Here is a 288,358-nt window from a genome sequence, read left to right as displayed (position 1 = left end):
TCGCTCGAGCCTATTAGACATATGCACTGTCTGTTGCGCAGTGGCGGCTCCTCCGCTAAGGCAAAGGAGCGTCGCCCCACTACTTTGCAACAGTGAAATAAAGGGAACATAAAATAATAACTCCATGTTACTATCATTTTACGTTTTCCTGCTGTTGCAGCTTTGCGGGTGGGGCTGGGCCCACGCAGGGGGAGGAGTAGCTTGTCTACTCCAAGTGCGCATAACTGTTTGTCCGGCAGCCTTGGGTCGGCCAAACAGTCATGCGCACTTAGCATGTACTCCACGCAGTCTGGGTGGAGAACATGCCCAGGTACCCCCTGCATGTCTGAGCGCCAAATTAGGTCATTAATACCAGCGTTGTGATTGGCTATGAAGAGCCTGGGGCTTCCTGTTCTGGCTGGGAGAGAATCTGCAATCAGATATGTGTTATTTTATTTTTTTACACCTTCTCACCCACGCCTTGATCGGTGCCGGCTGCCACTGCTGTTGTGAGGTATACTGTGGCTTACAAAGAATGACGATTCTTTTTGTGAAAGCACTCATAGAGTGCATGTGGTTTAGTGCTCTCTCATACTTATTTCTCCCACTTGCTGCTGCCTGACCCTGTATGGTTCTCCTCATCCCTCTCCCTGTTGTGCTTACCTATGTGCCTCTGTATTGCATTTGCCTCCGCCCTCCCGTGGTGCTGTTCTGTACCAGTGCCCTGCATGTTGTTTCCTTGTTCCCCTGCCCCCACTGTGTTACTTCGATGTCTCCCATCCTCCCCCGTATTGCTTCAACCCACTTCCATTGCCTCACCCTCGTTGCTTCCACTCCCCTCTTCAATATAAAAAAAAGCACTTTTGTGCATTTTGTTGTTACCGATTCAACCCGGATCAGATACTTGGGAAAAAAGTGGCTGCGTCATTTTTGTAGATGCATGCATGTGTGGAACGTGTGCCTACAAAATGACACAGGTGGGCCTTCAATTTGTGTTTTTTTTTTTTACTTTAGCCAGGTTGCACAGCATTGAGGATACTGTGCATGTCTAAAAACCACTGGCAAAACTAGTAGGTCACAACATTGACACCCATTGGTTTGTCAATGCTTGTTGCCCAAATGTTCTCAAAAAGATTACAATCTCCATGTCTGCGGTTAACAGAAATCAAAGTGTAAACACTACGTAGCTTAGCAAGGTACTCGATTGTAATACACCTAAATAACAAAAACAACTTAGTTTCAAGTATTCTAAAGACACGTGGTGCTTGGAATGAAATTAAATAACTAACATTGGTAATTAACAGCTGAACAAGGAAAAGCAATAGTAAAATACACCAGAAGAGTACTATATTGAAAATCTATGAGTGAAGAAAAACACATTTCGTAGTATGTGTGACTGTAGATACACATGGTTAGCATACTCCTGCCATCCAATGGTTGGCTCGGATGTTTGCAAGCTCGTTTTCGTCGAAGCAGCCTCCCAATTCAAAATATATAGTTTGACTCTTCCTCTCCGTGTACCCTGTGGAATGGCACCAACTCCATGTTAGATTGGGTTCAGAAGTGCATCAAGCGGGCTCTAGCTATGTCAAGCCATGAACATGGTTTATTCTGCCTCATTTAGTGACTTTTCGACCTTGTTGCAAATGGATTCAAGCAAGCCCTGGTACTTTCGTCTCCCGGAAGCGTTAACACCTTTGGCAACAACGAAGATCACCAAGCTCCCCACAAGGACCTTCAGTCCTTCATTGGAGAATGCTACTTGGGTTATGGAACAGACACTTTCAAAATCGCCCTTACTACCATTCTGAAATATCAGTGGGCAGACCACCAAAAGGTGTGCAACTTGTGCCTGACCATACAGATGCCTCTTGCCCATCGTGCCTCTCCTTCAGATCCGAAAAGACCATCTGGTTTTGAAGGGAACAGCACTGGGCACACTAGAGGATGTACCAGCAGAGCACCTTTGATATCCTGGATGTCTTCAGGGAAGACGATTCTCTAGGTGCCGAAGAGCTGGAAGAGGGTGGCCCATCTGGCCTGACCACCCAGAGACAGTTGCCCTAAGTGAGACCACAAGAAGCTGGAGGACATCGACCTGATGCAGAGGACCAGGCCCTTGCACCAAGTCTGCACCTCCAGGTCATGAGCATGCCTATGGTTCATATCACGAAGTCCAGGCTCTAAAAGAACTTCCATTCCCAAAGTAAGCTACTGCTCCGGAGGTAGTTAGGCCCTGAGCATGAATGCCAAGAAGAGGTAAGGCAAGATCCCTTGCTGCCTCTGGGCTCCAGTTGGCACCGGCAAAAAGCTTCAAAACTGAGCAAGCCTCTCCCGAAAACAGTCAAGCTTCATAAGCTATTAAGTGTGAGCAGATCCAAGGGTGCTGAGCTTCACTGGTCCTATTCGAAACAAGTATGAAAACCTCTTCCTCCTTCATTAAGAAGTGCCTGCCCCATAACACCAATGTAACAGTGTCTTTCTCTGCGCTTTCTCACCCTCCAAATGGATTGATCTCCTGGGCCTATTCTCGATCGGAGGTCCCTACATCCTAGACTTCCTTTACTTTGTGATAAATAGTCAACACTACTAATTTTAAGTACTTCTTTTCGGGGGTCTCCACATCTCTGAGGCCGTTTGCAAAGTGCCTAGCAACGGTGGCTGCACATTTGCTTAAGGAAAACTTTTACAACTTTCCCTACTTAGGCGAATAGCTGATCAAAAGCGGCACCAAGCTGTAGTGTCTAATGCACACATTCATTGTTGTCCCTGCTTCACAGCATAGAGCTTACCAGAAATACCAAGAAATCCCTCCTACAGCCTGTACAGGTCTAACCGTTCCTAGGGTCAGTACTGGTCCAGCCATGGGAAAAACCCACCCCAACCAGCAGAGACTCACAGCCTTTTAGCAGCTGATACCTCTTATTTTTTTTAGCCAACTCGTCGGCTCGCTGCTCTGTCGTAAACTTTCTAGGGATGATTGACTCCTGTATCACCACTGTTCCACATGTATGCACCCTCTCCAAGAGTTCCTTGTGGTTCACTGGTTCCAAGCAGAGCGTCGTTGCGAAGTTCTAGTATTTGTACAGCCCAAGGTGCATCTCTTGCTACAGTGACAGAACAGCAACAACTTGTAAGGCGGGCTTTTGCAGACACAGTACTGCAAGCAACAATCGCCACAGACTCCTCTCTTCTCAACCACATGGCTGTCCATTGCCGCATCAACTACCTGTAGCTGCTAGCCCTTCACTTACCTCTCAAAGCCTTCTTACAAGTTTTTCAGGAAAAAGCAGTCCTCGTTACATGACTGCCAAGTACTATATACAAAGTCAGGGCAGCACACACTCCCCTCATCTGTCTGTTAGCCTAAGGGATTTGGCATTGGGCACATTCCACCTCATGGCGGAGTTTCTCCCGAAGTGGACAATGACTTTTCATGCCTGCTCAGCAGAATGCTTCCACAAGCTCATGAGTGGAAACTCCTTCTTTAGGTCCTACACCGATACATCGAAGGCTGAGGCACCAAATAGGCCAGTTCGCGACCCCAGAAAAAGCTAAATGTCCTAACTTTGTCTGCTACCCACAGTCCATGAGCAATTCGCTATGGGTGAGTTGGTCATTAATATTTGCATATGCTTTTTCACCTCTCCCACTGCCTCCCTACATAGTGAGAAAACGGAGGTAAACCTCTTTAATGTTCATTCTGATTTCCCCAATCGGGGTCACCTAACCCAGGTACTCCACACTGTTGGAGATGTCCATTAGCCATTATTAGAGATCCCTACTTACCGCTAAATGGCTGAGTGGCAGGAATCCAATGGATACTGCGACTGAGTCATCTTCCTGCACGCAGACTCAAATCTATAGTTTATTTCATCCATTAGCGAAATTTCCCCGTCATACACAGATACATATGGCATTGGCCCATAGATGCTACTGTAGGAGCCTTCAACTTACGAAAGACGTAATTCCTTATGCTCCAGTACTGCCACTTATTAGGACAACCAGAGGTAGAGACTCTGTACCAGATGTGGTGCTGACGCCCTGGACTGAGGCAGGAGGGTAGACACTTGGAGATTTATATGCGGATGGTGCTCTGTTGCCATTTGCAACCCTAGAGGCGGATACTAGTCTGCCGGTGGGTCAGTTCCTCCTTCATGCAGCCATCATGCGGACGCTGACACTACAATAGAGGGACTTGACAATTGAGTCGCCGACGCATCAGATGTTGCAATATTTACATGTGATGGGGGAGGGGACGCACATATTCCACTGGCTGATACAGGCTCTGCTTGCTCATGTGTTAAAATCACTGCAGAGGCTCCGGGCACGTTGGACTGAAGACCGAGGTCGACCCTAGACTGACAGGGACTGGGAACGTATCTTAGCCGGTGCCACACACATACCACGCAATTCACGTTTTAAACTCATACAAATATTCCTATTGCATAGAGCGTATCTTTCGCCGGACAAGATCAATAAGTACTTCAACTTCACCTCCTCCGGCTGTCCGAGATGCCATCTCCTAGATGCTGACCTACTGAATATGCTGTGGTCCTGCCCTTGCTTCTGTCCTACTGGCAAACGATAACCGCAACACTCACAAGAAGCACTAACACAGAGGTACCGAACACTTGGGCTGTTTGTATTCTAGGATTTTACAAACTAACTAAAGCAAGCTTTAGGTTTCGTGACTTAGGCCTTATAACCATGAAACGGTTGATTACAAAGAGGTGGAAACCTAAAGACCCTCCAGAAGTACCCCATTGGTTGAAATCACTGGAGACCTGGGCACAGGTGGAGAGCACTATTCTTCATAGAGAAGAAACTGCTGGGTTGCGTAAGTTTCCCATCACATAAGCCTGGGATGATATTCTGAAAGCCCTTACACAAACTGATACCGCAGCACATACGCCTCGTACACAGCAGGCGGGGGATGATACTTAGCGTGTGGCCCGGGTGGGACTGACAGGCCATACTCAGAAGACGCTTTGGCCATAGCTGTTGGGTTGAGCACTGACCTCGCATTCCATCATGACATCTTGTAGACCTAACTTCAGCCGTAGGATACTTTAAAGTCTGTGCGTCTATACACAGTACAGGACAAGTAACCAGCATCCATCATCCACCATACACATACGGCCCTTGGCATGACTTCACTCAAAAAGCGCATACTACATCAGATACAAGTTCCTTTCAGCACCAGATATCTTTTTTTCTTTTGCTCTTCTTTCATTTTACATGTTGTGGTTAAATTGTTTAAAAATGAAGAGGTCTTGCAATTAGTTGTGATATTCACCTCTTATCACTCATACATTACTGTATACTATAACTCTATAATTACCATACATATGGGCCATGCACTTCTATAATAATTATCATGTTTGCACATGGTCAATTACTGTTGTGAGAAGTCACATGCAATAAACGAGCCCTGCTCCTCAAATCGAGGTAACGGTATGCGTGGGCTGCGGACGCCCATGCTAATCTGCAAATGCACGTCAACCTCTGCGACACAGATGCTCCTTCTGCTATGGTTATAGAATTAGAACACCTAGAATTATATGTACAGTGATATGGCAGCATTGATTTAGTAAAAAGTGCGACATGCACCAATGTTCAGTTTGATTGTATCAGGAAAATAATTTAAAAAACGCAATAAAGATATTTTTTTAAAAATCAAAATAAATGAGAAACCCCTACTTAGGCTGGGCTTTCTCACGCAGAAGCAAGAAATAAGTGCGGCATCCGGATCCCGAACAGCTCAACATTACAATTTGGCACTAGAGGTCATAGAATTCCGTTACGTCAGCCTTTTCCAGGAATGTATGTCCATCTTAAAGGAAGCATGATGGCCAACAACACAGGCTTCTTACGCAGCAAAATAGAAAATGTTCAGTCACCACAGTATTTCTAACAACCTGGACTATCTAAAGCCTACAATACACAATTTGCAAAAAATCAAACTGCACCTACACCCTAAGCTGCTTCCACTTAGTTGAATTTTCAAACTACATGCAGAATAGAGAACAATTGTCCCTCTTAGGATTTCCAGTGATGTAAGGCAGTCTCGTAGGGGCTCAAGATACAATATACTCAATGGCACTACCCTCTACTGTGTGGAATCTTGATGTAGTCCTCACTACAGTCATTGGACCATAATTTAAATCTCCACTCATTAGCTCTCTTAGATGCATTAGTGAACTTCAGGTGCTTACTCAGTAGCCCCTCATCCAGGTCAAGGAGGACAGGGTTTTTCTTAAAACTAACCCCAAGTTCCTCTCTAAATATATTCAAATTGCAATATAGAGTTCAGTTTTTTCACACTGCCAGATTGTGCTGCAGATAGAGCACAGTACACAGTGGATGTCATAAAAGCTCTTTTGTACTACACTGACAGGGCCAAGTTTTGCAGCGTGAATCTTTCTGGATTCACTACGCTGTGCATTATTCTGCAGTCTAGTGGTTGGGTCCAGAATCGTAGTATTTTTAAAAAGAATTCGTAGCCCAGGTGGGCGTCTACGTCCTACCATTTGGTGTCCTCCCGTGACGTCGGCGCGCTTCCCCCGGAAGCTCTCACCTTTGGGCGCCATCTTCAGATTCTTTTTTCCACCGTTGGATCTGGATCGGCACTGAGAGGTTCCAGAGTTTTTGGAAGAAAGAGGAGAAAATAAAGCAGAAAACAACCGAAAGTTGGAGCATACATCTCACAATCAAGAACACAGAGCTGGGATGAAGACGGATGGAATGCCAGAAAACGGTCCTCGGAAGCTTGTTTCCGGTCCGAGGAAGACATGGCTTGGCAGTTCGGGCTGGACTGTTCCCATGAGGCACAGAGTCAGACTGATTTGCATATAGCCAGTGTCTGACCTAGGGTGGTGTGGGGTGCAAAAAAACGATGGATTTAGGCCCAGATCTTTGTAGTGGGGTGAATGTAAGACATTGTTCTGCATTCTGTCCATCAACTGTGTTTTTTGCAGACTCCATTATTGCAGCAACAGCCAGAAAGAGTGCCAACATTCCCACAAACTCAGGGCCACCTCCATACAAGGAAAGAAAGAGGATAGACCTCACAGGAAGGAAAATGGAGAGGAATGCAGCAATTCACTGGCACATTGCTAACTTGAATGCTCTACTCAAGAGGCATACGTACCAGCATTGGGAGAGGTCGGACAACTACTCAAACACCTCCCTGAACAATACCGGCATAGAGCAGCTCACCTGGTGAAGGAAGGCAAGAACATGGCAAACTCCTGCCTCAAATCAGCCCTGGATGCGGCAGACCCATCCAGCAGACTCATGATGGTTGGGATAACAGAGAGGAGGCATGCCTGGGCCTGGCTGAGTATTTCAGGTTTCAAGCCGGAGGTCCAGAATAACCTTCTAAACACACCCTTCAATGGGGAAATGCTGTTCGGAGCGCCAGTACATGAGAAACTGACGCAGCTGAAGAAAGCGAATGAAACTGAGAGGTCCATTGGGAACGTTGCAGTTCAGAGGTATGAGAAGGGGCACCCTGTCACGGAGACCAAGCGGCAGAGGGGGAAACCAGCCGGGAACGTCACAGCAGACATTACAACAAACATACCAGGGCAACAACCAAGGGCAGCAGGGTCAGCAACAGCAAACCTGGCAGTACCAACCTAGGGGCCAGTCCTTTCGTGGGCGATCAAATGGACAAGGGCAAACAATAAGAGGGGGACATCAACCCACCTCAAAGTGTCTCCGCTGCACCGACCTCGCCCATCCGCAAAACTCCTCAACGGGAGGGGCAGAACAAAGGACACGAAAAACATTAAAACACACTCCAAATCAGGGATCAGCGAACATGTAACACCAGTAGGAGGCACACTAAGACACTTCTTCCAGGAGTGGAAGAAAATAACAGACAAATAGATACTACACATCATACAGTTTGGGTACTGTATAGATCTAGAAAAGAAGCCACCAAAGAGGAGGCCAAAAAGGAAGACGCACTCTGCAAAAGAACTTTCGCTCCTCCTGCAGGAAGCACAAGCACTCCTCCACAAGGAGGCGATAGAAACAGTACCGTTCAAAGAAAAAAACAAGGGAGTGTACTCAAACTACTTCCTCGTACCAAAGGTGGATGAAACGTTAAGCCTCGTCGTGGACCTACGGTTCCTAAACCAATACTTAAAGACTCAAAGATTCAAAATGACATCCCTTCAGGAGGTTATTCTTCAGATAAGGGACAGAGACTTTATGTCCCCCATAGACCTCAAAGACGCCTACCTACACATTCCCATGAACAGACAACACAAACATCTGCTAAGATTTGCCATCAACAAAGAGCACTACCAGTTCACAGCCCTAGCCTTCGGACTAAAATCTGCACCAAGGGTCTTCACAAAATGCCTCGCAGCTGTAGCGGCGCACCTACGGAGAGAAGGGATTCATGTATACCCCTACCTCGACGACTGGCTGATATAGGCAAGTTCCTACAAACCGTGCCAACTACATGCACAGGGGGTCACACACACGCTGATAGAACTGGGATTCTCAATACACTGGGGGAAATCCTCAATGGAACTAGAACAGGTGAAGATCTTCCTGGGCGCACAGATCAACACCATTTAGAGCAAGGTGTTTCCCAGCGACAAGAGAACACTTGCCCTGCTGAAGGAGACACATCTATACCAGAAGGGGCACGCTCTGACAGTGAGGACAGCGAGCAAAATCATTGGGATGATGGCGTCCTGCATACACTTAGTCCCCAATATACGACTCCACATGGATCATTCCAGGAATGGCTCCAACAACAATGGTCACAAGCTACAGGGAGTTGGGAAGATCTAGTGGTTGTAACACACGCAGTGCAAGAGGAGTTAGCGTGGTGGAACAGAGAACATAACAAGGGGGAAGCCTTTAACACCACCGACTCCAACAGTGACCATCACCACAGACGCATCCCAGAGGGGATGGGGAGCACACATAAACCAGCACAAGGTGAGGGATCTGTGGTCTCCAACAGATGCGATCAGAAACATCAAGTACCTAGAACTAAAGACAGAGTTCCTTGCCCTAAAAGTTTCCAGAAGCAACTGTACAGGCAGAGAGTGTTGATACAAACCGACAACACCACAAAGATGTTCTACATCAGCAAACAGGGAGGACTATCCAACACAATCAGTATCACTATCCAACCTAGCGCAGGAGATATGGAGATGGTCCATCCCACTAAAAATAGACCTCCTGGCAATACACTTACCAGGAAAGGACAACGTGGAGGCAGACAGGCTCAGCAGACAGACATCAGCATCCCACAAGTGGGAGCTCAATGCGCATGAAACGCAAAATCTATTCAAGAAGTGGGGAACCCCAAAAATAGACCTGTTTGCAACACACCTGAATGCAAAATGCCGATACTTCGCATCAAGACAACCAGGGGAACAATCACAGGGAAATGCCCTATGAATAAGCTGGTTGAAGACATTTGCCTACGCTTTTCCCCCAATACCACTGATTCACAGAGTGCTCAGCAAATGCAGAACAAGAAACATGACACTAATTCTGGTAGCACCACAGTGGGCCAGACAGTCCTGGTTCTCACAAATAGTGGAGATTTCGCAGGGGCCACCACACAAGTTCGAAAAAAGAGGAGACTTGCTCTCCATGCAAAACGGGGAGGTGCTTCACCCAGAGCCAGAGAGCCTCTGTTCAGCAGCCTGGCTCCTGAAGACGTAGAGTTTTCACACCTAAAGCTCCCAGAGAGCACACTGTGGGTGCTGCGGGAGGCAAGGAGGCCTACTACATGGAGGTGCTATGTGGCAAAATGGAAACGATTCACACAATGGTGCATTAGGGAAAAGCTACACAAGAAAATCACCAAGGAATCAACAGTGCTAAAATATTTAACACACTTGCTAAAAACAAAACTAAGCTGTACCTCTCTGAGAGTGCACCTAGCAGCAATAGTAGCCTACCCAAGAGGGGAGACTGGAAAAAGCTTCTTTACACCCCAGGTAGTAAAGAAATTCCTAGAAGTGGCTAAAAGGATCGCCCCCTCAAAGAGGATACCGCCGCAGGCCTGGAACCTTAATACAGTTCTAACAGAACTTATGAAAGCGCCTTTTGAACCCATCCACAAGGCCTCACTACAGATGCTCACAATAAAGACAGCCTTCCTGGTAGCAATCACTTCGCTACGCAGGGTAAGCAAGCTGCAAGCGCTAACAGTACAAGAACCCTACATACAAATACACAATGACAGGGTGGTAATGAGAACACACCCACATTTTATGCCAAAGGTGGTGTCAAGGTTCCACATGAACCAAACAATACAGATACCAAGTTTCTTTCAGAAACCATCCACAAGTGCGAAGGGCACTGAACACTCTGGACGCTAGAAGAGCAGTAATGCGTTACATTAAAAGAACTAAAGATCACAGAAAAACAAAGCAGTTCTTTGTGTCCCACGCGAGCAGTTTCCTGGGAAGACCAGTTACAAAAGGCACCATCGCACGATGGATCGCACAAACTATCCAATTCTGCTACAAACAGACAGGTCAAGAACTACTAGGAGGGGCACAAGCCCACTCTACCAGGAAAAAAGGAGCGACAATAGCCTTCCTGGCAAACACACCCCTCCAATACATCTGCCTTAGCTGCAAAATGGGCTTCAGTGCACATGTTCACTAAGCACTGCTGCGTGGATATACAGATGAACAAGGAAGCACAAGTAGGACAAAAAGTGCTTCAACATATATTCAACAACCAACGCTCATCTTCCACCTAGCCGCCACAAACATGACAAATCGCTACAAAGTCTATGCACAGCATAGTGAATCCAGAAAGATTCACGCTGCAAAACGAATAGTTCTTACCTGTCGGTGTAGTTTTGCAGCTTGAAGACTTTCTGGATTCACTAGCGAACCCACTCACCTCCGCCAGAAAGATGAGACAGGAGGAGAAGAGGAGATAAAGACTCTTAAGAGACAAAAATTATAATTCCTTCAAACTTGGGAAGAATGGAAAAGGATAAACAAACATGACACAAAAACAAGAATAAAAGAATCCGAAGATGGCGCCCAAAGGTGGGAGCTTCCGGGGGAAGCGCGCTGACGTCACAGGAGGACACCAAATGGTGAGACGCAACGCCCACCTGGACTACGAAAAAAAAAAAAAAGAAAAATACTACAATTCCGGACCCAACCACTAGACCGCGGAATAATGCATAGCATAGTGAATCCAGAAAGGTTCAAGCTGCAAAACTACACCGACAGGTAAACTATTCGTTATTCCATAAATCGGCTCTGCTTTTTGGCTGCTTTATAAAACCTCAGGGAGGACATCCATCTCCAAAGCACGTATAGCTAGGTAGGTAGAGAATTTATTTCAATCTGCCATCATAAAGCAAATAGAGTCCTCCCTGCTCCATGTTGGGCACTATCTACTGCAAGAAAGGGGCAGCCATGGCATGTAGCAAGTACTTGTATGGCAGCCACCTGGTCAACACATACCTTTACTAAGCACTAATGTGGGGTCCTCTTTCTTCGCCTATCAACAGGCCATGTGGTCCTGAATTAACTTTTGCCCCCCCCCCTTCTTCGGCATTGTCTGCCATTAAAAGATGTCCAAAAAACTTGAATGCAAATTTGTGAAGTTCTACTTCAAGAACTCCAGTGGACATTCAGAGACACCAAAAAGTACTGGGAAACGCCTCCAAATAGCAAGTGTTCCTAGTATACCGTTGTAGATACACATGCTCTGGATCTTTCTGCCATTTAGTGCTGGACCAGGATATTTGCAGCTTGTCTTTCTTCTAAGAACTTTTGAGTCACTTCTGATCCATCCTTTGGTATACAAGGGTTTGGTGGTCACAAATTTAACAGAACCAACTGCGGTGGAAGAAGCTTCATTACCTGCACATCCAATGCGTGGAATCGGCTCCCCTTTTACATCCATTCCTTCCTAACCTGATAACTTTTTGGAAGGATTTGAAAACATGGCAGTTTAACAGTTAAGCCCAGCATTGTTTTAGTCCTCATTCTGTCCATTTGTTGTTTGGTTACCTTCACTCACTGTTCGGTAAAATCAATTAAAAAAAATAATAAATAAAAAAAGACACGCCACCCATTAACACTCCCTGTGCATTGAACACCCAGCTTCAGGGCCAGATATGCTGTCAAAAGGTCTGTACTGAGCAGCCTCAAGATCTGCACAAACTATACAATATACATCTGAAAGAGACTAATAATTATAGATTCCTTACCTTCAAATTACCCCCAGGTGTCAGACTGGATCCGGAGAAATTTTTACCGTAGCAGTGCCCCTGCATGAAGATAGGGGCGTCGTAGGAGCCAGAATGACCATGCGGTATCTAGCATGCTGACGTTGGTTCTTTCTTTTTCCGCGCCAGCCAGAGCAGATCCGGGGAGAGCAGTTCCTCAAGTCACTTTTTTACTCTGTTTTTGCATCTTTTGTTGACCTCTTTTTAGAGTCGATCGATTCTTGGTGCACGGAGGGATGTCACGTCGGACCAGCTTCCAAGCTTCTGAGTCCTGTCACAAATTGATGTCGGTCACGGACCCGCTCGTCGTGCGCCTTTGGTGCCTGGAGCGCGACCATTACCCGAAGTTGTGCTCCGACTGCCGGGCCAAGAACCTGAAGCCTTTGCAGGAGCGGTCCCAAAAGCTTCTCGAGGCCCCGCAGTCCACACCGTTCGAGGTCCAGGTCGAGACGGAGGTCGAAGGACCACTCGCGGAGCCACCACCACCACTTGTCATCGGAGTCTTCGTTTTCGGATAAGTTTAAGCACAAGAAGTAGGCGAAGAAGCATTGTCGCTCTTCGTGTTCTTGTCAGCTGACTTGGGAAGCAGAAGGCAGTCATCCTGTTGGGTCAACTCTGGCCTTCCCTGCCTTACCGGGAGCCGGAACTACCCCTGCCCACCTTCAAAGCTTTTACGAAGCCTTGCAGTCCATCTTTGGGCAGCCTGACTCTGCTGGCGCATCCTCGGGCTCCGCGGACTATGTTAGGGGCTCTAGGACTTCGATGCCGGCTGCTTCGGCCAAGGTTCCAGGTCTGGATCCAGATCGGCTCCGGCCGACCACATGACACCTCCTTTGGCGCCGAACCTAGTAACGCCACCTCCGCCACCTCTGATGCCGGTTGTGTCCCCAGTAGGTGATGGCCCCATCCTCCCCCCCCCCCCCCCCCCTCATTGAGGACACGGAGCCGGACCAGCGCCGACCATTACTTTTGTACACCCGTTCTCCCGGACGACACAGGGATCTATAACCAGGTCATCAAAAGAGCTGCAGACTCATATGGAGAGCAGTTAGAGGAGGAGAAACAGCGAGAAGGCATGCCTGGGTACGGATTTCGGGCTTCAAGAATGAAGTTAAAAATAAAATACTCAACACAGCCTTCAATGGGGAACTGCTTTTCGGCGCTCCAGTTGATGAGAAACTGAATCAATTCAAAAAGGGCAACGAGACAGCTAGGTCCATGGGAGCACTGCAGTTCATAGGAATGTGAAGAGGAACACCTTCAAGGAGACCAACGGTTAAGGGAACCACCAACCTGTAGCACCACACCAAACCTTGCAACAGGGTTATCAAGAAGTAACCAGGGACAACTGCAGGGACAGCAGCAGCAAAGCTGGCCATACCAGCCCCGAGGATAATCCTTTTGAGAGCGTGCACGATGAAGGGGAAACTGACAGGGGGGGAATCGACAACCCACATCCAAGTGACTCCTCAGTAGAACCAACGCACATACAGTCAACATCTCTAGGGGCGCAGCAAGAGACAAGACAAAGACTAAATCAAGACCAACAACAGTTCCTCCAGCACGGATGTATGACGTTAGCACGCATACTATTACCACGCATACCTTTACAACGCGGTTTTTACAACGAATACCGTTACAACGCATAGCGCTTTGAGGTGCTGGATAGTGGTAAGTATAATTTGATATTCCAACTCCAGTCCCCGTGGACACTAGGGAAGGTGTTGGATATAAAATTAAACTTATTCCCTATCCTAGAGCACCCCCCCAGCGCAATGCGTTGTAATGGTATGCGTGGTAATCCCTGCGTTGTAATGGTAGTGCGTGGTAAAAAATGCGTGCTAAACGTTGTATACCCTCCAGCACACAACACCGGTAGGAGGCAGGATAAAACAGTCCCTCCGGGAGTGGAGGAAGATCACATCAGACAAATGGATATTAAACCTCATACAATACAGTTACTATATAGAGCTAGAAAAACCACCTCCAAACAAAAGGCCACGAGGCAGAGTTCACTCAGCAGAGGAGCGTTCTCATTTGCTGCAGGAAGCAAAAGAATATTTATAGAAATGGGCCATAGAAATAGTACCATGCAAGGAATGGAACAAGGGGGTCTACTCCACCTACTTCCTCATACCAAAGGTAGACGAAACCTTACGACCAATTCTGGATCTAAGTTTCTTAAACATGTTCATAAAAACTCAAAGATTCAAAATGACATCTCTCCAAGAGGTAATACCCCAGTTACAGGAAGGGGATTACATGGCAACTATCTACTTCAAGGACGCTTCCTTACACATGCCCATCAACCGCAAACACCAATATCCACTAAGGTTTAGGATCAACAAGACTCACTACCAGTTCATAGTGCTGGCATTCGGACTCCTATCCGCACCAAAAGGTTTTCACAAAATGCTTGGCACCAGTAGCAGCACACTTAAGAAGGCAAGGGATACATCGGAGTCTCAAGTCATCGCCGGGAACTTCATTGGCTCAGGGTTGAAAATAGAATCCGTTTTAAAGCACTGAACTACATGTTCAGAATTAAAGCAGGCACGGCACCTAAATACCTCCTAGCTCTAGCCCACCCTTACACTCCAAAGCGTAATCTTCGGTCGCAATCAGCGGCCAACTTTTGTGTGCCAAGATTTAAACTGACAAGAGTAGGTGGCAGATCTTTTGCACACCTAGGACCTTCCCTCTGGAACACACTCCCTCCCTTTATCCGAAAGGAGGAAAATTACGCCAGGTTTAGAAGGCATGTCAAGACCTGGCTATTTGATCAATAATTCTCAATAGCCACCTTCCTTCTCCTGTTTTTCTACTAGCTGAGTCTAGGCGCCGGGAAACCCTTTTTGGGTAGCTGTTGCGCCCTACAAATCGAAAAAATAAATAAATAAATAAATAAATAAAATACATGTATACCCGTACCTTGACGACTGGCTGGTAAAAGCAAACTCCTACAAGTGCAAGCTGCACATGGAAGAAGTCATACAAACACTAGCCCAACTAGGGTTTTCAATCCATTGGGGAAAATCATCAATTGAGCCAGAACAAGTGAAGATATTCTAAGGTGCGGAGATCAACACCATACAGAGCAAGGTGATTCCTAGTGCAAAGAGAACTTTTGCAATAACGAAGGAGACACGTCTTTACCACAAGGGGCAAGCTCTAACCGTGAGCAAACTGATGGGAATGATGGCGTCATGCATACATTTGGTCCCAAATATCCGCCTACACATGAGATCATTCCAGAAATGGATCCAACCACAATGGTCACAGGCAACAGGGAGTTGGGAAGATCTAGTGGTTGTCACGCAAACAATACAGCACGAAATAGCGTGGTGGAACAAAAGGAACATAACACAAGGGAAGCCTGTCACACAACCAACTCTAACAGTGACCATCACAACCGATGCCTCCCAGATGGGGTGGGGAGCACACACAAACACCCTCAAGGTACGGGGATTGTTGTCACAACAGGATGTGATAAAGCACATCAACTACCTAGCGCTAAAGACAGTGTTCCTAACCTTAAAAGCCTTTCAGAAACAACTGTAAGGACACAGGGTAATAATCCAAACAGACAATACAACCACCATGTTCTACATCAACAAGCAAGGAGGGACACAGTCTGTGATGCTATCAGTGCTGGCACAGGAAATATGGAGTTGGGCAATTCCAAGACAAATAGACTTGAAAGCAAAACATCTACCAGGGAAAGACACAGTGGAAGCAGACAGACTCAGCAGACAGACGTAGGCTTCTCACGAATGGTAAATCGATCAACAAGAAATCCAAAAGATGTTCCACAAATGGGGAACTCTGCGAATAGACCTATTTGCAACACACCAAAATGCCAAAACTTCGCATCTAGACAACCGTGCACACAGTCCCTAGGGAATGCGCTATGGATAAGCTGGTCGGGGACATTTGCCTAAGCTTTTCTACCTATACCACCGCTACTTAGAGTACTAAACAAATGCAGATTCAGCAACATGATATGAATGATGCAAAATGGAATGGTTCTATAGCCAGAGCCGGAGAGCCTCAGCCTGGCAGCATGGCTCCTGAAGACCTAGAGTTTGCACATCTCAAACTACCAGCAAGCACAATGGCGGTGCTTAGAGAGGCAAGAATTACCAAGGCATCAACAGTACTAAAATACTTAACACATCTACTACAAAATAAACTAAGCTACACATCTCTAAGGTTGCACTTAGCGGAGATAGTGGCTTACATAAGAGGAGAAACAGGTAAGAGTTTCTTCACCTCCCAAGTAGCTAGCCCAAGATGGCTGACGTGACTGACTCTCTACCCAGGAGCTCCAGTGCTTGGATAGCAATTAATTGCATTAATCCCGAATTAGCCTGATAAAGGAAGTAAAATTCAAGGGAGACTAACGAGGTGCAACACTCTCACCGGCCGAAGGGATTGGAAGGCCATGGCGAGCACAGAGAGCAGAGTATAATCGATGGGATGCACAACAGAGGACAGAAGATCGACCATCGGAAGAGAAGTGGGCTGAAAGTGGCTCAGTTTCAGTGAAGTCAAAAAACACAACGTGAGAGGGGTTTAAGGGGAGTATTTAAAGACCAGCCTGCATCCTATCCCCCAATCTAGCTAACAAAAAACACAACAGGGATGCTAGTCTAAAGAGAAAGCTACAAAGAACCAGTACATTCATAAGTAGTTTGTATAAGGAGAGGAGGAAGAGTGTGAAATAATACCCATCAGCCCACCCAATGGCGGAGTCTCGTCATCTTGGTTTTGTTAAGAACTGGTATCTGCTAAGTACCTCCTTGATTGTATGTAGAGGAATACTAGCGACAGATCCACCAGTGATAGAGAGCCAATAAAAAAGTATAGGTGGGTTGAAGATGGAGTATTGTTGCAGTGCTAAAAAGAAATTTTGTGGAGTGGTGAAAGGGTGTGTGTGTTAAGATTGCCTAGTGTGATGCCAAGAAACTACTTTATTAAGGGGGGTCATCATACTGGCAAGAATAAAAACAGAGTGACGATAGTGTGTTAAACAAATATCACTACCAGTTGTGAAAATAGAATGGTCAACATGTTTCAGCCACACAAGGCTTTCGTCAGGACCTGTTGGATTTACACTACTGCAACTGTAAAAAGTGAGAAAAGAAAAATAAATGACCTACCAGATATAAATTATTTATTTATGTGGTGGTCACAACATCATGAACAAAGAACTCTCCTATAACAAAAACAAATGTAATTACATTATTGTAGTAAACAGAAGCCGTGAAATGAGTGTGTGAATAGTCCACATTTCAGGTTCAAAGTTGAATAAACTCACCCATAAATTTATATGGAGATGGCCTGGCACTTGCTCAGGTCAAAAAAGAGGCCCGCTCTAAAGAGATGAGGGAGAAAACATATAATTCATTATATTTTTGAATTAGTAGGCTTCAGAGAGATGACTCTGAGTAGAAAAGGCAAACACAAAGAGGAACCTCTAAAGCCCAGCAGGAAATGACGAAGAATAAGCTCGAAAGAATATAATGAAAAAAGTCCCCATATCATAGTTGTAAAAAGGTGGACTTGTTTGTCAAAAAAATGCTTTACTCCATACTCTGGAGTGATGCTAAGTTGATCTTAAATAGTGATTGGAGCTGGTACCCCAAAACGAATTGTCAAAGGCGCGTCCTCTAAGGAAACGCTTAGGGGCCAATCCCTCACAAGAGACGTATCAAACGACAGAGACCCACCTGTCCGTCGGTACCTCCTGCTGCCTTCTGAGCCGAGGGGAAGGTAGCAGGCATACCGGTGTGTTAGGAGTTAAAGACACACTGCGGACCAGAAAGGAAGCATGCACTTCTGTATTGTGATTGGGAACAAAACGGACCAATCGGCGAAGGGGTTTGCCGCTTCCTCATTGGTCGAAAAAAGAGACCACTTGAGACTCCTCCTTCGATGTGCTAGATGTTGAAAAATGCCCTGCGGACCAGAATGGGAGCATGTGTTTCTTTCTTATGATTGGGAACCAAGTGAACCAATCGTCAAAGGGCTTGACTTTTCGTCATTGGTATTAGACAAGAAAACACCTCCAGGCTCCTGCTCCTGCCCCGTAGTTGTTGTAACCAAAACCCGAGTAACCGGATGGGCAGTAAAAAATTACAAAAAGGCGAGATCAAGGGGGTGGAAAAGAATTATTATTATTCGTCTTTTGTCCTGCATGCATATCAAAAGACTGAGGTGGTATTTATTTAGCGGACTTTCTCCTGTTCCTTGATTGGTTAAGTTCCAAAAACAGGAAAACGGAAGTAAAACAGGTCAGAGCACTGTATCTTATCCGTCTATTTAAGGTTGAAAAAAGGTGAGATTGTCAGCCTAGGTCAGAAAAGCGGCCAAATTGGACCACATTCAGTTGCCACGGCTCTCTGTCACCATACATTGCCAATATCAACCAGGCGCTTTAAGAGTTTGGCCACATTTATTTCAAAGCTCTCTGCCACCATACCTCGCATATATGAACCAAACACTAAAGAAATGGTTGCATAATCACCGTAGTTTAGTAAGAAGATGTATTAATTGCAAGCTCACTCAGCATACTGAAGGCCATGTACGATGGCACGTTGGTAATGTGTGGGAGCAATCGGGATCTGTGTAAAAAAAATTCCAGACCCTCGAATGAAGAACTACAAAAAATATATATATATATAGTATAGTATAATATATATATATATATATATATATATATATTTATATATATATATATATTTATATATTTATTTATAGGTGGTCAGAAAATAGATTGTATAAGGAAATTACAAATTTCAGAAGGCATGTGAGTAATGCTAGATGGTAAAGGCACTTATGCACTATTGGTAAGGGGTCAGAGTTGGATCCAGGGGATATCATCGTTCAACCCTGTGGTGTCACAATTACGTTTAAAAATCCATTTCTGTTCCTTGATAAACAGGTATCGGGAGATGTCACTGACATGGTGAGGAATGAACAGCTGTTCCAGAACTAGCCATTCCATGTCTTCGGCAGAGTGTTTCATTGTCAAGAAATGGTTAGTAAGACGTGTTGCCTGTTTTTGGACAGGGCCGTGGCCGCAGCAGGGGCAAACGGAGAGGCCAACCCCCAGTTCAAGTACGATGGCAAGACGAACAGGATCCCCCAAACACTCGCAGCAACAAACGAGGCCAGTAAGAATCATTCCAGGTAGCAATGAAGACCTGGTAGTCAACCTAAGCACACGTACACCTACCTCCATTGAACATCAAGTCCTTAATAAAGGATTAGGATTTGTACCCACCTACAGTGGTGATGCTTTCCAATTGCGTGGAGAGGTTGAAAAATTCTTTCGTAAGGTTCGGCTCCATTTCTTCTTTTCTGATAAAGATCAAGATCAGATTGAAACTACAACCAATACTGGTCTTATAAAGAAATCCACTTTCATGCCCCTTCTCCAACAGGTACCACCTAAGGTAGGTGCCTTTGAGAAAGCGGAAATCCATGAGATCAGTTCTCTGAATCTGTCAGACAAAAATTTGTTTCAAAACCTGTCAAGAGCCGAAAAAGTGGCAATAGACACCCTCTCAAAGGACAAGGACATCATAATTAAACCCGCTGATAAGGGTGGTGCGATAGTGGGACAGCCATGGGCTGTCCTTATGCTCCGGAGATGGCCGTATTGTTTATGGCTGAATATGAGAACCGATTTGTAGAAAAAAATCCCTACAAAAAATGCATTAAACAATGGCTAAGGTATATCGACGACGTGTGGCTCCTGTGGCAGGGGAGCCACACCGAATTGATAGAATTCCACAAGTGGCTGAATAATAAACACCAGGACATCAAATTCTCTATTGAGCACAGTAGCTCCAAAATGACCTTTTTGGACGTAGAAATCAGCTGTGTTGACGGTCACCTAAAATAATCTCTTTAAAAAAAAAAAAGACAGACAAAAATACCATTCTCCTCCACCGAAGTGCGCACCCAAGGAACCTAAAAACCAATCTACCTCATGGGCAGCTACTTCGAATCCGAAGAAACTGCTCTGAAGTAGAAGACTATGACTTACACGCACACACGTTTTGTGATGAAATGACTACCAGAGGCTACCCCAAGAAATTACTTAAACACGCTTACAAAAGAGCCTGTTACACTCCAAGGGAGTGCTTACTCCAAAGTAAAGAAAAACAAGAACTGGATAAAATGGTTTGCATAACAACGTTTGGTCCCCACACTCACAAAATCAGACAAACAATATTGAAGAACTGGCATCTATTAGAAGAATTAGAATGCCCCTTTCCCCGACCAATTTTCGCATATAAGAAAAATCGCAGCATCGGACAACACATAGTGCGTGCAGATGTCATGATCGAAAAACCTAAACATGACTTACTCTCAATATAGGGCCTTAAGCCGATTGAGGGACATCATAGATGTGGGAACTGTGTATCATGTGACACAACGATTGAGGGCAGTGAATTCCTTCACAAAAACGTAAGATGGAAAAATGAAGGGTTCTCCAATTGTAGGACCCGGAATGTTGTGTACGCAATCATTTACGGTTGCGGAAAATTGTATATCGGAAAAACCAACCAGCAGGTGAATACCCGAATTACACAACACAGGTCACGAATAAAAAACAAAGTGATGACCGCCCCAATGGTCCAACATTTCACAGAAAGGGGCCACACTGAAACTGATTTCAAATAGTCGGTCCTATATACAACAACTCACTCGAAATACCCCAAAGATGTTGGTGATGTCTTACTGAGAAAGGAGGCCTATCTAATATTGCGATTTAATAGCATCCAAACAGGTTTGAACACTAAGTCTGAAATTTCCAGACTATAAAGATCTGATCCATCGCAAATCTGTATAATGCTCCATATGAGAGACCTACTGCCGTTGACCCTTAATTAGCACACACAACACTGAGGGACTACATATCCCAGAATTCCGGAAATCATGTGATGAAGGTAAATACCACATGTTGCTCAATATGGCGCACTGACGATGAGCCGCGGTGTTTGAGTGTAGCAGATCGGAGTGAGACGAGACCGGGTAGCAGCACGGATTGAGACAGTACCGGGTAGGTGAACACATATGCGGTGAAGGGGAAAGAAACAGCATGGAAGAAGTTGGCGGTAGCTAATTTCATCCTTATAATCTTGATAGGTTCGCGAACAAATCCTGAACCCAGGGTACGCAGCATAGAACACGCCGTATTAAAGAGAAGTCGGAGAAAGCACACCAAGCGCAGAAACTAAGGTACATATTTAATGCTGGGCGTAGGGCGTTTTCAACACTCAATAGGAACGCAGTAGTCATACTGATCATTTTCTTTAGGCAGACGGACAGGATCCCTGCTGCATCCAGGATCTTGGGACAGAAGTTGAAAAGTGCATGTACGGTGTGCCGATGAACATCTAGAGAGAAATATCTCCATCTTACAGGTAGAATCTAAGAGTGTCTACAGCGTTATGCCACAGGTAACTCGTTTAAGCTAATAACTAAACTTAGACTATTGGCATCTTTCAGAATCTTTAAACCGAGACAAAGAGAAAGAGTGAACCCCGGAAACCTGCTACAAACTAGAACAAAGGTACACCTTTTGTAACTAAGTAGCACAGTGCAATATAAAAGGGATGTTAAGAAGGTATAGACCAACCTATTTTTCTTTTGCACACAATTTGTAAACAACAAGTGATAAAGCCCTGATGAGAACCCGTAAAATGAAATAGCGAGTTCGAAACGCGTCAGCAAAAAGGAGTCAATCAACTTTTAGCAGAAAGGAGCAAATTGATTTTTGGATTGACTAGAACATTGATTAATTCGTATAGTCAAATATATTTTTTTCATTGAATTTGTTTCTATCTCCTTTTGAACGTGACTTTATCCTTTTACATCTGATGAAACACAATGCAAATATTGAATATTTGCTGCATAATAATGGTGCAATATGTATTTATGTGTATTGAATGAATTGTTGCTTTTATGTTTAATGTTATGAATCAAGTATATGTGTAATGTTTAAATGTGATGTCTTTCTCATACAATTGAATTTCTATGACCAAATGAAAAAGTAAAGAAAAAGTAAAGGGTAGAAATAAACTATACCGAACAAATCTAGAAATAAGACTGATTTGTTGCTCTAATTAAAGAGCTCTAATAAACAAACTGTAGGGCCAGCACCTTGTTTTTCAAAAAGTACTATATGGTCCAGCTGACCCCACGTCCCAGGACCTACCTCCCCACTTTTACAAAGAGATACGAATCGAGGAAGTTTATCTCGGCTATTGCGCGTCTGAAACTGGCTAAATCGCCCGGGCCGGACCGGTTCTCACCTATTTTTTATAAAACATATTGTAAGGAGCTGGCTCCTCTCCTCACTCGCCTTTTTTATTCTTTCCTAGACACCGGGGTGGTCACTCCCTCCATGACTGAAGCGCCCATCACTGTCATCCCCAAACCAGGGAAAGACCCTATGGAATGCGGCTCTTATAGGCCGATCTCCCTTCTCAATATTGACGCTAAATTGTTTGCAGGGGTGTTGGCTGCGAGGCTCAGCCCTTTGATGTATGGAGTGATTGACCCTGACCAGGCGGGGTTTATACCAACTAGACAGGGGGGGTGATAACACCAAGAGGCTGCTCCATCTGCTGGATTCAGTACACCGCTCCAGGTCGCAGGCTTTCTTGCTTTCTATTGACGCGGAGAAAGCTTTCGACCGCGTCGACCGGAGTTACATGTTCGAAGTACTGCGGGCCTTTGGGATTGGCGACAATTTCCGGAAATGGATTCAGTGCCTCTATGCAGCTCCTACAGCAGTGGTGCGGGTAAATGGGTGTCGGTCCAGCACCTTCTCTATTACTAGGGGAACGCGGCAGGGGTGCCCCCTATCCCCGCTGCTCTTTGCGCTCTATATGGTGCCTTTTGCTCAGCGCGTTCGCTCCCATGCCGATATTTCGGGGCTCCGGTTCAGGGTGGATGTCCATAAAGTCAGTCTGTATGCGGACGACTGCATTTTGGCTCTAACTAACCCCCACCCCTCTCTCCTGTGTCTATCTGCAGAACATTTGGCCTTTCAAAACACAGCAGGCTTTAAAGTCAACTTCTCCAAATCACAATATCTCGATCCCGATGCCGATGTGGCAGACCTGTAGAGGGACTTCCCGTTCCAGTGGCTCTTCTCGGATATTACGTACCTGGGTGTACGGCTGGCCCCGACCCTCCCTAAGATGCTCTCCTTAAATTACTCAACTCTGGCCGAACAGATGGTCCCGCCTGGGGTTGGCATGGTTTGGTAGATTCGCTATCAAAATGACGGTGCTGCCCGCATTCTTTATCTTTCCCAGATGCTGCCTCTGAGCCCACCGCCGGGCATGTTGTGGAAACTTCAAGGCCTCCTCAACAAGTTCCTATGGAATCATAAGAGACCACGATTTGCCTTTACTGTGACAACTACTCCGATGGCCGCGGGGGGTTTAGTTTCCCGTTACTTGCTGCTTACTTTCAGGCATCCTGCCTTCGGTACATAGCTGAGTGGAATAGGCCCATGTCCAGTAAACACTGGAACTTTATGGACCAGTGGGTGGCTGGATGTAACATCTGGTGGGAGCTCTGGTTACAGCGCAAACATAGAGCATGAGGTTTGTAATCTTCCCCGGTAACTTCGCCGACGCTCAAGGCTTGGGACCAGTTGGTACTGCACAAGGGATGGACGTCCTTCCCTTCTCCTATGACGCCCTTAGTGGATAATCCTGATTTTCCGACGGGTTGTGCATCCCTATCTTCCAGCGTTGGCGAGAGGAGGGGTGCAAGAGAGTGGTCTCGCTCTTCGATCTGGACGGGCTAATTCCATTTCACACTCTACGTTCGGAGAACTTTCCGCTGCACAGGGAGGGCGCTTTCTATCATGCGGGAGTCGCACATTGGGTGACTCAACCAGCCAATGTTGCGTTCATATCGCAGCCTCTCACGGCCTTTGAACGGTGGCTGGTGTGCAAGAAGGATGACCGGAGCCTTATATCGGAGCTTTACACAATGATCCTATGCTGCCCACGGAAGCAACTTACCAAGGCGCAGGTCCGCTGGGAGGTAGAGTTAGGGCGCCCACTGACGCCCAAAGAATGGGAGCATGTGTATTATAGGGCGCACCACACGACATCTAACACTGCTGGGACTGAATCGGCCTACAAAACTGCAACATATTGGTATTACACGCCCGCGCGCATCCAGGCATGGGACAAAGCGAAGTCAGGCCTCTGCTGGAGGGGTTGCGGGATGGCTGGGACCCTGATCCATTTGCTATGGCGGTGCCGGAAGCTGGAGCGATACTGGGCTGCGGTCCTTGATGAGCTAGATTCTGCTTTTCAGATTACTCTTCCACGACTTCCTGAACACACACTGCTGGGGTTACCTCATTCCACTTCTTTTCCGCTGCGCTCTCTTAGGGGCAGACAGATTGCGTTGACTCTGCTAGCGGTGCGACAGGTCCTGTTGGCTCAATGGGGTTCGCCGGTGATACCTGACTTCCGAGACTGGATTCAAAGATTGTGGCATACTCTTTGGGTATGGATGGGAAGGGTTCGGAGTATGCGAAGCTATGGGGCCCCTTTCTGCGACTCCTGTTCAAAGATTTACGGGAAGTGCCATGCCCGAAGTACCTACAAATCTTACAACTTATCCCACTGGAACCCGTGGGTGCCACGCCGGGCCCTTGAATGACAATGCTGGCGGCCAGACTGGTTGGTAGGATCACAAGGTTATTTAGGACAAAGAAGAGCTGATGCGGAGCGGGGTGGGTTTGGGAGGCGGGAGGGAGGGGGGCTTCGGTTAGGTGGGGGTTTGGGAGGGGGGGGTGGGAGTGTTTCCCTTTTGCTTATTATTTTGGATGTTTTCCCTACAAAATGGTGGCTTTGTTACAGGTGGGGCATGGAGCCTTCATTAACGCGGGGTCGATCTCCGGGGTGTAGACCCATATGCTGTGTCTTTGCTTTGTGTATCCGCCCTGCCGGCAGGTTGATGTAGGCAGCTGGGCTTTGTTATCTGATGTCTTGCCGCTTAATAAAAATGATTGATTCTAAAAAAGGGCATATCGGTCAATGACCTTATATTCTTCACAAGAAAACTGGCAAAATGGCGCTTGGCCATAACCGAACTATTGAACACACAGGATATAAATAAACATACCATAAGGCGTTAACCTTCTGATTGCTCCCTCGCAGAGACTAGGAGCTGCTCTGAATATAACCATCTATAAAAATGGTACAGTACTCATTCAAACAAAGGACAGGCATCTAAACAAATTTGATGAATACTTCTCCACGCTTAAAGAAAAAGTCGATGATTCCACTTGTACGAGGAACCAACAAAGACCTGGCGCAAGTTCAATTACACACCACAATAATGCAACTCCGAGAGAAGAATATGAGAAGACAATGATCCCACAGAGGTCAAACCCTTCCTCAACAAAAGCATCGGAGCCGAACAGGCACTCCTCAGAACTAATGGGCCTAGCACAGAAGGTCACGATGAAACCTTCATCAACATCCCTCAACGAAAGGCAAAGTCCAGCGCAACATACAAACATGTCAATAGCCATGCCGGGTACCAATCGCCACATTCATCAAGAAATAGTGGGAAGAAAATCAAGAAAGTCTGCTACGCCACAAAATAGAGGAGATCATTCTACAACATCCACCCAACCACCATTCACCGCTCTGCGTACACTCAACTTGCCAGACAACAGGAGCCCAACTCCTATTCTATTATAACGCCTGTATACCTCCCCCCAAGGTCAGATCCCAGTTACTCAGAAGCCAGAATCCAGCAACCTTATACAAACCATTTTCAAAGTAATATGCGATCTGAAAAACATTGAGCCCCTCACAGAAAACGCACTCTCCAAATTAAAAAATATGCAAGAGGCAGTACTCTCACAACATAAAAACAACACCAATGTCGCTATCAAAAAGACAGATTCAACCCCAAAAACTCCCTAGCTACCTATTGGAAGAGGAAACGCAAGTACTACTGCAATCCTACGAGACGTCAACGGCCACAACTAACCCTTGCAACGAGAACAAGGTACATGTAATCAACTCAGTCCCAATCAACTCCTTCAGAGAAGTCCGGCCTAGTGACAGAAAATTAAATGCGAACAACCTGAAACAAATGACACTAATCAACCCAAAGCAAGACCCCATCCAGGACTCAGAAAAAGATCAAGGGGCTTCTAATCAACTGCCGCTCATCAGTGAAACACGCATCAGACATCGCTGACCCTATCCTGAGTCAGGAGATCGACATCGCGATCCTAACGGAAACTTGGCTCACAGAATCTTCCTCGCCATGCATGGATCTACTGGTGCCCCCTAACTATTTCATTGTGAGGCAAGACAAGCTAAAGAAAACAGGTGGTGGTATTGCAGTTATTCATCGTTCTGAGCTCTTGGTTACTCCATTGCCCGCTGATCCTCTTGACTCATGCGAATATTCGCGCTCTCCATAGGTAACCACGAGAAACAGATATGCAAGGTTCATGCATTCTATCACCTACCAGGCAAGAATGAACCTTTTATTGACCACTTAATGGAGATCACAGCAAACACCTCCCCACACTCCCAATGACATATTCCTAGGAGAGTTTAATTTACACTGGAACAATCCTAATGAAAGCCAAGTAAACTATCAAAGACTTCCTAGCAGATCAAGACCTAGTGCAAGCCTGCATGCTTCCAACGCATGTGGAAAGTTCCACACTAGACTGGATCATATCCAAAGATAAAGCGGTAAACTTAACCTCAATCATGCCTTGGGTCTGGTCAGTTCATCACATAATACCCTTCAAAATTCTCAGAGTACTAAAGAAAAGAACCACTCAACCCAAAACAATGGGTGAGGACCACAAGGAACGTGGACAATGGGAAATTGGCGTTGTTATGCAGGAAAGATCTTCCCCCTCACATAAATATGACAAACGTCAAAGAACTCACGAAGCACTACAATGTGAAGATGTCACAGATAATGGACACTATTGCACCATTAAAACTTAAACGAACATTGGACAAAGATAAAACCCCCTGGTTAGTGACACGCTAAGTGAAGAAAGACATAAACTGAGACTAGCAGAAAGAAAATGGAGGCAGCTACCGTCATCCCCACAGCTAAAACTGCTAAGAAGAACCAGAAGTGTCTACAATAATAATATTCTGTAGTAAAAAAACGAATTCTTCAGAACGGAATTGGAAAATGCGAAAAAACAGACCTCCGAAACTATTTGAATTGTTTAAACAACAATCAAACAAATCTTACAAATCGGCACTAGAAGCAACAGAATCTCATACCAGCTGTGAGGAATTCGCAAACTTCTTAACATCCAAGGCCACATCCCTGGAATGCAAGCTTAAGACAGCAGCTTCTACATGGGAGGCCTCTCAACCAAACAGTCCGCCAATTTCCAAAGATTCTTCACCCAAAAACGAAGCTCATTGGTCCACTTTCGAGCTAATGACCAAAACGACATCCTGAAAACATTAGCGACCATTAAGCCTAACAATCACTTGAATGACCCACTCCCTGCTAAATTTATGCTGCACATAGACCAGGAGATCATCCCCAGCTGGACATCGATAGTCAATGCTTCCCTGTCTCAAGGATCCTTTCCAGACTGTCAAAAAATGGGACAAGTCATTCCTATCATAAAAAAACAGACAGAGAATCCCGCTGAACCTAGTAACTTTCGGCCAGTATCCAACATTCCCCTATTAGCTAAAATGATTGAAAAATGTGTTCAGCAACAACTAAATCAGCACTTATCTGAATTCCAACTACTAGACGATTGCCAATCAGGATTTAGACCAAACCACAGTACGGAAATGGCAATTCTGCACATAGTAGACAATGCATTACTTGCTCTAGACCAAAACAATGCATGTCTGTTAATCTTTTTTTTTTTATCCTCATATTGCGATTTTATGTATTCTCGAAATGTCAAGGTTCGGCCTCTGCATTAACTGTACCAGCACTGCCCCTAAATACGAGTGTGTATGGGGAGTTTCCCAAACAGAGGATTTTGCAGAGGAGTCCCCTTTGGAACCATCACATAAATAACTTTTCTGTTTTTTCGTTTGTGGGTGAGAGATAGCCACCTTGACTACTCGATGAGTATTATACCCATCAACAGAAGTTACCATCGCTTAATCATAGGATCATCTTTCCGTCTCGGCCACTGAGTTGGAGTTAAAATGATTTTCCCATAGTGCCCAAAAGTTGTTTCTATTGGTATGCTTTTCCCTCCTATCTAGTTTGTTTATTTTCAAGACTGAGTTCATCCATTCCCCGAGCGTAGGGGGTACTGGCCCAACCCACTTAATACATATCTCCCTTCTTGCAAGGAGGATTAAGACAAAAACCAAGTTTTCTTGCACTTTTGTTAGCTTACCCGCTCCTATATTGCTGTCGATCCCAAAGAGTACAAGGTTGGTACTTACAATTAGTTGCTGTTGTAGGATCGAGCTTAAGGTCTTACCCACTTCAGGCCAAAAGGTATGGGCACTCTTTAAAGATGTGAATGTCATCTGCCCTCTCCTCTCCGCATTTCGGGCATTTCCTGATTTGGGCACCTTTAAATTTGGACAGTTTTTTTGGGGTCCAATAAGCCCTATGGATCGTGAAGAGGTGATATCTTAAAGCTGCTGATTTTAATGTAGCCCAGCATTTTTCAATTGACTTCAGCCACACTCCCTCTAGGTCTGAGGTTTGTAAGTCTTTTCCCCAGATTAGCTCTGCAGTCTGAGGTTCTTCATCTCCTGATGTTATTAGGGCCCAGTACCATCTGGCTATCTCTTTCTTTATGGGTAGAACTTTCTGCATTTCTTTCTCCAGCTCTTCGGTATCCTTTTCATGATCTGTAAGGGTTTTTTGCCCAACTAGAAAGCTGATAGTATTTAAATTTGGAGATGGTAGAGTTAGTGATGGTATGAAGATCATCCCTTGAGATCAGAGTTGACCCGCTTATGATTTGACCCCATTACTTAATGTCGGCTGTTTTCAGAGGGTTTACCATGCTGTCTTTTAGGCAGTCTGGGGTGCCCGGGGAGTCTCATATAGGGGCCAGAGGGCTGTAGTATGGAATATTTAAGGTCCCTCTGATCTGAATCCATAGCCTGGCCGCATCCTTCAGGACCTTCAGTTTTATTTTCTTGAAGAATTTTGGATGGCCGAATTTATATAGGAAGTGGTCAGCTCTCTTGGTCATTGATTGAAGATATTCGGGATAATATTGGTAAACCCTCAACAGAGGTCTCATATTCTTAAAATGAAAAGCTCTATAGTATTCCCACAGGTCAAGACTGGCTAACTCTCCGTGCTCTTTTCTTCTCCTGATTTTCTTGCATGATATTCTGGTTCCCTTGGATGCCCAGATAAAGCTCGCAATTTCTCCCTGTAGTTTTTTCAGTGAGTTCCTTTTGAATTCAAAGGGAATTGTATTAAACAGGTGGGTATACTTGGGTAAGATAGACATTCTTATGATGTTTGATCTACCTAGGAAGCTTAAGGGGAGGCTAGTCCAGACCTTTAAAAGTTTTCTTACTTCGCCTGCCACTCTGTTTAGATTTATCTGCGGGATTTTCTCCAGGTCGTGGACTAATGTGATTCCTAAATAATTTATCTCCTTCTTGATACTGGGATTGGTGAGATTTGTATTCCAAGTCATATTCTCGGTTTTGGAGTGATTAACCAGATAACCTGAGACTTTCCCAAAATTCTCTAGGGTAATTTTAATTTGGGGTATCGAGGACGGGTAGTCATTTGTGAAAAGCATTAAGTCATCAGCAAACAGAGTAACTTTTTTAGACCACCCCTGGTGTTTGAATGGTAGTATTTTTTCGTTTTCCCTTAGGAAGTTTGCCAATGGCTCAATGTACAAGTTGAAAAATAATGGCGAGAGGGGGCAACCTTGCTAGTGCCTCTTTCTATACGTATGTTATTCGTAAGATCCCCATTCACCAGAATCTTGGATCTTGGGGTCTTATAAATCTCTTTCACCATGTGTAAGAAAGATTCCCCCAGGTTATTTCTTCTCATTACCCTATTTAGAAAAACCCAGTTAACCCGGTCAAACGCCTTTGCGGCATCAAAGGTGAGTATTGTGAGAGGTTTTTTTTCAGAAGTAGCAGCGTATATTGCCCCAAATAGCTCGTGGGTCAGGTCCTTAAGTTGTCTTCCTCTGATGAAGCCTTTCTGGTCAATATGAACCAGCTGGGTCATCACTCTCCCCAACCTTTTTGTTAAGAATTTTGTGCAGATCTTATAGTCACAGTTGAGTAACGATATTGGCCGGTATGATTCACATCTTGTGGGCATCTTTCCAGGTTTTAGAATTATGGTTATGATGGCGTCGTTCCAAGAGTCAGGGATCTTTTCATGTTGTTTATAGACCAGATTGAGTAAGTCTGTGATTTGTGGTGACAGAGTTTCCCTAAGCGCCATGTATAGCTCATTTGGAAGAGCGTCCGGACCCACAGCTTTCCCTTTTTTCAATCCTTTTATTGCTTCTTCTACTTCTTCTCTGGAAAATTCTTCATTTAAGTCTTTTTTCTCATCTATTGGTGTCTTGTAATTCAGGGTTTCCCCCGACCACTACAGCGCACAGCATGGGGTAATGGGTCAGCCCATTTTAGCCATTAGCTAACTTGTCTGTGAGTGATAGCACTCTGCCATTTCAGAAGGAGCATATTTGCTTCCAAAGAAGTTTCTTTTGTGTTAGGGACAACTGTGGCAATATCTGCTCTTTAAGACAAAACAATATATTTAGCTGTTAGCCACTTTTTGATTTGATTGTTGTCGGCACAGCAGCTTCCCCGACAATACAGTTTTACAAAGAGCATGACAAAGTAAAGTATTGACAAAGCCAAACATCCTCCTGGAATACATTTATTGGGTTACATATATCGAATTATTCTCCATTACAAAGTCCTGCAGGTGAAATGCATCAGATGTATTTTCTTTTGGGGATCTTTACTAATACCAAATTTCTCATTTATTGGGTTACATATATCGAATTATTCTCCATAGCAAAGTCCTGCAGGTGAATTGCATCAGATGTATTTTTTTGGGGGGATCTTTACTAATATCAAATTTCTTTTTTGGGAGGGTATGAGGTACTATCCCGCGCGCTCTCTCTCCTCTGAGTCTGCTGGAGGTCTATCTATGACTGTCTGTCACCCCCCCCTCGCGCGCTCTCTTCTCTGCAGCCCGTCTCTGCCCCGCTCCCCATGCCACAGTCTCTCCCTTTATCTTTTATTTATTGCCGAGGCGCCGCCAGCCAGAACCAAAACAAACCGCAGAAATATTTCCTGTTTCTGTCTCTCCTCCTCTTTCTCTCTCTTTCGCCGCTCTTTCTCCTCTAATATATCTGCCTCTCTCGTGCCCTCTTTTCCACTGTCTATCGCTCTCTCTCTCTATGCCTTTGCTTCTCTATCTTTTCCACTGAGCCTGTCTCTACCTCTCTCTTTTCAGCTGTCGCTATCTGCCTCTCTCTGTGCCTCAGTCTGCGCCCCTCTCTTTTCCAATGTCATTCTTCGCTTATCTCTATCTTTGCCCCTGAATGTCTCTGTCTTTTCAATTGTGTCTGTCTCTGTATCTAGCTTTCCACAGTCCGCCTCTGCCTTGCTCTGTGTATCAGCCTCCCTGTCTCTGTGATTTCCAATGTGTCTGTCTCTGCCCCTCTATCGTTTCCCCTGTATTTCCCTCCCTCTCTGATCCGCTCTCTGCTTCTGCTGCTTCTTTCTTTGTCAATGTGTCTGTTTCTGCCCCTCTTTCTCTCTTCCCCTGCCTGTCCCTGCTTCTCTCTTCCACTGTCTGTCTCAGCCTCTCTCTCTGACTGCCCGTCTCTCTTTCTGTCCCGCTGTCTCGCTCTTTTCTACTTTGCCTCTCTCACTTTTCCACGTTCTATCTCTGCCCGCTCTCTCTTTTTGATTTGCTCTCTCTGCCTGTTTCATTGTTTTCTTGCCCTGACTGTCTCACGCTTTCTGACTTTGAATGCCTGCCTCCATTTCTCTTCCGTTGACACTCTGTCTGCCTGCCTTTTCTACTTTGCCTCTCTCCTTTCTCTCTTATCCTTCTATCTGATTCTACTGCCCGTCTCTGCCTCTCTCTCACTATCCACTGCCTGCCTTTGCCTCTCTCTGTGACTGCCTCTCTCACCCTCACTTGTTTTTGGTGCCTTCTTCTCCCCTGATTGCACTCGTTTTTCGTGCCTTCTGCTCCCCTGATTGTACTAATTTTTTGTGCCTTCTTCGCCTCTGATTGTACTCGTTTTTTTCGTGCCTTCTGCTCCCCTGATTTTTCTTGCCTTCTGCTCCCCTGATTCTACTTGTTGTTTCTTGCCTTCGGCTCCCCCACTCCATCCATCCATCCCCCCCACTCCATCCCCCCACTCCATCCACCCATCCATCCCACTTCATCCATCCATCCATCCCACTCCATCCATCGATCCCCCACTCCATCCATCCATCCATCCATCCATCCCCCAACTCCATCCATCCCCCACTCCATCAATCCATCCATCCCACTCCATCCATCCCACTCCATCCCACTCCATCCATCCATCCCACTCCATCCATCCATCCATCCCACTCCATCCATCCATCCCACTCCATCCATCCATCCCACTCCATCCATCCATCCCCCCCACTCCATCCATCCATCCCCCCACTCCATCCATCCCCCCACTCCATCCATCCCCCCACTCCATCCATCCTCCCCCCACTCCATCCATCCATCCCCCCACTCCATCCATCCATCCCCCCACTCCATCCATCCATCCCCCCACTCCATCCATCCATCCCACTCCATCCATCCATCCCCCACTCCTATCCATCCATCCCTCTCCATCCATCCGTCCCACCCCATCCATCCATCCCCCACTCCATCCATCCATCATCCACCCCACTCCATCCATCCATTCCACTCCATCCATCTCCATCCATCCCACGCCATCCATCCATTCCCCCACTCCATCCATCCCCCAACTCCATCTATCCATCCATCCCACTCCATCCATCCACCCCCCCACTCCATCCATCCACCCCCCCACTCCATCCATCCATCCCCCACTCCATTCCATCCATCCATCCATCCCCCACTCCATTCCATCCATCCATTTCCCCCACTCCATCCATCCATCCCCCCACTCCATCCATCCATCCCCCCCACTCCATCCATCCATCCCCCCACTCCATCCATCCATCCCCGCACTCCATCCATCCATCCATCCCCGCACTCCATCCATCCATCCCCGCACTCCATCCATCCATCCATCCATTCCCACGACTCCATCCATCCCTCCCCGCCCCACACTCCATCCCTCCCCCGCCCCACACTCCATCCCTCCCCCGCCCCACACTCCATCCCTCCCCCGCCCCACACTCCATCCCTCCCCCTCCCCACTGTCCATCCCTCCCCCGCCCCACACTCCATCCCTCCCCCGCCCCACACTCCAGCCCTCCCCCGCCCCACACTCCGTCCCTCCCCCGCCCCACACTCCATCCCTCCCCCGCCCCACACTCCATCCCTCCCCCGGCCCACACTCCATCCCTTCCCCGGCCCACACTCCATCCCTTCCCCGGCCCACACTCCATCCCTTCCCCGGCCCACACTCCATCCCTTCCCCGGCCCACACTCCATCGCTTTCCCGGCCCCCACTCTATCCCTCGCCCGCACTGCATCCCTCGCCCACACTGCATCCCTCGCCCACACTGCATCCCTCGCCCACACTCCATCCCTCGCCCACACTCCATCCCTCGCCCACACTCCATCCCTCGCCCTCTTGCCCTGCCTCTATCTCTCACCCTGCCTCTATCTCGCCCTTCCTCTATCTATCTTTCGCCCTCCCTCTATCTATCTTTCGCCCTCCCTCTATCTATCAATCGCCCTCACTATCCATCGCATCACCACAGCATCACTCAGGGGCACCACAACATCACTGTGCGCTACCACAGCATCACTGAATGCCACAGCATCACTCGTCGTCGCCGCCACAACATCATTCAGAGCCACCACAGCATCAATATGTGCAACCATTCAACAACAACTGATTCAAATATGTTCTCTCAATGTTTCAAACTTTATTACAAATGTCACAAAAAATGTTAATATTTCACTTCTGTTCTTGTATTTTATTCACAATAAAATAAACTAAACATAGTCTTCCAAAAAGTTATTTGCAAAAGTTTAAGCTATTGCCATTATAAATTACAATAACCTTTATTTAAGTATTAAATATTGAAAAAAATACAACCCATTGTTATTTTTAATATTAATACATCTAAGTCATGTAATTACAACACATATTGCATTACAAATGCTATAGGTGTCACGTTTGCAAAAGTGAACACTATTGGCATTGTAAATGACTAAGTTATTAATTTCGCTATTTTCAAAACAAAAACATAAATAAAAAATTTGTCATCTACAATACTAATATCTCTAACTTTACTAATGCGAGCACTATTGCATTGCAAATGCTTGTTTTTGTTTTATGTTTTGTAGTTCTCAAGACTACTTGAGTGACATGCCGTAATATAACAGCTGGTGGTAAAAGGAGAATAGCCAGAACAGGAAAGAGAGAGAGAGAAGACAAACCAGACAGTCTCTTCTTAAATCCCATCCCCTTTCCCCCCTTTGGAGCACTACTGACTTCTAGTATACTTAGGAGTAAGGGGAGTTCCTGAGATGGGCATTGGAGAAAAGTTTTGTTCTTCTCCCATGCAAGTTATAGGTAAGAGGCCTGACAATAAGCAAAAGAACGATAGCTTGGGATGTTACCCCAAGTGATTGCAGGTGGTTTGACAAATTGCAAGCATTACTCGCATCACCTTTTGTGTTTTTCATGTACCGCCCTAAGTGGCATGGATGTGCTCAGACGTGGGTCCCATGTTCACTGTGTCACTGGAACCAAGCTGTACCCAGCTGATGAGCCCATATCTAGGGTGAAACCGGTCCTGGGGTGCTTGTGCTCCGGTTCAGGAAGAACCTAGCTTGGCAGTCCGAGTTGGACTGTTCTCATGAGGAGCATGGTCAAGACTGATTTGCATATAGTTGTGTCCAAACTGAGGTGGCATGGTGAAAAAAAGGCGATGGATAGGGATTCTACCCAGAGTAATTGCCAGTGGTTAGACAAATGGCAAGCTTTAATCCCATCACTTTTTGTGTGTTTCATGTACTGCCCTAAGTGGCATGGGTATGCCCAGACGTGGATCTCATGCTCACTGTCCCTGGAACCATGTTGTACCCAGCTGATGAGTCCATGACTAGGACGAAACCAGTCATGGGTTGCTTGTGTTCCGTATTAAGATGGACCTGGTTTGGTAGTTTGGGCTGGTCTGTTTCCATTACGAACAGGGTCAAGACTGATTTGCATATGGCTTGGTCCAAACTGAGGTGGCATGGTGAGCAAATGAACAATGGGTTGGGATGCTACTCCGAGTGATTGCCACTGGCTAGTAAAATTGCAAGCATTCCTCCCATCACCTTTTGTTTGTAAAATGTCATTTATACACCATTCATCAGACAGCCTCTATTAGGGCCAACTATAGATGATTCCCTTGAACAAATGAAAAAAGCAAATGACACAGCTAAGGCTAAGGGAATACTGAAACTAGAAGCAGTTTAAGGCAAGGATCTCCTAAATACAGAAGGGGTCATGGTCACAAGTTGTTCATGCAACAAGGGTAATACTGATCCATTCACACCAAACCATCTTTTTACTTAACGTCACAATTACATCACTGAACTCTGCATGGCTGTTGTTTTCAGCAAGAGAACAATGAAAGAGAAAACACACATGAGGATCTGTCATTAGCAATAAATGACTTGCTAAGTGGGTTACCCACAACACTGTGCACTAATGGGAGGAATAAGTGAAAACCCACTCCAATGGTAGCCCATTATAGACAAGTGAGTACTGAAAATCATAAAGCATGTTATTGTATCAAGCACACACCTCTATCAAAACAAGAGGTCAAAGATTTACTTCTCAAAGAAACAACAGAACAAGTTCCATTCAATGAGCTAGACAAAAGACTGTACTCAGCTTACTTTTCAACAATAAAGCAAACCCTCAATCAGCAATCCATTCTGGAATTGCAATTCGTAAACAGGTGAATAATGACAGAAACATTTCAAATGACAATGTTGCAAAATGTCACTCTATAGCTTGAAGGGAAAGAACAATAATGGGCCTCAAGGGATGGCACCTTCATCCACATCTTGATGCATCACGCGTGAAAGAAGAGTCAATTACAAATTCAACGTTTAATCATTTGGGATAAAGTTGCCATAAAAAAAGTTCCCAAAATGTGTAGCAGTGGTGACTGCACATTTGAGGGAACAGTGCGTTTGTACCTACAAATACCTGGACGATTCGCTGGTAAAAGGAACTCATTTCCTGATATGACTGACAAGCATACAAAATGAGAGATCTCCAGCACCAATTGGGACTTTGAGTTTTCATATGACAATTTTATGAAGTTATACATGATTCAGCCCGTGTGGCAGTTCTGCCAAGAGCCTTCTGAAGGCTTTATTTATGAAGTTAATTTAAATGAGATCCTTTCCGGCAGACCACAACCAGTCTTTGACGAAAGACCATGCAGCCATGCTAACTGACAGAGCAGTAACAAATCAGCAAACCATAAGCATCCTATTTAAATCGACTTGGAACATTACACCTTGAGAAAACCCTATTGCTTAAATGTCACCAAATAGGAGGTAAGGTTTGAAGGACAATCCAAATACAGAAATAATTAGCAATGTGAAATCGCAAGCAATTCAAAGAACATTTCATCAGAGTATACAGATATTTTCCATAGTGGATAAAAAAAAGAACCATCGTATAAATGAAATAATGAAGTAACTAACATGTCGAGAAGGCCTGCATTCTCTGACTCACAAAACAAAACAATAGCCGGGCAGTTTGAATTTACGTAGTAGTACACAGCCTAGTATAATAAATTGCTAGGTTGGACAACCATTTGTATTGATTGACTTTTTAGTTTTATAAAATATTTTTAAGATTTTTTGGCATCAAAAAATACAACACAACATTTATGAAGATACACAAATACATAATCAGTGAACCGAAAAGAAAATATCAAACACAGTACTTAAACAAGAAGATTGTCACAAATAATTAACATGGACAACTGTGATAGGCCTCAGGTCAATCAATCATTGAGGCTCCAATCCTGAATATAAACTGAACAAGTGGACTGTTAGATTACAATAAGCCTCCTTGTTAACACCTACACAAGATACACAGTGGGTTTAACATCAGGTGCTATGGCCAGGAATAACATGAGAACAGATCAACAATTCGCAAGTGTATTAAGTTGATTCCTAGCGTGCCCTAGTAATTTGGTATCTTGGAGGTAAGAACGTCGACGCGTTTCGAACCCAACAACATTAGATGGGTTCTCCTCAGGACATGGACTGGGGGGTCGTTGTCACTTAATTGTGAGAAGTTCTGATCACTCCCTTAACAGTGTGCAGAGATTGCCGCTGAAAAAGGGATGGTGCCGGCCCGGATCAGTTGTTCATTGTGCAGATTTATATAATCTTTTTGAACGAGGCAGATTTGTCCTAACTGCACACGTGTGGAGGCGGCAGCCGCCGCACGGGCTTGTGAGTTCTCAGCAGAGTTTACAGGACGCTGCGGTCCGGCACACAACGAATCCTTTTTCAGCGGCAATCTCTGCACACTGTTAAGGGAGTGATCAGAACTTCTCACAATTAAGTGACAACGACCCCCCAAAGATTCAACCCCCTTTTTAAGGTCACAGTCTTTTAAGGTAAAAGGTTACTAGTTTACGGTGTCAAGCTGGATTGTTCACCCTGGAAACCAGATTGATTAGTGGTTGTATAACATGGGATAAAATGGTAGTAAATAATCTCTCTAAATGTACTTGCTTGCTGCGACTACTCCACTCCTACCCAGTTAACAAACCCATCAATAAATCATAGGCTCACTTCATACTGGCAAGAACCACCATTATTCTACACCACGATTGGGTCTGGTGGCTCGGTGAACTGAGTAATTGAATGCAGGGAGCAATTTTTGATCTACACAGGGCACAGGTTTAGAAACTGGCAGCCCAACTGAGCCTTTCACCCTTATTGGATTTATAAAATATAGGTTATGAGCCAAAAAAAACGAATTCTGATCACCTCCACATCCTGTATTAAAACTCAGACATCTTTGCCACATTCTCAGCATCAGCACAGGTAGCAAATAGTGCAAAACTCACATTTGCATAGTGGTATGCTGCACCCAAATTTGAGCAGACAAATACCTGTCGCTGTATCTTTGTTTAAGTGTAGTGGCACAAGTCGTCAAATCCATGCCATTAAGTTGAATAGGTTGATTTAGCAACAGCACTCGTTTAATCTGAAAGTATTGCCATTCATTTCATTGGGCAGTCTCTGCCATGATAAAATCAAAAAGGTCTCAGAAACTAAGCAAGTTACTAAAGAAGAACCACTTGTGCCCTGCTGGGGTAGACCATTCCGCCTCCTCCTTCTCCCTTGCTGTGAAGATCGAGTAACCACCTCAATCAGGTAAAAACTCTACCCATACCGTATTTACGTGTTGCCAAATGGCAGTCCCAACACAGCGACTTGAAAATCACACCCGTACTAGCGTGGCATATATGACTATCCCTGGATGCCCAAAGCTATAACAATGGCCGGATCCAATTTATTTGTGTCAACATATATTGAATTTTTTTAAATTCTTGAAGTGCTCATCTCAAGCTAGATAAACATGTGGTGGACTGTCATAAGTGCGGAGACTAAACACTGGCTCAAACTAAGAAAATGAGTGCAGGCCATACTGAGTGTTCAACCAGTCACTTGTCCACTTAGGTTGCAAGGTCAGAGGTTTGGTAGCATTTTGGTTAAGGATCAACAGGCATCAACAGGACAGTGGCTCTCATGCCACTTATTTTTACATCATGGGACAATCCAACAATTGGTGAACTAGGGTTGGTCAACATGGTCACTGTATGATGTGTGCTCAATAAACTAAAGCAACAGAATTTAGGTAACAATGGAATTTGAAGGGGTATTTCAGATGTGTCCATCTTATGCGTAAGGCTTTGCCTGGGTGCAGGCAACAAATGTTCACTGAATTGTGTAAATTACTTTATGTGCAGCATTAGCAATGCTGGGTACCTGGGTTCAGCATTTTGTGGGCAAAAGGTGCAGATTTACTAGTCAGTTGAACATCTTTCGAAGTAACCACATGATACAAAGTAGAAGCCATGTGGAAGTGTTTATATGCTAGGAAACTGTTGGACAACGGGGCAGCACCCTTCTTTGAGGATGGCTAACAGTGCCTGTGATTGAGGACTGGCTATCTATGGGTTAGGGTGAATTGCAGAGAAAGTAACGTGTGAAGAGTTCGGCCCAGAAACAGTAGGCTATGGTAATTTAAGTGTATTTGGTACAGGTAGAGACTTAAGTAATACAGTCAGAGGTTCCTTAAGGTTGAAAGAATCTGAGGTGGTTGCTATCTATTTAAATCATGAGAGTCCTGAGCACTCGTAAAGTCCCACAAGTATGAATGATTCAGGAACTCTTTATTCAACTTTCATCCAGTAGTTCTTCATTTAACAGTGCAAAGACAGGCAGTTCTGTATGATATCACAAGAATAGGCAACACGTGTTTCGTCGTATGGCAAATTAGCCTCTGGCTTCCTCAGGTGGGGTAATATACTGGAGGAAAGTTGAATAAAGAATCCCAGAATCATTCATACTTCTGGAACTTGTGGAACTTTTTTGAGTGCTCAGGACATTCATGATTTAATATGTGCATTTACCCATTCTGGGGTTAAGTGCTAAGGCTGTTTGGGAGCCAGCCTTGTTCTAAAGGGTGGACAGTCAAAATATTGATTTTTAAATATCGAAGCACATTTATATTGAGTTTTAAATATCGTAGGGACAGAATATCGAAATCAAGAATATCGAAGTTAAGGTAAGAAACATCGATGTTTGTAATATCGATAGTTAAATTATTGATGTTAATAATATCGATATTTATATGAGTGTTATGTATTTTAGTATGTATTTTATATGTATGTGTTCTATATTTTTTGTTAAGTATTGTAAAGTTTTTTTTTAAATATATGTATACATTTTTTAGAAATTAGTAATTTAAAAAAAAGTTAATCTTGCATTTTAAGCACCGTAGGTGGTTGTGGGTTTATAGGGGAATAGGGTGGGAAGTAATTTAATAATAGTAAATTAAATAATAATTATTAGGAATTATTCATTTTAATTACATTTTGTGTTTTATTTCTGTAGCGGGTTGTGGGTTAGTTAGGGGAATAGGGTGGGAAGTAATCAAGTAATTATAATGTTTTAATTATTGTAATTAATAATTAATTTTTGTTAATGATTTAATTGGTAATAGTTATTATTAATTGATAATTCTTTTATTTGTATTAATTTATTATTGAAGTGGGTTGTGGGTTTCTAGGGGAATAGGGTGTGAAGTAAATTATTTGTAAGTAAGTAATTCATTAAGAAAAATTGAGTATTGCTAATACTTTATTTGTTTATTAATTGGTTATTAATTTGCATTAAATATTAAATATTGGTATTGATAATTATTTGTTTTGTTAATTAGTAATTGGCTATACATTTTTATTAAGAATCATGTATTGGTACTGATAAAAAAATGTTGGTTAATTAATCATTAATTGGTTATGAATTTTTATTACTTATTTATTGTTATTGATTATAATTTTATTTTCATTTAATTATTAATTGCAAATTGATTTTTATTAATTCGTTAATTAAACATGTATTTAATTGTGTGAAATGTTATGTGGAGTGTGTTGTGTGTTTATTGGGGAATAGGGTGGGAAGTATTTAATATTATTAAAGTAATTATTATTTTTGATATATTTGTAGTTTTTTTCTTCTAAATTTATTAATAAATCATTATTTAATTACAATATTTATTTTATTTATAAGTATGTTATTTTTAACATCTAATTTGTCCAACGCTTTCCCTACTGTTGCACTCACTGGAGTGGGAATAGTAATTTTTACCCCTACGCTATCCAGCGCTTTCCCTACTGTTGCACTCTCTGGAGTGGGAATAGTAATTATTATCCGCACGCTATCCAGCGGTTTCCCTACTGTTGCACTCACTGGAGTAGGAATAGTAATTTTTACCCCTACGCTATCCAGCGCTTTCCCTACTGTTGCACTCTCTGGAGTGGGAATAGTAATTATTATCTGTACGCTATCCAGCGCTTTCCCTACTGTTGCACTCACTGGAGTGGGAATAGTAATTTTTACCCCTACGCCATCCAGCTCTTTCCCTACTGTTGCACTCTCTGGAGTGGGAATAGTAATTTTTACCCTTACGCTCTCCAGCTCTTTCCCTACTGCTGCACTCTCTGGAGTGGGAATAGTAATTTTTACCCCTACGCTATCCAGCGCTTTCCCTACTGTTGCACTCTCTGGAGTGGGAATAGTAATTTTTACCCCTACGCTATCCAGCGCTTTCCCTACTGTTGCACTCTCTGCAGTGGGAATAGTAATTGTTACCCCTACGCTGTCCAACGCTTTCCCTAATGTTGCACTATGTGAAGTAAGTTTATATAGTGATTTCATATGTATATGTTTAATTTATTTTAACATTATATGTATTAGTTATTATTTTTAAATGTTTTGATGTTTTTAGCTTTTTTTTTAAATTATATGTATTATTTACTTAATTTTATATTATTATTAAAACATAAAAAATGATATTTTTTACATCGATATTTTTGTACTTACCTTTATGTAGATTGAACTTCGATATTTTTGACTTCGATATTTCTGTGTCGATATTTTTGTAGGTCGATTTTCTGTCCGTCGATATTCTGTCGGATATTCGTTCTAGAGCACCACGAAACTATTGATAATTGATACTGGTCGCGTACATCCTGTGAGCACCTACTTTAGCCTGGCTACCTTCTCCTTTATTTTTGCTATCTATTTAAAGTGGCAGGGTTATCGGTAACCAGTTCTTAGGGGCCCACATTAACTTCTGCCAGGGAATATTCTTTATCGGGTTCAATTACAGTGAGGGGATGTGTGAAGCAGCATGTCTCCTCAAACCTATGATGCACGTTTCTTCGCACACTCATAATGGTATGGGCTGTAAGATGCACCATGGTCTTCTGTGGAAAAGGAACACTTTAAGGGTCCCACTATTCATGTCTGTCACAATAAGGATCATTGCATCACTCTCTCTTCTGACATGGCTTGGTTGTTCTGGCGCTTAGTTTATAATACATCAGTATGTGGTGATCTGATGTAGTTCTAGGTTTACATTTAAGAGGTTAAACAGTATAAGCCAAGGGGGTAAGTTATAAGCTCATGTTTCAGGAGAGGGAAATTATATCTATCTAGACCGCCTTAACTTGCATAATTCATGCAAAGGGGAAGCATTCTCTACCCCCTCATTCATATCTGCTTGGGCTTAGTTTGATCCTAAATCTCGAAGGAGGGTTGGCATCTCATCCTCTGGTGGAATCAGGTAATGCTCTTTTGCTGAAAGGGTATTTTGATTCCAAGAACAATCGCTGTCTCCAAAGCTTTGGATGTAGAAACTACACCAGTGTTCAAATGTAACCTTTTATAAATGGAATACTCAAACCGCAAAATTAAAGAAGAGTTGCCATTCCATCCTCTGGTGGGGATCAGATGTTGCCCATGTGACTGGATTTTAGTTACAGGCCTCGAGAAGTCAACCCAAAAGTTTGCTATGGTGAGCCAGATTGTAGCAGGGTGTGCTATTTTTAGGGCATTCTAGCCCTTTCTTGCCAGCTGACAAAGAACAGCTCTGTTCAGTCAGAGTGAAGGAGCAATAAAGATGCCTTTGAATCAAGTATTTTTTTATCTTGTTGAATTTACTCTGCATTCAAAGACTGAGGTCAAATGTCATCTTATGCCTTTTTACAATTTGCTGCTTATTTTATCTTGGAGGTGTATATTTTCATTTCTATTTCTGACTGCAAAGTTTGAGGATTTTGTAAGGTGAGCTGTCTGGCAATTCTGCTGTAGAAAGAGTGTGCAATAAAAGGATGTAGGATGTGCGTCATTTTTCTACCAAAACTTCTAAATAGCTTGAAAATGAACTGTACAAATATTTCAAACAATATTTAAGTTGTTAGGAAAGCACAATTTTATAATTCTGCAAGATGGAAATAAAGAGTGTAATAAGATGAACACAATCAGAAGACTATTTGGTGATGTGTAAATGATACATTTTACCCAGATTATTATTTCTATGCTACATAGTTTTATAGGTAGAACTGCATGTTAGTGGGAACGTTTGTGGCCATTTCAATGGAAAATGTGCAGTCTGTAAACAATGAACTACCACATAACGCTTTTGTAATATATTAGTAATTATATTAGGTAGATGTGTTACTGTACATGGAACAAACGTTAGTCTAATAAATCAAACAAACGCTTTAATACAGCACAAATGCTACACTCATATATTTGAACGTTCTCTTAAATGCGATAATGAAGAAAAAGGTGACTGTAAAATAAAATATTTGCTTAGAACTACACAATTTAAGACCAGTTTACTGGTCAATTACATTAAAGCTGGGGGACCAGGTTTGAGTCTTGGCGGGAGGCTCAAGCATCCTGTGATTCTGGGCAAATCACTTCATCTTTCTGTGTCAGAAAAAACCTAATTTGTCTGTGTGTAATGCAACTGGTGCTCATGAAAAGTGCTCTCATACTTTTAGGTTGAGTTTGCGCTATATAAAACTGCCCGAAAAAATAAAAAATATGTAGAAGCCTGACACGTAAAAAGACTTTTTTTACCCATGTATTTAAGTTAGAGTCTAAATACAGTTGCTTCTTATTAATGAAAGTTGGAAATGTATACTGCAAATGCTTTTACTTTATTATGGCGAGTAGATCGCTTTCATATGATATTGCTTTCATCTTCTTTTTGATGAGCAATTTACGGGTCATCTTGGGAATTGCTACTAAGGTTTTAATTGTTAGGTCTCTTGGCGATTACCGCGCGAAAGCGCGGTCTCGCCAGAGACCTATAGTCACCAGCTCAGCTTCTTAGGAGACAAGAGATGGCCACGCGCATCTTCAAGAATGGGATAGGAGCGGGCTGCGTGCGCGTGTGCACATCTCCTGTCTCCTGGGAATCTCCAACACACACAGCCACACCTCCCCCTGCTTTCGCACACGCATGCGTGCACACACACTAGCCCACACACAGAGACACACACGAGCGCACATACACGCACGCACACATACAGACACCCCCCGCTGCCGCACACATACACACATGCGTGCACACACACGAGCGCACCGAGACCCCCCCGCCGGCCTCCCTCCTCCCTACAGGACCCGACCAACGCATTTACCCATCTCAGACGATTGAGCGGTGTTTTGTCGGAAGTCCTTGGTGCTCGCTTGTGACGTCATCCCGTCAACCTCCTCACCCCGCCCCCACGCTTTCTAATTTGTTAAATGTGCACCAATCGTCAAGTGCAACGTCACAGATCACCCGGAAGCTGGCAGTGCGTGCAGACAGGTAAATAAATACACTGGAGATGCAGACTGGGGCATGGTTTTCTATACGTCTCATTCGACGGGCACTGTCCACTGGGGTGTACTACCTCTAAGGCTCTTGCTGCGCCTCGACGTATCCTGACCGACAGTTGCTCATTGTTCTTACTTTTGTATACAAAGCTGTCCGTATGGTCTTCTCTGCTCTTAAATGACCATTTTAAGTCCTCACCCTGTACAGCGGCCGCAGCTGGGGCCCCCCTAGACTCAGGCGTTTCATAGCCGCCAACCAGACACCCTCCATGGCTGCTCGTCAGTAATCTGTACCTAAAAGGCCCCTGCACAGCGGCCAGTTTAGGAGCCAGTTCATTCATTTATTTACTTATTAAGCGCAACTGTTACTAGTAAAGGTATCCTGGCGCTAATAGTTCTGCTCCCGCATGGAAGTCCTGTTCGAATACAGCGGTGAGTATACATTATGCCATCCTACTCCGACCGTGTGCCCACTGCTCAACACCGATATAAGAAATAGCATCTCATGTAACTCGGTGCTCATGTCGTTTTGTATAAAGCAGTGATAGAAGAGCATTTAAAAAACATATCATCACAGTCTGTAACGTGCCTTGTATAGTATATTACCCACACACACCCCAGCCCTCAGAACCCAGCAGGAGGCAGAACTTTAGTGCTGCCGCATGGACGTCCGTGGCCCTCTATAACGAACACTGGCATTCCCCATCATTCAATATAGTGTATATAGAGATAACTCTAACCACTAGTATATGTAGCAGACCTTTGTACTCACTGCCATTCCTATGTGATTCTTAGAGTGTATCCTTTTTTTATCTCTTCCTTGAGTGACTTTACAACTTGTACATTTGCAATATTTTCTGTTTGTATCTTATATGTAACTCATGTAATCCTAAGTCCTTATGTATTGCAACTGGTTCTTTTGTAAAGCGCTCTGACACCTTCGGGTAATGTTCGCGCTATATAAAATCGCATTAAATAAAATAAAATAAAATAAACACTGGGGCTCCTTCCGCTTTTACCCCATTCGCGATTGACCGGGGCCGTGGCTCCTTCCCGCCTCGGCCACCATGACAGAAATGGTCAGTTACGCAAATACACCGCCGCCCCCTCTGGTGGGGCCTCCGTCAATGAATTTGCAGAGGGATCAAAGATAAACACCAGCAAAAACCAGCAGGACGAGGAGTAAGCGGGGTAAACGGAGAGGGGCGCGTGCCGCTGCTTGTTTTTTTTGGGCTATATTGTAATTTGATTTATATAGCGCAAACAGTACTATCCCTTGTTATTTATTTAAGTGTCGTGGCAAGCCTCAGTTGGATTACTGACAGCCGTGCCTTTTGTTTGTTAGTTGTAGACAGAGGCATTACGAGGGCGCCTGCTCCGTGCACTTCCCCTTCCTCTCCCACTTGTTTTATTTTGGTTCTCCACGGTTTGACGTCGCACATCATGTAAAATATTGAAGTTGAATGCCGGTTTTGAGTTTATATTTTCTTTGAAACAATTAGGTGTAATCAGAAGCATTCCGAGGGCGCCTCTTCCGTTCTGTGCAATCCCCCTCCACGCTTGTATTTTTTGCTGCCTGCTGAAGGACACAGCTGTGCGGCGCTAAATGGTGTAATGGGACAGTCATGTTTGTGAAGACGCTGAAAGGCTCCAGATGAGGAAGGCCACGTGCCGATTGACTGCGATATTTTTAGATTGAGTAGGCAAAAGAAGCAGAAAATGACACAACTACTGTTTGGATGAGCTATAAAAGGCAAGCGATGCGCCCCAGAGCTGTGTGCATTTTATACTAAGCATTTGATACCGAATAGAATTACATTCTGATATGATGCTTTGAATATCAATAATTTCATGCAGACGTAGAGTTTGTTACTAGCACATCTGAAAACAAGGACGTGTAAAAGAAAGCCCGTAGGACTGGGGCCTTTTTTTTCTTTGTTCACGTGTAGTCATATATGCTGAATAAAGGGACACTTGATGTCTCTACGTCACTGGGATGGCATGTGTACAGTACTGAGGTATCAGGTGTAACGCTAGTGCATTCTGGTAATTGTAGTCTTGATTTTGTTTCTAAACCCTTTTGATAAACAAACCTCATGCAGTGATTTGCAAAAGGAAAGCTAAGGAAAATCATCTGATAGAAGCCATGGAAGGCGATACTTACTGACTAATGGACAGGGATGCAATTACCCTATATAGTTAGTATGTGCAAGAATTTTGCCGACGTATTTGTGTACGTTCGACTCTGAGCACAGTCAACCAAGCCCTTCATCTTGCCATGGTCAATGTATCAAGTACTCCAAAACTCAGTAATAACTCCATGTTTTTTATGGTCCAGGAAGAAATGTATTATGGTGTAAACCCGGTAAATTAGCAGGTTCATCAAAAACATAGGTTGAGCTTCTCCCCGGCTGGGCAGAGGGAAAAGCCAGAGTTGTAGAACCGCTCAGCTGTTTGTGACTGCTCCTGCCCCCCTTCCCGTGTGGAATTATTGGCCTATCCTGCTAGTTATATAGGATTCTGTGTCTGGCGTCCACCCCTTGGGGCTGAGCGTATCCTTCCATTTATGTGACACAACCTTCACCGCTCAGTGACAGATGTGCTCTCCCTCTGCGCCTCTGTTGTTTCGTAATATGATTTTATTAAGTGGTGATGTATTTAGAGCGCACTCCATAACATTAAGCACTGGGCCATGAGCAGTGTTTGAAATGGAAAAATCGAAGTGCGGGTACCCTGTATCAGAGTGCCTGCTTGTTTCTGAGAAGTGCCGGTACTCTCCAATGAAAAATATGACTGTTTCTTCATAAGTGAGGGACGCTCCCTCTCAAATTAGAAAAGTGCCGGTACTCAGTACCGGAGAGTACTGGCCTACCATGGGATATAATAAAAATATTTCATGCAGTCAGCTACATCTCTTTCCTACGCATCAGAGAGAAGGGTTTTAATCTGAATTTCACATGCAGGGGCATATCTTCAAAGTACAAGACCGAGTTCTCACTTTTTATCCTATAGCACCTTGATGCTGAATCAGGGTAGACTCAAGCTTGCAGCTGCCAAAGCACAACTACAACTCCCAGAAGTCAAAGTGCTGCTGGTTAGAAAACCAGGACTGGTGTGCAGAGTTTCTGCTGACTTGTGGCCAATCGACAGCTATTTAGTTAATGCTGCTGCAGGAGTGTAAAGCAGGTCTCTGCCAATCAGAGGAAGCCCCAGATCCCCTAGGCCCCCCCACCCCCTTGAGTCCAAGACCAATGATTATATGTAGCATATGGGAGACTCAGAGGCCCCTAGTGCCTATTTTAAAAGCAGTGAACCTAAACACTGCTCACATGTATAGTCTTCAGTCCTTCTGTGCCACACAAGCTCTCCTTGGCAAGCTAATATCCTCCCTAATAGCGGGGTTTATGGATTTAAATACACAATACGCAAATATGCACCAAATGTTAGTAGGGATTAGATTAACAGCATAGGCATGGCTCATGCATGTTATGCGGCATTGCTGCCGTTTGTTACCCGTCCTTGCATAGCAGTTTTTCATGCACGTTTGTTGTGCCCCCACCTTATCACCATTATCAAACCTACTGCCACCCACCTTCGGTGTCCGCTACTGCTACCTGCCTATCCGTAAAAAAAAAAATTACTGCTTCGGGGTTGCCAGGGCTCCTATTAAAATGTGCCCCACAATGTTAGCAGAGATCCTAACAACAGAATGGGCATGGTTCAGACTTCATTTTAAGGCGTGTGCATCAGTGGTGCAGCAGGTGCAGTGACACCAAGACACAGAGTCTAGAGGGGCCCGCAAACAGGGGTCATCAATGCAAGCAGAGGATAATGGTTCCTATTTTAAAAGCAGTGACCCTAAACACTGATCAAATGTATAGCCTTGAGACCTTCTATACTGCACAGGCTCTCCTTGGCACGTCCACCTACACAAAACCCAAAAATATTAATGCTCGTGTTTTAATGTATATGGGCGCGGCGCTTTGTATTTAGCACAGTGCTTGCTTGGTTTTATTTTACGGAATTTGACGGAGTCTCCTGGGTCCGTACTCTACGTAAAATATGGGCAAACATGAACTATTCTTTTTTCTTGACTACAACAATTACTGCAGATATAGGTGTCAGATCACGATCACTGCAGATATTGGTGTGAGATCACTATCACTGCAAATATAGGTGTGAGATCTCCATTACTGAAGATATAGGTGTGAGATCACAATTACTGCAGATATTACTTTAGATATATGTGTGAAATCACTATCACTATAGAAAGCAAAAAATCACTATCACTGCAGATATAGGTGTGAGATAACTATCACTGCAGATGTAGTGAAGTACTGGGTTTTTCGGAACCCAGCGGTGCCAGGGAGAACACCCAAAGACTTTGAGTTCTTCCTGTTCTGGACTACAGAAACACAGAGTCTTCTTGGTGAAGTCAAAGATCGTATTTATTGGCTGCAACCAGTAACAGATATCCTAGAAGTACAACACGGTGTATGTTCTCAGGAGACTGCTCAAAATTACAAAGCCAGCCTTCTCTTTTTATACAAAATAATATGCTTCAGGCAAACATTCCTTATTTTACAGTTGACCATTCACATATTTTCACTACAAAGAAAAAGCAGAGTCATGATGACAAGCCCACATTTCAGTTTGTCCAGTCCATAATCAATTACCCGGCAAGGCCCAGTACTTTCATCAGATATCGACGGACCCCCAATAAAAACGGGCACCTCCTCCTCGTAAAGCAGGTCATAAAGAAGAAACAGGGACAGGTGTGTATGAGATTAGGCATGGTTTGTGTATGATGAACGGTTTATGACATGTTGTGCTTCGATACTCTTCTCATTCGGCCACTGGGAGCAGGAACTGGCCGAACAGGTTTGGCTTCAGGAAGTGGAGTCAGCTTGCCCAGGTCACAGAGGAGCCAGCGAAGGTGTACGTGTCCTTCAGATCGATTTTGGCCTTAGTCATTTGGCTATGTGAGGGCAATCACAAAATGACTGCCGTTCACAAAATGGAACCCGAGGGTTCAGGACGAAAACTCCGATTTCAGGGTGATTTCGTCACCTGAACATGACAAAAATGCTTGTGCATAGTATTCAAACCATTACCGGTCTGCTGATCCCAAAATCGCCATGATTCGACGATGTTTATAACACGAGTCCTGAATTTTCAGTACTACAGACCCTCCTTTTGCCCTTACATAGGCAATAACCTATACTCACGCTAATCTGAGTCCAGGTAGTCATTGAGATGTTGCTGTAGCATCATTCTATTACTTAGCTTGTTTCTTGATACAGGTTTCCTTACACACGATGTAACACAAAGGCCACATATTGCAGGAGCACACTGTACACACAGACAGAACAGGAAAAGAATGGCTAAGATCATCCCAATGACCATCAAAATTTTCCATCCCCAGGCGGATATCAGTTCCCAGAACCACCCCATTAATGACCAATCTCCTTCATCCACGTGAATAGATTCAGAGATCTTATGTAGTTTGGAAATGGCCTGGTAAACTGTCGGAGCGTTATCTGGGATGAAAATGCAGCAACTTGATTGGATTACTTTACATCCCCCACCTCGGTCTGCAAGTATGACGTCTAACGCGACCCAGTTCTGAAGAGTATGAGGCGATGCAACTGGAGCTCAGCAGTCAAATTACTAAGGGCACCGGCAGTTTCAATTACAGTGGATTCAACCACCCTTGTCAATTGCCTTATGTTCCTGCTGTTCACCATAGGCCCCCAAAACGGCAGAAACCCCTTTACGAAATCTCCAAATTCTTGTCCTGCAGTGTTTTCTTTACTGATGACACCTCTAACTATCCTTGTCTTATGGTAATCTGCCGCGGCCGTGTAGGTGGAAGGCAACAGGAACTAAACAAAACATGTGCCTGAGAAGTCGGGGGGCAACCATGTATAGGCCCTATCATGGCAGATGAAATAGGTACCCTTAGCTGCTAGGAACGAAGGGGAAGTCCGAGATGCAAAAACATATGTTTCAGTGCAGACACTTCTCCCTAACTGAGCTCTGGGATTTTTGTCATTACCTTGCAGACATAGGTGACCCTGATGGAGTACAATCCAAATCGGGGAGGATCTCTTTGCTCGCCTGTTCTCACTCAGAGTAATTTCATATCTTGTTACATTCCATCTATCGTAAGCTTGTAACTCATCTCTGGGAATCGTTCTATACGAGTCAATTGTTCTGCTCATATTTGTAATTCCTACTACCAATGCCTTGTTGCTCGAGTTACTTTTCGTGGAATGTGGGGGATATGGTTCGATGGCATATATGAACATCGTCTGAAACGCCCAAAAAGAACCATTGTAGCTAAATGGTAAGACCAAGTATGGGATACCCTTATCTGTCGTATGCGGCATAAGACCACACACCCAACAGTTAGTTGTGTTCACTACTAATTGGTGTTGGTGTAAAAGCTGAATGAAAGAGTTGTTGATAAACTCTAATCTTCTAGTGGACTCATGCTCAGGCAGAGGGTGAAAAGAGTGCGAGGAAACAGTAGGAGGTATGGGCTGTGTAGTGGGTGCAAATGTCATTTGAAAAGTGAATAAAACATATCCTATTAAAAACCTCAGTACTCTAAGCAACATGAAAATACATAATATCAAAAATCTTTTCTTCGTCATCAATATACACATTTTGGCTTTAAAGTTCATTTGTTTGGCAGGTCTCTCCATCACGAAAAACACCATCCTCTCTAATTTGCTGCCTGCGGTGGTAGGGTGTTCTATGCTTAGGATTGCTTCTGTCAGTCCAGGGCAACTTCCTTAGACCGACCAGAACTGTCGACCTAACGTCTTCAGCTGCACTCCAAAGACTTGGGCAACCGCGACCCTAGCAGCAGAACCGGATGGCGGTTCGAAAAACAAAAATAAGCAAGTTTCTCAGATGGGAGAGCTGCGCTTTAAAAATAAAAAGAGAATTTTTATTTGTCCATAGATCTCGGTCTCAAATTATAACGGCTCTTCCCAAGTACTGTCTGGTTCTGAAACAAGAGTTCAGGCTCTGTAGTGTTCAATCGCATTGACGGTGGCACTGCTTCTTGCAAGATATCGTCGCTTTCTTGTTCAGAAATTGCTCCTTTTACACGTGCATCGCTAAAAGGCAGAAAACGAGGCAGTCTCAGTTTCAGAGTCAGCGATCCCCTCCTGGACCCTACGGTCGTACGGAAGAGGCAGTGGGACCCTCTTGCAGTGTATGCCGTGGATCCAGTGCTTTTTCCCTTCTACTCGAACAGCTGATCTTGTTGACAGAAGGACGAGGTGGGGACCGGTCCAACGGGGCTGGTCATTCTTTGTTCGATGAAAATTCTTCACCAGTACACAGGATCCAGGGTCGATCGGATGCCCTGGAGTTTCAGAGACCTGAGGCAGAGTGTTGTGGACATGTTGGTGTAAAACACGCAATTTAGCCGTCAATTCATACAAATAATCAAGCAGTACAGGGTGTTCGATCTCGCTAAATCTGGTTGGCCTTGGCACTCCCCATATGTTGGCGGTATGGCCGAACACGATCTCGTAAGGACTAAGTCCCACCCGCGAATGAACAGTCATTCTCGTTGATAGGAGTGCTAAGGGCAGAGCGTCAGGCCATTTGAGACCAGTGCTCACTTGAATCTTGGCCAGTTTCAGCTTTAGTGTGCCATTATAGCACTCTACTAGTCCAGCTGATTGGGGGTGATTTGCAGCGTGGAATTTCTGCTGAATGCCTAGCCTCTCTTCATCACTCAACCCACAAATTCACTCCCATTATCACCCCAGGCCATTCTTGGCATTCCAAATCTAGGGAAGAATTCCTTTACAAGGGCTTTAGCTGTGGATAAGGCGGTATTGTCCTTTAAGGGATATGCTTCCACCCATCTCGAAAAGGCACAAACAACAACGAGTAAGTATTTTAAATTGTTGCACCTTTCCATGTGGATGAAATCTAGCTGAAAAACCTCGAACGGATACGTTGGAGGCGCAAAATGACCAGCTGGAGTTGGGGTTCCCCTACCAGGATTGTATTTCAGACACACCATACAATTCTTCACCAAGTTCTCTGCACATTTTGGAATTTCCGCATTCTGCCAAACCGGAGCCAACAACTTGCAAATCCCTTTCACGCTAATATGTGCCATTCCATGAGCCATTGTCACCACTGCAAGTACATACGCATCGGGTAACAACCATCGTTGATGTTCGGACAGATCAGTCCAACAACCATTCGAGTCCAATCTACCATTACTTTCTCTCCATTCATTCAACTCTTTCTCTGTAGCTTCAGCTTGGATGGATTTCACACTCTCAATTGTATCTTCATACATACCAACGTCACCAACCCATCTTGCAGGGCCTGCAACATACATTCGACTCATCACATTCCTTGCAGTTTCTTTCGTGACTTCATCCGCAAACGCATTTCCGCGACCAACATCATCAGTAACTTTTTTGTGTGCACTTCATTTCACAATCGCAACTTGTAACGGCAAGGTCAGTGACTCAAGAAGCTCATTCACCAACTGACCATACTGAATCTTGGCACCATGCGAAGTCAGGAACCCACGTTCTTTCCACAATCGTCCAAAACTGTGAGCCACACCAAATGCGTACTGGCTGTCCGTGTACACAGTCACTCGTTTTCCTTTCGCTAACACACGCTATTGTCAATGCAATCAACTCTGCTGCTTGAGCTGAATTATGTGGGATACGTGCAGCTTCAACAATCGTATGCAAAGTCGTCACAGCATATGCCGCAGTCGTATCACCATTCGGTAACTTAAAACACGAACCATTAACCCACAAAGTACCATCACATTCAGGAAGAGGAGTGTCCCTAAGATCTATTCTCCCTTTCGTCTCTTCTTCAGTTCTCAGAAAACAGTCATGCTGTTCTTCACTATCATCATCTGTCTCAACTGAAATCGGCAACAACGTGGCTGGATTCAACGTATTGCACCTCTTTATGTGCACATGACTCGCTAACAGTGTCAGCTCATAACCTGACAATCGAGCACTAGTTAAGTGCTGTGTCTTGGTTCTGTTTAACAAAATGTTTACTGCATGCAGAACCATCACAATCAGCATATTATTCATCACCAAACCAGCAGACTGTCGAATAGAAACAGCTGCTGCTGCAGTGGCCCTCAGGCAACTCGGTAACCCCTTAGCTACCGGAAAAATACGCGCATGGACGCTGCTTGTCTCCAAAAGACTGTGTCAGCACTGACAATGCACAACCTTCTTTCTCATGGACATACAGTGTAAAGGGCTTACTGTAGTCGGGGGTACCCAACACAGGAGCCGAACACAATGCATCACGCAATTCGGAAAAACTTTTCTGACACTCTTCAGACCACGGAATGGGATTCAGTGTATCTTTACAAGTTAATGCCACCAAAGGTTTGGCCAATAAGGAAAAATTCGGTATCCATTGTCTGCAATATGATGTAATGCCCAAGAAAGCACGTACTTCTCTCTGTGTCCTTGGCACACTCAGTTTTGCAATTGCCTGAATTCTTTTTGGGGTCAGTTTCCTTCCCTCCTTCGATAAGAGGTGACCTAAGTATGTTACTTCTTGTCGACAATATTGTAATTTTGAAAGAGACACTTTGTGATGCAGAGCAGACAAATGACGCAACAACGATAACGTGGCTTCTCTACAAATCTCCTCAGAATCTGCAGCAACTAGCAAATCGTCGACGTACTGAATAAGGGTAGCGCCATCAGGTAAAACAATCGTATCAAGCTGTGTTTTTAAAGCCTGACTATATATCGATGGACTTTCACAGTAGCCTTGAGGAGCGCGTTTGAAGCGGAAGCTTCGGCCTCCTAAACTGAATCCAAAAATATCCCTGCTCTCCTCGGCAATCGGGATGCTGAAGAAAGCATTCTTCAAGTCAATCACCGAGAACCAAGTGGCTGAAGCTGGAATCATAGTCAGTAAGGCAGTGATATCAGGGACAACGGGAAACTGTGGCACAACTATTTTATTGACCTCTCTAAGATCAATCACAAACCTGTAAACAGGTGGTTGAGAAGGGTCAGTATGTTTCAAAACAGGCAGAACAGGACTATTACAAACGTTACCTCTAGTTTCTTCAATTACATCTTTTTCGATCAGATCATAAATGATCGCTAACAACGCCTTTTCACCTTCGCTAGAGATTTTATATTGGGGAATGCGTGGCATTTTAACATTGGCTTTCAATGTCACAACATATGGAGGTATTTCCAAGAGACCCACATCATTAGGACCAGTAGCCCAAAGAATATCCGGAAGAGAAGACAATTCAGTCGGAAGTTTAGCCTTTGACAAATACATTGGAGAAACCACTTTCTTACCCAGTGTAAGTTGTACTCCCGAAGGAGAACAATACAACGTCGCATACAATCTTTTCAACAGATCCAATCCCAACAAGTTCTCACCACAACCTGTTGTAAGAATAAGGGGTGCTTCAAATTCACAGGGTCCAACAGAAAGAGACATAGGACTACAAATCGGGTTCCTAACCAGGGCGCCAGAAAAACCTACTGAAACATTCATTTCGCCAGACAAAGGTGCGCCAGGGAGTTTTGAGTGCATAATAGAACTCTTTGTAGCACCAGTATCCAACAGAAAAGGCTCTGACACACCTAATGTAATCACCTCAACATAAGGTCCACTCTGATCTACTGGAACTGAAACAACTCCCTCTCTTTGTCCATGGCTGTCCTAACAATCATTACCATTTATTTCCTCACCTTCATTATAGTAATCATCTGTATAGTACTGAGCGGTCCTACCAGATGCGTTATTCTGCTGGTCAAAACTATTCATTGAGTTCTGTGGGGGCAAAGAACGTGTGTTTTGCGGGAACGCACTGCATCCCCTACCTCTAGGTGTTTGTTGAACACCGCGACCTCGTACACCAGAAGCACCATTCGTACGCTGTAACAAAACCGGACAACTATTCTGTAATGACCCTCTTCTTTGCAATAGGCACACTGATTAGGACCATACGGTAAACGTTGTTGAGAAGACTCGTTTCTTTGCGAGTTTCTCGAATACTGCTGAGGTTGCTGATAGTCAGGCTGGCTATTACTACGGGTGGATAAGCTTGCTGTAGAAGAACTTTAGTTTTCAATTCCTTAGTCTTTTTATCCGCTTTCTCTAACTCATCTTTGCGCCTATTTTCGTAATACAGGGCAGTAGCCAAAATCTGTGCTGACGTGGAAACGGCCCAAGCACTTTCAGAATCCTTCAACTTATTGCACAATTCAGGAAGCAGATTATGTACAAATTTGTCAACAAACAATCTCTGACCACCCTCGGTAGCCATATCCTGACCACTATGATCTACAAAGGTCTCTTCAAATCGCGTGAAGAAATCAGACACCGTCTCATCTTTCTTCTGTATACATGCGGACAACTTGTCCCAATCGACATGCAATTCGGGCATTAAAGTCTTCATATATGTAATAATCTTATCAGGCAGTTCAGTAATAAGATCTTCAGGCTTAGCACCTCCTACTTGCCTATTGTCGGCATCTCTAAGATTCACCCATGTATCACCCAATTCAACCGCATGATCCGTATGACGAATCTTACTCCAAATAGGTTGTGGAACAACATTGCCAAACAACATGTCGATGTCCGCCAAATTCATAATACACGAACCTACAGTTTGTGTCAACTCTTTATAGTACCCTGCTGGATTTTTGCGTGGATCAAGTAAAGACTGCCTAATAGCTAAAACTTCAGCGCGTTTCCATGGAACATGCACCCAGACACGTTGAAAATGAGCCGGTACAAGTGGCGGAACATTTTTTGCACCAGCAGGCACTTCCTCTTTGCATACCGGAGGAACCTCTCTCATCGGATATTGTTGTGCCTTTCTCCCAACTGAAGAATAAGGCCCGAACAATTGTTGAGAAGGAGATTCACTCCTAAATGATAACAACAACGCGACTGCTTTCCCTACATCAGATGGACTTACAATAGTTCCTTTCGCAAATTCGGAACGTATGTTGTACAACTTATCAGGAGCTTCCCCTACTTCCTTGTCCCATTGTTCAACAAGGAAAGCACACATCATATCTAAAACATACCGTTGCTTCGGTGCTTCCCATTGAAGGAAAACATGCATAACACCCTCAAGATCATACTGGGTATCGTACGTAACCCATTTACGCGCCATGTGGTCCAGAACCGTACGCTCATCCATATTTGGCAACTGACTACGTGACTGTCTACGCTCAGTAGCAGGGGACATACCCCCTTGTCCCAACAAAGGAGAAAAGAAACCAGAAACAGCAGCAGTCATTCGCTGTCTAGTAGAAGGAGAAGATGAAAGAATAAGGGAAGAGGGAACAACAGTAGAAGAATCCAGAGTCGGAGCATGAGGAACAGACATAGAAGTAGCAGACAAAGGCAAAGTTGGCGGCCCCTGAGGAGGCTGCGCCAAAGGAACAGTAGCCAACGGAAGAGGAGCTGGCTGTGGAGGAATCACAGGTGGCACAACAATCGGAGGTTGCACGGCCACAACTGGTGGCGGTGGTGCCGTAGCATTCTGTGCATAAGGGGGTGGCGAACTCAAGAGATGTGACATTAAAGGATCTTTCTCAAGATCTTTCTTTGTTTCTTATTTTTTATGCGGCAAAACAGGGTAGTACTTATCTACTGCTAACTTCCTAATCCTAAGCATTTGTTCGCTCTCTTGCTCTTCCTCATTATTCCTAAACGCAACAGCAGCTTGTACCATTGACATACCTCGTTCCCGTTTATTTTGCTTCGCTAATTTAATTTCTCTCTGTTTGGCTTCTTTGGGCCATATGCGAAAAGAGTCAAACATTGCCGGCCGGGCTTTCTTCTTAAAAAGTTTAACCTCTAGATTATCTAAAATCTCTGTGTCGAAGCTACCATATTGGAGCCATTTTAAAACACCATCTTTCCTGGTGTATCGGATCCATATTTCATTATAGGCGATAGGGCCTACGCCATGTTTGACATATAATTCATAGGTTGGAGTTCCAATCGGAGGAACCGGACACGAGTCCTCCAATCGGGAATCCCTATTACGACCAAGACAAAACAAGTTTCCAAGTCTGCTAAGACCAGGCATCTTTGCTCTCTAGTCTAGCTTCAAACTTCAAAGGATTATCGAATACGATATTCTCGTGAATACACGAGTCCCTCGGCTTTGGAGCTTGAAAGTTCCAAATCAAAGCGATCCCAAGGGGATACCAAAACTAAGAACAAAACTAAGGACTGGGAGACGCTACACTTATACTTAACTTAGGTATCGATGACGTCACCAGAAGACTCGTCTAACGTTTCGCTCTACCAATCATCGAGGGTCCAAAACAGGGCGATAGTCAGGGCAGCAGTCCTTCGTAGCCGTCGGAAAGCGGGGAACCTCGCAGCAAAGACTTTCGGACCACGTCGACATGCAGGGGTCGATGAAGTGGCTGCCTTCCTCCAGAATTTTCACACAAAGCTCCTCACGAACCTCTGGCTTGGACCGGTACCGCTGATACCGCCCCACGTTGGGTGCCAATTGAAGTACTGGGTTTTTCGGAACCCAGCGGTGCCAGGGAGAACACCCAAAGACTTCAAGTTCTTCCTGTTCTGGACTACAGAAACACAGAGTCTTCTTGGTGAAGTCAAAGATCGTATTTATTGGCTGCAACCAGTAACAGATATCCTAGAAGTACAACACGGTGTATGTTCTCAGGAGACTGCTCAAAATTACAAAGCCAGCCTTCTCTTTTTATACAAAATAATATGCTTCAGGCAAACATTCCTTATTTTACAGTTGACCATTCACATATTTTCACTACAAAGAAAAAGCAGCGTCATGATGACAAGCCCACATTTCAGTTTGTCCAGTCCATAATCAATTACCCTGCAAGGCCCAGTACTTTCATCAGATATCGACGGACCCCCAATAAAAACGGGCACCTCCTCCTCGTAAAGCAGGTCATAATGAAGAAACAGGGACAGGTGTGTGTGAGATTAGGCATGGTTTGTGTGTGATGAACGGTTTATGACATGTTGTGCTTCGATACTAATCTCATTCGGCCACTGGGAGCAGGAACTGGCCGAACAGGTTTGGCTTCAGGCAGTGAAGTCAGCTTGCCAAGGTCACAGAGGAGCCAGCGAAGGTGTACGTGTCCTTCAGATCGATTTTGGCCTTAGTCATTTGGCTATGTGAGGGCAATCACAAAATGGCTGCCGTTCACAAAATGGAACCCGAGGGTTCAGGACAAAAACTCTGATTTCAGGGTGATTTCGTCACCCGAACATGACGAAAATGCTTGTGCATAGTATTCAAACCATTACCGGTCTGCTGATCCCAAAATCGCCATGATTCGACGATGTTTATAACACGAGTCCGGAATTTTCAGTACTACAGAAGGTGTGAAACCCTGGGAGTACGCTGGGCTGTGTGATATTGAGAACTTCGCCTACCTCTCGCGGAACCCGCTTCGCGGGTCCTGCATCGCTGGGATTGCCTGCTGATATCCTCGGACTTTTGCCTGATAATTGGGAGGTGGACTGCTGGACAAGCGGGGCTGCGAGCAGAGTGTGAGCGCGGGTCTGGGACTACCTTTCCCAGAAGCGCCCGCCGCCCGGATTAACAGCACCTGGGCTGCTCTCCCTGCCTGCCCCTCCCCATAAGCTTTAAAAACCTTAGCCTTGGGTTTATCCCTGGGACGCTCTGCTGAAACCCTGGGAGTACGCTGGGCTGTGTGATATTGAGAACTTCGCCTACCTCTCGCGGAACCCGCTTCGCGGGTCCCGCATCGCTGGGATTGCCTGCTGATATCCTCGGACTTTTGCCTGATAATTGGGAGGTGGACTGCTGGACAAGCGGGGCTGCGAGCAGAGTGCGAGCGCGGGTCTGGGACTACCTTTCCCAGAAGCGCCCGCCGCCCGGATTAACAGCAACTGGGGTGCTCTCCCTGCCTGCCCCTCCCCATCAGCTTTAAAAACCTTAGCCTTTGGTTTATCCCTGGAATGCTCTGCTGAAACCCTGGGAGTACGCTGGGCTGTGTGATATTGAGAACTTCGCCTACCTCTCGCGGAACCCGCTTCGCGGGTCCCGCATCGCTGGGATTGCCTGCTGAGATCATCAGACTTTTGCCTGATAATTGGGAGGTGGACTGCTGGACAAGCGGGGCTGCGAGCAGAGTGCGAGCGCGGGTCTGGGAATACCTTTCCCAGAAGCGCCCGCCGCTCGGATTAACAGCACCTGGGCTGCTCTCCCTGCTTGCCCCTCCCCTTTACCCATAGACCTATAAATTGGCTTGACCAGTCCCGCAGCGCGGGAGCGACCGGGAGAAGCCCGGGACCAGGGCGGGTCGTCTGTGGACGTCAGGGGCTGAAGGAGGCTGGGCTGGGCCCGGTCTCTGATACTTTTCTCCCAGTATTGGGAGAGAGTGACCACTGCGCCTCTCACCAGGCCGGGTCACCCCCTTGCTCCTCCTGCCGCCTCCTGCTCCTGCCTGCCAGCCTTGACGCCTTTTTTCGCCGCAGACGCCCCCCATGGCCCCCCGAGCTGCCCAGCCTCAGCAGAGCCGCCCGCTCGCCAGTTTCCCGACGCAGCTCTCCACAGGCCCCCCCCACCACCGGCCCATTGGCCAAGCCGATCCCGCCGCCCAGCTGACCCGCCCTCTCGTCCCCCTTCTTATGACGCCCCCAGAGCGACCGCGCAGCGGACGCGCGCAGCGGGAGCGCCGATTGGGCGCCGAAGGTGCCCCAAAGGTAAGCCCGTCTGCGACCATCCGCGCCTGGACCGCGCCCAGCGCAAGGACCCCTGGCCCCCGCAGACCCCAGCCCACCCGCCGAACGTACGATGCCGCCACCCTCAACGCACTCAACGCCAGGCGAATCCTAGGATGCTACCGAGCCACCCCGAGACGCACCCACGGACCCTTCTGCTACAACGCCTGCAAGTTCACCTGCATCCGGACCAGCACTACTCCTGCACCAACCAAGACCAAGACGAGCAACAGCAGCAGCCACCTGAAATGCATCCTGCTCAACACCCGCTCCGTCCACAGACACGCCATCGAGCTCTGGAACCTGCTCGACACAACCTCACCAGACGTCGCCTTCCTCACGGAAACCTGGATGAACGCCTCTTCAGCGCCCGACATCGCCATCCCAGACTGCTACAAGATCATCCGAAGGGACCGCATCAACCAGACCGGATGAGGCATCGCCATCATCCACAGGAACACCATCCGCATCACGACAAACACTGTCGACACCCTCGCACCCGCCGAGCACCTGAAGTTCCAGGTCCACATCAACCCCAAGACCACCCTCAGAGGCACCCTCATCTACAGACCCCCGGGACCACGCACACAATTCAGCGAAGACATCGCCGACTTCATCAGCCCGCACGCCCTCCTCTCCGCTGACTACATCCTCCTCGGGGACCTCAACTTCCACCTGGAGAACAACAACGACCGCAACACCACCACCCTGCTGGACAACTTCGCAAACCTGGGACTCAAGCAGCTGGTCACCACCCCCACCCACTACGCCGGACACACACTCGACCCCGTCTTCTCATCCAGCAAGGACATCACCTTCAGCCACGCCACCGGACTCCACTGGACGGACCACAGCTGCGTCCACTTCAGCTTCAGAAGGACCACGATCCACCACCACCAGCAACAGGTTTCACGCAGAAGCTGGAACAAGATCACAGCCGACCAGCTCGCGACCTCCCTGAGCATGAACCCTCTCACCAGCGCAACGAACCCAAGCCAGGCACCACCAACCTCACGATGTGGATCAGCAACTGCGCAGACGACCACGCCCCTCTGAAGACCCCGCCTAGCAGACCCGGTAGCAAGAAAGCCCCATGGTTCACCGACGAACTCAAGAGCTCCAAGAAGAACTGCCGAGCCCTCGAGAGAACATGGCGCAGAGACCCAACACCGGACAACATGACTGCCCTCAAGCTAGCCACCCAAAAACACCACCAACTCATACACGCCACCAAGAAAACCGCATTCAAGGAACGACTGGACAACAACGCACACAACAGCAAGGAACTCTTCAACATCGTTAAAGAGCTCTCCAACCCCAACGCCAGAAACAACGACATCACCCCTTCGCAAGACCTCTGCAACTCCCTCGCCTCCTACTTCCACAACAAGATCGTGGACATACACAACAGCTTCAGCACTCAATCAACGCACGCCACGAACGAACCACCGCCCCCCACCACCACCCTCCGCCCCTGGACCCCGATCAGCACCGAAGACACCGTCCGCACGATGAACTCCATCCACTCCGGATCTCCTACCGACCCCTGCCCTCACCACGTCTTCAACAAGGCCGACGCTGTCATCGCACCCCACCTGCGGGACATCATCAACACCTCCTTCGACACCGCTACCTTCCCGGAGAGCTGGAAACACGCCGAACTCAGCGCTCTACTAAAGAAGCCATCAGCCGACCCCACCGACCCCAAGAACTACCGCCCCATCTCGCTGCTCCCGTTTCCTGCTAAAGTCATCGAGAAGACCGTCAACAAGCAGCTGGCCGCCTTCCTCGAGACGAACGGATCCCTCGACCTCTCGTAGTCCGGCTTCCAGGCCAACCACAGCACCGAGACCGCCCTGATTGCAGCCACCGATGACATCCGAGCACTGCTTGACAACGGAGAAACAGCAGCCCTCATCCTCCTAGACCTCTCCGCGGCCTTCGACACTGTCTGCCACCGTACACTAGTGCAGCGACTCAGCAACGTCGGAATCCGGGAGAAGGCACTGGAGTGGATCATCTCCTTCCTCGCCGGAAGGACACAGAGAGTCCGCCTCCCCCCGTTCAGATCTGAAGCCACCGAAGTAATCTGCGGCGTTCCTCAAGGCTCCTCGCTCAGTCCAACCCTCTTCAATGTCTACATGAGCCCCCTCGCAGACATCGCACGCCAGCACAACCTCAACATCATCTCCTATGCCGACGACACCCAGCTGATTCTCTCCCTCACCAACGACCCCGCCACCGCCAGAGCCAACCTTCACGAAGGGATGAAAGAGGTATCCGAATGGATGAAGAACAGCCGCCTGAAACTGAACTCGGACAAGACGGAAGTCCTCATCCTGGGATCCTCACCCTCCGCCTGGGACGACTCCTGGTGGCCCCCCGCCCTAGGCAGCGCACCCAAACCAACAGACCACGCACACAACCTGGGCTTCATCCTGGACTCCTCCCTCTCCATGACCAGACAAGTCAACGCTGTCTCCTCGTCGTGCTTCAACATCCTGCGCATGCTATGTAAGATCTTCCGGTGGATCCCCACCGAGACCAGGAAGACGGTCACCCAGGCCCTCGTCACCAGCCGTCCGGACTACGGCAACTCCCTCTACGCCGGAACCACCGCCAAACTCCAGAAGAGACTCCAGCGGATCCAGAACGCCTCAGCACGACTCATCCTGGACATCCCCCGTCGCAGCCACATCTCCGGACACCTGAGAGACCTGCACTGGCTCCCGGTCAACAAGAGAATCACCTTCCGACTCCTCACCCACGCACACAAAGCCCTACACAACCAAGGCCCAGGATACCTCAACAGCCGCCTCAACTTCTACACTCCCAACGCCAGCTTCGATCGACCGGCCACGCCCTCACCGCCGTCCCCCGCATCCGAAGAGCCACCACAGGGGGACGGTCCTTTTCCTACCTCGCCGCCAAGACATGGAACTCCCTCCCGACCCACCTCCGCCTGACCCAGGACCACCTCGCCTTCAGGAAGCAACTCAAGACCTGGCTGTTCGAGCAGTAGCGGACCCCCCTCCCCCAGCGCCTTGAGACCCTCTGGGTGAGTAGTGCGCTATATAAATGCTTTGATTGATTGATTAATTGATTGAGTATTATTTATTTATTCTGGCGATATGTCTCCTTGGTGTAGTACATTGTGAGGTATTTTATCATCTCTGACCAGTTATTGATATGTCTATTCCACTCCCCCCCTGTGTCGGTGTATCGTTCCTCGGGCCTCTCGATAAATATTTCGAGAAGGCAAACAAGGCGATTGATAAAGAGCTGTTATTAGACGAGAAGCGAGCGGAGCGTCGTCGCTCCATAGAACACTTGAAAAATAAACCACTGTCTACCCAACCAGACCCAAACACTTTACAAGATAATGTTAGTATTGGGAGGACGGCTGGAGATGCTGATATATTTAATATTGACCAAATCCCTAGCATTTTTCGGGCTAATACCCCCCCCCCCTCATTCTGTGATTAATAGCGAGGGAAACACTAGTACACATCCCATCGTCTCTACCAGTCTTATTGATCTTAACTCTCCTGTTGTTGAGACTATAATGTCCAACCTGCACTCAACACTTACCAATCGCTCTCCGGATAGTGTTGGTCCTTGTGAAAATATCCGGTCTCACACTAATAGTGAGACTGGTCCTGAGGTTAGGAACTCCAAAAGGGCTGTGTGCTCCCCTCCAAGGAACAAGAGGAAAAAGGTTGGTGCCAAAAGAAAAAGAATCAATAATCAGGCTTCTTCTTTGCCTCCAGCCATTCCTATTACCGGTCTCACGGTTCCTCCGGTGATAGAGATTCTCCCAGGTACTCCTCCTCTAGTAACTCCTTTTCAAGATAGTGTTTCTGTGTTCAACAAGGAGTGCATCGATATATTCGAGAAACTCCTTAAATCATATATGCTCCCTTTGTTGGAGAAGGTTAGGATCCTGGGTGAAAAAATGGATTGCATTTTGGCTACAGCTGCAACCTCCCCCCCTACGAGTAACATTACTCAGCCTATTTCACCATCTAAATCTAGTGCTAACACTGCTGGTCCTAGTAACCTCCACAAGAAAAACAGTAACCCTAATTGCAATAATAAACCTAATGCTTCCCAACCATCATCTAAACCATGTAGTTCTACTACCCTTCCTACAGATAAGCCCATGTTAGTTTCAAACAAGTCAACTCCATTGGGAGAAAAACTATCTGTTAAGCAAGGGGAACCTAAACCCAATAATACCACTCATAGAAACAAATTACATCGTAAGAACATAGTGGACCTCCCCCCAGACTCCGCAAATTTTGTCATTGTTTTGACGGGTGTGCCCCCAATTTCAAATGGAAATTTGGAGAACAATGTTAACTTGAAAAACAAAGTTATCTTCTGGCTGAAAACTAATAGACCCCTTCCTGCCTATCTAAATGGGGACATTATTTCAGTCAGAAGATGCGAATGGGTGGGTCTTCGTCCCAAGGACTTAGAGGGAGACATCGTGATCATTAATTTCAAGATCATAGAGTGGTTTCCCATATTAGTGACTGGTATTTGGGAAACAATGTGGGAGGCATCTCCACACGGAATCTTAGTTATTTTTATCCAGAGAGTTTGATTAATCCACGTGTCCAACTTCAGTCCAAAAATGCACCCCATTTTCTGAAACGGTCAAACTTCACACCTAGACTCCAAGGCCCACCTTTAAATCTGGAGGCTCGGTTTAGACCTCCTGCTCAATCTAGCTATAATAGTTTCATACAAGTTCCAAACTCGGTTAATCCCAGACCTTGTTTTCTTGAACAGCCCTCTACACCATCTCTTCAATTTTCTCGCCAGTTTCATAGTTTAAATCCCTACTCAAACAATTTAGGCAATTACACCCAACCGAATGCGTACTGGAACATTCCACTGAGCAATCTTTACAAACCACTTTCGGGGTTGGAATATAATGATTAACCATCTATCCTACCTGTTGCTTCCGAGGCAAATAAAAATTGTACGGGTACCGTTGTAACCCCAGTTAATGCACTAAGCTATACTGAAGATCTACGGGGCCACTTAGCTCAAGGTGTTAAAGGGTGTTCTGTTTCTCCGAGTGGGACCAGGGATATGACATCTGAACTAGACCCGGCGCCACAAGTTGATGTAATTGCAGAAGATGTTGTATTGGGGACTGTGAACCAGGGAGGGCCCGCTTGTACTATTGATACAAGGAGCGATGATGTTTCAGAATATGAAGCCTCCCCGCTGCTTAATGTAGTTAATTCCCCTCCTAAAGTCAATTCTATTGTTCTGGAAGGCCCAAGCGGTCTCAAGCTTGGAAGTTGGAACATAGCTGGTCTTGAGTCCCGCATGTGTATCCCGGACTGGGTGAACTTTGTTGAGCAAGTTGATGTATGGTCTTTCCAAGAAACCTGGGCTCTTTTACCATTGTTCCTTACTGGTTACTTGAATTTTAGTAAATCTGCTAGTAAAGGCCATAGAGGACGAGCTATGGGTGGCTTGACCGTTTGGGTACGACAGTATGAGGGTGTGATAGCTGAGGAGATTTTTATTGATAGTCCCGACATATTAATGGTTAACATTAAATCCACCAGTGGACTGAATATCCTTTTGATTAATATTTATGTTAGGGGCATTCAGGGTGGAAGGGTTTCTCCAACACTCCTAGTCTTGGACGACTTTTTAAGTGGTGCATCGTTAGAGGGTCATAAGATTGTTATGGGTGATTTTAATACCTGTTTTGAACCACTGAGTGTGGATGATGGCTTAATTACAGAGGCCGAAGACCAGGTCTGGGGGATTCCACAGCTTGAGCTATCTCCGATAAAAAAATGGTCACAAGCGGCTATTTTTATCAAAGGATTGTGTCTGGATCAGGGTTTGCGTGCTCTAAACGGTAGAGTGTGTTCTGACAGGTTGGGTAGTCCACTTTTTGTAATGGTAGATCTAGCACTCGAATAGATTATATTTTAATAGATGTTAAATTGTGGGCTGTCGTAGTGGATATGGAGGTTAAGTCCCGTCCGGAAAGTGATCACAACCCATTGGTGGCGGAACTAAGGGATTCCTGCTTCTCTGGGCAAGAAACAAACATCCCCAACTTAGTTCAGGATGAAATTGTACTTACCAATGACATGAGAAGGGTTTGTTGGCCTAAAATTTCTGTAGACGTTGATGCATGCAAAATGATTAGATCTCTGGTTTCTACCTCCCTGCTTGAAATCTCAAAATGTGACTCTCGGGAGGGCATAAATGCCGCGATTACTGATATTCACTCCAGTCTTTTTACAGAACTAAAAAAACTGTTTATTATAAAGTCTCTTTCAAAAAGGGGGAATAGAGGGAAAATGAAAACTACCAACTGGTTCGATGATGAATGCCGTCGGACCCATGGCGACCTGTTTAAAGCGATAAAGCTTAAGAATCACAATTTAATCAGGTCCTGTAGGAAGGCATTTATCGTCGCGAAACATACAGCCAAGGCCAAATGGGATGAAGAACAGTGGGTTACGCTGACAGAAGCATGCAGTTCTAGGAACCTACAACGGTTTTGGCACCTATTAAAATGGGATTCTCCGCAGGAGGACCGCCCGAGCCCAGCTTCGGTGGGTCAACAACAATGGGTACAATATTTTGAGGAACAATTCAGGTGCCGTAGTAGTGCACAGGAATATATCTTCTGTCCTGTGCCGGCCGATCCACTAGTGTTTACAAGTGGAGAAGTCAAAACTGTCCTGCAATCCATACCAAGGGGCAAGGCACCCGGCCCAGACTGCATTCCAGCTGATCTATTTTTACAAGACCAGGATCTATGGGTTCCCTATCTAGTTCAACTGATTAACGCTTTGGCCACTGGAGTAAGGGTTCCCGAGTTCTGGGCAGGGGCTGAAATCCTGCCAATTTACAAGAAAGGCGATCGGTCGGTTCCCTCCAATTACAGGCTGATCAGCCTTATAGACGTGGTGCAAAAAATCACTGCCCGTCTTGTTCTTGGCAGGATTCAGGATTGGATGGAGGAGTTTAATATTCTAACCCCGCTTCAAGCTGGTTTTAGGTCTCATGTGAGTACCTTAGACCAGGCCTTCCGTTTTATTCTTCTTTATTGGAAGACGGTTCTTCTAGGAAAAGGCAACCTCTATGCGGCCTTCGTGGATCTTAGGTCTGCTTTTGATCTTGTCCCGACGGCTGGGATGTGGAAATGTTTAGTAGAACTGGGTATGCCAGCCCCCCTTGTTCGGTTTCTTGTGAATCTGCATGCTCACACCTATGCCCAAGTACGCTGGAGCAAACCAGGGGAGGTAACGGACAGGTTTCCAGTTGCCAAAGGTGTTAGGCAAGGCTGTGTATTAGCCCCTACCCTTTTCTCTTTATATATTAACAGGGTCATCAAGTATTTTGATAACCATCCCACTGACGCCACTAGCTGGAATGAAAATCCCCTTGCTCATGTTCGCTGATGACACTCTTCTAATCTCACAGACTAGACAGGGTCTCCAACAGGCCCTGTTGAGGTTTGAACTGTTTTGCAGCGAACATGAGCTTGAGGTGAATGTGTTGAAGACTAAATTTATGGTTTTAAGAGGAAACAAACCGATCTCAGCAAGGGTTACCATGGGGGGTACCCCCCTGGAGCAAACGAAGTTGTTTACTTATCTAGGAGTAACATTTAGTGAGAACCTAAACTGGTCCCATCAGGTTGATGTTATGGCCCTTAAGCACATGCAGTTAGGAGGAGCCCTGATTAAAGAGCATAAAGGCTCGTATACTCGGCCAATCTCTCCGCTAGTGAAAATCTATGAATCTAAGGTTCTCCCCTCTGTTCTTTATGGGGCTGAACTTTGGGGCTATAGTAATCTGGATCCCCTGAGAATAGCTCAAAATAAATTTCTTAGGATGGTAACGGGTCTTCCACAATCAACACCAAGGATCCCACTTCTGTATGACCTTGGGTTCCAGCCTGTGGAGGACCAGGCCAGGTTTCGTCCACTAGCATTCTGGCGTCGCCTTTGGACGACGCCGGAACTCCATTTTTATGCAAGAGCCTGTCTGGAGGTTAGAGATCGTCCGGGTTCTTACAATATTAGCTGGTTTAAGGATCTTAGAACCACTTTGTTTTCCATGGGGTATGGCGAAATGTGGCTAGATCCTGCAACCGTAACATTTCCCTCAAAAAAGGCCTTGAAATTATGCTATTGGGATTGGGTGGTTCAAAGCCGACATTCGAGATTGGGTTCTAGTAATCTTACTAGCTTATTTGTGGTCATCAAAGACACTCCCAATCTTGAAAAATACTGGGACACCATAACTAAGCCCTTGGACCGCAAACTATTCCACCAATTCAGATGTGGTTCACTGCCTCTAAGGGAGTTTACTAAAAAGTGGGGCTCCGGTGGGACTGGGCACTGTCCAAAGTGTCCGGGTCGAGGGGAATGCCTAAACCATTTTTTGTTTGTTTGCCCCTTGTATGCTGCCCCTAGAGCCAAATGGTTAAGTCCGGTCTGTAGAAGTTTGGGAACGCGCTCAGCTGTTACTGCCAGTAGAATATTAAAATCAAATGTGTCACCTCTAATTGTAACAGGCGTAGCACAGTACCTAGGTTGGGCCTGGATTCTTAGAACCAGGTTCATTAATGGTTCCTAGGTGTTTATCAAAAACCCTTAGTTTTTTACTTCTGGGCAGTCTGTATTATTTTTGTGATATTGTGGTACGTCTAAGCGATTTTGTAAATCTTATATCTGTTCATAAGAAGCCTGTATATGTAATTTAATATGGTTTTAGAGGGTTTTATTCTGTGTTATATAAATTTTATACCCCATGTATATTATGTAATGTATGTCTTTTATGATGAATTAATCGAATAAAGACTTCTTGAACTGAACTGAAACCACTATTACTGCACATATATGTATGACATCACTAACACTGCTGATATAGGTGTGAGATCTCTATCACTGTAAATATTGGTGTGAGATCACCACCACTGCACATACAGGTGTGAAATCACTATCACTGCAGATATAGGTAAAAGATCACCATTACTTCTGATATAGGTGTGAGTACACTATCACTACACAAATAAATGTAAGCTCATTTCACTGCAGATATAAGCCATCACTGCAGATGTAGATGTGAGATTACTATCACTGCAAATATAGGTGTAAAATCACTATTACTACAGATATAGTGGTGAGATCACCATAACTGCAGATATATGTGTGAGATCACTATCACTGCAGACATAGGTATAAGATAATCATTACATAAGATATAGGTTAAAGATCAACCATCACTGCAGATATAGGTGTGAGATTACCATCACTGCATACATATATAGGTGTGAGATCACCATCACTGCATATATAGGTGTGCAATCACTATCACTGCACATATATAAGTGTGAGATCACCATTACTTCAAATCTAGGTATGAAATTACTAACACTGCAAATATAGATGTGAGATCACTATCACTGCAGATAAAGCTGTGAGATCACTATCACTAAAGATATATAGAATACATAAGTGTTCAATATATAACAGGTTAAGCTATAGGACAGTGTACTGTGCGGAGAGCCCCCTTGGAGCTGGCCTCTACCCCACACCCCCACCGCGGGGAGCCTATGATACGCCACTGCGTTCCCTAGTCTGTGACTCCAACCCCACCAAACCCCCCCCTTCCTTCGCTGGGGCACGTGTCGCAGGAGTTACGGCTCCCTCCAGATACGGGTCCCAGGGGAGGGAGTTGGCCCTACCCCCTTGGGGACTCTCTGGGAATGTGGTGATGGCAGTTCAGGTTTCGGAGACATTAACGGGGTTTGCCTGCACGAAAGCAGGATTCCAGCTATGTCGGCATTAGCAAAGGATTCAGCCTCTTGCCCACAACGGCTTTGGTTTATTTGGGAAAAATGAAGAGTGCAATGTCCCAAAGGCGTTATTAGGAGCCAAGGACGCGTAACCTGGATTCCAGTTCCTGACTCACCCTTTCATCGCCCTACATATCCTGTTTATCTCACTCTGTCAGACTTGTTTTGTATTATGAAGTATGTTTATAGTGTGAACCTATCATCTCGCTCTTACTTCCTCTGGGTCCAAGTCTGATGATGAAAACAAGCACTGACAAAGCCAATAGGCGGGGGTCTCGCATTTCCAAAAGTTTAAGCTTTTAGCGTTGCAAATGACAATGCCTTTTAGTTATGTTTTGGCTTTTAAAACATAAATGAAAAGCTTTGTAATTTACATTGTCTATAGCTCAAACTTGTTAAATGCGAGACCTATTGCATTGTAAATGCTTGTTGGAAGCTGGTGATTTCCTGGTAGAAGTTTTAACTCCACATCCATTGCAATCAGTTGGTCTCTTGGGTGTGAATCGAGGTCGTCTCTAATTAGACCCTTTTAATTGTGCAAGGATGTAGTTTGACAGTCACATAAGTAATTAAATATGTTCTTATAATTTAAAATAGCAAGCTGAGTAAGGCCGAATTCTGATCTAATCATTGTGTGAGGGGTCTAAGTCAGTCACTTAAAATGTTTTCTTAACATTTGAATAAAACCAATATTAAAAATCTCCATGGCTTGGTTGCTAAATACAATTGCCCCATATAGAATGGCTGGATCCATTTTCTTTGTTAGCATCATTAACGTCAGACCCATGGCAGCCCCTCCATATAGATATGCTAAGAGTGCAATGGCTATAGCAATGGATTTAAGTCTGTACCTGGTCCATTCTAAATGTAATAACCATGCAAGTTTAGGGTCCTAGGTCACACCTTAATACAAGTACTCCGTGACCTCTTCAATTAGTTTCTCCAGCTGTGCGGTAAATCTTCATTAAGGGTTACCAATTGATACTATTTTTGTTTTAGTTAATTAGCAAACAATTCTCTGCACTATACTCTCCCACCTGTTTTAACTGTTTTTGGAGGCCAGTATGGGTCGGCAAGAATAAAACGAGATCATTAGCATAAATTAAATAAGACGTTTTCTTTTTATCAAATTTTGGAGGATCACCGCCATCATGTATTGGGGTTAAGGCAGCGATGTAATGTTTAAATAACAAATGTGCCACTATAGAGCCTTGTTTGAGGCATTAGACGTTGGGCTGTGGTTAGCTTCACTTGGATCAAAGTGTCAGTATGGAGGTCAATCAACAATTGTAAGAGAGTGCTGTTGATTCCCATTTGAGACAGTTTGTGCCATAGTCTATGCCTTAAAATCTTATCAAAAGCAGTAGAAAAGTCCACCAAACAAATAAATACATTTGATCTTTTTAATTTTAGTGTACGATGGCTAATAGTAGTTAAAACATATAAATTATCAGTATGGATCAGTAAGGTCTAACTAGCGTTTGATTGACCGGGAGGTGGTAACACCGTCAGCGCAAGCAAATAAAAATGAGCAGGGATGTTTGACAAATAAATTTCCGTCCAGCAAAGCAGAAATGTAATAACTGCAAAGCCCAGATTTTGGACCGTTTTTATACATGGGTTGGATACATGAGATTTTCCAGGTCACTGGAACCTGGACATTTAAGATGGTTTGGTTAAAAAGAAGTACCAGGATAAGACTAGACTCCACGTTTTTGGGTCGAATTTTAGGACTGTGATTGGTATGCTGTTAGGGCCGTCAGCCCAAAGGTCTAGGCTGTTCCTTATAAGTAAATCTACATCTTGCACTGAGAGTGTGAAAGGCTCAAAATATTTATCTCTAAAAAAGGTCAACATGTTTCAGAGATATTCCCATAAAAAGATTTAATGAAAAATTCCCATTTACAACAGGGTATCAGATACTCAGTGTCGCAAATGCCTCCTCTGAAGGCCCGATGCTATTAGTGACCAGAATTTGTGATGATTCCTGTTTTTAATTACCCTGTGTAATGCTAACCAACAGTCCACCTGATGTTTCCACTCCCACTCCATATTAATGGTAATTCCTTTCTTAGCATACACATTGTGGTGATTTTTCATCCATGTAGCACACTGGTAAAATCGGAATTTCCTTTGCTAGCATCTCAGTTACGGTATCTGTTCTGCTTTTAGATAGTAACCGCTCTGCCTTCGAAGAACAAAGTGATAATGATCATATTCCACAACAGTTATTTAGAAAAGCTAATATTGCATATGGTGGAAAACTCATCCACAATGCATTATGGTACTTGTGTTCCGAATTTGCACAGATCAACCAGTGTGGCTCACTGGTTAGAGGAGGCAGACTCTGATGCAGAGGTCAGACCCGGGACCAGGGTTCAATTCCCGACGCGGCAGGGTCTTGAGCTCAAAAATGTCGAAGGACTCGATAATTCTCGCCTCGGTGCCTACTCCAATCATGGAGTCCCACTCTGCAACTCTGGGCAATAGCTTGCTTAATCTCCACTACGGCCCCACCGCGATGGGATGCTTGGTCTTCACCTTGGGGATGCCCAGTAGGGGTTATCTCGCAGGGAAAGCCAGGAAGGGTTCCCAAAGCAAGCGCTAAGAGACCTGTCGGTGATTTGGCGCTATATAAATTGAAATTAACATAACATAACCTGCATAATTCACATTTAAATCTGCAGGTAACAACACAGTCATCGATTATACTTTGATTCAAATGCCAAATTATCACTTATGTTCGGACTTTCAAAATATTAAAAGGCCGAGGAGGGACCTAGAACCTCAAGTATTTTTTTTCTAGCCTTGGATATTAACAACAGGAAACGACTTGAAGACAGTTCTGAGATAGGGCATGGAAGAATAATCTGGAACTATAACTTCTCAGTTTGTTTAATGAAAATTTTGCCCAAAACCTCAGTTTGTGAAGCAATGAGAGAGGTTCTTTTTCCATCTCCGCAAGGTGTAAAGTAGTGTGCGAAATGGGAATTACAGTGGTCTTAACATTTTTCCTTTTCTGTTTTTAATGGTCTGGCATAAAAGAAGGTTTTGAAGATGAAATCTCATTGACAGGCTGATTCTTAATGAGAAAAGAAAAAGATTATGAGCCATAAGAAGTAGAATTCCAGACTGAACATATATAAAGATTAAAACAAGAGTTCAAAAAGAGGATCTACCTAATCAGAGTAATGGCATTTCAGTGACTTTCATTGGTGGAAGACCAAAATATCTATGCGAAAAAAACAAGAAGAAAGGAAACAAAAATGACTCCAACATGAACCAACAGTTACTGCAGAACTATTAAATGGAGTAAATTTGTTATCCATGCTTCAATGAAACCATCAATGAGCATCCCACAAACTGCTGAAAATCCCAAATATAAATGGGCGACTTAGCCAACATGGCGGACATCTGCTGAGGACCTCTTACCTCAAACCCATCACGTATTCACTGATCCTGCAACTGGGGTAATGTGAGGTTGTGTAATTACCATATTTATGTCTCACATTCTCCCCTGGACCTGCTCAACACTATGGTGCTGCCAAGGCTGTTCGTGCTCCACACATGGCTGAGAAAGCACATTGTGGCGGTAGACGTGGAGCAGGCTAGGTGGTCACAGAAGGAGTGGATCCAAGTGTGGACAAAGGAGGTGGTGGACACACCGGCCACATCACCAGAGTTAGAAGGAGCAGTGTTGTGTTGCCGGTGAAACCCTTGACTGCTACATTATTATTATTATTATTATTATTATTATTATTATTATTATTATTATTTATTTTTATAAAGCGCGTAGTCACCCGGAGGTATCCCAGCGCTAAAAACCCTAATTCAACAGGCCTGAGGCCCAGGAGCTGAGAGCAGAAGAGAGCAGGGGTGAGGGTTCAAACAGGGGGGGACATAAAAAGCTAGGGAAAGAGATGCGTCTTTAGCAGCTTCCTGAAGCGCAGATGTTGTGGTTCAAGACGCAGGAGGCGAGGGAGTGAATACATGGACCCAGTAGCCAGAAAAACAAGTCAAAGTGGTAGCAGCAGGCTTCAAAAGATGAAAAAAGATGGTGGCACGAACCCCGTGTTCGCACAGTGATGAGCGCTAGCCTTGCCCTTTGACACGCTGCACCGCAGAGGCGGATTGGAGATTCAGACAATCCCGTATATCTGTTCAATCTATACTATGAACCTGTCAAATTAAACATGACCTAACATCGTACTACATAGTAGAAGTTATATGAACAGGTACCCCATACCACACCATACCACTTGTTGGGGGTCCCATAAAACTATTTCGGAAGGAGACGGCTGCAGTATGACATCACTGATATCAGTGCAGAATAAAGACTTGCGTATTCTTCCTGGGAGGGAAGCCCAAATAACTCTGATGCTATCTCATCATATTGAGTGACTGATTCCGTAGCGGATTAACAACAAAAGCGTTTTTTTCCTAGATGATATACCCCAACCACTTGCCTAAAGTTTGTAACATTGGCGGTCCTGAAGAAGGTGGTCACAATTTGACAAATACCACCGAAAGGTGCGTTCACCTGTCTGTGTAACACCCAGCCCACAACACGGTCACAAAGATTAAAACATCCTTGTCCTTTGTATGACTATTATGTGTTCTTTTGTGGGTAAGATAATCTGTGTGGCATGAGCGAGTATGCATGTCGATGCAAGAGGCTAGTATGCGTATGTGGTGGACTTATAGGGGTTATATATAAAAGATCTTTCACTTGGACGAAAATGTTCATAAAGATTGCTTTTCTTTATTGACGAAATGAACAACACATATGTAAGAAAAATAAAAATGAAAACAATGAAAATAATGTATGTCTTTTACTTTTTTGATACAGATAATAAAATAAATGATTTTTTGGAGAAACAAAAAAATGTTTTGTTAAAACAGCAACTGGTTTGTACGTCCTGTCTCTATTGTAAGTAGCCCATTGGAGCTGGTCTAACCCCGCAAAAAAAAGAAAAATAGGTCATGTGGGAGGTTTTGAGAATCTTGTTGTTTTTTTGTTGTCCCCCTTTCCTCCCAGACCTACAATTGAAAAATTAGAGGGGGTTCCCGTATCAATGAAAGGACACTGAGTGTGGCCTCCAGACTATCTCTGCTACCTAATGATGTCTTTCCACAACCTTCACATTGATACTGGAGTAATACAGGGGTGATTGGTGGAAGGAGATGTTGGTCTGCTCCCTAACTGGCTTCATAATCATCCTGGGAGCATATTGCACACATTGTTCTAATGTACCAGCTACACGTGATTTGTAAAGGAAAATCCAGGCCTAAAAACCTGCTGTGCTGAAGACATCACTGGAAAGCTCAAGGGGCGTGTCAGGGGGGCCATGTTTGCAGAAAGCACAGAGATCTTCAACGAGTTCTGTCAGGCACAGGCGTTCCTGGGATTGACAAGGGCTGAAAAGTCGAGCGCACCTGCAGATGCTGGAGATCCTTACAGCACTGAAGCCTGTGCGGATGGTTTCTAGATAGGCTTTTGTCTCTAAAATGCTAGTGGGGCTGTGCAGAGTCGAACACATAGCATGCAAGGACAATGGAATCACTGATCACTTAAATGGTGGTACTGTTTCCAATCGGTTTTAGGAGATTGGGCATGTGGAATTAGCTATTACTATTCTCAGGTGCACTTCTGGGCGATAAGAGTTCTTACACGCGTCCATCTGCAGAAGGAGTGCATAATGCCAGTGTTTCCTGCAACTATACACTAATGTGGGCAGTACGAGGTGCACAGAGCTATGGACACACACCTGCAGATGCTCAAGCTTCTGGTACCCTTCCAGACAAGCAGATAACGTATGTCTTTCCCGCACCTGCATAAGTGAAAATAGTTTTGTTTCTTACAACCACACACTCTGTTTCCAACCTCGCTTTTTCGAGAGATCAGTGTCCATTCAGTCCTCTCACTTTTTCAAGAGATCAGGGTCCATTCAGTCCTGCCCGCTTCAGGGCACTCACGGTTTGAACAGTTGTGCTCTTCGGGGAAAGTTTGGGGTTTTGAACAAAAGTGCTTTCCTGTGCATGCCAGGGCATGAGAGCTAGCTTTTGTATGGATGCCTCGCTTCTCTAATGACTATGCTTGCCTACGCATCTACAATACCTTCGTAGTTATATTTTTTCTAAGGAAGGTCAGCACCTAAACGTGTCACCTGATGCTAATGGCTGGGGAGGGGGGGTGGCAGGCTTACATGAGGTGTCTAGGGTTTGCCTCACACTATTTCTCCAGGGAGCTAATAATCTTGAATGCATGTTTGCGAGTGGAAGGGGGGCGGGCTAGGGATCTCAGCAGGTGTGTCTTCTGCCAGAGGATGCTTATAACTTGGGTACTTGCCCACTGCGCTCTGGTGCCCAGTGTTCAGCCATATACATCGCAGTGCAGTCTCTCACACGGGTGTGGCTGCATGCAGGTGTCTGCTCACAGATGTGTACTCACTGGAAGCTTCAGCAGGTGGTCAGGCGCTACAGGCCGCACCCACATGACAGGAGTTTTTTAACACTTGTATGTGCCTGTGAACGCAAAAGGGTGTCACAGACCGCCCATCTGTTGAACATGTCTGCTTTCTCTCGCCCTCGCACCCTATGGGGGTGTATGTTGTATATGCGGTCACAGAGCTGGCCGGGCACAGGACAGAGTCCTGTTGCCCATGCCGGCCACTTGCAATGCATGCACCACTTACCAGTCAACGTGCTGCTCCTCAATTACCAACACTTAGTCATTATCCAGGCGGGCGAGCCAACCAATCAACAACGCCGAGTCAAGGGCCGGACTTGGCTCTCAGAGCCCGTACACGAGTCGGTCAAGCGCGCAACAAACATGTACAGGCTGCAGCGGGCCTGGTCTCCCCAGGGGAAGTAGTGGGCTGGAAGAGGCAAAACTGTCCGAGCAGTTCGGCGGTGCAATAACTAGTGGGCTGCAGACATTAGTCCTCCCTGCTGTTCTCTGTCAGAGAAACAGAGCACAAAACATGCGCGGTGTGCCCAGCGTGCCACGCTTCGTGAGACTTACTGCAAATGCCAGCATGAGGAAGAGGAGCATCGCTGCTGCCACCGCTGTCCTGGCCATGGTGAGGAGTCCCGGGTTCGCTGCGCCTCCTTCTGCTGTCTGGATCGGCTCCTCGCGGGCTCTGTGTCTGCTGAGAGTTAGGAAAACAACACAAAAAAGAGCTTGCGAGTTGTGCGAGCGAGCGCCACTGCGAGCCATGGCCTATTGGTGTCTATTTGGCGCACCAAGAGCGTAATAGACACCAATAGGCCGTGGGAGGAGCAATGCGCCCGCCTCTAGCCAATTGCGTGCAGTCTTTTACAATAAGATGCATGCAAAGGCCAATAGGGAATCTGAAAAGGAAACGCACACGCATGAGTGTGTGCAATTCCTAGGTCAGCTTGATTTCCCTGTTTTTCACTTACTAAAGATCTCGTGCTGCGCGAGTACTGCTGCACAGTGCACCGTAAGGAGCGAGACCTAAAAAGGCAGCTGCTAGACTCTTCTCTCCTGTGTGTCCATTGGTGCGGTGAAGCACCTCCTCCTTTTCCCCCAGTGAAACTAGAAATCAGTGGGTTTAATCCATATGGTGGGGGTGGCTTTGACGCCCTTCAGCTTGGTTTACGGCCCTCATTGTGAGATTGGTGCAGCCGTGTTCATTTTACAGAGATGAACACGGATGCACCAGGTCTCTATACCATACTAATATTAACTAAACAGAGGATTCCCTTTTGGGATTCTTGCTAGTCCCTTCAAACAAAGGCTTTGCGTGCTCCTGTACTGAACAGTAATCAACTCTTAGTGTAGGGGCACAAGATGGGAGGCGTGGAAAGACCCTGAGAAATGCCCATTGTTGGGGAAGTGGGGGAGGGATGAGTAGGGGAGGAGAAGAGACAGGCTGGCTGGGATTCAGTCAGTGATTGTATCACGCCTGCACATACTATACTGGTTTAAGCCCTAGAAGGTGTGATTGTTTCCCACGGTGGAGCCAGAGAGGAGGCTCTTGTCTCCAGGGTTGAATAGCGAAGAGTAATGCGGACACAATGTACTATGATGGTGAGTTCACAGATTAAGGAGGCACTACTGAACCCATGGTGAAGGATTAGGGTATGAAGCCCCACTAGCATACCAAAAAGAAGATTACACAACACCGGTAAATGGGCTTTTCTTGCAGGTTCCAATTCAGATGTTGCACTCAGAGATGCCAGAGGCAGCACCTACATCAACTGTTGTTATCCTTTAAGACATCCCAGCTACACAGCCATCAGTGAGAAACAAAATTGGGGATGTGACCTTGAATATTTCCCTACTTCACCAAGGCCTTTGTAACTTAGTGGATTGCGTCACTACAGCAAAAGGATAGATATCAGAAATTGAGGACACACTTCTTGCCCTCACACCTACAATGGCACATCTTGTGGAATCAAGCAAATGTCTAGAAGACAGTGTCAAAGATGCAACAGGGCTTCTGCACTTCAACAACCTGAGGGTGATGAGTATACCTGAGTGAGCAGCCAGTCACACCTATAGCAATCCTTCCACCCCTGGCTCATGTTCTGGGCCCTAAAAGAGGAGTTGTCTTTATGCCATTTGAAAGAACAAGCACATCTGGCTCTGTTGCCAAGACCTCTTCTTAGTGCAACAGTAAGGGCCTTTCTAACTAAACAGCTTAACTAAAGGGACTGTGACATCCTTTGTACAGCCTATAATAAAGGTGACGTCTTCTATGAATCACCAAACGTGGTGCTGTACCAAAACTACAATAACCAGCAGCTGAAGACCTTTGTGGTGGGTAAGCAGAAACTCGGGGGAGTTCAATTAGAATATAAACCGTTATACCCAGCCAAACCTGAAAGTTCTCCTCCATGACAGATCCCATTTCTTTAAACCACCAGAGTCCACATGGAACTGGGTTAATGAACAGAACGGTAAGGGTGGGGGTAGGGGTTGAGGGCTGTGGGCCTAATGTCAGCTAGAGTTCTGAGCTTTTCTCTGACAAGACATACGTTTGGTTGAAAGTGCCAACTCCATTCTTGGAACACCTCAGGCTCCAAGCCTCACATTGACGTGCAGTGATTAGATTTGTAGGTCTATCTCCTACCTTTCTGAATCCTCACTCGTGTGCTTTTAACACATCTAGCAGGTGTCACATGAGAAGGGTAGTTCGAATGGCATATTCCCTATTTGATTCACGTACTGATCTGTTACCTTTATTTCCCTCAAATTGGAAAGCGCTCTGATATCCTTCGGGATCAAGTCTGCGCTATATAAAAAAAACTTTATAAATAAAATAAATAAGAGGGGTTGGCTGTGTGCAGGCATAACACATCAGATAGAGAATTGAAAGGTTTTTGAAGACTAAGCAGGGATGGTGGGTTGTAATTTAGATGCTGATTTAAATTGGGCAATTGATCATTCTTAGTTGAGGGATGTTGAGGTGGGGGTATGGTATATTCTAATTCATTGTTTATCTTTCCACAAATATGTGGCTGCATTGCAACTTGCCTTCCCCTGGGGTTTTATATTATTGCATCTATTGCGTACTAGTTGCAGCGTCCTTTAGTGATAGGGTTACATTGGGATGTGTCACTTAAGGAATACAAAGGGGTTCTAAGGATAGCGATTCTGCTCCAGAAACCATTTCTTCTTGTGTGAACCCAGACAAAGATGGATAACCAGGGATGCTATGTGTCACTGACTGGCAGAATGAAAGGTTTCCCCTGGTAGCTCATCACTGTACACGCCCTACTTCCCCTGATGTGATTTCCTGAGTGGCCTAATCCACTGCTTTCCAGGATTCCTGTGTGATGGTGGTGGGGAGGAGGGGAGGGATGGACAAAAATCTTGACATTCACACGTCGCACACTGCCCTCTCTGATTAGGTGACTTGACTGGTACTGAGCGATGCAAGGAGCACTTGATACTGAGCGACAGGGCCTAGACATCTTACTCAGAGTCTCACAGATCTTTTTCGAGGCTCAACTACTTTTTTCCAGAAGCTCTGATGGGAATTGGACTCCTAGAAGGATTGCAGATCACCTCCAGTGTAAGGCTAAATTTACAGCAGGAATTAGAGAAAAGAGTTAGCAATACCCACCATAGAATCCCGATTACTCAGTATGTGTGCATGAAACCTCACTACTTTGCTAGCTTGGAGATGGATGGAGAGAGACTTAAGAAAATATCCCTCAACACCACTATATGGAAAAGGAAAGCCTTGCAACAGCGCATGTATGAGACCCGGGACAAGTCATGCAAACTTCTGTGCTGCATTGCCAATTAAGAAGGAATATCCAGGATATTACCAAAAATTTAAGACCCACCTAGGAATATAGTTTCCAGTGCTACTGCTTTCGGCTTGCCCACATTCAGACAGAAAAAAAATGTTTCCTTTGATCAGGGTCTTCCAATGCAGACCTTGAGTGCTAAAAACCGCACTTCATAAGAGTTCCCTCTATTGGGAAAAACTCATGGAGGCCGTTGCCAGCAGGCAACCCTACTGAAATCAGGACAACCCCCAAACAATGTGCATCATGACAACTGTTCTCCCTGATCAACATTGGGATGAAATCCCACAAACAAATAGGACTCTATTACATTAGGTTTAATCTACAAGAGCATAATGGCACACCGTAGCGAAACGAAAGCGGGAGGTTTACGCACACAAGGGGCTGTAAGGAATCTCCAAAACACAGTACGACGTCTAGTCAAAACTTGTGCAGAGACCACCACTCGTGTGGTTGAGGTGGAAGAGAGAGTTTCCTCTGCTGAGGATTGTCTAGTAAAGTAGCAAGCTGCCATTGAGACTTTGCAGAAATCTAAGTCTGATAATGACTGGAAACTTATGGACTTGGAAAATCGTGCGCGACGCAACAATCTGCGTGTGCTGGGTATTGAAGAGGCAAAGGAAGGTGCTGATCCACGGAAATTCATTATCCAGCTCTTTAAGGAAGCGTTCCCTGAATTCAATACTTGGAATTGGGAAACTGAAGTGATTAGGGCACACAGGTTCCCATTCGTTGCACGGCAGCATGGGAAAAATCAGAACTCATATCACAGGGCAATACTAATATGTCTAAAGAATTACTTATTACGAGAGGCGCCATATGATTTCGTGCGCCCTGAGAAAAAACGGAAAGGCATGGGGTGTGAGATCTTCGTGCTTCCGGATTTCTGCCCTTCAACGGTGCATGAAAGCTGGCAATTGCGGAAACTAATTGCACCTCTTCAAGAAAAAGGGGCCCAGGTTTTCCTGCTAAATCCATCCAAGTTGAAGGTTATGTTCAGAGGACAAACAAGATATTTTACATCCGGGACGGTTGCACAGGATTATCTAATGGAAATGGACAAAAAATTGAGAAGTCCGAACCTGAAAAGTTAAAAAACACTTGATTAAACTAAGGAGTTTGTTAATGTTACGCCTATCTGGGTTTTGCACGGGGTAGAAAGCATAATTGTGGTTGTGATTTTTGGTTTCAGATTATAGGGGTCTCCTTTCCCATAGCTTCTCCTCCCTCTACTTTTCTTAGTTCCGGGCTTTTTGGTCCTTTTTTATTTTATATAGTTAAATCTCCCAAAACTCAGTTGAATGCTGGTCCTCTAAGATACATTGAAAGGTGCAAGATTAGAGCACTGAGCTTTAGGGATATATCTAATGGAGTCTATGGACTACCGTTTGTTCTTGAAGTGATATGAAAAGAGGGGAGAGGATTCTGTACTATTTTTATTTTTTTTAAGAGCCTGATGTAAGGCTGTTAAGTCAAATACAAGGGGAAAGTGAGACTGAGGGGGCAGGGGAATCAAACACGAGGGCACGGGTAAAGCACTTTAACATCGCTGAGGACATGGTCCTTAAGCCTCATAATGGGTGGTGTGGGTCTGGCGGGGAGGGTGGAGGGTGTGAAAAAGAAAATGATGCATGAGTACAGGACGTATAGGAGTCTATTATGGGCAGTTAGTGATTTCTTTTCTTTAGGCAATTTGTGGACAAGGGTGAGGAATTTACAGATAGTTAAATGGTGGGTAGGGGTATTAGGATAGGTACGCTGAACGTTAGGGGACTGAATTCTGTAGATAAAAGGCAACGTGTGGCTCAGGAGTTACGATCCTTATATTGCAACACAATGTGTCTTGAAGAGACCCATATAGTGTGGTCTAAGCGGCATCTGTTGGAAAAGTTGGGATTTAATTTAATAGCCTGCACTAAATACTCCAGTACTGCTAGAGGAGTAGCAATTCTTGGGAAAAAACACATAGGTAACACGGGCAGAATCTTAACTGATGGATTAGGTAGGTGGGCAATTGCAGAATGTGTTGTAGGTCCTACAATATTTACGATTTGTGTAGTTTATGGGGCAAACCTAGGTGAAGCTTCCACACTTGAGTTCTTAAATGTGGAGTTATCGTTGTGGCCTACACCACTGATCCTCTGCGGGGATTTTAATATAAATTTAGTACCTAATATCCTTAGTAATGAACAGTTAAAATACAGAGGTAGGAAACCACGAGTATTTAAGGCATTACAGGCATTAACGACCGCACATGGGTTGGTGGATGCTTGGGCTTTCTTAAGGGGGGTGGCTCCTGGGTTTACTTTTTTTTTCTTTTCCCCACAAGAAATTGGTTCGTTTGGATTATTTTTTCACTCCTCAATTATTATTAAATCAGGCTGTGATACAGGTTTACCCGAGAATTACATCTGATCATTGGCCGGTAGTCATTTCTATAACTGATATAGTAGCAATCATAAGGCCAAGGGGTTTTTTCCTTTGATCGCAAATTATTATTGGAACAGCAATTCATTGAGCATATGGAACAATGGATTACTTCCTTTTTTGACATTAATAGGGGGAGTAGCAGTGTGGGCTGTGTCTGGGATAGCTTTAAGGCCTAAACACAGTGTACATTCGTGGTGCAAATAAACAACTGGCACTTCACTCCTAAATGTCTACAAAACAATAGTTATCCAAGAAACCTCAGCAGATGGTCACGGATACCCATCAGCCACCTCTCGGAACCGCCCTTCATCATTTGGGATTCCTTTGGAGACCATACACTCAGTCGCCTTATACTCAGACAAAGGAAGATGGTAAAAGGTCCCATAAACTGAGATAGGAAACGGTATGGTCTTACCACTCTATTGCAAGGGTAAGCTGTGGTCGTGGGGTGACCAAATAGTGCAGTGCAGAAAAGGAAAATAACTAACTCAAAATGAAAAGGTGCATTTAAAATTGGATGAGGGAGTATGGAACAACTTTATTCAGGTAATACCCACTCTGGCCAATGCTAAACTCCGGACATACATACGTAAAGTCATCTCACGAATGTACACTGTGTTTAGACCCTTTGGGACTCTTGTGTTGTTTAATATTGTTAGGGAATGTCCCCAAGCCTGGTCTTTAAATATTCCCTAGGGTCCCCCATCTGATTGTTGTGTTGTTATTATAGCTTTAAGGCCGCCTTCCGTGGGGAAGCCCTGAGTTTCGGTTTATATAGTACAAAAAAACAGATAGCTAAATTTCATGAGCTATATCAGGAATCGATAAAGGCAGAGGAAGCACTTATGCATGGCATTCAGGCTGGCATTGATATGGAAAAAAAAATAGTTAATTAAAGTAATATGTTCATTGGTCTATCCGTGTCAAAATGGCTTCATGCTGGGCAGGTGTACAAGGCGCTGTATTAGAAGTGTACAAATGGCTCTCGCCCGTGCACACGATTTCCCTGGTCAAGATGTGTAATACTGCTAGACCTAGAAAAGGCTTTTGAATCCCATATGTAATAAATTGGATTATTAGGGGTGGATTACTACCCAACTCAAGGAATAATTACAACCCTTTTGTAGGTGAAAGTCGCTAAATTAACCGAGCCAACACCCTAGTAGCTTTGACACAGAGCAGACAGCAGTGGTGTTAGGCAAATTGAGGGGGGCCCATTCAAAGTACATGGAGGGGCCCCCCATCTGACTTAATTAGGAGCTCTCAGGTCAGGGTACTTTACTAAGGGGACCCCTGGAGCTTGCCCCCCTCCCACGCACCATGGGGCCTGTGGAGCTCTATGGTATGCTATTAGCAGACAAGCTTAACTTAGGGCAATGTGTAAAGTATTTATGCAGTACCAAAAAAGTTATAAAGTCAAAATGTAAAACAATTAAAAAAAACAAATTGAATTAGGAATATAGAGTGAAATGTAATAAACAAAATTACACCAAAATTACACAAAACCAATAAGGGGAATCTGGCGCACTGAATTTTTAAAGTTTTAAGTACAATTAGCACCAAGAAGCACAAAGTGTCATGGTTAGTCAAGGGTTGCGGTAGACCACTGTGTTGTCTGTACCCTAATGGGCCATAAGGAAGTGACCTAACTATTTACACGTATTTTGTTAATGATGCCAAGTTTGGGGGGGATTTGTTCTGTTACTACATGTTAGACTGTGTTTTTTTATTGTGACGCTACCTGTAAAGGCAGATGGGAGACGGGATCAACGGAAGACGTGGGAGGGTAATAACGAAAAACAGCGGATACTAGCAATGCACATGTACTTTATACAAATATTTATGTTTACAAATGATTATGTTTATTTTGGTGACACTTTTCAACTTTACGCTGCTTGGCCTCCGGGATGTAGGCTAAGTGGCTATGTATTATCCTGTATGATCATCTTGGTTACTCTCACCTATCAGTGCCTATGAGTAGGTTAGCTTGATTATGTCTTCTATGTTTTCCGCAATAAACATATTCTTTAAAAAAAAAGGGTTGCGGTAGACCAAAACCCAAGGGCAATTTGAGTCTGACTGTAATGGAGCACGGGTCGGATACGCCAACCAGGTTTGTTATGGCCAAAGATGATTTTACCTTCTGACTTAATCCTTTAGGTCCCAACCCACCACAGGAGTACATTTCTGAAGCCCTCCAGAACCTCAGGGGAGGCAATTAGAGCCTAACAGGGTATCAGGCACAGGCCAACAGCAGGGTCAGTCCAGTTGCCACTGCTCAGTTGGGCAGGTGGGGGAAAGGCATCTGGGTTGCAAGCCATGTTGAGAAGATTTAGCATTACTAGATGAAAGGCTTCAACCTGTGCAGTGTTGGCTGACGGACCAAGACAGTTTAGTCTTACCTTCTTTAACGCTAGGGGTTTGCCTGATGGCGAGGAGTCTGATATCAGCAAACGGCACCATGACTTAAAATGGATTATGGAACACTTTCCTGTGCCACTTTTTGTTTTTTATGGGATGATCGCTTAGGAGAACATTCCCTTGAAGGTCATTTAATTTTGGGAGAGGGAGTCAGCTTGACAATCTCCCTGTAGGCCTTGGACAAATTAACTATACACAGACTGCCAGACCTGTAATCATGCCCTGAATCTTCCTGTGCCTACCAAAAATGAATGTGTTGTTGTGTAATGTAACGGGTGCTCATGTAAAGCGTTTCAATACCTTCGAGCAAAGTTCACATTATAAAAACTGCTTAAAAAATTATAATGATTTCAATAATGGTACGCATGATATAGGTAGATGAACACAGCTGATTCGGTACCGCGTGCCCATATTCACAAACTTTTTCTGAATTGCCAAGGAGAAATCTGCCAGACTTCATTTCACTTCTTCTGTGGGACATTAATGTGGGCGCCTACATGATGAAAACTCTTTTCTTGAATTAGCTTTTTTATTTTTATATCGATCACCATCTCATTTCTTGGTATAAATATGTGTTTACCTTATCCGTGACTGGTGGTTAGACTTCTTTTTTAAGAAACACAGAGATATGAAGTGATCTTGGGTCTACCTTTGACAGGTGAATTCTGAATTTTTAAAAATAAATGTAGGTATCTTTTGTTTGGAACCTCAAATGGCCTTCATAGAGTAACTGTTATTTGCAAACCATGTTTTGGCTCTCTATTTTATCACAAATATCTGTAGACTCATGTAAAAAAAAAAATGTAAATACGTATTTGTTAAACACGAACTACTCACCCATATTACGGGTCTCTAGGCGCTGGGGGCCATTGCGGAAATTAAGTGAGTTATTGCCCAGGGTCACATGGTGCTGAGCTGAGCTGCCGCTGGAGCCAGGGATTGAACCATGAACCCTTTTCTCCAAAGTCAGCTGCCCTGGCCGCTGCACCACACCTCTCCACTCTCCATGTGGTCCTGTATTGTACAAAACATCAAATTGCATATTACAAAGAAATATAAAGAACATTGTACAAAGAAGATTCTAAGTTATTGTACCATAATTAGTAGCATATGATTTTATATAAACAAAATGACAGAATAAAACTAAAATCTTTTCAGCTATTTTTCACAGATACTTTTAGATTTTGAGGTGCCTTCAATGCCCATTTTACTTCATTTTACCTATGCTATTTAATAATGATAGTGTTGTTATGTGAAGAATACGTTTTGGTTTAGTGCTGTTTTAGTCAAGTAGTGTAATAATTTTACAAAGCCAGAGTTAACTGCAAAGTAGGCAAGCTGCCCTGTGTCATATCTCTTACCTATTCATCACTTTTTAGTCAGCATAATTTTGCATGCTGGTACATGTGGTTTTACTTACCTTCCTTATTCTTAGGAGGTGTCTGCAATTTCCAGACACTAACGTGCTGTTGGCTAAAAAGGAGACTGGCTGTACATGGCGCATATGGCACTGGACAACTTGCTTTTTAAAAATTGTTTAAACAGTGCTTAATTATGATGGAACGAGCCAGGGCCCAAAGTTTTTTACTCAGAAGCCACAGCCAACAATATTGAATGTTGGCATACTGAATATAAAGGCTGCATAATCTTGATTTCAATTCAAAACTCTTTAATCCACCACCAGACATTTCCGTCCCTCTTATCACATTCTTGCATTTTTGTACTTTCTCACTGTTTTTATGTTTCGCCTGCTCAGCACTTGCGCTGTACTTGTGAAACCTTACATCCGGCCCTCTAGCTTTTCATTGGTTCCCATGCTTGCCACTTACTTTGTGGAGGTGTGTGGTGAGGGTTAACCCTTTTGCTGCTGGCCCGTTTCCGCAACTGTGCGGTAAACAAACAAACAGGGCAGGGCCGTGACGAACCCCAGCCGTCATCAGCACACGAGCACCGCGGAGCGTGGCGGCTGGGGTTCGTCGCCAGCATACAAGGGGTTAAGTATGGCAATGTTGGTGATTTGTGTGGTTTATTTGTGGGTGAGAACTAAAGCTGTAATAACTTGCTTGAATATTTCATCAGTTGTTTTAGGAGGTTATTGTCTGGCAAATGTAGAAGTCTGATAAGCAGCTGATGGTAGAAAGTGTTGTTGGATGGCTTAACAGCAATGTAGTTTCATATTCAGAATGAGTTGGGTGCATGTTCTGTATTTGGTTACAGTGTGTACTGCTGTAAGTTGGTGATGTCTGAGCAACAAGTCCTTACTTAACTCAATGTGCCATGCTGCCAGCTAAGAATAGTTAGGCAACAGTAGGGTATAGTTCTACTAGTCTCTAAGGACTGGCTCAGAGTAGCCATTATAAATCATGGTCTACACCAAAAATGGAGAAAGTCTCGCAGCTGGTTGAATAGTTAACCAAACAGAAGCAAAGATTCCTCTCTGTTTTTTGCTTTTAATAGAGTGCTAATGATTTACGATTGCATAAAATTGGAAATTTGGATAGAGTGAATTTGAGGAAACAACTGTGCATTGTTTTAATATTTTTTCATGAAAGAGGTAATCTTTCCATATATAAAAATGTATTCGGCTGCAAACACTTACATACCTGTTACAAAGTAGGTACGGACCACAGAGGAAGGATCATGTCATTTATTAATAAGATATGATGAAAAGGCCCACAGGGGAAAGCTGGGACAGGGGTAGGTACGGGAATAGGAGAAAGAGGGGAATGGCCGGGACAGCTGGTGACGTCACATAAATAACAATCCTAGCATTCCAAAATGGAATGCGTGACGTCGTGTTAACGCTGACAATAGCAGTGTGAGATAACTAAGGTCGCCGATAAGGACCAACATTGATAAGATACAACAATACCTTTCACCTAGTCTCAGACACTGCTCACCCTGCACACTCACCCACCATTTACTCTGCACAGTCACCCTGACATTGCGTTGGCAGTCGGATACTGCTCACTCACCACTCACACCTCCATTGACATTGACACACCCCGCACTCCTTTCCTCTCAACCTCCACCGTCCACCCACACCTCTCACCCTGAACTCAAACAGCTGATCCTGCACTTATACTATTGACATACCGCTCACCCTATACTCACGCACCTCTTACCTTGTACAGAGTAACATCTCTCACCGTGTATACACACAATTCTCATTATGCACTGAATACACATCAATCCCATGCATTGAGGCACTTTCACCCTGCACTCAGACACTTATCAACCTTCAATTCATGCACGCTCACCCTACGCAGAGAGCACTCACACCATTCTCCCTGCACTCATGCACTGCTCCCACACATCGTATTATTAATCCCATAGGCAAAATATAATGCATGTACCAATGCTTGTTGTATATGCAGCCAGGGATAGATTCCCTCAGCGGTCGAGGTGGATTATAGCTGTCCACACGGAGATATGCAGGCTCAGGCGTCATGGAAAACATTCTCTTGAACTGTCAGAAAAAAAATCCGTTTTCCCACAGTCAGCTCAAGTACCAGAAAAGATTCCCAAAACTGATGTCAACAAGTGTTACTGGTAGAAGCAGAGGCAGAAGGAGGGGGAGAGGACTTCTCCTCAGTCCTCAGCCCACAGCTCGACTAGATTCCCTCTAACTTTTTTATTGTCCCGCAGAAACCTCTAACTCCGTCACAGTCCTAAGCAAGGAGCAAGGACCTCTGTGTCCCTGTCACAAACAAAACTCCCCAGTCTCAGTCTAACCCTATCACACTTTAACAGGTTCTGTATAACTCTGTCACACCAAGCCTCATAGGCCTGCTACTGCCACATACACACAAGGATGTCAGTCCATGTCCTGCACACACGGGGCAGCGGCCACTAACGCAAAGAGTATCACAGATATGGGTCACGCGCCTCAATCTATCACTATCACGCGTAAATCTGCCAGGCCCTAGTGTTTAACTTTCCCACTTTTGCACAAAAGGTTCACATGCTTCTAAGTTTCTTGCAGTCTTATTTTTTATTTTCACAGACCTCTGTGATATTGCCTCTTTCACGGACAAAACTCAACTATTCCTGTCATTATCATACACAAGGGTCAAAGGTCACCAAACCAGTCACACGCAGGATTCAGGAACATTTGTTTACCAATGTCTCAATCTTTTGGGAGAGGATGTTGTGTTGTGGCCATAGCTGCTGACTTTTTAAACTAGGAAACCAGGTTCCAGTCTCTGTGCCATCGATGCATAACTATAGATTTGTCTGATTGGCCACATACTCCATCATCTGCCACATAATTGCAGTTTTTAACAAAAAAAAATGTTTCTTGCTCAAACGGATCAAAAGTTACAAATCATATGACGACTTAGATTTCTGCTCACCAGAAGGATTTTCGCAAAGGTTATTGACTGGCCATCTTTCAGTTGCTTTTTGGTTTATTTGGATTTTAAATTGGCACTAATTAAGGTGAACTCTTCTCTCTATACACTGTTACCAGGTGTAAGAATGACAACATAATGACTACTATCACAAAATGTGCCGCATTATTTGGCTTTTATTGCCACATAATTAAGTCAACCCTGCCGCATAATTTGGTCCTCTTCTGCAGCATAATTCTATTGTCCCTGGTTATAACATGTCACTATTATCTATCAGACTCGCACAGCTCGAGCTGTCACTGTCGCATTAACAGACAAAGCAAAAAATGTTCCTTCCTTCTCGTTATATTAACGACGCGTTTATACCCGTGTGTTCTCGATACTGTCTTCGATGGAATTATGAGAAGGCGAAGCTTGGAATCATGTCGGGGTAGACTTAGCCATGGCGGCGCTCTATTCGCTCATGTTTCTCACCGCAGTGGACATGGGCCTGCTGTTTACAAGCCTAAGCTCTTCGCTTCCCGTGGGAAACCGCGCGTCCCCGCGGCCTCGAGTGCTGGCTGAGGCCCAGTGGGTCGTTATCCTTCGTTTCCACAAGCGGGCCGTTTCCATGATGTGGCCTGGGAGGGGTCAGAGGTCGCGCTGGGGCGTACAGGCCGTGCGACAGAGGTGGCCCTGGAAGGCCGGGAGGCATACACGACGCGCACTGCTCACGCAAGCGCATGTGTGAACGGGCACCAGCGTGGCGTGCGTAGGACGTCTCTCGGGAGTGAGTGGATGACTCAAAACAGCTGTCAGGGCAAGGAACCACAGTCTCTCTGAAGAAAGGAATGGGATAGATAAATAGGGGCAGAGAACACGAGTCAATGGGGCATCAGGGGGAAGCAAGACCAGAGGTCCCTTAAGGGCTTCTTCGGGCGTGTGGCATTAGCCACAGTATACTGGGCACATGCTTTGTGAGGAGTAGGGGAGGGCGGGATGGGGCGAGGACGGTGATGTTGGGTGTTTTAACCCCTTCCATGCTGGTGACGAACCCCAGCCGTCATGCACTAAAGTGCTCGTGTGCTGATGACGGCTGGGGTTCGTCATGGCCCGCCCCTGTTCGTTTGTTTACCGCACAGGGGCGGAAACGTGCCAGCATGGAAGGGGTTAAAAGGAAGATGAATCCGTCATTGTAATAAGAAAATACGTTGTATTGTGATAACAACCCCTGAGACACGTCGTCGTGGCTCCACTGCCTTTCCACCATTTTCCAACTGCTGCCAGCTCTCCGCTGGATTCTACACTCCCGAATCCAGAGAAGATCCTGGCATGAGCCCAGAACATTTGCTACGTCAATACACTAATATAATACACAGATATAACAGGGTGGAGGAGGAGATCAGGCTCTTTGCGGACTCCTTTAAAGTGTAAGTTGTGAAGGCAGAGAGTTTTTGTGGATAGGTTTAGGGGATAGGTGTGGTTAGCGAAATAGTTGACATCACTGTTGGGTGTCAAGTTTGCTGGGTTAGTGGTTTTGGCTTGTGGAGCTGGGAGAGAGATAACTGATTAAGGATTAGGTTGTACTGGTGGTGGGTGTCTCGTTGGGCATTTACTGTTTTTGTGGTGGGGGTGAGGAGGGTATTTTGGAGGCTATCGAGCAGAGTGAGACAGGAAGGGACGCATATTTCCGCCCCATCACTGATTTAGGCCTACCTGCAGTGCCGCATGGCGCAGGCGGCTTGTGGGCCAGGGCTGGCTTCAAGTGTAGGGATGTCCGTGTGCGCAGTTAGGTGGAGTGGCTGGTCAGCCAGGGCTGATTAAGCAGTGGCGGCTGGTGAAGTTTGAGAGTGGTAAGGCTGGAATGTGCGGGGCAGTGTTGGGGTTCACTTTAAGGGGACACAGCGATTTTTGGGAGGCCAGTCAAAATTTCCTGTGCACATTTTTTTTGTCTTAAAACCCAATGGGATAAAATAATGAATTTACTAGAAAAATGCTATAAAAGAAAAAGTAAAAAAAGCAATAGCTTTGTAAATGTTTTGAAAAAGCACTCAAAGTATAATGGAAATTTCCTGGCTTAATAGGCAAGCCAGAGTTCTTTCTTAAGGAATGAGTGCAGTGAGCAAAAGGTGTTTTGTGATTAGTATCCCCCTCACAAAATGTTTGGAAATTAGTTCTCTTAACTCCATGTGAATGCAAGTCAGGCTGAGACAATGAGGATAATAGGACTCAAATGTGGCACAACAAGTAGCACCCACTACTCAGAGTGGCAATAGAGATCTCCAGAGAAAATTCTGAAAATTACAATTTAATAGCATATTTCATGGCACAATTTTCACGTAATTGGCGGTTCGAGAGGTTATGAAGAATCATTAACAAAATATTCCAATATTTTGTGGTGTGCCAGGCAAACCTTACCCTCCCAAGCAGTGTTAAAGTGTGTATTTCCCAAGGAGGCCTCTTATAAATGGCTGTGGAACAGTGGATCTTCCAGCTTATTTTCCTGAAAATTATCAGAAAGAATATGCATAAGACTAGGTTTAAATAATCTATTGATGCAATTACACTAGGACCATCTTTTTTAAAATAAAATGTTTATGGCAGTGTCTTTTCTTCATTATTCCATCCTGCAGCTTCCAAGCACTTTATCACTAATCTATTACAACACAAACACCAATTGGGAAAGATAATGTGGTAAAACTAACTTAATACACATCTTAAAATACTGGCTATAGCCAGCAGTGCTACACAAACACCACATTCTTTTATAAGAATACTGCTGCTAAATTATATCAAGTTTTTCAAGTATTCACACGTACCACCGTCAGACATCTGCAGATTCTGCCTTTTACATCCATTTTACATTATCAAGCAAGAGGGATATTCATTGGACTTGGATTTTTGCCACAATAGGGCAAAGGACAGTCAGAATTATAGCTCTAGAAAATGTGGAAATACATAGGTAATTGACTGTTATAGTTATATAATAAAACAGAAAGCTGAAATGTGTTATGAGATAAAATCAATGTTGGATAGATGCAACCATGACACTGCAGTCCCCTATTGAGTAACCGTGGAAGTTTAAAGGAAGATTTATGTTAATTTGACTGGTGCCTGTTGAACAGTTGTAGGACCCCATAAAGAAATACATTAAGATATTTCACTAAATACTGCACTTACTACATATGGATGATAGCCAATCCAAATACAATATTATAATAACAGGAAAAGCTTTTGTCTGCACTTAGTACTTCACTGTAGAAATAAGACAGGTTCAAATTAGAAAATCACAGTAAAGTCTCAGCCTAAACATTTAGGACACAGGACCTGAAATTAATTTGAGGAGATCAAGCCTGCATTAATCATAATTTTCAAACATTATCAGTAAAGCATTGTACTTACCATTTGCGGTTGAAAGTGCAAGAGAACGTGGGCTTTGGCAACAGCCAATTCCAGTACATTGCCAGGCAGCAGCACGTGCAGTACTTATATGTGCAGACAGCTCTCATTGAGTGAGTCTTACATGAACCCCTGCCACTTCCCTGTCCCTGAGAGGCTCTCTGAATAACTTCAACACTTATGGCAAGAACCAATATGAAAATTCAACTGTGGATATGGCACACATTTTTCTCAAAATAAAATAATTGGGAAATACTTTGATCCTGTACAGTGGCATTAGCATATATTAACCTTTGACAACGTTTCAGTCCCATTGCCAAATACATTGAAAGAAAACTGAAAACTTGCTGAATGTAAACGTAAGGGCCCTGAAGCAAACACATGAACAGAGAGAGCTACAGGATTTGCAACATTCGGTGCCAACATGAATGTTCCAGCTTCTAGTTACTTTTTAGAGCTGATAGAGGTGATAATCTCGCAATGGTCAAATGCAACATCATAGACATCACTGCCTCAAACAAAAAGTCGGATTTGCACGGTGGCTAATAAGCTATGAATCATGACATAAACATAGTTTGAGAGACAGGATTTTAATAGCCATTTTTTACACAAACATGAAGCTATGAATAGTTCAAGTTCAAGTTCAGGAATTTGTATAGCGCACTATTCACCCAGAGGGTCTCAAGGCGCTTGGGGGAGGGTTGTGCATTACTTATCAAATAGCCAGGTTTTAAGCTGCTTTCTGAAGGAAAGGTGGTTCTGTGTGAGGCGGAGGTGAGTGGGGAGAGAATTCCAGGTTTTGGCCGCTAAGTAGGAGAAGGATCTTCCTCCCATGGTGGATCTGTGGATGCGTGGAATTGCGGCGAGGGCTTGATTGGATGATCGTAGTTGGCGGGTGGGTGTGTAGAAGGACAGACGTGTGTTGAGGCATTCGGGTCCTAGGTCGTAGAGGGCCTTGTGTACGTGGGTGAGGAGACGGAACGTTATTCTCTTGTTGACGGGGAGCCAGTGGAGGTCTTTCAGGTGACCGGTAATGTGAGCTTGACGGGGGATGTCCAATATGAGTCTCGCTGAGGCGTTTTGGATGCGTTGGAGTTTTTTCTGTAGTTTGGCTGTGGTTCCGGCGTAGAGGGTGTTGCCATAGTCCAGTCGGCTAGTGACCAGTGCGTGGGTGACAGTCTTTCTTGTTTCGGTGGGGATCCAACGGAAGATTTTTTTGAGCATGCGAAGTACGTTGAAGCATGAGGATGAGACGGCGTTGACTTGTTTGGTCATCGAGAGGGAGGAATCTAGGATGAAGCCCAGGTTACGTGTGTGGTCTGTAGGTATGGGTGCTGTACCCAGGGCCGGTGGCCACCATGAGTCGTCCCAGGCAGAGGGGGATGATCCTAAGATGAGAACTTCCGTTTTGTCCGAGTTTAGTTTTAAGCGGCTGTTCTTCATCCATTCGGCTACTTCTTTCATTCCTTCGTGTAGGTTGGTTTTGGCGGTGTTAGGGTCTTTGGTGAGGGAGAGGATCAGCTGGGTGTCGTCTGCGTAGGAGATGATGTTGAGGTTGTGTTGTCGCGCAATGGATGCGAGGGGACTCATGTAAACGTTGAAGAGGGTGGGACTGAGTGATGATGCTTGTGGTACTCCACAGATGACTTCGGTGGCCTCTGATTTGAATGGGGGGAGGCGGACTCTCTGGGTTCTCCCGGCGAGGAACGAGATGATCCAGTCCAATGCTAATCCATGTATTCCGACGTTTCTGAGGCGTTGTATGAGGGTGCTATGACAGACTGTGTCGAAGGCTGCGGAGAGGTCAAGTAGGATGAGGGCAACTGTTTCTCCGTTGCCCAGTAGAGTTCGGATGTCGTCTGTAGCTACGATGAGGGCGGTTTCGGTGCTGTGTTTGGCACGGAAGCCGGACTGTGAGGTGTCGAGGGAATTGTTGGATTCAAGGAAGGCGGCGAGCTGACTGTTGACGGCTTTCTCAATGACTTTGGCAGGGAATGGGAGGAGTGAGATGGGGCGGTAGTTGTTAAGTTCAGAGGGGTCTGCTGTGGGTTTCTTCAGGAGGGCGCTGAGTTCGGCGTGTTTCCAGCTTTCTGGGAAGGTAGCGGAGTTGAAGGAGCAGTTGATGACATCGCGGAGATGGGGTGCGATGATGGAGTCTGCTTTGTTGAAAATGTAGTGGGGACATGGGTCGGTTGGCGATCCTGAGTGGATGGAGTTCATCAGGCGGATGGTGTCTTCAGTAGTGATTGGGTTCCAGGCGCAAAGGTTGTGAGAGTTCTGTTTTGGTTCGGGGGTGGGTGGGGAGAACTGTTCTTCGGATTGGTTTTCAAAGCTATTATGTATGTCGGCGATTTTGTTGTGGAAGAAAGAGGATAAGGAGTCGCAGAGGTCTTGGGAGGGAGTGATGTCGTTCGTGCCGGCGGTGGGGTTGGTGAATTCTTTGACGATGTTGAATAGTTCCTTGCTGTTGTGAGCATTGTTGTCGAGTCGGTCCTTGAATGCTGATTTCTTGGTGGATCGGATCAATTTGTGGTGTTTGCGGGTGGCGGCCTTGAAGGTGGTCAGGTTGTTAGTGGTTGGGTTTTTTCTCCAGGTTTTCTCGAGAGTACGACATAACTTCTTGGATTTCTTAAGGTCATTGTTGAACCAGGGGGCCTTTTTGCTACCTAGTTTGATCTGGTGGTTTTTCAAGGGTGCTAGTTCGTCAGCGCTGTGGGTGATCCTTTGTGTGAGTTTGGAGGCAGCTTGGTTTGGATCCTAAGATATGGCAGGAGGGTTTTGATTAAGCGATGTGAAGAGTTGTTCGGCGGTGATTTTGTTCCAGTTTCTTCGAGGAACAGGTTGTGGGTTGTTGTGGGTCAAGGTCTTTTTGTAGTTGAAGTGAACGCAGCTGTGGTCCGTCCAATGGAGAGCTGTGGTGTGGTCGAAGGAGATGTGCTTGTTGGAGGTGAAGATGGGGTCCAGCGTGTGTCCGGCAAGGTGGGTGGGGGTGTCAACAAGTTGTTTGAGTCTGAGATTGGCCAGGTTGTCTAGAAGGGTGGTGGTGTTGCTGTCGTTTTTCTTTTCCAGGTGGAAGTTGAGGTCTCCCAGTAGGATGTAGTTCTCGGAGTTGAGGGCATGTGGGCTGATGAAGTCAGTGATGTCTTCGTTGAATTGTGTGCGGGTTCCTGGTGGTCTATAGATGAGGGTGCCTCTAAGTGTGGTCCTGGGGTCGGTGTGGATCTGGAAGTGGAGGTGTTCGGCGGTAGCGAGGCTATCGTCGGAGCTGGTCGTGATTTCGGATGGTGTTCTTATGGACGATGGCGATGCCTCCTCCTGTTTGGTTGGTGCGGTCTTTTCGGATGATCTTGTAAGCGTCCGGGATGGCTATGGCGATGTCGGGTGCTGATGAGGTATTCATTCAGGTTTCTGTAAGGAAGGCGACGTCCGGAGATGCCGTGTCGAGTAGGTCCCAAAGTTCAGTGACGTGTCTGTGGACCGAGCGGGTGTTCGGCAGGATGCACTTCAGGTGGTTAGAGTCGGAACTGTTTTTGGAATTAGTGGATTTGGTGTAGGTCTTGGTGCAGGCAAACTTGCAGGAGTGGCAGGTGAAGGGTCCATCGGTGTGTCCTGGGGCAGCTTTGCAGCAGTGTTGAGTGTGTCCGGGGTTAAGGGCAGAGAGGGTAGCAGAGTCGTACGTTATGCGGGTGGAGTGGGGTTTGCGAGGGCCAGGGGGTCTGGCGCTGGGCGCTGGGCGCAGTCCAGGCGCGGACGGGCGTAGACGGGCTTACCTTTGGGGCACCTTCGGCGCACCTGGGGCGCGACCGCTGCGCGTGAACGCTGCGTGCAAATGCATCTGTCATATGCGGATAGTGGAGGGGAGGGGCGAGGGAGGCTCAGCTGGGAGGCGGGGGCGGGGTGTAGAGGATGGGCTCCGAGGCACAACAACAACAAAAATGGCAGCAAAAGAGAAACTAGAGACAGGCTGGGGCACAAAGACAAATGAAAGAACTGAGACAATGTGTGATGAAAGCGCTACAATTATCGATGCACAAAGCAAGCAATGCAATATCCAGACAAAGCAACACAAATAGCGCTACAACTGGGACAGCGCAAATGAAAACACAGTGCTTAAATCAGCTAAAGCGCTAAAAATATTTCTAATATTCAACAATGCTAATCGCACTACAGCGCTATGACAGACAGCAGCCAGCAGATTTGTAAACAGCAGATTTGAGCAAAGAGCGCAGCCCAACGATACCAAACGAGAGCTGGGAGCGTGGGGAGCGACCGCTACTGAGAGCGCCAGGACGGTCACAGAGCTTCCGAGGGCGGGAGCAGGCTATGCAGTCAGTGGGAGGGTGAGTTCTCAGATTGTCTCATATCGGAAAAGGCCTTTATGCATGTAGTTGAAATATGTTGCTGCCTTTTGTCAAGATTGCACTTTCTTCATTACCAGAACTGTTCACAATCATTTACTCGGAGATGCTGTGGCCGGGTATGCAGACAGGCACATGTGAGTGGTTTTACGGCCCGTGCTATCTACATGAGGACTTCCCCTCTGCCAGCCTGCCCCACCCCCCTCCACTGTCTTGTCTTATACTAAGAGGCCAGCAGGCAGATGAGCACTCGCAGGCCATTTTTTTTCATTTAAAACAAACATTTGGTGTAGTGTAGCAAGAAATTATCTCCCTCAGTAGGGACTTAAGTCCCTGTGACTTTTGAAGTATTTTACTTGCTTAACAGAATTACATCCAATTCACCTTGCCATTGCCTGGATACTTGTTAAGCTTTTTTTCACTTACCGAGTAGCTTGGTGCCATAGCGCACTCACACAGGACTGTCATTGCTTCTCAGCTACTCGTTGCCAGTGCAGGTCCAGTGAAATATTACAGACACCAGTGGAACTCAAACAATGGTGTCCACATGGTCCTGCTGTTAACAGCAGCGCAGGAAGCAGATAACTAGAGCCTGGCAGTGCATCTTCAAAATTTCTGATGACAAACTGCGCAGATTCGATTTCTCTACTTCCTGCCTGCTTTCAGCCTTTACCCCAGTCTTTCCCAAATCATCAAGGGGTGGGACCACCTCCTGTGACGACTTGGGAAAAGGTGGGGTGACGAGCCTCTCCACTCCCTGACTGACATGAAGCCCCTGTGAATCAGGGCTTCAGTCTAAAACGCCCGGGACTTATTTTATCCCCACGTAGTCAGGGGGTAGAGACTGCCCCTTTTGGCAATGTCTTTGCGGGCCGACCGACTCCTCACTGCAGGGGACCCTCATAAGAGGGCGGATCCCTTAGTGCCACAAGATGGCAAGCATGGCAGCCCTGCAAATCGTCAGCTCCTCAGCCGAAGGCGCGTCACTTCACTGATGCTCATCGGATCGGTGGGGTCTGGCGCGCTCGCCCGCAGGCTATCCTTGAGGCGGTATCTGTGTCAATGAGGGATAGGGTTCCTATTTGAAGTTTGGCTCCAGATTTTAGGGGGATAAGGTTCACATGCAGAAAAGAAATTAACATTGGTTATGCGGGACTAACATGTATCTACTTACAGGAATGGAGTTCCTCGTGTACAATAATGTATAGACTACCCGGAGGGAAGCTGGGCCGGTGATCGACGCCGCCAAAACAAAGGACGAGGAACAAAGCAGAAAAACGAAGCAGCGGAAAGGATGCAAAGAACGTTATGACAATTGTGTTTTATATTACAGGAGACAAAGCAAAACAGTCGGTGCAACGGACCAGCAGAGTCGGGGAACAGCTTTGTCCTTTCAGCAAAGAGTTGACGATAACAGAAGCAGGTAGTTGGCTGGGATCCTGTATGGATGGAGACTAAAAGGGGGGGTGTTTGCCACGCTACAGGGACGATAGAGCCGGCAGGGTGTATGTCGGGAGGAGCGTCACGTCCAAGGGATCCAACTAACGTTTTTCTTTCCCTCCTAGCCCACTTTCATCCTCGATCGCAGAGTCTCTACCGCATCGAGCGCACTCTTCGTTCAGGCCCTTTCAGTAACAGTGGTTATGTAAGTATTGAGGGGTCTGGGACTTGATCACCCTGGTAGCGCTGGTCGGACAGAACTCTACTGTCGTTATTTTCTTGTGGCTGATCCTACTTTTTATCCCCAGATCCCGTGAGGGCGAGCGGCAGTGAGAATGGACAGCCAAAGTTCACCCCCCCTCTTTCCGGAGACTACGCAAGTGGAGGACTCCTTGCCGGGTACCTCCCAAGACGCTCAGCGGGCAGACTTTTTGGAATTGTATTGTAAATATTTTAACCTGATGCACTTTTAATTCAGCCATAGACCACTCTGCTTGTTCTGACGAGATTACTTCGTCACAGGGGTCCTTGCTCTCTCTCCCCCGGCGCAGCCGAGCACAGCGCTCTCGCCGGCCGGGAGAATGCGGAACCGCCATCTTGGGGGGAGGCAGGGTAGCGCTCCAGCTCCTGGACGCCTCCCGCCCTCCCTCGCTACTTAAGGATTGCTCACTCATCTCCTAGCAGATTACCTGTTCTCACCCCTGAGGCGAAAGCCGGGGGCATCTCCTTCTCTCTTGACCTTTGTACTGAAAGCAAATCAGCGTGAGTGTGAGACAGAATTTATGTATGCACGGGGATTATTACCTGGCTAACAGACGTATTTACGATTGAGACTATTTTAATAATTGTAAATATTTTAACCTGATGCACTTTTAATTCAGCCATAGACCTCTCTGCTTGTTCTGACGAGATTACTTCATCACAGGGGTCCTTGCTCTCTCTCCCCCGGCGCAGCCGAGCACAGCGCTCTCGCCGGCCGGGAGAACGCGGAACCGCCATCTTGGGGGGAGGCAGGGTAGCGCTCCAGCTCCTGGACGCCTCCCACCCTCCCTCGCTACTTAAGGATTGCTCACTCATCTCCTAGCAGATTACCTGTTCTCACCCCTGAGGCGGAAGCCGGGGGCATCTCCTTCTCTCTTGACCTTTGTACTGAAAGCAAATCAGCGTGAGTGTGAGACAGAATTTATGTATGCACGGGGATTATTACCTGGCTAACAGACGTATTTACGATTGAGACTATTTTAATAATTGTAAATATTTTAACCTGATGCACTTTTAATTCAGCCATAGACCTCTCTGCTTGCTCTGACGAGATTACTTCGTCACAGGGGTCCTTGCTCTCTCTCCACCGGCGCAGCCGAGCACAGCGCTCTCGCCGGCCGGGAGAACGCGGAACCGCCATCTTGGGGGGAGGCAGGGTAGCGCTCCAGCTCCTGGACGCCTCCCGCCCTCCCTTGCTACTTAAGGATTGCTCACTCATCTCCTAGCAGATTTCCTGTTCTCACCCCTGAGGCGGATGCCGGGGGCATCTCCTTCTCTCTTGACCTTTGTACTGAAAGCAAATCAGCGTGAGTGTGAGACAGAATTTATGTATGCACGGGGATTATTACCTGGCTAACAGACGTATTTACGATTGAGACTATTTTAATAATTGTAAATATTTTAACCTGATGCACTTTTAATTCAGCCACAGACCTCTCTGCTTGTTCTGACGAGATTACTTCGTCACAGGGGTCCTTGCTCTCTCTCCCCCGGCGCAGCCGAGCACAGCGCTCTCGCCGGCCGGGAGAACGCGGAACCGCCATCTTGGTGGGAGGCAGGGTAGCGCTCCAGCTCCTGGACGCCTCCCGCCCTCCCTCGCTACTTAAGGATTGCTCACTCATCTCCTAGCAGATTACCTGTTCTCACCCCTGAGGCGGAAGCCGGGGGCATCTCCTTCTCTCTTGACCTTTGTACTGAAAGCAAATCAGCGTGAGTGTGAGACAGAATTTATGTATGCACGGGGATTATTACCTGGCTAACAGAAGTATTTACGATTGAGACTATTTTAATAATTGTAAATATTTTAACCTGATGCACTTTTAATTCAGCCATAGACCTCTCTGCTTGTTCTGACGAGATTACTTCGTCACAGGGGTCCTTGCTCTCTCTCCCCCGGCACAGCCGAGCACAGCGCTCTCGCCGGCCGGGAGAACGCGGAACCGCCATCTTGGGGGGAGGCAGGGTAGCGCTCCAGCTCCTGGACGCCTCCCACCCTCCTCCCACTCTCAGAAGGATATGGATAAAAGCAAGGGGTCATCCCGCCCGCGCAGCGGGCGGGCGCAGCGGGCGTGCCGATGGCGCGCCGAAGGCAAGCCCGTCTGCACCCGTCCGCGCCGGACCCGCGCCCAGCGCCAGACCCCCTGCATCTCGCTCCCCTAATATCTCCTGGTCCGCTGACCAACTTTTTCACCTACGCCAAGGCGCCTGCAGCCCTGCCACCTGTTGTAATCCCCAAAGCCTGGAAACCTCCACCTATTCTTGCTCACGTTGCAAAATCTCTATTCCCGTTTCTCTCAAACCGATTCTTCAGTCTATGAAGGCCACGATTCGCCAGCCCCCAACCACCTTAAAAGCAGCCTTAATAAACTGTAGATCGTTACCCGCGCACGCCTCTGATATCTGGCTGTCGCTAGACACTTACAACTGGGACCTATTATTTCTGACAGAAACTTGGCTGAAAGACTCAACCAATCCAGACATAAACCTGGCCATTCCCCCTGGCTACCAACTACTAGGCATTAATCGAGATAATTCCAAACTAGGAGGGGGCCTCGCTGTAATCGCGAAATCCCACCTAAAATTGAATATTACGAAAATTCCCAATCTTGGCCTTATTGAAGCCATGTACTTTCCAATCATGGACTCCGCAAGTATTATCTTTGCTGGTATCCTGGTTTACAATCCCCCCTCGGTCACCTCCTCATCTCTCAATGCCTTGATGCACTCAATCGCGGACTTTTCACTTAAACACTCCCACTTTACAGTGCTGGGAGACTTCAATCTTCATATTGATAATCCTTCCTGTGCACAAGCTTCTTCATTCCTGGAAACCCTACAAGGACTCACTTTGTCCCAATTAGTAAAAGGCCCTACTCATAAAGCAGGCCACACACTTGATCTTATTTTCACAAATCATCCTGGTATCTCTTCCCTCCCCCCCCCTCCCCCTCACCTGGTCAGACTATTTTCTTCTTCCCTTTGTTATTACCTGTCTTTCCTCTCCCCCTCCTTCTTCTCTTAACAGAGTTAGTGGTCGTAAATGGTCCAAAGTCACCTGTGAGTCCATTGATTCCTGTTTTCAGTACCAATTTAAGCAGTCGGAAGATCTTGATAAGGAAACAGTTAGATATAACTCTGCCCTTATTTCTGCTCTGGATAACATTGCCCCTCTAGCTCCTCTGGCCTCCTCCAGATCTCGTCCCTCCGCCCCCTGGTTCTCCCCTACACTACGTGAGGAAAAGAGCAGGTGCAAACAGTTGGAACGCAAATGGCGCCAGGCCTATGACCCCACTGCCAAACTGGCCTACAAAAATGCCCTAAACAAGTTCCAAAAACTCAAACGCTCCTCGATGAGAGCCCATTTCTCAAAACTCATCCAACAGGCGCAGAACTCCTCCAAAACCCTCTTCACCATTGTGAAGGATTTTGTGAATCCCCCTGCTTTGAAAACTCAATGTGTTCCCACCCAAGTCCTTTGCAACGGTCTCTCTGATTTTTTTCAGGAAAAAATCATCAAACTCTCTTCCTCCTTTGATTCCACCTCACTTAGCCCCCAGTCAGCTGTTTCACATCCCTTACATTGCTTTTTTAATTCCTTCAGTGAATTAACCCCTGAATCAGCGTTGCTGCTTTTACATAAAGTCAAGTCTGGCTCGCCATTAGACCCAGTCCCTGCCAAAGTAATGGGCAATCTTGCCCCTGTTTTAATCAACCCTCTCCTTTCCATCTGGAATTCCTCCCTGGCTCGTGGTCAATTTCCTGCGGTCTGGAAACATGCTAGGCTGCTTCCCATCCTGAAGAAACCTGGTGCTGACCCTTCACAATTCAGCAACTACGGTCCGATTTCGCTTCTGCCTAAACCTGCCAAAGTGTTGGAGAATGTGGTTCAGAAACAATTGGCTCAATATTTAGAAACAAATCAGTTGCTGCACGATACTCAATCCGGTTTTAGAACCGGCTACAGCACCGAGACTGCGCTGCTGGAGGTATCTGAGACTATTAGGGAATCAGTGGACAGGGGCGAGGAGGCCATGTTGGTCCTCCTCGACCTGTCCGCTGCATTCGACACTGTATCACATGACATACTTACAGCCCGTTTACAACAATTGGGGATTGGTGGTACAGTCCTGGCTTGGATTAAATCCTTTTTGTCCGGACGGTCCCAAAGGGTACTGATGTACCCATTTGAATCAGAGGACAAACCCCTCATGTGCGGAGTGCCTCAAGGCTCCGCCTTGAGCCCTCTATTATTTAACGCATACTTGGCCCCGCTTGCCAGGGTAGTTGAGTCTTGGGGGGTCAGGGTGGTCTCATATGCTGATGATACTCAGCTTGTTTTTTCATTCAGAGACCATTCTGACTCCCTCTTCTCCAACTTCAGAAACTGCCTTGGCAATATCTGCACATGGATGGCTGCTAATCATCTGGCTCTAAATACGGACAAGACTGAGGTTCTCTTTTTTAGCCAGAAGTCTACTCCCCCTGCTAACTTATGGTGGCCTACCGTCCTGAACCCCCACGCCCACACCAGTGCAGTCTGCCCGCAATCTGGGCTTTCTATTCGACAACACTTTGTCTTGTAAAGCCCAGGTCAATAAAGTTCCAGCGGCCTGTTTTAATAAGCTGCGCATGATCAGGAAGATCTTTCCTTATCTCCCCCAGTCCTCCGGCAAAACGATTGTCCAGGCACTTATCATGGCACATCTTGATTACGCCAATAGCTTATATGCCGGTGCCCCCCTCTATCTTATAGACCGACTACAAATCGTTCAGAACGCGGCACGCGGCAGCAAGGCTTATTGGTAACATCCCCGCCCGCAACTCGGTCAGAGGATATCGGGATGAGCTACACTGGCTTCCTATAGCCCAACGTATTGATTTCAAAATCCTGATCCTTGCCTTCCGGGCAATTCATGGAACTGGTCCGGCCTATCTGAGCAAAAGACTCAAGATATCTTCTTCAGTAAGGCATTTGAGATCAAACAGCCTTCGTTTACTGAATGCCCCCAGATTTAGACTTGCCCGTAGTGGTGGCAGAACTTTCACCGTTATAGCAGCCAAGCTCTGGAACAGCCTTCATCTGGACCTTAGGTTCATTGAATCTGAGCAAGTCTTCCGACGCAAACTAAAAACCTTGCTGTTTACCAAACGTTGATAAAAAGCTTCTCTGTAGCCCTCTGTCTTTTTTGGATGGATCTGAACCAGGCAACCCTCTCTTGTGATAAACCTGTAAACTTAGCGCCGGGACACCCCCGTCGGAGGTAGCCGCGCGCTTTATAAGCGTCTTAATAAATAAATAAATAAATAAATAAATTGGCAAAGCTTAAAGGCCTTGCGTGGGCGCAGAGCTTGCTGCATGCCCCTCAACCAGAGGATTCAGGATACACGGGCGAATCGCCAAGTCCTGATCCGCAGAACAGAGCCGATGCCGCCCCTTCCAGGCCCAAGCGGATCTGAAAGCCAACTGTTAGGGATTTCCCGCAGGAACCGACACCACGAAGCAAAACTGTATCGACCCCTCGCGAGGTCCCTTCGCAGGTGTCTATTGTCCAACCACCTGCTCAGGTCCTCACAGAGGACAGCCAGGGTGCCTAAGGTAACATTGTAACCAGGGACGACCTGGCTAAATTGATGGACACTTTGAACAATTTTATGGGACGTTTTCAAGACGGGTCTCCTGTTGCAGGCCCATCTCAAATGGGGGGAAGTATTGTTGATAACGTGAGTCCTGCTATGGCAGCCTCCATTGTGTGGTCCTCTGGTCAGACTAACAGTCAAGGCGGAGCTAAGCAGGGTGTGACCACTCCAATTTTGAAGGGGCAGGGGGTGCAGAACGCTGTGCTTCCCCCGTTTGCCCCTACCCCGGTCGCTTCCCTGGTTTCCAGCTTGCCTTTGGCTATGACTAGCACTAGCAGTATCGCAGGGGTCCCGTCTGCTGCTAGACCGTTGCCCATTTCCCTGCCATCCTCAGTTCCTGCTATCTCCACCGCCCGCTACTTTCTGGACGTTGCTCCTTGGCTTGGCAAGTGCCACAAGCCGCAAATGAAGGGATCTGGAAAAGGGAGTTCCTAGATATTTTCACGCTTCTTAAGTTGGGACAGGAAGGTATGGATGCCAGAAAAATAGGGGCGAGGAAGACGACAAAAAGGTTAAGTACCAGCCATGGCCCGAAAAGAACATTGCTAATTGGTTAGAAGCTTTCTCCATTCTAGCGTCAGTCACTATGGAGAAATTCCCTGAGCAGGGCCCTGGCTTGGTCCAGTACTCCAGGACTATTCACAATGAGGCGTTGAAGTGGGGAGGCAAAGGCTGGATCAATTATGACAGGAAATTTAGGAGGAAAATGTCACAGTGCCCAGAGATGAAAGCCTGTACTCTCATCTCAACGGCAGCCCCTGAGTCTTCCCACGCCCCCACTGTGGCACAAAATTTTGAGTATTTACAATTGCAGTGCTGTTATTAATTGTGAATCATTTCTTTGCCCTACTATTTATATGTTGATTAAAATTGATGCTTTTAGCACATATCATGAGTAAATAGAGTCTCCTTGTGCCCTTTTGGATAATGTTTTCATATCCTTATTATTTGTCATTCAATTATACCAGTTGGGATATTGTTTCCTTTATATAGCTTATTACCCCAATCCCAACCAGGTTGGTGGGTTTCTACTCCTGTTTGTTGCACAAGTACAAAAAAACAGGACTGTCTAAAGATGTCGTTGAAAACATAGGGCACTTTGCGCATATGCAGGTGTGTTATCATTCTTGTATGTGAATTGTGATTCTTTAAATGTGTGCCCCATGAATGTTTCATGTGTATATCTGTGCGTGTATAAAACACACCATAATAAATACGATCTTCTGCCATGATTAGATTTCTGACCCTAAAAACAAATCACTGAAATGCATTAGAAAGCAAGACTGTCATTTTTTATCTTCCAAAGTATAGGTTGTCGTGTCAGTAGATTATCCAGCTCTAATATATATTTTTCTTTGTATTGTAGTACTTGCATTCTCTCATTTATAATTGAATAGTACTCTAAATCCCAGAATGGAAAGAAAGAATGGAATGGATGAGTTGTTCATGCTTGACCCAGTACATCTTCAGGCCTCTTTGAAGTTACACTTTAACCAACAACTGCTACTGAACATCAGCTTTTGCCCCCCCCCCCCCCCCCACCGGCACATCACCTGCTCTGTCATACACGCAGCCATGTGCATACACCTTGTCTGTACAACACACAGTGCCCTTCTGATGCACAGTCCCAAACTGCACACCACTTTCCCAACACCCAGTCAATCCAGTAAGACACATCACACAGTGTTCCCTTCAGGCAATGCAACCAGCGCTTCACTGAAGCGCATTACTCTGTGCTCCTCCAATGCACTTTACCCACAATGCCTCCAGCAAATCCCATTGTGCCTCTACCTCATAATTTCCAACATTTGTCACCAGCTCATTCTTGATGTTAAAGATAACATCACAAATAAAATTGTAAATCTGCCCGATATTTTTAAGCATACTGCTATGCTAATACAGCATTGTCAACCATGTTAAAAATAACCAGTTGCTCAAAAATTTATATTTTTTGTAGACAACAGTGTGTATAAAGTGAGGGGACATAAGTCTCTTACTCCTCCCAGTATTGATTTTAATTATTCACAGACAGTGCAATATTCATCTACATTTTTGAAGATCGGGGATTCATATTCACAATAACCTCTCTGTGGAAAAAAGAATGTGTCCATCACTCTGCATAACCAACCCCTTAATATAGTTTGCTTTAGTCCCTTCTAAAATTCTATTGCATTCATCGGCAAAAGAGAAAGGAAGGTGGTCGGATTCTTACTTTTCCCTTTAACAGCTAACCACGCTATCATGTCCAACTTTACTCTGAACATCCTAAAACAATTCAATATAAACTTTCTCAGACGGAAAGCTGTTATATGGTATTGGTGAATATTGGAAAAAACGTATGCACATATTTTAAAAGCAAGCTTACAAATAGCTTCTATTTGTTTGAAATCATGTGCCGCTTGAGCAGATTTGGATGCTTCTTACTAAAATATACATGTATTTGCTTTTCCAAGTTGCGAACCAAAGTGAGGGGCTGCAGGACATCTTTTCAAATTATTTAGGTTTGTGGGTTTTGGTGCCCCTTTGCCTGGCCACCCTGTAACTTCCATTTACATGCCCACCATTTTGTGATGGGTTGTTATCTTCCCTCACACTTCCTTACACGCACAGTAAATTCTTAGCTCCTGTTCCATGCCAGGGCCCAGGTCTAATTCTAAGTGCTCTGCCATGTATCATGTTTGTTGAGCCATATCCTTGGGATCACCTCTTGCCAGGGCCTCGTTTGCTTTCCCCAGGTCACAATTGCTGCCTCTTAAGCTGCATTACTGGATGGGAGATTGTTGCAACCATTAAAGGCAGATGCCATCCAGAGACGTTTTAAGGCAGGGTCAAAGTGGGCTCCAGCACCTTTATGCACAAATAAAAGGGGCAGTGTTTGACTGGACGTGTTTGATGTTTATGCTGCTAAATTGTTATTGCTTTACCAGTGCCTTTGAAATATTTATGCCTTCATGCACAAACAAAAGGGTAATTATTTTGACTAACTATGTTTGATTAAAGTATGCTGCTGCTTGCTGATCTTGTTATTATTTTGCCAGACACTTTGAAATATTAGCACCTTTGTGCTCAAACCAAAAGGGCATTGGTTGACTAAAATGGTATAATTGTTGTATGCTGCTGCCTGCTGTACTTGTTACTGTTTTGCCAGTCACTTTGAAATACTTGAGCCTTCACAAGGTAATTATTAGCCTAAACTGGTTTGATTATTGTATGGTGCTGTAGTTGTTATTGTTTACCAGTTGCTTTGAAATATATGTGCCTTATGCACACACCAAATGGGGAATTGTTTGACTAATCTGGCTTCATTTTTGCATACTGCTGGACTTTTTTTTATCGTGCACTTTGAAAGTATTTTTACCTTGATTTAAGAAATTGATTTTTGTATATTGCTGGACTGCTGATTGCTTTATTATGCACTTGGAAGTATTTGCACATTTGTTTTGCTTTACCAACTACAGTTTGTGAAGATTCTGTCATTAGGTACTTGCTGATATGGTTTGTTTTTATTCTACATGCAGTATTATTAATGGTGTTGCTTGCACTTGTCTGTAATACGTGTGCCTTCAATCTTGTATTGAGCATTGTTTACACTACAGAAATGATAAATTCAGACAAACATCTGCATCAATATACTGAAGCATCCAAACAGTTTTCATCCTCCGCCTCATTTTCCTGCGTGTTTTGTAATGCTCACTAATAAAGACATGATGGTAGAAATTGAAATTGCTTCCTCACTTCATGTTATCATGCATAACCTTTGACAATCGCTAGTGTTTGGCATTTAGATAATTCACCAGTCTGTTTCTCTTGAATTTCACAGGATACTGAGTTATATCTTGTGTACTTCTCATGTATATTGTCAGTCGAGTTTTTATGGAACTGCAGGTTTGGGTTTGTCTTTCAAAGTTTCAAGTTATTGTCCATTAATGTAAATTCTAATTCAGACCCTTCATAGTTGTTCATTGTTCTTCAGCCATAGGAAGTTCCTGAGACAATAGATCGCTCCTTGACATTGTTCTGATTGCTGCGTCAGTTAAATATTCTGCTTTAGACAGTATTGTTACAAATGGCGTAGCTTATATGTTAACCCCTTCGATGCTTGTGACGGAACCATTCCGTCATCAGTCACGGTTGGGCTGTGCTGATGACGGAATGGTTGCGTCACGGCCACACCCATTTACATAGGGGCCCAGCACAGCAGGATAATCTCTTTAGCAGCCAAGGTGTTAAGAGGGTTTCCCACTTTCTCCTTAGACCTATGAGCACGACAATATGGAGGCATTTCATTAAATGTTGGAGGTTTTAGATCAAAATATATTAGATGTTTTGGTTTTGGGGCAAAGTGGTAGGTGGTACGCCGGGCCGCTGGGGGGGCCTCCATGTGCTTTGCAGGGGGGCACCCTCAAACAGTTTTATGCCACTGCAGGGAGAATGGCATTTTGAAGGTTGTAGGGGTGTCCTGCTGATGCAGGGGCACCCCCACACTTAGAACAGCGCACCCTGCCTTCAGGATTGAAAGGCCTGCATTAGGGGTGACTTATAGGTTTTAAGTACAGTGAACTCAGATAAAAGGAAACTTATATCTGTCTTAAGTGGTGCTAGCGCCAGCTTACACAGGCTGCAATGGCAGGCCTGTAGTCACAATTTGAGTGGTCTCTCATTGGCGGCTTAATACATGCTTTAGCCCATGGGAGACCCCTGGTGTACCTATGCCCTGGGTACCTTAGTACCATATACTAGGGACTTAACAGGGTACACCAGTAGCCGGTCTAGAGTGTACCTAAGTACTTACCATGTCCAATTTAGGGAAGAAGCACAGAGACTGGGGTCCTGATTACCAGGATCCCAGTCAGATTAGTCAGTAAAACATAATGACACCTGCAAACAGTGGGGGTGATCTTGAAAGCAGATTCAACTTTCCTACAATGTTCTAGGTGGCTTCTTGTGTGCCAGTTACTCAGTTCAAACAGCTGTTTATGTGCAGTTAAGAGGTGGTGGTGGTGGAACATTACAGTGTGAAAATGTAGTAGTGGCGATCCAACACAGACTAGAAAGGTAGAGGAAGATGACTATTGCTGAGCAGTGTGGTAGTAACTATTTTAGAATGGCCATGGATACGTTTTTTTCAGGCCAATGGTTCTACGGCGTTGGCATATAATGGCATATAATTTGTGGGTGTTAGGGCAAAGAGAAATAGTACACATTTATTCAGGATTGGGCTAGCCATGAAAGCGACTTGGTTGGGTTTGCCTTTGGAGGATATCAAAAGAATTGGAAGATGGAACTTGCGATGCTGCAACAAGTATATTAGGCAAATTAACAAACGTTTGGGTTAATATGTTCCTTATGATGGGTTGTTGTTATGTGATTTGTTGTAAGTTGTGTTCAGGGCCCATTGGTGAATAAATGGTCACTTGGATAGATAGACATTCCCTGGTGTGATGAGTATGCAGAGACCTGCCTGTATAGCTGTTCTTTTTGACTACCTAGCTTTAGACAATGAGGTGATACTGTGAAGTACAAGTGGCATGAGATGGGGCACATTACAATTCCTTGTGGAGCTTTTTGTAGGCAGACAATGCACAGACTTGTTGGTGCTTCACTTAGGAGAGAACGATTTAGTTCAGCTGTCAGGCCTCAAATTGTTGAAACAGATGAAGGAGGATTTGTTGCACCTGAAGAAGCAATGGTCCGGAACCTGTATTATATGGACCACGCTTGTACCAAGACAAATTTGGAGAGGTGTGAGCAAGCATGCTGCAGTGGACAAGGCAAGGAGAAAACTAAATATGACAATGATAGTTTTCTGCATGACCTAACGTATCTAGGTGTTGTCACATCAAAATATTAGCAAGGGGAATATTTGTGCCAGACCGATAGGGTTCATTTGTCACTTTTTGGCAAAACTAATTACATTTTGGAATTGAGGGATATTTTGGTGAGGTTGGTTGCTGCTTTGCAGTGTCGTTTTGGGGTGGGTTTTTCTGCTTGGCAGTAGTTTGGGTGGCGTGTAAGTCAGCTGCAGGTGTATCCACTGTTCGGGCAGAGGCGGTGGGGTTGAGGCATAGGTGAGTGTACAGATCAGAAGATTGAGGTTTTTGAGCAGGCAAAAGTGGGGTTGGTTTTAAGATGTTTGTGGTTTGTGAATGAGAGATTAGTGAGCAATGGAATGGCTGGGAAATGCAAGCTGGAGAAAGGACATTTTGGGTTATATCTGGCTTTTTGGTGCTTTTCTCACTTTACGGAGGCATATGCAAGGGGAGAGGTTTTAGGCATGGTATTGTATAAGTGAAGCTAGGGGTTACTTAATGTTTTGTATGTTCTTGAGCTAAAACTGCAAATCTGTTCTGATAAAGTGTCCTTTTTATGCTATACTGTGGAACTGTGGTTTATGTGTAGTCTCACCCAAACTCTTCTTTATGTACGCAGGTTTTGCCCCTTGCATGCATTTCAGTTTGACAGGCACCCCAACTTTACATGAGCTTGAAGACGAACTCAGCCAGTGTTCCCCGGACATGTATGTTATGGTCGCTGGTGACCTCAACTGCACATTTGAGCCCCTGGCGGCTGACGACATTTTTGGCACTTCAGATGAGGATGCCAGGAGGGGTATTCCTTCCCTAGAAATAGCACCTATAAAGAGATGGTCCCAACGGGCAATCCAGCTAAATTCGATCTCTATGCACTTTGGTCTAAGAGCGGTTAATGGTAGATCACTTTCGGACCCCTCAGGTGCACACACGTTTAATAGGGTTGACCACTCGTCAAGAATTGACTACATTCTCTTAGACTTCAAGCTCTGGGCCTACATGCGAGATATTGAAGTGTTACCCACTACGGACAGTGATCATAACCCTCTATCTTTGTCTCTGTCCCCTTTATGGTCACTATCAAAAAGCCTACAGGTACCACCTGTGCAGCGTACAACTGGGGAAGTATGCCCTTCTAACTGTGGGAGGCGTCTGAAACGGCGCAAGGTCACCCAGGACAAGGGGAAGATTGAACTTATAGGGGTGCTCCTGGAAAACGCTGTAACTCGGCTGGCGCCCGCCACCATGCATCCCCCGGAGGTATCACAGCTGTTTTGTAATATCACCAAAGCCCTGGGAGAATTATTCTTAACCCATAGTCGGGGTCCCCCAACTAGTGGCGGCCGTAGACATGAGGGCACCCCGGGCTGGTACTCCACGAAATGCAGGCAAATGAAAAGAGCACTGGTGGAAGCAGTTAAACTTAAGAGACCGGGATTGATCCGGGTTGCTAGGAAGGATTACAAGCAGGCTGTCAATGAAGCCAAGAATGATTGGGAGGATCAGTTCTGTTGTAAACTGAAGGAGGCCAGCGCAGGGCGGGATCCCAAGGGTTTTTAGGATATAGTAAGAGCTAAGAATAGGCCACTTGACACCCTAATAACATGCAACATCACTGAGGAGGTGTGGTGTAATCATTTTTTTCTCCTCTATACTGGTAACTCAGATTTAAAGGAGGGGCAGACAAATTTCTCTTATTTGGTCCCATCTGGGTTAAGTGACGACCTCGCTTTCACTGCTAAAGAAGTGGTGAGTGTGATTACGTCCCTAGTCCCAAATAAAGCAGCATGCCCTGATGGGATCCCAGGGGACTTGCTCCGCCTAAACCTGGAAGAGTGGGGGAGGCTCATCTCGTCCCTGCTTAACGCTACTCTTTTAGGGGCGGCAATCCCTGAATCATGGATGGGAGCTGAGGTTGTGCCCGTTTTTAAAAGGGGGAGTTGGGACGATCCAGCTAACTATCGCCCTATAAGCTTGATAGACTCCACTCAGAAGGTCTCAGGCAAGGTGGTTCTGGGTAGGATACTACAGTGGGTTGATGATCACAAAATCCTCTCTGATTACCAAGCAGGGTTCAGGTCTGGTACAGGAACTATTGAGCAGTCTTTCAGACTGCTGCTCCTTTATTGGAAGGTAGTTGTACTTGGGAAAGGCAGTTTTATCTTGCCTTTATTGACTTAAAGACTGCTTTCGATTTGGTGCCCCGGGATCAATTGTGGAAGGTTCTGTCCTTTTTAGGGATGCCGCCCTATTTAGTGTCCCTATTGGTGAATCTCCATTCTGGAAACTTTCCACAGGAGAGATGGGGCAGGCATGGCCAGAAGACTGCCAGAATCTCCGTGAACAGGGGAGTCCGCCAGGGTTCTGTTCTTGCCCCCACTCTGTTCTCATTGTATGTGAACGGAGTGGTGGAGCATCTTCTGGAGATTCCATCTGATTCACCATCCCTGGCGGGCAGGAGAATACCAACCCTCCTGTTTGCCGATGACACCCTCCTAATCTCAAAATCCCCCATGGGCCTACAGAGACTTCTGGATAGTTTCCAATCATTTTGTGTTAGTAGGGGTTTAATGATCAACACTGAAAAGACAAAGTATTTGGTACTGAACCCACCCAAAAAGCTTGGGCGGGCTCCCATGCTAAACATGGTTCCCCTGGAAAGGGTTAAGGAATTTGACTACCTAGGCATTCGCCTATCAGACTCTATGCGGTGGAACTCCCACCTCAATAAGATACTTCTAGGTCACAAAAGGGTGGTGGGGGCCTTACTTAAAAAACAGCGGATGTCCTCCCTTAAGCCCATTGCCCCTGTGCTAGACATCTACAAGGCGAGAGGTGTCAGTGCAGCACTTTATGGGGCTGAGCTCTGGGGAACCCATAATATTGACCTGCTATCCTGTTCAGAAAATAAATTCCTGAAGGATCTAATGGCCCTCCCCCAGAGTACTCCAACGCTTCCCCTGCTCTTAGATATGAGATGCCGCCCTATTAAAGATCAGGCAATGCTGCGCCCCCTATTACTTTGGGCCCACTTGTGGAGGGTGCCAGAACTCGCCAGCTATGCGGAAGGCCTAAAAGAGGTATTGTCGTTGCCCGGGTGGTCAAAAATCAGGTGGCTCAGGGATGTCAAATCCCTGCTTGGGGAGTTGGGGCTTAGGGAGGCTTGGCTATCTAGTATAAGCCCCCCCTAAGTCTGTCCTCAAGAAGATTTACTGGAACTGGGTGGACGAGAGGAGTAGTTCTGACCCCAAACACTGTAGAACAACCAGTGAGTTCCTTATGATTAAGGACATGCCCTCCCGTGAACCATATCTTGACCTAATCTCAAAATCTAGAGATAGGGCCCTGTATTTTAAATTCAGAATAGGCATGCTTCCGGTAGGTGAACTAACCTCCCGTTGGAATATTCCGGCCCAAACCTCACCTTTTTGCCCATTCTTTGTATTTAGGGTTGAGTCTGTTGCCCATCTTCTCTTTGAATGCCCTGCCTACAAATTTCCGCGAGAGAGGTGGTTAAAACCTTTGTGCAAGGAACTGGGGACCAGACACCAAATAGTCGCTATGCGTATCTTGAAGTCTGATACCCGGCCCTTGTTCGTGTGTGGTATGGCTACGTTTTTAAGCTGGACATGGCTGATTAGGCTTAAAAGATTTAATGAAATTACTTAAAGTAGTTGGAATCATAAGGCTGTATGAAACTGTTTAATATTGGCCACTATGTTGGACCTTCTTAATTAATTTATTGTTGCTGTGTATCTTTTTTAAATTATGTGTATGTATTTTTATCTGTGTTATGTGAGGCTTTTTAAGATATGTTTTTATCGAAATAAAGCCTATTGACTGACTGATAATTAATAATATATATCCTTCTAAGGGAGAACAAAGGGTGGGGATTTTTCTTCCCTGAGAAATTTATTTTTGAAACAAATTAGCTTTACTAGTGCATTTTATTGCACATTTTTCACGTATATTCCTAAAAATCAATAGGCTCTAAAAAACACTAACTAAATATTCAAGTCCTTTCATGGTGTGCCAAGCTACTGAAATCTGTCAGCCCCCATAAGTTCACCCAATTATATATTTAAAATGTCCTATGGTTGTCCCTTATTACAAGAATTACCTTCATTGCTAAAACCAGCATTTTGCCATGTTGGCTCCTTTTCCCCAAACATTACATACAATATGCCAGTGCCAGAATGTTCCTAATGCTACTTCTCTTGTACTCTGGAGGTCCCTTATGTCAAAAGTTGTGTCTAATAAGTCTTGTACCACATTTTGTCACGGAGTGCCCCATGATCATGCCACAGCTGTCTTCTCATATGCCATGAATTTCCTCCAATGTGCAATCACAAGCAATCTTCCACAGGTGCCAACTATGCCATGAATTTCCTCCAGGAGACCAGCGCTGGCATTTTTTCATTGGTGCTCCATGCCAAAATATACCTACAGAGTGCCAGCAGTAGAATTTTACCGAGGATATCCCATATGCAAGTATTGCCTCCAGTATTCCAGTGCCAACATTTTGTCACGGGTGCTTCTATAAACTAAGAAGCAGGATTTGCAGGCACAACAACACATCCTCACTTACATTCATTTATTCACAATCATTCATTTTCACCTTTTCTCGTGCACTCACTCTCACCCTGAATCACTCATTCACACTCTCTCACTCACTCTTGCTCACTTATACTTACTCACTCATTTTGACACAAACATCCACAATCCCTTATACAAACATATATGCTCACACATATATGCTAAACATATATGCTCTCACCAAAACTCACTCTCACCCACATGCACGCACACAACATACATGAACACCATTTTATTGTTCTCATCTAAGATGCCAGTGAAGGTTCAGATCTTGCTACTCCACTCTTTATTACACTAATAGTGAATAATAAACTAATAATGTAATAACAATGAGCAGAAAATTAGGTTAGAGCCTGACTTTGATAAAGCGAGACACCCCTGTTTACTTGGCACTGATTTTGCCTCTTTGAGGCCAGGGATCTCAAATTCAGTCTGAGGGGTAGCAAGCAGCAAGCTAGGAGTCGCAACTGCGACCCCTAAATGACGTCCATTGTCATGTCAGTAAAATGCTGGCCTGATTGCAAAAGTAGCCAGTTATTTTGGCCTGAGTACTGTAGTTTACCAATTTGAACCTCCTGCACTCAAGTTAGCCCATAAAGTACTTCCTCTGAAATCATGATTCTATAATTTAGCTCACAGGAGTAGCCACAGCTCACTCTAGAATGTGGTATAGGGCTATATAACACAGAAATCATACACAGTAAAGGAGCTCCTAGCTAGATATAAGAAATGCACGGCTGTTATCAAAAGATACTAACAGTGCTGGAGCCAAGATGCAAGCCCAAATGTATTATAGGATTTACATGGTAAGACAGTATGGACCTGGCACTCTTTCACCACATGACAGATATCCTGTCTGTGCCATTGGTTATACTGCACTTTTATTGGGGTGGATGGAGCATTCTCCAGATTTGTGACCAGGTATTGCATCTGCCAAAATCGAAATCAAGCTCTATAATATTTATACACGATGCTTCAAGCAATATTAATCTGTAAGAGAAAGACTGTGAAAACTATATTTTTGTATCCTCTGGGTCTAGCTGGGTTACAATAAACTGATTATATCTGGTATAGATTCATATGCTGTGCCTACTCCTGCCATCTATAGTTGTATCTGAAATGTTAGTGTTTTTCTATGAAAAATGTGTTATGCCAAGATTATTATAGAATTGGGAGTGTCTGTAATGAGGCTCTTGTTGAAATGATCACTGCCAACTGATGAATAGACAGCACTTTGCTGATTTTTTCAATAATTGATTGAGGCAAGCTATTTATTATTCCTGGAAATTGTGGGTTTCCAGACTAGGAGCCGTGTGTACGTAGGTTTTATTTTGCAAGTTCCTAATAGGGATTTTTTGTGTGATTCGCTCTTAGGAAATCGGAAACCCCTATGTACCCATGTTTCCTTGACACATTTAGCGCTACCAAATGAGGTCACAATTGACTTACCTCATTAATATTCACGAGGTAGGTTTCAATTTGCGAACCATTGAGAATCACTAAAACAAAGGGATGGTGGCCTGCTGGGGACAGCAGACCATCATGTCTGTATTTGCTTTTAAATAAAGCTATAATTTCATTTTTTTTAAAATGAAGCCTGTTGTCCTTAAAGGGAAACGGGATGCGTTTCAAAAAGAAAAATGAAACGTTCCAATTTTCTTAAAAAACGTTTCCATAGTACTCTCTATTTCACCACTAATGTTGCTGTTGCCGCTGGGCAAAATCCAAGCTTGAGTGGTGACAGAATCGCAGTCAGTAGTGGCTTGAGGGTTGCATAGCCAGGTTTGGTTTTAGGAGTTTTGCAGTGGCAGTGGCGCAGTGTACTGATGTGCAGTGGTCCTGATCATAGCCGAGCGTTGGTAAGCTGGATAGTTCTCACTATTGCACCGCCAATGTTGCTGATGCTGCGGGTGCTCTCTAAGACTCACCGGGGGTAGAATCCACGCTTGAGTGACGGCTGAAGCGGCGCCAGTAGCGTCAGTAGCGGCTCGAGGGTTGCAGAGCTAGGGTGTCAAATTAATGATCCGCAAGGAAGTCATCGCAGGGTCAGACATATCAAGCTGTGAGATGGTGGCTCCGATAGGATTACAATTACTGCAGCAGAGTGGTTTGTTGTGATTTTGCCTTCGGCACCCACCTTAATAGTCTGAGCACGTACCGGGTGCCGTAATGGAGCAGTGTAGTCTCAGCTTGTGGTCTGCGGCGTTTTCAAAGATTCCTGAGCGATTCTGGCATCACCGCCATTTCAGGTGTTTCAGGCGGGCTCCGCTCACTGCTCACCTCTTTGTAGTTATCGAACTTCTGAGGGTCTGCTATGTGGATGCTTGGTATCAGGATGGTCCTCTTGTCATTGCAATGAGAAATCTGGTTGCCGTTTCCGATAGGCGGTCGTTTCAACCCCTGATTATGTATGCCGAGCAACGGGATTAGGCAGCCATTACCGCTGCCGTCCAAGCCTACTCTCAAGTACTTTCACACACCTCATAGACCACACAGATATAGTTCCCAAACTAGTCTCAGATCACTCCTGCATCAGCACCAAACTCGCAGGCACCCATCCCATCCTACCCCCAAAAAGATGGCGCTTTAACGATGAGGTACTCTCAGACCCAGTAAACAAATTGAAGATCGAATCCGCAATTAAGGAATACATTGTAGTAAATAACCTCCCAGATAAATGCACTTCCTCTCTGTGGGATGCGCTTAATGCGACCATTAGAGGGGTCATTATTGGCATTAAAGCACAGATCAAAAAAAAACTACATCCGGAACTAGAATCACTAGAGAAAGAAATCAAATCACTTGAAATAACACATGCTGAGGAGATAGATAACAAAGATGTCCTTGATTGGCTAGTTAGGAGGAAATAAGAATATAATAAAATTGTGAGTAAACGTGCTGGAGTGTGGATTAACAAATTCAAGGCACTCAAGTTATGTGGAGGGAACAAAGCAGGCAAGTTACTGACCTCATGCCTCAAACACAAACTATCTCCTCGGTTAAAGACACTAACAATGACACCTAAACCAAACAAAAGGAGATACTAAAAGCCTTGCAATCCTTTTACGAGGATTTATGCAAAAACAAACAAACAATAGACTCAGAAAAATGCACCAGATACTTAGATTCACTAAATTACCAAAACTATCAGAGGCAGATAAATCAACGCTAGGGAATCCCATTTCTGGGAAAGAACTCTCGATCTCTATCAAGTCACTCAAGAACAATAAAGCCCCGGGCCCAGATGGCTTCTCAGCATCCTTCTACAAGGAGTTTGATAGGTCTCTACAACCTACCTTATTAAAATTATTTAACTCCATAGCTAAAGAGGGCTATGTCTCTAAATCGATGAGGGAAGCCAATATCATTGTCATACCGAAAGAAGGGAAAGACCCTCTCTTAACAAAAAACTATCCATAGGTATACTCTATGATCAGACGCAGATCCGTCTTTAACACAATATGTTTATGCACCTTCTCTTAGGGTCTATAACGTACATCATACTTTCTTGAAACTTGCTGAATGGAGCAATTCTGATTACTACACCTTCCACCCCCTGATTTGTTATACAAGGTGATCCAAATGAGATATCTCCTTTCAGATTTGTTTATCCGTGATAAAGGCTTCTAGGTCTCTCTTTGAAGATTACATAATCTAGTCCTTCCCCCCTCATCAACTTCGTTTTGTTTGGTATTTTGCATCATCGACTTAAGTGGGAGATGTCTCGATGTCATGTGTTGTTCTCTCTATCTTAGAACAGCATGGTCCTCCCTGGCTGTCGTTTACTGAACAGTCTGGAAGTTGATACCATCTTTGGAGGATTCGTCATTTCGTTTTCAACTCGGGGACGTTTCTATACTACTCTAGGTAGGTCTTTTCTACCTTATGTGTGGCTCTCTTCATCTTTCATAGCGGTTTTTCATTCTAGTAGACACAGGGACATACCATGATCTGTCCATGACCCAGGCGTTCAATCACTATATTAGATAACCATTACAGCTACATGTAATTTGTTGATTCTCTATGCGATGCATACATTATTCTTACGTTTTGGGCTCCATTGTTTTAACCTAACTTTTGTTCTTATACATGTCTGGCTCCCAACTTTTTAATTTTTTAATTATCAATTGTCAATTTTCCAATTTTTACTACTCAACTTGTGTAATTGTATGATTAATGTTTGTAATTTATTGTAGTGGCTTTCCTCTAGCTGTACTTTTTTACATATGTCTGAGTTTAATATAGTATATATTTATTATATTATTTGTTTGTCACTTCCAGCCTTGAAAAAGTCTCAGTAAGAGACGAAACACGTGTCGGCGGTGTGAGCTGGGAAGATTTTATACATTTGGATTCTCAATAAAGAACTGAAAGAACATTTTGTCTGGATCCTTGAATTTGGTGTTATTCGACACAGGATTTTGATTTGAATCTATAGATATAGTGATTATGACAGTCAATGCTCAGGGACTATCTTTCTCCAAACGAAATATCTAGGATCTCCTAGATTATACTACATTGATACCTTATAGAGTGCTTTAGTAACCTGTTCCTTTACTGTTTTAACAAAAAACTATAGACCAATCTCGCTGATTAACATGGACTGTAAGATTTATGCAAAAATCCTAGCAAATAGACTAAATGCGATCGTTCCAAAATTAATCAGTAACTCACAGGTAGGGGTCCTCAAGTATTGTATGTCTAATGACAACACTAGATTATTATGTCATATTCTAGAAAAAGCTAAAATACCTCGTGCCCCCTCTATCAACATTACCCTCGATGCAGAAAAAGCGTTTGACAGAGTATCATGGTCATTCCTGAAACACTGCATGTTATCTTTTAATCTTGGAGACCCATATATTGGCATGGTTATGGCACTGTACTCAGACCCTACTGCCCGAATAGCAATCAATGGAACTCTCTCGGAGTCATTCCACTTAGAACAAGGCACCAGGAAGGGTTGCCCTCTTTCCCCGGCACTGTTTCTCCTGGCCCTGGAACCACTAATTCAGGATATCAAACGCAACAATGAACTAAGCGGAGTAACCTTTGGAGAAACTCATGTGAAACTAGGACCGTACGTATTCTCATTGTTACAGAGAACCCGAGCGAATCTATCAAGGCCCTAAGGACCACCATAGCAGTATACTCTAGACATTCCGGATATAAATTAAACAGTGATAAGTCCGAAGTCAAGCCACTGAACATTCACGGTACACAGGAAATACTGGGTGACTCCGGCCTTGCATGGCAGCCGGGTTACAATAAATATCTGGGGATTGAATTTGGCAGCACTATTTTAGAGATGCTCCAACGTAACGAAACTAGCACCCTAGAGAAAATTAAAACTCTTCTCGATGCATGGTTCCCAAGATTCATAACATGGTGGGGTAGGATTGAGGCCATCAAGATGATGATCTCTCCTCTAGTGAACTATTTAATAGCTATGCTCCCCCTCATGGTATCAGAGGACTTCCATCATAAGTTGAACATCTTGCTCTCAAAAATTCTATGGAAGGGGAAAAAAGCAAGAATCAGTATGAAAAAACTAAGACTAAACAAATCGCTGGGAGGGGTCAACCTAGCTGATTTTAAACTATACCAGACAGCATTCTTAGCAAAACAAGGTTCTTACTGGCTTGTGCCACCAGAAGGTTACAGCCCAGTAGTATGACTGGACATTGAAAAATCGCTTCTCCAGAATTTTGTTCCAGCAGCCCTTTTAACTGCAAACCTCACCAAGGTCACCTGCTCAAAGCCCATATTCAAAAACACAAAGTCTGCCCTGCTGAAGGCGGATAAACTATTAGACACTAGCATCAGATGTTCTAATCTTGAATCCCTTTGGGATAATTGTAAAATGGTATATAAAGGGAGTACTCTACGCAACTAGACCTGGGTTAACAGGGGAATTTATTTCCCCCAGCAACTCTTCAACGGAGCCTATCCACTAACTTTTAAGGAACAGCAGGCTAAATACAACCTAGATCTACTCGAATTTTACAACTTCCTAAAAATAAAATCTGCATTAACTAAAGCGAAGCTATCACCCCTTCCCCCTTCCCTCCCCCATATATGGCAAAATTACACAGTTTAGGTCACCAGGTCTCCTGGATATATAAATGATTACGCCCAAAGCAGTCTGCCCTCAATATGAAGCTCACATCCTTCTGGGCTTCACACTCCTCTTCTCCAATCTTGTAGTTGGACTGGTCCAAAACTTGGAACTCAGTCATGAGAAATAAGATCAGTCCAGCACTCTCCCAGACGAAGTTTTGGTTACTACATAAGGCCTACTGGATGCCAGCCCGACTACACTTACACAAAATCCGTGAAGATCCCGTCTGTTGGAATTGTAATGATAAAATAAGTGACCTGGAACACTTACTAATTCTGTGCAAATGCGTGGTACCCTTTTGGGAGAAGGTCTTCGAGTTCATATCTAAAATCTTCTCATATTCCCCCAGTAGGGAGTTATCGACATTGGCTTTCGGTTATCTCAGAGCAGAGTCACTGAATGAAAAAGATAGGGCGCTTCGGGACCTACTCCTAACAGCAGCGGTTAAGATCATGCTCACCAATTGGAAAAACACGCGTAAAGCATCTTTTAAATGCTGATTGAACTGGGTCACTAACCTAAGGGGGGCTGACAACGTAGCTCTCCCGAACTCACTGTGGAAACCCCCTATCAGGCACATGTGGGACACTCTTGATCTCTACTTTAACTCACACAAACTGCCATGAACCACACTAAGCCTGACAAACGAATCCTCCCCACAGAATACTTTCACTAGTGTTCTAGTCACCAGACTAATGGCATTACATCATAGATCATTAGATTCATACCGATACCTTAATTGTTCTGGACCCTAAGCTATTGTTTTCCTGGCTGATTATATAGATACACTTCATGTCATTGTTAATCTCCACAGTGGTCTTTGGGACACTAGGCCAGGCACTACTTATGTATGAAAATGTGATGTACTGCCACACCAACCTGATTACTCAATGCATTTGTTTTTACTGTCTCTTTTTTTTATTTTCACATGTCTATTCCTTATGTCCTTTCATTTGATGTATTGTATGTATTGCTTTATTTGGAAACAACCAATAAAAATATTTTTGAAATCGTAAAAAACGTTTTCACAAGCTGTTACATATCTGACCATCATATACTGCAAATATTTTGTAAGTGATCTGATAGCTTTGTCTGCTGACTCAATACAAATATGTTGTGAAAAAAACGTTTTCGCAACCATTCACAAAGGGCACCCTTCCTCTTTGTGACTGGGTAACTACCTACTTGGAGTAAGTGGTAAAATGTGAATGTTTTGCAACCTCATTTCGGCTGCAAAACTTTTGTACATGGTACTGAGAGTCACTATTAGGAAGGGGCCCCATTAACACGCCCCTTCCTAATACCGAAGTGCAAAACCCAAATTGCGATTCGGTAACAAATTACAGAATCACTATTTGCCTTGCAATTGATAATCGGGAAGATAAGTGTACGGTTTGCTGCAAATTCTGGAGAAAAACAATTGAGGTAGCTGATTAAAATAAGGCACAAATAGGGAATGGAGAATGGGGAATAGTGAGTGAATCAAATCCGGCATTCTCGGATACTGTTCTTACATTCTCTAATGCAGTTTTGAAAAACAAAAAACTGCTAAGGGAAAACCGCTGAGCACATGAAATGTGAAAGTTTTTATCAGCTCTATGTATCTCTCTGCATCAGAGCTGCAACTCGCCCCACCACTGAAGCCGCGCAATCTAAGAGCAACCTCTGTCAGAGGCCTGAATCCCCTCGGCGTTGCTAGTTTATGTAATTGCAGTAATCGTCTCATAAAATTACACTGTTTGAGAAGTCTGGGGAAGGCAGTACTAATAACATAAAAATAGCCTTCACTTTTCCCTTGCACTTACCTACATACGTTTTTGTAGAAGTGTTCATCGAACACAGTGAACTACGTTAGTTCATGAAATAATTGAACACAAACCAAATTGTGTGATCCTAGTAAGATTACTTTACTTCACTGTACCTAATTTAGTTTGAGTGTCAAATCTGAGAGAACCTTGAAGTAATTTATTTGAGGAAGTGTACTATCAAAAAGCTACAATTATATATTTTCAATTCAAGTATATAGTTTAATAGACAAACAGGGAGGAACGTTTGGCCAAGGCCTCACCACGAAACAGTAAATCAAATTAAGGTTCCTAAGAAAATAAGCTCAATTAAACCCTCCAGACAAGAAACAATCAAAGGAGCTATTGGGACATAGGTTCTCTGTATGTTATGTTATGTTATGGTATTGGGATTTTGTATAGCGCGTAAATCACCCAGGGGCATCTCGGCGCTTGTACCTGGCGGGGGACCTCTAGAGGGATGGGAAAGAAGAATCTCGAAAGAAATGTGACATTTAGAACAAGAAGGTTTTTAGTAGTTTCCGGAAGGATTGGAGAGATGTTGAATTCCGCAGCACCTCCGGTAGCGAGTTCCAATATTTAGGGGTGACATATGAAAAAGCCCTACTTCCAGTACGGCTCAAGCGAATATGGGGGACCCTAAGGAGGGCCTGGGAGTTTGATCTGAGGTTGCATTCTGATGGTGAACATCGTTTACAACAATGTTTTCACAACGCGGTACCTTTACACCGCGGCTGTGACAACGCAAGTCGTTACCACGACTTGCGCTGGAGGGCGCTCAAGGTCTAAAAATAGTTAATTTACTATCCTAACACCTTCCCTAGGGTCCACGGGGACTGGTGTTAGAATAGTAAATTAAACTATTCGAAATCCGCGCCCCCCCAACGCAAGTCGTGGTAACGACTTGCGTTGTCACGGCCGCGTTGTAAAGGTATGCGTTGTGACGGTACGCGTTGTACCGTCATATATCCCATTCTGATGTATACTTATGTAGCTTCTCTTGTAGGTAACGAGGACCATCCCCTTTGAGAGCCTTGAAGGAGAGACAGCAGGTCTTAAAAAGAACTCTCCTTTTCACTGGGAGCCAGTGAGGTTCTCTAAGCAAGGGAAGGGATGGAGATCCTGGGGGTCAATTCAGGACCATCCTGGCTGCAGTATTTTGGATCACTTGCAATTTGGCTAACACTGTATCTCCTACTTCGGCCAGTAATGCATTCCCGTAATCAAGTTTGCTCATAACCAAAGCCTGAACTACGGTTCTGCAATGTTAATGGTAAATAGGGGAGAGTTTTGCGTAACAGCCAGAGGCTGTAGTAGCATGACCCTGCTATGGATTTGATGTTGTCTTTCATGGAGAGTTTGTGATCTAGTTGGATACCCAAGGTTTTGACTGAAGAGGAGGGGGTGGGGGCCTCGCCCAGCTCTACTGGCTACCAGTCAGCTGACCAGTACTGGACGGCTTTGCCCAGGAGCATCAGCTCTGTTTTTTCAGGGTTAAGCTGGAGACATCTTTCCCTCATCCACTCAGAGATAGCCAACATTCCTCTTGAGAACCGAGATTTCTCATCCATATGGTTTGAGCCGATTGAGAATAACAACTGAGTATCGTCGGCATATGATACAATCTCGAAGCCAAACGGTTGCAGTTTTCGCTAAGGGAACTATATAAACATTAAAGAGCGTAGGGCTCAGACATGAGCCCTGCAGAACGCCCTTATCTAGCAGGAACTTTTGTGATGAGAAGAGGCCTAAAGAGGTAGTATGACATAGTAAGGTTGTGCCACTTTGCTCTGTTCATCTTTCTGGCTGTGCACTCAACAATCTGCAGGTCTACTATAGGTGACCTACACAGTAACACTAGTTTAGAGCTATGCTCTGCTGACATGGGTGCGGCCAAACAGTTTTCACAACTCAACAGAAGTAGGCTCCCGCCACCTCCATCCATAATATGAACTGATTGGTAGTCTTAGCAGGGATTTTGGTTCTGCAATAGAGACCTTTTGATACATTTCCCTGGTGGACTCAACAGGTTGCATGTCTTGATACTCAGGGCTCCCTCCTCAAATCTGTCCTCAAGAGGAGGGGGAGGGTTCCCTATTCTTTCCATTGTTCAATGTAGGTTTAATCTTCATGAAAAACATCCCCTTCCCCATATTCCTGTGTTACTGGCTGTCACACCAATGCTAACCCTGTTTTGCTCAGTCTGAGTAGGCAATGCCTAATTCATACTGCCATGGCCTGAGACTAACTACTCCAGGATGCCATGAAAACCATGAACATAGAAAAGTTACCTCTTTATCTCTCTTCCTTGTTTCTGTCCTTGAGTATAAAGAGGCTCCACCTGCTAGACAGACCATGTATTTAGCTTGATAATAGACAGTATACATTTTTTCCTCTTATTTGTTGGACCAATAAAAGGCTGCACTATCCAGAATCCATCTGTTTTTTTTCATCTGTCTGGACAGACTTCTGTGGCTTTACTTACTAATGTACATTAGCTGAGCATTGCAGGGGCCCTGCTGATAGTGGCGGTGCATCCATTAGGGCGCTTGGTCATTGACCCACATGGCCGCTACGCCATCATCGGAGTCGCATCGGGGCTTACACTTAACTTAATCGAATTTCAGACCGACCAGCATTCTCAGATACTGTTCTTACATTCTCTAATGCAGTTTTGAAAAACAAAAACTGCTAAGGGAAAACAGCTGAGCACATGAAATTTGAAAGTTTTTATCAGAGCTGGAACTCGCCCCACCACTGAAGCCGTGCAACCTAGGAGCAACCTCTGTCAGATGCCTGAACCCCCTCGGCGTTGCTAGTTTATGTAATTGCAGTAATCGTCTCATAAAATCACACAGTTTGAGAAGTCAGGGGAAGGCAGTACTAATAACATAAAAATAGCCTTCACCTTTCCCTTACACTTACCTACATACTTTTTTGTAGAAGTGCTCATCGAACACAGTGAACTAAGTTAGTTCATTAAATAATTGAACACAAACCAAATTGTGTGATCCAAGTAAGATTACTTCACTGTACCTAATTTAGGGGCCTCATAATCCGCATCCTTCGGGCCGGCAGAAGCCACCGCCGGCCCGGAGGATGTGGATTAACCGCTGTGGACTGGAAAAAGACCCCCCTTCAGATTAGGATGGCTGGGGGACATTTTTTCCATCCGCAGCTTTTCCGCCGCTGTCGCCCTCCGACCGCGGCGGAAAAGCTCTAACATGGCTGGCGGTTTCTATCAGACACCGCCAGGCATATTAGGATGGCGGCGGTCCTATGCCTTTCCACGGCGGCATTTCCGCCGTGGAAAGGCGTACGGTCTTTTCTTTGGGGGCCCGTTGCAGGCCCCCAGGGGTGAAGGGGGGGTACACATGGTGGGTACCTATGGCCCCCCTGCCTTTGCGTGCACAAAGCGGCAGGCACCACGCGGTGCCTGCTGCTTCGTGCATGCAAAGGTAAACAAAGGTAAAGGTAAAGGTAAAGGTAAAGGTAAAGGCAAAGGTAAACATGCACTTTTTAACCTTACGGCGGGTGATTGGTGGCGGTCACATCCTAATTTGCTTGGAGGGACCGCCGCTGCCCATGCGGATGGTCCCTCTTCCTGGGGGGTGGCGGACGGACGCAGGTCCGTCCGCCATCCTAATGACCCCCTTAGTTTGAGTGTCAAATCTGAGAGAACCTTGAAGTAATTTATTTGAGGAAGTGTACTATCAAAAAGCTACAATTATATATTTTCAATTCAAGTATATAGTTTAATAGACAAACAGGTAGGAACCATTGGCCAAGGTCTCACCACGAAAAAATAAATCAAATTAAGGTTCCTAAGAAAATAAGCTCAATTAAACCCTCCAGACAAGAAACAATCAAAGGAGCTTTTGGGACACAGGTTCTCTGTATGACATAGTAAGGCTGTGCCACTTTGCTCTGTTCATCTTTCTGGCTGTGCACTCAACAATCTGCAGGTCTACTGTAGGTGACCTACACATTAACACTAGTATGCATCATTAGAGCTATCCTTGAGTATAAAGATGCTCCACCTGCCAGACAGACCATTTATTTAGCTTGATAATAGACAGTATAAATGTTTTCCTCTCATTTGTTGGACCAATAAAACGTTGCACTATCCAGAATCCATCTGTTTTTTCATCTGTTTGGACAGGCTTCTGTGGTTTTACTTACTAATGTACATTAGCTAAGAGTTGCAGGGGCCCTGCTGACAGTGGCAGTGCATCCATTAGGGCGCTTGGGCATTGACCGACATGGCCGCCACGCCATCATCGGAGTCGCATCGGGGCTTACACTTAACTTAATCGAATTCCAGACCGGCCGGTCACCGGGCCACCCCCAAGGCAGTCAGGACGCTCAGGGGGGTGGGGCAGCAGGGTTTGACTGACAAGTTAGTTATAGCGCAGCAGGCAGCAGCAAGGCAAGAGTGCACATGTTCTGTTTTGGGCTGGTAATTTTTCCAACCAGCGCGAAGAAGCGCACTAGCCTGCACATTAGGAGAACAAGAGTTGCATCATGCCGCCGCCCCAGGTCTCCTAATGAGCAGGGAGTATCCCTGCTCAAGCCAATCCTGGCGCTGCTGAAGCAGCATCTGGATTGGCTGAGAGGCACGGGTTTGCGAGGCCTCTTCGTCGCAGTCCTGAGGCATTGGGTGCCGCGTGTGGGTGTCACACTGGTGGTATGATGACAAATCACTGTGGCTTATGTAAAAGCCATGTAGACATTGATTGGCCTGATTTCTACGTTGCTGATGATGACTGTGACGTCGCAGCAGACCGCCAGGCCACACGCACCTCGTGCTCACTGAGACAGTGCCTACTGCTCGCTCGTGCTCAGGTCACCTCAGCTCAGCCTTGATTTGATGATTGATTTATTTGATCAATCACTTATCAGTCACGACGTCGATGAACTGGCTGCGATTTGCGAAGATCACCAGTAAGTCTGCTCATGTTGAAATTGAAAATAAATAACTTATAAGATGAAGTTGACATTTGGCCGGTGACGCGTCGTGTTTATGGGCAGTGGCACCTGGAGGCTGGAAGCTGCTGGTGTGTACTGTAACATTACAACTTCAATGTCTGAGTTTATGGAAAATATATAGAGGCACTTTGGATTATGTTCAGTTCTGTATTTTTGAAGTGCGACATTGCATGCAATAAGAAAGCCTACGCACAGTTGAGACAGGATGTACAAAATAGAAACATTTAGGAAAAATTTATGCAATCCACGTCAGCGATACACAGGATACATAATCGTGATAAAATTATGAAAAATATATCACATTAAAAGACAGAATTATATAGTAAGCTGTGCAAAGCTTGCAGAATGCATAACAGAAGCTAATCAAGAACATTCAGATGTAGATATTTCTGCCTCTTCTTTAAAACATTACTTTTTGACATGGGAACACCACCAGCCAACTGGAATGATATTGTGTATAGATATAGGATAACTGTATATAAATGTGTATTAAATGAAAAAATCCAAATAATTGAAAATAATATCCTTTGAAAGGAAAAATTGGTTAACTAAAATAAGCTGAAGAAACCCACTTCCTTTGTTTGTGTTTAATTTATTTGTATATTGTTTCTGATGGCTATGAGATGAACAAAAAGTAATATGTGCAGATTTATTCTATGTGGAATTTAAAAAAACAGTGGATAGATAATTTGCAGTATCTGTCTCTAACTAACAGGTTTCTTAAAAGGAATACCAGAGGCATCATTGTATTTAGTTTGTTGTAATTTCCCAGATGCCGCTTTTTTTAATGTGTTTCCCCTGTGAGATATGTTGATTTGATTACACTTTTTGAAGTGTGAGGGTGCATTTAGGATTTCTACCTTGGATCCATGATATGGGTCTAATCTAGTGTTTACTTATTTTGTTCATCGAGAGCTATTGGTGTGGTTTTTTTACAAATATATGGAGATCATTTATGTTGCGACTAGGTCACGTAGATACACCTAAAGCTTGGAGAAAGAATTGAAGACAGATATGTCAGAAACTATCACGGTCAGTTATAGTGAAGAGGAAATAAGTGCCCTTGTATCAAAAACCCCCTCATTGTTGAGTGGAGATAAAGGAGAGGCTCTTATTACCAATGTAGGTAAGATAGAGAAGTTAAAGCAGTTAAAGAAGAAGAATATCCGCACTAAGTTACACATACAGGTACTTTCAGAACACATAAAAAACAATACTATTCTGGTTGGCCTACAGGTAAAAAATATTCCAGTTATTTTCACAACTGACAAAACTTATTTAAATGGATTTTGCGGCGTGGGCACAAAATGTTCAATTGACTGGATGGCCCTCTCAGTGGAGACGGCACTAAGACTTAATGAGGAAGAACTAAAAGCTATAGAGAAATTAGAAAAAGAGATTTTGGGGGGACAGCACCATTACAGATGCAAAAAAACTATTAGAAGCTGCCGAAAAAACAATTGCAGATTTTCCCATTCATAACACCAACTTAAAGATCTCCAAGGTAGTGAGAGAATTTAAGAGTTACAAGATTGATGAGGTGTATCCTTTCCTGAAGGACGACTTCTTTACAACTAACAACCCTAATTCACTTAACTTACAGTATCGCGGAAGGTCCAGGAACAAACAAATTACTTTCTCTGATACTTCCTCGGACTCCAGCGAGGGGTCCAACAGTGGTTATTACCCCTATCCACAGAATCCAAGAACATGACCTCCTTTTTTCAACAGAGGAAGGTTCAGACCATGGGGAGGGGGTCCCACATGGAGGGGATACAATTACCAAGTGGATGCATATCGCCTAAGAAAGTATTTCAGCAAGGGGAACAATACCAGAATCAGGAGGCGGAGCCATTCCGAACACGGAAAAAGGCCTACAGACGATAAGATCATATGATCAAAGTAGATTAGAAATAGAATAAATTCCGATTTACAACTTATCTGACCATAATCCATCAGAAGAAGAAATATCGATTTTGTCCAAGGGTCTGACATTTGTCCCAACTAGGCTACAAAACCCAATAGACATCAAAACTGAAGTTTTGCCTTTCTTGAGAAAAGTAAGATTAAAAGCATTTTTCCTAGAACAAGAAAACATTGTACAAGCTAATGTTAGTGGACTTAAGAAACAATCGAAGTTCTTACCGGAAAGTACTCTTTTGCCTCCTGAAATATTGATTTTTGAGAATCACATTTTACGTGATTTGGATCAACTCCAAAGTAAAAAATGCTACTACAAGTCCAACTGTAGTAAAACAGAAATGCAAGCGCTAAAGAATCTATCCATGAATTTGACAATAACTGTTAAGCCTGCGGATAAAGGTGGGGGGATAGTGTTGTGAGATACTGTGAAATATGACCAAGAAATCAACAATCAATTGTCCAATCGACAATTTTACAGACCACTTGATACTAACCCTACCCCCCCGTCTTAAAGAGCAGATTCGAACTATCACTCAGGAAGGTCTTGATTCATGTTGGTTATGTAAAAATGAGTTTGAGTTCCTTAATAGCGATCAAAGAAAAATTCCCAATATGTATGTATTGCCGAAAGTACATACGTTTCTCATTAATCCTCCAGGGAGACCCATTGTGGCAGCATGTGGCTCCCTGTTGGAACCACTCGCAAAATATGTGGATGTATTTTTATTCCCACTGGTAAAGGAAATACCTGCCTATATCCGTGATACCATGGATTTGATATCGAAGGAGGAGGGGTTAAATTTTGACCCTGATAAACAACTGCTCTCCACCTTCGATATTTAATCACTTTACACCAACATACCTCAGGACAATGCCTTGAGTGTGTTGGAGTTTGTATTAGAAGCAAGAGCACCCTCACATCAAGTACCCACGAAATTCATTGTTTGTCTGGCCCAAATTTGTTTAAAAAACAACTTTTTCAGTTTTAAAGAAAAATTGTACCTCCAAATTTCTGGGGTAGCTATGGGCTGCAGTTTCTCGCCGGAAATTGCTAACCTGGTGATGGCCCAATTTGAGCATAGATGGATATATAGCGACACCAACCCATATAAACATCAAGTGGAGTTCTGGTGTCGCTATATTGATGATATTTTTATGATCTGGAACTGAGATGTGACACAACTGACAGAGTTCCATAGTTGGTAGAACACGAGAATTTAACTTTACGGTGGCAAGTGACCCTAACAAAATCAATTTTTTGGATGTCTATATTGAGCATGAAGATGGGAAATTGTGTGTTAGTCTGTATACCAAGCCTACAGACCGCAGTACCTTGCTACATTTCACCAGTAACCACCCCCGGACCCTTAAAGAAAATTTACCATACGGTCAATTCCTCCGTATCAGGAGGAATTGTAGTAACAAACAACAGTACTTTTTTCATGCTAATAATCTGAAAGAGAAACTCGGGAAACGAGGATATCCTAAAAGATTAGTCAAGGTAGCGCTTAAAAGAGCTTGGCACACCCCGAGAGAGACGTTGTTGGTACCAAAAGACAAGGATAAAATCAATACCCCACTCACATGCGTATTAACCTTTGATCCACGGGCCAATAAAGTTAAGAAAGTAATTCATAGAAATTGGAAATAGTTGGGCGATCTGAAAATACCTAAACCATTGTTTGCGTTCAAGAAAGGTCAGAATATCCGTAGTCAGTTAGTAAGAGCCAACAATAACACTGGAAAGGGAATGCCAAAAGATACTAGAGATCTGCTAGGTTTGCCTCCTGTTATAGGTCATTTTAAATGCCATAATTGTATGGCATGTGACCTTACGAGGGACTCCAAAGAAATTGATATCAATGGCAGTACACACATACAAAGAACATTTTCTAACTGCAATTCAAAAAATCGCATCTACTGCATCAAGTGTCCTTGTGAAAAAATCTATATTGGACAAACTATTCAGGCAGTTAAAACACAGGTTCTGCAACATAAATCAAGGATCAAATGTCAGACCATAGGGGTGCCTTTGGTCAGTCATTATCTCACGCACAATATACACGATATAATAAAAACAGCATGAAATCCAGACAGTGCAGGGGCAGTCTTCCATTGATACCTTGACCCCACTATTAAAATCCAGACAGTGTGGGGGCAGTCTCCCATTGATACCTTGACCCCTGCATTAGCGCTTGTCATAAACATAGTGCGCTAAAAACGATAGTGTATCTGTTTTTCAACTACAGCGCATTTCCTATTAATACAACACATGAGTGTACTTTCCCAGTACCATGACTCGATAACCACTGCTTGGCTCGATAATAGCATGCCCTATACGATCTCGGCTGCCGTTAAATAGCGGGAATACTTGAATACACTGTTTTGAGCATAAACAGGACTGAACTGCGACCGTTTTCTTGTCGTTGCAAGTTGAGAGAAAAAAGAGACAAAAGTGATATTGCTCGCTTTTATTACTTGATATGTCGAGCATTTCTTTCGACTTATGTTATCACTAGAGTTGCTCCTTATGTACAACAAGACAATTGTGATGATTCAAGTACAGATGCATGGTTCTTTTCAACACAGGCCATACCTTTTTATGACCCACCATTCAGAGGCTATCAGAAGGAAGAGTCTTTTCCTTAAATTAGAGTTTTTTCTCTAATTTCTTTTCTTAATCTAGTTTTTCTTGAGTTTAACTCCGTTAAGTAGTCATGAAGATAACCATCACTATACATATATAAGAATAATTTTCTCTCCATATCTTAGAGGGGTGCCCCATTTTCCTGAGCCGTTGCTAGGTGAGGTGCAGCACGTTCCTCTCGTATCTGAGGTGAGCTTGAGGTTAACTTTGGTTCCTGGCGAGGTCTAGTGGGACCCACATGACGATAAGTTTATTTGAATAATTGAAAACACTTGATGACTTATACTAATTGTAGCACTGTTATCTTGATTTTCTGTCTATGTTTTGTTTGTGCCCTGATGTTTTCTGCATCTGGATTTCCTCTACCTACACAGGTGGACTACCAGGAGTGAGCAGGTGATATTTGCATCATTTATTGTGTTCGCTATATTTAATTTAAAAGCAGTAGCAAATAATTAGAAGGTCCTGATGAAGCTGTAGATACCTGTTTGGATCTGTAATATCCGCAGAAACATGTCGACCATAACATCTAGTCAGTAGCTATTTGTTTAACCTTCTAACCATTTGCACTCTTGTGTTTTTATCCCTTTGGAAGTGGACGGCTTCTGAATAAATGTTTTTTGCGTTCACTCTCCAATTTTAAAGAGCACTTCTCTTTTTCATCATTTTTCTTGCACTGCTTACAGTTACCAACACATACCAGCTACCAACTCCCTGAGTCCCTATATTAATAGGGTTAGCCATCTCTTTTCAATATCTATTGAGGTGGCCACAACATGGACTCTTCCACTCTGTGAAGTGGTCCATATGATGAAATGGCGGTATAGAAAGAGCAACTGATGGATATTCTCTCACACCGTGCAATATCCTGTTGTGTGCCTTGGTAACATACTTTAGGGACACGTAGAACCATCAGGACACACATAGACTTTTTGTAGACCCACAGTTATTATTTTTGTGTTTATCATATTTTGGTAGGGGGCTATAACTGTGCTTTGGTCTTAAAATATTCCATTGGACCCTCAACCCACCCATTTGTTATTATGATTGGTTAGCCATGATTGGCACATTTGATTTACTAGTAACACCCTGGTAAAGTGCACTGCGTGTGCCCAGGGCTTGTAATTCAAATGCTACGAGTGGACCTGCAACACTGATTGTGCCACCCACATATGTAGTCCTATAACCATGCATCAGACCTGCCACTGCAGTGTCTGTGAGTGCAGTTTTAAACTGCCATGTCGACCAGACTCAAGTTGGAAAACACCTGGTCTAGTGTGTAGCCAGCTTGGTAAGTTGGGCTATGTACCTGTTGATCAAGTACAAGGGATGACATAGTATCTAAAAGTAGGGAGACTTCAGCATCTGAGGGTTTATCCATATGGAAGTTGAAGTCCCCCAAGACTAAGAAACGAGCATACTTAAGAGCAGAGGAGGCTAGCGTACTTCCTAATGATTTTAGAAATGGCCGAGCATGACCAGGAGGTCTGTAAATGAGCACGCTCATCATGGCCTGCTGAGGGGATACGGTCAAACGGAAGCCCAATGCTTCCACATCTACGAGCCCCTCAAGAGGGATGGGCACACATTCATAATCAGTTTAAGTATTATTGCTACCCCACCACCTCTACCCTTTTCAGGATCTTTCCTAAGAATAATTTTATAGCCAGATGGGATAGCAGTAGCTAAAGTTTGATTGGTCTATTCCATTAGCCATGTTTCAGTGAGAATTTTTATTCCCGGTTTTTCATCATTAAAAAAATCAAAAACCTGCAATTCATGTTTTTGTAGTAAGCACCATCCAATAGTATTGCACAGAACTGTGCTAATGATAGATTGGTACTGTGAGTATTGTTAAAATATGTGCCTTTAAATGACAAATTGGGGGTCCACGTACAGTGTTGCCAAACAACATTGCAGTGTTCAGCTCCAGTTGGCACAATCACTTGCACCACCTCAGGGAAGTGTTGATGGCCCTGAAGAAGGCAGGCCTCACTATCAAGGCCAGTAAGTGCCAGATGGACACCATCCTGGCTCGTGCACCCCCCAAAGACCCAGACAGAGGTGAGAGCCTTCTTAGGCCCACTACTACAGGTGTGTCAAGGGCGATGGCACCATTGTTGCCCGTTGACTGAGCTGACTTTGAGGAAGCAGCCACGTCGGGTGATCTCGACTAAGGCATGCCAGACCGCTTTTGATGCCATTATGAAGGCCATGTGCACAGCGCCCGTGCTCAAGGCTCCTGAATTCTCCAAGGAATTTGTGGTACAGACAGATGCTTCAGTGCATGGTGTGGGAGCCGTACTTTCACAGCTGAACAACAAGGGCCTAGATCAACCCAAAGCTTTCATTAGTGGGAGGCTACTTCTCCAGGGACAGAGGTGGAGTGCAATTGAAAGGTAAGCCTTTGCTGTGGTCTGGGCACTGTAGAAGCTAAGACCTTCCTTGCTTGACACGCACTTCCGGACTCAGACAGACCAAAGGCCCCTCTGATGGTTAATGCAGATGAGGAGTGAGAACCCAAAACTTTTGAGGTGGTCCATCGCCCTGGCAGAGAGCACGCTAATGCTGAGTGTCTGTCCAGGTTCTTTCAGATTAGTGATGAGAATGAGGTTGGGTAGCTCTCTCACTTTCAGCTGGGGGGGACATGTTTAGACCTGGTATCTTTGGCGTGTTTTCCCCTTTTCTGTATTTGCTTCTGGCCTCCTGTTTTTGACTGTGTGCTACATTTCATTTTTGCTGGTTTTATAACTCTGGGCACTTTACCACTACTGATCAGTGCTAAAGTGCAAGTGCTCCCTGTGTAAGTTGTGATTATGATTAGTTATCAATGATTGGCATATATGATTTACTGGCAAGACCCTAGTAAAGTACACTGCGTGTGCCCAGGGTCTTGTAATTCAAATGCTACTAGTGGATCTGCAGCACTGATTATGGCACCCACATATGTAGCCCTACAACCATGCCTCATACCTGCCACTGTAGTGTCTGTGAGTGCAGTTTTAAACTTCCACATTGACCTGGCAAGTGCACCCACTTGCAAGTCTCTAACCTCCCCATCTACTATATGTAAGGCACCTCCCTTCTATTCCACACTCACTTCCTATCTCCCTCTTCCTCCTACTCCCAACCTTTTTTTCATACCTCCTAACCCCTCTCTTCCTCTGCCCGCCTTCTTTTTCTCACCTTTCAGTATATACCTCTCCTAACTTCTAAGGCCTCGTTCATCCCCTTCCTCCCCATGTTTTCTCGTCCTCCATTCTGCCTCTCCCTCTTCCACTCTCCTTCCTACTCTGCTTCTCCCTCTTCCTCTCATTCTCCGTCCTACACTTTCTTTCACTCTATGCCCCGTTCTAATCCCAGATCCTTTTATGTGTTTCATCCCCTGCCTCCTCCGGCTTGTCTTTAACTGTCCCAGTTCCCTCTGGATGCCAGCAAAGCCTGGGTGTAAATGCCAGGCCGGGTATGATGCCCCTGCCCTCCCGTTCTCCGGCAGATCTGGATCCTTAATTGTACCCTTATTAATCTCTACCGGAAAGGGTGCGGTTTCTACAAGGAGCCCGAAAATCTCTCTAAATGTTTTCATTTTACTGGTTACGCTGTTAGACAAGTATTGCAAGGACTCTGGAGAAGGGGACGCTATTTCCGTGGTGCCTTCACTGCGTCTTCCTTATTTTTTATGCTGCCAGCAGCCGGTGAATAATTTCGCAGATATTTACAATGCGTGCAATCAGCAAAACTGGAGTATTAAAAAATGATTACCTCTAGGGCTACTCATCGATTGTGTCTGGAAGTGAAACAAGTAGGACTTATCGTGCTATTTCTGGCAGCGGCGGGAGAGAACACGAGCCAAGAACAGGCGGGCAACGCCCATAGGACTTGAAGGGCTTCTCTCTCCCCCCCCCACCTCCTGCGTCTCTGGGTGGCAGCCCGGGATGAAACAGCTTCAGCTTCCAGATACACAGCCACACCCGAGTACTTCACAGGTCTTTTAAAGACCTTTTGCATGTTAATCAGGCGTTGATGGTCTTCACCCCTTCTTAGGGCCCCTGCAGCTCCACTCTGCCTCTCCGCCGTAGGAAACAATGAAAGGTGAAATAAATTTTCTGGTGGAGAGCGCGCCCCCCCTGAGATGGCATCGCGCCCCCCCAGGGGGGCGCGGCCGACAGTTTGAATAACTCTGCTCTAGAGGATTGGCCTCTTCCTCTGCCATTCCCTCTTCCTCGAAAGGGCTGCTTCTTCTGTTGTTGCCAACCTTTGTAGTTAGACTGTTGACCCTTCTGTTGGTTTGGTTCTGTCCCGGAGATTGTTGTGGCATCTGCTGTCCTTGACTAAAGCTACCTCTACCGTAGGTTTTTGGGTTAGAGAAGCCTCTTCTTTTAAAAGAACCTCTTTGCTGTATGGCCCCTATTGCCCTTGCTGTTTCATTGTCTTTTTTAATTTGCTGAAGGGATTCATCCACTTCCTTGCCAAACAGAGCTTCTCTGTTGAATGGTCTGTTGATCTTTGATGTCGGAAAATCTTGTTTAAAACCAGAAATTCTGAGCAAGGCATGCCTTCTGAGGATGGTGCCTGTGCACATTTGCCTGCTTGCAGTATCTGCTGCATCTAGGGGTGACTGTAGGCAGGTGTTAGCCACATTTTTGCCTTCTTGGACAATAGATCTTGCCCTCTTTTTGTCCTCCTCTGGTAGTTTGTTCAGCAACTCTTCTATTTCATACCACTGTTGGTGCTAATCGGTTTAACAGGGCATTTGAGTTGGCAATGTGCCACTGTGTAACTGCCCCTTTCTCCATTCTCCTCCCCACCATGTCCATCCTCTTACTTTCTTTTTCAGGTGGTGGCCCTGTGTTGGAGACTGCATTGGCTCTCCTCCTGGCTGTGGTGACAATAACAGAGTCAGGTACTGTACTTCGCTGAATATATTTTGGGTCTTTTGAGGAGGGTTTGTACTTTTTCTCTACTCTGGGGGTTACCCCTTGTTTGAAGGTGGTTCTTTGAATGCTTCTTTGCCGTGGTCCAAGATACTTCGCAGCATAGGCAGGTATTGTGTTCCTCTTGACGCTGGTGTCAGTGTTTCTAGCAAGAAACATGTGTCCCCTTTTTCCTCCTCTAAGGGTACTCCAAATTGATTTGCTGCTCTTTTGTCATTGTAAAAAGCTACGTCATCTGGAGGTGAAGCTTTCGAAGGGTAGCTGCAAATCTGTTCTTCCGGGCTCTCAGTGTCGAAGTCATACCACTCTTCCTCAAAGTTTTCCTCCTCTTTAGGTAAGTCTCTGTATTCCTCGGGTTCTTCACCTCGAGGTTCCAGTGTCGGCGGAGAGTTGAAGATCCCTCCTTCCTCTCCTTTGGCATCTTCTGCCTCTTCGGCATCGACATTCTCTGTTTCGGCCGCCTGTGTTTTTGGGATTCGAAAATTCTTCAATGCGGCATCGAAGTCCTTCTTCTTTTGTAGGAGCGCTGCCATTTCTTCCTCGAGTCCTCTCCTTTTCAACCTCGAGGGCTCTCTCGGCATCGGTGGGCGGAGATTTTCTTTTCTTCGCAACGTTAGTCTTCGGCGGTGTAGTGCGCTTTTTTGTGGGTTCAGTTTTGACCCTTTGTTTCGGTGATTTTCCCTCCTCTGTAACCTTCGGTTGGGTTCCGTGGGGTTCTTTCATTCGTGGCTGACCTTCGATCGCCTTTTTGCTTGGCGTCGGGGCTGCCTTGTGCGTCTTATATTCGTGACCCTTTGGTTACAACGGATCTTTATGATGTCTTACCTTCTCTGTCTTCTTTTTCGGATCCTTAGCTTTTTTCTCTGTGTGGATTTTTTCAGAGTCCCCCTCTAGGACCTCGAGGTCTGATGCCTCGTGCGTCAACTCCGCTGGTGCTCCATGTTCCTCCTCATCACTTAAGAAACCCAGGTCTCTCAGAGAGGTTTTCTTCGTTAACTGCGACATTGTGGCATAGTGGGCCTGTCTTTGACTTCGGCGTGTCCTTAGCGTTTTCGGTAGGATGCTGCGCAGGCCTCACAGTCCTTGTCCTTGTGGTCTTCGGACAGGCAGAGGTTCCAGACGTTGTGTGGGTCGCGTTGAGCGTACTTGTGGTGGCTTGAAGGGGGTATTCTCCTTGGCCCGACCTCGCCATTTGTGGGCTGGAGTAGTCCTTTGGTTCTGCCTTACTCACAACGTTGATGATCGATGATATTTCTTCGTTGACGTCGATGATCGATGATTTTCTTTGTTAATCTTCTTCTTTTTTGAAGTTTTTGGGGAAAATTCGAAACTTTCTGTGGAGCTTCCTATTTTGCTTCCAGACTCAACGGCAGAAAAAAGAATCTGAAGAAAGCCACCACGCGCGTCGACCTCCAGTATACCATCTGACGTCACACAGGGGACATACCTGGCACCAAATAGTGGTCGACAGCGACCAAAACAAGAAGAAAAAAAAAAGATTAAAAAAAAAAAATTCCGGACCCAACCACTAGATGGCGGAATAAAGCAGAGCATGTGAATCCAGAAACGGATTCAAGCTGCAAAACAACCGTTATATTGAAGAATTCGTTATTGTTTTGTCAACGACATGTGTACTCTTAAACACTACATATGTATGTATATTGAGCAATGTGTGTGGTAACTAGAGCTGTTGTTAATAGAAACCAACTGTTTTCTTCTGTTTGAAAGAACATTTCTTGTAAACACATACTTTCCTTGTCACCTGGCAACGCTGTTCAAGATCTGAGGCTGCCTGATAAACTAGATGAACTCTTAGTATAATACAATGCAGCCTGTGACCGCTTTAAATGTTACAAAAAGATGTGGACAGCCGCGATGCTGTGTTCACCTAAACTCATTGATAAAGTTGTAATTGAACCCTGTGTGAGCGATACCACCGCTGGTCTCAAATTTTGCATTCACGTTATAGAAACCAGAAAACACATTGGTGACTTTTGAACATTGGTTACTTCTGAACATTCTGGTAAAGTCATAGAATCAATACGGGCTTACGCAGGTTTACAAAAACAGTTTGGTCACTATATGGAGGAATCTGTAGACGCTGAAGCAAGACACACTCTAAGATGGCAGCTTTGATGCTGGGTTGTTTTAAACATCATGCACTCTCGCGTTTGCGACCTCAATTACTCTTGCGTTGTGATGTTGAAAAGGAGGATGGTGGCTCTACCAAGCCACCGCTCGTTTGGAGTTTTCCTTAAATGACAAAGATTGGAGTTCTTGGTAAGGAATCAACAGGAAAATTCTGCATGCAGTTGTGAGATAGTGGCTTTACACGAGTCTTAGTAATGTGTCGTTTTGTTTACCAGGTAGCGATTGCAGCGTTAATTGGGACCGAAGGTTTAATACATGTTGCATAGGATTCACGTTCAGGTAACTTATAGTCCAACAGTTATGATCTTTCTCTTATGTTGTTTGTGGAATAGTAGGCTCACTCTGCATTTTTTTTTTTGTAAATCTTTTTATTGTCATAAAAAACGAAAAACAATAAGAGCGTATCCAGTGCAATGCAGTCCAAAACATACAAGGAATCAAACAATTGAAAGGTCTCAATATCGGCAGCTGTTGAAGCAGGACACTGAGACTCTAACACACATTTGACGAATCAGGATTATAAAACTAGCTGAGTTAGCCTATATCAATGCGTGCTGCCCACAGGCCCCTCCACCCACAAAATCAGGATATCAATGATCATTGCGCCCCTCGATACTAAAATCGTAAACAGGATAAAGTACAGACACTTGTATGTAAAAATGAACAAATCAAAATAATAGAGCTCGCATTGGCACCTTAATACTGAAAACAGAGTCAGGATATCCAGTAAATAAAGAAAGAAATTAAAATAAAATAAAAAAACGCAACGTGCGCAACACCCCACCCTGCACCCCTGCATGTAGCTTACGCCTGACCCCAACTAGCAGTGTGCCTGTCGCCCTATCCAATCTACAAATACTAAAAGAAGTAAGTGGAGAGGGCCTTCGTACAGGCACCCGGCCTCCCCCCCCTGCTAGTTCTAAGCCTCCCCTTATTACGGGTATATTATCATTTCACTATCAAGCGAAAATCGGGGGATACATTACTCGCCTACACTGCCTCCCGGTACCAACATCATAGAGTGAATCTCACACTGCCACCATTTGAATAAAAGTCTTGAAACAATATGCCGTTCTCAGCCTTGACCCGCTCGATCAGGTACCCGAATGTTCTTCAACCGAACAGCCGCCATCTTAAAAATTTCGAAAGAACAGTAGCGAGCCGGAAATATCTGGGCTTTCTCAGTCTTATTGTCACTGGGTTCCATCTGTGTCGATAAGAACCACGGATATTGTTTAAAGTCCAGGTGCACTGAGTTTGGAAAGGGAGAAAGGGCCACCCTGTCGATCCACTCCTGAGTCATCACATGAGTCATCAGATACATTGCCTGGTGCGATTTACCCTCAGTCGATAACAATATTGTGAGCACTGACACGACCGGGACCTCCGATACACGGGCATTAGCTAATTTGCAATCCAGGGTCTCTCGCATCACTCGTTTTATGGGGTTGCTGGCCGCCATCAGTCCGGGTAGTGTGGATGTTGTTACTTCCGCAGTGTCATTGAATTGAACAAAAGCTATGTCACTATTTCCCAGTCCAAAAGCCACAGCATCCAATTTGTGCTCCAAGGCTTGGGCTTTCCAATTCAGGGAGAGATGCTCGCCGCCATTATAGCCCCAAGCGTAGGTTCAACCCTGGTCAGCACTAGTTGGTCCCCCTCGATAGGGAAATTCTGGTCGGGTCTCGAAGATCCCTTAGATAGGATATGTCGTCCCAGGTCATCCGTTCGAATTTTCCCTGACCTCCCGGATGATCGGGTCCGATTCACACGAAGGCCGATATTGAGCGCCATTTTGCGCGTTTCGTTCACGGTCTATCCTTCGGCCCTTTGGGACAGACCCAGTAGAATCAGAAGCGAAAACACGCGTTCCAACTCCTCTGCATGCAAGGATATTGCGGAGCTGTCTTCAGGATATGCCCGAAACCATCGGGTCGAAGTTTAGACGGTACCAAGCCATTTATATTCCGTGCTCCGACAACCAATTATTCAGCTCGCATCCGCAGTGTCATTGAGGTGCCCCACTTCGGCGCTAATCCATACGGATGTTTGATGTTGAAATCGGACAAAATTTCCTTCCATTCCGGTGGACCGGCTCCTCCCGAACTCTTATGGCCGATGTTGTTCAACTAGAAGCTGGCTGCTTTCTTACTCGAGGTCCTGGCTTCAATGCTGATGTAGGCCGCAAACTTCAAGGCGACGTTTCTCCGTTCTCGAAGCAGGTGGAACTTTCGGGGTCACTCGGTGTAGCGTTATTTCATATTGTCTACCTGGGAGAGTTGCATAGGCACAGAATAACTGGCAGGATCTTGTAGCAGGATGAGAAGGTCTGCGGAGCCGGGAGCCTTAGCGGCCATCTTGGTCACCAGCTTGGCTCCTCCTCCACTCTGCATTTTCAATCTAGATGTAAGAGCTGACATCTACTGCTTGCTGACAGAAATCATACAGAGAACTAATAGGTGTTGTCTGAAGGTAGTTGGTTGTCTTATGGTGTTTTGGAAGTGGTTGCTATCAGGGTAATAATGGTTCTTTCTGCATACACACAACAAATACGCATTTCACCTAGTTATGCATGTGTTAAAATGACTGACTATACAATCCTTTGGTCACATTAAAAGTCTCAGATATGGCTTTCCACAGCCTATCTTTCTCAAGGGAGTTCATTGTTTCTAGTTCTCTTGTAACCTGATATGGGGGGTGTTAGACCCGTCTGCTTCTGAGAGTCCCCTAACCACTATGATTTCTTTTGTTCCCCTGTACCTCCCAAAATTTGTCGCTTTTCTTGTCTACCAGGACTTTTTATGTGCTGTTTCATAGGGCTAGATGTTCCTTGACGCCCGGTTGTTCACAAGGTTTTTGGCACCTATTTACAAGGCACCTGGCGAAACCTGTGACATTATAGACTGGGATTGGCAACCTGTATGAATGGCCTCAAAATGGTGGCCATCCCTTTTCCTCATGTGAGTGACTCCCCTTGGAGCCTCCATGAACCTTGACCTTTCAAGGTTTTGGCGCCCTTTTACTTGGCGCGCATTCCTGACAGGAATTTCTTTATTTCCCTCAGGTACACAAAATGGCTGCTCTAGAACCCCAGTATGGTGGCTGTTAGGGTCCCAAATACCTCTCAGAAGTGCCATGTCATTGGCCGAGCCCAAAGAAGGTTCTAGAACCTACTGGCACGAGCCAGCACCTCAGGGCACTGGCTATATAAGGTCCAGTCCCGGGCGGCCATTTAAGATGACCAGAAGACTAGATAGGATAATGATATTCCAGATCTAGGTGAAGAAGGAGATTCCAGACTTGACACCAGATTGACACCTGCCCTGTTGACCCCTGAGGCGGCTGGTAGTGCGGGCAGTAGAGCAAGCAAGGGTCACTGGCGTGGATCCTGACTGGCGTTCCAGTCAGCTGTGTGTGCGGTGACCTCGTGCCTACAGCTCCTGCCCAGCGAGTGCCTCGTTGTCCCCAAGAGACTGTGGCCGTGTTTGTGTGCCTCCCCGCCCCCCCCGGTGGTGAATTACGACAGACTCGGGTCGCGAGGCGAGAGCGAGTTTGCCGCGACCGCGAGCGTCTACTGTGCCCCCTTTGTGACAGGCGCCTCCAGCGAGGAGCTCAGACGTTTCCGAGCCCCACCGGCGAAGAGTGCTTCCTGCGCAGACTGAGGTGAGGTGGTGCGCCGGGGCGGGGAAAGGCCGGCCTTCTTTGGCCGGGACTACTGTCTCTGCCCCTCCCCAGTGAATCGGCGGCTGTAGCTGTGGGCGGGAACCATCCCTGTTTGAGGAAGTCGAAGGGAGGTCCGTGGAGCCCCTGAGAACCCGTCGCTGGCGAGAGAAGTGCTGACCCCGACTGAATCGCTTTCCGATTGCAGCCGATGTGAGGTGGGCCCGTTTCTTCAGGTGGGGAGCGGCGTTGTAAAGGAACTGTGAACCGACATTTACTTGACTGAGCGCGAAGATTGTGTGACCTCTTCGGCAGCCCCGTTCGTCAGTCTAAAGACTTTGAACTGATGCCGCCTGAGTGCTAGCAGTGGTAAAGCCCCTAGGCGCGCTTAGACCCCACCGGCAAACAGAGATCTCAACCCGGTGGCAGCCGAGTGTAAATGAAGTGTTCACTGTCTTTCCTTGCCTTTTAGATACACGCGCATAACCCCCGTGTGGTTCTTAAAGAGTCCCAACACTCCTTTTGTGCCCAGAGAAGCCTGTGTACATTATTGGTGAAATCGTCATAAACTGTAAGAGTTATCTTTCCAACCTGAAATGTATTTGCAAATGTAGTGTTCTTGAAGTATTTAATTGGTGGCAGCGATACCAGAATGAACCTGTGAATGTTTATTTAACTGAACCAGTATTTATTCTGCTAAACAAAAGTTATATTTATTCTATTTATTGATGGTATTTATTCCTGATATTTATTCTATTTATTGATGATATTTATTCCTGAGCTTATTTATTGTATTTATTCCAAAATCGAAACCCAGCAGATTGTGGCCAAAAGAAATGTATATGTGCTTCCCTAATTGATCCCTATTCACAACAGAGAACTTTTACATAAAGGAATCATATTTTTCTACAACAGTGGTGTGGTGTCCTTCTTTTTGGTGGTTGTACAAGGAGATATTATTGGGTCAGAGCCGGCTTAACATGATAGCCTTCACTTGCCTTGACACTTGAGCCAAGCTACCCCCTTTGTGCTGGGCTTGCCCATCGCAGGTCCAACAGGGGGCAAGAACCATGGTTGCATGTGAATACCACTTGAGGTGACATTGGTTAAACTTTGATGCGTTGTTGCATTCTAGCCCTTTGTACTTCTAATTGTATCCCCATATGGTTTTCTTTCCCATAGGTTATGCCCCTGGCAAAGGAACTGCTGGCCCGAAATGCAATGGGCTTCATCATACCTTCTTGTTTGAATTGAATATATTTGTTGTATGTTCACAACTAATTGTACAATGTATTGTTTGAAATCTTTTTGTTTAATTTGAGATGTAAAGTTATTGGTGTTATAAACACACTTACAAAAGCATGAAAGAAATGCAGAGTATAAATAAATACACTCTTGAACAAAATGCAATAAATCTGGTCAATCATAATTTGATTCAAATTTTAGACATTACGTCTAACATAGCTGTGCACACTCTAGTCCAAGTTGCCTTTGGGCCATGGCCGCCCCCTTTCTCTTACTATATTCTCCAGGCAGGCATTAAAGGACTGTAGCATGCTGATGTACTCATCAGGATCAACCGGAGTATCAGTAATATTCAGGTTTGCGCAATCTATTCATTATTTCTGCGCCAATTGAAGCAAATTTGACACAGAACATGTCTATTCTTATTCTGAAGAGAGTCTGGCTGTAGTGTGGGCCTGCAAGCATTTTCATGTGTTTCTATATAGAAAACCTTTCACTATCATTAAAGACCACCAAGCACTGCTGACCATTTTCGGAAACCCGAAAGCCAAGATACCCCCTTGCGAGGTGAGAGTTGCGACTGCAAGAATACAACTATACAATTGTACACAAGCCAAATAAAAACAGGAAGCATGCAGATTGCTTTTAACGAGCACCAGTACATCGTCGTAGCTCAACATCTACAGCAACTGAAGAGTACATCAACTTCATTGTAAGGTACAGCATGCCAGCAGTCTTATCTATTGAACAGATTATTGCTGCTACTCATGCCAATAAGGACATGTTTGTCCTCAAAGACATTATTACAACTCAATTGTGGAGGCAGAGTTTTCAACCTTTTGCTGAAGATGTTGAATTTCATGAATTTAAAAATGTACAGGATGAACTATCCATTCTCTAAGAAGGCTCAAGAATCTTAATACCTTTGGCCAAAAGGGTGGTCTATAAAGGTCGGTTGCCCACAAAAATGGGTTAAAATTTGGGGGAAGTAGAATGAATAAAGAGGTAATATAGACTTCCAGACACCATTACTTTAAGTGAGCAAACAGCCCAGGCAAACCCATCGAGAAATGCTGGGAATTGTATGAGGAGGGGAGGGGGGACAGGAGGCTTTAAAGTGTTGATGTACATGCTATCCGGGTAAGTAATAGAGCTCTATTTTGTATTGTACCTTTTTACTGAAAATGTCAATAAAAAGATTTGGGAAAAAATAATGATCATACCTCAGAGCTTAAGATAGCAAGTCATTGAACTAGCACATGAAGGACAACGTGCCATTGTTGCCACTAGAAGTGACCTAACAGACGGAGTGTGGTTCCCGCGTCTAGATGAGCGAGTTGAAAGGGAACTGAAAGAGTGACATTTGTGCCACTGCCTTTCCCCCAAAGTGATGCGACATCTAATATTCATGTCTGACTGCCCTGCACATGCGTGGGAAAGAATCAAAGTTGATTTCTTTGGGGCCATAGGGCCAATGGTCATCATCTCATGGTAGTCACTGACGAATATTATCATTTTCCTTTAGTAGAGAATTATCATCAACCCATGACAAAATCATTGAGCAGCTGGAGGACATCTTTGCAGCATGGAGTATCATTGCCCTTCTCAAATCTGACAATGGTCCATCATTCAATAGCAAAGAATTCAAGGAGTATCTAGGCAGACTCAATGTCTAGCATCAGAAAACAACACCACTATGGCCCTAACAAATGGTGGTGCGGAAAGATTCATGGGTACCCTTAAAAGAGTAATTCAATGAGCATCGATAGAGGGGATAGAGTTAAACCAGGCCCTATGTCAAGCCCTACATGCTTACTACTCAACTTCTCACTCCACAAGAGGTGAGAGTTATGCCACTTTGCTATTTGGGACAGCCATCAAAACCAAATTGCCAGAGAACGAGCAGAGAGACCGAACATGGAGTGCTGATGACTGATGATGTTTGTGTCTAGGTCACTACTCAAAAGCACAAAATGAAGCCCTATGCGATAGGGGTCGGCAAGCCCAGGAAACAGTCTTCAATTAAGGTGACTGGATACTAGTCAAGGAGAAACGAAAGGGGGAACCAGGTCTTCCATTTGCTGTCAATCCTCTGAGAGTTGTGACGCTCAAAGGACATACGGTAATGGTGCATCGTCCCGGAAAATCCACCAGATGGGACTCATTACACTTTAGACACCTAACTCGACGTTCGTCAGCAGCTGCAATCAGGGATGAGGTGATCCACCTGACAATCCGTATCAAGGGTCAGATCCTGTGTCATCGGTGCACAGAAGTTTATAGACCTGCGCATATAAATCCCCATTCCATATATATCAACAACATAGAATCTGCGGGTCCCTAGAACAAATATAGACTAGTAACATGAGCAATCCAAAAGAAAATGGCAAATCGGGGAAGTCCTATTTAAGAGGACGGAATCCCATCACCCACCAAGGTGGCATGCTTCATCATTTGGGATCTCCTCTTTGCTGCAACCTGGTGCAGCCAAGGAGCTGCAACTTCTAGCTGCTGTATAAGAGGAGCTCGCTGTTTTAGTGTGATCCGGGGGCTGGATCTCCTAAGATCGATGGAGCATGAAACTGTGTGGTGAGAGTGCGTACTGCAGTGTGTGAAGTAAGTGATTTAAAATTGACTACCAGGAGAGAAAAAAGTTTATTAGGTATCCCGTGGTGTCAAGAGTTAAAAGCAGTGATAGCGCGCTCTGAATAAATGTGCGAGTGCGCTGGACAAAGTGCTGAGAAGGTCTACATTTCAGCCAATCTTGATCACAAATTGATCATGGCTTTCTTCAGGACCTAGTTATCATTACTACTGCAGAAATAAGGGAGTGAAAACTGTCACAGAAAAAGTTTCAAAATAATTGGAATGATACAACCAACTTATACCTGTATAATACTTTTGCTAGGAACTACATGGATATGTGGTGAACACCCTTATTTATTTGGGAGGAATACCCACCGCTCCTGGTGAAAACTCAGGGCGTGAAGCAGCACTCTGTCCGTCGCTACCTCAGACCCAATCCTGGTTGTCACTAGAAGGTATTTGTTTACACCAATTTAATTTAACAAGGGGGAAGATGCAGTGTCTTTTTTTTATTTTTTATTTTGGCCCTCAACTCACCTATCAAGCCTCTGCGGGTCTTATGAAGCTGCATTCGTTTTCTGTGGCCCCCACGGCTTACCGTAGTCGCTTGGGTCGTCCGACCGGTCCCTTGGTTTTTTTTTTGTGAGGGAGCCTGGTGTAATCATTAGACCAATTATATTAATATTAAATGTTGGCCCCATCTCACAAAAGGGTGCCAGATGTTTATTGGCTTATCTTCTGCGCCCTCGTAGTCTAGACGAGCCATGGAGAATGAAGCTTTAAGCCAATCTTCCCTTTGTGGGGGTAGGGGATCTTTCCACCTCCTGCAGACATACTTTCTGGCCAACAATATCAGATAAATTAATAGACCTTTGTCCTTCTGAGAGAGGGTCTGACTTAGACAGCCATCATCTCCAAAAAACACTAATGACATGTTAATCTCTATGATGGTGTTAAAGATATCTCGGATATTGTCGCCCACCTCAGTCCAAAATTTTTCGAGTGTTGGACACTCAAAAAAAATATGTAGGTCATTAGCAAGGGGAAGTGAGCATCTAGGGCATTTAGGGGCTGGCTCTGGGGCAAACTTGGCGATTTTAGCGGGAGTATAATAAAGCCTGTTAATGACAAAAAAATTGTTTTTTGTTTAGACAAGCGGGCTTGACATATTTATACAAAATCTTTAGAGCGGGCTCATACAAGGACTCTATTGATGGCCCAAGGGGGGTTCCCATCCATACTGCAGCTAGAGGGGGGGGTCTCGTGATCCTCAGTTCCCAACAAGTTGTTATACCATATAGAGATTTCCTTCCTAATTGGGAGGATAGATTGCCACAACCCTTCAATCTCTCTATTTCCACTGACCTCCCTATTTTCTGCATCGTACCATGATACTAACTGTAGATATTTGAATCTAGAGAGCCCTGGCCCGATCTTTGCCCTCAGGTACTCCCATTGATGTATCCCCCTGGAGTCTACAAGTTTGGCCCAGATGGTGATGCCTGCCCTTATGGCAACGCCAAACTATCCATTAGGCAGCCCGGTGTTCCTGGTGTATCCAAGACAGGGGCACTATCTGAATAGTATCCCATGCCCTAGCTACCTACATCTGAGCCTATACCATAGCTCCAAGGCCGCCCTCAGAACCTTCAGGCGTACCCGCTTAAAGAATTTTGGTGACCCAAACTTATATAGAAAAGCCTCACCATCACCTCCTCCCTCTGCTCTTGCCATCTCTCCCAGCAGCCTGCCCCAAGCTGACTCCCCTGGTTTCAAAAGTAGCATCCGTATGCTTTTAAAGTGGAATGCTGCAGCGTATAGCCTCACGTCGGGAAGAGCAAGCCCGCCTTTCTTTAATCTGCGCTTAAGTTTTTTTCCACGCCAGACGAACCCTATGTCTCCCCAGACAAAGCTCCCAATCTTACTCTGTACCTTACTTAAACTTTTTTTCAAAAATGTTAATGGTATGGAAGAAAAAAGGTAAGACAGCTTGGGGAGAATGACCATCTTTACCAAGTTGGTTTTTCCGTAAATAGTTAAGGGAAGGTTCCTCCATCTACTAAAGAGGCCGTCTATTTCCTTTATGACCCTGTTAAGATTAAGCTCAGGTATCTTCTCCAAGTCCTTTACTATGTAGATCCCCAGATATCTCAACTCAGCGCTAACTCTCCCCGACCACTCCAGATTCCAACACATTACCTCTGTCTTGGTTTTGCAGTGTCTTGAGACTATGTGCGCCTGGACCTTGCGGTTCTGGGCGGACTCAATAGGGGAATTATTAAATTAGCTGGAAGCAGTTAAAGTGTGGTTATTAGCGGTTATGACGTAACGAGATGGCAGTATGTGAGTTTTACGCTTTAGAATAAAGACGTTTATTGTTGAGCTCCATGTGTGCTCCCGGGCTAAGTAGGAGGCGACAGCAGGCACTTCGCAAAGGTTAAATGGTCATCTTTCAGTAGGTTATGTTTGTATTTGGTTGTTAAACTGGTACTAATCAGGTGACATATTTGCCAGGACCACACCACTTCCATGTGTAAAAATTAAATAAACAATGAATACCATAAAAATTGCCCACTATGTCGCATAATTTGCCTCAGCCTGCTGCATGCTTTAATCAACTCTGCCGCATTATTTGGCACTCACTTGCCTCCTAATTACAGTGGCCCTGCCTATATCGGCCAGTCCAACCCTTGCTTTCCCGCAACCCGTCCATTCAGAACGCAACAGAAAGGCCTGCGCAATCAACTAGCACGACCTAATATCACCGTCCGACTCAGGTATAATGCTTCGGTCCCTGGTTGCGTTACTTGACTTCTGCCAACCGCCAAGTCCAGCGCGCTCTAAACAGCGTAATTATTATTAATAGCAGGCGAGATTAAATCTGCTGGCTACGAACCTAAAGTGAATCAGTATACAGCAAATAATTGCTCGGACAGTGGCTGTTTACACATCGCAGAGGCACGTGCGGACTCTACAGCCAATAAGCACTTCGGAATTCCCAGCAGCGCATAAGATTGGCTGAGGTGCAGCCAGCTAGTGCAGTCGTAAGCTACGTCACGAGTCACTTCCAATGGACGGGCAGAATATGCTACAGCCACGGGATTGGCTGTCGTACTTCCCGGAAGTACGGAAATTACTAATGGACAAATGTCATCCTTTGAACTATTAGTAACGGACATTAAGCCGAATTCCTGTACCGTGTATGTAAGTAGTGATCAGGTTATTTTTTAATTCTCAGGAGTTCTTGGTCAAAGGGTTAGAGAAGTATATATAATCACTACGTGCATGTCTACCAAGCAGTGGCGGCTGGTGACATTTGAAATTGGTGTGGCGTAGCGCGCGTACCCGAACAACCCCCACCCCAAAAAAAAATTGTCTTTATGTATGAACTGGCTTGGCCGTCCATGCTGGACTGTTCCGTTTGGAGCAGGGTGAAGACTGGTTTGCGTATAGCTGGGTCCAAATTAAGGTGACATGGTGTGCACAAAAACAACTAATTGGAATGCAGCCTGTGTAATCACCTGATGAATTCAAGAATTCCATCCATCACTTTTTTGTATTCTTTAGGATTTTTATTTAGGTCATCTTACTTGAATCTCCTAGTTACTCGTAATAGAAAATCGCATGAAATAAATAAAAAAATAAAAAAGGCACGATTTTTAAAGCAAAACTACTAATCCCAGAATGCAACACCCTGTTATCTAAATCGCCGAACCAACTTGAAGGTGTCACACATTAGATGGTTTTACTTAGCCACAAAGAAAAGGTTAAAGTGTGAAATAAAGCATATGCGTGACTGTCTGGGCACTTCCAAAAGTGTGCACACGCAACATCTTGTTATTTTGATAACAGGAGTCTGCACATAGGCGGATGACGGGTGAGTCTGGTTTGTGACAAAGGGTGTTGGAATTCTTACTTACACGGTATTGGTGGTTTGCTCGAGAGTGACACCAATGCTGGTGCTGTTGTCAAATGTGTCATTTTATTTGTCCAAAAGACGACCTTTCATTCTAAATCGGTGTCCTCTGCAATCCCCTTGGGAACCGCAGAAAAGCGGTCTCCGTTGCTTATCAGTGCCAGGATTGGCTGTGGAGCAGCGTAACTCCCTGCCCCATTCGGAAACTGGAGGCTGCGGCATGAGGCAACCCTCGGTCTCCCAAGGGGGAGGCTACTGCGCATGTTCGGGCTGGTCAGAAAAATGACCAGCCCAAAGCAAACATGCGCGCCAGCGCCAGTAGCACTGCTGAACAGCGTGAGCACGCACGCTCACAACAACCCGATCAAGTACAGCCCCATCCCCTTTCTCCTCTATAAGCTACATCTGGTGTGGCCGGTGAAGTTCCAGATGGCGGTGCGCATTGGTTGGTGGGGCAACGCCCGAACGCCCCAATGGACGCACCGCCGCTGCTGCCAAGTATAATACTTTCTCTAACTGTGACATTTTGAACACAATTGCAAGTTCAAGTTTAAAATTTGTATAGCGCACTACTCACCCAGAGGGTCTCAAGGCGCTTGAGGGAGTGGGGTGCTTTACTTATCGAATATCCAAGTTTTTAGTTGTTTTCTGAAGGTTAGGTCGTTCTGTGTAAGGCGGAGGTGGGTGGGGAGAGAATTCCAGGTCTTGGCCGCTAAGTAGGAGAAGGATCTTCCCCCCCCCATGGTGGATCTTTGGATGCGTGGAATTGCGGCGAGGGCTTGATTGGACGATCGTAGTTGGCGGGTGGGGGTGTAAAAGGACAGGCGCGTGTTGAGGTATTCGGGTCCTAGGTCGTAGAGGGCTTTGTGTGCGTGGGTGAGGAGACGGAACATTATTCTCTTGTTGACGGGGAGCCAGTGGAGGTCTTTCAGGTGACCGGAAATGTGAGCTTGGCGGGGGATGTCTAGGATGAGTCTGGCTGAAGCTTTTTGGATGCGTTGGAGTTTTTTTTGTAGTTTGGCTGTGGTTCCGGCGTAAAGGGTGTTTCCGTAGTCCAGTCGGCTTGTGACCAGTGCATGGGTGACCGTCTTTCTTGTTTCGGTGGGGATCCAACTGAAGATTTTTTTGAGCATACGTAGGATGTTGAAGCATGATGATGAGACGGCGTTGACTTGTCTGGTCATCGAGAGGGAGGAGTCCAGGATGAAGCCCAGGTTACGTGCGTGGTCCGTTGTTTTGGGTGCGTTTCCCAGGGCCGGTGGCCACCATGAGTCGTCCCAAGCGGAGGGGGATGATCCTAAGATCCTAAGATCTACATGAGCCCCCTCGCGGCCATTGTACGCAAACACAACCTCAGCATAATCTCCTACGCCGACGACACCCAGCTGATCCTCTCCCTGACCAACGACCCCGCCTCCGCCAGAGCCAACCTGCACGAAGGGATGAAAGAGGTAGCCGAGTGGATGACGACCAGCCGCCTGAAACTGAACTCTGACAAGACGGAGGTCCTCATCCTGGGCTCTTCCCCCTCCGCCTGGGACGACTCCTGGTGGCCTCCCGCCCTGGGCACCGCACCCAAACCGACAGACCATGCACGCAACCTGGGCTTCATCCTGGACTCCTCCCTCTCCATGACCAGGCAAGTCAACAACGTCTCCTCGGCATGCTTCAACATCCTACGCATGCTACGGAAGATCTTCCGGTGGATCCCCACCGAGACCAGGAAGACCGTCACCCAGGCCCTCGTCACCAGCCGACTGGACTACGGCAACGCCCTCTACGCCGGTACCACCGCCAAGCTCCAGAAGAGACTCCAGCGGATCCAGAACGCCTCAGCCAGACTCATCCTCGACATCCCACGAACCAGCCACATCACCGGACATCTGAGAGACCTTCACTGGCTCCCCGTCAACAAAAGAATCACCTTCCGCCTCCTCACCCACGCACACAAAGCCCTACACGACCAAGGCCCGAGCTACCTCAACAGCCGGATCAACTTCTACGCTCCCAAACGCCACCTCCGTTCAGCAAACCACGCCCTCGCCGACGTCCCCCGCATCCGAAGAGCGACTACAGGAGGAAGGTCCTTCTCCTACCTGGCCGCCAAGACCTGGAACTCCCTCCCGACCGACCTGCGCCTGATCCAAGACCACCTCTCCTTCAGGAAGAAGCTGAAGACCTGGCTGTTCGAGCAGTAGCGGCCCCCCCCCCCCCCAGCGCCTTGAGACCCTACGGGTATGTAGCGCGCTCTATAAGTGTCACTGATTGATTGATTGAAGATGAGGACTTCCGTTTTGTCCGAGTTCAGTTTTAAACGGCTGTTCTTCATCCACTCGGCTACTTCTTTCATCCCTTCGTGTAGGTTGGTTTTGGCGGTGTTTGGGTCTTTGGTGAGGGAGAGGATTAGCTGGGTGTCGTCGGCGTAGGAGATGATGTTGAGGTTGTGTTGGCGCGCGATGGATGGGAGGGGACTCATGTATACGTTGAAGAGGGTGGGCCTGAGTGATGATCCTTGTGGTACGCCGCAGATGACTTCGGTGGCCTCTGATCTAAAAGGGGGAGGCGAACTCTGGGTTCTTCCGGCGAGGAACGAGATGATCCAGTCCAATGCTTTTCCTTGTATTCCGACGTTGCTGAGGCGTTGTATAAGGGTGCTATGACAGACTGTGTCGAAGGCTCCGGAGAGGTCAAGTAGGATGAGGGCAGCTGTTTCTCCGTTGTCCAGTAGAGTTCGAATGTCGTCTATTGCTACGATGAGGGCGGTCTCGGTGCTGTGTTTGGCTCGGAAGCCGGACTGTGAAGGGTCGAGGGATTTGTTGGATTCGAGGAAGGCGGCGAGCTGACTGTTGACGGCTTTCTCAATGACTTTGGCAGGGAATGGGAGGAGCGAAATGGGGCGGTAGTTCTTAAGTTCAGTGGGGTCTGCTGTGGGTTTCTTCAGGAGGGCGCTGAGTTCGGCATGTTTCCAGCTTTCCGGGAAGGTAGCGGAGTTGAGGGCGCAGTTGAGGACGTCTCGGAGATGGGGTGCGATAATGGAGTCTGCTTTGTTGAAGATGTGGTGGGGACATGGGTCGGTTGGCGATCCTGAGTGGATGGAGTTCATCAGGCGGATGGTGTCTTCAGTGGTGATTGGGTTCCAGGCGCAAAGGTTGTTGGAGGGGGGTTTTAGTTCGGAGGTGGGTGGGGTGGACTGGTCGCCGAAGCTGTTATGTATGTCAGCGATTTTGTTGTGGAAGAACGAGGCTAGGGAGTCGCAGAGGTCTTGGGAGGGAGTGATGTTGTTGGTGCCGGCGGTGGGGTTGGTAAACTCTTTGACGATGTTGAATAGTTCCTTGCTGTTGTGGGCGTTGTTGTCGAGTCGATCCTTGAATGCTGATTTCTAGGTGGATCAGATCAGTTGGTGGTGTTTGCGGGTGGCGTTCTTGAAGGTGGCCAGGTTGTCCGTGGTTGGGTTTTTTCGCCAGGCTTTCTCGAGGGTGCAACAGATCTTCTTGGATTTCTTAAGGTCGTCATTGAATCAGGGGGCTTTTTTGCTACCTTGCTTGATTTGATGGTTTTTCAAGGGTGCTAATTCGTCAGCGCTGTGGGTGATCCATTGTGTGAGGTTGGTGGCTGCTTGGTTTGGGTCCGATGATTTGGCAGGGGTGTTTTGGTGAAGTGATGAGAAGAGCTGGTCGGTGGTAATTTTGTTCCAGTTTCTGCGGGGAATCGGTTGTGGGTGGTTGTGGGTCGTAGTCTTTTTGTAGTTGAAGTGAACGCAGCTGTGGTCCGTCCAATGGTGAGCTGTGGTGTGATTGAAGGAGATGTGCTTGCTGGAGGTGAAGATTGGGTCGAAGGTGTGTCCGGCATAGTGGGTGGGGGTGTCAACGAGTTGTTTGAGTCCGAGATTGGCGAGGTTGTCCAGAAGGGTGGTGGTGTTGCTGTTGTTGTTCTTTTCCAGGTGGAAGTTGAGGTCTCCCAGTAGAATGTAGTCCTCGGAGGGGAGGGCGTGTGGGCTGATGAAGTCAGTGATGTCTTCGCTGAATTGTGTGCGGGGTCCTGGTGGCCTGTAGATGAGGGTGCCTCTGAGTGTGGTCTTGGGGTCGGTGTGGATCTGGAAGTGAAGGTGTTCGGTGGCTGCGAGGTTATCGTCAGAACTGGTCGTGATGCGGATGGTGTTCTTATGGACAATGGCGATGCCTCCTCCTGTTTGGTTGTTGCGGTCCTTTCGGATGATCTTGTATCCGTCCGGGATGGCTATGGCGATGTCGGGCGTTGATGAGGCGTTCATCCAGGTTTCTGTAAGAAAGGCGACGTCCGGCGATGTGGTGTCGAGTAGGTTCCAAAGTTCAATGGCGTGTCTGTGGACCGAGCGGGTGTTGAGCAGGATGCACTTCAGGTTGTTAGTGTCGGAGCTCTGTTTGGAGTTTGTGGATTTGATGTGGGTCCTGATGCAGTCGAACTTGCAGGAGTGGCAGGTGAAGGTTCCATGGGTGTGTCCTGGGGTGGATTGGTAGCAGTCTGGGAGTCGGCCGGGATTAAGTGCTGAGAGGGTTGCGGCGTCGTACGTTATGTGGGTGGAGTGGATTTTGCAGGGTTTTGGCGCTGGGCGCGGTCCAGGCGCGGACGGGCGTAGACGGGCTTACCTTTGGAGCACCTTTGGGGCGCGTCCGCTGCGCGTAGGCTGTTCTGACATAAGTGGATAGTGGGGGGGCGGAGCGAGGGAGGGTCAGCTGGGAGGCGGGAGCGGGGTGGAGATACAGGCTGGGAGGCACAACAACAAAAATGGCAGCAAAACAAAAGTGAAACAGGACGAGGTTGGGCACAAGCAGGGATATCGCTATAATGTGGGCAGAGGCACTGGCACAATCAGGCACAGATATTGTCAACAGGCAATGCGAACTTAGCTATATAGCGCTACAGTATCAAGTAAGCACTAATGATAATGCGTGCAATGTGGACTATATGCAGTAAGCGCTACGCTGTTAGGCACAACAACAATTCTAGACAATGAGAGCAGATCACAAGGTATTGGCAGCAAAGCAGCAAGCGCTACGATACCAGCTAGAACGTCACTTTCATTCTATTTTCTTTCAGGCAGGGGCGTAACACAGACCCCCGCATCCGCCGCAGTGCGGGAGGGCCCTCAAGCTCCAGGGGGCCCCCTCAGCACTGCACTTCGGCTGTGGAGCTCCTGATAGTCTGGAGGGGGCCCCTCCTCTTCCCTTGCAGGGGGCCCCCCTCAAATATCGTTACGCCACTGCTTTCAGGGCTTCTGCCACCCACCCTACTCGTCACAGATCCCTTCCGAGATTTGCAGGTTACTACAGCTTTCCTTCCATTTGGTTTTTATTTATTTTTATTTTATTTAATGCATTTTTATAAAGTGCGGACTTTACCCGAAGGTGTCAGAGCACTGTACAATAGAACCAGTTACGTTACATGAGAGAACTGTTGCAGGAATAGAACAAACAAAAATAGCATGAACAGACTGTACAAGCAAAAGTAAGAATACATTTGACAAATTTTACAATGACTAAAGAACTTCCTGGCGAACAATAGCAGGCCATAGAATCAAAACGACGCAGGTAAAAGGAACATAATTTCAAACACAGCAAGCACAGGATGTATAAGCAAAAATATAAACATATGTGACAAATTTACAATGACTAAAGAACTTCCTGGCAGGGTCTGAGAAGGAGGGAATTAGTTCTGAAAGTGTGTTTGGAATAAAAGAGATTTGAGGTCCGCTTTGAAGATCTGGATGGAGGTGATGGCACGGAGCGAAGGAGGAAGCGAGTTCCAGGTTCTCACCGCATTACCTGAGAACAATTGTGCCAATAGTTTTTCTCTTTTGAAGGAGGGGGGTTCAAGAAGGAACTTTTCCGCATTCCGAGAAGGTCTTGAGCCTCCAGACAGTTTGAGTTTATTCGCCAGATAGCGAGGGGAGGCAGAGTTCAAAGATTTGTGGGTGATGCACGCTGTTTTGTAGATAGCTCTAGCCTCGATGGGAAGCCATCGGAGAGAAGACAGTATAGGAGTGATGTGGTCACTTCGTTTGGACCCTGAAATGAAGCGAGCTGCTGAATGGAGGACGGATTTGAGGGGGGAGAGGTGAGATTTGGGAAGGCCAGTCAGAAGAGAATTACAATAGTCAAGTCTTGAGAAAACTAGCGATTGGGCCAAGGTTTTTAGGTCATTCTCCGGGAAGAACCGACGAATCCCCCATAAAAGTCGCAGTTGATAACGTGCGCTCTTGGCCATGGAGTTGATGTGTGAGATTAGGTTGAGTCTTTTGTCAAGTATGACCCCTAAAGATTTGGCGCAGTCCACAATGATGGGTTTACTGTTGAGTAGATTTGATTGATCCATCCAGGCTTGAACAGGAGGCGGAGAGAGAGAGGTAGATATGAGGAGGAATTCCGTTTTGGAGGGAATGTAGAATGAGTTGGTGAACTAGCATCCAGTTGTGAATAGTGTTGAGAGTAGAGCTGAGTAATGAAAGATCATGAGGGGAAGACACCTTGAGGTAGATTTGGGTGTCATCCGCATAGAGATAGTAGTGGATTCCAGATTTGCATAGAAGGTTCCCTAATGGTTCCAGATAGAGATTGAACAGAGTGGGAGTAAGGATAAAACCTTGAGGGACGCCTTGACCAACCACCAGTGGAGACGAGAGACTATTTGCAATCTTGATCATTTGGGATCTGTCTGTGAGGAAAGAGGCAAACCATTTGAGTACTGTGCCTTCCACGCCCATTCTCTGTTGAAGAATGTTAAGGAGGGTGTTGTGATTAACAGTGTCAAAAGCTGCAGAGAGGTCAAGAAGAATCAGAAGGCACGATTCCCCTGAATCGAGAATATGCTGCGCATCATCAGTCACTTGCAGCGGGGTCGTTTCAGTGCTGCAGTTTTGAATAAAATCCGGCTGGAACATGTCGAGGAGATTATTGTCCATAATGTGTTGGGACAGTTGTTTTGCAATACATTTTTCTGTGATCTTTGAAAGAAAAGGGAGATTGGTGATAGGGCGGAAGTTATTGAGGTCATTTGCATCTGCAGAGGTTTTTTTTTAGAAGGGGGTAACCTGTCCTGTTTTGAGGACACTTGGGAGGGATCCTTGACTGAGGAAGAGATTGACTAGCCTGGTCCAGTAGGAGAGAGTGTTAGTATAGAAATCAATGGCGATGCCACTGGGAATGGGGTTAGAGGAATGGTTGGAGGGTTTGGTTTCACGGATGCATTTGAGGAGATCAACCTCTGAGATGGCGGCAAAGTTCTGCCAAGTGACTAAGGATTTTCGCACCTTGATGGGGGTGGGGTGGGTGACCTGTTCCACCAGAGATTTTACCTTTTGATCGAAGAATATAGCGAACTCAGTTGCTTTCTTTGATGTATCCTCAGGCTTGATGGTTTGGGGAGCAATCAATTCGATGTTGCTGCACTTTGTATACTCGCTCTCGAGGCTCCTCCAACAGTCCATCCCTCCAAGCTATTGCAGCTCTTTCTCCCCCCCTAAATTCCGTAGCGCATCCTCGCTGCCAGCGTTTCCGTAGTGTCCCCCCAACTTGGGTCTGAATTGATTATAGTGTCCCCGCCCTACTTACTTCACTCTCCTTTCCTCCTGAATTCTGTAGCCGTACTCGTATTGTAGAGTTTCTTTCCTCCAGGCTCCCCTTCTCCAATATCCAAAGACACTCGTTATGGGTTGCACGTAATTTATTTCGCACCCAGTAAATACTAATGCTTAGTGCTTTAAGTGGGATGAAAACGGTTGTGGGTGTATTTCTAAAACGGACGTGTCCAAAGAATCATAAGTATGAATCTCTTACGAGAGACGTAGCATATGTAATTAAGGACACGTCTTTAAGCATGAAAACAAAATGTTATCCTTCAGGAACCATGCCATCCGACTAATCTTTGGGTGCCTTTCTGTGAGTTTTCTAATGTTGTATTCAGGCATATGACTCAGCCAAAAACATACATCTAAAACAAGCCAGACCTATGGTTTTGCCAATGCTTGTTAACAGTATCAAATAAATAACAGCAATGATTTTGTTATGAATAATTAGAATGGACATTTTTGCAATTCTGAAAATATGGCACATTGAATTAAACATTACTAATGTACATAGCTCCTAAGTTTACAGATTGCTTATGTGTGGACACTTCCATCTTTTTAGTATGTGTATGAGTGACATTCCATTGGTAAATGTGTGATCACCTCGAGTAACACTTTATCACTGATCAAACCAAGCAAGGACATCAATTTAAAGAGATAAATACCACAAATGTCCCCAGAAACCAACCCACCCTTCCCACCTGCTGCATTTTATTGGGTGACAAGTCCATTGCATTAAAAACTTACATGAAGGCAAGCGCCTTCTAACATGCTTCAGCCACGCCAGGTTTGGTGGTGAGAGGTAGACCATATACGTGGCTACCTCTGTTGGCTGGCTCTCAAGCTGGACTGTCTGCAGTGCTTTTTCCACTGAGGGATCGGATGCCAGAAGGAGGATGTGTGAGCCAATTATGAAAACAAGCTGGGCCTGAACTGATGACTGCAGTATCCATAGCAACCACAGTCTCTTCTTCTCCACCTCAGGCCTAGCTCTCTGACAGACTACTTGAAGCTTTTAAATCAGGAGTGGGGGGGGGAGAAAGAAGCAGAAGTTCATTCAGCTTTTGACTTTCTGTATTCAATAATCAATAAGGAAGGGGAAAACACATAATTCTGTGTACCATAGTCTCAAGGATGATAGTCCTGGAGAAACTCAACCACACTTTCTCAGGTCGCAGTGTATATTATTGCTGTTCTTGTGGTTTGGTGGATAGCATCATCATCGGGTCTATCACTCGAGTGTCCTGTTCTCCAAGGATTCACCAACCTCTACCAGGAGGGAGATTGTATGGCTATTGACAGTGGTATGTCACTTAAAATTATCTCATATCCAGTGAAGGAAGTTTTAATATGAAGAAAACTGGATAGGGATACGGTTAAAAAAGGGTCAGTGTATATGTGGGAAAGTTACTGGTCCACTACACCTTTGGATTAGCTCAACATGTTTCGACCAGTTTGTGCCCTAACGGGTCTAGTGGCGTTCATCCAGACCATATTGTGGAAGACCTAGATTTGTAGGATACTTAATTGGTAATATGGATGAGTATATTTACTCACCCTCTTCGTCTTGTAGCACACTTCGCTCGAGGCGAGAAGGGGTTATAGGCACTGTTTTTTTGCCCATAACTAGCGGGAAATCAAAAGGGAAAAGAAATCATAACGTAATTCAACACATCTAATTTTTTGTTGGAATCTGTTTATTAAAGTTAATGTTTTTATACATATATCACTTTGGCAATGCAGATGATAAATATCACAGCAGCTAATTTGATACATAACAGCAGTAACAATCTATAAATGACTGCCGATATCTGTATTGTACATCGGCTACCAGAAGAGCTACCCACTGGTTAAACGTGCAAGACAGCGAATGCCAATGCTTGGCATCATATAAACCTGTTTGTCATTGAACATGTATCTTGCTTCAGACCAAACCCAGCTTTCACCCGGCAGTTCTCAAATACAACTAGCAGTGTGAAAAAGAATCGCTAATAGACATACATTGACAGTGGGGTCAGATTCAAGCGATATATTAAAACAAGCATTAAGCAACTGGAATACCAAAGAACTGTGTGCATCCCTGTCGGTTTTCACCCTTGTGCCCCAGGTCAGGTTAAGCCCCCCTATGAGTGAAGAGAAAACTTTTGGGGCCGCCTCCCATCTCCATTTATAACATTCAGGAATTCATGCAGGTACTTTTGAGTGTCTGATACGGAGCATCCCGATTCAGGGGGCCGGGGCGCCCCCAGGTGTGCCATTGATAAAGCATATCCTTACCCCTATACGTAAGATGAGGTGGCGGAAATTGGATATTCACAAGCAGCCCACGAGTTAGGGTGATATATAATTTCTTATTGTGGCACCACAGGGAGCTGGAGGTGGAAGGAGAAGGAAGTGGGGTAAATCATAAGGAACAAGGTGAACTCAACTCATCTGCTACCGCCTCTGCCTCATCCTAGCCGAACGACATGGCCACTATCCCGTAGGGGTGTTTGTGTATAGCATTTATCTTTTGATGCACAGAGGTTTTGGGTGCCCAGTGTAGTGTAGTGTGTGGAAGGCGCAGAACCTTCTAAGGAGGGGGGACCTCCTATCATGGTTTCCATCTTCCCTCAAGGGGAGTCTGCATTCCGCAGAGGGCTATCTATGACCGGGGATTCATCTTGAAAATCATATAGTATTGTGTCCCAGTGGATTGCAATAGGGAATTTGTGCAGGCCTAGTGTGCCTTCCCGGCGTAGTGAAATGCTTTCAGACTTGGCCCATACCAGCAGTGATCAGTGCCAGGTTTGCGGAGGAGGAGGGTACGGTGATCTCCACATTCTTGTGATGAGGCACTTGGCCACAACCAGCCCCACATCTAGTAAACACATGGTCACCCTCTGTCTCTTACTTCTATAGAACAGGTGTAGTATGCATTCCTCCCAGGTGCATGCCATGACTCGTTCCTTGTAAATGTAAATGTAAATTTACAGGAATTTATATAGCGCAAATCACCAACCGGTCTCTAAGCGCTTGCTTAGGGAACCCGTCCTGGTATTCCCCTGTGAGATAACCCCGGCAGGGTATCCACAAGGTGAAAGCCAGGCATCCCGCCGCGAGGGGCCATTGTGGAGATTAAGCAAGCTATTGCCCAGAGTTGCAGAGTGTGAACCTGTGAATCGAGTAGGCATCGGAGCGAGAATTGTCGAGTCCATGGACATTTTAGGACTCAAGACCCCGCAGAGCCGGGAATTGAACCCAGGTCCCAGGCTGACCTCTGCTTCCAGGTCTGCCTCCTCTAACCAGTGAGCCACACTTGCAGTTGTCCAGTGAAGTCATAAGAGATTGCCAGTATGAAGCGAGGCTGGAGCAGGACCATAACATATGCAGCAGGTCTGCGTTTACAGCCTGACATCTGGGGCAGGCCGCATCAGTGCGTTGGAAATATCGGTTAATCTTGTCTGAGGTTAAATATTCTCTTTGTGTTATGTGATATTGGATTAGGCAGAATCGTGCGTTCCGGGGAATCCTGATGGGGCTTTCAAGTTTGCACCCCACTCCCTGTCCGAACATGGCCGGGACAGATCTGTCTCTCGTCGCTGCCTCAGAGAAAGAAGCTTTAGCGAAAAACAAGGGGGGCCCTATAAATGGCTGTGGACCAAGGGTTTAAGTTAATTTCAAAAGGACAGTGGTCCAAAGCAGTTTAGAGATATAGCATAATGATAATAAGACAAGCCTTGATGAGCCGCTTATATTTTTATCCAAGTCCAGCCGGACATGGAATTTATTTTATAACAATGGTAAAAATGTTTAGTGCATAAGCAACATTACAAGAAATAGAGAGCACAGTCCTGTGCTTTACCGCAGAGCAGAAAAGGTTGAAGAATAAGGGGTAGAAAGGAGACATTGCAGGCAAAAGAGAAAAAGAGCAACCTGGACACTTTTAAATCAGCAATACAAATGTTTTGCCAGAGTAGCACATACAGCAATTGGTACACATTGGTTGTACTGTATAACTACTATAAAAAGTCGACGTTTCGATCCCGCGCTCTAAGATACAGTGGGATCATCATCAGGACTTTACACAATTACTATGCCTGGTACAAACAATAATACGCCTCCTAGTTAAGGGGCGGCGTGCTTATCGGAGCTTGGTCATGCCAGCTGTGGTGACATCATGAATACACTCTGTAAGTTCTTGTTCGGAGGATTTCCGTCCAGTACCGAGAAAGGGGTTTCCAAGTTTCAGTTCGCTAGTAATTATTGCCGTTGTCCACGATGGGAGACAGTTGAACACGTATGCTGCCGGATCGGCAAATCGTGAAGGAGAGCAGGCCACCGGACCAAATGCATGTGTCAGCCGTGTCAATGAAGACATCGTTCCTGCTTGCAACGGATCCAAGAATCCATCCGGGACCGCCTGCTCCCCTTCACGATTTGCCGATCCGGCAGCATACGTGTTCAACTGTCTCCCATCGTGGACGACGGCAATAATTACTAGCGAACTGAAACTTGGAAACCCCTTTCTCGGTACTGGACGGAAATCCTCCGAACAAGAACTTACAGAGTGTATTCATGATGTCACCACAGCTGACATAACCAAGCTCCGATAAGCACGCCGCCCCTTAACTAGGAGGCGCATCATTGTTTGTACCAGGCATAGTAATTGTGTAAAGTCCTGATGATGATCCCACTGTATCTTAGAGCGCGGGATCGAAACGTCGACCTTTTATAGTAGTTATACAGTACAACCAATGTGTACCAATTGCTGTATCTACTACTCTGGCAAAACACTTGTATTGCTGATTTAAAAGTGTCCAGGTTGCTCTTTTTCTCTTTTGCCTGCAATTTCTCCTTTCTCGTAACTACCCCTTATTCTTCAACCTTTTCTGCTCTGCGGTAAAGCACAGGACTGTGCTCTCTATTTCTTGTAATGTTGCTTATGCACTAAACATTTTTACCATTGTTATAAAATAAATTCCATGTCCGGCTGGACTTGGATGAAAATATAAGCGGCTCATCAAGGCTTGTCTTATTATCATTATGCTATATCTCTAAACTGCTTTGGACCACTGTCCTTTTGAAATCAGAGAAAGAAGCAGCATCACTGTGTGCTGTCGAAACGAGGCCACGAACCATCTGGTGAGGTGCCTATCCGTTCCCAGCACACAAATGCATTGGAATGTGAGATGAGTCTGGTGTTCGCTTGACATGTCTCCCCATCGGTTTCGTAGGGCACTAATCATGGCTGGGTATAACAAAAACTGTCTGGGGTGTAGCCCATCCTCATCTGCCAATGTGTCAAAGGGCAGCAAAACTGAATGTATGATGTTACCACGCGATCAAAATGATCGCGGTACATCACAACGTAGTTTTTACAACGCAAGTCCTTACTACGACTTGCGCTGTAGGGTGCTGGATTTAGGAATAGTATAATTTACGATTCCAACCCCAGCCTACGTACAGTAGGGAAGGTTTTGGAATAGTAAATCTACTATTCCTTAGTCTAGAGCGCCCTCCAGTGCAAGTCGTGGTAACGACTTGCGTTCTAAAAGCTGCGTTGTAATGGTACTTCGGTGTTTTGACAGCGTCGTAAAGGTTGTTAACCGCAAAACTCCATCTCTGTATAGGTCATCTAGCGTGTGGAGACCCGCTGCCCATCACGCAGATACCTCTGTGGACCGGGGGGGGGGGGGCAACAAAGGTAGTACTGGAGCGTAATGGGTCGTCAGTCTAGTGAGATGCAAGTTCCTATGATATGAACAGACTGCAACTACAAGCATTAGGGCGTCCGGCTGATGATTGCGGGCAAGGATGGAACAATGTGTGTAATTCTTGGAGCGTCCAGGGAGGTGAACATGTGGCTGTGTCATTGAGATGCAATCCTGCTAGCCACCTAGCCACCCATTGTAGCTGAGAGGCAAGATAATAATGCTCCATGTTGGGAACAGCTAACCCTCCCTGATCCGTGGGTAGCTATAATTTAGAAAGTGCTACTTGACAGCGTGATCCATTCCAGATAAAGTCTCTCATAGTACGCTTGATAGTTCGAAAAAGGGGGTAAGGGGGTGATATAGTGCGGCAGATTAGTGAAGTAATATAATAGCCGCGGGAGGACCACCATTTTTAAAAGTGCTATCCAACCCATAACAGATAAAGAGAATGTGCTCCTAAATAATATGAGACTGAATAGCCGATGTGGCCCTGCCAAGGTTTCCATCTAGAGGATCAGCAGGCTTGTGGTAAATTTGGATTCCTAGGTAACGGAAGGTATCAGGTTGCCACGCAACAGGAACACCACATAGCGTTAGGGCAGTTCGGGAGAGGTGGGTGCGAATGGAGATACACAGGACTTTGACCAATTCACCCTAAGACCGGAAATGGCGGCACAGTCGGACAACAGGCTGGCTAAGTCAGCAGGGACAGAGCCGAGGTCACAAAGGCAAAGTAGCAGATCTTCCACATATAGGGATACCACATGGGTATCATCTCCCAGGGATATACCCCAATCGGTCCCTCGCTTACAAAGGACAGCTGCTAGGGGCAGGATAGCCAGGGAGAAGAGGATAGGGGACAGTTGGCACCCGTGACTAGTGCCACAGCACACGGGAATGGGATTAGATATGTAAGAGCCCACCTTTACCCTAGCCTTCGGCACAGTGTAGAGCAGTCGCACCAGGCTGGTAAACTGGAGCCCAAATCCATAGCGTGGTAATACAACATATCTTCTCATAGTGTAAATGATCTCCTATACACCGGTGTGCGTTCATGAGTATCCACTAAAACTCTGATTGGTATTGCTCCATGCTGCTCAGAATGATGATGTCTAAACAAAATATAATTCTTCTATGGCTTATGGTGTAAGCTGTATGAAAACAATGCATTTATAGTTACTTAAATAAAATAAAATAGGATAACAGTCTTGGTGACATAATGCTTTAAATGCTTTAAAAAATATTCATGTGGCGGGCCCAGAGGGGAGGTATGTTATTCTATATGGGAAATTGGATGGAAAAGAAATATGTATTCACGTGTATGCCCCTAATGCGGATTGTCCCTCTTTCTTTCCTACCCTGATGGAAGTGGTGTTTCCATACTTGGGTGCACCAATACTATCGTCAGGAGACATTAATTGTGTCCTCGATGGCTCACTGGACCTTGAGCCCCGAGCCCATGCCAAGCCCCGATTGACTGGGACAATACAAGATATTCTAGACGGCATGCACTTGTGTGAAATATGGTGGGAACGTTACCTAACAAAAATATTGTTTTCCTGTCACTCCCCAGCATCTGGAACTTTTAGTCGTTTAGACTATTGGTTCTTCTCGGGTGAACTTACGCCTGGGGTGCAAGGGATAACCTATATACCTAGATACCTCTCTGATCACTCGCCTGTGTTGATAAGCCTTGTAGGGGCCAGGGTTCGCTTGGCGATATCCCTCTGGCGCCTTGGTACCGAGGCCTTGAGGGAGCCCCCATTTGTAGCTACACTCTTAGATGCTTTGGGGGCTACTTGGAGGAGAATTGGAGGTCTACCTTGAGCCGAGCACTTGAGAGGGAGGCCATGAAAGTCGTCCCTAGGGGCGTATGTATTAAGAGGTCTTTTGGGGTCCGATGTCAATTGGAAAAAGACATAGCCACACAAGAGGCAACGTTGGGTAAATTGGAAGCGGCGCTCCCTGAGGCCCCTCACACTATGACGGAGTGGTGTGCCACCTGGGAAGCCTTATTAGCAGATTTGCGCAGGTTGGAGAAACATACACATACTGCATACCGACAATGCCTACACATGGAAGGAGACAAAACAGGAGCTTTGTTGGCTCGAATGGTAAAACGGGAGTCGCCCACATCCCCCATCTTGCAGCTCCAGGATAACAGCGGGAAAATGGTACACACACACACACAAGGCTCTGGCTAGGCATGTCCCTTCGCAGGAGGCAGACGAGCCTTCCTGGCTTCTGTTGAGCTCCCCCAGTTGGATCTGGTGGTGACTGAGGATCTGAGTGCCCCAAATAATAGGGAAGAGATCATGATAGCTATCCAACATCTCAAATCTGCTAAAAGCATTGGAAGTGTTGGGTTACCGGTGGAGTTCTATCAGAGGTGCGCTCCCCTGCTGGTTGACCGCCTACTGAAGGTCTCTGACAAAGCACTCACTGTTGGCACTTTACCGCCTTCCATATGAGAGGCCTTGGTGGCCATGATACCAAAACCTGACAGAGATCCTTTACCGGCCAATCCCTATGGGTCGATTTCGCTTCTAAATTCAGATGTGAAAATACTTTGTGTGATTTTGGAGGCACAACTTCTCCCAAATGTGTCCCACCTTATCCATACAGATCAGGTGGGGTTTATATTTAAGCATAGTACTACTCATAATCTGTGACGCCTGATGGAGGATGATTATGCTCTGGCCCTGTTGGACATCGAAGATGCCTTCAATTCGGTTGACTGGCCCTATGTTTGGCAAGTTCTCCAGTGGGTAGGAGTGGGAGAGGGGGTTTCTCAAATGGGTCCAACTGCTCTACTCGGCCCCTATGGCCAAGAGTAGGAAGCTTGGTATCTAAATCTTTTGCCCTTTGCCGGGGCACCTGTCAGAGCTGCCCGTTTCCATGGCTGTTGTTCGCGGTGGCTATCGAACCTTAGGCAGCTGCCCTGCAAGAACGGATGGGACCCTGGGGATTAAGCTGGGGGAGATCAATCATGTGGTCTCACTTTATGCTGATGATACGCTAGTTTACCTCTGGCGGCTGGCATGTTTGGTGCCTCTTTCCTTTGCTAGCTACAAAAATTTGGAGCTGTTTTGGATCTCCGTATCAATCCAGGGAAATCCAAACTGATCCCTATAGGCAGACTGGCGGTGACACCGCATTCTGAGATACCACAGGAGGGGTTACCGTGGGTGAATGAGGGAGCGAGATACTTGTTGATCCGACTGGCAAATACAGCCTCTTCGTATCTAGATCTTAACATCAGAAGAAAGATTAAAGGTTTACTTGGCTGCAAACGATTTTGGCGTGACCTACCGCTATCCCTAATAGGCCAGATTGCAATTATAATAAAAATGATTATCCTACCCGATGTCTGTACGCATTACAACACTCGCTCTACATAGTTCCAAGGCACTACTTCTAGACACATAGGGCCATATGTATCGTTCCAAATTGCAATCGCAATTGGGCTTGGTGGTGTGTATTAATGAAAAACTGCCTTGCAAAATAAGGAATGCAAAAACAACAGTTGATGGACAGAATGCAGAACAATGTCATACATTCACCCATTCAACTGTTGTTTTTGCAATTGTCACCCCGAGTGGGATGGGTATGCTCAGACGTGAGTCCCATGCTCTCCACACCACTGGAGTCAAGCTATCCTGGCTGAAGACGGTTGATAGCCAGAAACAGGTCCTAGGATGCTTGATTCCGGTCCAGGAAAGACATGGCTTGGCAGTTCGGGCTGGACTGTTCCCATGAGGCACAGGGTCAAGGCTGATTTGCATGGGTCATGTCTGAACTGGGGTGGTGTGGAGTGCTAAAAAACGATGGATTTAGGGCCAGATCTCTGTACTGGGGTGAATGTATGACATTGTTCTGCATTCTGTCCATCAACTGTTTTTGCAATTGCAAAATAAGGAATCGCTAAATTTGATATTCCCTATTTAGCGATTGCATTTAAAGAATCGCAAATTGCGATTCCTTAAATACAATGTAGGAAGCACAGAAAAATGCGATTTGACTGTAAGGAATCTCAAATTACCACCAACTTCAAGTTCGTGGTAATTTGAGATTTCTTTACAAAATTCACTTTTTTGCGCCATGTGGCGTACATACATGCCCTTAGGGCATGTATGTGCGCCACATGTGCACACATACATATTTCAGGGGTACAACAGGGTGTCCTTTTGGCACCTTGGCGCCTTTGAAATTGCATTCTCAATTTGCGATTCTCTAATTGCTAATCGCAAATTGAGAATGCCTTCCCGTTCATTCCTATGGGCCTCCTAGCCCATAGGAATGAATGGGAAGGTATTCCTTATTTGCGAATCTCAATTTGCGATTCGCAAATAAGGAATATGAGATTTGCAAAATTATTTGCAAATCCCACATACATAGCATTTTGCGATTCTCAAATTGCGATTCTCTAAAAATCCCAATTTGAGAATCTCAAAACAACATTTTGATACATATGGCCCCAGATGGCCTACTTGCAGTCCTCCTGTGTGGTATTAAGCGCAGGAGAGTATGCCTGGCAACACAACAAAGAACATGGGGTAAAGGAGGGCTTGAGGTTCCTTGTTTAGAGTTTTACTATATGCCATCCCAATTACAGCACACAGTGCATTGGCTGGACAGTGAAGATAACTGGGAGAGGCGACTCTTGGCGGACATGTGCAGCGGGCGCCCTTTGCAGGATCTCCTGATGCTTCGTACTGGGATCCCCATATCGCTTCCATACATTGTAGGACATGTGGCTATAACTTGGGAAAACGTGGTACGGAGGGTGGTGCAACATGCCCCTCATGACCCAGATATGCCTCTTTTGGCAATGCGTCCATTCGCTTGTATGTATGTAGATAGGAAATTTATTACAGGCGAGGAAGCGACAGCCACCTTTAATTTGGGAACAGGGTAGTTACCACACTACGAAAAGATATCGAGAGTAGCACAGGAGATCTGACTGCCGTTACTGGAGGAGCCCCCCAGTACTAATACACTAAAAGTGATGCTATATATGGCGCAGGGTAGTTGATTGGTGTTCCATCTTTACAGAGCCTTACGAGATGATGCACCATGTGGGACTCTGCCTGTTCAGTCGAAATGGGATGTATTAGTTCAGGAACCTCTGTCGGAAGGAGAATTGCTAAGGGTTCATGAAGGGGTTTAGAATGTGAGTTCCAATGCTTGGTTTAAGCTCCTTCAATACAACCTTGTTCATGAGGTATAGCTCACCCCATAAACATTACATATGATCTACCCAGCTTGCACAGATGAATGTCCAAAGTGTAGATCGCGGGCACCAGACTTTTCCCATATGATTTGGGCTTGTTCAACACTACTCTAATTATTGGGAAAATGTACTTGCACACCTCCGGAGGGCCACAGGTTGGGTGACCCTAGGGAGATCCTACAAGTGTTGCTTGGTTTGTTACCTACACCAAAACACAAGAAGCTAAGTAGATGTTTTGTTCTCCTGGGGTTAGTATTAGCAAAGAGATGCATTCCTATAGGATGGCTTCGACCTATGCCCCCACAAACAGACGAATGGGTAAGGGAAATGTGTGAGTGGGCGACTGCGGAAGCAATACAAATGAAATTTGCCCGGAAGGATGAAAAGCTTGCTTACGATTTCCAGGCATGGTCTTATATGTTATCAGAACTAAGAGACCCACAATCCCCGGGTATTCGGGAGACTGTAGGTGAGGAGGAAACACAACTGGTGCCGAAGTATCATGAGGAGCTATAGCCAAGAAGCGATAGCTAAAATCTCAATGTGCTGCCCAAGACAAACATGTATATCTTAACGCCTTTCCTTACTTAATGGCCTAGCATGGAGGAGGAAGGGGGGTGTTACAAAGCAGACTCCATCATCGCACCCCATCTCCGTGATGTCATCAACTGCTCCTTCATCTCTGCCACCTTCCCAGAAAGCTGGAAACATGCCGAAGTCAGCGCCCTCCTGAAGAAACTCACAGCAGACCCATCTGAACTTAAAAACTACCGCCCCATATCCCTCCTCCCATTCCCGGCCAAAGTCATTGAGAAAGCTGTCAATAGCCAACTCGCCGCCTTCCTCGAATCCAACAACTCCCTCGATCCCTCACAGTCCGGCTTTCGAGCCAAACACAGCACCGAAACCGCCCTCATCGCAGCAACAGATGACATCCGAACACTACTGGACAACGGAGAAACAGTGGCCCTCATCCTACTCGACCTCTCTGCCGCCTTCAACACTGTCTGCCACAGTACACTCATACAACGCCTCAGCAACATCGGCATAAAAGGAAAAGCCTTGGACTGGATCATCTCGTTCCTAGCTGGAAGAACTCAGAGTCCGACTTCCCCCATTCAATTCAGAGGCCACCGAAGTCATCTGCGGTGTACTACAAGTTTCATCACTCAGTCCCACCCTCTTCAACGTCTACATGAGTCCACTCGCTTCCATCGCGCGTCAACACAACCTTAACATCATCTCCTACGCTGACGACACCTAACTGATTCTTTCCCTCACCAAAGACCCCGACACCGCCAAAACCAATCTTCTCGAAAGCATGAAAGAAGTAGCCGTATGGATGAAAGACAGCCGCCTTAAACTTAACTCTGACAAAACGGAAGTGCTCATCCTAGGACCAACCCCCGCTGCCTGGAACGACTCATGGTGGCCCTCGGATCTGGGCTCAGCACCCATACCCACGGACCACGCACGTAACCTTGGCTTCATCCTAGACTCTTCACTCTCGATGACCAATCAAGTCAACGCCGTCTCATCCTCCTGCTTCAATGTACTTCGTATGCTCAAAACAATCTTCCATAGGATCCCCGCCGAGACAAGAAAGACTGTCACCCACGCACTGGTTACGAGTCGACTTGACTACGGAAACACCCTCTACGCCGGAATTACAGCCAAATTACAGAAAAAACTCCAACGCATCCAAAACGCATCAGCGAGACTCATTTTGGACATCCCTCGCCAAGATCACATTACCGGCCACCTGAAAGACCTCCACTGGCTTCCCGTCAACAAGAGAATAACATTCCGTCTCCTCACTCACGCACACAAGGCCCTCTACAAACTAGGGCCCGAATGCCTCAACACTCGACTATCCTTCTACACACCCACCCGCCAACTAAGATCATCCAATCAAAGCCTCGCCGCAGTTCCGCGTATCCAAAGATCCACCATGGGAGGTAGATCCTTCTCCTACCTGGCAGCCAAGACCTGGAACTCTCTCCCCACTCACCTCCGCCTCACACAGAACCACATCTCCTTCAGAAAAGAGCTTAAAACCTGGCTATTCGATAAATAATGAACCCCCTCCCCAAGCGCCTTGAGACCCTCTGGGTGAGTAGTGCGCTATATAAATTCTTGAACTTGAACTTATGTTGAAAGTTGGCATGGGTCACCGTGGACAGAATGAAGAAATTGATTATGTTTGCCTATGTATCACCATTGCAAGAAAACAAATGTAATGTTGTTTCTTCCTCTTTTCATATCCTTATCCGAGAAATGAATTCTTCTGTATATGGGTTTGATAGGTTGCCATCATTCCCTTCTCTCCCCCCGGCGGATAGCTGGAGACTTACTGATGATATAATTTACTTCCCATTGTCACTGTCAGGGAGGAAGGATGGGATGGGGAGCCTGATTTCACTTCAGTGTATTCCTTTGAAATAATGTCTGTGTAATTCCTAAATACCAATAAAGTTAATTTTAAAAAAGTGACACAAAGCAGTCAGGCATAAATCAAAGTCAATGTGTAAAGTATTTAATCTGTATACACAGTAGAAAAATCTTACAAAATACAATAACAGTTCACAAACAGTTTTAAAAGTAAGAGAAAAATATTATGAGCAAAAGAAGACCGAAACAACAAAAATCCAATCATGGGAACCAGAGAATTGTTTTTTTTGAAGACTTAAGTGAAAATAGCGTCAAAAAGGACGAACTGTCAATGGAAATCTATGGAAGTGGTAGGCTGGGACTTGGGTGTGCTTTAAGACTGACTGACTGTGAAAGAAGCCTACTAGGACACAATGAATGGATTGGTCCCAGTTTAATTCTAGAAGACAGAAAAGTTTGAGTAAGTTCCTAAGTGTCAAGCAGCTGATCTGTGACGGCATCTCTAATTTTGTACACTCATCGGGCTAGTCCCCCCTCCCTCTTTTAACAATTTCTCTAACATAAGTTGGCTTTCTCCCTGTTGTCACAGAATCGCCACAGAAGCAGTTTTCATCAGACCTCCTTCCGTGATGCTCGACACCAGGGGTTTTCATTTAATTCTCTCTAAACAACACGTGTGCCCTCCCTCCCCTGCAGCTCGGATCATATCCGCTGCCCTTCCATACTGATACCTAACAAGTAAGTTTCCCACCAACGTTTTATTCTATGAACACGCCCCAATTAAATGTAACCATCTCAAACTCCCTTCTCTTACATCCGTCATAGAAACATCAAGATTCGTTATATTTCAGCGCGAGACACCACAGTGCTTAGGCTCGCACTCTGAATGGTTCCTTTCGTAAGTTCCATTGCATTTACTATGTCCACAATTTGGTGCTCAAATTAACTACAGGAAAACCACAATCTTGTCTCTCCTATCCGGCTCAAACTACGATGCAGGCGACGCAACTCGCACCAACTCATGTTGGCCTTACCTCCACCAGTTCATCCTTATTTGGCCTCATACCGTCTTGATGACCTTTACCAAATCTGCACTATCCATATTTATTATCATCTACCTTATAACCCTGTAATTTAACTATATTAGGCCCTTATTGCTCTGACCTTACTACCTCCTCTTTCTTTTGTTTTCCAGTGATTTCAGGTGTTCACACACCTGTCCTGAAGAGTATCTCAAATGTTTGAGATCGAAACGCCGTCAACCCCATAACTATATTTAACTCCTGGTTTTACTATATAAATTCATTTATATGAGTTCACTGTTATGCTTTTTAAGAGTTGCCTGTTTTTACTTTTCCTTCACTCATCATTTTCACTTACCTGTGAGCACTCGATCATAAAAAAAAAACAATAAAAAAAATAATATATTGGGAAAAATATATTGGGAAAAAATATCTTGATGTACTGCACTGTATACTTTAATTGCATTATACACTAAACTGTTTGGAAGTTGTTTCACTTTAGAATGTTTGCATTTCCATAACATTGTATATTATAGAGTCACAATCAAAACGTACGGAACCTATTTTAATTGGTTTTCCTTTCTCAAAAAAGGGAACATATACGGGACTACAGGCCCGTTTGAACCACTGTTCGTAAAACATATTTCATATACCCCAGGTTCTTCAATTGTGGGGTTTTGAAAAATATAGTCCACACTCAAGAGGCTCACCAACAGCACTAATACCAATGGAATTGAGCATTAGCTGCTCTATCATCCTAAGGTAATTTTTCCTACCTTCTACCCCAGCCATGATCACTCCTTTACCTACTCATTTTTAATAACATGTATAACCTTTTTCTTTTCAATTGTTCAAGGCTGAACAGTACTTTATGTATTCACATTGATTTTTCGCAGCAAATTTTACTTCCAAAATGTACTACAATTCAAATTGACCTCAAGGTTAACCATTGTTACTGTATATATATCTCTACAATTTCAGCAGTGGAGGGCTCTGTGGGGATGTTTCTTCCTCAAAAGAGATAGAGTCCCTTTTTGCTTTAAGCAAATGTTGGCACCTTTTAGGGGTCAGAGCACATACACTATGCAATGGGCAGCAATGTTCTTGTGTTAGAGTTTAAGATTACCAGCAGGTGAGTTCCAAAAAATACAAAACTAGGGGTGACCACCCAAAAAGGTGTCACCTTGCAACAGGATCCAATTGGAGAAAAGGCTGTCCATAGAGTCCAGTGAAGGAGAAAAAGTATCAGAGGGCATAGGATGGGTTAGGAAACTAAGCGGTTGCAGTCGGTGCCACTAGCAAGAAGGCGTAGGGAGGGAGATCTGTTTGGGCTTCAATAAGTGCAGAAAAGGTCAACCTGGCTAAAAGGTATTGAGATATACCAGTGCGGGTGAGGTTGACTAGGGTGTGACAGGTGACTAAAGAGCTGGGGCAATATTAAAACATCTAAATTGAAGGGTATTACCACCTCAGTCGGCAAGAATGGTCCAACATCCTTTTCATTTGATATAATAATTACATTTTTACGCCCATTCATCATGGACGTAGGTTACACAGACTAGACTTTCAATATTTCAAATTAGCATGGTTTTTGTGTATGTGTATGGGTACCCTGAGTGTTATGTAGGTTCGTTGAATTTTATTTATTTGAAAGAAAACTCTGTCTCCAACACTCAACAAAAAGTTATTCACCCTTATGCTGTTACGGATTCTTTTATTTATTGAAGCAAATGTATGTAACACTCTCAATATGAAAAATGGATGTGAGTTTCTGGTCAAATCTTCAGCAAGGTCATACACCTAAAGAGGGAGGGTCATTAATTCTAAATAACGGCACGATGTTTTAGGAAAGAGACTTGCTGTGTTAAGCATCATATACTATTAAAATTCTTGGTTGGGAAGGGGATCCCACATTAACTTGCCTAGTACACTGATCCCTAGTGTATGTTTGTTACACCTCTGACTCTCTTTATACCCTCTCTTTTCGCCACCCTTCACAGGAAGCTCATTTCTGGGTTTTAATGGCCTCCAACAGTTGCAAGCATGTGGACGGTGCCCCCTGCTGCTCTCATGGTTGCTCGGTGACGTCACAGAGTGTTCACCAAACACTGGATGAGATGGACTTCGAAAGAGGTAAAAAGAGTCTGTGGTCTGTTAGAAGGACATGCCTGCTTTCTTTAAGTGAGATTTCAACTGGTGAGCTGGGCAGACAATTCCATAATGGCCCATGGGCTCTAGTCTTGTGGTGCTTGGTGTGTGCTATTCATTATCATTATAAATGCAGTGCCCCAATTGGGCTCTTAAGAGGCTTTTTGCCCTGACTGTGGAGAGCTGAGGTATGACTCAGAGCATTTTCACGGGACCGTCGATTGTTGCAAGGTACAGGTCTGGAGCAAAGTTAATTACTGGTGTAAACCACTGCTGATGTGACACAAACAATACTGTATATTGTATCACGTGGCACATTATTTTAATATTTTGGAACTTCTAGTTTTCTGAGTTGCATTTTTTCTGGCGAGGTATTTCCACAGTAAGACTTATTAATTACATCAGTTATAACAAATATGTTTCAGTTGTTCGTCCACGGTTTCAGTCAGATCTCATTTTTCTGATGCACCAATAGATGATTTGCAGTGGAGGAGAAATAGTGCTCCTGGGTACGGTTGTCAAACACTGACCTATTTGAATTGTTAAGGAGTTCTTTTAAGATGCATATATAACCAATAAAATGTTTGTTAAAGTCACAATTTAGATCTGTTATTGAAAGGTTTTCATGAGGAAAGGACCTGTGCCTCCCCTTTCTCCAACTCAGTAGGTGTGGGTCAGGCTCATTTCCAATGTGTTCAAAGTTTATTAACCACCTTTGGTTGGGAGGAAGGAAGACCACGGGGTCTCGTACTTGGCCTGGATATAATAGGAGGGGAGGATTACATATTTTCTAACAGGTACTGTCGTTGTTGTCTCTAATCTGTTTTATACCAGCAAAAGAGAAACATAACATAAACTCAGGGAGCACAACTTAATGAAGAAACTCTTCTTCATCATGTTTTCATATAATTAATTGTGATTGTAAAATGTACCTTTAATCCCAAACGTTTGTCTGAAAGGGGTTACTCTAGCCGTTCTTTAACCTTTTGCACACAAAGCCCTGCCCTTTACCGTCTGGAATATTGGTTCCACATGTCTTCTTGCCCCCCCTTTAAGATGTTCGCCCCTCTGCATTCTGATTTTTTTTGTCCTCAAAATTAGACTAATGTACCTCATATCAGTAGTTGTAAAATAATCCTTGAGAAAAGTTCCTTGGATACAGATGGCGATCCTTCCTATGCCAATAGTTAGAAAGTAAATGTGGAGAAATGGGGTAATGTCACCTGGTTAAATGTAGCACCACATCCCTGCCCATTGAGTACCCCCTATGCCTGGAGCATGAGAGCCCATTTGGCCCAATTATTCTGGGTGTCATCAATCCCTATGTAGTACGTCTTCTGTCTCTTATGTCCAAACCTTTTCATGGCTTGCTAAGTTCTTGTGCCTACACTCAATTTTCATGCTTAGCTAATCATGAGGCCGGTCGTATTCCAGATCTAATTATCACATTATGATGCTTCATCTCATGTACCCTCGTCCCACCTTCTGGCAGGTCAGACCACTTTCTGGTTGAGTTTGCATTACTAACTGCTTAAATCTACAGATTCACACAGACTCCAGAGATCAGTAAAAGTGGCCGCAGCAGGACTTCTACCACAGTCGTCTGTGAATGCTGGTTTCACACAGGACAGTCCCTCAGCCAAATTCATTGCATGTTGCATTCGTGTTCAATATTGGATATACTGTCACGTGTTTCTTATAGATTGATTAGCACTCAAATTAAATTCTCTCTCCTTGGTTTAATGACCCTCTAACCAAGTTAAATTGAAATGAAATGAAAGACTAATTGCACCAAATATATTTGGAGATGTAACAATGACTCCCAATAGCAATTAAAATATATACAAAAAAAATTAGCTATTAGAGAAGCTCATCCACAGTACTCCTCATGCAGAATTCCCGCAGCTAATAACAAATAAAAAGCCTTGTTTAAAATCTTTAATGGTTCTATCCATGATTCTACCAAAGATATTCCTGAGGAGTTGCGTCTCTTATCCACTTCATCTTTCGTGCTGAAATGATTTCTACTCCATAGACATAATAGATCATTCGACATTACTTCAATTACTACAATGCAAATACGGCTCATCCCTGCATCTATTTCTGTGAGATTTCTTCTTTGCTGACAAATATCATGATATGCCATCTCTTTGATATTCAAATTCATGGTCGTGTTCTGGGTTTCTTTAAAGACTGACATTGTACTCCCCCTTCTTGAAGAAACCGGGTTAAATCTATCCAGTGCTAGTAACTATTGTCGTATCACATTTTTCTCGACAATCTCCAAGATTCTGCAGTCTTATGTATCCAGATCACTATTCTTATCTCTACGAAATTATGATGTGCTTGATGAAGCACAAGCAAGGTTTCGGTCCAGCTGAGAAACCGAAACCATTATCATTACAGTGCTAGATGACTTCATGGTAGTGTCAGCGCTCCTATTCTGCTCGACCTTTTGGTGGCCATTGACACTGTCGAGCATATGCTTCTATTAGATTAATTTCACCTCGCCGCTACTGTAAGCACTGTTAACATGGTTCCGTTTTTTCCTAGAAAGCAGCACTTGGGCCTTTTCTTTCTTCTCTTTGTAGGATAACGTGATATCCAGAGGGTCTCTTCCTTTTGCTTTTTTAATCTGTACCTTAGGCCACATGCTGTCCTTTCCTTCTTTCATAATTTCAACTATCCATCTGTGCAGATTACACTAACTATTAGATTGAAGGCTTCAGCATTGTGTTTCAGAACTAAGAATGTGCATGGGATATCACTGGTTGAAACAACACAGACACAACAGAGATGTTGATTACTCGTAAGAACCCCAACCTCTGACATCCTTCTTTACGGACTTCTGATTTTGGAGCATGCCGAATGCCTTCTAATTTAGAGAAAAGTCCAGGATTAGAACTCGATTTTTTTCAGTTCAAATGAATTGTCAAGTTGCCTCTGTTATCATTGTGCACCTTTCATGTTAGGAAATTTGGCCTATTCTTCCTTATCTTTCTGAATATAACGCCCATGCTACTATACGGCATTGATTGGATACAGAGTAGATTAATGTACTGGTGTCTTCTTTCAATCTATACAAAATCAAGCTATTCGCACTGTCACTTGTGACCGTCAGTTTTGTTGGTCCTGTTCCAGTTTAAACAACTTTACATTCGTTGCCCATGCAAGCTCGAATCTGTTTGAACATGCTATGCATTGTGCATCCCTTGTATCTTTTTCAAAGGTCTATGCATTGTTCATCACTCCCACTATTTAGTAACAGCTAAATGTATGTCCAACTGCTCGCTTAGACCGATTGGAATACCCCTTTCTTTAAACCGGTTACTCATACACAATTCTAGATTTTATAAGGTCCATATGGGTGAACCTGGCTTCTCAGTGTTGGACTCATCTGTGTGGAATTCTTTGACATATAGTCTGAGGTCTACCACTGCTCATTATTACTTCAGGAAAGATTTACAAATTCTTTTAGTCCTTCTGTGGGTATTACAGTGCTCGCTAAATCGCTATAAATATGACTGGACAGCTTGCACATTCCCCAAAAAGTGAAATAAGAAGAGTAAACAACGGTGATAGGCTTCATGAACAAAGCTTCCATACCTATTTTATTTCCTGTGATCAAGGACCATGTGCCCAGTGAGGCCACACAGTTGTAATGCCCACCAGTGGCCTACGCCTTTGAATAGGGACCAAAAATAAAAGTTCAAAGGGACCAAAAATAAAAGTTCAAAGCAACACTAGGAACTCGGTAATGGAAAAGATAATGCTGCAGAGATCTTTGAGTAATGAGAAAACTACCTAAGACTAGGAGCTTGAGAGTACTTTGCTTTACCCACTCAAAGGCCCCACTCCTTCTTTTGAAGTTAGTCTTGCCAGTTTGTTCCTCTTTTGTTTACCAGCGGGTGAACATTCTATGTATGGGTGAAATCCAGTTCGGGAAGGGTGTGTTTTGTGATTAGGGGATGCTAAAGGCCTAAGCCCAGAGAAAGGATTATGTTTAGTATATTTTATTCATTCAGCATTGCGTCTTTAAAGATTTTCCTGCTAATTGAATATACCCTCCAAATGGAGCTGGGAATCCTTAGAAAAATATGAAAAACATGACATGCATTTTGACAGAGCCTTGCAATCCTACACATCTGTGCTCGTGCTCAAGCACCACCTTTGATCAGATTCTTACCATACATGTAGAGCCTTTGAGCTTTTTGTTCTGTGACAGTTCCACTTTAAAAATCAACAGGTATAAACACTCTCCTGGATTCTAGAAGCTCGAAACCACTTGCATTCTAGTTCATCCATTTCAGAAGATGTGGTGATAGAAAGCGAATCGTAGAGAAGGTCATCCTGTCCATAAAGGAGGAGGTTTGCAGCTTCCTATAATTCAAGATGTAGCGCTGGACAAGGCTTTCCTCACTTGGTGTTGCTAGACCACCTGTGAAAGAAAAGCCATTTTCAAATTATCAGCATCCACACCCATGCTTCTACAAATGACACATGCTCCTGGTTTCACCTTTGGCTATGTTTATGTTGTGTTGAAAAGTTGGACTCTACATTAGAAGTAGCCACCAGGCTGAGATCTGTGAATTTGGTGGAAAAAGGAGTACAGTATTAGAAGGAGCACTACGAGGCGATAGCCATGAACAAACATGAATTCCTGCTATCTATGATCAAAAAGTCCTGAGGGAACTAAAGCTTAAGAAGTCTACAAAGCACACCGCTGAGGGAAAGAAAAAATCTAAAACAAAATAGCAGCCACTCCAGGCTTTTTCGGTGCTGCAACAACAATTTAGAACTTGCTTCCATTCGAAATCAGACAATCTGACTCCTTAATTACCTTTTAGAGAAAGCCAGACTAAACCTTTCTTGTTTTGCCCAACAGCTAAATAACTACCACTGACTCATTCTCATTCTTTGATCCATGCATTATGTCAACCTTAATTATTTAATGCTCCTCGCTGTCCTTACAAGTCACCTATCTCCCTTCTGTATAGTACGTGGCTACTCCATCCTGCTGTCCTCTTTACATTCCTGTTGAGTGTAGTATATGCCTAACCAGAGTTCCCTTACGCCTTTATCTTCACCTTTCTGCTTATTACAGATCTTGCTTTTGTGTACAATGTTAAGAGGATCCATCTCTTCCTCCTATTTTCCTTGTTATACACCGACTGCTTGCACCTTCCAATCCTCATTCATCCAGTTTCGCTTTCCCTGTTGGTTGTAGAAGTGACTATAAAACATTTTCTGGTTCTATGCAATTTGGTATTGCACTGCATCACCATTATTTTATGTACTGCACGCTGATAACCTTGTGTCAAGTGTGGTTTGTAAGAATTCATAAATAACTAAAGAGTGACAAAGGCAACCCTTGCTATCCATGCAGGGAATGAAACAATGCTATTGATAATGTATGATCTAGTACCCGGGCAGATGTTATTGGGATTATTCCTTTCCCTCCAGGAACATTTCAAGAAGAGGTCTGGTGATCTGAGGCATATGCCTCGGTTAGTTCCTCCACTTCCAAGCCTGACTGGAGTACAGAGGATTTCAGCTGGATGCACAAGCAACTTTCTCAATTTGGTGTCAGCCTTCAGTATACTTTGTCCTGAAAGCTGGCAACAGGAAGCATGAGCTCTTGTGCTTAAAATAATATCAGACAAACATTAACATCTCTGTTCTTAATATGAAAATTAATATAATACTATGAGTGATTAGCTTTAGCATTGAGAAAGTGATAGGTGATCAGCTGTTCTTTTTTGACATGGCCTTTTCGAAAATATTTTTTTAACATTTCTATTTGTTTGTAAACAGTGTCCCAGGTGTGGGAGGTCATGTGGAAAATAGATTAGAGCAGTAGCTTTCAGCCTATCTGTGACAAGTTAATGTTTAAACTCTATGGGGAAAGTCAACAAGACCTTCTTCAGGGTAGGGACAAAGCCAGTAAATGTGGCACCTAAAATCTAGGAGTTATAGGGCAAAGTAATCCCAAGTTCCAACAGAATATGGTACAGTTCGATTTGCCTTACTAACTTTTAGGCAATATAAACGTAAATAATAGCTAAAAAAATGTTCTGTGCACAAGGGAAAAACCTCAAATGCAAAGAAATGGACGAAGCTGTGTTGTCTGGAGATTGTGTGTATCACTGAAGTGGCATTTGAGCTACCTGGAGCTCTGGCAGCCCATTTAGAGAAGAGGAATCGTCCCTATCAGAAGTATCTGTATAGGCTGGGCTCCATGTTAGCCTTATTTAGATACTGGCTGAAAAAGGCATGCTTTTACAGTGAAGCCAGTACAGATGTGTCACTGTCTGCTGTATTTCCGTGGTCTAGAGCACTGATGCTCAAAGTACGGCCCGCGGCCACTTGTGGCCCTCCTGACCGTCACATGAGGTTCCATCGCACTTGGCTGCTGTTTACTTAAGACAGCACTACGTTTCAGAAAGATGTTAAATAAACGGGCAAGCATTTATATACATGATAACTGAAGTAGAAACAAAATTAATAAGGAATCATGCATCACTTAACTTTAGGAACACATTTTTTTTAAACAAACGTGTATAAAAATGATAAAGTCTCTTCAAAATTCAAAAAAATGTATTTCATTAACATACAGTTTCACCTTAGAGCATTAAATTAGATCAGTGAACTGTAAAGTATTTTTTTAAAGTGATCGTTTAAAATAATTAACATATAAACATTTATGCCTCCTCCCACCCTGATGACAAGGCCACTACTTAACTAAGAGGCAAGTTAATTGTCACATCGAACCCTCTAGGTGGCCAGGAATGCAGTTATGCAGGGGCAACATTATAGTTTAATTAAATCAAACACACACAAGAGAATCTTTTGTGCAGTGCATATCCACAAAACACATTGCTGCTCTTACATGTGATAATGAAGAAAAGGGAGGCAAAGTTAAATAAAACAAAACAATTGCCCAGAATCACACAGTTTGGTCAAGCTGGGAAGCCGAGATTGATTGTAGGTGTACTGGTTTCATATTGTGCAATTATATCTTATTCCAATTCAATAATGAAGTTGCTTTTTTTAACACTTGTCTCTCCCACTGTAGTGATTGCACGTAGAGAAGGCTTACCCCAAGGTGCAGTAGAGGGAAAGCGATTCAGATACTGCATAGCACAGTATTGTCAAATCTATTACTCAACTAGAGGATTAATTTAGAGGGCAGTATGGAATGAACCCTCAAAATAACCCCATGACTCACTGACCACACCTTCGACATGCTTTTATTTTCATCTACCTTACCCCCCACCACTGCCTCACAAAACCCTACTCCCACCCAGCTGACATAAATGCATCCCTCATGCACACCACAGACCATATTTTTGCGGCCCCACGTAAAATATTTGTGAGTACCCATGGCCTAAAGAGAGAATAAGCTTCCCAAGATAAGTCCATTAACTATTAACCACTTGTATAAAAAGAGAAAATTGTTCCTGAGAGTTCAACTTGATTCATGACCCTGCAAGGTCCAATGAGCATAGCACAAAGGCAGTTTTTGACAGAGCAGCTAAGTTATGTCCATACTAGTCCTTCCGTCATCTTGCATCATCATGCTGAAGGGTCTTATGTATCTTACACAAAGAACTGCACTTCCAGTGGATACTGGCAGAGGGAGATTGAGTCCTGGACAGATTAATGATGACACTGTTCTGATTAATACAGTGTTTGACCTGGAGTGTGGTGGACCTGCTCTACCATCTTCTGTGGTACTAGGTCATGGTAATGACATACATTTATCTGGAAGGCTGGGAAGCTCACTTAGAACCTCTTCTGATTGGCGATAGATCAGAACGTGCACCACAATCTACTGGAGCTCATGTGGTTCCATGGTATAAGTATGCTAGGAAGGCACTTCTACCTATAATCATGGGGAGTCTGTCCTGGTGAAGACAGAAAACATAATGACACTTTTTATGTCATCAAGCAGAGATGTAGTGACTTGCAGAATCGGCCAAGAAGAGACCGACATGCACTAGTGATTATAAACGCATTGCTGGTAGAGATAAAGAATGACTGGGCTGAAGGCCTGACCTGATAGGGTGCAGAATAACACAATCTACCTCTGGACTCAGAAGTGCCAGCCAGCTCTGGGACTGGCTCGGCTAATTGCACAGCATTCTGCTATACATGGTGAGCCTTCCCAAATTAGGCCTCCTAGATCTCTATTTCAGCACAAAAACTAGACCGTTCTTTGCAGCTGATGGTTCTTGATCTCTGTGTGTAAGATTCTCAAGTTGTCTGCAATTAAAACATATAAGTCATTTCACGTGTTACTCAATTAAAGTTCCCTTTTTCTCCAGACTCAGCATTAAGATGATGAACCAAGGCTGGGGTATGCACGCTGATAAATGCTTATTTTAGAATCTTGCAATTATTAATTTACAGAACAAAGGCAATTCCAGTAATTTTGTAACGTGCGCCATCCAATATTGTACAAGTAACTTTATTGTCTGTTTTTTAGACTGCCTCCACTTCCATTAACATCAATTCAATTGATATTGGTTATAGTTTTTGTAGCATGCACAAATATACAAAACTTGTTCCAGAATTGTTCTCATCTCATTGACAGAGTTCAGTGCTGTATTTGAATTATAAACGCGTCCACAGGAGGATCTGTATTGTACTGCAAGAATAAAAACGCGGTATCCTCAACTGTAAAAGTGCGTCTATATCATTTCCGTCCATTGTAACTAAATATTTTCTCCTTGGTTTGGCAAAATTGACAGCCGCTACATGTAAAGAAGTTTTAGAGGTTCTGGGAAACAATGCCCCTCTAATACTTACCGACTTATAATTAACGGAAGGGAATATTAACTGCCCTATGTTTATTTTTCTGTGTTTTTTAAAAATTTTATTTAAGGTTTCAGAAATGATAAAAAAGTATCAAGTGACATATGTATCAATAATACAGTGCAGAGTACAGGTTACACAGGTACATAACAGTCCATCCACAATATAGTGCAGATCTCCCACATATACATGTGATATTTCTGAACAGTGACATTATGAATATATCTCAAACTACTACATACATATATAGAAGACCATCAGTCCGGTGATTGAGCTAAAAGATATGTAGTAAGGGGACCCCAAAAATCTGCTCTGGGTAGTTCCTCCCAATAGCACAGAAGTTGGTCACGGCAGAACGCTAGATCCTTCAGCCATTGCTGAAATGCAGGTTTCCCATCCCAATGCAGCGACACCCTGCGTTTGGCCAATAATAACGCCAGAGCTGCCAGCCTGCGATTGCACAATTTAAAATTCAGTACATTGCCCAACAGACAGATAGTCATGGTGCAATGCACAGGTTCACCCACCATAGCTGTTAGCGCTTCAGTCACTTCCCCCAAAACTCCGCCACTTTACCACAACCCCATGCCAAATGCTGAAAATCAGCTGCCTCAGCCCCACAGCGTTTACAATGATTTGAATCTCTCAACCCATATTTAACAAGTTGAACGGGCGTATAATATATTTGATGGATATATTTATAATGAATTAAACGCAAATTTCCTTTAGCAGTAAATTGACCCCTCAGTTTACAACAGATGCCCCATTCATCCTCTGTCAAAGCCTGCGGTAAGATAGCATTCCATGTATCCATCGGCCCCACCCTCACATCCACTTCATCTGTATGTTGCAAGGCCGCAAGCAAAGGGGGCTCCGCAGGATAGCTAGGGTGCAAGGCTTTAATAGCAGACCTCAGCCTACTATAAATAAAGGTAGCGATAAGAGAGCCAACCCAATCACCCACAAATGTTGACAAGTTGAGAAATTCCCCACCTGAGTATATATCTCACATAGTGCGTTTATTCATAGACTGCAAAACTTTCACAGCCCCATTTCACATGTCACAGAAAGTTGTCCATGGTAAAGCAACGGTATAGCCGGTGCATACAATGGCAATCTCCCAGCTCTTCTCCCAAGTTAATTCCACGCATGCCGTGTGCAGTGTATTGTGTCAATTTCATCCTTTTCGAATACTGTAGTGTTGTTAACTACCATCGCTTGTAGCAGTATCGGATGAACAGCACCCACCTCCACCGCCACATGTGGCGTGAATAGCAGCGCAGTCTGCCAATGTGACTCCTATTGTGCTTGCGTGCACAAATAATACAGTTTCATGTCTGGCACACTAAATCCACCCATTTTGTACGGCAGCATCAGAACCTCCCATTTAATATGTGGTTTTCTTCCTCCCCAGACCAAAGTGGTTAGTATACTGCGCAATGAGGTAAAGAAGTTCTGTCTTAAGATAACGGTAATATTGACAAATAAATATAAAAAGTTCGGGAGGACCAACATTTTTATCAACGGCACTCTGTCTGCAAACGTTAATGGAAGCTGTAGCCATCTGTCAACTTTGTCTTCGAGTTTACTTATAGCAGTCCCATCATTTTCGCGCACAACAATTTGTGGGTCTTTGTGCACCCACACACCAAGATATTTAACAAGTTCATCACTCCATATCACAGGGTATTCCAACTGCACCTTTTTGGTACAGTCAGTTAGCGCAATCACCACAGATTTGTCCCAATTTATCCCCAACCCAGAGTACTATTCAAATCTAATATATTCCCGTATCGATTTCTCGAGGTGGACTTCAGGATCATGGACATTTAGGACCATATCATCGGCGTACATTGACACCGCCAAAAGTCGCTGTGGAAACCCGATCGCTGACTGAGCATGCCGCTGCCTAAGGATACAAGCCAGGGGCTCCAACTGCCCTATGTTTGCTGCACTTTTGCATGTAATTCTGGGGTTTCTGTCTTTGGCTTAATTATAAAGTCTGTAGTAACAAGGGTGTATTGGGTAGACAGGCCGGACCTACAAAGAAAGTTCTCACTCTGACATGAAGATGCGGACAATTCTCAAACATTTTTCACATGTAAATAGGTGCTATGTAACCACAACCTGAGTCTTTCCTATATTAAGCTGAAGCCTGGCATATGGCTGACCCTTCCTTTGCGCTATCAACCTTTCAAAGACACAAGCTTGTTGTGTAACTTACTGCCTCAGCCCCAACAAGCCTTTCTTTGGAACTAGCCTGCCATGTGACTTACTCTTATATGTTTTCCGAGCCTTCTTGATAAATTTATATATTAGTCCTGAGGGTACGAAGGTTTGGGATGACCTTACAAATTATTTGAGTCTGCAGAAAAAAAACACTTTTCTTGCCCCTTGAGACTTGATGCTGAATTGTAGATGTTTAGTGACAGTTTTAGGTAGTGGGGGCTGCTCCTGGGAAGCAGCAGTGGGGCAGGGAGGAGATAAGAGGGGGAGTAGGAAAGGGGGGTTTAAGAAATAGGAAATAACTTAACAGCCAGCCTGGCCAACCGCCGCGTGTCCTCCGTCCTCTCTGCCCTCTTCCTGGCTTCTTCTCTGCTTTTCTCCCCCGCTCTGAGAGCAGAGTAGATCTGCCCCACCAAGATGCTGCAGCAGGAAAAAATAAAATGATAAAAATGTCAAGTTATTATAATTTTATTTCTCCTTTTTACCGCGAAAAGCAGTGGGGAGACGCTCCTCTACCTCAATGGACGAGACGCCTCTGGTTTTTAGGTGCAACCTACCAGCAGATTTTGGTATTCCATAGGAGACCATTTTAGGTGTAGAATAAATCTGCCATTTTAACAGGAACATTGATCTGCAATTCTAGCTACAGATCAGGGCCACCCAGCAGATAACCTACAAACCTGCTCCAGCGCCTGGATACCCTTCGGATGATAAGTCAAGCTCTACATATCCAAATAACATAACATAACAGGTGGCTGTTAAAAATGCAGCTTTGAGCAGCCATTTTAGGTGTGAAACTCAGGAGCAGGATTTTTAATATATAATTTTTCTCCTTCAGGTGGGGCAGAATTCTTTTCCAAGTTACTTATATAGTTGTGCTAGAGGCTGTTTTTATGGTTTGTTGCGTGTTTATCTAGGTTCCTGATCGATACTGTGACCTTATGCCCCTATTCGGCTATAAATCCATGTATTCCCTATATTGGCATAACCGTTCGAGTGCGATTTTCTGAAAAGTCATCTCTGGCCTCACACGAACAGAGCCACATTCCAGCATGACTCTCTGCTACTTCCTTTGCGACCAATTAGTGCAATGACAGAGCAGCAGTCACTATCTGATATTCCTAGATAACACTCCGAGTTCTTCAACAAGATAAAAACTTAGCAAACCTGGAAATCCCCGCTTGCTATGTTTTGATTAGTAATGGAACTCTAATGAGCAACTGATAACTATCACTTCCTAGTGACATCTTTAATTGACGTCTTATGTCCAGCAAACTTGCGTCAAACCCGGCACCTGTCAGGTATAAATATTACCAACGTTGCCTTAAGCAATGTTCGTTGCCTGTTGCTGATGCCAGCTGCCTGCATGACCCTGTGTTGGTAAATCTAGCACTCTGTCGCTGCAGCCTGCTATCCTGTGGTGGTGAAGCTGCTGATACCATTATCGCCGCTAAAGCGCGACCTATGGTGCAGTACGCTTAAGGAGCTGAGCAGCCGTCCCTCTGCGAAGACATCCAGCAGATTCCAGCTGCCCGCGGACGCTGTCCCCCCTCCTTCCTCGACGCGCTGAAAAGAAGCCGCTGCCTTTCTCGTGCAGAGAAATCCAGTCCCGGCGCTTCCGGTTTACCCTCGCGGGTGACTGGGATATCGAGAGAGACCCCTGAAGGAGATACCAATCCTCCATCATTCTATTCAGAGGTATGGTGTTGACTAAACCCTTAGACGAGAATTCTTGAAACAAACCTTGGCAAAACCAACTTAACTTAAGCTACTTACTTACTCCCCTTTTCACGTGTTAGGCTTAGGTCAGGCACACTGGGGTAGGCTTAGTTAGAAGCACCAGTTGAGTATGTTAGCCTAATGTATATATGACTGTATATATGTTTTATTACTTTTAAACCATTGTATGGCTAAGAAACCATATCAATGCTTTTACAGTTCTATTTCGCAATACTGATCTTACTGTACGTACTTTTTATAATAACAATTATTGCAATTGTGGCAATACATTTCTCTTGTACGAGAAGAAAGACTGTTCAATAAATGTTAACCTTTATTGATACACGCCCGTCTCTCTATTCTCTACATCTCGTGAAAGTAAACTGCACTAGACTGACTGAGTGAAATACATGTCTATTGTTTCACACGACCCTAGAGATTGACTCTTGATCTGAGGAGCAAAGTTGTCATGTTGCACGGTTGTTGGAAAACTGAATCCCTTCTTGTCTGTGCCAAGGAAGCTGATCACTTCCTATGCAGAGAAGAAAGTTTCCAGTGACCTCTGAGCTAGTTGGTAACACAACCCAATTAAGTTTAGCATAGTCAGTGGAGGCCTGGAATATCTGCAGTTCCACGTCGATACTACTGTTTATGTTATTCCAATGCGCAGGGCCTAGTGGGAAACTAGGAACTACACTACATGGCGCCCAACGTTTGGTAAGGCGATAAACTAACGCAAGACAGTAGAGTAACTCAGTCGTGCATATTTCACACAGACCCCTTTCTCCCGTAAATACTCCAATAGACGTCTGGAGTGGGTGAAAGGTTAAAATCCGCCCGACCTTAGTAGGAAGAGATTCCTATGTAAAGCTCTGGTTTATTCAACGTTGAAGGATACAGTGTTCCAAAATATTGTGCACCTAATCTTTGTCTCCTTGGAGACCTACTCTGCAAACCTTGCATTTTAACAAATGTCGGTAGAAAATAACGGAACCTCTGGGGCCGCAGTAGATGCGACTCAGCAAGGTCCCGAACAAGCAGACCCGGATGCTATTATCATCCCGGTTCACTTAAGAAGATCTATAACTTTAAAACTTATAGAAAACGGACTGACACCTCAAGGTGGTACAGTAATTTTCGTGATAGAGGCTCACGAGTATCGGCAGACAGAGGTATTCTATTCATGGATAACCTTTCCAGCGGTAAACGCTAGAACAAAAGAGTTTCACTATTACAAAATAGAGGAACCTCCGGGAGACTACGCTCCCTTCGAGGAGATTGAAATCCCACTTAAATTTCAAGAGCACCTGCTCTGGTTTAATGGCGCCGTAAAACACAATGATCACATAACTAGGCTCGGTCCTCTAGGAAGACCAGGAGCAACGTGGCCGGTTCTAGCCAGCTACACACCACATCCTGACATTGTAAGAATGTCAAGAGAAGTCAAGTCAAGTCAAGTCAAGAGATTTGTATAGCGCACTACATACCCAGAGGGTTTCAAGGCGCTTAGGAAGGGGAGGAGGATTATTTGTCAAATATCCACGTTTTAAGCTGCTTTCGGAATGCTAGGTGATTCTGGGTGAGGCGAAGGTAAGCGGGAAGTGAGTTCCATGTTTTAGCAGCCAGGAATGAGAAGGATCTGCCTCCCATGGTGGTCTTGTTGATGCGAGGTACAGTGGCGAAGGCTTGGCTGGAAGAGCGAAGTTGGCGGGAGGGGGTGTAGAAGGACAGTCGGGAGTTGAGGCAATCTGGTCCGATGTCGTAGAGTGATTTGTGTGCGTGGGTGAGCAGTCGGAAAGTGATCCTCTTATTGACGGGTAGCCAGTGGAGGTCTTTGAGGTGACCAGAGATGTGTTTGTTGCGTGGGATGTCTAATATAAGCCTGGCTGAGGCGTTTTGGATTCGTTGTAGTTTCTTCTGGAGTTTAGCGGTGGTCCCTGCGTAGAGGGTGTTTCCGTAGTCCAGTCGGCTCGTGACTAGAGCGTGGGTGACTGTTTTCCTTGTTTCGGAGGGGATCCAGCGAAATGTTTTTCTGAGCATGCGAAGAATGTTAAAGCAGGAAGAGGATACGGCGCTGACTTGTCTGTTCATTGAGAGTGAAGAATCCAGGATGACGCCAAGGTTCCGTGCGTGGTCTGTCGGGATGGGTGCTTTTCCGAGGGCTTCCGGCCACCAGGAGTCGTCCCATGCAGAGGGGGATGTACCTAAGATGAGGACTTCTGTTTTGTCTGAGTTCAGTTTCAGACGGCTTTGTTTCATCCATTCGGCGACTTCTTTCATTCCTTCGTGTAAGTTAGTTTTGGCGGTGCTGGGGTCCTTGGTGAGAGAAAGGATCAGTTGAGTGTCATCCGCGTAAGAGATGATGTTGAGGTTGTGTTGGCGGGCGATGGCTGCGAGGGGGCTCATGTATACGTTGAAGAGGGTGGGACTGAGTGAGGATCCTTGAGGTACACCGCAGATGACTTCAGTGGCCTCTGACTTGAATGGTGGGAGGCGGACTCTCTGGGTTCTTCCGGTGAGGAACGAGGTGATCCAATCCAGTGCTTTTCCTTGGATTCCGATGTTTCTGAGGCGTTGTAGAAGGGTGCTGTGGCAGACTGTGTCGAAGGCTGCAGAAAGGTCGAGGAGGATGAGGGCGACTGTGTCTCCGTTGTCCAGTAGTGTTCGAATGTCGTCTGTTGCTGCGATGAGGGCGGTCTCAGTGCTGTGTTTGGCTCGGAAGCCAGATTGTGAGGGGTCGAGTGATTTGTTGGCTTCGAGGAAGGCGGCGAGCTGGTTGTTGACGGCTTTCTCGATGACTTTGGCCGGGAATGGAAGAAGCGAGATGGGGCGGTAGTTTTTGAGTTCGGTGGGGTCTGCTGTTGGTTTTTTCAGAAGGGCGGTGAGTTCAGCGTGTTTCCAGTCTTCCGGGAAGGTGGCGGAGTTGAAGGAGCAGTTGATGACGTCTCGGAGGTGCGGAGCTATAACGGAGTCTGCTTTGTTGAAGATGTGGTGAGGGCATGGGTCTGTGGGGGATCCAGAGTGGATGGAATTCATCAGGCGGGTGGTGTCCTCAGTGGAGATTGGGTTCCAGGCGTTAAGGGTGTTTACGGGGGGAAGATGGTCAGCAGATGGTAGGGTGGGTTGGCTTCCGGAATGGTTGTCAAAGCTGTTGTGGATGTCAGCAATCTTGTTGTGGAAAAAAGAGGCTAGGGAGTCGCAGAGGGTTTGAGAGGGGGTGATGTCGTTGGAGTTGGCTGAGGGGTTGGAAAATTCCTTGACGATGTTGAAAAGTTCCTTGCTGTTGTGGGCGTTGTTGTCAAGTCGGTCCTTGAATGCTGTTTTCTTGGCTTTTCGGATTAGTTGGTGGTGAGTACGGGTGGCGCTTTTGAAGGTGTCCTTGTTGCTGGCGGATGGGTCTTTTTTCCAGGCCTTTTCAAGGGAGCGGCACAGTTTCTTGGACTTCTTGAGATCATCGTTGAACCATGAGGCCTTCTTGTTTCCAAGTTTGTGTTGACGTTTTTTCAGTGGTGCTAAGGTGTCAGCGGTGTTGGATAGCCAAAGGGTGAGGTTGGAGGCGGCTTCGTTGGCGTTAGAAGAGAGGGCTGGGGAGCTGTTAGTACAGCTAAACACATTAATAAAAATACATAGGCAATTAGTCCAATATGTAATTCAGACTGCAACAGTCCAGCCAGCTGTTAATTCACACCAGCTGACCCCTCACCAGGGGAACACAAATAAAATAACACCACAGAACATACAGTCATGTCTTGGTAAAACACCCGTAAAACGGGAACAAATTCCTTTCTGAATTTCGGAAGAACTTACATTCTAAATTACGCAGAGAGGGTTAAACCTCTCTACGAACTAATAAAACCTGATTTAAAACAAATCAATTGGACTCAAAAACACACAGAAATTTTGAGATCACTGCAAACAGACATGTTAGCAAAAACAAAATTAGATACACGTGACAACACGATCGATCTTGTAATCCGAGTCATCCCAGGAAGATGCGGATTCACATACCTAACCTCTAATGAGGGAGAAAAGGTACCAATTTCAATTAAATCTCACTTGTACACACAAGCAGAAAAAACATTCAGTCACACAGAAAGAACTGTGAACGCAGTGCAAATCGCATTAGCAAATGAACGAGAACTAGCACACGGCAAACCAATTAACATCCTCACAGCGGAATCCGCCTTCGAAGCGCTATTCAGCCCAGTAAACCTGCCTACAGTGTCACTGGATCCGAAATGGATACAGTGCATAGATTCTCTAGGAGCGGAAGACGTGAAATACTATTTCGCCCCGCAACTTGAAGAACTGAATGATTTAGAGTATGAAGAAGAATATCCTCTGCCAATCGAAATTCTGCCTCTCCCACAATATGCCTGTATAATCTATACAGATCGCTCTGTACAGCATTTCGACGTAGAGAGAAAATCCTACGACGCAGCATGTGCGATCATTAAAGGTCGTTGGCTGTGCGGTAAATTCAGACCGAAAGTAACAAAAACTGAATCTGTAAGAAACTGTTCGGTTCAGAGAACTGAAATCAGATCTTTAAAGATGGCGCTTGAAAATGCAGAACGCAAATTCCCGACACTTATAGTGTGAGATTCTCATTTTTGCGTCAACTCTTACAATAACAAACTGCAGAGTTGGATTGAAAACGACTACAAAGATGACACAGGTGCCACAATAAAGCATAAATTGCTCTGGAACAAGGTAGCTCTTTTAAGTAAAGAACTACAAAAGACTCACGTGATTCACGCACAGAGTCTTCAACGTGATGGCGTTCACGTTGCAGGGAATTCATTGGCTAATACAGCCACCGCGGAAGCAACTAACCCGGCTTCCGTAGCCACAAAAAAGCGTACAGATAAATACATTGACGGAGAAACCATGCTGGCAGTAAAAACGACCGTAAAAGGCGACTGTGCAGCACTACCCGTAAACTATCCACTCAATTATGCATACATAATCGATGCAAACTCCGTTCCTTTTGCTCGAATCCCTGGAGTGGGGGACAGAGTAATTCCAAACAGGAGCAGGAGGGGCTTCCTCTTACTGGAAGCACACATGGGGTTGGGTCTGAGACACCAAACAATCAAAGCCTCTCTGAAAGAATTACAATCAGAGTACTGGTGGCCAGGAATGAGTATAGATATTCAATGTTTTGCTCAAAATTGTGAAAACTGCAACCGAGATCGCAGAAATGAACAGGCCAGTGTAGTTTCAGGATCCCTTCTAGACAGCATAAGGCGGTCTATCTGCGCAATCAAAGAAGAGAAGAGCGTCCCAGTGTACACCATTAAGACGAAAAGCACTTAAAAAAATGAGGCCCCAGCGCTCGGCTGACGCTATAACGGTTATAAAAGATTTGCGAGTCCATATCGGCATATACGCAATTACCACGTTCCATTCTGACCAGGGTCCTGCTTTCAGCTCTCGAGCCTATAAGGAGGCCATGGCTAGCATGGGAATTGGGTTGCGGTATTCTTGTCCGTCGCACCCCGAAGGGAATAGTGTGGTAGAAAGAAAAAACCGGGACATAAAGCAATCTATAACAGCGAAGGTATTAGGTTCAGGCGCTGGGTGGGTCAAACATTTAATAAGTGTCCAGACTAGTCTTAACAACATGCCAAGAAATTCTCTAAAAGGTTTCAGCCCATACGAACTATTGTTCGGAATTAGAATGCGAGTTCAGGACCTCGATAGTCAGATGTCAGTGGTACAAGAAGAAACAACGCACTTTGATGTAAAGGATCGTTTGGCTGTTTTACAGGAACTGAATGAAACAAGAAAATCATTAAGCAACGTAAAGTTAAAGCAACAGCCTAGTACCACTGACGAGGCACCACCCGCAACAGCCCCAGCAGGGCCTGTCTGGATTCCAAAGATTGGGGATCTAGTTCAAATGTATTTCATATTTCATAGTTAGAGAAAAGATCGCGGTTAAGAAGGAATTTGGGCCTTCTTACAGAAAAGCAGTACCTGTCTTGGCAGTCACCGGAACAAGATCAGTTGTGCTACCGCCCCTTGCTGGTAAAAAGGAGAACAGAATTGTGTCTATCGATCTGGTAAAACCACAAGCATGTGGCCTATAATCAACAGTAGGCCCAGTGGACTCCCAAGAAACAACAGAATACCCAAACTTGCAACAATCCAAGAGGTTCAAACTGAAAGACTAATCACATTCGATCAGCCTGCAGTGCACAATGAAGGACTATGCAATAATGCCATGGAACTCGTGCCTCTTGAAACACAGATTGAAACAGTTTGTCAAGAAACAGCACCAGTCTACAATGATGTGGCATCAGAAAGTGCTACCGAGAGACAGATTGAAAGAACAATCCCATCAATTGACAGAACTGCCTCTGGTTATTTCATCAACTTCGACAACTTCTCTGAAGATTTAAACGACCCCGAAGTGATGCCAGAAACAAAAAAGTCTTTTAAAGAAAAAGCAACGGAACTCTTTCATCAACTGAAGAAAATCTACCTTGTTTCCCCTTGGCTAGAGTTCTGGTTCGGTCTAGGTGTATTTTTCCTCCTGCTTTGGCTCATCATGGTATTGTGTTTGGGAAAATTCATTGAAGGAAAATATATTACAATGGACACAGCAAGTCAGAACATCAACCTAGTCCTGAAACCACACAGATCATCCCGCGTGAAGAAAAGAGAACTGTCAACAGTAAATGTCACAGCAATTCCAATACCTGGTGGGGTTGTATGGGAGAAAACAGACTATGAGATATATGGTCCGGTCGAAATCCTGAAGTATCCTCATCAACTAAAGGTTTTCTTAAGTGACTTTGTGACACCAAGTACATTCTCTGATGATTGGGACTTTAACAGTATTAATGACATGATGTCTGATTTAGTAATGTCAGCTAGATTCACAGATCATGATTATTTACAAGGTTCATCTAGTTATGAGCAGTTATTCTGTTACACCCACTATGGGGATCACTACTTGCATAAATCTGCACAGCCTAGAAATGTTTTTATGTATAATCAATGGGAACATTGTTCTACACCACCTAAAAGCAGTTCTAAAGCATTTTTTGAGAAATTCAAATACTTCTCAGGGTTTAACACCAGTGATGCAGAAACGTTTTATTATAAACTGTTAGAGAAAACGGGAATGAAAACAATGCTGACAAATTCTAAATTGATATATTCAGAAGCATTTTATGACAAAATGATGACATTTGGTTTTGATTATTGGAAAAATAATATTGAAACGAAAACAATCTGGGGTACAAAAGATTGGCAGGTGCAAGGCATAGAAGCACTATTCAGAACCTGCATGATACCAGAACAAATGTTATTTTTAAATGACACAATACACCAAACATCTTGTCTTGGCCTAGCTAAGATCAAAGACCTTAGAACACCGTCTATACCAAAGCCAATACCTGAAAATGTAACCACAGATATTGAGTTAGACGTGTCACAAATTTTACATTTCAACAGAACACATCCTGATTGGAAAAAGTGGTTAATCTGGCCTACAGACACAAATAGCTGTCAAGATAGATTCCTGAATAAAACACAGGGTTTAAAAATGACCAGATTAGACCCTAGATATTCCCAGAGACAACATCCAGGGATTATAACAACATACAGTGTAGGGAAACTCTGCCTCGAATGGCTAACAACATCCACACTGGCTGAAATTAAGCAACACTTGTCTTTACTAAAAGAGGGTGCTGATTTGCGCGATTTCATTCTTGGACCACGCAAACAGCGTCAAAAGCGTTTCATAGCGACCAGTATCTATGCTGCTTACAACGAGGCTTGGAAAGTAAAGTAAATTGAAACTGCTGAAAAAATACGAGAAATTGATCGTATTAATTTGGAGAAATCACTTTCTGTGGTAGACAATGGGTTAACGACTCTGTCTTCAAGAATATATTCGTTGGACAATATTGTATCCTCTGCCTTTGATGTGATAGACAGAGATTTGCTAATGTTACAACATGGCCAATCTCAATTACGCTCTATTATAGAACTAGGCTGGACGCTGCAAAATCTTCGTTCAGGCTATGTGCCTTGGCGTTTAATCAACACAACGTCATCATTTTCCAGTTTTAACCTTACTGATAAACAGATCAGTTTGGCACAGAAAGGAGCAGACTATACAATCCTGAGCATCGAAAAACTCGAGAGATTACCATTGACAATGTCAGAGAGTCCTGTCATTGAATGGATAATACACGGAATTATCACAATTCCGATAACAACTTTCCGATTTAAAAAGTGCCTTGAGTACATACCTGCTGGCCAATATGAACAATTGGGTAAAGGATATGTAAAATCTGAATGGAAATTACCATACACTCATTCTTGCTATAGTGACAGTGACAAAAATGTATTTCTTAGTGGTGAGAACTGTAAACATTCACTAAGCGGTATACTTTTGTGTCAGGGTATTAATTTACACGGAGCATGTGATGGAAATTCAAACAACCTTTCATGCCACCAGCTAGTCACACCTGCAACTCAGATAGAGCCCTTCTTTATGCAACTCGCAAACGGGAGTTACATTCTTAGAACGGATCACAGATGTTGTGGCCTCACGCCAGGGAAAAGTTATCTAATAGAAGTAACGTCCATGGTCAAATGCTGTATGCAAGCATTGTTCCCGAGCGGGCCTCCAGACATAGTGACTCCCCTCTGGCCTCGTCTGAATCTCTATTCTATACGAATTGATACTTTAAGCAAAATGAAATCTGTACTTTTACAGACAACAGTGCCTATAACGTCATCTAAAGAGACGTATGATCTTCTAGTCGCAAGGACGGCTACTGAAGTTCATGACCTTTTATCAACAAATTGCCCCGTGCATTTCGTAGAAATGTTCAGCCAACTCCTTAACATGTCTAGTGCGACAAGCATCCCAGGCATATTTAAGACAGTCTTTACGGGACTGCTAACACCCTTCCAGGCGATTTTGGGAATCTTTCCTAATTTTGTGCACTCCATTTTTGGCGGCATACCATTATTTTTGGGACTCGTCGCAGGGATTCTATTTTTGACCCTCCTGCTACGTTATGGCAAGCCTCGGCTCAGACATAGCTCCCATGGGAATGGAAGAGACAATCCTAGCAATGCGCTACCGGGACAGGATAACTAACGTCCTCGGATTAGCCAGGCTGAGAGATCTAAACATGACCTGGTTCCTTTCATTCAGACCGATATGGCAAAATTGCATTTTACCTGTGCTACGGTGTATGCTTTGCGGCGATGAATGCGTGTTGGACATCTGTCTTTCACTTCCATCAGCAGTACCAATGGACGTCGATACTTTGCTCAGTCCAATAACGGCTCACGCATTGTGTTGTCCCCAGCGGCTACCAATCCTGATGACGGCATTTGTGGAGACTCCTGTACTACAGCCAAGTGGTAACAGTGGAGCGAGTGACAAAAGCAACATCATCCAGGTACAACGTTCTGTGAGCATTGCTGGTCCTGCCTTCGATGACAGCAATCATTCTCACACCTGCCAAGTTACAGCGCTATCTAATTTGGTTGAACTATCACCTGAATTTGTAGACCAATTCTTTGAGAGCCTGTCTGATACGATGTTCTCACCCACAGAGAAACAATAACTTTTAGAAGCTTTCCGACACACAGTGTTCCCATGAACTCTGAATTCGGCCTTCAGTTTTGATCAACAAAAACTGCAATAAGCTTTGGAAATTTATATTTTTCCCCGTTCAAGCAATAATTCTTTGAATTGGACAATTTTTCTAATATTGACCTTTTTTGGCACGAACAATTCTTTGCTTAACGTAAAAACTATTCTTAGAGAACAGAAGCTTCACACTTCTATTTCTAAACACATCTAGAGACATAACAACATTACACCAGCCTCTAGCACACATGTTATTACAATGCATTTTTATGTGATGATTTATCTCGCATTTCTTCTGTCAGAGATACTTCATGTGTAATTCTTTATGCATAATCGTTCATTGATTTCATATGCAATAATTTTTGAATGATTACTATGCTTTAAAAAACGTGCAGTACCTAAATTCCATGTATTACTAGTACGCCTATTTCGAATGCATTTATGTATTTTGGGGTGGGCAATGTTACACATGCATCTAATTGCTTAGTTTTAGTAATTTTGATGGACATTAACCCGTGGAGTGGGTGTTGCGTGTTTATCTAGGTTCCTGATCGATACTGTGACCTTATGCCCCTATTCGGCTATAAATCCATTTATTCCCTATATTGGCATAACCGTTCGAGTGCGATTTTCTGAAAAGTCATCTCTGGCCTCACACGAACAGAGCCACATTCCAGCATGACTCTCTGCTACTTCCTTTGCGACCAATTAGTGCAATGACAGAGCAGCAGTCACTATCTGATATTCCTAGATAACACTCCGAGTTCTTCAACAAGATAAAAACTTAGCAAACCTGGAAATCCCCGCTTGCTATGTTTTGATTAGTAATGGAACTCTAATGAGCAACTGATAACTATCACTTCCTAGTGACATCTTTAATTGACGTCTTATGTCCAGCAAACTTGCGTCAAACCCGGCACCTGTCAGGTATAAATATTACCAACGTTGCCTTAAGCAATGTTCGTTGCCTGTTGCTGATGCCAGCTGCCTGCATGACCCTGTGTTGGTAAATCTAGCACTCTGTCGCTGCAGCCTGCTATCCTGTGGTGGTGAAGCTGCTGATACCATTATCGCCGCTAAAGCGCGACCTATGGTGCAGTACGCTTAAGGAGCTGAGCAGCCGTCCCTCTGCGAAGACATCCAGCAGATTCCAGCTGCCCGCGGACGCTGTCCCCCCTCCTTCCTCGACGCGCTGAAAAGAAGCTGCTGCCTTTCTCGTGCAGAGAAATCCAGTCCCGGCGCTTCCGGTTTACCCTCGCGGGTGACTGGGATATCGAGAGAGACCCCTGAAGGAGATACCAATCCTCCATCATTCTATTCAGAGGTATGGTGTTGACTAAACCCTTAGACGAGAATTCTTGAAACAAACCTTGGCAAAACCAACTTAACTTAAGCTACTTACTTACTCCCCTTTTCACGTGTTAGGCTTAGGTCAGGCACACTGGGGTAGGCTTAGTTAGAAGCACCAGTTGAGTATGTTAGCCTAATGTATATATGACTGTATATATGTTTTATTACTTTTAAACCATTGTATGGCTAAGAAACCATATCAATGCTTTTACAGTTCTATTTCGCAATACTGATCTTACTGTACGTACTTTTTATAATAACAATTATTGCAATTGTGGCAATACATTTCTCTTGTACGAGAAGAAAGACTGTTCAATAAATGTTAACCTTTATTGATACACGCCCGTCTCTCTATTCTCTACATCTCGTGAAAGTAAACTGCACTAGACTGACTGAGTGAAATACATGTCTATTGTTTCACACGACCCTAGAGATTGACTCTTGATCTGAGGAGCAAAGTTGTCATGTTGCACGGTTGTTGGAAAACTGAATCCCTTCTTGTCTGTGCCAAGGAAGCTGATCACTTCCTATGCAGAGAAGAAAGTTTCCAGTGACGTCTGAGCTAGTTGGTAACACAACCCAATTAAGTTTAGCATAGTCAGTGGAGGCCTGGAATATCTGCAGTTCCACGTCGATACTACTGTTTATGTTATTCCAATGCGCAGGGCCTAGTGGGAAACTAGGAACTACACTACAGGTTCCTAAGTACACTTCTTTTGCATTCACAGGTATCTGGTCGGCGGCTATGGATGGGGATTTGGAACGCGTCAAGAAGTTTATTAAGAGAGGGGCGGACCCCAGCCTTCCAGACAAATCAGGGTACACAGCATTGGTAAGAGGCATGTCTACTAGTGACCTTCTTTTAATTGGAGCATGAACAGAAATCCCAGCCGGGGGTTCTGCTTCAGTTGTATTAGGTGAACAAACAAGAGCTAAGGCTACATAAAATGACCTTAGTTGCATACAAAGCATTTATTACAAATGTGCAGCTGCCAGCTTAGACATTTGCTCTCCCCATCGTTCTCCAGCTGCTCTTGTGCACTCTATAGAGCAATTTATAATATCTATTCTCAATTGCACACCGTATTTTCAGATTGTTTTCTCTTTTTTTCTAATTTGACTAATTTTAAAAGACAGTCATTTATGAAATATTCAACACATGTTTAGTATGCAAAGACATTCTGTCCTTGATCCTTGCATGGAATAAAATTAGTGCAAACTGTCTGTCCAGTACCAGGCTGGTACAGGCAGCAGGAGTATAAACATGCATTATTGCAAAGCAATAGAATAAGTAGCACCTCCGGGTCATTGGAACAAACCAAAACTCAACTTAAGGAGGATGTGCTCTGAAGTTCATTCACACCAAGACCTCTATACTTTTTATTTTCTGCTGCATACTTTGACTTGCATATGGGAATTCAGAAGATCCCAGCTCTCTATCAGCTTTTTACTTCAAGAAAACAATGCTTTCATCGAAGAAATAACTCTTGTAAGCTCAACTCTGGAAGAATACACCTGCTGCTGCCAAAATGAGATTTTCTTTTTGTTTTGTATCGATGTGTTCCTTTTCAGAGCCTTTCAGTCAAGGCCATCTAATAGTGGTTGCTTACAAACACTAACTTTAACATGCACTTGATCATTTCTGACACACCATTACACTACATTAGATGTAACGTGATGAATGTGATGACAGTCTTGTGTTACGCCCCATATTGTTTTGTCAGTATTATCAACATGTATTTGCCTCCATGGAAAAGTCTAATTGAAACATGTGCCACAAAATCAACATGAGACCATTTAGAAGAATGATTTCTTAGGCCCAGCACATGCTTGGGTAATTGGTGTAGCATCTCACAGGAGCTCCTACTGAGCCGGATAATGCAGGCCTTCAGAGAAAAGCTTAAGACTCATGGTTGCCATCACGATCCCATAAATCATTTTCTGCACAGACTGTCAGTAAGCAACCTTCAAATACTGTTTAGTGTCTGACATGTATCCTGTACCATCATCGTTGAGGGACGCTGATGTGCAAGTATCTATTGCAAAATGTTCTTTGTAGATGTCAGCCACTGTTGGGGGGAGAAGATACACATGGCAGACAGGGGCTACTGGTTCTCAAGCCTGGTGTTGAGGTCAGCTTCCTGTGGCCAGATGTATAGTCCACGACATCCTTCTGAAGTGACTCTTAAGTTCCTTTCCACCCTTCCCTGGCCAAAGTGAGTGGGACATGCTCTAGGTACCAAGATAGAAGTTCAAAATAATATGTCACACCAGCTTGCTTCTACGTCTCTTTCATGTGAGAGAAAATAAAGTTTGTTCTCCAGTCAGAAATCACTGAAACAGAAATACTTCATGGCATAATCGACCGCAGCCAAGTTATACTTGTGGCCTGATGCCAAGGGGGTGTAGGACGGGCCAACAATTTCAATGCCCAAAACTCAAACAAAATGCCTTCTACTGACAGTGGCACCAATAGTACCTTGTGCTTACTTCCTGGCTTGCTACTCAATTGCCAAGTAAGACTGTTTCTAAAGAATGGGCATGTCCAGTAGCACAAAGATCCAAACATCCTTGGTCTTTTTCATGCCCAAGTGTCATGCTGGGAGCACCTCTGGGCCAGTGACAACAGGAACCACTAGCCTCTACCTAGCTCTTGGCTCAGGATTCACAGGCTCACTGTAATGCAGTCCATCGTCCCAAACAACATAACGTTTTCCATCTATTCCTTTGCAGGCCTGTTCTCTGGCTTTCTTCCGTACTCCCACAGCGTGGGCACTCAACTTGTGTCTATTTAGATTTCCGTCAGGGTAGGTCTCCGCCATCTAATGAAATCCTGCAGCTTTGGCAGTAACCCACACTCCAACACCTGGTCTGCTTTGGGTGACTCATCCTGTTCCCTCTCTCCCCACTCAGTTTAAGTAGAAGTGTTCATTTGCCATCCACAGTATTGCTTTAGACAGGGGCAATACTTTATTTGTCAGCACTTTTCGAGTGAGAAGACATTCAAGCAATGTCTCCTTTTCACTAGTAGCACTAAAGGCAACCGCTCTAAACTGAAAAAATTGACTATTAATAAAATAAATACCCAGGCCACTGACATTGTGGAAGGACTACAAGCACTTTATTTTGTATTGTGGCTGTAGTCCTTCAATTATGTTAATGAGCATGGGATTTTTTTTATGGTAGTACATTATTTATAATTATGATGCTGCAAGAATTTATAAAAGCTGAATGTAAAATAAGCACTATTCAGCACTGCAACGTATAAAGGCACAGTGAATGCCTGATGGGCTGCACCAGCTGCTCATCAGGCAATCACAGTTCTGTCTTTCTATGAGAGTGAATTTAATGAGGGTGGATGGAGCTGATACGGTGAAATAAATAGCTTGCTTGTGAATCGCGGGTTTGAGGAAAAATAACAGATGCTCCTTCTGTATTTCAGTGAATGCCCACTTTCTCACAGCGCTAAGAGAGAATAAAAAAATCTCATGTTAGTGCTGACAGGCTCGGTATTAGCTCAATTTTGAAATGCGAGAGAGCAGTTTAGAGCGTGCGGGGTAAGAGAAGCAAACACACGAGAGAGAAACCTGGAGGTGGGGTCTGTGAAGCACATGGGCAAGAAAGCAAGGCAGGGGAAAAGTGCATAGGAGCGAGTGCCTCACACAGGCCAATAAGCTGGCTGAGGGTGGAAGATGCATTCGAGTGAGAAAAAGTGAAGTAGAGTGCTGGATAGAGGGATAAACATGTACACCAGGGGGACAGCTGGAAAACATGTGCACTCTCATAGTGTGCTCAACTAGAAAGAAAAAAGTAGTGGCTGAAAACTAAGCAGTGGAAGGACGCAAGTCCATGCTTTAGGTGAACGACAAACACATGAAGAGGAAGGAAAACCCCACACTAGGTGATGAATAAAAGGCAATCAAATGATTTTAACAATAAAGACAGCCAACCAAAGACAATGGGTGGGCTCTAAGGCCACTGTAAGCTTAAATTATGTATTTTTGCAAACTGACAGGTTGCTGTCTGGTAGGCGAGACCTGAAAAGGGCAAAACAATAAAGAAAACAAAGTGTGCATCTCTGCAGCTGACTTGTATGTCTTTACCTGTACAAGAGTAAGTCATAATCTCCTCATTGCAGGACCTTCCTGAGGAGATCTTATCCAGCGCCCTCACTTCAGCCTCTTATTCCTATTCTTTATTCCAGTGCAATACACGTTCCTGAGACATGTGTTTCCTGTAGGGTAGGGAAAATTTCCTAGCTAACGTAACGGAAAGTTTCAATTCTATTAAGGACTCGGAGGCGAGGATTATGCCTTCTTTCTCCACTTTATTCTTACAGCAGCATAGAACACAAACAGACTACATTTCCCATGGAACATAGGGAGGAGGTAGTCAAGAACAATAACATGGTAACAGCCAATCAGGAAGGAGCACCAATGTCTGATCAGGGTCAGGAGAGCCCAACATAGTCCTCTGTCAATGTCCCCTCTTCCTCTTTCTGAGCGCGAAGACCGCAATCCTCTGCACGTCAAGCGTCTTGTTTCTGGGTATCAGAACCTGAAACAACAGGGAAGGTATTACTGAAAGAACACCACTACAGGTACCTGTGAACAAATTTGTGTAACGATCAAGATAGACAGCAGATACCATCACATTTAACAGGAAACAAATACTTACTGCAATACGGGGAGGGATCTCCTCCTGGAGTGTAGGGCGGGATAATCCTCGCCTCCGAGTCCTTAATAGAATTGAAACTTTCTGTTACGTTAGCTAGGAAATTTTTCATTCTATGTCAGGACTAGAGGCGAGGATTATGCTTGTTCAAAGCTTGCCCACTACCAACTGGGCCATGTTAAGCACTGGTTTAAAGTAGAACCTCTTAAAGGTAGAGTCTGAAGACCAATCTGCCGCAATGAGGATATCCTCCAACCGGGCACCCAAGCCTAACGCTTTGGAAGCCATAGCTCCTTGCGTGGGATGCGCTCCAAAGTGACGAAGGCTAATGCCTGCCTCTTGCATCACCCACCGAGCCCATCTAGCGATGGTGGGGGAAGACACCGTCTTAAAAGGCTTCTTGAGTGAAATGAGGAGCTGACGCTCTCCCACTGGAAGGAACTCTTCTGTCATCTCCTCATAGGCTTTGAGGCATTTGACCACACACAACTTCGGAGAGTCAGGGAACTCTGGGTAAGAGATAAACCTAGTATGACATTTAAGGGACTTGTGGGGTGAGAGCACTGCTCATATCGCTACTCCTGGCCACCTAGCGCTGCTACTTGTATTTTATCAGATACTGAATATATTCTTTTAAAAATTGTTTTTATTGCTTACTTGCTTGTTGCACATTGCACCGATCTCTCTTACTTCCCCCTCTGACGCCCTTCGTTGCCTCGCGCTCCCCGGTCCACCGCGGGTTTTCCCGATTGCTGTGGAGGGAGCGCCAGGCGGGTCCACTTCCGGGCTAAAGGGCGGAGGCTCAGCATACATCCAAACGCTGGCAGCTTCGCGCAGCAGACTTGTGGGGTGAGAGCACTGCTCATATCGCTACTCCTGACCACCTAGCGCTGCTACTTGTATTTTATCAGACACCGAAAATATTCTTTTTAAAATTGTTATTATTGCTTGTAGCACATTGCACCGATCTCTCTCACGTTCGAGGCATGTGGGCTGCTGAATTCATATCTGTGCATAGATCGCCGCCTAGTGTTGGGTCCGGATGATTGCACATTGTTGTCCTGGAAGAGTCTTCGAAGTATCACGAGATAGGTGGCTCCTCCCCTGGACTACAGTGCGCATGGGCATCGCCTCCATCCCCAGATTGTTTTTTTCCGCCATTGGGTTCGGATGTGTTTCGGTTCCCTCTGTCGGAACCGATAGTAGTTTTACGTTTCTATTTGAGACCAAAAGGTCTTTAGGCTGGGCGTCGGTATTGTTTCGTTCGGGTTATCTTATTCTCAGCTCCGAACGCTTCCTGCCCCTCCGCGTGCTCTCGGCGCGGACGGGCCTACTCGACGCTCCAAGTTCCTGAACATGGAACGGACTCCGTTCAAGAGGTGCCCGGTGTGCACCTCCAAGTATTCACACCTCGACGTGCACCCTGTGTGCAACAAGTGTTTATCACCGGACCATGACGAGGCCAGGTGTATGGCCTGCTCAAAGTTCTGGTGCAAGAAGACCCTAAAGCATTGTCGGGCCGCTCGACTCCAGGCCCAGTTGTCGGCGCCCCCTGCGCCCCCGCCGGACAACATCTTTGAAGCATTTGAAGAAGACGAAAATGTCTTTCAGGTTTCGGACTCTAGCCCTGCGTCGGAGGGAGAGGACTACGACGCAGAAGATGAGGAGTTTGATGAAGCCGGCGACGAGGTAGGGGACGACGATGGGGCCATTGCCACCGTGGGGGATAGCTCGGAGGAAGAGCACCCCCAGACTGCTTCAGGGGCTAATCCCCAACATACGGCCCAGGTCGAGGGATCGCCTTCGGGCCTTACCCAAGACCTTGCTAATAGTCCAACTGCCCCACCTCTCGGCCCGGCCGCGGACATTTCTGAGGCGCCACTCCCGTTGAAGAAAACGTGAAAGCTCCACTGGTGGGACAGAAGGCTCTAGAGGCGTCAACACCTAAGAAAGTCAAAATGGGCGACTTGAAAAGCCACGCCAAAATGGCCGACCCCAAGGCCTCGGGGTCGACGCCGAAGACGAAGGTGGCCGACGCAGCTGCGTCGGCGCCGAAGATGGTCGAGGTCGACGACCCGAGAAAGGCTCCAAAGAAGCGCCAAAGGGATTCCAAGGCTCCGGCTGTGCCGGCTCCGACCGTCGGGGCCAAGGATTGCAAGGTGTCGACTCCGAAGACGCTGCCCCCGGCAGACTCGACTCCCGACTCAGGGAAATCGCTCGAGACAGTCAAGCCCTCTCCAGCCTTGACGAAGAAGGTCGTTGAATCCCTCCAACGGATTCGAAACGCTGAGGTTCCCGAACCAGAGGGAGTGAAGCCGAAGCCCGCATCGAAGCCGGCGAAGGCGCAGACGCCTATTCGCTACACCCTGCCGCCAAAGTCGACGCCGAAAGCCTTCGCTCCGAAGCAGGGGGCGGACGTGCCCTCGAAGGAGGTGTCGACGCCCAAAGCGTCGCTGGCGGGGTCGAAGCCTCGGCTCCAGCCACTCGCTGAGGAAGAGCGCCGTGAGGTCATCATCGACGCCAATACTGGGAAATTGTCCCTCCTCAAACGGAAAATCACCACGGAACCGGTGCTTGAACATTTTCGGATTCCTCTTAAAAACAAGAAGGACTCGGCGGGCGCTTCGGCCCCTATGGAGCCTTCGTCTCCCAAACAAGTGGAACGTTCTCCTACGCGTTCTAACGCAGGGGAAGGTGACGATGAGGAGGAAGTCGAGTACAACTATCCGGCGTACTCGGATCCGGAGGAGGAACATGAACCCTGGTCGGCCGGAGCCGACCCAGATGAATCGCAATCGGGTCAGGAACCGCAACTCTTTGCGGCAAAGACCTCACCGACGGAGGACTCTGCGGCCTTCAACGCCCTAATTGAGAGGGCCGCAGCCAACCATGATGTCGAGCTCCACTCAGATCCTGTGGATGTGGATTTTTTGTTTGACACTTTCTCAGTGGCAGAGAAGTCAGTCAAGACATTGCCAATGCTCAAAGGGGTGCTAAAGCACGCGCCGGAGGTCTTCAAGGAGCCCACTCGGGCGCGTGTCATCAATCCTCGCATTGATAAGAAATATAAGGCAGCGCCCTCGGATCCAACATACATCAAGGGACACTTGCCACTGGACTCTTTGGTTGTATCCAACGCTCGGAAGAGGGCGAATTCACAGACTACTGGTGACGCTCCTCCCCCAGACAAAGAGTCCAAAATATTCGAGGCCTCGGGAAAAAGGATTGCTGCGCAGGCAGCTAACATCTGGCGTATTTCAAACACACAGGCCCTACTTGCACGCTACGATAGGGCTCACTATGACACCCTAGAAACACTGTTGCAGCACCTACCTGACCAGTACAAGGAGGCTGGGGAGATGTTAATTCAGGAAGGCAAGCTAATCACTAACGCTTCCATTAAATGTGCACTAGATGTGGCTGACACTGCCTCCAGGGCGATCAACACTAGTGTGTTGCTGAGGCGGCATGCATGGCTTCGAATATCAGGCTTTAAACCTGATATCCAAACAACCATACTCAACCAAACAGTGAATCCTGACCACCTGTTTGGCCCTGAGGTGGATGCGACACTGGAAAAAATGAAAAAGGACACGGACACTGCTAAGTCTATGGGGGCCCTCCAATCTCAGCAGTTTCGGGGTGGTTCCTTTCGCCGCTCCAATTCCAGAGGCACCTCCAGGGGTCAAGCATCGCAATCCACACAGTACTATAAAGGCAATACCCAGACCTCATACACCAACAAGGGTAGAGGCGGCTACAGAGGCAACAATGTCAAGGGCAGGGGACGTGGAAACAATAGCTCCAGGTCCACCGTCGCCAACAAGCAGTGACGTCTTGTCACTGCCCCCCGACCACTCAACACCGGTCGGGGGGAGACTCCAGCAGTTCCTGCCCGCGTGGAAATCCATCACCACGGACAGGTGGGTGAGATCTCTTATCCAGTACGTATACTGTCTGGAACTTACTTCCACTCCACCAAACATTCCTCCAAGAAGCCGTCCTATGTCCGGCGAGCACTTGCACTTGTTGCAGCAAGAGGTCACAGTCATGCTGCAAAAAGGGGCAATAGAGCTCGTTCCACTGCAAGAAAGGGGAACAGGGGTTTACTCTTTGTACTTTCTGATCCCCAAAAAGGACGGATCCCTCAGGCCCATCCTGGACCTCAGGCCCCTCAACTGGTACATTCTCTCGGAGCACTTCCATATGCTCACGTTACAGCAGGTTCTCCCTCTGCTTCAACAGGGGGACTTCCTGGCCACACTGGACCTAAAGGATGCATACTTTCATATCCCCCTGCATCCTTCCCACAGGAAGTATCTCAGATTCACAATCCTAGACCAGCACTACCAGTTCAGGGTTCTGCCGTTCGGGGTCACCACAGCGCCAAGAGTCTTTACAAAGTGCCTGGCGACTGTGGCGGCGCATCTGCGACGCCAAAACGTCCACGTCTATCCTTATCTGGACGACTGGCTCATTCAGGCAAGGACAGAACAGCAGTGCGCAGACCACGTGTCACGCTCTATTCATCTCCTGCACGATCTGGGATTCTCGCTGAACTATCCAAAATCTCATCTCCAGCCCGCCCATGTACGGCAGTATCTGGGCGCGACGATAGACACGCTGGCAGCCACTGCGCAGGCAAATTCAGTGAGAATCGCCAGCATCCAGACTCTGATCCAACGATTCAGACCTCAGCACTCGCTTCCAGCGAAGGTGTTCATGCAGTTGATAGACATGATGGCCTCCTGCATCTCCATCGTCCCGCACGCGAGACTACATATGCGTCCGCTTCAGGAGTGCTTGGCACGTCAGTGGACTCAGGCTCATGGGCAACTGACAGACCTAGTGTTGGTGAGCGGTCGGGCGTACAACTCTCTGCATTGGTGGAATCCACAAAACCTTTGCAAGGGCCGACCGTTCCAGGAGCCTGTGCAACAGATTATCCTGACAACGGACGCTTCTCTCCAGGGATGGGGAGCGCATGTACTCCATTACACGGTGCAGGGACTATGGACACTACAGCAGAGGAAGATGCACATCAACGTTCTGGAACTGATGGCAATCTTCATGGCTTTAAAGGCATTCAAAGTACATCTGTCCAACAAGGTCGTGTTGATCCGGACGGACAACATCACGGCCATGTACTACATCCAGAAGCAGGGAGGCACACACTCTCCGCAGCTGTCTCATCTGGCTCAGAGCATGTGGAAGTGGGCCATTCAGAGGAACATCTTCCTCATGGCGGAGCATCTCCCGGGCAAAGACAACCAGATGGCGGACCTGCTCAGCAGGCACAGCCACCAAATGCACGAGTGGGAGATACACCCATCAGTACTCCAACCGTACTTCCAAAGGTGGGGTCATCCAGAGATAGACCTGTTCGCCACAAAGGAGAACGCAAAATGCCAAAGCTTCGCCGCCAGGTTCTCACACCCGCAATCACAGGGCAATGCGATGTGGATGAACTGGTCAGGCAGATTTGCGTACGCTTTTCCCCCAGCACCTCTGATACCGCTGGTGGCACGCAAACTCAGGCAGCACTCGATGACTCTCATCCTGGTTGCTCCAACATGGGCTCGCCAACCATGGTACACCACGTTTCTGGAACTCTCCGTGGTACCGCATCAGAGGCTTCATCTCACCCCAGCCTTCTGACGCGGAGCCATGGCGACATTCAGCACCCAGATCCGCAACAGCTCAACCTGGCGATCTGGCTCCTGAAGTCCTAGAGTTTGGCTACCTCAATCTTCCCCCAGATTGTATGGACATCATTCGGGAGGCAAGGAAGCCCACTACTCGAGCTTGTTACGCAGCCAAGTGGAAGCGTTTTGTCATGTACTGTGTAAACCACAATATTGACCCACTGGACGCTTCCATTCAGAACATTATTTGCTACCTGTTCCACCTGTACCAATGCAATTTGGCGTACTCTTCCATCCGCATTCATTTGTCTGCGATGGCAGCATACCTTCAGAATAGGCAACACCTATCCCTTTTTAAGGTCCCTGCTATCAAGGCTTTTCTGGAAGGACTCAAAAGGGTCATTCCACCGCGGACACCACCAGCTCCGGAATGGAACCTCAATGTGGTTCTTACAAGGCTGATGGGGCCTCCCTTTGAGCCACTGCACTCTTGTGAGCTTCAGTTTCTAACTTGGAAGGTTGCTTTCTTAGTAGCAATTACATCGCTACGGAGGGTTAGCGAGTTGCAGGCGCTCACCATCCAGGAACCTTTCTTCCAAGTACACGCTAACAGGGTGGTGCTCCGCACTAACCCTAAATTCTTATCCAAGGTTGTATCTCAATTCCACATGAACCAAACAATTGAGTTACCAGTGTTTTTTCAAAACCCAGAGTCACTGGCGGAGCGGATGCTCCACACCCTTGATGTTAAAAGAGCCTTGATGTACTACGTCGACAGGACTAAAGATTTTCGTAAGACCAAGCAACTCTTTGTTGCTTTTGCCTCACACCACAAGGGAAATGCTATCTCCAAAGCTGGGATCGCTAGGTGGATAGTGAAATGCATTCAGATCAGTTACGCTAAAGCTAAACGCACTCTCACAATTCCACCAAGAGCCCACTCCACCAGAAAGATGGGGGCCTCTATGGCTTTCCTAGGTAACATTCCCTTAGAAGATATTTGTAGAGCAGCTACATGGTCTACCACACATACTTTCACTAAGCATTACTGTGTAGATGTGCACTCTAAACAGCAGGCAGCTGTTGGCCAGGCTGTTCTCAAAACGCTTTTTCAAACGGCTGCAGCTGGCACGGGCGGCCGCCGCTAATGGAGGGACTGCTATGTATTCTATGCACAGATATGAATTCAGCAGCCCACATGCCTCGAACTGCAAATGCTACTTACCAGTATGCATCTGTTCTTGGCATGTAGCGCTGCTGACATTCATATCGCCCGCCCTCCTCCCTGGCGCCTGTAGCAGCTGCAGTATTTTCTTTACACATATTTTCATACTCTTAGCATAGGGCATCACTCACATATGTCACTCCATCTCTGCCAATGGCTAAAAACAATCTGGGGATGGAGGCGATGCCCATGCGCACTGTAGTCCAGGGGAGGAGCCACCTATCTCGTGATACTTCGAAGACTCTTCCAGGACAACAATGTGCAATCATCCGGACCCAACACTAGGCGGCGATCTATGCACAGATATGAATGTCAGCAGCCCTACATGCCAAGAACAGATGCATACTGGGAAGTAGCATTTGCATTCCCCCTCTGACACCCTTCGTTGCCTCACGCTCCCCGGTCCACCACAGGTTTTCCCAATTGCTGTGGAGGAAGCGCCAGGCGGGTGCACTCCGGGCTAGAGGGCTGAGGCTCAGCATGAATCCAAACGCTGTTAGCTTCGCGCAGCGGTCTTGTAGGGTGAGAGCACTGCTCATATCGCAGAGGGCGGAGGCTCAGCATAAATGTTAGATCGTTAGCCAAACATAAATATGAAATCTCCCACCTCATTTCAGACCATGAACTGGACCTACTTTGTCTAACTGAAACCTGGGCAGACACAGCCTCTGACCCGAACTTTGTGACCGCTACCCCAGCAGGTTACCAGGCTCTAAGGGTTGACAGGCCTTTCAAACGAGGTGGAGGGGTGGCCATTATCTTATGGGAGCACTTCCCGGTCAGATTTTATTCGGCCTCCACACCTTGCTATGAGGCCTTACTTTTTATAATCGAGCTGAGCACAAAGCAGACTTTTAAGGGTATTCTTTTATATCGGCCACCTGGCTTCAGGAGCAATTTCACATCTAACCTAGATAGCCTCCTCGAGCCCACTCTACAAAACGATGAATTCACCATTTTAGGAGATTTTAATTCTTATCTCGAAGATAGGAATAACAGAGAGACAGAGGCTCTACTGGGTACATTGGAAGCAGTGGGTCTCAAGCAAAAAGTTCAGACCCCTACTCATGAAGCTGGTCACAAATTAGATGGCATCTTTACACCAGTTAACAGCCTTGTCCCTACTGAAACCCTGCCTCTATCATGGTCCGAACACTCGTTTATTAAATTTACCCTACCAATTACCTCTTTTTGACCTATGGATACGGCCAAGACCCCTGTGGCGACAAAAAGAAACTGGGATTTGATGGATAGAAAATCTCTCCGCTCCCACCTAGAGGCTTCCCGTCCGCAACTACTCGGGCCCCCCGAGACCACAGTCCCTAAATATTTCAAATGGTTAAACGATGCCTTCAATTCCGTCGTACCCATCAAAAAAATATCAGGAAATAGGCAAAACCCTTCAGCACCTTGGTTTTCCGAAGATCTTCGGAAAGAAAAACAGATTTGCCGGCAATTAGAAAGACGCTGGCGGGCCAACTACTGCCCGAACGAGAAAAAAACGTACAAAACAGCCCTATCACAATACAAATGCCATCTGATAGCGGGAAAAAAGATTTTTACACCAAACAAATCAAAGAAGCAAACAATTTATCCAAAGAACTTTTCGCAGTGGTGATCAAACTCGCCACTGCAAAGACCCCGGGGATCAAGAGTGACCAAAAGCTATGTGACAACATTGCAGCCGCCTTCAAAACAAAAGTGATGAACATCTTTAAAAACTTTCAGGACTCAACCCATCCCTCCCTAAGGGAATCTGCCACTAGAGAGCAAAACACTCAATACGCTTCTCGCGTTTTCACCTATCTCTTCGGGCACTGTAGCCAGATTTATTCAAGATTCTAAATCAGGGTCTCCTACTGACCCCTGTCCACCGAAAATTCTTAAAGAAATTGCTGACCTGGTTAGTCCAGGTCTCACAGAACTTTTTAACTCTATGTTTATTTCTGGAACCTTCCCTCCCATTTGGATAGATACTTCCATCCTGCCATTGCTGAAAAAACCTGCGCTGGATGCTTCCGACCCCAATAACTATTGGCCCATAGACCGACTACCATTGCTGGCTAAAATAATCGATAAAATTATGAATTCCCAGCTGACCCAATTCATTAATGAGAATGACTTGCTGGATTCCTCACAGTTTGGCTTTTGTCGCGAACATAGTACCGAAACAGCACTTATCAAAGCCACGGAAGAGATCAGGGCGGTGATGGATCCGGGTGGCACAGCGGTACTGATACTCCTCGATCTGTCAGCCGCCTTTGATACGGTTGACCATTCTCTTTTGCATAAGCGGCTCGAGAGATTAGGGGCGGGGGTTCGGCATTGGCCCTGCTGTCCTCCTTTCTTAAAGATAGGAGGCTAACGGTCTTGGTCGATGCATTCCACTCAGGTTCTTACACCCTTCCTTGTGGAGTGCCTCAGGGCTCTTCGCTGAGCCCATCACTCTTCAATGTGTATGTTTCGGAGCTGGCCCCACTATTTCAGAGTTTTGGTTTCAGCCTCACATCTTACGCCGACGATACTCAGATTGTGGTAACCGCTTACAAAAATGAGACTCCACCCCCGAACCCCCACCCTAAAATGTAAAAATTGCATGCGTACCGTAAATCAATGGATGAATACTCATTGCCTTAAACTAAACTCTGACAAAACAGAGATTTTGATCTTTGGCAATTTGCTACCGAGCTGGGGCAACCCATGGTGGCCAGCAGAGATGAGTGAGCACCCAAAACCGGTGGAAAAAGCTAAGAATCTGGGGGTGTATTTCAACAGAGATGATGGCGATCAATCAGTAGTACATTTTCATCGTTCATAAGTCAATATACATGTTAAACAGCCGACGCGTTTCGTCCAAACATGGACATCATCAGGGCTGTTAGTACCAAAAAAAATAAAAAAGTAAAAATTAATATTCTGTTTGTACATCAACAACAATAAAAATACATAAACAATAACAATTTCACTCCAATAGTCTGTCTATGATACATCATGAGACACCTGCCTATATAACAAACTACAAAAATGAGAAAGATCATGATAGTAATGGACACTCAGTCACCCTCCCTAGAACTCGTGTCAGGATAAGAATTAATGATGAATGGTGGTCCGCATACCTCTTAATTATATGCTCTTTACATAAGCGAGATCCTGTTTCAGCATTCGAAAAATCCAACAGCAGTACAACCTGATTGGAAAACATTAGCAAGCATAATGCATAATATTAATAACAATCATGGTATAAATGTATATCCTAAAATTAGATACTGGACACAACCCATTGTCAAAGTTGATATGGTAGATCAACCTAATATCACATACTAGTTCATTCATAAATTTCATTAAACACAAAGGACTTCCAAATTTTTAAATTTTATAATTTTTAAATTTTTAATTTTTTTTTTTTAAATAAAAGCCCCTCATAAATATACCTGGGTGACTGGATAGTGTGTATATAGAGTATTGTCTCGCTAGTGGCATTTCCTGACCAGGACACATTAAGAAAACCATGACCGTTTCAAAAAGTTACAACTCACCTGAAAGTAATACTTTAATAGTTTCTTTGCCTCAACTTCCCCTCCTGGAAATTATTCCTTATATTTAAATCCACCGCAAGATTAAGAAAGACATTTTGAATAAATAGAATCATAATATAAAAAAGCTGCTATATTACTAGAGGTAGCTTCTCACCTGAAATAAATACTCTTTTAGTATCATAGCCTTAAACTTCCCTCCTGGAGATAATTTCTTCTAGTTAAGTCCACTGTGAAAAGTTTTAAAATAACATTTCAATAAGTTGCAACATCACTCATAAAAGGGACAGACAAATCCCTTTATTATTACTACATCCTAAGTAAATACTGTGTGACAATATAAAGATCCATCTAACCGAAATCAGGCCATCTGGAGTCAAACCCTTATTCATAACAAGTAATAACCAACACAGACCTATATCACTATTGCTGATCCTCACCTGATCTTCATAAATTCAAAAGCACCATTCCTGTTGAAAATAAATGAAAACAGACCCTTAAATACCACCCTCTAGTTCAAAGAGGACAGAAGAAAATAAATAAACTGTAGTTATTAACACAAATGAACTATCTAAACCGGTCTGCACCTCACCTTATAATCTTATAAACAGCAATTATTCATGTGGAGACTCGGCATGCGACATCTGGCGTCCTACCCGACAGTGTGCAAAGAACCCACTCCTGCTGTCTTCCTTTAAACCCCCTATACGAAATCAAAGAAGGCTATACTGTTCCCAGTGCCACAAAGGAAAAAAGGGTTGGAACAGTACTCAGTGCCTACAACAATAATTAGGTGAAGTGCCGATTCTGCTGGGAAATAAAAAGTGACGTGCCACACACAAGTACTTCTGAGGTTGAGTCCTCCATTCCACTATTCGTGCCTATTTCCGTGTTCGCCTACCACCTCCTTCGCACCCTCCCCGTTGTCCCCAGAGATGCTATCACTCACTGGCTCTGTCGCAACTCTTCTGAGTTGCGGTCGCTCTTCAGCTTTCTCCGGTGGGCACCACCACTCCTCGCTCCACCGCTCGTCCGGTTCCTCATCTCCTCTCAGGGCGTCCTCGTCCCTCGCGTCTTCTTCGTCTTGTCCCTCGTAGTCTCCGCTTTCCTCCGTTCGCACTCCCTCTTCCGACTTCGCTCTTGCTTCTTCTACGTACCCGGTCAAAGAGCCCTCCTCCTCGTGCTGCCCTCCTTTCATTGGAACGGGGAAATGACTTCTGGGTTCGACTCCGCCTACTTCCTGTCTCGGGCCCTAGTCCCGCTGTGGAGAGACAGGATATGTGGATGGATTTTGTGGTTCTACATTGGCCGTCTTGTTTCGAAATGCACCTCTGGGGGATCGGGAATCGAGAGAACCATGGTTTCTACAGTGAAGGTCTTCCCATGGAGGTACAAAGTTGAGCCCCTCGTTAACTTTCTCACATCGCCTTTCCCTTGCTGTCTTTCTACTAGGGTTCTGCTCTTTGGGAAAACTAGGCAAGTAGTCCACGTTCCCCTGTTCGCCTCCTTTTCGGTGTTTTGTCCGGAACCGGTATGGTTGTAGAGATAAAAACCATCTAAGGACTCTCTCGTTGTTGCCTTTATTCCTGGCTAGCCATTCTAGGGGGGGCGTGATCTGTGTATAATGTGAATTCCCGACCTTCGAGATAATATCGCAAGGTGTCTATGGCCCACTTGATGGCTAGCGCTTCTTTCTCTATGGTGGCATAATTCTTTTCTCTTGGGGAAAACCTTGCGGCTGATATATAGGATAGGTGTTGTTCCCTGGGGGTGTCTCCTGTGACAAGACAGCCCCTAGTCCCTGATCTGAGGCATCTGTTTGAAGGACAAAGGGAAGAGAATAGTCAGGACTAGCTAATACAGTATCCGATGTAAGAGATGTTTTCAGGGATTCAAAGGCCTGTACTATTTCAGAGGGTGGTTGTTTTAATATCTCTTCAGTGTTGATGTTCTTTTGGAGCAGATTAGTCAAAGGAGCTGCTATTTGTGAGGACCTAGGAATAAACCAGCGGTAATATCCGTGCAACCCCAGGAAAGCTCGAAGATCTTTCTTTGATCATGGTAGAGGTATCTGGGAGATAGCAGACAGTTTAGAGGTCTGTGGTCTTATAACCCCCTCCCCTAATAGATACCCAAGGTATCGAACGGTCTGGGCTGCTAGATGGCTTTTAGCTGGGTTTATTTTGAGACCGTATCGCCCTAAGGTCTGGATTACTTGGGAGAGATGTAACAGGTACTGTTCCCAGGTATCGCTATAGATGATGATATCATCAATATATGCCCCGGCGTAGCTCTCCTGGGAATGTAGCACCACATTCATAGCTCTCTGAAACGTGGCTGAAGCCCTTTGTAACCCAAAGGGTAGTACCGTAAACTGATATAATCCATCAGGGGTAGAGAACGCTGTCTTCTCTCTATCCTGCTCTCTTAGGGGAATCTGCCAGTGCCCTTTACACAAATCCAGGGTACTGATATACTTAGCCCAACCTATTCTCTCGACCATTTCATCCACCCTGGGAAGGGGGTATGTGTCAAATTTGGAGATCTTGTTGACTTCTCTGGAGTCAATACAAAATTTCACCAAGCCATCTGGCTTCTGTACAAGGACAATGGGTGAGTTCCACTCACTCACAGAGGGTTCTATTATATCCATCTGCTGCATATTTTGGATTTCATCTCTAATGGTCTGGCTACGAGCCTTAGGGATACGGTAGGGCCTAAGGCGTACCCGTTTCCCAAGTGGAGTTTTTATAGCATGCTCAATGAGAGTGGTCCTACTAGGAGAGGAAGAGAAGGTATCCTGAGGAGGATTTAAGACTTTTGATAGACTAGATCGTAATGCAGGAGAAAGACAGGGGTCTATACACTGGTTGAATAAGGGAATCTGTGCTTCCCCATACTCACGGACGCTGGCAAGGGTCCCTCCCATTTCTTCAGCAAATTAACGTGATAGATGTGCGAGGTATGTCTAGCCGGATCCATTTTGACACGGTAGGTCACAGGAGTTACCTTCTGAACGATAGTCTAGGGACCCTGCACTGCCTTAATAACTTATGATCTGATGAAGCCATCATTAGTAACACATAGTCACCAACTTCGAAAGTCCTTTCTTTGGTCCCCTTATTTTACTGCCCTTTCCGTGCTATCTGGCCTTCCTCTAAGTTATTCCTAACGATAGCCCCGATTCGTCCCAGGTGTGTACGTAGATTAGAGACATATTCTCTCAGTGGCTTGGAATCATTTGGTTTGGTTTCCCATTTCTCTTGGGCCATCTCCAGCAAGGTACGTGGTTTATGACCATATAACAACTCGAAGGGAGAGTACCCTGTGCTTTTTTGTTCTTTACATCTGATGGCAAATAACGCCAGGGGCAACATGTCTTCCCATTTCCTGGATTCTAAGGCTAGGAGCTTCTTAAGATTGGTTTTAATGGTGGCACTGTACCTTTCAACTAACCCGTCTGTCTGGGGATGATAGGCAGCTGTCCTTATTTGTTTTACCCCTAACTGCACACAGACTTGCTTTATCAATCAGGACACAAAAGGAGTTCCTTGATCGGTCAAGATCTCCTTCGGGAATCCCACCTGTAAAAAACCCGTTATCATGGCCTTGGCTATATTAGAGGCATCCGGTCGGCGTAAGGGTATGGCTTCCGTAAATCGGGTGGCGTACTCTACCATAACAAGAACATAACGACACCCACTGCGGAAAGGCAACAAAGGACCTATTATATGCATACCTATTCGATTGAAGGGCTCACCTATGATAGGAAGCGGTTGAAGGGGTGCTTGGGAGGATGGTACCTATTATTTCTTTGGCATACAGGGCATTCTCTACAGTATTTTTTTTACGTGTTGGTATATGCCGGGCCGTTAAAACCGTTCCATAATCTGTTTTTCTGTTTTGTCTGTACCAAAATGTCCCCCAAATAAGTGGTTGTGGGCTAGATACAACACTTTTTCCCTGAATGGACCGGGGTTCAATAGTTGGGGTTTTTGAGTGGGGCTCCCTTTTCCATATAATAACCTATTTCTCTTAAAGAAGTAGGGACCTACATGGTGTGGGTCTTCGTCCTCTAGGGCCCTGTTCCAAGCTTCTTGTAACACTGGGTCTTCTCTTTGTGCACTACGGAAACTTCTGTCGGTTTCCCAGGGATTCACATCTTGTAGAACAGGTAAAACCAATGTGTTCCTCCCTTTTTCAGCCCACCTTTGTTTTCACGCTTTTCCTAGATTCTGACGGTGGCCACTCCTTGTCTACTTTTTGTAAAAAAGGCGCTGTGGACCACCATTCTTCATCCTCGGTGGTGGTATCATGTTACAACTGAGATAACTTTGGATAATCATTTCCGAGTATAGCTTGTTCAGGGGGGTATGAGCCCAACCTTTAGAGAGTTTCCCGGGTCATGTAGGTGTTGTATCTGTACTTGTGCTGTGGGGTACGGTTTTGTATCACCACAAACACAACGTATAGCTACAGTTCTATCAATTGGGCCAATGCGGGATCCCAGGTCTTGAGTTCGGACCACACTGTGTAGGCATCCCGTATCAGCCAGAGCTGTCACTGGGTGACTACTCACTGATACTGCACAGCGATAGGGAGGCGTTTTTTTTTTCTGAAGGGGAGAAATAGTAGTTTTGGGCCATCCCTATTTCCGTTGGCTCTTCCTTTTGGGGGACAAAACTGGGCAATATGTCCCATCCCTCCACACTGGAAACATTGAGGACCCATAGAAGGGGTCGTATGATTGGGGCTCCGGGTATAATGGTTACAGGTGAAGGCTTCTTCGCTAGGGTTGGACGGGAAGGTCGATATGTTCCTGGGCCTCCTGGTTTCCCCGTTGATTCCTCTCCACCCTTTTGAATCTCTTGGGCTCTGCTGTATACGCTAGTAATTTCTACTGTGGTTTCAAGGGTTAAATCAGCCTGCTGACGCACCCACCTCTGAATGGGCGGATAAAGTGAAGACAAATAGTGCTCCAAATATATTTTAGCCATAATCCCGTCTTTATCAGTAGTAGCTGCTTTTAACCAGCGATCAGCCATATCTTTTATCCTAAAGTACAAAGCTCTGGGTGTCTCTTGGTGTCCCTCCTTCATTTGCCCTAGCTTTAGCCGGTAGGTCTCGTCATCTACTACCCAACCTCTCCATAATACACAGCTTTATATCAGCATAGGGAACCACTCCTTGAACAGTAGCAGCCAGATAGGCTGCCTTTAAGTCACCAGACAGAAGAGGATCCAAGTACTGGCCCCATTTGTCTGCTGGCCAAGATGCTGTTGCTGCCATCCTTTCAAAATTATTGGAAAAATAATCAGGGTCTTCCCCACTCACGTACCATTGTAAGACTACAGAGGGAAGGGTAGTGGGCCCTCTCTGGTGTCCAAAGGCCTCTGTAATTTTATCCGTAGCTGCCCCATGAGTCTGGCTCTGTCCCGTATGTACTTGTTGCAGCTTACCGCGATCCTCTCCGACCACTGTCAGGAAGCGTTCCATCACTTTCCCCAGGTGTTCCTGGTTTTCCGCCACATGTCGCCTTTCAATCCCACTTCTGACACCACTTGTGGGAGGGCAGGTCTGATAAACAGGCGAGGAGGCTGAATATATTTTCCAAAAGTACGTTTTTTATTATCAGTGATAGGGGTGGTAGTTCGTTCAGTGGGTATTTCTTCCTGCTCCTCTCTCTGTTCGGTCGTTATTGATCTTGGCGGGGACTCTGAGGTAGTTGTTCCTGGCTCCTCCTCGGTCTCGTTGGGGTCTCCCCAGAGGCTCATAAGAGAGGAGGAAAAAAGGAGCCGTCAATCACTGTGTTGAGGAAGGTATTTAGAGTCTACCCGTCAACACACCTTAAAGTGTTTACTGGTTATGGTTCAATATATTATTCTAATACTCAGGATCAGGGGAGGTGGGTTCTAGACCGTAAATGAAAAGCACACATTAATGGTCTTTTAAGCCGTAGTAGTGTCACAAAGGAAAAAAGGGTTGGAACAGTACTCAGTGCCTACAAAGGTAATTAGGTGAAGTGCCGATTCTGCTGGGAAATAAAAAGTGATGTGCGACACACAAGTACTTCTGAGGCTGAGTCCTCAATGCCACTACCCGTGCCCTTTTCTGTGTTCGCCTCCCACCTCCCTTGCACCCTCCCCGTTGTCCCCTGAGACGCTATCACTCACCGACTCTGCCGCAACTCTCCTGAGTTGCGGTCGCTCTCCAGCTTCCTCCGGTGGTCACCACCACTCCTCACTCCACCACTCGTCCGGTTCCTCGTCTCCTCTCTGGGCGACCTTGTCCCTCGCGTCTTCTTAGTCTTGTCACTCGTAGTCTCCGCTTTCCTCCGTTTGCACTCCCTCTTCTGACTTCGCTCTTGATTCTTCTCCGTACCCTGTCCAAGACCCCTCCTCCTCGTGCTGCCCTCCTTTCATTGGACCGAGGAAATGACTTCCGGGTTCGACTTAGCCTACTTCCTGTCTCGGGCCGTAGTCCCGCTGTGGAGAGACAGGATATGTGGATTAATTGTGTTGTTCTACATTGGCCTTCGTCTTCTGAAATGCACCTCCCGGGGATCTGGAATCAAGAGAACCATGGTTTCTACAGTGAAGGTCTTCCCATGGAGGTACAAAGGTGAGCCCCGCGTTCACTTTCTCACAATGCCTCTGTCCATATCACCAACTCTTTTGTGGGAAATGGACAAGAAAATCTTCAATACTGCTCCAGGTGATGCCTCTGCCCTAAACTTTAGACCACTCCTGAATCTTCCTGATCAGTCCAAAGAGATTACAAAGCATGAAATGGAGTGGAAAGCCCCTTTATATGTGGAGACCACACTTTAAAAGAACTTGGATCTGATTTCAGCTATCACCTCTTACATTAAAAAATTATATTTGTAAAGCTCAGAGTCACCCCTTTCAGTAACTTGTCACTTAAAACAGATGCTTATTGTAACTTTTCAGTACTCATTTCATCAGTCTAAAAAGGATGAAAACCTGAATGGATCCACAGAGACTCAACTATGTGACCATCAGGTTAAATGCTGATCTCTGCACTAGAAGCATTAGTCCTCATAGCCATCAGACCTGACTTTTCAGAAGGAAAGCAAAGACTGACTGCTGCAGGCAGGACTGTGGCAGCTAGTAAAATATAACAGAGGAGTCCTCCATAATCCCTCTGACGGGACTGAGTAGCTTGTGCCTTTGCCCATGGTACTTGCTTAAAACAAGCAACAGAGTGATGGAAGGAATGCTTGCCAGTTTGTCGCTCGGGCTGCATTCCAGTCCAACGCTATTCGCTCATTGTGCTATTCTAGAAAAAGACTAACAATATGCAAATCAGCCTTGGTCCTACTCCAGTAGGAACACTGCAGATGAAACTGCAGCAAGGACCCCTCTACTGGTGAGTGAAAAACTGTGATCTTGAATGTGGCCCCAAGCAATCGTCCGTATATGAGATTAGTTCAAGCTTTCCTTCAATGTATGTATGGATATGGTATTTCTGTAGCGTAAACCTTGCCAAAAGGCTGCGGAGTGATGAACAGGGTCAAAGACCAGCATAAACTGAAAAAGTGATAGGAGAAGTAGCTGGGTTGTGGACTGCTAATGTACTGTGCTGTTGTGTTCTTTAAAGAAGTAAGCCTTCAACTATTCGTGGATACGGGGATGTTGGAATACTTTTTTTTTCTTCTTTTTTTACACTTTTTAGTCTATAGTCTTATGATTTTCTACTGCAGTGTACCGAGAACCATCAGAAGTGGACTGCTTGTCTACAGGATATACCGGGGTGCTGGGCGTGATGACTTTGTAAGTGGTGCAGTGGTTTTGAAAATGGAGCAGGCCTGCAAGTGAAGCCAATGGAGTTCTATCAGAGTGGGAGTAATCATATTTGTTCTGGCTGAGGGAGAGACATGCTGCAGCATGTAGCATGCCTTTAAGGAGTGGTCTTGTGGACTCTTCAACTCCATGGAAAAGGCTGTTACTACCATCCAGATGTGAGAGGATGAGGGATTGAATAGCAATTCTGAAGTCGTTTCCTGAACAAAATAGTTTCACTTTCTTTAGAAGAGAGTTTGTACCTGGACATGTCTTTTTTTCGCTGGGTGTTCCTTGAGGGTGAGGTTAGTGAAGGTTCATGTTATTGAGCCAGATTTGTACTGTTTCTTGTTTGATGTTTTTAGTAACTAACTGGAAATCTGTCTTGGTTGGGTTGAGCTTCATGTAAGCACTGGACATCCAGATCTGGATGATCTGCGGACAGTGTTTGAGGCATTAGATTTCTGAAGCAGAGAAGACTTTCAAATAGAGTAGACATTCAATTAAACTTTGCCGTTTGTATTGTGCTTCTTGCTTGGCATCTTACTGCCCACGGACATAGCTGGCGGAGTGTCTGCCATCATGAAACTCCCTCATATGGTTATCATTCACAGTAAAAAACTAGCAGAACACTACATTAGAGAACCCAGAGTTTTATAGATAAATCCTAAAATAAACAACCATTGGAAAGCTAGCTAAGAATCTGATCAAGGTGGCTTATTTGTATCCCTTTTCAACGGAGCAGCCTACCTTAATTTATTGACTGTTTCCTGTGTTTACCCATTTGTGTTGTATTCTAGGATGCTTACTTGGTGGGGTGAGGAATGCATTTTGAAAGATGCACATGTTTGTGCAGAATAAATAAAGAAAGAGGTGTGTGAACGAGCCCATGAATCTGTCGCATACACTGCTTCTTTTGCAGCATTACGCCAGCCGTCAGGGGCATCTTTCCATCTGTGAGCTTCTGTTGACCAGTGGCGCACACTGCAACGCACAGACTCATGGGGGTGCCACGCCCCTTCATCGTGCCAGCTACTGTGGGCACAGTGAGGTAGCCAGGCTCCTGCTGTCCTATGAAGCTAAGCCGGAGACAGTGGATGATGATGGAATGACATGTCTACATAAGGTGAGGATGATGACATATCCTTCTACAACAGTAGGTTATGGCATGCAGCTACAGAATGTGAAGGTGGAGGGATGGCCATGACTGAGGTGAGGGCGGCATTTGAATGACGGTACACAAGCTGCTGGCCATGGGATGATGGTGGATGGTGTGGGTGATGGGATGGCTGTGTGCAAGGCGAGGGGGGTGGGATGATTGTAGTCACGGCAAGAGTGATGAGATGACTCTGCAACATGAAGAGGTTGTACTGACACTACACAGAGTGAGAGGATATGAGATGACTTCATACAGAATGAAAGGGATGCTATTGCTGTCAACAATGTGATGGCAGTGGATTGTCACTACACACAGTGAAGGTATTGCAGTGATTATTAGAAAGATTATCAGTCAATCAGTCAAGATTTATAAAGCGCGGCTAATCAGCCGATAAGGTATCCAGGCGGTTGCAGGTCCCAGAGGCTTATTTGAACAGTCAGGTCTTGAGGGCCATTCGGAATTCTGAAAGTGAGGTGATGATCCTGAGATTTGTGGGGATGCTGTTCCAAGTCTTTACTGCCATGTGAGAGAAGGATTGTCCTTCACTTCTGCTTCGGTAGATGCGGGGAGTATGGGCAAGTGAAAGGGAGGCGGAACGTAGTCCTGTGGATGGTTGGTGGAAGTTCAGGCGGTGGTTAATGTAGGCAGGTCCTTGGTTGTGTAGAGCCTGGTGAGCGTGGGTCAGATTATGGCAATGAAATACTCATACATACGGTAAGAGTAACTGCATGACACTGCAGAGGTGAGTGATTGGATAGCTGTACTTGCAGGAATGGTAAGGAGATGGGCAAGCACAAGGAGTAGACCAGGCGCTCAAAATGAGGGACATGGAATGATCACACAGGAAATGAGCATACACTTGCTGAATAAAGGCAGTAGATTGATGACTGCACTCAAGATGTTGTTGATGACGATGACTGTACATGAGGTAAGCTGATGGGATAACTGAATATCAGTTAAGCATGATTTTGTGAAACAACAGTGTAATGGTAGAGAGATGACTTAAACAATGGTAAAAGTACCCTCCATACACTTGAGGTGAGATGAAATCGATGACTGCAACTAAGTGGATGGTTAATGGGATAACCATAGTGTCAGAATGTTGGGATGGCAGCACATGAAGTGAGGGCTTTAGGATGATTCTGCGTAAGGCAAGGGTGATGGGAGAGGCTATCAGGGCATTCAGACCTAATTCTGTTTTTTAACACAGGCTGCAGAGAAAGGGCATGCTGACCTCTGTGAGCTCCTGGTGCAGCACAGCCCGGTGCTGAAGACCATCCTGGACAGGAAGTTGAGAAGGGCCTCGGATCTTGTACCCACTAACAGCCATCTGAAGATGTTTTTAGAAGTTTGAGGAGTGGTGATCACTGCTCAGAGGATCCACCTGATAGACGCTGCTGTGGTTGGCATATCAGTGGTAAATGATGTATTATATACCTCAAAAGCAACCCATGGTGCAGAGACAACTGTATGATTGGAAGCTGTCCAGAGAGCAGTGTTTAATTTTCAACAAACTAGAGGAGTGCAGAAATTGTGAATCGTCGTATGTGGACCGGAATTTGCATGTCTCAAAGTGTGCATGCATTAGATGCAACTATGTGAAAGATTGTGATACAGATCCACTGAAATAAAGATCAACATCAGGACGTTTGGTGACATAATGCTCACCAAGCAAGGCACTTTCAAGACTCATACCGTGGTTTGTATAAAGCAATGGCCTCCCGATAGGGAGACTGCCAAACTTTGTGGAAAACCCGTTTTGGGATGAATGACTTTCTGCTGGGGGAACGATACACTACTGTCTAGGAAAGTGTGCTGTGGGTCTAAGAGACTTCTGAGCCAGTGTAACATCTAAAAGCAGAGGAGTAGTGTGTGATAGAAGCCAGATATCTCTGTATTAGGCGATGAGGACAAGCGCGTATTGTGAGATAAACCATCTCCCTTTATTTTGTTTAAGGTGTGGCCATGCTGCTGGGGTAACATTTCTCAGGCATGATACTGTCATATAGATGCTGCTTTTCTATATACTGTGTTAAGTTAGCATGAGTTTATTAAGTGTTTAAACAACATATTTTCCTTTGGCTTCAGTTTGCACACAACACATAATTGTTATTGTAGCTTTCAACCTAGACAAAAGATGTGATTTATGTGAGAATAATATGTTATTACAATGATATCAGTCGTGCTTGGTACACTGTCTGAACAGTGAGTGCTGAACCCTCTAAGAATAACCTAACACAAGGTTGCTGGGAGCTCTGATCCTCGCACCACTAAACATAACACAAATACAGTTGCTGCCAACATTGGGCTCTAAGCGGGTTTAAGATAGAGTTACTGAGAATGCAAAAACACACTTGATGGTGCAGAGAGCTGGTAGCAGATGATGTGATCCTCTCCTCCTGACATTTAGAGGTATGGGCCCGCCCTGCTAAAACCCAAATGAGACCTTCTTAGATATAATATAGTATGCTAAATAGGGAGTGCGAGAAATAGGTGATCCAAATTTCTATTGATTTTTGCATTATAATATGCTATCACCGTTTGCTTATTATGGATTAGTGACTATGCTGATAACTCAGATTTTTATAATATGTCTTCTTTTTATATAAGATACTGCGATTGAGAACCTTGCATTGAATAATAAATATTTCAAAATTGCACATGTCCTCTTTTACTCCACGTTCTGGTTTGAAATGGTTATAGAGCGAAAGAGTGTTCATGTGTTCCACGATACCTGAGGTAACCTAAGTTCATGTTCTGGTTTGTCTAAGTCATTGGGAGTTTGTTATGACCAATGAGACACTGTAGCTAGCTAGGTAAGGGGATTTTGGATACTGAGGTGAGTTTTGGGTCACCCTAATTCACTGAGGTTCCTGATCTCTATGCGCAGTTCTGTAAGAGAACGGAATCCCTGCTACATGGCGCCCATACGTTGGTGGTCTTATATCATGACACTCGAATAGTATATCATTCAAACCTTAACCCCTTCATTGCCGTTTCCGGTAAGCGGTGGTGTCGGAAAAACCTACCTATTTTTAAAATAGGTCTTTTTCAAGTTTGAATCTATCTGAAACGGTTTCCTTGAATTACTACCCAGTTGTGCTACAAAGTTTGCTTTGTTGTTTCTCTTTCCTGTGCTGTCATGGCACAAGCCGTGGACATCCCGCTGCATAGTCGCATTGCGGTGTGTGATCATTTGCGGGCTTATGATGTTCCTTTGACAGGCTTGGCTGTGGTTTTGGTGGTGAGTGCGGAACATGCTTACCCATACAAACTGTTTTATTCGTGGGTGACATTTCCGGCGGTGGACGCAAATTCTGGTGTGTTCCACTCGTACACTCCGTCACCTGTACCTGCTGAATATGCTCCGTACAGAGCACAGGAAGTACCTATTGATGTTTGGCAGCATGGAGTTTGGTTTGGTGGCGCCCTACCCCACTCTTTGACCGCTCCGAGATTAGGTCCTTTGTCCATTCCGGGCGCAAATTGGCACGCTTTGGCTGGATTTACTCCTCATCCTAATCACTGCAATTGTAACGTGGGTGAACTTAGGCGACTTCATGTAGTCGCTATTGCCGTGATTAGAGCCCTTGTACATTACACAAGTCGTAATGTTCAAGGGGCAGCCCCTAGAGGTGCAGCCCTTCCGGCAGGGCAGGCTGGTTTGAAAATCAGTCCTGTCATGGTGAATTCCGTAATGGGCAAGAAGCCCCTGGATAAGGAGGATTTTCCTTTCTGGCTTGCCGAGAAATTTGACCAGCTGGAGGCTGTGTTTCCTAATACGACTCCTGGTGAAAAGCACCGGATTCTAACGCTTAGTTTGCCGAAAGATTTAGCCCCTGAGCTTGTTGACTGTGAGACCTGGGGTAAGACTTTTGCAGCGGTATATTCGAGGTGCTATGGCACCCCGTCTGTGTCCAATCTGTCTACGGTCCTTAAACGTGTTTAAGATGATCACGGGCCGGAGTCTGCGGTTGAATTGGGTATGCGCCTGTGTGGCACCTTTGATGTGGTTTGCGATCTGATCCTTGCGAATGTTAAGGGGGATGCAGTGAACTTTCAGGTGGCTAACGCGTTAAAGGCGATTCCCGATCCCGAGAAATCCCGACAGTTAGCGAAGATAATTGTGGCGGCTTATAAATTGGTTGGCCGCAATGCCAAGGGTCTTAAGCCTTTTTCTGATAAAGAGAAAAAGCAGCCCCAGGGACCGTCTTCGGTAGCGGCGGTTCAGCCCAATCCCAATAAAAAAACAAAATTGGCCTAAAAACCAGAAACAGGGTAAGCAGCAACAACAACAGGCTCAAACATCTCGCCCTGCGTCTCCGTTGCCTGCGCAGTCGGAACGTGTTTATGATTTGCGCGACCGCGCGATGATTAAATCTCTTGATCGTTTTCAGGCTTCTGAACAACGCTCTCCTCGTTCCTTTCAGGACTCATCGGCACCGTCAACCGGTGGTGGAGGGGGCGGCAGGGACGTGACCAGCCCCGCCCGCGCAACGGTGCAGACAAGCAGGAGGGCTCTACGCCCAAGAGACCGCAGTTTGCCAAGAAGAAAGTCGCTGCCTTAACGGCGCATCGATATGCCCCAGATTGTGAGAACGCGGCTTCGGAATCTGACGTGGGCTCTGACCTTGCTGGACAGCGCGGCGGAGATTACCATAGTGAGAGAGGCCCTCCGTCCACTACTGAAGGTGACAGCGACTGATACTTATGTTGTAATTGAAACAGCTGATACACGAGTTGCTCCCCCTGATAGACTTTTTGAAATTGTCCTGTTGATAGAAGGTGACATACAGCGTACCATAAAAGGGGTATTTTGGGAAAATCTTTCATCTACGTATGACATTTTGCTTTCGGAGGCTGACTGGCCCCCACCTTTTGTTCTCGCAGCTCCGAGAGGGGAGGAGGTGATCCTCCCCAGTTTCGCGAGCAGTGTTTCGAGAGTGGAAGCGCTGCACTTTGCAGAAGAGTGGGCTCTTGCGCTTTCACCGGCTGTGTACCGCAATCAATGTGGCTGGGATAAATTGTCCCCAAGTGACGAGATTCCTTTACGGTCTCAGCCGCAGCCTCAACCTCAATATCCCATACGACGTGAAGCCAAAGCTTCAGTCGCGGCGATCCTTGAACAATTGGAATATCAAGGTGTGATTGAAACATGTGTGTCACCGATGAATAACCCCCTCTTTACTGTGAACAAGCCAGATGGCTCATATCGTTTGGTTTTGGATTACCGGCATTTAAACTCGCATTGCCGTAACTGTGCAGTACAGAACACCCACGGCTCTGCCCTTGTGAATAGTCTTGTGCGTAAGCGGTTCAAAACCACGCTTGACATTTCCAATGGTTTTTATGCCCATAGATTGGATGGTCTTAGTTCCCAATGGACCTCCTTCACATGCGGTGGTGTGCAAAAAATGTTTCGGCGTCTCCCAATGGGCTATGAAATGAAATGAATGAATGAAGCTTATATAGCCCATGACTTACCCTGGGGCATCTCCGCGCTTGCTTAGGGAACCCGTCCTGGTATTCCCCTGTGAGATAACCCTGGCAGGGTATCCACAAGGTGAAAGCCAGGCATCCCACCGCGAGGGGCCGATGTGGAGATTAAGCAAGCTATTGCCCAGAGTCGCAGAGTGTGAACCCGTGAGTCGAGAAGGCATCGGAGCGAGAATTAACGAGTCCGTGGAATTTTTGAGCCCAAGACCCGCCGAGGCGGGGAATTGAACCCTGGTCCAGGGCCGAACTCAAGCTCCAGGTCTGCCGTCTCTAACCCCTGAGCCACACTTCTCCACCCCTGAGCCACTATAAGAATAGTCCTGGAGTATTTTCCGCCCGCATAGTCTCTCTGTTGGAGAGGGTCGACCCAGATGCTTGTTCTTATGTGGATGACATTTATCTCACAGACGATGAACTTTTGGAGCATCTGTGTCGAGTGAACAGTATTATTTGTAACTTTGCAGACATGGGTTACAAGTTTAACTTTGCAAAATCGCATATTGCAGAGTACACAGTGTTGTTTCTAGGCTATGAACTCAACAATGAAGGAAAAGGTTTGGCTCCTCACTTCCTGGAGAAATGCGCGCAGTTGCGCTCTCCGACAACACTGAAAAAATTGCAATCATTACTGGGCTTTTTACATTTCGGAAGGACTTGCATTCCGGAATATGCCCAGTGTATCAAGCCTTTGTATGCTTTGATACAACCATCTTTTTCCAAATCATGCTGGCTGCCTGAGCATTCAGCTATTCTGCAGTCTTTGCAAGCTGATTTGTTCGCTTCTGAATATTTACAGACTCGTGATAACCAGACCAACCTGGAGATAAGAATTGTCCCTGGGACGGTAGGTTTCACGTACCTAACTTTTAATGAAGGAGATACAGTACCTATTGCTTACAAGTCACACTTGTACACTTCGGCTGAAATGCGATTTTCCACGGCTGTGCAGATGGCAATTCTCAAGGAACGTGCCCTGTCACAGGGAAAACACATGTTGGTTGTTTACCCGTGTCCTGCCTTGGAGGCAGTTACGAAAGCCAGTGTACCAAATTCCAAAGCTTTGCACCCTCGGTGGATTCAATGGGTTGCGTCCTTGACATCCCAGGATGTCACGTTCATTTTTGACGCCACTTTACTGTCGCAGGAGTACTTACAGTATGAATTTGTTCATCCTGCTCCTTTAGCAATGCGGCCCCTGGAGGAATTCCATTGCATCATTTACACCGATGGTTCGGCGCAGGTTGCGCGTGGCTCTAAACATGCCTAAGTTTCCGCATGCGCCATTGTGGTCGGTGCCATGGTGAACGATGAGTTCAAGTCCAGTGTCGTGCACACGCAGATGCTTGGGGACTGCACCGCACAATTAGCAGAACTTCGTGCTCTGATGCTTGCATTCGAGTTCGCCGATCCTTGTGTGACGACTTTATTCGTAAGTGACTCTTACTACTGTGTCCAATGAAAACTTGTTCTTTTGGATTCAGAATGAATTTCGTGATTCCAAAGGTAGCACAATAAAACATAAAATGATCTGGGTCCGAGTGGCTGAACTTAAAGAAAAGTTACCACTCGTGTTTGTGATTCATACTCTTGGCCACCAGCGTGTGGGAGTCCACGCTGTCGGTAATTCGCTTGCTGATGAAGCGGCGAAGTCAGCAGTATCAAAATACTTAGTTGCAGCAGTTACACGGTCCAAAAGTAAGATAGATGATGACATCTTGGCAGCTGTTGCTGCCACTGAGAAGGGAGGTAAATATCCTGCGGGGTTCTCTTCGAAGTACACACACCACTTAAGTCCCGATAAGGTTCCCTATGTGAAAATTCCTGATGTTGGTGAACGTTTAATTCCCAACTCGGATCGCAGAGCTACTTTGATTACAGCGGCTCATGAAGGTGTGGCGTCTGCGCATGCGGGCGTCCCAGCCACTGTAACTCAGCTACAACAGAGGTTCTGGTGGTGGGGACTGTACAAACAGACGTGCGATTATGTCCTTCAATGTGACATTTACCTGCAGATTAAACCTTCAACTGCTGCACGTCCGCCTCAGACACAGTTGTACATTTCTAATAAACCACTAGGATGTGTTTATTTAGATCACTGTGGTCCTTTTTCTTCTGATACTGCGTATAAATACATCTTAGTAGCAGTTGATTCATGCACACGCTTTGTGTGGGTATGGCCCCATCGCTGCGCTGATTCACGGACTGTCATAAAGGATTTGCTTGTCTTTGTAGGGATTTTTGCCTGTGCTACCTTCCATTCGGATCAGGGTCCGGCTTTCGCCTCTAAGGCGTATAAGGATGCTATGGTTTCGTTGGGGGTCCAAGTCAAGTTTTCGTCTCCGTACAGACCTGAGGGTAACAGTGTAGTGGAACGAATGAACCGTGACTTAAAGCAATCTTTGACAGCTCGAGTTATAGGCACTGGCAGAAACTGGTTGGCCCATCTTAATGGCGTGCAGCGTGCGCTTAATAATCTCCCTAGAAGGTCTCTGGGTGGGCGGACCCCATACGAAATGCTCTTTGGTATCAAGATGTATGTCCCTGACCTCGACGGTCTAGACTGCAAGGCCCAGGTGGCGGCCTTTGACGTAGATGAACATTGCAATGTTTTACAGGATCTACAAAAGACCAGAGACAGTCTAGCAAAGGAACATTTGCCCTCCACATCGGATGATGCGTTGCAGATCCTGGTAGTTGGCTGGCTACCCCAAGTTGGAGAACTGGTTCGAGAGAAGATCGATAACAAGAAAGAGTTTGGTCCCTCATATCGTGCACCGGTTCGAGTTCTTGGAGTGAAGGGCACGAGAACAGTTATATTTCCACCACTTCCAGGTCGTAAGGAAAACAGATTTATCTCAATTGACAATGTCAAGATTCACAGGGTGGCCGATTCTTCATAGCATGACACCGGCAGTATCCTGTCCTTCCATGGTGAGGCACTCTGTGTTGGCCATTACTTCTGGTGCTGAGCCGGAGGTGTCCCTCGAGATGCCTGCTATTTCCAGTCCTTTATTAAATACTATTCCTGTTACTAACACTGATGAGCTGAACTACACCTATCCAACTGATTTATCAATGCCGGATTTGCAGACTCGTTTGGCCGGCCAGTCCAGATTCTCTTTTGACTCTGTTTCAGAACATTCAAAGAAACCCTCAAATATTGCAAAATATGCCACATTATTTAAAAAACATTTTTTAATTCCCCCTTGGACATACATTTGGATGATCCTATTTTCATTTTATCTTTTTATGTCAATTGGTTTTGTGTTTTATTTTTTCTGTCTGATCGATGGCCACTATGTCAAAGAAAGAACAGGAATTCGGTACCTTAATGGAACATTGGCCCCTCTTTCCTCTTCACATTCAGCACACAGACTGAAAAGAAATTTGAATACAGTTAACATCACTGCTTGGTCTGTTCTTGATGGGATTGTGTGGGATGCGGTTAGATTTCAAATTCATGGCCCAACTAAAGTGATTAATGTTCCGAATGTGCTTAGAGTAAACATGGGGGATGTGGTAAAACAAAATATACGTTCTGATGATTGGGATATTCAGGTCTTGGAAGCATTATTCTCTGATTTCAAATACTATGCTGCCTTTGATGCTGAGGATTTATACTTCGATTCTGTTAATTATGGTGATTTGTTTTGCTTTCAACATTATGGTAATCATCATCTGCATAAAACAAATTCCAGAAGGGTTGCTGTAAATTACACACAGTGGGAACATTGCCCAGCTCCATTGAGAGGCAGATCCAGTACATTTCTGAAAAAATACACTTCTTTTACAGACTTTAATCAATCAAATCCTGAGTCATTTTATTTCAAAATGACACAAAATGACAAAAGTCCATGTCCAAAGTTAGACTTACCGATACAAAATTGCTCTATTCGAAGTCCTTTCTAGACAAGTTAGCTGTGGATGGCTACGAGCTATGGAAGGGAACAATTGACCTTAAATCGGTTTGGGGTACCAAAGATTGGCAGGTACAAGGCACTGAGGCTTTGCACCGTGCATGTCTCATCCCGAATCACATGTTGTTTCTAAATTCTACTATTTCCCAAACAACATGCTTTGGATTGGCTACTTCTAAAAAATTAAATACACCAATTATCCCCGAATTGGAAGAATATTCAGGTTGGGGTAATTATACTGAATTGTCCATTTGTGAGTTAGAAACTCTATTGCATAATTCGTCCTTTAATGTATCCAGTTTGGATCCGAAGGGTTGGCTGATGTGGCATAGAAGTGCTGATTCTTGCCAACGTCGTTTTCTGGGTTTGACTGAAGGGTTTACACAAGTCAGACCTGATCCCCGTTTTGAAACTGATTATACTGTCACAACTTACTCTGTGGGGAAACTGTGTCAGAATTGTTTGCAACATTCCACGTTAGCTGCAGTTAAACTACATCTATCTCAGTTAAATGATAATGTGGATTTAAATGATTTTATAAAAGGCCCGGCTAATGGTAGATCTAAACGGTGGATTTATGCAGTTTATAATGAAATTTGGAAATTTTCACAAATTGAGGCTGCTAAGCGCCTAAGGGCGATTGACCAAGTATATTTGGAAAAAGTGCTTGCAGTTGTCGATAACAGTATTAACAAGCTTTCTTCCCGAATTTACACGTTGAATAATATTGTTTCTTCTGTAGTTGACATTGTGAAGGATGAGGTGTCTGTGTTATACCATGGTCAAAATCAATTGCGTTCTGTAATGCAGTTTGCATGGACACTACAGACTCTTAAAGAGGGCCGTATGCCCTGGAGTTACATGAACGTGTCCTCCCTATTTGCCCCATTTAATTTGACTGACAAGCAGTGCATGCTTTCAATGCGAGATGCATCATTCTCTATGTTACATATTGAAAAGTTAGAATCTTTACCCTTTTCTGTAGCTGAAGCCGCTGCAGCAACATGGCTTATCCATGGAGTTATTACGTTACCATTTGCTTTGTACAAATTCACTAATTGTATGCGGTATATTGCAATAGGGCGATATGAACCACTAGGCAGTGCTTTCCTCCATGAGGCATGGTCTTTACCATACACGTACAGATGTCTGAAAGATGGAAAGGAAGTGAATCTTAATGGTGAAGAATGCACACAGTCGCCTGACCGTTCATTAATATGCAGACACATCCAGTTGCATGGTTCTTGTAATCAGGACCGGCCTAATTTAGCCTGTGTTTTGAAAGGCACGCCAGTTCCAGCAATAGTTCCCACATTTACATTATTGACAAATGGTAGTTATTTGCTTTTGAATAACGAAGAGTGTTGTGGGTTAATGGTCGGTATCGCTTATGTTGTTACTGTATCAGAACGTGTGGTGTGTTGCAAAAATGTGCTATATCCTCCCACACATGGGAATTCAGATGTTTCCATGTGGCCGTGCATCCCAACCTTGAAAGCGGAGTTCAGTGGTATGAGTAGAATAAGAGCTCTTTTGTCTCAAAAGGAAGTGGCCCTGAGCTCGGCCCATGAAACTTATGTCCTTCACATATCTAACACCCTCACAGAGGTGCAGGCACTTTTAAATACTGACTTGCCTTTTCATTTCTGCAAATTAGTTAATCAAATCTTTAATGCCTCCTCCACGTCTGGCTTAGCTCATTTTTTTTAATTGGTTAGCAGTGGTCTCGTGACTACATTTGAAAAGATTTTTGGTGTCATCCCCGCTTTCTTCCATTCTATATTTTCGAGTTTGTTTGGCGGATTCCCTGTTTTGCTGGCTTTAGCTGCAGGCGTTTTGATATTATTCTGCTTCCTAAAACATGGATGCCCAACCTTGCCAAGAAGCCGCTCAGTTCCTTCTGACACTGTTTCGCAACCGGATGCTTGATTACTGTGGCACTCTGCCGCTTGCGACTTTAAGCACGGCATTTGGATTATCGTTTCGATTTTCCTATTTCACATGTGTCCAGCCTGTGTTTCATTGCCTGAGCTGCGATTTCGACTGGGCCATTGATTTGTGTCTCTGCTTGCCGATATCTCCTCATGTCGATTTTAATCACCTGATGGGCCCCTTAGTTGCTCACGAGTTGGTTTGTTCTGGCGAAAGGATTATGGCCTTGGCAGCGATGCATGGACTAATGGGTCAGTGGGACATCCCCGCAGCGGCGCATGAGTTTCTGGCACATAGCGTTCTTGAGAACCCACTGAGTTGTCCTCTGATGTTGCTAGAGGGTCCAGTGCTGGAGGAGCACGTATCTTCTTTCCCATTGCTTAATTGGATGGCTGAACTGTTTTCGGATGATGACAGTGATTTCATGTTGGAAGCTGTTGCTGCCTATTTTGCATATTCAGTCCAACCATGAGATGTTTTGGAGACTTTCGTTATTATGGCACATGACTTTTTAATATTTTTTGATTGGTGCCTTTTCTTCTTGCAAAATATTTGACTTTATATGATCTAGGCCTATAACTTTATACTTGGCCTCGAATTGAAGACTTTGGATTAAATATTTTTTTGGCCACTATAGGCATTCGTACATATTTTTATATAATTTTTATATACACATTTAGCTTGGCTCAATATTGTTGAACTCTGCTTTCATGTTATGCCTCTATTCTAGTATTGGCCTGTGTTTTTGACCGTCCTCGGATCATTGGGGGGTGTCATATAGATGCTGCTTTTCTATATACTGTGTTAAGTTAGCATGAGTTTATTAAGTGTTTAAACGACATATTTTCTTTTGGCTTCAGTTTGCACACGACACATAATTGTTATTGTAGCTTTCAACCTAGACGAAAGATGTGATTTATTTGAAAATAATATGTTATTACAATGATATCAGTCGTGCTTGGTACACTGTCTGAACAGTGAGTGCTGAACCCTCTAAGAATAACCTAACACAAGGTTGCTGGGAGCTCTGATCCTCGCACCACTAGACATAACACAAATACAGTTGCTGCCAACATTGGGCTCTAAGCGGGTTTAAGATAGAGTTACTGAGAATGCAAAAACACACTTGATGGTGCTTCGCATGCAGAGAGCTGGTAGCAGATGATGTGATCCTCTCCGCCTGACATTTAGAGGTATGGGCCCGCCCTGCTAAAACCCAAATGAGACCTTCTTAGATATAATATAGTATGCTAAATAGGGAGTGCGAGAAATAGGTGATCCAAATTTCTATAGATTTTTGCATTATAATATGCTATCACCGTTTGCTTATTATGGATTAGTGACTATGCTGATAACTCAGATTTTTATAATATGTCTTCTTGTATTATATAAGATACTGCGTTTGAGAACCTTGCATTGAATAATAAATATTTCAAAATTGCACGTGTCCTTTTTTACTCCACGTTCTGATTTGAAATGATTATAGAGCGAAAGAGTGTTCATGTGTTCCACGATACCTGAGGTAACCTAAGTTCATGTTCTGGTTTGTCTAAGTCATTGGGAGTTTGTTATGACCAATGAGACACTGTAGCTAGCTAGGTAAGGGGATTTTGGATACTGAGGTGAGTTTTGGGTCACCCTAATTCACTGAGGTTCCTGATCTCTATGAGCAGTTCTGTAAGAGAACGGAATCCCTGCTACAATACTGGAGTTAGAAAAATAATGTAAGTGATCAGAAAGCAGGAGAAATAAAGTGTTTGATAATATATCTTTCAAATATTCTTTTTTCGCATGGTTCTTAAGCTTTGTGGGCGGAGCATCAATGGGATTTGAACATCATCCTCCTCTGTGAAAAACGCTTGTGTTTGTGTTACTTCACAATCACAAGTAAATGCCCTTGGAGACCTAAAATCATACTCTTCAATTATTAAGAAGCTTCTTCAATTTTCACACACTCATACACCCAGTCTTGAAAGAGCCAGAGAAACAATTATTTATAATCAAATTAGACGCCTAGTGTTGTTAAATTTGAGGAACAAAGTTTCACATGTAGAGAAAAAACTCTTTACAACGTGTTACTCTTATGGATTCCTACAAATTAACATAATTTGATGACAAATGTGTATGTCTTATGTGTTGTGTCTCCTTTTTTTTGTTTTTTTTTTTGTTTGTTTTTGGAAAACCTTTATTGTTCAAAAAGGCAAAACAAATACGGGCCTACAACCGTCCGGCCGGCCTCGAAAACATTGATGCAGAGTTGCAAATAGACGGGTCTCAGCAGTATCACATCACAAGGTAGCAGACAATCCAAATTACACTGAACCTAAGGGAACTGCCGGGAAACAGGAGGTATGAAGGTTAATTTTAAAAGCGTTTTACACAATAATATGCTATAAAGAATAGTAAGTAAGAAGGATCAGGGACCAAGTAACTATCAAGGAACGGGAGCGGGCAACACCATCAGCATTGAATAAGCAGGCAAAAACATAGGCAATGTAGCGGCACGAAGCAATCCATAAGGACAAGTAACCATTAATCATATCACATGCCGATCGTCACCCCCCGTCCACCCATCCACCCCACCGATCCAAAGAAAAAGGGGGAAAAAGTGAAAGCATGAGCATAGGAGAAGAAAGAAAAAAAAAAAAGAAAATAAGGCCCATAGAACCAAAGACCAACGAAAGCCCCCCCCATCCCCCCACCCTACACGCATGCAGAGGCTACGGCCTACCCCCCCCCCCTTGCAGTGTGCCTGTCGCCCAAAAAAGAGTACTCGAAATACAGCTAGAACGAAAGGAGGAAAAGAAAAAAGAAAATCACGAATGAACCGAGGAGGGCCAATTCTATATGCTCCCGGCTAACCCAGCCCCACAGACTTCCTCCACCCCAAGTGTCACCAGTGCAACAGCAAGCAGCAAATACAATTACAGATGGGGAGAGTCATATCGTATTGTGCAACCGAATCATACAGTTGATATACGTAGCAGTCCCATCCTAATCCCCGCCAGTCCGTGAATCAATACAACGGAGGAAACCGCCTAGCCCTGGCCCGATCTCGGATGCCCCCCTGGACACACCCCTCGAGGAAAGCCAACCCCCTCTGTAACAAAGAGACAAAATGGTCGCAAGGAGGAAGGGGGCGACTTGTGAACACAAAATAGACGGTGCCATTCACCAAACAATCCGTTGACCTCAATAAAAGCAGCCTTCGGGGTATCCTGATGGCACAAGCTCCACAATGGAAAGAACGGAGGCCACAAAGAAGGAGCCTTCGGGGGGTCCAGAAGTCGCTTAGCCGGCACCCGTGTCAATAGTGATGGTAGCGAAAACAAAGAGTCAGTCCCCAGAGGGGGAAACAAAGTATCACAGGTAGAGCTGGCGGGCGGCCGTCCGCAGGCGCCGATACAGTCAACACCGGTCTATTGTCTCTCCTTTTAACCTGTGTACATATGGTGAAAACATTTGTATGATCTGTTTTTTGATTGAGTTGTATTTACTGGATGAATTTATTGAATATATTTGGTATTAAATTTGATTATAGATAATAATTTCCATTCAAAACTGGGTGTATGAGTGTGTGGAGATTGAAGAAGCTTCTTAATAATTGAAGTGTATGATTTTAGGTTTCCAAGGGAATTTACTTGTGACTAATAAGTCTTATATGGAACCCTGTCTCTTGGATTAGTGGGTTTCTCTTTTTGCATTCACATTCTGATGGATACCTCGGCCTGTGGATGCCTCACCTTATGAATATCCCCTACACCAGCATTCCGCTTAAATTTTTCGCAGCTCTCCGCGCCGACGGGGTCGTCATAGCATCATGGCTCCGTACGCGGCTCCGCATTACGTCACCGGAGCCATAAGAGGACCTCGTCAGCGTGATGACGTCAGTTCCCTTTTTCCGCTCTGTCGACGCTAGCGTTTTTTTCTGGGACTCTATACTTCGTTTGGATACTTTGTATTTGTGATTGTATCTCTTCCTTTATTTGAAATGTCAGCTCCGGGGAAGTCAGGGTTTAAACCTTGCAGAGAATGCGGTAAACGTATATCGATCACTGACCCGCATGAAGACTGCCTTTGGTGATGGTCTTCAGACCATGACGTCGAGGGATGCTCTTCGTGCAGTAAGATGAACCCGAAGGCGTTAAAGGAGCGAGAAGCCAAACTTTACATGGCCAAGGCGAAAAAAGAGAAAAGGAGTCAAAAAAGATCAAAGTCTAGTTCTTCGGCATCACGCGACTCCAAGAAGAAGCATAAGAAAAAGAGGAGACATGCTTCTCGACGTCACTCTTTGAAGTCGGTGGTGTCGAGGTCGCCTTTACCTGCTCCTTGACATCGAGAAAAGGAATTTGTTTCTCCTTCGCTTTCGGTGTCTCCTCCGGCGACTCAAGTTCGTTCTCCTTCTTATGAGGGTACTCCAGAGCAGGCAATGACACCGAGATTCTTGCCATCGATTCCGGTTGTTGAAGATGAGGTTCCTTCCGCTCCGGCTGTTCCACCTGTGGCTCCAGCAGCTCCGATACCAGAGGTACCTCGATCAGATCCGGAACCAGCTTCTTACCCTCAGTTTCTGATGCCGGGTTCCAATCCCTCACATTTTTTAAATGCAATGTATGGTGTTTTCACAAGGGCCTTGTACCCCTCTGGAGCACCTTTGGGTCCCATGGGTCCGTTGGCTTATAATTTGGGTGTGCCTCATCACTATCCTCAGGCCCCCTTTATGCCATTTATGCCGGCGACGTCGTCCTGGTCTTTTCCGGCTCTGAGGATGTCGACGCCGTATGGACATCCCGTGAAACCTCTCGGATTCGATCAGCACCGGCTATGGATCCACCCACGACACCGCTCCCGGAGCCTTCGACGCCACGTGTGGCGCCGCCGACGCCGCAACCAAAAATGCACTCGAGAAGAGAGGCGCAGAGGTTAGTGGAGGAAGAAAAATACCGGGATGAAGAGAGAGAGGAAGGAGAAGTGTATGATGCTGAGAATTCTTTTGAAGACTTGTATGAAGCAAGTGGACTTGACACTTCCCCAGAGTGGGACTTTGTTTCTCCAAAGAATTCTCCCTCTAAGGATGTTGCACCATATAACACAGTTATTAGGAATGCTCCGGAACTTTTGGACTTGCAGCTTCCTGTAGCAGAGTATAAACCTAATATTCTCACTGAAGTGCTTCATTCTCCATCTTCGGTTGTTGAGCTTTTTCTGCTGTTTAATGATGCTCTAGCTGAGCCGATACTTGAGGTGTGGCACAATCCTCTTTCAGCACCTGCAGTTTCGAGGTCGGTCTCAAGAAAATATAGACCTGCTCCAGGAGATCCGGTTTTCCTATCCTCTCACCCTTCTCCTTGAAGTCTGGTAGAGCAGGCTTCTTGCTCAAAGCAGTCACCAGGGGCGTTTTCGCAGGCCCCAACAGACAGGGACTCTAAGAAGCTGGATCAGTCTACGAAAAAGGTCTTTTCTTCAGCCAGTATGGCATTAAAATCTACCAATGCCACTTGTCTCTTGGGCAGGTATATTCATGCTTTAATGGACTCTGCGAAACAGCTTCTCCCTAAGTTATCTGAGGAGGACAAGGGGAATCTGAGTGAGGTGTTGGTGAATGCTCTAGCGGCTGCTCGCCAGGTTATCCAGTCTGGTTTGGATATAGCGGATTCTGTTGCCAGGGCCATGGGCTTGTCTATTGCAAGAAGGAGGCACGCTTGGTTAAAATCTTCAGAGTTCTCTCCTGATGTGAAGGCTGCTCTTATTGATCTGCCATTTGATGGTTCCAAGCTTTTTGGTGAAAAGGCAGACTCTGCCTTGCAGAGATTCAAGGACAGTAAAGCAACTGCAAGGTCTTTAGGTCTGTAGATTCAAACAAGAGGCTATGGGTATAAAAGATTCAGTGGCTTTGGGAGCTCTTCCTTTTGTGGATCCAGGCAACCTCAGCAACAGCAACTGCAAAACCTCTTGTATAAGAGCTACAGGGGTAAAGGCAGAGGTCGCCTTCGTGGAGCCGCACGTCAACCCTCTTCCTCTTCCTCCTCTACCTCCCCAACCCCTCCTGGTAATGCAGGAAAGCAGCCCTAGATCCGCTATCCTGGATCATGTGGGTCCTGTGGGAGGCCGGCTTACCCATTTTCTACAAGATTGGAGGTTAATTACTTTGGACCTTTGGGTTTTAGATCTTGTGGCAAATGGGTACGTCCTGCTCTTCAGGGAATTCCCTCATCCTTACCCTCCTTGCCAGGGGTTTTGCACGGAGGACCATTTGTTTCTTCTTCAGAAGGAGGTTCTTACCCTGTTACAAAAAGGTGCGATAGAGGGGGTTCTGGAGCAGGAAAGGGGTCAGGGATGCTACTCCCGGTATTTTCTGATTCCCAAGAAGGATGGCAGGTTACGTCCTATCCTGGACCTCAGAATCTTGAATCGGTTTCTCAAACAGGAGAAATTCAAGATGCTCACCTTAGCGCAGGTTCTTCAGGCGCTGCAGCAAGAGGACTGGATGGTGTCCATCGACTTGCAGGATGCGTATTTCCACATTCCAATCCTGAAGTCGCACAGGAAGTATCTCCGTTTCACGGTTGGGTCGCAACACTACCAGTTTGCGGGGGGCGGAGCTAGCTCGGGAGCGTGATGGCTGCCTGAGCCCGGAGCTCCGTGAAGTCATCTAAAAATCCGGCATTTATCCTGCAGCTAAGGCAGTGTTCCTGTCTCCAAAACTGACCCTACAGCGTCTGAAGAGGTCCGGAGGCGGAGAAGAGGTCCGGACTCTTGAATACTGGCCTGCGGAGCGAGACAACGAGACTGGACACCTCCCGGTGACTAGGCCGCCGATCCCCAACGCACAGTGCCCTTCGAGGCCGGGCTGCATTGCGGGACGTGCGGCTAGACTGAGCCCTTGGTGTTGCGGGGGGCAGGGCTCGGTCGTGTCGTTGCCTGCGGGAGCCTCGCCTGAAATCGAGGCGGGAGATAGAGCACAGGAAGACAACTGTGCCAGCAGGGGGACCGCTGGCAGAAGATTGGAGGAGCGATTGAAGCAGTAGGGTGCAGAGAGGCCCCTGCAGAGTGGTGCGGCGCCGGGCTTCTGGCGGAATCAGCTGTGTGCGACCTTGTGGTGCGGGAGACAGGCAGGCGAGTCGGATGCTCGTGGCCCCCCCTGAGAGTCTGCTCATGTGTGCGCTGGGATGCTGGGGCCTATTTTATATGCCCCCAGTTTGAATTAGTGCGGCCCAGGTGTCATTGGGGATGATCGCGGCCTGTGGAAAGCACAGTGTGGGAAGCTGCACTGGGACGCCCCTGCTGCCTCAAACCTGGGAAAGGTCATACGCGTCTTGCAGGAGAAGACTGTAATCTGCGACCTGTTGGTCTTCCGGAATCGACGGCCACAGTCAATATGGAACAGTTCATTGAGAAATTGCTTGTTACACTGCTGGGAGACGATGTCTTTTCGGCAGTGTTTGTTGTGGAGAGAGTGCACAGGGCTTTGGGGCCTCGGCCGCCGCCGGGTGCTGTGCCGCGCCCGATAATAGCAAAGCTATTTAACTACCGAGAGCGGGATGCGGCCCTTCGTGTTTCTAGGGAGAAGAAAATTTTGAGGTAAGAGGGGTCGGAACTCTCACTGTACCCTGACTTTACTGCTAGAGTGCAGGAGGCTCCCAGACACTTCGTGCCACTCAAGAGGCAGCTTCGGGAGATGAGTGTGGATTACGCCAGGTTGTATCATGCGAAGCTACGGGTAAACAGACAAGGGTGATCGCATATTTTCCTAAGGTTTTGCAGCAAGCCATCAAGAGCTGTGTAGGAGAGTAGGGTTTGCTTTCCTATGGTCACCCCACTTTTTACTTTTTGCTTTACTGGTTTTCGACTTAATGTGGCTGTGGGCCTGCTAATAAGACCCACAGCCCAGCTGTGCTCTCTCTAAATTCACACAATGTACTTTAGGTACATTTCCAATTGGGAATTGGGTCACCTTATGAGCCCCTGTATAGTGTACCTTAGGTACCCAGGGCATAGGTGCATCCAAGGCCTACCAGGGGCTGCAGCATGTATTATGCCACCCCTAGCTGGCCATTCACATTGACACAACTGGCTGATCACTCAGCTGGGGCAAGGTCGTGTAATCACCCCTTGCTTAGGTATAGTATCCCTAAACCTACCTTTACATATAGACACATATATACCTATAAGTCACTCCTATGGCAGGCCTTAACAATCCTGGAGGCAGAGTGCTTGGTTTCATGTGAGATGAGGCTCTAGCATGAGCTGAGCCTGTCTGCAGCTTTCAGAACCAATTCCTTATAGGTGTTCTATGATATAGCCATACCATATACTCCTAAGTGCATTATCATCCTCGCGGTTGAATGCTTACTTTGGTTTGGCTTTATCAAAACATGTTGTGTAAGGTGTCATACGCTTTGGAATACTACCCCCTCGCCAGTTCTGGTGAGGGGGGTAGCATTCCACCCTTCTAGAGGGAGAAGACATGTTGTTCCTAGTAATCCCGGTTAAAGTTAACCAGAGCCTCAGCATCACAAAGTGGATGCTGCTGCCACAGACACAAGTGTGACCTGCTGCTGGGAGTCCTTCCAGCGAGAGAGGCTTGGACAATAGGTTTCCTGTCTTGGGAGGTGCTAGCACCACCCCAGACAGGCCATAGTGTATTGGGGCAGGGAGGGCTGAATGAAATGAGACACTGCCTGGGGCACACAAGGTGTCCCATACATAGTCCGGTTGAAACCAGTTGCTGGGGCACTCCAGCCCCAGCTCTGGCGCGAAACTGGACAAAGGGAAAGGGGTGTAACCACCCCCTTCCCTGGTCCCACCCATAGGTTGGAGCTGAGTCAAGAGACTTTAGATTTATCCTGAACTGAAACTTGAAACGAAACTCTGGACCTTCGACGTTCTAATGAAGAAAGAAGACTGAAGAGTCTCTCTTGTGGTCAAGGAGTGACCACCCTGTGCAAACAGGTACCATCCAGCGATCTGCGGTTTGCTTTATCGACGCACCCGCCGGAGCCCAATCACAGAGCCTGACAAGAACCAGACTTCCAGACTTCCCTGAGCCCGATCCACAGCCCCAGCAAAGCTGAGTCCCGTGGAGGCGACATCTTGGAGAACTTGCACCTTGCTACCTGTGCAGCTCCCGAGGCACCCTCGAAGCTGTGCATTGGGGATTGAGAAGCCCCAGCCCCGAGCACCTTCTGCACTGACGGACAGCCCTCCACACTCCACGAGTGCCGCCTGGGGCCTGCTAGTGTTTTTGTGCTCGACGCGTCTGTCCGGTCACTTGCACGCTGGCTAGTGGCCTCTGTGACGACGAATCTACGATTTTACAACGCTGGCCTGGTTGCTCCAGGCTGGCCCTTGCTTCCCTGAAAAGGAGAAGCCCATCAGACCTTGCTGGTCTGATCAAGAAGCCATCTTCGATTCCTACGTGGGTTGCCTTTGCCAAGGCTTGTTGACTCCAATCCGGAAGCCGACACCGCCGACAGCGAGATCCTTCGTGGGACAGTCCGTGCCCAGCTCCTGGTCGTCCTCGACACCTTCTGGTCAACTTGGCTGCAGAGACAAGCTTCACGACATCACCTGATTGCTTCACGACATCGCCTGGTTCCTTCCTGGTCACTGGCTAGTGACCCAGACTCTGTCCCTTCTGCTTTCAGGTACTCTTCATCCTCGATCGGCCCTTGGATCCAACCTGACACTTCTCTCCTGGTCGCCGGCAGCATCTTTCTCCAAGGCTCCATAGGATTCAGCGACGAAACCCAACACACTTTGACACCTAAGCAACCGCTTCCTGTGGGTGAGGTAACACGAGTACTCCGGTGCTCCTGTGGGTATTAACTATCCTAGTGTCCTAGTTTTCAGTAGCTTTCTCCTAGACCATCCGGAAGTGTCCTAAAAGAACTAGTTTCCATTTCTTTCGTTCCCATTATAACTCTATGGTAACTTGCGTGTGTGTAAAGACACTGCACACGCCTCCCGTGCGCCTCCTGCTTCCTATCCTTTGATAGTACAGCGTAGCTCCAGCGATTCCCTAGGCCCTAGGCCTATCCTTTGTTCGTGACGTGGTTCTTATACCACTATTTTAGTATATGGTTTGACGTGCCCCTAGGGCACTACTGTATATTGTGCAACTTATTGTATGATAATTAAGTATCTTGTTATGTGCTGTTACCTCTGACCTCATAAAGAGTTCAGAGGGATTGTGTTAGTAATAAATACATAGATATTTTATATATAACCTGTGTGGTATCCTTTCATTTGGTATTAAAGGGGTTATATATGGTAAAACAGCTGGCTTCACATGCCCTCTTGAGTTTAGTCTAAGACTGCATTGTCCATGCTACCACTAGGATAGCTGGTCTATAAGGTTGACTTTACAACCATCACCATAAGGGTTGTTTGGACTGATACAGGGTGCCCATTAGAATAGTGGACATCACATATCAGGCCAACTTCTCACAAGCTGGACAAAAGAATGGAAGACTTGCCCGTATCGATTGCAGCAGGAACTGTCGGAGGAGGCTGTGCTGGATGAACAGGATTGATAACTGAAGTGGACGCTGTTAGGGCGATGTGAGGTACTAGAGGCTGCATAGCGGGGTGGTCAACGTTTTCAAGTATGAGGAATTGGGGTGCAAATTAATGTGATGCCTGGTTGTGGAGGGTGCACTGCTGATCCGCATGCTGGTTGGTTAGGGTGGCTGCAAATAGGGGAATTGGTTGCTGGGCATTGACTGGGATTGCCTCAAACCAACAGAATTCATGCAGCGAAAATGAGTCTGGTGTCTTAGGGAAGCCTCTAGGAGAGTAAGATGTGATTAGTATATCGAAGTACACCACGGGGGCCTGTCTACTTGCTTGTGGGGTGTGACGCTTAATGGCCTATGCTGAAAATGTGATTGTGATGAGCTAAGGCCAGTCTTAATAGTTGTTTGTAATTACTGAAGTTGGGCACTAAGGGCTACCTTCGCTCACGTGTGCCTTGCACTGTTGTTGATTTCTCACTGAAAGCAGTTCAGGGTAGGGGGACTGTGAGGGGGCGGGGAAAGGGGTTTGAATTACATGCGGCCATGTTGGGGGAGGTGTGCTGTGGGAGGGGGGTTGCGGGGGGAGAGGGAGGCTCAATGAGGAGGGTTGTTTCAGATGTTAGGTGTTTATTAAGTGGATGTTGCACGGCACGTCAATGCACAAATTTGCTCACTTCACAATATGTACTGTCTGCGTAGTTAATGGTAAGTGACCCACAAGAGTCGCTGGAGCAGGGGAGGAAGATACGAGCACTGTCATGAATATTAGAGGACTCAACGAAGGTTCTGTGCTACCTCAATAGGCAGAATGTTGACCTGGCTCTGCTGCAGGAGACACATCTGCCACAAACGAGCCCCATGTTGAGGTATAGGGGGCTGGAGGGTAACATTAACTTGGCGGGCTTCACCACACATGCCAGGGGGGTACTGAACTGGGTTAATCCCAGGTCATCTCTCAAACTTACATTGCTTAGAGAACATCCCGATGGCAGATATGTCGTGTCTAAGTAAGTGCACGGGTCGGGGTCTGGACCTACTCGTAGTTAATATATACGGCCCCCACTTTGACTGCCCTGAGTTTTTCGGTGACATAGCTAGGATTGTTACCCAATATGGGGACTCCAAGATCCTATGGGGGGGACTTTAACTTGGTTAGGGATCCGGACATGGATAGATCAGCGGGCCCCGCCAGGAGCCCTGCGGCGGCTGCAAGAAAGCTGGAGGAAGTCATTGTATGTTTGGATGTGTGTGACATGTGGCGAACGAGAAATGGAGAAAGAGGGGGTTATACACACTACTCGGCATACCACAACATACACACACGTATTGATTATTGGTTGGTCTCTACCACATTGATTGATCGGGTACGACACTGTTCGGCATTACCGAGCACGCTCTCAGACCACTCTCCTTTATTGTTGGTATTGGAGCCCCCGGGTAAGCGCCTGCCACCATTTATGTGGAGGTTTCCTCCTTATTCCTTATTAGATCCGGTGTTTAGGGGAGAGATGGCTGCTGCCATTGCTACCTTCTTTGACACCATTATTGGCTCAGTAGATAGTTTCCAAACCGTTTGGGAGGCGTTCAAGGTGTATATTAGGGGTGTTGCGATGGCTAAGCACTCTGGAGTGCTTAAGGCTCTTCGCAGGACGCTGGTTGACCTGGAAGGGAAATTAAAACTCCTAGAGCAGCGACGGCTTGCTGGGGGAGATGAGACTCTAGACGGAGAAATTAAGTCAGTGCTAGAGGAATATCATGCTGCTGCTGATAGTGAAGTGAAACATTTGGGCAAGTACGCTACGGCGCGCGTGTATGGAGAGGGAGAGAGGCCAAGGTCTGTACTGGCCCGGTTAATGAAAGCGCGGCGTGGTAGGACTCAGGTTACTGAAATTAAAGCGGAGAACGGTGAGCTTTTGACGGAGGAGGCGGAGGTGCCAGAACGCTTCCGACAGTATTACGCAGAGCTATACAGGTCCTGGACAGCAGGGTCGGTCGACCAGATAGTTGAGTATCTGGAGCATATACGACTCCCCTTTATCCCAAATTCGCACAGGGAACTCCTAATGCACCCGATTGAGAGGGATGAGATAATTGAGGCGTTAGGTGGCATGAGAACTGGTAGTGCTCCAGGGGACTGATGGCTTGATAGTTGCATTCTTTAAGACGTTTTTAGAACAATTGCTCCCACACCTCGCAGCCCTGTTTGATGATATGTGAACAACGGGCACTGCACCTCCATCTATGAGGGAGGCCATGCTGATAGTCATCACCAAGCCGGGTAAGACACTGGATAAATGCAGTTCGTTTCGTCCTCTATCCCTCCTTAACGTGGACATAAAAATATTCGCGAAAATATTAGCTACCAGGCTTGCTCTGATGTCTCATATTTTAGGGGCTCCGGAGCAGGCGGGATTCATCCCATCCAGGAACTTAACTTTAATATCCGCACGGTGTTTGGCACAATGTAGCATGTCCGCCAGGAAAACAAAGAGGTGGCTGTTTTCCTTGATATGGAAAAAGCATTCCATTCTGTGGAATGGTTGTTTTTAAAGCAAGTGCTGACTAGAATGGGGCTTGGGTCGGCATTTTTACAGTTGCTGGGGACTCTATATTATATTATAAGCCCACGGCTTGTGTGCGAATCGGTGACTTGGTTACGGCTTCCTTTAATATTACTAGAGGCACCAGGCAGGGCTGCCCGCTGTCCCCATTGTTGTTTGCCCTGGTAGCGGAGCCTTTGGCTTGTGCTCTGAGGGAGTATCATGGGAATGAAGGTATCGGATTTTCGACGAATAGAATAGTAGTATCAACTTACGCGTACAACACGCTCCTGTACGTGAGAGATCCTGAGAACAACTTGGCTCCAGTCATTAGGGAGGTGGTCCGCTTTGAAGCGCTGTCTGGACTTAGGGTTAACTGGGAAAAATCTCTTGTGTTCCTGCTTACACCAGCCACTTCCGAATTCGATACGGAATATCCGTTGCAGTGGACCAATGACTGTACGGTATTTAGGCATTAGACTGCACACAGACCCTGACATTGTTTTTAGAGAAAACTATGGCACTGCCATTTCTCGGCTGGAAGATGATGTTGACCTGTGGTATCGCCTACCACTATCCTTGATGGGGCGTATCTCCATTATGACAATGATACTCCTGCCTAGACTCCTATTCCTTGGTGCTTCCGCGCATCTTCTTCCACAGACTGAGACAGATAAGGTCCGCTTTGGAGCGCTGTCTGGACTTAGGGTTAGCTGGGAAAAATCTCTTGTGTTCCCGCTTACACCAGCCACTTCCGAATTCGATATGGAATATCCGTTGCAGTTGAGCAATGACTCTGTACGGTACTTAGGCATTAGAGCGCACACAGACGCTGACATTGTTTTTAGAGAAAACTATCGCACAGCCATTTCTCGGCTGGAAGATGATGTTGACCTGTGGTGTCGCCTACCACTGTCCTTGATGGGGCGTATCTCCATAATGAAAATGATAGTCCTGCCTAGACTCCTATTCCTTTTCACAAATATTCCCTTGGTGCTTCCGCACATTTTCTTCCACAGACTGAGGCAGATAATGTTAAAACATGCTTGGGGAGGTAGGCAAGCTAGGGTCCAGTGGGGAGTGCTCACACTGCCGTATCATCTAGCAGGTCTGAGTGCACCGGACTGCAAACTATATTATAGGGCGGCCCAAGGAGCCCAACTGCATGCATGGATCCACGGTGTTATAGAAAGAGTGGTCCCGGACCAAATGGAATTACTTTATATACAATAACAAATTTTCTTACACCAATTCCTCTGAGAAACACTATTGTTTATTCAAAATAGTGTATATACGTTTTTCACTGTATTTTTTTCTTTTTAGTGCATATATACATATAAAATATTGATACACATCTTAACAGTGCCCACTGTACAGGGAAGGGGGGAAGGGGTGCAGTGTTGGGAAGGTGTGGGTAGGTTCAAGTGACAATCCAATTGTAAATTGCTTCTAACAATTGAAAATGGCTTCACAGGGGAGCCACAACAGAATTAATCAAAAATCTCATGATAAACATCAATACAGCATCATAAATGCCAGGTGTACTTAATCACACTCCGATCATGTGCTGCGGATGATAGTCGACGTTTCGACCCTCATTGTAGGGATATTCCCCCTTACATGGCGGGTCTTCTTCAGGACAGTGAGAGGGTGGGGGGACTTATTGGTGGGCGATTCCTACGGGAAAGGGTAATTTACAAGGGATTATTAGATGATCACTGAATGGCAGCTATTTACACAGAGTTACAAAAAATTACAACATACATTGGTAGATCCAAAGGTAGGTACCAAGGGACCTTAAAAAGGAATCAAGGGCTAATTCAAGTCGGTATAGGATCATGGACAATGTGGAATTAGTCAAAAGTATGGCATATGACTAGATTAGAGTCTCAAATTCAAAGATATTGGTATATACAAGAGGACGTACAACGGTAAGGTTATGGGTATTGGTACACAATTACCATTGTATTACCTTATGTTCAGATCATGAATTGGTCTGTCGTGAAAAGGAGTACAGTTCTTAACAGGATCATTCCTGCAGAAATGAATAAACAACCAATTGCGCTACAATCAGAAAATAGCTTATTTGAACTAGGAAAGGTGAAGAGGGGGCACCATGACGGTGCAGTTACCTGGTAAAGGGTCCCTAAGGTTGTTAATTTCTTGTGGAAGCAGAACACTCTAAACTCGGTCCAGTGGCCGGCATACCTCGTGGGTAGACAATCTAAATGAAATAATTTGGGCTTATAAGATAATGAAATTAACTAAAAAACTTTTTACAGGGTTGACAATTTTATTAAATAAATTAAGGCAGAGTTATGGCCGCTTACCTGTTTCAAAGCGTACCGGTCGTTGCACGGGTGGTAGTTCGTTCCCGACTCGGTCGCTGTGAACAGAAGAGGCATATCAGATCGTAAAACCTACGATCAAAAATAAGCTCAGACAGATGTTTGTGTAAGAGGGGATTGCCTTACCTAGGGGCGCGGGTCAGAATCCTCCATGTACCGGCATCCTGCAACTCCTGTGGCAAACGTACGAATAGCACACGAGTTGACGGGTGAATGATTTACAAACACTTCCGCATCATGTGACCGCGAGGGCAATAGAGAAAAGCCTACGCTGGTCGACATGGTAACCAGGACGCGTTGTTACTGCATTTTTTGCATAGTATTATAAAAGTCGCCTAAGTATACACAATTTCTCACATTTGAAATTAATAATTAAATTAGATTATTAGAGGCCACGTGAGCGGGAAGGCATTAGAAGAAAGCCTACGCTGGTCGTGTGGTAACCAGGACGACCTGTATCGGCGAGCATGGTGGTGTATTGTGATTTGTAGGGTCCTCCGTAGGGATTGTAAAATTATTATGTTAAATTGAAACTAGATTCCGAGCGCCCACTCCATAGCTATATTAATGGAGCAATTGTAAATACCGTATTAGAGCGAAATGGAAAGTTAGTAAGGTGATCAGTCAGAAGGACTAGTGTCATTATATTGTGTAACAATATTAACCGGACTAGGTGATAATTATCACTGGTAGTAAGGTGAAATACAGCTTTTTTTTTTTTTTTTTTTTTTAAAACCTTGTGTTGTATTCTCCACATTGGAATTATATTGTATTGAAACCATGTAATTACCATCACAGGGTATTAAGGTGGTAAAATTAAAATGGAGCATCATAAATCATGTAACCAACAGACAAAATCATTATAAGCAGAATGGACAAAGCAAATCATTATTAATAATTAATAATTCTTATTAATTACTGGTACATCACGGGGACCACGTAACTACCTCACAGGGTGTTAGAGTCGTCCCAACATTGCTACATAATGGATTCCTGCATGATGGGGTGGGAATCATAGTCGGGATTATCAAAAACTTAAGTGGAATGTATACCTATTATTGGATAGTGGCCATCTGTACAAAACTGCTGTCTAACTCATTCAGACCTTCGTTGATCGAATTGAAATGGGTAATCCATTTCATTTCTCGTACATTTAGCAACGCACAAATTTTGCCACCTCTTGGTCCGAGAGTGACTTTCTCTAAGACTGTCCATTTGAGTTCTTCGGGCGCATGTTTAAGCATTTTAAAGTGCTCCACCAGGGGGGCACCAACTGTTTCACACCTGATGCGGCTGCAGTGTTGTAAAATTCTAGATTTGCTTTCTGTTGTGTCTGCCTTATATATAGCAACTTACAGGGGCAGACAATGCAGTAGATGACATTCATCTACAATGCTTAAGGGTAATTTTCTCTTCTTTATGCACAAACTCCTTGATTTGAAGGGTGTAGTCGAAAGCTTTGCAGCTCCCACATCGGTAGTGACCCACAATAGGTTGTAAATTCCACATGGATGTAAGTGAAGGCGGTGTGGGTGTTTCTAAGTAGGAGCAGACCACATGCTCTCTGATATTTTTAGATTTTTTGAATGAATGCATCGGTGGGTTTTTCATTTCCAAATCATCACTGATCAAGTTCCAATATTTGTGTACAACTTTCTTTATTTCATTGCTCTTTGTCGAGAAAGTTGTTACGCAAATTAGGCGGTCAAGTTCTGATATAGCTCTCGTGTTCCCTTGTAGGAGAGATTCACGTGGGCAAAACCATGCTCGCTTTTGTGCACGTTTTACCATCCTCTTAGGATATCCACGGTCCATCAAGCGTTGGATTAGTTCTTCCGATTCACCCATATAGTTCTCTTTCAGAGTGCAGTTACGCCTTATGCGCAAAAATTGCCCAAAAGGCAAATTATCCCGCAACGCCCTAGGGTGGTGACTCGAGTATTGCAGAAGGGAATTTCTCTCAGCTGGTTTCCTGAAAAGTGTGGTGCATAGCTTGTCTTCTTGTACAAATATAGTTAGATCCAGGAAATTTATGGTGGAAGGGCTCGATTCCAAAGTGAATTGGATGTCTGGAGATCTGGCATTCAGCCACGTGTGGAAACTGGTCAGCTCAGATTGATCTCCTTCCCAAATCATGATGATGTCGTCTATATAACGCATCCATCTTTTGATACTAGATCTAAAGGGGTTCGTGGTGTTCAATACAAAATGTCGCTCATATGTAGCCATAAAAATAATTGCTAAATTTGGGGCAAATGCTGCCCCCATAGCGACTCCTTTTGTCTGGATATAAAATTCATTCTGAAAAACAAAAAAATTTCGCATCATAGCGATCTTCAGCAATAGGATGATGAATTGGGTAGGAACATACACTAGCGATATTCTTTGATTGAGTACCATGGTAATCACTTCAATGGCTTCTTCTTGTGGAATGTTGGTATAGAGTGAAACAATATCACTCGTTACCAATAATTGACTAGTCTGGTCAAAAGGCAAACCATCTATGATGGTAATGGTGTCCGTGGTGTCCCGCAGGTATGTCTCAGTATTCATGGCAATGGGTTTCAAAAAGAAATCAATATAGCGGCAAAGTGGCTCTAGTATAGATCCACATCCAGAGACTATGGGACATCCTGAGGGGTTATTAATGTCTTTATGAATCTTTGGTAAAATGTAGATGGTGGGAGTCACGGTGGGGCTGACGTCTCATTTCTACAGATAGAGAGACTTTTTGCTGAGCCTATTCCTTTACCAGCGATAATTATGGAACCTGTTGACCGCAGGACAGGTATTGTAGACTCCTTGAACGCTACTAGACATGCGTGGAATTGGCTCCTGCAGAATCAGGCGGGTGCATTATTGTATTCACCTGCTATGCCCATAGAGTGGATGAGATGTCTGGGACCTTGTACTGAACGAGGCGTTATTCTGGCATCGCGTGATCTGAATCTGGAGGTTGCAGGGGACCTATTTCATGACGGGACGGTTTGCACTCTGTAGCAAGTGACGGGTACACTGGAAGGTGTCTCACTCCTGACCAAATTTCAATTCCACAGGGTAAGGAGGGCCCTCAGGGCACAATTGGGCGATAATATGGAGGAACCACCAGAGGTTTCGAAGTTAACGCATGTTATCAAAAGTGCTTCTCCCCGCAAAATGATTACAGCTATTTACAAGATAGCAATATCGCACAGGGCACATAAGTACACTGCGGCCAGGCTTGCATGGCAACGTGATTTGAATGTACAACTGGAGCATGATAAGTGGGTCTATTACTGCACGAATACTAGGAAAGTGTCACTACACGGTAGGCATAGGTTGGTCCATTTCAAATATCTTAATAGAATATACTATACCCCTGAACGACTATGCAGATATGGCCTGCGTGATGACGCTAGGTATGAGAGATGCCGCTCGTCTGTTGCCGATTTTCTACATCTGGCATGGCTGTGTCCGGGTGTTTATTCCTTTTGGGAAAGTGTGTTTGTGGAGTTTGGTAGAGTGGTTGAGACTAACCTTAGACCAGATCCATTGATGGCTCTACTAGGGTACACGAAGGCGCTACCTAAGGCAGTATGCAGACTGGTTGACATTGGGCTGCTTATGGCCAAGAGACAAGTGGCTTTGAGCTGGAAGAGGGGGCCAGCCCGACGCTGCGACAATGGTCACGGGACGTGATGTACTGTTCTACACAATCGGAAAATTATAGTGAATTGCTCCCTCCCAGAAGCAGACCAAAAAACTTTTGGGGTTTATATATTTCATATATGCAGAATGCTGAAAGGAATGTAGGGGAAGAGGCAAATGAGGCAAGTGCTGGGAGTGATCATAGTGTGAATGAACCTACTGGAATTGGCTGAGGCTTGGCGGGTTTGGTCTATTCACTTGGTAACGCGAGATGATCACTAGGAGCGTGCTTTTAGAAGATAATGGTCTACTGGGCAGAAACCTATTTGGACTGGTTAATAATGGGTATGCCTAAGAAATACGACATAGAGGGACATACTACTTTCTCAAACCTGGGTGCTGGTAATAGTCATTCAAGCTGTAATGTTTTTTGTGATTTGTTGTTTCCCGCCGCCTGCCCACCTTGGGATGTTGGCTAAATGGCTGTGTACAAGAATTCAGCGAGTGAACTAAATGCACTCTGTTAGGCTGGACTGAGCTTAAAGTGCCATGCTATGTAACTGTCATCTATTACAATAAAATGTTTAATAAAAAAAAACACTATCAGTTTGCGGTTCTTCCGTTTGGTCTTACCACCGCACCTCGAGTCTTCACCAAGGTGATGACAGTGGTGGCTGCCCATCTCAGGAGGTCGGGGATTCCAGTTTTCCCCTACCTGGACGACTGGCTGTTGAAGGCAGAGTCTCCAGAGATGGTGAGTCCTCATTTGCAGGTCACAGCCCAGCTGTTGTATAAATTGGGTTTTTCGATAAATGTACCCAAGTCTCACCTGGTGCCCTCTCAGCGCAACCTGTTCATAGGGGTAGTACTGGATACCATTGTGTGTCGAGCTTTCCCTCCTCCGCAAAGGATGCTCGACATTCAGGAAATGATTCCCTTGTTTTACAATGGAGCGTTTGTTCCAGTTCTGAAGGTCCTTCGCCTGCTCGGTCTGTTCGCTTCCTGCATCCTGCTGGTCAACCATGGACGCTGGTACATGAGGGCGCTCCAGTGGTGTCTCCACAGGCAGTGGTATCAGCACAACTGAGATCTCAGGGAGTCTGTGAGGATCTCCAGAGAAGCTGCAGCGGATCTGTCTTGGTGGAGCGTGGAGAGCAATCTGTCTCAAGAGAAGCCCTTTCATCTTCCTCTCTTGGTGGCCATAGTGATAGCGGATGCCTCTACCTTAGGGTGGGGAGCTCATCTTGAGGATCTGGAGATCAAAGGTCTTTGGCTCCAGAGGAAAGGTTGCTTCACATCAACCTTTTGGAATTGCGGGTGATACTTTTGGCACTCATGCCTTCCTCCCTTCCATCTGCGGTCAGTCGATTCAAGTCCTGATGGACAACACTGCCGCGATGTGGTATGTCAACAAGCAGGGAGGAGTAGGGTCGTGACGCCTCTGCAGAGAGGATTTGCGGCTCTGGTCCTGGGCTCGGAACCATCAGATTTGCTTGATGGCAAACCATCTAGCTGGGGTGCTGAAAGTCCGTGCGGACATTCTCAGTCGGCAGTTTTCGGCCGACCACGAGTGGAGGCTTCATCCAGAGGTAGTTTGGCACATCTTTCAGACGTGGGGAACTCCTCGGGTGGACCTGTTTGCCACTCTCGAGAACGCGCACTGTCCGTCATTTTGCAGTCTCCAGTTTCCTAGGCAGGGAGCATTGGGGGATGCGTTTCAGTTGAGTTGGAGCTCGCAACTCCTTTACGTGTTTCCTCCCATACCCTTGATTCCTCGGGTTCTGAGGAAGATTCGCCAAGACCGGGCCCAAGTTATATTGATTGCCCCGGATTGGCCAAGAAGGATGTGGTACACGGACCTTCTTCACCTCTCGTTGCACCCTCCGCTCCGCCTCACTTTCAGGGCAGACCTCCTCTCCCAGATGGAGGGGCAAGTTCTACACCCCCACCTCCAGAGCCTGCACCTTCATGCCTGGAGATTGAACGGGGCAACTTGACGCGGTGACCGTTATACTATCAGCCAGGCGACACTCCACCAAGTCTGTCTACTCTTACAGGTGGTCTAAATTTGTTAAATGGTGCGGAGAGAAATCTATTGATCCCTTAAAAGCTCATCTTTCTGATGTTCTTTGTTTTTCTCTTCATTGGGCCCAGCAGGGTTGTGCTGTGGCCACTGTAAAAGGATATTTGTTGGCATTTTTGTGTTTACCTGTTTAGCCTTCTTTATTTAAGTCTCCTATAGTTTTAACATTCATTAAGGGACTGACAAACATGTTTCCTGACACTCCTTTTATTATGCCTCAGTGGGATTTGAATCTGGTGTTAACTTTTTTTATGGGTTCTACGTTTGAACCTATGCATAGTTGTCCGTTGAGGCTTTTGACTTTTAAAACGGTCTTTCTGGTAGCTATCACTTCGGCCAGGAGGGGGAGCTCCAGGCTTTGAGTTCAAAGCCTCCTTTTCTGACCATACATGCTGAAAGGATGGTACTCAGGACCAGGGCTGCTTTTCTGCCTAAGGTGGTGACTCCCTTCCACCTAGGTCAGTCCATTACCCTTCCTACTTTCTATCCTCCCCCTCACCCATCTAAAGAGGAGAAAAGACTTCATTGTTGGGATCCAAAGAGGGCGATTAGCTTCTATTTGGACAGAACAAGGGACTTCCGTCAAGATGACCAGCTCTTTATTGGGTATGCTGGTCGTATGAAGGGCAAGGCGGTGCACACGTGCACTTTATCCAGGTGGATCATCTTGTGCATCAAGATATGCTACTCCTTGGTTGGTAAGGAGCCTCCTGTTGGCATTAGAGCTCATTCCACCCAGATTAAGTCGTCTACTTCTGCATTGTCTTGAGGTGTTCCTGTTTGCAGCATTTGTAAAGCTGCAACTTGGGCCTCCCTCCACACTTTCGCGAAGCATTACTGCTTAGATTCCAAGGTGAGGAGGGATGGCCATTTTGCGCACTCTGTTTTGCAGGACTTTTTGGTATAGAAGTGTGGACACCCTCCTCCTGGTGGGGTACTGCTGTGGGATTCTATTCATTCATTCATTCAAAAAACTTTATTTCGGTTAGTTTTAACCATCAAATGACATAAAAATACATGAGCAATTTTAAAACAATTCATTAGTAATTATATATACTAAAATACATAGTCTAAAATTCAGAGGGGAGAAGACAATAAGTTAAGACTATAAAACTTTAAATAATTTTCAAAAGTTTAAAAAGTTAAGAAAACGTTTGATGATCCACTTAATTTTCGAGTCTCTACAAATGTATACATGTGTGCCATCTTTAAGTAAGCAGTTTCCTTCTACTAGTCCACATAGAAAACAAACAAAAACTTAGTTACGGCAAACACTATCACTGGGTTTGTGTCAGACTTCAAAATCCAGAAGAAGACTAGATAATTCCTGATGCCCAGGTTGTTACACAGCTGAATTATCCACTTTCTCCGTATGAGTGAGTAGGCTGGACAAAAGAGGGTGACATGGAGAATTGTTTCATCCTCTGTTGAACAACCAGGGCATAGGATTACGGGGCCCCCGTCCACCTATCAGTAACAGAGTAGAGGGGCAATGTTCCAAATCTAAACTGTAAGTACAGCTTCTTCGCTAGAGTAGGTTGAATTACATCTATTACTTGTTCAAAGCTGTAGAGTGACTTATAATTCAGGAAGGCGCCAGTCAAGCTCGTAGGTGTAACTGAGCAGAATGTCTTCCTGAGATTAAAGTTCCTTATAGTGTTGGACAGAGTTTTCTTGGAAATAGCTGAACAGGACTCCTCAGGCTTTGACCATAAGTTTTCGTGTCCGATCAGAGCGAGGGACTGCCTTACAAAACGCAGCCAAGGAATCCCACCTGCTCCTGGGGAAGCCAGCACCACCTTTAATTCCTCCTTGTAGCTTTCCAGCTCAGGGGTGCTCCACAGCCTCCTCCAATAAAGTAGTGGACGTGAGGCAATGGCATCAGCAATGGGGCTAATATTCAGATACAGCCTGAGTGGAACAAGTGGGGTATTTCTGGGCAGTGTTAGGATTTGCCTAATAAAGTTATTTTCTGTGGTGGTTAACTCAGTAGAAGGGACGTGCCCCCAAAGTAGAAGGGACGTGCCCCCATTCTATTCATAAGGTGAGGAATCCACAGGCAGATGTGTCCATCAGAAGAACAAGTTACTTATCTTCTGTAACTCTTTTTCTGGTGGAGTCTCACTGACTCACCGTCCACCCTTTTATACCTTAAAAGATGAGGTATTGGTTATTTGATGTTTTTGTGTACTCAATACTTTATTACCTCTATCTGTATATTGTTGACTTATTTGAAATGTAAGTTTTCTTTTTTCAATGTACACTGAGTGTATTTGTGTGAATACTGTGTACTATGTATGCATTGTCCATATTGTCGGTCTTCCCGTTTTGCCTCAGTATCACCGAAAAAATGGGTGGAACTGATGTCATCACGCCAACGTGGTCCTCTTATGGCTCTGGTGACGTCATGCGGAGCCATGATGCTCTGACGACCTCGTCGGCGCCGAGAGCTTTGAAAAATATATGCGGAATGCTGGCGCAGGGGATATTCATAAGGTGAGGAATCAACAGGCAGATACTGTACCCACCAGAAAAAGCGTAACCGAAGATAAGTAACTTGTTCTTTGTGTTACTTCGCCAGGGTTTCCAGCTACGCCCACAGGTGCCATCGTGAGAGCACTACTTTTTTCCTCCCTCCATAGGGCATGAGGTATTCCAGCAGCACTCCTATTCAACCTAGCAGGCTTTTTAACATGCCTTAGTTTGGTTTTGGTTGCTGGGTCTTTTGCCTTGCTTCAGCGCCAGGACACACCTTGGGTCAGATCCTCTCATTCATTCATTCATCACGTGTTGCTGCACGAGCATTTGATTGAGCATGACATGGCACTCCTCTTTGGGCTTTTTTAGTTCCCACAGATTATTGGGTTCACACCCAATAAATGTTTAAGTGCAAAAGCAATCTGTTTCCTTTCTGGAGAAAAAGAAAACTAAGTTATGTGAGGAGGGATGTTAGGAGTCAGCTGCGCTTCTCTGCAATAGTCAAATCGAATCTGGATTATGTTATTTTCACACACTTCATCCTCTCGTTTGCAAACCTTTTAGATCTTTAGGCGCCTTTTTCCCAAGGTCTACATAGTTTGTTTTGTAGAAGCCTGTTGGGTCAAGAACAGACCTAGCCTTTTTAAGGCAGGCTGTGTTGCATGCTGCCTGAAGCGATCAATGCTTCCAGTCAGGGGTAAGGTTGGAAGATATGTGAAGCACTCTTTTGCCTTTTTTTCTGTATACTTTGACATTTAGGCGCTTAAATATACACATATGAAGTCCAGCGTTTTCAGAAATATCACGTCTGAGGAGGAGCCACGTGCGCGCCCAAGATGGATGCGTAGGTGCACAGCTTTGCCAGACCCGAACCCCATCCTAACATCCTGATTATTATCCTGAGGCGCTGATTCTGCCTTTGAAAAGTGGAGAGTTGGCGGTGCCCGTGGAAGTGACTACGGCCCCGCTGCGAGGTCGGGCTGGAGCTGTGCGCTGTGCCGGTTCGGGCCTGGCGGCCCGGTGGAGCCAGGGACTCGAGTGAGGAGAGTGGCAGGCCATCAGTTGAACAACACCCGGGGCCGGGACCGGAAGTCTCCGGTCGGGCCCAGGTGTCATTGAAATCCTGCCCGCGCCGGTGTGCGGGGCTCATGACGTGGGGACGGACCATCGCGGGGGGCCCCCCCCACTTCTCTGAAGCATTGTCTGTGCTCCTCGGGGGCGTCCCGCCAGCGAGAGACTGCTGGTATAAGACCCCGGTTGTTGGCGGGTCCTGAGGCGGAGGTGGCCCCCGCAGTGGGGCTCTTTATCTGGAACTTCGGCAGATGAATGGGGCCCGGATTGCCTGCTGAGGCGTCGGATTCGGCTGCCGGGGTCGGTGGGGGCTTAATCTCGCTACACATTGGGAATACAGAGCTCGGACTGGCTGCCCCGCTGGATGCCCTGGTAGGAGTTGCAGCGAGGAGAACCACGGGCTGCTGCGAGTGGCGGCGGGACCCCTCGGAGTGGGGCTGTCAGCTGAATTACTTACTCACTGAGCCATACGGAGGTGGGGTTCACCTCCAGTCGGAGTTTGGCATTTTGGGCTTATTGGCACTGTGGAAAGATGCTGAAAGGGGTCCCGATTAGCAGTCCTGAACTGGGCATTGACCTGCGCTGACCTCTATTGTGTGGTTTTGGGGCCCTCGCGGCGGACGTCTCCGCCCCCTTTCGTTGAGACAGGTGCCCAGCGGGCAACTACTTGGAGTCTATTTGATCAGAATCCACCCTGTCCAGGCTCGGCTATCTACCAGCGATTTTTGTACCGACTAGACATTGGTTCTGGGGTTTTCTGCTGGCGAGCCCATGTGCTGAGACACTGACTGGTTGTGTGAGCGACCGAGTCACCCAGCATCGCTCAGTGACGCCTAGTGTGAGATTGACACTCCCGTTGTGGCGGTAGGCTACGGGGGGCCCGAGTGGAGTTTCAAAAATGACGACCAAATCCAAAAGTGAGAAGAAGCAGTCAAGGTCTACTAAGGGGTCTCGCTACGTCCAGGCCAACAAACTTGACCGCTACACGTTGCCCAGAGGATCGCCGCCCGAACCGAGGAGAAAACAAGACGGTTGTGGAGAGTCTGCGGGTCCTCCGTCTGAGCCCACACTGCTAGATGTGATGGCGGCCAACAATAGTGTCAAAACATCTCTTGGACAGAAGATGGAGTCGTTCGACCACAAGCTTGATACTGTGACTATCGAGGTCAACCTTATCCGAGCCGATCTCACCAAAACCAGTGAGAAAGTAAAGTCATTGGACATTAACACCGCTAGCCTGACAGATGATGTATCTCTGCTACAATAGGAGGTACGACATCTCAGGGCCTCTAGTGACCACACAAGCCGAAAGCTGGACGACTATGAGAGGAGGGCTCGGAGGAACAACATACGCATCATTGGTGTCCCGGAGAAAGCAGAGGGCCCGGCCCCGGACCTATTTGTTGAAGACATTATCCTCAACCATCTTAAGCCCATGGGGCTGGGTCATTTTTTCACGATTGAACAGACGCACAGAGTCCCGGGGGGAGACCGAAACCTGGAGCCCCACCTCTTCCGATGATCGCAAGGGTGCTTAATTTCAGGGACAGAGATGCTATCCTGCAGCCCTCCAGATCGGGAGGCCCCCTGAAATACGAGAACACCACACTTGCATTCTTTCCGGATTTCACTCGGTTGGTCCAAAAGCAGCGCCAGAGTTTTCTTGGAGTTAAGAAGAGGCTCAGAGAAAGAGGTCTGAAATACGCCATGATGTTTCCGGCCGGCTGAGGATTCAGATTGTGGGGAAGGTCTGGTTCTTCGATAATCCAGACGTTGCCTCGAACTGGTTGGAGAGACTACCGCCCCCCCCCCCCCTCTCCCCCCCCTCAGGAGGGCCTGAGGGACAGAATGGAGATGGTGGGGAAGGCTCGCGAGAGCAGGAATGAAGCGCGCCACACTAGTTCGGGACGTTGAGAATTGTCAGGTGATGCGCCATGCGCATGTGTTTCCTTCCGCCTTGATCCTTGAGAGAGTGAGCTACATTAGGACAGGATGTGATATCCTGGGCGGTGAGGGGTGGGGATACGGGGTTCTGACATCCTCTTCAGTTCTACTTTTAGATAGTTGATTAGTTAGAGCATGGGGCAACGGGCACACTGCGAGTTGGGATTTGGCGGATCCCGTGAGCAGGGGTGCAAGGTGGGGGGAGAGGGGTTGTTGAATAGTTGTTCTTTTCCTTTTCTCTTTTCTTTCGTATCAGGAGGCAGAGCTATGATTTCTTTGCACTTTTCCCCCTTTTTTTCTTTCTACATCAGGTGACAATGTTGCAGCTGGACGTTCTTTGTGCTGGTCGACTGTCGCGTGTTAGTCAGGGATAAAGGTGCTGAGCTGGAATGTGAATGGCCTGGGTGACCGGATTAAGAGAGGGATGGTCAATCAGCTTGTTAGAAGGCACTCCCCAGACGTCGTATTGTTGCAGGAGACACATCTTGTTGGCAACCGCTGCATGGCCTTCCATAAAGGGGGGTATAAATTGGTGGCACATACCGGGTTTACAACTGGGTCCAGAGGCAATCCAGGCCACATGGTCGGATCAGAGGAGCAGATATGCCGGTGTCTCAGGGCAATTGTGGGGGAGGACGGTTACCTTTTTGTCGGTATATGTACCGCCTGGCCTTCAGTCCGACACTTTCCGTGACCTGAGTGCCGTCTTTCTTACTCTGCCCCTGCGCCTTTTGGTGTTGGGGTGATTTTAACGCGGTGCTTGATGGGGAGATTGACAGATACCCGGCGCGGACACTCAGGCCATCGCAGAGGTGGCTCTCAGACTTCCTTGAGACGTTAGGGCTGGTAGATAGTTGGCGGTGCGTAACTCGACCCGGACACACTTCACTCACATATCCGCTGAGCATAATAGCATGTCCAGATTAGATTACATATTAATACCGTTGGTTATGGCAGCTACAGTTAAAGAGGCATGGTATCTTGGTAGGGGTATTTCTGACCATTCTCCACTGTGGTTGCAGGTTGAGTTCGGATAGCCATCGGTAGGCAGGGTAGCCCCTATTAATGCGTGGCATTTAAAGGACCCTGCCACCAAAAAAGAGGTGGTTTGGGTTTCGGAACGTTATTTCCAGGAGAATGTGGACACTGTTGCTTCAGCGCAGTCTTTGTGGGAAGCATATAAAGTAGTGGTGAGGTGTGAGGTTTTGTCTTTGGTGGCAGGGAGGAGGAGGAGACGTCAGGCGGAGGTGGCTAGGGTGGAGGCCGATGTGATAAGGTTGGAGGAAAGGGTGGCTAGATCTGCCACTCCAGATGACCTCCACCTCTCGAGGTTAAGACAAGATGAATATAAATGCCTTGCCAGGGAAAAAGCGATTGTCCAGAATAATGCCATACAAAGTGGAATATATGAACATCGAGACAAGGCTAGTAAATTGATTGCGAGGCTTGAGTGTGAGGAATGGGCATCGAGGCTGGTGCCTGAGTTAGAGGGAACAGAATCTGGCACAGATACAGACCCGCAGGCTGTGGCTGATAAATTTTCTGATTATTACAAAGGGGTCTTTACCACGATCGGTGGGTTTACGTAGGCAGAAAATAGTGAAATGATCAAGGATATATGCATGCCGCGGTTAAGAGCTATCTAGACTCCCCTTTCACTGACGATGAAGTTGCACGGGCAATTAGAGGAATAAAATCTGGGGAGGCGAATGGTCCCAATAGGATACCAATAGAATTGTACAAATTGAATGCCCATAAACTCTCCCTGTATATCCGGGCCATGTTCCTGAACAGTAAACAGAAGGGTCAGCTTCCATACGACCAGCGGGTTGCAAATATTGTGGTTATTCATAAGGCAAGCAAGCCTAAGACGCTCTGCTCTTCGGATAGGCCCATTTCACTTCTTAATGCCAAGCCCAAAGTCTTGGCGAAATTACTTGCTACCAGGTTGGTCAAGGTAGTCACAACCTTGATACACCCCGATCAGTCTGGCTTCATGCCGCGCCGGAACACGGCTCTAAACCTACAGAGGATACACGGGATACTGGGTGGTTCCTCGAAAATACAGGAGCCGGTGGTCCTGGTGTCCTTGGATGACATATGGCATTCAATAGGGTTGAATAGAATTATTTGTTTGCGGTGTTGGCAAAATTAGGTTTTGGAGCAGAGTTTATTGGATGGGTATGATTATTGTACGCTAATCCCTTGGCTAGGGTGGTTGTTAACAATTGTAGATCGATCGATTCTCTGGGAAGAGGCATGAGACAGGGATGCCCTCTGTCTCCGCTTCTCCTTGCTCTTGCATTGGAGCCTCTGGCGGTGTGGGTCAGATAGGATCGGTCGATACGTGGCTTGCGGTGGACGCCGGAGTGGGAGAATAAAATTTCACTGTATGCTGACGATATCCTACTTTATCTCACCAACCCCAGGGCGTCTTTGGTCAGTTTTCTGGATGTGCTAGCCATATTTGGTAGGTACTCCGGATTTGCTATAAATTGGTCGAAATCTGTGCTTTTTGTCCTAGCGGGCGAGCCACCGGTAATTCCGCAGTCATGCCTGATACAGATTGAGCCAGTAGGATTTAAATATCTAGATATCTACATAACACTTGACCCGAAGCTAAGACACGCTAACAACTTGGGTCCCCCCTTGTGCCGGTTTAAAAAAGACGTGGAGCGCTGGAGAGCTCATCCGCTATCATTGCTTGGGAGGGCGGTGCTGTTTAAGATGATGGCCCTACCCCAATTTTTTTATGTACTTCAGAATACAATGGACCCGGTACCGGTCTCCTATTTTAAAGAAATTGAAGCACTTCAGAGGCAGCTTCTCTGGGAGGGTAGACCCCAAATAGCATTTTTATTTAAATTTTTTTTTAATTTTTGGGGAACCTTTTTTATTACTTCAAGCAAATACAAGCATGGGCCTACAACCACCCCGGCCGGCCGCTAGTCAAGTCGTAGGTACAGCAAATCAATGTGGGAAAATATAGCAGCCCGAAAACCGGGGTCTAACAAGTGTCCAGGATATGACTTGTATTCAAGCGTACTGGCCGAAATTCAGGATTCATGAAGGTTCATTTTACAATAAAGAAAAACTAAGAATCAATGCCATACGGTCATACATGGTCCTACAATAACAAGCATGAATCAGGAAATCCGCAAATAGTGCAAATACAATTGAAGTATTGGGGGTAATGTATACGAGTCAGGATAAATGTAAACACAAACCCGTTCCGTAGCAAAGCTGCACCCCACCCCTCAAAACGAAACATACTGTAGGAAACATGAAAAACGATGACACCAAAAAGGAAAAAAGACAAAAGGGCCATAGAAACAAATAACAGACAAATTAACAAACCCCATCCCCCTACCCCCCACCCTGCACCCCTGCAGAAGGCCACGGCCTACCCCCCCCCAGCAGCGTGCCTGTCGCCCTAAATAAGAGACCCGAAATATAGAAAAAGAGAAGAAGAAAAAAGAAGAAAAGAAGAAAAAAAAAATGGAGAAGGGCCCTCGATCTTGCCACCCGGCCCCCCCCCACCCCCGCGCCCAGTAAACATCCTAAAAGCAAAGTCAGAATAGCCATGGAAAACATTAATCACCAATAGCACCGTCAATAAAATCCCCGCTGAGTGTCCCCCAAATCACCGTCAGCCAACAATAAGTCCACTGGATCCTAGACGGTATCACCCCTGGCCTTGTCTATCAGTAGTACCAACATACGTCCACTTATCAATCGGCATACAGAGCGGCGTGGAGGGTCCAAGTGATCCGGGCGGACCGGGCCGTGTTATTACTCCATGGGACTTCAGCAACCAAAACCCAGCCGAATATGTATGGCGGAAATCCGTCTGTTTCGGTATCGACCCCGAAAACATCCTCAAGTCCGAACACAGTCTCACCATCCAGGGAGAGAGAGTCACACCATCCAGCAAGCGCCGAGACGACGCCGGGGCAGCCCAAAACATAGATCGGCGTTGTTTCCCCAGCCGCTGATTAGATATGTGCCCCGACGAGTCACTCACATGTACTACAGATCTGTCCAAGGCGATCTCATGAACCGGTTCTTCCAGCGTCTCCACGAACCTAGGCGTAGCTGGAGCACTCTTCACTGACATAGAGGCGGGCACGTCGGCACTTCCTTGAGATCGAACTGTGCCCGTGTGGAACGGCGGGGCAACAATGGCGGCCATCCTTCTTCCCAGGTCCCGGGCGTTACGGATCAGGGTCGCATGCAGGGCCGTTAGAGCAGCCAATATATCTTTGGACGTGGGCTCTTTCTCGTGCCGCCAGACCCCTGAACTCTCCCACACGGCAGCTTTTCTACCCAAATGTGGTCTGCGTAAGAGGGTGCCAGCCGCCATCTTAGCTAATCCGGCCTCGTCCCTCTTCACCTCACCTCGGGACCGGGCCCCACACCAGGGCGCAACAGGATTCACAGCGAGGACCCAGAAAGTCAAGGCAGGCTTCCCAGGGAAGAGCCACCAAAGGGCTAAACAAAATCTCTGCCGCTCCCCGGGAGCCGATCGCCGATTCCGGGGTAAGTCCTTAGTTATGCCCGGACACAACACTGGAAAGGGGGCCAAATATCGTGCACTCCCCTCAACCCTGCTTTGCCACGCATCCCCACGAAGCACTCCGCTAGATGGACTGGGTCGTCACTGTTGCCATCGGCCCATCAAATCTCCGGCGCCCTCCGGACGACTCCTCACCTCCACCAATGGCCGCTGTTTTCACAGTCGCGGCCGGCTGCTCTTCTCACTCGACACCCCGGTCCCAGCTCCGCGAGGGCCTTAAAACAGTCAGGGACATTTCTTCGGGCCTGCCACACGTAGAAGCCTCAGGAGCAAACGGTGAGTGAAAGTTTTCCTTCGCCTACTTAAATATGCCGTTGCGGCTCAGGCTAGTTGCCAGGATGTATGCGCGGGGTGAGAGGGCTCACGGAGCCGAGCGTCTATGCGGCCATCTCGGTCGCTAGCTTGGCTCCTCCCCGAATAGCATTTGTTAAACTAACTCTCCCATGGTATGATGGGGGAATCAGACTCCCGGATTTAATGAAATATTACTGGGCTTCGCAACTAGTGGCTGTGAATCATGTTGTTTATGGTCCCCCAGGGGACCCAGGTTATGCCATGGGCCGCGGGCAGGCACCTGGTGGGGATATCAGTAGGGCTTTATATGCCAGGTCTGGGCGGTTCTCGCTATTGGGCCCAACTGCTCATGCAGTGCATGTGTGGCACGCTGTTAATAGATATTTGAGCTGGGAGGGAAGATTGACTTTGGCCACACCCCTGTTAAATTCTGAGAGACTTGGAAGCTTGTGGAAGTCTAAGGGATTTGACAAGTGGGATCTCATCTGGATCACCCAGATTAAAGATGTGTGGGGAGGAGACAAAATGCATACATTTGACTTTCTTTAGCAGCAGTACAGTCTACATGATAATGAGCACTACCGATATCATCAGGTTAGACATGCTGTCCTTGCTCACATACCTAGGGACACCACACTTCCAGAGGCCTCTCCTCTTGAGGACCGAGTCCTGGATGGGCACCTTCCAGAGAAGACTATCTCCTTAATATATAAGAAGCTTGTTAATAATATGGAGGACCCGCTGGGACGTATCAGAGCACAGTGGAGTGCAGATGGGTTGGAGTTAATGACGAAGATTGGGTGGAGGCAGTTTCCTCCCCGAAGGTCGTGGCGATTCAGATGAGGCTTCGACTGGTGCAGCTAAAGATCTTACACGGATCGTATATTACTGGGCCTCGACTGGTGCGTATGGGGCGAATGGTGAGTGGAGAGTGCAGGAGGGGTTGTGGTGAACCTGGCACTTTTATACATATTCTGTGGCACTGTGTGGAAATACAGGAATTCTGGACAAGGGTTCATGACGAGATGAAAGAAGTATTGTGGGAGAGAATACGACCAGAAGGTTGGAGATGCATATTGAATGTGTGGGAACCCACAGATTTGAATGTGTATCGGAAGCAATGGGTGACACTGGCGTGCATGGTGGTGAAACGAAAATATAGCTCAGCTGTGGGGAGCAAGCCAGCCGCCCGAGTTTCCAAGTGGGCGGAGGATTTGGACTGATGTATGTTTAGGGTGAAATCTGTATAAGTGGCCAGGACTTGCCCGGAGAAATGGCGGAAGATATGGGGGGCATGGAACAGTCATCGTGGTGAGATTTGTGCGCCTCCGGCGCGGCAAGCGGGATCGGAAGCGCAGGAATCCCCGTGATCGTTTTAAGTATATACTGTTTCATGCAATTCTGTACAAGCAGTATTTTGACCTTTACAATGAGAAGATTGTTATTTCACCTGATGTCTCTTTTCCTTTGTGTCAGTTTGTTAAGAAAAATAATAATAAAAAGAAAGAAATATCACGTCTACTGCTACTTCATTTGTTGAACTTTCCTTCAAATCACGTTGTCTTTGGTGCCTTCCTGGTCTGTCACATTTCTGTGTTTGGTAGGCTGACTAGCATGGGGCTGAAAAAAATATTGACATCTCTTATTTGCAGTGCTCAGAAATTACACATTTGTGGTATGAAGCACTGTACGAAAACAAGTTATTAAAACTCTGAAAACCCTTTTCCAGACACTAGTATTAAGTTGCCTGGATTATTGCAATGCTCTGTTGATCAAAGAAGTTGGACAAGGCTGTTACTGGAAAGGGGTAGTGTGCTGGTCACAAGGAAGAGGAGGGGGAAGCGTGGTGATTAGCGTGTGCAAACCTACCACTGGGTATCCATTGTGTTAGATATAGTTGCCTTTGCAGGTGTCATGCTTCATCATCAGCAGTGCTCCTCGTTGGTCAGGCAGTGCAATACCCAACGGGCTCACCTCGAAGAGGGGCTCTTTAGCGGAGATCTTTTAGTCCAACTGCCTATGGGTGAAGTGCGGGTGTGGGGCCTGAAGGTTGTAGACAGAAATTTGATTAAAATGGACCAAAGGGTACCTGAGACTACTTTATTCGGGCGGTCCCTTGCTTCAATTAAAAGTGGAGCTAGTCTGGGCTTGCTGGAATTTAATGTTTCCTTGCTCTAGACTAGACTAGGAGGTGTTTAAAATCGATCAACATGTTTCTCGCTATGGTGCATTGACACGCGATTCATCAGGACCTCTGTAATAAAGTCTACAAACAATAATGTCTATTTCAGGTTTATATACTCATTACCAGTTGCGGGAATGTTGTACCACAATTGCACTGTTCCTTGCCTAATAGTCAAGATTTATATGCAACATCAGCGGGTCGTACATCAGGGATTGGGCCTCTGTGTGTAAGGCTCGGGTCTCCTGAGTAGTAGGCAATCGTCCTACCCCTCTCCTGCTCTGTTGATCTCAGCTAATGCAGCGTCATTGAACAGATTACAAGTGGTCCAAAGTACCTCAGCCCGGCTGGTCTCCAATGCTCCTCCCCGTACCTCTTGCATTCCCCTCTTGCAGAGATTGCATTGGCTCCCAGTGCGTAAGCTGATCTGTTGCATTGTACACAAATCCCTAAATGGCAAACGCCTCCGATAACAAATATACATTATAAGAATAAGACAATAAAAATGATATGTAATAAATATATATATGTGTGTGTGACCAAGCTCCCCAGTGGAGTGAAACGCGTTACCTTCCATTAAACGCTTTGAACCTGCTACTCACCTGAGACTGGATTTTCTGTGAGCTCGACTTCTGGCTGTCTGTTGTGGCGCTGCGAGGTCTGCACCCTGCTGCTGCCTGACACGCATCGACAGGCTGGGATTCCTTTATATATATTGTGGCCACTGCAAAGCTTGCAGACACAGTTTCCACAAAAAATCAGTCACATATAATGGAATTACGAGAGAACTGACACAATTCCTGACATGTAGCACTGACTATGTCATATATGTCATCGTTTGCCCTTGTGGGTTATGGTATATTGGTAGTAGTACTAAACAAGCAAAGCTTCGTGTGCTTGAACACTACCGTGCCATAGCCAACAAAAATGAAAAATACCCTGTGGCAAGACATTTTGCCGAAACTCATTTTTCCAACCCAGGCGCAATGAGCTTCCATATATTGGAACAGATTGAGAGAAATCCTCGGGGGGAGACAGGACCCTGAAACTGAGACAAAAAGAGTCCAAATGTATCATTGAATTCCAGACCAAGACACCGGGGGGCCTTAACCAGGATGAGGAGCTAGCAGTTCACCTTAAAGCATGAGCATTATTATCTGTGTTAGCTTCCCCGCAGTTGTTTGGAACATCAGGCTTCTTCCATGATTGAGTATGCTTTGTTTATTTATTATGATGTTTTGAGTGAATCTTTTAGAATTGTTGTAACAAACTTATTTGAGCACTGAACTATTGTAATTTATGTCTTTTTGCTTCACAGATTCGGTTCCACTAAGAACACGACTGCAAACTTTTTTCTCACGTCCCCCTAAAACGGACACTCTTCTTTGGGAGCACTCTACTTCCTTCTCTTCACTTGGCATCTAGACAGTTTCCTTCAAGGTAGGCCCCACTCGTGGGGGCTACCACACTTTGGACTTGGTTACATATTGCCTTCTGTTTGAATTTGTTGGAATTTATGGGTCACGACATTTGTCAGGCACTATGCATCAGACCTTTCTGCTCCATCACCCCGTGTATTTTACAAACATAGTCCCCCGACCAATAGGGGTCTAGTGCACACCAGATCCTTGTGCCTTGCTTCTTTGTTATAGAACGCAGATTACATTTGTTTCCTCTGTGTTCACAATTTCTACAGCTCCCTCACCTTGTGTCTCCGGCAACTTTATCTGCGCGTTGTCCGACATCTATGCCAGACACATTCTGTGCCACACACTCTTAAACTTGGGCCATGCCAGTGTATGTGTGACAGGATCCGCTCATTTCCAGGCGTACAACTAGGCAGCCCGCTTGATTTGTGAAAACATTGGTTTCACGTCAGGTTGCTATGGTAACGTGTAGTCCAGCGCTGCCGCTTAAACTACCACTATATATATATATATACCACTATGGCGGATCCCGGGCTGGGGTGCATTCACTATAACAAGCATATCTTAAGTAGAAACGCTTTAAGCATACTACGTTCTCCTGTGTATCCAACAGTAGAGTTTGTCGTATTTATTTTCATATATATTGATTAATAACTACATGTGATGAAAATGTATTTATTTTCGAAAAAATGTATCAATTTTCGTTTCAATAAGAATTGAAACATATTAGACACAAACATTGTGTGAGGATCATGCACATGATTATTATAATGTGGTTATTTTAATTTTATTGCTATGTACTTACCAAGTCCTGTTTCTATGGTGTTGAAATGAAACTTTATTTACCGGAAACTGTGCACATTGTAAACTAACGTGAACAAGGCTGTCCGCAGCCGAAACATGTTGTTGGTTTAATAAACACCCTTGGAGCTTCGAGAGGCGTTGCGTGGATTTGTGGGCTGAGAGCACCGTTACTTGGTAACTTTGGAACATTTAAATTACCGGCAGGCTCGGCCGGCGTTGGTGCCACTTCCCACGGGGCCGCTGTCAGCGCTTGAGCGGTTTTTGGAACATATATATATATATATATATATATATATATATAGAGATAGATAGATATACTCAATGTACACCAACAATGAAAAGCCTGAGAGTTTGTAAATATTTAACCATGAATGTACATATGGGACTTTGTCTAGCACAATTGTGTACCTCCTAATTATTTTCCATATGCATATCTCTATTTATGTCTACCTTTTATGTGTTGTTATGCATATACATTTTTATATATTTTCCTCCCACTAAAGTGGAAAAAATGTATTTCCCCAGACCTCACCGACCACCTCTCTATAACTCATCCTATCCCCTACTTCCACTCTCTCACTCATCCCAAACCACTTTAACTACTACGTACTCCCAAATAACCCTCTATAAACTCTACCCTCCTCCATCTATCCTTTATCCTATTTATCCAACTAGCAGGCTCCCATGTCTGCCACTCCCAATAACAATGTATATTTTCCTCTACTATTGCATCTTTGGATTCCGGAGTAGCGTGTTACTCGCCAAAAACACTTCAAAGTCTTGTCAGGGGTAGTAAGCGCTAGATAAATACAATTACAAGCTGATCTGCCAACGTCTTGTAGACCTCAAGCGCGCGGGGGTCCATCTGAGCGCGGTGCTTTCCCAGTTACTAGCTGTACTGACGGAGCCACCCGGCCCGTCCACACACGCACGCATACAGCCTGGGGGCAGGTCAAGCCCTCAGGTATAAATAAACGGGCGCGAGACCGTCTCGTGGTCTTCGGCCCCTAATCTATAGCCAAGTGTCTGTGTCGTCCTTCACAGATAGTGTCCTGTAGGCCCCACTCTGAGGCATAGGTCTTCCTACCCCTGGCCAACTTTACACTGGCGACGAGGCGGGTACGTTGCCCACGCCTCGCCCCCGCGGAGGTGCTTGCCGTGCTCCGCGGTGTGTTCATTGCCACGCTCGCGCCGTCCGCGCTAGAGCCCGCGGCTGGGGCCCAGGTACCTCGTGGGTGCCGCCGCTGTGTCAAGCTGCGGCCTGCTGGATCTTCGCGCCCGAGGTATCGCTTGAGGTGAGCCCTCCCGAGTGCTGACGCACACTGCCTGCTTCGCGACTGCGGCCGTGCCTTGCTGTGCGACATCGAGGGCCTGCTCTGCCTCTCTGCCTCCCCAGCACGCCTGCCTGTCCGCGCCTGGTGGATGGTGTGAAGCGGCGACGCAGTTCGCGTCTGTCGGAGGGTGTGGATCGGCCCTCGCTGCTATCCCTGCTCACGCGCACGCATCTCGCGGACGCGGGGATTGCACCCTGCCGATGCTCACGCATTTCGTGGAGCCACCGTTTCCCGTGTTTTGAGGCACGGGCCATGCCCAGAGGCATACAGATTCGCATCTCGGGGCCTAGGAAGGTCCGCTAAGGCCGGGAGACCCCCAGGGACAGCAGATTTGATCCAGGAAGTCAAGTTAGGCTCGCCCAGCCACCACCACAGGAAGCCGCCACGCGCTACAGACACCCACCTGCAGCAACACACAGCCCACGTGCCTCCACGCTTCAGGGATGAATCAGCAGGCAGCCGCAGGCACTGTGGCGGCCGACCCGACCCTGCAATCCCCGGCTCATCAGCCGGTGGTGCAGCAAAATGTACAAGCTCCTGCCCCAGTTGCCAACGCCAGGCCAGCCCTGCCAGGACACGTCATGGCAGCGCCGCTCCCGCCATTCAGCGAGCTGCTAGACCCGCCCACGGCTGCCGCACGGTGGCGCCTCTGGTTGGGCCGGCTGGAACATTACTTCGTTGGCGTCAGAGAGACGGACACGAAAGTCAAACGCTCGCTACTCATGTGCTACGGGGGCGATGAGCTGTATGAACTATTCGAGACCCTGCCGGACAGAGGAGAAGACAGCGACAACACGGCCGCAATCACGGCGCTCAATCGCCACTTCGACCCCCGTGCGAACCCGGATTATGAGTGGTTCAAGTTGCGCCAGGCAGAAGGCGAATCGATCGACGTCTACTACGCGAGACTCCGCAAGCTGACAACTTCCTGCGAATTGCTGGACAGAACACTGGAAATCAGAGCGCAGCTTATCCAAGGCTGTAGGTCAGTTCAGCTGAGACGCCTCATCCTGCGGCAGCCCCGAATAAGCCTGGACGAAATCCTGGTGTTGGCCAGGTCACACAAACTCTCCAATCCCCGGGCAGAAGCGATGCAGGCAGCACTGGACAGGCCTGCGATGTCAGCCAAGCACGTGTCCATCAAGGAGGAACACGTCAACGTCATCCGCAGAAGGCCATTTCCATCGGCCCAGAAGGGCCAACAGCAACCAGGAGCCTCGCGCGCCGCATGCGGGAACTGCAGAATGGACCACCCGTCGCACGGCCGATGTTTCGCACGTGGAAAAACATGCTCCAACTGTGGAAAGATGAATCACTTTGCTAAAGTGTGCCGCAGCAGTGGCAGCCGTCGTGCCGGTTCAAGCGGGAGTGGCATCAGTCAAGGAGTGCGTCAAATCTCGCTCGAAGACCCCGGACCCTGCGGCGACTCCGCACAAGCAGCATTTCGCATGGACGAAGAAGAGGACGACGATGTATTCTTCGTTTCTTTCGTGGGTCGTGACGGGTCGAGGAGACGACCCCCACCTATGTGCGAGGTTCACATCAGTGAACGTGATGGACAACTCCCAGTATGAACAACTGTCCCCCCCGCCCGCCGCTATCTCCCTCAAAAGCCAGGATGTACACGTAGGACAGCGACGACCCATTGCCTCTACGAGGAGTCATCGACGTGACCGTAACGTGCAACGGTCAAGAAGTTAACACGAAATTCCACGTGACCGGAGGCAAGCGAGGCATGCTCCTCAGCTGCCACACCGCAGAGGACCTCCGACTGGTGTTCTTCGTCAACCAGATACACGAGCGACATGCGGACGCCATGTTGAGTGAGTTCCCCGCGCTTTTCCAAGGACTTGGCCGCCTAAAAGGAAAAACATTCAAGCTACAAATCGACCACACGGTGAAGCCGACAGCACTACGCCACAGGAGAGTGCCCTTCCACCTGCGGCCGCAGGTGGAAGAGGAACTGAAAAAGCTCGAGGAACTTGGGGTAATCGAAAAGGTGTCGGGCCCGACGCCCTGGGTGTCGCCCCTCGTGGTGGCGCCGAAGCCCAAACAACCAGGCGCCATAAGACTCGGTGTGGACATGCGCCTCCCCAACAAGGCAGTCAAAAGAGAGCGACACCTCACGCCAACTATGGACGATATAGTGGCCGATCTAAATGGAGCCCGGTGGTTCTCCAAACTGGACTTAAACGCAGGCTACCACCAGCTCGAGCTGCATCCTGACAGCCGGAACATCACAACGTTTTCCACCCACGTCGGCCTCCGCAGGTACAAGCGCCTGAGTTTTGGCGTCTCTTCTGCCGCCGAAGTGTTCCAGAATGCAATCAAAGAGACACTCTCGGGACTCCCAGGGGTGATCAACATAAGTGACGACATTCTGGTCTTCTCCAAAACGCTTGAAGAGCATCATGGACACCTTCGAGCCACGCTTCAAAGGCTGGTTGACCACGGACTCACGTTACACCGGGAGAAGTGTTAGTTCTACAATGAGTCGGTGGAGTTTTTTGGATACATATTTTCCCCCGACGGTCTGAGAGTAGAACCAAAGAAGGCTGACGCCATCCGTGCTGCTCCCAAGCCGACATCCGCGACTGAAGTCCGCAGCTTCTTGGGGATGGCCACATACTGCGGCCGCTTCATCCCCAACCTGGCGTCCCTATCGGAACCCCTGCGCGCCCTCACCAAGTCGGGCCACCCGTGGACGTGGTCCGCAAAAGAGAACGAGGCATTCCGGGCGGTAAAGGACACCCTCATAGACGACAAGGTCATGGCGTACTTCAGGCCACACAGACAGACGGAGGTCGTCGTGGATGCTAGTCCGGTAGGGCTAGGGGCGGTCCTGATGCGGGAGACAGAAAACCAAGAATGGGTACCCACGGCCTACGCTAGCCGAGCGCTGACAGCGACGGAGATGCGCTACGCGCAGATAGAAAGGGAGGCGCTTGCCATAAAGTGGGCCAGTCAGCATTTTCATTTGTACCTGTTCGGCCACGAATTCAAGTTCGTCACGGACCATAAACCACTGGTGCCTCTATTAGGAGGGTCTGCTAGGCTGGCGCCGCCCAGGATTGAAAGGTGGGCCGTCCAACTGCAAACGTACAGATTCTAGGTCATTTTCCGTCCAGGAGCAGACAACCCAGCGGATTTTCTGTCGCGCCATCCGGGGCACCCTTCCCTCGCGTCAGAACTGGATGATCTGGACGACGTGGAGGAGTACGTCCGGGTAATATCGCAGGATGCATGCCCCATGGCCCTGGCGCTGGAAGAGATTGGGGCAGCCACGGACCGGGATGAGTGTCTCCGCCGAGTGAAGGCCACGCTCGAGAATCGCAACTGGAAGCGCTTCCTGGATGGAGCCAGCGCGCTGACGCAGGAAGAACAGACATTTCGACAGCAGACGTGGCGGGCCCAAAGTGAACTCTGCACGGGACCACATGGGGTGGTCCTGCGTGGCGCCACCATTGTCATCCCCTCGAGCCTGCAGCGGGAAGTAGTCCGCCTTGCTCACCAAGGTCACCAGGGAGTGGCCAAGACGAAGGCTCGCTTGCGAGGCAGAGTGTGGTTCCAGGCCATCGACGGTGCTGTCGAGGAGAAGATACGCAACTGTCACTCATGCGTCATCACAAGCCAAGAGCCAGCGCCACACCCTGTCATCACGCAAGACCTTTGTGACATTCCATGGTCAAAGATAAAGCATCGATTTTGGCTCATTCCCAGATGGACGGCAGGCTCTGGTGCTGATTGACTCGTGCTCCAGATTCCCAGTGGTGGAGGTGGTACCTTCCACTGCATTCAACCACGTGAAGCCAGCGTTAGATCGGACATTTGCCATGCTAGGGTTTCCTGATGAAATAAGGTCAGACAACGGGCCGCCATTTCAGGGCAGCGACTTCAAGACCTATCTACACAGGCGAGGAATAAACCATCGGAGGATCACGTCACAGTGGCCTCAAGCCAACGGCGAGGTTGAAAGATTTATGCGGACAATGAACCGGGCGTTGCAGATCGGCGTGGTGCAAGGTGAACTGCCTGACGAGTGTCTGGCGCAGTTCCTGAGCGCTTACAGGCAAACACCACATTGCACTACCAAATGTGCTCCGGCGCACGTCATGTTTCGGAGGACACCACGAGACTGCATACCAACAAGCCCGGCGTGGCAACCCCCAGAGCTAAACCATGAAGCATCACAAGACAGGAGGCAAAGCACAAACGAAAGAGCAAGCCGGGCGAGAGGGGCGAGTGTCAGACCCCTGGCGGTTGGAGACCATGTTGTGCTGCAAACTCGACACCGCAACTGGAAGTACCAGACGACATTCGAACCAGAAGTGTGGGAGATCGTGAACATCCATGGCACTATGGTGTCAGCCTCCCACGGCACGAGGGCCGTAACAAGGAATGTATCGTGGTTTAAGCGGGTCTCCACGGAAGGGATCCCGAGAGGGCCGACACTGGAAGATATGGAGTGCGGTGAAGATGTCCCAATCCTCCCCGGGACGCCGGCAAGTCATCAGGACAAGAACCCTCGCCATCCAGGCCAGCAGCAGCAGAGCCAAGCGACACCAGGTCAAGTCCTGCCCGCAACGCTGAAGAGCCAATGAGTGAAGAAACGTCAGGCGGACAACGTAGTCAAAGATACCATCTCCGACCAAACCCGACCCCCAGTCAGAGACTCAAAGACTATGCGTGGGGTCCACGTGCTGCTGAAACATCCAAGTAGCCGGGGCTAAAGAACTGTGGATTTGTAGGGATGTACTGACGGAGCCACCCGACCCGTCCACACACGCACACACGCAAGCATACAGCCTGGGGGCGGGTTAAGCCCTCAGGTATAAATAAACTGGGACGCTCCAGGGTAACCACGCGCTCTATAAATCCAACATTCATTCATTCATTCATTCATTCATTCATAAACGGGCGTGAGACCGTCTCGTGGTCTTCGGCCCCTAATCTATAGCCAAGTGTCTGTGTCGTCCTTCACAGATAGTGTCCTGTAGGCCCCACTCTGAGACATAGGTCTCCCTACCCCTGGCCAACTTTACACTATCCACAGCAAGGCCCCTTAACAAGCGAACTAACTGGTTAACTGTTTTTTCTTACCATGCAATGCATGCTGTACAAAATATACAAGTATTAATTCAGTTGCCAGAAACGTTGTTGTAACTTCCTCGTCTGCCTTTTCTTAGCCTGGTCGCAGTAAAATGCCAAATAGAACAGTCTTCTTGCGCCACCTGCTGGATACCAGTTATGTTAGCAGAGGCTTGAAAATCAAATGCTTAAATTTATCACGTGACCTGATTTAACGGAGCAAAGAAAATTGAAGCCGATCAAGATTACAGACATCAAATGGACGATTACCCTTTAAATCCCACATACGTTATGGCAGGCGCGCACGCACAAGAGGCATTCTTATGGACTGGCTGCAAACTCGTCAAGTTTTTGCAACATTACTAGTCACATTTCAGGGGGGATGAAGGCAGTGTTAACCAATTCAGATGCAAGGATTTCGGAGACCCATGTAAATGACAAATCGGCTACTTCTTTAGCGTTGGCTCCTGTAGGTAGAGAGTGTTTCTGAGAGAAATGGGCCTTTTTGGGAGGGACAGTCCAGTACTCGGTGACATCATTTTGCCAAAACCAAAGTGGTACTGCAAGTGACCTCGTAGGACCTGCTTTTTGAGATTACAGAACCGTGGAACCCAATGCCATGCAATAGTATTTCAATTGCATAATTAATACAACAGACAATCGGTGGTCGAAGTGGGGGAAAAAAGTAGGAGAACTGTGGGCGGAGGATTAGAGGGCGGGACTAACCCAAGGATTGGGTCAGTAGGCAGAGTCAGCGGTGTGGCCAGAAAGAGCAAATCATTCTAATTTTTAGTATTTGTTTGGCATTTCACTACCCAGTTACAGCTTATTACGCTATTTAATTCAACAAATGAATACACAGGTATAATATGAGTTGTTAACATTCAGAAAGTGGGATATGTTTCCAATCACAAAATGCCCCAAATACGCGAAGAAGTGGAATGTAAATGTGTAAATGTAAATGTACAGGAATTTATATAGCGCAAATCACCAACCGGTCTCTAAGCGCTTGCTTAGGGAACCCGTCCTGGTATTCCCCTGAGAGATAACCCCAGCAGGGTATCCGCAAGGTGAAAGCCAGGCATCCCGCCGCGAGGGGCCGTTGTGGAGATTAAGCAAGCTATTGCCCAGAGTCGCAGAGTGTGAACCCGTGAATCGAGTAGGCATCGGAGCGAGAATTGTCGAGTCCATGGACATTTTAGGACACAAGACCCCACCGAGCATGGAATTGAACCCTGGTCCCGGGCTGACCTCTGCTTCCAGATCTGCCTCCTCTAACCAGTGAGCCACACTTCTCCACGCCATTTGTCTCCGAGCATGGAGTTTCTGTCTTCAGCACTTCTCCCTTTTTCTACAAGAGCAGTTCAAACATGAATTGCAAAATATCCTAGTTTGCAAATGTTTACTATATAATTATGGCTATGCAGTATGTGCCACATGCATCATCTGCTGCATAATGTGACGATTTTAACCAATAAGTTGTTTGTAGCTCAAACGGATCAAAAGTTCCTAAAAGATGTGACTTGTGTTTCTGAGAAGTGGACAGCCCTTTGCAACCTTTCTCACTACTGCATTTGTATGTTACACTGGTACTAATAAGGCAACATCTTCGCAGAAACTGTTAGCATGTGTAGAAATGTCAAAATAATAAAGTATCAGAAAATATGCCTTTCTTTTGCTGCATAATTAAGTCAACAACAGCATAATTTTGCCCCATTACTGCATAAATCCAGTGCCCCAAAGCAGGCAGCTCATGCTAAAAATGCATGTGCATGAAGCAGAGAGACCATGAAGTTTGTGAACTTAGTTTGGTGTGCCTGCAAATCCTGCATTGCCAATCCCTGGTGAGTTGCACTACTACTTCTGAAACAAAGCCAATAGAGGTACAAATGGATGAGGCGGACTGGCCTCAAGGGCAGGGACAATTTTAGCATTGGTGGCACCCTGTGCGACAATCTTTTTTGGCACCCCTCTTCCCCATGACCTCCTTGGATTCTCACACTACCATCTGACCAAAGTGCCCCATATCTCTACATAGACCCTCTCTTACATACATTTAATTTATTTTAAAGTGCTGGTGAAGGCTGGCTTCACTAATCCACTCAGCTATCCACATAAAATATAAACCTGCTGTGCTACTTTAAACTGAGTCAAAACTGCCACTAGACAAAACTCAATCTCAGTCTCTCTTGCAGGAACATTAATGACAAGAGTTATCATGGCATTTGTATTGGTGCCTGAAAGCTTGGAGGCACAAGGAATTCTGTAGCAGGTGATTTTAAATTGTAAGTTGTTGCTAAACACTGCACCCCCCCTGAGGCCAGTGCCCCCAAAACAGGTCAGCACCCAGTGCCGCCGCACCAGTCGCTCCACCCTAAAACCGGCCGGATTCCCTCACAACCACCCTTTAACAGTGCTCCTCAAGTCTCCATAACCACACTCTCTCAGATGCATTTAATTTGATGTACAGCACCACTGATACCAGATCAGAGCACTTTACATTACACAGAGACAATCAATCATACATGTGTAAATCACTGTATAGGAAATATTACATAAGACAAAGGGCTACAAGGTGTAGGAGTCCCATGTCAACCATACTGGTAGGCAGTATAGTGTAATAGTGGTTGGTCTAGAATAAATGCTGCGACAGCACTGGGATATAAGTAAAAAGGTAGAGAAATCAAGGGAGCACTATCATCTTAATGAGCGCCACCCTGACAGCCAGTGACAAGGGCATTCTGGACTATGTTGTCACCTGTTCCTCCAGTTTTGTCACTGCTCTACTATAGTTCTCCCGCACCACCAGGTCTGGATCGTTATGGATCCATATTCTCAGATATTTAATAGGCTCCGTCCTCCATTCTAAAGGGTATTCTATCATATGGGGCTGTGTAGTCGCTGTCAGAGGTAGTACAACAGATTTTTCCCAGTTTATACCAAGGCCAGTGTGTCTTTCAAAGATGATGTATTCCAGAAGGATTGGTGCTAAATGTAGCTTAGGGTTTCAGACATATAGAACCATGTCGTCAGCACAGAGGGGAAACTGCTATCGGTGGTAGTCTGTAACACAACGCTGAGGTGGCATGTCAGTGCCCGAGCATGCATGCCAGAGGTTCCAGTGCGAGTGTGAAGAGGATTGGGGATAGGGGGCAACCCTGTTGTGTGCCTCGGTAGATGTGCAGCAACTCTAATGTGTTCCTGTTAATGAAATCCCTGGCCTTTGGGGCGGTATATAGCAGACATATCCATTTCAGAAAGACCTGCAACATTCCCATTCTGCCCCAAATAGTGAACATATATGTCCACTCGATGGAATGGAATGATTTAGCTGCATCTAATAGCACTCCCACCATATTGGGGTCTAGGTGATGCAGCAAGGTGAATAACGTATGTAGACTATGTGTAGTAGAGCGAGTGGGGAAGAAGCCAGATTGGTTCGATAGGGCCAGGTTCGTCAGCAATGGTAGGAGTCTGCGAGCTATTATTTTTGCTAATATTTTAGTGTCTGCATTTATTAAATGAAAGAGGGCTATACAAATCGGGCTGCTTGTCACGTTTTAATAGGGCGATAATTAGGGCTTCACGGAGAGTGGGCAGAAGGATCTGTTTAGTGTACACCTCTTCCCCCAGTTGATGTAGATGCAGCGCAATCAAATCTGAAAATGCTTTATAAAACTCGCCAGTGAGGCCATCCTGTCCTGGCGCCTTACCACTGGGGAGTGTGCATATAGTTTCTCGCACCTTCTCATCTGTTATTGGCTGCATGAAATATTCCCGCTATCCCAGGGACAGCCATTCTAAAGCCACATCATCCAGATATTCAGTAATCTACGCCTTTGTGGCTGATACACAAGTAGCATACAAGCGCTTATAAAAGTCTTAAAAAGCAGACAGTACCTCTGTGGTGCCATATTTATCTGTTCCATCCTGATCAGTCATTTTAATCATGTGGTTCTATGCCCAGGAGGTTTTCAATCTATTGGTTAGGTTACAGCCAGGGCAACCTCCCTCTCCCTAAGCTTTTGCCACATGTCTGCAGGACACTTAAGGTAGCTTACTGTCTGCCATATTGTTAACGTTTGTAATCTACTCTTGGCAAGCGTGACAGAGCAGGGATCAGATTTGTAATTTTGTTCCAGTGTCAGCAAAGTTTACTCGACATTGTGTAGTTGTGTGCGTGTATCTCTTAAGATCCCAGACTGCATGCTTATACATACCCCCTGATTGTGACTTTGAATTCTTCCCAAAGCTTGTCTTCCCCGTATACTGAGCCCACATTTTTAGGTCTCGGCCTGCGAAAGACTGCGCACATGCGTAGTCGAGCTGGCGAGATTTAATGAGATTCAGTAAGTTTCACTAGCGAGGTTAAGCCCGGCCCCTCTTTTCCATTGGCTGGCTTCACCGTTCATGTTAAAAGGTTGCCAGCCATTGGAGAAGAGGTCCTAGTGACGTTCTTCTTTCTCTTTTAGCCCTGTCCCTTTCAGACTGGGTTCCTTGTCTTACTGCTGTGGTAAAAGCTTTCTTATCTTCTTTATGGGGCCATCTGTTTCGCCCCATAAAGAAGATAAGAAAGCTTTTACCACAGCAGCAAGTCATGCCGAGCCCGTCCAAGTGGGACGGCTCTAAAAGAAAAAAAGGCTGTGTCATGGCGAGCGCTTGTTTGCCTGGGTAAAAAGGTTTTGAGTAAATACCATTTATCCCTTTGTCTTTTATACAGGCATCAACTGATGTGCCCTGGTTGTTACCCCGGTGCAAACTCACTAGAGCAGTGGTTCCCAAACTTTTTACTCCTGAGGACCCCCATTGAGTCACCACTGGAAGCCGGGGACCCCCAAGCAATTTGTATAAGTTAAATTTGAAATATTGAAATAGTAATTCAAAAAAAATACACACGTGTGCACACAAAACAGATACTCAAAGTAGTAAGGATTTTGGGGCCAGATGTGCGACCATTTTATTTAGAGCCTCACAATTGGCGAACACATTGCAAGTCGCTAAATGAAATGTACAACTCTGTTTGGGATTCCCAGTGGGGTTGCAAATTGCGAGGTTCATTAATATTATTGAGCCTCTTGTAATTTGCTAGCCCAATGGGAATGCCAGCCCTCTTAGGTATGGTGGCCTGCTGGGCTCTGCAGGCCACCATGTCTGGGACAGCTTTTACATCAAGCAGTTTAAAAAAAATGCAGCCCGTTTACCATGCATTTAAATGAAAAGAAAATGAAACATTTTCGTTTCATTTTCTAAGGGCAGGCAGAGGTCCCTGGGACCACTGCCTGCCCTTAAAAAATAATTTTGCATGCATTTGGAAAGGGGAAGTGGTCCCCTGGGGACCCTTTCCCATTTGTGAATGCATTACCATCTACTTGAAGTAGGTGGTAATTGCGAGTGTTTTGCAACCACAATACATTCATACATGGTTTTGAGACTCTGCTATTTGGAAGGAAATGCCCCTTCCAAATAGCAAGTTGCAAAACCTATTTAGCGAGTCGCAAACAAATTGTGACTCGCGTAATAGGCAATGTACACGGCCCAATAGGTTTTTGCATGCGCAAACGGGTTCACGAACCCGTTCGCACATATAAAAATGGATCGTACATCTGGCCCTTAGAATTTTATATTGAATAGCCCCTCTGTCACGTGTATTTCATTTGTTTTGTAGCATCTCTCATACCATTGTAGGATGTCAGAGCACTTTACATCACACACATTTAGAGACATTGAATCATACATGTAAATCAGTGAGTATAAAATGTTACATAAGGTAAAGGGGACTACAAGGTTCACATGTCATTCATACTGGTAGGCATTTTTAAAGAGTGCTTGGTCTGGAAAAGCACAAACTCAGGATTCAGAACATAACAGTGGCTAGCCCTGACTTTAACATTAAAAATGTATTTCCACCCAAAAAAATCTTTTTAGCAGCGTCAGGATAATGAATAACTGGGAAAAAACATAAGTTACTAACTGGTAATATGAAGTTTGCAAGCAACTCTTTGATGACCGTTTATAGGTCCCTCTGCTACATTATGATTGTCACTTATGAAGTTCACAGTAACGAAAGAATGTCTGTGACAAAAGCAGAAACCACGAACCTATGCACATAAAATACTGCTTTTTAAAATGCATGTTACACGTTCTTAGCAGTAGGCACATTAACCCTCTGTGCTACATTAGTTAAGTCAAAGCTGCCACTGAACAAAACTCTCCTCACGCTCCAGCAGGTACATTAATCACTGGCATTATCTTGACACTTTTATTGTTGCTGGAAAGCTGCTAATTATACAAGAAACTTTTCTGTGCTTTTAAAACTGTTGTCTGGACCCCCTGGGAATGTGTCACGGACCCCTGGGGGTCCGCGGACCCCAGTTTGGGAAACACTGCACTAGAGCATTCACAACGGGGACGTGTGAAACGCCTCTGGCAGATTACCTAAAACTGTGTGCTGCACGTCGTGCCTCCTACAGCAAAGCCCTGGCTCCGTGTGTGAGTGTCACATATTGACAAATGTTGTACATCACTTTATCTGAAATTTTGTGTGGTTCTATTCATTGCTGTCTGGCCTTTGTATTTTGTGTGAAGGTGTCAAACACTGGAGCATTTATATGGCTGTTGCCGCTGACTTCTCTTTGAAAATGCGAATGAGCAGACAAGTACTCGCAAAAAATATGCCACCAGTGTTTACAACAGCCACGGAAAAAAATACCGAGCGCTTAAAAAAATACAGAGCACTTATTGTTGCACAAGTCTCGCGCAGGTGCCGTGCAGAGGTGATTAACGGTCCGCTGCCGCCCTCTCTTGGCCTTCGAGTCTTTCTGCTGGTGTTGGAAGTAGACGTGATTTAGAGCGTCTGTTTCTAAACTATTCATTTACAGTTGTGTAGTTCCGTGGTTTGAGGGTCTGTGGTTCGGTGGTTCCGAACCCGTTCCATAAAGGTCGTCGGAAATAGACGATTTTGGTGTCAGCGGACCGCAAATCACGAGTGCGGTGTGTACGAGTGTTTTTCGTCTTAATCGATCAATGAGAACACTACGTATTCAGGGAACTCGTTTGGACCCTCGGGTTCCATTTTGTGTACGGCAGCCATTTTGTGTGGTTTCCCTCACATAGGCCGATGACTGCGGCCGAGCGAGTCCTTGGGACACGTACACCTTAACTGACTTCTGGATGACCTGGCCAAACTGACTCCCTTGCCCGAGGTTGACCTCGCTGAGCCAGTTTCCTTGTTAAGCAGCTGGTCAGATAAAGATCAAAGAGCAGGACATGCCGAAGTTTATAGTACACTGCACCCACCTTTCTATCTTGCTTCCAATCTGTTTCTGCTCCTTCCTTTACGACCTAATCCCTGATTTGGGTTGAGGTTTTATGATGGGTTTGTCCGGCCTGATCGAACAGGATATTGGAATGTGCTTGGTCATTTCTGGTGGGCTGGACAACGGAAAATGGGATTGTCGTCATGCGCTACTTTTGAAATGTCACACTGTGATTGGTTAGTTTGTATGTTACTGATGCTACTCTGGAATGTGATTTTTGGCATAAAAGACCATGTTTCGCTCATTAAAATTGTGCAGTCTCTAGCGAACCACCTGTGTTGTGCTTCGTAGACCTCTGTACCTGGTTGCAGCCAATAAACTTTGGTCTTTTACGTCATCAAGAAGTGTCCCGTGTCTCTGTTTGCCGAGGCAGGGGAATCCGAAGACATCGGGCGTTTTCCCTGGCGCCGTTGGGTTCTAAAACCCGGTTCTTCAGTTGGCGCCCAACATGGGGCGACTTCAGCGGTACCGGTCCAAGCCCGAAGATCGTGAGGAGCTTTGTGTGGAAATTCTGGAGGAAGGCCTGCCACTTCATCGACCCCTGTATGTCGTCGTGGTCCGAAAGTCTTTGCTGCGAGGTTCCCCGCTTTCCAACGGCTTCGAAGGACTGCTGCCCTGACTGTCGCCCTGTCTTGGTGCCATAGACAATTTGTAGAGCGAGACGATAGACGGGTCTTCTGGTGACGCCATCGACATTTCAGTTAAGTATGAGTGGAGCGTCTCCCAGTCCTTAGTTTGTTTTGTATCCCTTCGAGGATCGCTTTGATTTGGTACCTGCAGGCCCTAAAGCCGAGGGACTCGTGTTTTCACGAGGCTATCGTTTTTGAGATTTCCCTTGAAGTTTGAAGCTAAACTAGTGAGCGAAGATGACTGGTCTTAGCAGACTTGGAAAGATATTTGGTTGTGGTTGTTCTAGGTATTCCCGGTTGGAGGATTCGTGTCCGGTTCCTCCAATTGGAACTCCGACCTATGAGCTATACGTAAAACATGGTGTGGGCCCCATCGGATATAATGACATCTGGGTAAAATATACGAGGAAATACGGTGTCCTACAGTGGCCCCGTTATGGTAGTTTTGAAACGGAGATTTTAGACAATCTCGAAGTTAAACTGTTCAAAAAGAAAGCCCGGCCGGCAATGTTTGACTCTTTCCGCATGTGGCGCAAAGAAGCCAAAGAGAAAGAAATTAAATTAGCAAAGAAGAATAAACGAGAACGAGGTTTGTCAATGGTGCAAGCTGCTATAGCGTTTAGGGATAATGAGAAAGAGCAAGAGAGCGAACAGATGCTTAGGGTTAGGAAGTTAGCGGTAGATAAGTGCTACCCAGTTTTGCCACCTAAAGAGCAGGGAGAGAAGGAAGATCTTGCGAAAGATCCTTTAATGTCGCATCTATTGAGTTTGCCACCCCCTTATGCACAGGATGCTACGGCACCACCGCCACCAGTTGTAGTTGCGCAACCTCCGGTTGCTTTGCCACCTGCGATTCCTCCACAGCCAGCTCCTCTTCCGTTGGCTACTATTCCTTTGGCGCAGCCTCCTCAGGGGCCGCCAACTTTTCGTCCTCCTTCGTCTGCTACTCCTGCGCCTATCTATAATACTCCTTCTGTTCCGACTTTGGATTCTTCTAATATTGTTCCGTCTTCTCTTATTCTGTCACCTTCTCCTTCTGCTAGACAGAGAATGACTGCTGCAGTTTCTAGTTTCCTTTCCCCTTTGTTGGGATCATTGGGTACGTCTCCTGTTGTCGAGCGTAGACAATCACGTAGTCAGTTGCCTGATGCTAATGAACGGCCAATTTTGGATCACATGGCGCGTAAATGGGTTACGTATGCTACACAGTATGATCTTGAGGGTATTATGGATGTTTTCCATCAATGGGAAGCACCAAAACAACGGTACGTCTTTGAAATGATGTGTGTGTTCCTTCATGAACAGTGGATTGAAGAAGCGGGACAAGCTCCTTCTGAGTTGTACCGAATACGTTCGGAATTTGCGAGAGGGTCCATTGGGGGTCCTCTTGAGATTCAGAAAGCAGATGCGACGTTATTGCCATTCCGTAGTGACACGCCTTCTGAACGACTGTTTGAGCCTGATTCGTCAGTTAGGAGAGCAGCACGTCAATATCCGATGCGTGAGGTTCCTCCAGTTTGGAGACCTACTGATGGAAATGTTGCTGCACACTTTCAGCGTGTTTGGGTACATGTTCCTTGGAAGCGTGCTGAAGTCTTAGCCCTTAAGCAGACTTTGCCTGATCCGCGCAAAAATCCAATGGGTTATTATAAAGAGCTGACTCAGACTGTGGGTTTGTGTGTCTTGAATTTGGCAGGTATAGATATGTTGTTTGGGAATGTTGTTCCACAGCCTATTTGGGGTAAGATTCGTCACACGGATCATGCGCATGAATTAGGTGACACATGGGCACACCTTAGAGATGCCGATAATAGACAAGTAGGTGGCGCTAAGCCTGAGGATTTGATTACTGAACTTCCTGATAGGATCATTACTTATATGAAGACACTAATGCCTGAAGTGCGTGTCAATTGGGACAAGTTGTCTGCGTGCAAGCAGAAGAAAGATGAAACTGTGTCCAACTTTTTTACGCGGTTTGAAGAGACGTTTGTAGACCATAGTGGTCAGGACATGGCTACTGAGGGTGGCCAGAGATTGTTCGTCGACAAATTCGTACATAATTTGCTTCCTGAGTTGTGTAATAAGTTGAAGGATTCTGAGGGTGCTTGGTCTGTTTCCACGTCAGCGCAGATTTTAGCTACGGCCCAGTACTATGAAAATAGGCACAAAGATGAGGTAGAGAAAGCGGATAAGAAGACTAAGGAGTTGAAGACTAAAGTTCTTCTACAACAAGCTTATCCACCCCGCACTAATAATCAACGCGATTATCAGCAGAATCAGCAATGTTCGAGAAACTCGCAAAGGAACGAGTCTTCTCAACAACGTTTTCCATATGGGCCTAATCAGTGTGCGTATTGCAAAGAAGAGGGCCATTTCAAGAATAGTTGCCCGGTTTTGTTACAGCGCACAAATGGTGCTTGAGGTAGAGGTCGTGGACAGAACGTGCGTTCTTTGCCTTCACAGAACTCTATGAATAGCTTTGATCAGCAGAATGGTGCGTGTGGTAGGACGGCACAGTACTATATGGACGATTACTATGTAGAAGGTGAGGAAGTGGATGGTAATGATTGCTAGGACAGCCATAGGCAAAGAGAGGGAGTTGTTTTAGTTCCAGTAGATCAGAGTGGACTTTATGTTGAAGTGATTGCATCAGGTGTGTCGGAGGCTTTTCTGTTGGATACTGGTGCTGCGCAGAGTTCTATTATGCACTCTAAACTCCCTGGCGCACCTTTGCCTGGCTTAAAGAATGTTTCAGTAGGTTTTTCTGGCGCCCCGTTTACGAATCCAATTTCTACTCCGTTGTCTCTTTCTGTTGGACCGCGTAGATTTAAAGCACCCCTCATTTTGACTACAGGTTGTGGTGAGAACTTGTTGGGATTGGATTTGTTGAAGAGATTGTATGCGACGCTGTATTGTTCTCCGTCAGGAGTACATCTTACCTTGGGTGAGAAAGTGATCTCTCCGATGTATATATCTAAAGATGGACTTCCACCTGAATTGTCTTCCCTACCCGATTCGCTTTGGGCTACTGGTCCGAACGATGTAGGCCTGTTGGAGATTTCGCCATATGTTGTGACACTCAAGGCGAATGCTAAGTTACCGCGCATTCCACAGTATCGTATCTCGAGTGACGGTGAGCGAGCACTTTTGGCGATCATTTACGATCTGATTGAAAAGGGTGTGATTGAGGAAACGAGAGGTAATGTGTGCAATAGTCCGGTTTTGCCAGTTCTGAAGAGAACTGATTCTTCACAGCCTCCTGTATATAGGTTTGTGATAGATCTTCGCGAGGTGGACAAGATCATTGTTCCGTAATTTCCTGTTGTACCTGATATCACAGCTTTGTTGACTTTGATCCCGGCTACAGCCACGTGGTTTTCGGTGATTGACTTGAAGAATGCTTTCTTCAGCATTCCGATTGCCGTGGAAAGTAGAGAT

General features: G+C 45.7%; 1 protein-coding gene across 1 annotated transcript; it reads left to right on the top strand.

Moving 5' to 3' along the window:
• Positions 1 to 150,616: 150,616 nt before the first annotated feature.
• ANKRD39 (ankyrin repeat domain 39) lies at positions 150,617 to 270,683 on the top strand. Its single transcript, XM_086943354.1, has 6 exons — positions 150,617 to 150,734; positions 175,389 to 175,521; positions 200,008 to 200,111; positions 223,081 to 223,284; positions 224,528 to 224,734; positions 269,641 to 270,683. The coding sequence occupies exons 1-5, from the start codon at positions 150,678 to 150,680 to the stop codon at positions 224,669 to 224,671; spliced, it is 642 nt and encodes a 213-aa protein (XP_086799480.1). The 5' UTR covers positions 150,617 to 150,677; the 3' UTR covers positions 224,672 to 224,734; positions 269,641 to 270,683.
• Positions 270,684 to 288,358: the final 17,675 nt, after the last annotated feature.

This window comes from Lissotriton vulgaris, chromosome 11, assembly GCF_964263255.1.
Source record: "Lissotriton vulgaris chromosome 11, aLisVul1.2, whole genome shotgun sequence".
Lineage (NCBI taxonomy): Eukaryota > Metazoa > Chordata > Amphibia > Caudata > Salamandridae > Lissotriton > Lissotriton vulgaris.
The sequence above is the reverse complement of the archived record's forward strand: the minus strand, read 5'-3'. Positions and strand labels throughout refer to the sequence as shown.

Coding starts and splice junctions, on each gene's coding strand:
- ANKRD39 (XM_086943354.1), top strand. CDS start 150,678: ATGTCATCCTTTGAACTATTAGTAACGGACATTAAGCCGAATTCCTGT. Junction 175,522..200,007: donor TGAGATGGACTTCGAAAGAG/GTAAAAAGAGTC, acceptor TTGCATTCACAG/GTATCTGGTCGGCGGCTATG. Junction 200,112..223,080: donor AATCAGGGTACACAGCATTG/GTAAGAGGCATG, acceptor CTTCTTTTGCAG/CATTACGCCAGCCGTCAGGG.